This window comes from Schistocerca serialis, chromosome 8 (assembly GCF_023864345.2).
Source record: "Schistocerca serialis cubense isolate TAMUIC-IGC-003099 chromosome 8, iqSchSeri2.2, whole genome shotgun sequence".
Classification (NCBI taxonomy): Eukaryota; Metazoa; Arthropoda; class Insecta; order Orthoptera; family Acrididae; genus Schistocerca; species Schistocerca serialis.
In genome coordinates this window covers 594,943,646-595,232,003 of record NC_064645.1, presented here as the reverse complement: position 1 = coordinate 595,232,003, position 288,358 = coordinate 594,943,646, and the positions used below count along the sequence as shown (strand labels likewise).

The 288,358-nt window shown below is 41.8% G+C and overlaps 1 protein-coding gene across 1 annotated transcript; it reads right to left on the bottom strand.

The window, feature by feature from the left end:
* Positions 1-62,058: 62,058 nt before the first annotated feature.
* LOC126417146 (juvenile hormone esterase-like) lies at positions 62,059-201,119 on the bottom strand. Its single transcript, XM_050085044.1, has 12 exons — positions 201,044-201,119; positions 197,382-197,525; positions 187,778-187,915; positions 178,191-178,341; positions 175,239-175,424; positions 171,756-171,931; positions 168,029-168,194; positions 158,992-159,182; positions 158,771-158,900; positions 152,146-152,272; positions 148,170-148,311; positions 62,059-62,196 (listed from the first exon to the last, which is right to left on the bottom strand). Exons 1-12 carry the CDS (start codon positions 201,098-201,100, stop codon positions 62,059-62,061), a joined length of 1,746 nt encoding a protein of 581 aa, XP_049941001.1. The 5' UTR covers positions 201,101-201,119.
* Between the last annotated feature and the right edge of the window lie 87,239 nt (positions 201,120-288,358).

The following is a 288,358-nucleotide window of genomic DNA, read 5'->3' as shown; positions in this document are numbered from 1 at the left end:
AAACTGTAGGATATTATTTAGGAAAATAGTGTACCCAGATTGGTATTTGTATTCTATAAATTCCGATGACTTTTTGTATATATTGTCATGTGGATTTAATGGCTATGGACCAACGTTACTGTGTAATGCGAAACCTGTATGTTATTATGGTCGATTATTCTGTTCTACGTACACCAAATGTACATTGATGTAGTTAATCTGATTTTGTTGGTTCTGCGTCGTAGCCAACTGGGTAAAGAAGGAATAGGAGCCTCCTTGCCTCCCTTGGGAGTTATCAGCATCCTGTCTCGGCAACTAGAGAGACGTCAAAATCATTATTATTTGTGAAGAAACGTGTAACAATTATTGGGCGCTGACTAGTAACATGTGTCGTGAAATCTCTACGCAATTCCAAACTTCACAGCAAAGTTAATATGACTCGCCTGCACCCCTTCCACCATGATCCCACTCCTACCAAGCATTGGAGGTACGCACTTGTTCTATAGTGTAAATACACGCTGTTTACCACCTTGTGTACGTATTAAATAATCACAATACTTGGAGCATTCAAAATACTATTCATACATTGGAAGCTTCCACGACTTGTTGTCTTAGCCACTGGTTTAAATTCAGCGATGATTGATCGTCGTCAGTAAACATCTTCGTTTCTGACGCTTCGTGCAGAGCTTCGTTAGACATCTTCAGAGGTGCTCCCTATTCTGTTGAGTATTGCAGGTACAAAAGGTCAGTCAGCAAAACGTGGCGGAATCACGAGCACCCCAATAGTTGTCCATGTCAGATCTCGACGAAACTCCAGGAACAAAACATATTACATGTCACAAATATGCAACACGCAACAATTACCAGCAGCTGTTGAATATTTTTTTTTAACAGGGACTTTTGATCCATGTGCTTTTTCGCTTCAGAGAAGGTCGATCTTGTAATGATATTCTAATTTTGTGTAAGACAACTAGTATCAGAGCAGAAAGAATTGTTCTTGTAGACTTAATATCTTTTGTAGTTTATGAAAAAGGGATGGCTAGATGCTATGGCAGATAATGGAAAAAAAATTAGAATTCCCAAGCTGTGTAATCATCTGTATTGAAGCTCTTTACAAAGAGAAAATATAATAATCGAAGATGGAGACAAGCTGCCTGAATGAGTAACAACATCAATGACACTGGGAGAAGATTGCGGCCTTCCCCCAGAACTTTGGCACCTCTGGGTATATGACCTACTCTGAGCTCGGACTACGGTATGAAGGTCAACAAGGGGAAATACTGTGTACTACTCCTGTACATCAAGATGACCAAATCAACGCCATCGGGGCAACAGTTGGAAATATGCTACAAAACAAGCTGTGAAAATGACACCGAAAAAGTTTACTAAGTCATATCGGTGGTGAATACGCACTGTGGATCTACATCCTGCTTCCACACGCAAGAAATGAGACCTGGTTTCAAGCTGCGGAAATATTTCCCTACTGTTAAAGGACGGACCATGGAATATCGTTTGCGAAATGTAGACATTAAGAATGAATTACAGGTTCATTCAAAGCACAAGAAAATAGACTTAAACAGTGAAGCTGAAGTAGTGTGCCAAACACTGACTAGTATTCTCAGCTTTTACTTTAGGGGGCAGCCCGAATTCTACGTGAGACAGTCGGGCACGTCTGTCTGTTTCTCTCTCTGTCTCTCTCCCTCTCTCTTTCTCTGTCACTCTTTCTCCCTCTCACACACCTACACTTATTTCGTTACAGAATGAAATGTTCATCCACGGTGTTACATCATTTCCTAGAAGCGATAATTCTGTAAAGAATTTATTTAGTTAATAAGGGCATTGTCACCCACAAGCACAGATCTGGGATAGAATATGTCAGCAGAACATAGTTGTCACACGTTTAGCCGTGTCTGACTCAACACCTGATTTGACAGATGAGAATATAATTCATGAATATCTGTGTGGTTACTAGTACTGGTTTCCTCATTTCATGCGATATGTATTTGTAACATCACATCGACACAAAGCGCCATTTCTCACCATGTTCCTGTTAGATCGCTTTCGTGTCTGTGTATCAGTTCGGTAAACATTTTGCAAACGATTCTAAATTAACTTACCAATCAGCCGGAGATGTGAAACTTTCAACACAGCTCGTAACTGGATGACAATGAAGTGTTAACTCTCTTTTGTGCCTGGCCTGTGGCCGAGGGTACTTTGCTTAACATTGCAATTTCCCAGTATGGTAGAGATGTAGCTAGGATGTCTATGAGAATAGAATATTATCTCTCTATCTTGTCTGGTACGTGGCGGAGGGTACTTTCCGTTTCTCTGATAAGTCTCCCATTTCCTGTTCCTGCTTCGAATGGGTCGGGGCAATAACAACTGCCACTAAGCCTCCTCATGATTTCAAACCTATATTTTTCCTCCACGTTCTTATCGAGAGATTCGCCGCGGAAGGAAACGAAAAACTGGCTGTCTCAGGCGAAGTGAAGCGAAAACGAACCTGAAACGTACCGAATTGTGGTGTCATCAAAATGTTTCAAATCAATTTTAACATGCCACACAGATTACGGTGTAAGTAGAAAATAATTATCTGAATAAAAATCAGTTTTTAATATACTACGTTTCTAAATTGAACTAAAACATATTAAATAATTTCTAACAGACCTATACATATTCCTAAGCACATCCGGTTAGTATGGAAAATTTAAGATGACGATTTTGTAAATACCTATAAAATACTTGTAAGATCTAAAATGGAGAACGTTGGGCTCAAGCGGTATACAATTGTCACATGAATGGTTTGCATCCTACCTATCGCATATTGTATGCGCTCCATGTTTTTCGTTTTATACTTGCGGTATTTTCATGTACATTAATACATCACATTCAGATATTTGGAAAGGTATGTCTGTGATGTTAGGAATCAGTATGGGCCTACTAGGTATTATTTTATACTTCTCAGTCCGATTTAAATCGTGATATATTAATAACTGATGTTATTTGAGTAATTATTTGTGGTTCGTCTAGCGATAGTCAAATTATTCAAACGACTTCAAACATTCTGAGTGTGGTGTCACCGCCAGACACCACACTTGCTAGGTGGTAGCTTAAATCGGCCGCGGTCCATTTAGTACATGTCGGACCCGCGTGTCGCCACTGTGTGATCGCAGACCGAGCGCCACCACAAGGCAGATCTCGAGATACGGACTAGCACTCGCCCCAGTTGTACGACGACTTTGCTAGCGACTATACGGACGAAGCCTTTTTTCTCATTTGCCGAGAGACAGTTAGAATAGCCTTCAGCTACGTCCATGGCTACGACCTAGCAAGGCGCCATTAGCCTTACATAGTTTGATAGTTATCGTATGAAATGTCTCAACAAGAAGAACGATGTATACAACAAGGATAAATAAAAGTTAAGTATTCGAGGATCTGCATACTTTTCTTATTAGCATTCAATAGTTATCTTGTTCCAGACTTCACGCCAGTCGGCGTGTGTGTACGCGTGCCTTCCTTTCGGCTACCCGTCACTGTGGACTGGCTGCCTTGTCAGTCCACTACACTGAGATCACAACAGAGATGTGTGGTTTATTAAGGGTTTAATTCTGTTTCTCCTCAAATAAGTCAACAAGTTTATCGCATTCTCCTACATGTATACTGCGGTAGATCTCATTTTCTTCTTTTCTTCGTTGTTCTTAACGTTTAACCGCTGTTTTGATTTAGGTAGACATCAGAACCGTGTATTTGATTGTGGGCACGCTTGAATTCCTATGGGCCCGAGCTTTATTCCACTTTGAAAGATTTTTTTACAGCGTCAACTCTAAATCACGTATCATTCAATGGTAGGTACAACGAACAAAGTGAGTAAGGAAAATTGGAAATTTGTGATAAGTGCCTATGGGACAAAACTTCTGAGGTCATCCGTCCATAGCCTTACACACTAATGGATCTGACTTAACCTTAGTTACGCTAAGGTAAAACACACACACCCATGCACGAGGGAGGACTCGAACCTCTGCTGAGACCAGCCGCACAGTCCATGACTGCAGCGCCTAAGACCGCTCTGCTAATCCCGCGCGGCGCACGGCTACCAAGCGCGGCTACACAGAGTTCCAAATGGGACAAACATAGTAGCAGTTTCAAGGCTATCACGTTGAGTTCCATTTCACTGCCAGTGTCAGCAATACAAGTTATCTATGCTACACACTGCAGACTGGTTTCATCACGCCTATGCAGTAATGGAAAGATACATGCTACTAAACATCATTTGTTATGTATGAGACGCTACGGGTGTTACTCTGTACCCTACTCCATCTCCAAATAAAGTGATCAAGATTGATTCCTTGCATCAGGATGGAATGCAAGTTAAGCAACTCAATTACCATTCCACATACAACGTTTACTGATTCAAAATTTACATCTTATCAATGGAAATGTTTGAGTTTCTTGGGACTACGGCTACAGGATAAAGATCAGGCAAAACATAGGGAAATTGTAGACACTATATATTTGGTGGCAGAATTGGACAACTATTTGACGGCAAACCATCATTTTCTTATCAGATAGGAAATTACGTGTTACTTCTTATGTGGCTTACCTATGGCAAATATAAATGTCATTTAAAATGGATCATCAATGAACGATAATCTGAACCCATTTAAAGACGTATAAAGCACAAATAACACACTCCTACCTCACTCAACCATTCCTTCTCGTGCTTAGTACAAGATATCCGCCACGGCCCACGTCGTAATTGATTAACAAGTTTAAGGTGGGTGGTTGGACATTTGGAAATTTTCCCATCGGTGTCTCTCTGTCTTTTCGTTTCCGTTTACGAGCAAATAGCTGTTAGTCCGTTTACGTGTCGAACTTTCTTAAAATTCATAAGGCCAGGAGTGTGTGGAAACATCTGGCGAGGGCACAAATACGTCGAGCGACACGCCCTGGTGAGAACCATAGGCTGTCCGTGTGATCTCAGTTGACGAGAAGAACAGCGAAAGATGCATAAGAGAAACAGCAAACCGTATCACTTGGGTAACGTATAACGCTGCATTCGTTTCCATGACACCACATGTACTGTTGGCACAACGTTTCGAAGTGCACAATGAAACCGCTCACCTTTCACATGGTGTACCTAACATAACAGTTATCCAAAACTGTATGTGTGGCACTTTTACCGGCCACCATATATTCCCCCAACGCCACTGACCCTTACACACTAATTTATTTGTTTCTAAATAGGTTTATTCTGTGTGCTGTGTTTTACCGAGAGTTTGACGTTGCAATGGTTTCATGTGGATACTGTTTAGACCAAGAAGTTTTTATAGGACCTTTGCCTTATTCTCATGCCGAACTTACCGACTGCTCAGCAGACAACAATGGACGCTCCGTAATTGTATTACATTAATGTGTAATTCGAGCTCAACTTGATGCGATTTTTATGATTTCTTCGCAGATGTTCCGGAGGCTTTTGGGCGTGTTCTGCCTCCGATCTCGGAGGGAATCAGACCTGGTAGACGCAGATTTGGTTGGAAAACCAGAGGTGAGGAACACCGAGACGTATTGAAAAAACACCAATCTTTGTTATAAGCAACCATTTTCTACTTAATAAGAGGATTAACAATACATGACAGATTACTGTGACGACTTCTGGAATTATCAAATACGTTTTATTTACACGTAGCTATGAACGGTATATCGTGGAAAAACAACTTCTTGTGTACATTGGTATAAACTTGCTTGTAGTTCCAACCAAACGAATTGTCGATTGATTGCCTAAAGATTCGTTTAATGCGAACTCTATACAGGACAAAATTACTCTTAGTAAAGGTTATATAGAACATTAGAAGTAAAATATAACTGGAGTGAGCGAGGTTATTTCTCACTTTTGATGTCTTACTGAAGTTTTGGACAACAGCATCATAACAGTCCGCACCATGTGGAGAAATGTCTTCTTATACACGTCTCTGGTGTTCCCAAAGTCTGCAACAGTATAGTTTACAGCTCGCACAACGCATGCTTAAACATCGTCCAATCACTGCGGAAGTTTCCCATCTAGATTCTGATATAATTGCTGTAGAAATTTTATCGAGGCATATCGACGCATCTTAGTATAATTCTGGAAACTGACTAGGCAAAATACATTTTTATTTCCCATGTAGTTGTCTTATTACGGTAAGAGCTTTGAACAAGCTTTTTCATTGAACACAACTGTTTTGTTCCTAATCAGTGTGCTTTATGGACACACTCTGCTCGCAGCAAGAGTAGGAAACACAGAACAAGGTGGCGTGGTTGTTGAAACAGTAAAATTACGTAAGGTTCTGATCCCTGTCGGACAATGCAGTTTCACTATTTCCATTACTTCCTCAAATCACTGAACGGGCGCCTGTTCCAGCTTCCTAAGCAGGACACTGCTGATATCATTGGTCATTATTCCCCAATCAAGAGTTGCCGTATTGACAAAGTTATCATGTTTTGTTTAGGCAGCATATTATGAGTGTGAGTTCATAGATACTAGTTGGAAGTTATTTAATGTCTATTTGTGCTAATCCTTCTCTGTTCGTGTGGACATATGTCGGTGTCGTCTGGAAGTAGTTTTGCTGCAGGAATTTATTGAGTGATATAGAAGTGCTGTTCCGGCTTTCAAAGTGATGAAGTTGACCGATATTGGCACTTAACCAACATTTACAGCTGTCCAGAAAGTTAATCATGGTCTCCCAAGAAACGTTTTTGAGTATGTTTGCAGAGGAACTCATAAAACCTTTATGTCATTACACGTCTGGTTGAGGAGACCTCCGTCCTCATCCCTTTATATTGAAAAAGTAATGTATGCAGTATTTCGCATAAATCGCTACCACATATTTTCGATCCACGCATAGGTTAAATTAATACTGACATTCTTACCTAACGACAATCTGGAAAACTGTCAAACAGTCGAACAGTGTGCTGTGTAGCTCGTCCTTTTGGCCCGTTTGCTCAGACTTGAAAGGCTGCATCATTTCATAACTCTAATAGTACAATAATTTTTATGGCCTGAATAAACACCCAGAATGTATAAAATATTCGATCAACGGTAGGAACAAAATGCTGAAACCAATACATGAATGATTTTTGACGGTTGACACAAATCTCCCACAGAGGAAGGGCGCCGCGCGTTGGCGGCTGCGCTCAGACGTGGACGAGTTGGTGCTGCTGGCAGCGCAGGCGGAGAAGACCCGGCCACAGCCTGCTGCTGTTGAAGAAGCCTGCGGCAGAGTCATCGGGAAGGTAAGACGGCGCTGAAGGCACAACATTAATAACGGACTAGCAATAAATGAGTTTGATTATCTCTAACTAATGATGTAAGATAATATGAATGACCCTTGTCTCCATTATCGAACATACTTGAAGCCCTTTCCTTGCTTTCATACCATACAGAAAATATAGAAAGTTGCCGTCTCTTGATCAACGCTTTATGCTTAAAAATCAGTGCTGTGAATTTTTTGTTACTGATTTTGCATGATGTAAATTTTAATTATTAAATGTGATGTACTCCTCTTCTGTGCAGGTGAACGATGGCTGGGTAGTTCTGACAGCCGCCGAGGTCCACGACCCACCAGTGACGGAGTGTGAGGAGGACATCCCGCCGATCCCTCGCCGCCGGAGGGGGTGTCGGAGGTGCTGGGAGGAGAGGTTCGGGGCGAAGGGTGTGGTTCGCCCAGACGGTGGGCGGCGACATCGGCTCACTGGTCGCTAAACGTGTTAACGACGAGGACATCACGGCGATGTCTCTGCGTTGGAGAGGAATTTGGGGGTGCTGAGTGGAGAAAGACAGTGATACAACTTTTGTGAGTGGAAAGTGGACAAAGTCACCGTCTCTTTACCCAATAAAAGTATTTACTAGGAACTGCGAGAACAGTGTATAAGAAGGACAACTCAAGAGTTCCTCATGGTTGGTAAGGATGTTGGAAGTGCTGGACTGAAAAATTCGGGGCTATGACTGTTGAGTGTCTGAGAAGAGAACGGGACACTGGCTAACTAGTCAATAAATATATTCAATTGGAAGCATGAACAATGGGCGATTAGGTCATCAGGCCAATGCTACATCGTTGTAGAGGGTGTTGAATGTACTGGGCGAAAATAGTCAAGGCTAAAATTGTTGTGTGTGTGTGTGTGTGTGCAAAGTGGACAGGGACTCCGGCCAACTACCAAATAAACTTATTAATGACGAACTGAGGACAGAGGATAAAAAGCCCAAACCGTCAACATCTCAATGTTGGAGAAGATGTTGCAGGTGCTGGACGGACAATGTCAAGGCTAACAGCGTTGTGTGTGAGCAAATTGGACATGTTTTCTAGGCAATAAACACGTCAATGAGTAACTGAGGACAGTAGATGAGGAGGACATACCACCGATGCTTCATTGTTGGAGAGGGTTTTGGATGTGCTAAATGAAGAACGTCAGTGCTGAGACAGTAATGTGCCCTCGCAGTGCATGGGGACAGCGACTCACAAATAACTAAACTGAATAAATTGTTAAACCAACGAATAAATTATCTTGGAAAATCTGACTTAATATATCTCCATGTAAAACAATATTAATTTAGCATTAATCTCTCTCAAATCCAATTAAAAAGATGCAGAATAAAAATTATTACTTTAACCAATGTTGCTTCATTCTCCTTCTCTTTACTTATGTGTCGGCATACAGACAAATATTTGATTTGTCAATTTTTTGACATTCATCTCCGAAAGCAATATTACACATTGACTGTCACAGTGATCAGTACGGAGTACATCCTTATTCAACATAGAGTAAATAATCATCAGCTCATTTGGTTCACAACTAGCTACGAGATAAATTACAAAGATTTTCTGTTTGCCTTAGTATTAGTGACTCCTTTCCACTGGTGCTGTGTGTAATAGAATTTTTACATAAATGTGTGTTATCCTGACCAAGTAGCAAAAGAAATTGCTGTATAACACTATGAACCACAATGGACGAATATGTGTCATTCGCTCGAATGTCTGCTTATAAAGGCACATTTGCATGCCGAGCGTGAGTTTCCTCGGAAACGCGAGATATTAATTAAATAAATAATCAGTGACAAATAAATAAAGCCTATGGCACACAACTGCAGCGCTGTGTCGCTGATAAAACAAAAGTACATTTTCGTTAGTCGTATGTTTGATTAAAAAAAAAAAAGGAAGAGCTCTCGTTGAAGTGGTGCGAGAAGCACGTATTTTAGTTTATTGTCTGGCACACCGCCATATTTCATGATATAGAAAATTACTGCGAGTTGCAACCATACTAGGCACTCGATACTGTAAAGAATTTATATTTATAAAAGTAAGTAGGATTATGAACTGTAGGCTTATTCATTGAATATATCTGATTTAACTAACTGTGTAATTTTTTGTTTAGTAGACAATCACCTCTGTACGACGTTTTGGCATGGCTGGCAAATTATTGTAATATTGAGATTTAGATTATGAGTCCGCACCTACCGCAGCAGTCTTTGGAAACGATTTAATTACGAAGTCCGATTATTTCAGTTTTATTTCACGGTCAACTACGAGTAACATTGCCTTTACGAAAAAGCCATTGTCAAGCGTCTGATACCGAATAATCAAAACCTGACGACTCATAGGAGAGCCAATCAGACAGATAAAAATAATTAATATTTTATTTTATTTTATTTATTTTATATTGGCGACCGTGACAGGACTTGTTATTTTGTCATTTGTTACATTGTTCTCTTTGTTTCATGTGAAAAATCAACCTTCTGGTCCTGGACTTGACTATATGAGAAATAAAAAAAAATCAGAAGATATTTGCCAATTATAAAATTTTGCGGGAAGACGCAAAGAAGCTTCCAGCAAAATAAGGTAAGACGCAGCATCTTTGCATTAGCAGGCTTGACCAGACGTATAATTCAGTGTATTAGCTTTTCAGTAAAATTCTGTAGTGTTTCTTTTCCGCATAACAGTTTCAGTGATAAATTCCATTCTCAGTATTTTTCCTTAAACAATAACGTATGCAACAATACCAATACACGAGTGTACAATATGGCCGACTTCTGTACGATATCATGTAACATGGCCAGCAGCCATTACCAATAATCTCAAATTCAGTTTATATTTTTAAATTAACAGACAGCCATTGTTGCTACGACCGATTCATGCTCAACTGCATTTTATTTTAAAACCAGTGTCAAACATTAATTTCTTGAAATATATAGCACGTGTGGCATGGTAATAACTAGAAAACAATACGCAAAAATGGAACAGCAAAGACGTACTATTCAGACGCAATCCGACTCGGACGAGAGACAAATGTTAGAAAATGACTTTACGACAGCAACCGGTAGTGACGATACATCAAATATTGACGCAAGTGTCAACGGAAATTTTGACAATAGGCCGTCCACCACAAAAATTTCAAAGTCTCAGTCAGAGCCCATGTTAATACATGACGTCACGTCTAATGACGCGGCGGGGGCAGAGACCTTGCAACCAGTAAACATTGCCAACATGTTACAAATGCTAATGAAACAAAACGCAGAAAATATGGCAACCTTAAGGATGCAGAACGCGGAAAACATGGCAACCTTAAAGACACAAAATGAACAGTTAAAGACACAAAATGACGAAATTAAATCTGATCTCATAGCAATCAAGGCATGTAATGACACTTTGTGTAAACGTGTGGAACTTATAGACGCCACACTGACCGAACAGATGACTGAACTCAGTACGAAATTTTCCAAGCTTAATACGAGACAAGAAAAGACTACAAATGACGTAGCACTTTTACAGAAACAATTAAAAAACCTTAATGTCACGTGTGAAGCTCTTACTGAACAAATTCAAACATATCCTTCAGTACACGACAACCTTGAAAAACGAATTACTGACGTGCAGAATAAATTTGACGATGTTGAACAACACCTGACTGACATCTTACAATCTGATGCCACAGCTCATTTTCAAAATATTAATAAAGAATTTCATGATTGGGTAGAGAACAAAGACAAACATTTTGATAGATGCATACGTGAAAATTTACCAACAATTGTGCACGACTCCGTAGCGGGATACATCACTAATAACAAACAGCTGATTAGTGACGCAGTACAATCCGTCACTGCACCCATGAGACAATTCACCGATCAACCACAGTCTGAATGTAACGAAAATATCAGTCAAAATGTACAGTTCAGAAACCAATATACATTCGAGTATGACGCACACATACCGCACACCACAAACACACAAGAACAAAACACACCACGACTACAACACATACCACGACGTGCAACCACAAACACAAGCTATTATCATGGTAAACCACAGCAACATTATCGTAATTACTCGCCAGCTGAGCATTGCAGTAATTACAGTGGAACAAATCCATATCATAATGCAAAGGAAGAAGAAAGCTTAATAAAACACAGGCAATTTCAGGCTTTTATCCCAGAGAAACGAACCATTCATCCGGTGATTTTTCTTAAATCTTTTAGTAACGCATTTCCACGCACTTGGAGTGACCGGAAAAAGATTTCATATATTGTCGGTTACATCCAAGGCGATGCAGCTGTCTGGGCATACAGTCAAGCTGACGTATGTACCACGTACAGTGAGTCTGAGCGTGCCTTTCTGAACAAATTCTGGTCGCAATCCGTCCAGGAGCGACTCAGGAGACAAATTTTAGAACCTGAAACTTTTAACAGTAAAAATGGTAACTTACGCAGATATTTTGAAAAATACTTGAACATGGGACATTTTTTAGACGAACCAGTCGCAACACGTGATATACTCCGAGCGTTGAAGGCCAAATTGCCTTTCAACATTAAGGAAAAACTTCTACATATCCCGGATGACGATTCAGATTATTTTTTAACAGCTTTAGATTCGGTTGACATGTTACTTGAAGATCAGCGCTTCGCGCGGCAAAACAGCAGCCACAATGTTTACACTAGTGGTATGCAAAACATGCAGGCTTGCCAACACAATTCTGGCGCGCCCACAGTTGGATACGCGGTACAACAAAAACAGCAAACTCACATGCCGTCTCAGTACGGAAATCAAAATCAACACGCGTATTCCAATACGAACAATAGTTACAACAGTAATAACATTTCATGCGGCAATCCATACAAAAGGCACCGCGGTAATAACTGCAACGGTAACAACGGATACAAAGGTAATAACAAAAACACAAACAGAAATAGAAATAATAATAACTACGAGCCAAGACAGCATCAAGGTTGGACTCGTAACGATCAGTACTTTCATTCAAACTCTGCTTTACCACAGCAGCCACCAGGTCAAAATTGGAGCATACCTTACGACCGACAGGTAAGTTATAATGCGCAACAGCAACAACAACCGCAAAAGTTTGGAGATCATAATAGGCAATATCCGAATGTGAATATAATAGAAATGACACCTGATGCACAACCTCAATCTGTGTCAGTACCTAGTACAAATGATAATCCAACAAACTAGAAACAGTCACTACTTTGCCCCAGGTCGTGGCTGAAGAATCCTTGGGGGGCGGCTTCAATGTTAATCAGTTATTTGACACCACACTTGAACAACAGAATAATGATATGCCGAGTAATTCTAAACAAAAACTACCTGTTTTATTTATAAGATACAACCACAATAACAATATATCAGATGAACTTTTACAAGACAGTACACAATGTCGTTTAAACACAAATGAAATTGTTTTAGCATCCACTACTGGTGTAGTAGGTGGGATTCCAACTACTATTATCCTAGATACAGGTGCAGCTGTGAGCGTTTTATCTTTTAATTTTTATAAAAAGATGTGTGAATTGGAACCTGTGCCTGAGTTTCCTGCCCAAAACTGTAAAATAACTACTGCACTAGGTAATAAGTCATGTAGGGTTACGAAGCAAGTTTTTGTAAACGTTAAAATAGGTAATGGAACCGTACAATGGCCATTCCTGGTTGTACAAAACCTTGTGACAAATTGCATATTAGGAATAGATATTATGAGCGAGAAGGACTGCATTATAGACTTCTCCAAAGGTAAATGTATTTTAAATGATAAAGGCAGTGTAATTATTATTGATTTGGACAGGAGAACTCTAAAGCATGACAAACACTGTACAGGGTACAAGGTACAGTTAGTACTTGACAAAGACATACAAGACATGCAAACACACTCATCTGACAGAGAGCTAATGGACTTGAAAACATTGCTTGATCATAAGATAAGTGAAGCTACAGCTCTCAGTGTACATGAACGTATAAAACTACAGGAAGTGTTATCCAAATATTTACAAGTTTTTACCAAACGATTAGGTGTTATCAACACGTATGTGTACAAGATTGAAGTTAAGCCTCACAAGATCTTCTACCATAAGACATATAACGTACCGTTATCTCAACGACCTGCTGTGTGGCAAGAATTAAAACAAATGTTAGACTGGAAGGTCATTGAACCATCCACCTCACCTTATTGTAGTCCTCTACTTGTTGTCAAAAAATCAAATGGAGGCATTAGGTTAGTGTTAGACGCACGAGCTATTAATGAAATAATTTTACCGGTTCACACAAAACCTGAAAATTTAGAAGAGCAATTACAGAAATTTCTAGATGCAAAATATTTTTCCACAATAGATCTCGCTAATTCGTTTTGGCAGGTGGGTATCACTCCTGATTCTCGGAAATATACTGCATTTATGTTCGGGGGGCGAACCTATCAGTTTTGTGTTCTACCCTTCGGACTGAATGTCAGCTCTGGGGTATTCATTACAGCCCTGGATACCGTGCTTGGCGACGATTTAGTTGAGACAGTCACACACTATGTAGATGATATACTGATAGCTACACAATCCTGGAATGAACACGTTGACACACTTCAAAGAATTTTAGAAAAATTTGCACAAGCTGGAGTCACAGCCAACCTAAGAAAATCAAAATTTGGTTGCAGTGAGATAAAGTATTTAGGACATATCATTAATTCACAGGGCATACGTCCGGATCCCAGTAAATTAGATGCTATCAGAAACTTTCCTAGCCCTCGAACTAAAAAGCAGTTAAAATCATTCCTTGGGCTATGTTCATTTTTCAGACGTTTTTTGCCACAACCACTTTTGAACAGTAAACATCTGCTAAATCTACTCAGAAGGAATCAAGTTTGGATCTGGTCGGAACAGTGCCAGAATGACTTTAATACAATTAAACATGCTTTAGTGAATGCTAACATTTTGAGCCATCCAGATTTCAATTTAGATTTTTGTATGACTTGTGACGCTTCACGTACTGGCTTGGGCTGTTGCTTATTTCAAGTTGTAAAGAATAAAGAGGAGGAACAGATAAGAATTATTGGGTTTGCGAGTCGCACTCTAACTGAATGTGAGCGTACATACTCCACTACTGAGTTAGAAACACTTTCCATAGTATGGGCATTCAAGAAATTCAATTATTATTTATTTGGAAAACATACGGTAATTTACACCGATCACCAGGCCCTGACATTTTTGTTAACTTGTAAACTTGTACATCCTAGACTATCACGATGGGCAGTTACACTTCAGAACTACTCTTTTGAAATTAAGTACATAAGAGGTAAGGACAACACCATTGCAGACACTTTGTCTAGACTTCCACAAGGTATGAATGATACCAACAGTGACTTAGAAAATATAAATGACTACAGGATTCTCTTAATGCAAGACAAGCAGTATCACCAATATTATATTGATATGTGCAGAAACATGGCTGAATTACAAAAATCTGATCCTCACTGGTATAAGATAATAACATTACTGGTAGAAAAACACAACCATCCTTTGACTCAGTATTACAAGTTACACAATGATGTGTTATTTTACCGCCGACATCCAAATGCTACTAACTGGTGTGTATGCATTCCCAAAGAGTCTGAACGTAATCTAATTTGGCACACACACTTAGTTTGGGGTCATTATGGGACGAAAAAGTGTTTGGCAAAGCTCAGTACATACTGTTATTTTAGCAATATGAGAAGAAAAATTTACAGGGAACTAAAAACATGTGTCATATGTCAAAAATCAAAACCTCAGAATTTATCCACAAAAACAGATTTACATTCTATTTTACCTGGTAGACCCCTGGAAATTCTGTGTACTGACATTAGTGGACCGCATCCAGCAAGCTCTGGAGGCGTCAAATATATCTTAGCTTTTTACGATATATTTTCTAAACACGTAAAACTTTATGCTTTAAAATCCGCCACTGCAAATGCTATAATACGAAGATTCTCAAGTGATTACCTGACGCACGTGGGAAAACCTAAAGCAATTCTGTCAGATAATGCAGCATACTACTCTGGGTACAAATGGAGAAATTTCTTGAAGGACAATAACATTAAAAGTATATTTATTTCGAGGTTTAGTCCACAATGTAACGCGACTGAGAGACTTTTCCGAGAATTAAATCGATTCATGAGGACCTATATTTCATCAAAACATACTAATTGGGTGTCCTACCTAAGTCTTTTCGAAGACGTACACAATAACTTAAATATTTACGATACAAATTACACACCTAACGAGATCATGTTCAATTGCAAACAGAACGATCAGTGGATAGAACCATTACCTAAGTTGTCAGACAAGGAAATCACACCTGAACAGAAAATAAAAGAAGTATTGACTACGCTGACACATCACGCACAGATACGAAACAAACATCACAGAAACATAATAAAAAGAAAACAAAAATTCGAGGTAGGAATGCTTGTACTACTTCGTACTCATCATAAATCTGTTGCACTCAAACGACGCAACGCTAAGTGGCGTCTGCTATATGAAGGACCTTATATAATTGTTAACATACCGCACCCTGGTGCGTATCTGTTACAACATCGTAGAACTAACAAAATTATTGGGCTATACGCACACCGAGATCTTAGAGCATTTCATGCTGAATAATGTAAAAGTCATACCCATCAAAATATTGCTAAGCAACTCGAAAAACTCTGTTGCTACAACACAGATAATAAGTAGTATAGAAATTTTCATTTCAGCGTTCCAGAGTCGCAGTTGAAGACAGAAGAACTTTTCTTTCAACGCCGCGGTTCCACCGAGAAGACTGAATATTAAAGTAAAATTTATGATTACGTAGCAGTGAATGATATATAAATTTTTCACGGAACATTTGTGACTGTAGGTACCACTGACTTGCTATGACACCTGACGAACCGACAGACGTCATCTGTGAAGCGATCTTTTACTTCGAGAAATAGATTAGACGCACATCTCTCAGCAAGAAAAGCATCTACCAGTAGTCAAGGCCACACAGACACATTACACACACGCACAAAACGCGAGGAATCGAACATTTTCTCTCTCTTACTATTTTGAATATTTATTGAGTAGTGAAAACGCCTGGTCTTGCCTACTGATGTAATGAATGTTGTGTCTAACCTATCTTAATTTCAGATGACATCACAAAAAACATCGATAATATCCCAGCAAAACCGCTAAAGAGGATGTAAATATCTGCAATTCATGTAATCAAATATGACACAATGTAATAACCTATAGCTATGTAATGATGATGTAAACATGTTTATGTGCAACTGTATTATGTTTATGCTAAGAAAATATGTGACGTGTGTATGTATTATTACTTATGTTTTTTTTAAACTGATGTATAATGTAACTGTTACTGTGTGAAAATTTGAACGATAACGAGTGCCAAAATGTGAAAAACTTTTTAAAAAAAAAAAAAAAAAAATTGCGTAGTGAACCACTATTCACGGACATTAACGTACATTACTAAGTCTGCAACTACGCAGAAACCTATGTGAAAGAAACTTTTAATGACATTCATGATGCATCGTACCTTTGTTAACGCGATGAACGATTTCTTCGATGAGTAACCACGAACATTTAGGTGAGCTATATTAAAAAAAAAAAAAAAAAACTGAATATGTGAAGTGCATAATTCGTGCATCGTCTAGCGACATTACTACAGTACCCAACTTCAAGATGTTAACTGGATTAAATGGACACAAAGTGCCTGTCCAGAAAACAACACGACGGGTGGAAGAATTTTGGTTGGAACTTCAGGGAATGAAATGTTCTCGAAATGTGACGGACACGCTTACCTGGACTGTCCAAGGATCGACGCCAGCTATGTGCCGTCCGAGGTTCTGCAACCAAGCTTCCACGGAATATCGAAAACGAACTGCATATGGACTAATTACTCGACGGGTCACGTCTGATCTGTAATAAACAATGCTTTTTGTCACAACGAACTGCATCACAACGACTATAATGGAAATAGGAAATGGACATGCTTATGTATCAATCACGTTGTTATACAACGATGTTACTGTGATCAAAAAAACTTTACCACGACGATACTAACCTGTAAAAAATTATTGTGCAGCAGATGAATATGAACTGTGATAACGACATCATGTGTATAGGTCAACGCACCTGAAAAATACGGACATTTTTCTTTGAAGCATTTCATTGCAATGCTATGTAACTAAGAACATTCAACAATCTAAAGTTGTATTGTATTATAACAAATATTGTAATTTTAAAACTAAGTTACCTGTCATAGAATGTAGTCTTCATATGTAATCTTGGTGGAATATTTTCTTTGTGCAACGACTAAGAAATGCGCGCGCACACGAACAATATGAACTGCAATACTGTGCCGCGTGATCTAAATTTACGAAATAACGGCAGTGCCGTAGTTACACAGACGCTTCTGCGCATGCGCGCACTCTGTTTTGCCAACATAAGAACTTTTTCGGCGCACGCGCGTCATTCAAATTTTGTGTATAATATACAGTATAATGTAAGTCATGTAAATAGTTGTAGATAACTTAGATTTTCTTGTGCCTTTAGGTGAATTGCTCGCCTGCAGGTGTGTCCTTTCGCCTCGCAATTCAGGGGGCAATATAAAGGCACATTTGCATGCCGAGCGTGAGTTTCCTCGGAAACGCGAGATATTAATTAAATAAATAATCAGTGACAAATAAATAAAGCCTATGGCACACAACTGCAGCGCTGTGTCGCTGATAAAACAAAAGTACATTTTCGTTAGTCGTATGTTTGATTAAAAAAAAAAAAGGAAGAGCTCTCGTTGAAGTGGTGCGAGAAGCACGTATTTTAGTTTATTGTCTGGCACACCGCCATATTTCATGATATAGAAAATTACTGCGAGTTGCAACCATACTAGGCACTCGATACTGTAAAGAATTTATATTTATAAAAGTAAGTAGGATTATGAACTGTAGGCTTATTCATTGAATATATCTGATTTAACTAACTGTGTAATTTTTTGTTTAGTAGACAATCACCTCTGTACGACGTTTTGGCATGGCTGGCAAATTATTGTAATATTGAGATTTAGATTATGAGTCCGCACCTACCGCAGCAGTCTTTGGAAACGATTTAATTACGAAGTCCGATTATTTCAGTTTTATTTCACGGTCAACTACGAGTAACATTGCCTTTACGAAAAAGCCATTGTCAAGCGTCTGATACCGAATAATCAAAACCTGACGACTCATAGGAGAGCCAATCAGACAGATAAAAATAATTAATATTTTATTTTATTTTATTTATTTTATATGCTCCAAATGTAAAGAGACAGGACGAATGATGTTAACAAAATTAATGCATTCGGGGAATTACGTCGTAGCAAAGATAAGCTGAAAAGTCACTTGCTCTCATCTGAACAGAAGAGATACGAGCCTGTCCATAATGAAATTAAAATTCCATTAGTTAACGGTAAGTTTACGATATTACAGTGCCGGTGAGGGCTACAGCGATCACATTTGGTATTCGTGTAGGGCTCCAATTGTGACACAACAGATGAAGATCTCTAGACACTGTTAATCACTCTTGAATATTTACTGGTAAATGTAATTTCTGGTTACAAGTACTGAATGAAACTCATGGCTACTTACACTGACACAGAATTTTGAAGACCATTTACATTTATTTGTGGTGTAGAGAAAAAGGAGTCTTTGAACGTATTAACCAGCAATTTAGCAAGTGGTGTTCTCTGTACTGGACCTATCTGAACATGTGGGTACAAAAGGAGTCACAAACAATCTACACCTCACACTACATGTGTTGATGTACACGTAATTGGTCCTACAGACCAAATGAAGGCATCACACATAACTAACTGCTCTGTAGTAAGTAATGAAATTTACTTAGTATACCTAACTGAAATACTAAATGCAATAAAGGATAAGCAACGTACGTAGAGAGAAAAATATTTTCATCACATGAGAATAGTTTTAGACAATACGTATCTTAAATATGTACTGACTGAATGTGACAGAATTCACGAGATACCTCGCCTTATCGTTACGAGCAACTGCACAGCTTTACTGTCTCTTCCACAGAATTGATTTGATTACCCTGAAGGGGTATTGGGAGACCCATTACGTGTTCCTTACCAGACACTATTTATTCGGTCTGTATCGACCTGATTGGTTTGTGTTTTTTTCCCTCAGGAACTTCGCAATTGGAAGATTGGATGTGGTGCGCTTTCGTGCTTCTCATTACACAGTCTACACTTATGGGCTTCTCACTTTGTATCCATAGTGTGTAGATATTTCTTAAGGCTCCCACAAATCAGTCCTAATATGAGTCGGATTTGTCACCTGTGCAGCTTTAGTGTTACAGAACTTCTCTTGAAACATGGCTTCAGCATCATTAACTTGACATATTTTTGTTTTTGGTTCGTGTTTCGGTATTCTACTTTCTGCCTTCTGCTCCAACAAGGTAGTTGTCATGTTACCGCAGCCTTAGTGGCCGTTATGGCAGGCTCCGGTCCAGTAAAAGGAGTTGTCGTGCCCGTCCTAGCCAGTCCATCAGCATGTTCATTGCCACTACCACAGCCTCTTGTACTGCTGAAAAGAATCCATTATGGTTTGGAACATGTATTCTTATGTGAGTGGTCTGCCATAGTCTCGTCTCCGACGTTGTCCCTAGATACTTCCATTCCTACACTACAGACATTCAGACGCCTCACGGAAAGTGTCCCCAGCAGAATTGAAGCCATCATAAAGTTAAAGGCATGACACACCCAAGATTTACGTCCAAAAATAGGTGTCAAAATACCTTACGATCAGATAGTGTATTCATTTTTGTTTGCAATGGTTTAGATGGTGAGGAACTGTTAATGAAGATGGTTTTGATAGTAATTCAGTTTAGCTAATTTAAATTATATTTGTACTGAAGTGTGTATTTACGTTGTATTAAACAACCAGAGCTAATTCGCGATTCAACAACGAAATAGAAGCTACACACTTTTGGTAATTAAGGAAGTGCAGGAAATCCGACCACCGATCATCATACGCTTGAACTTCAACCGTAGGTGAAGCGCTAATGAACAATTGTGTGTTAAAAAAATAGTCAATTGAATACCTTGAAAAAAAAAGACGCAACTGACCGAAAAATCTGTGGTGTCACCGCCAGACACCACACTTGCTAGGTGGTAGCCTTTAAATCGGCCGCGGTCCGTTAGTATACGTCGGACCCGCGTGTCGCCACTATCAGTGATTGCAGACCGAGCGCCGCCACACGGCAGGTCTAGAGAGACTTCCTAGCACTCGCCCCAGTTGTACAACCGACTTTCCTAGCGAAGGTTCACTGACAAAATACGCTCTCATTTGCCGAGACGATAGTTAGCATGGCCTTCAGCTACGTCAGTTGCTACGACCTAGCAAGGCGCCATTGTCAGTTGCTATTGGTCTTGTGATGCATGTACCGTCAGACCGACGTTCACCATTAATGGATTAAAGTTAAGTATTCCACCAGCTACGTCCGTTTTTCTAAATTCTAATTTCCTTGTCCTGTTCCAGACCTCACGCCAGCCTGCTTGAGCTAAAACGCGTGCCTTTCCGCTTCCTCTATTAATAGTGTGTGGGCTCTCCTGCCAACCCACAACAAAATCCTGTTACAGAACCGTGAAAATACGGTGTTGAGATCGTCGTTTCGATGGCTGTGACACTCGGCGCGGCGGTTTGACACTGGCGAGCCATAGAGATAGCCGCGGACCGTACACTTAAGGCACACTTTATATCGCTGCCTTTATATCAAGAATAGGCGCGAATGTGTGTGCCCAGAGGCAGCCGTTTCATGAGCGAACTTTGTCGACTTATGTGCTCTCTTCCAATACTGCTCCGTCCATGGCGCAAAAGTGAATGCTTGATGTGATTCTCTGTTATAATTCAGATGACCAAATTAATAAAATTAAATGTCAGCTGACGTTTCTATGGTCGTAAAATATTTTCATTTTGAAGAAATTATATGTCACTGGGTCCCATGCATTAACCAGTTGAAATCCATCCTCACGATTTGTAGACTACAGCCTTAATATGGCTGGAATCTACAATCTATCTCGTCAGATTGGCAAAGCCTTCATTGGTCGGACGATGCGCACAGTGAGTGAAAGATGCGAACGATGCGTACAGTGCGTGAAACATGCTGAACACAATCGTCACAGTCGATTTTCGCAGTCCGCTAAGTCAGCCAGAGCGTAGAATTTTATTTCCACGGGACATTACATGGATTACTCTGCCACGGGAATCTTGCCCTCGACTAAATCCTTCCACGATTCTGTTATTAGCACAAGTTCTTATTAATCGTGATAGCTGATTACAGCTGGATTAGGCATGGGACCAGGTGCTTCTACAATTTCTTCAAAAAGAAAACAAATTGTGACCAATCACATATCCACTGAGAAATGCTAATATGTAAGAGTGAACTCTTCCTCCTGCTGCTGGTAATGGGCTTGAAGTAACTAATCACAGTAGATGGTTGATGGATCATACCTTTCATATCACGTATGAGCAGGTCGGTGGATGCTGATTTTCGTTCCCCTTTATGGCACTGTGTACAGTTGGTTGTGGAACAATATGCCAATAGAGGGGCCTTATGATTGTGTAGGCGACCACAGATATTCATTTAAATAGATTGCAATAGCTATGCAGCTGACGGTGTTACCATTACTTCTCATATGTTCACAGGTGTTGTCCCACTATCCATCAGAGGCTGAGGATGGATGAAGAAATATAGACATCTAAGCTCATCAGTCTCTTATTCACCCCCCCCCCCCCACATACACCCTCCCCCCCCCACACCCTCAAACAGAATCTGAGTAGCCACCTGTATGTGTCTGGAGTATATCCTGCTGACGAGGATAAGCACGTTTTCTAAATGCGCACATATCGTTTACGTCTGCCGGGACTTGGCTATGAGCTCGGTATTCACCTCGTGGAATGTGTGAGACAGCCTGAAAACCATATCCATGCTGTTTGGCGAACTAGTCAACGTCGTTAATCCGCCAAGCGGATTAGGTCCGGGTCAGGCTCACTCCCCTGTGTCCCCTATGTTGCTGGTTAAAGCGTTTGACTGTCCAGGGGTGTTGGAAGGTCCAGTGCTTTCCAGAATATGTCGATGTGGTTCGTGTAAGCCTCGGAACAGGTGGTTGCACGATAGTTTTCTCCAAAGTATGCTGTCAGTTGGACTATCGTCTGACTCAGTAGCCCGTTTCTCTACCATGCACACGATTTTGGTTATTTGTTGGTGAGTTTTGTTGCCGTTGTTTAACAGATTATCGCACCCGAAAACAAACAGACACTCTCGCTTCTACAGTGTATTTTAGGAGAACTGACAATATTCAAGAGCATGACGTTAATGATTGTTCGAAGCCAAAACGTCTAGTAAACGTGAACTGCAAATTGCATACCATATGAGCTATGAGCACTTCTTCATCCTAGATATTGTGAAACAAATCTCTTCTAAGGCAAGTTCTCCACTTGGCTTATTTTGGGAGTGGGTAGGATGTACCAAAAAAGGAAAAGGGCTGTGAAATGCACACCCTTAGAGCTAGGAGCACTCTTTCTATAGATGAATTCCACTGTAGCGAAGACGAACAAATGCTCGTAGCTCTTAAGGGGTGCACTTTAGAGCCTATGTGAACTGGGCGTCCTTTTCTACCGTCTCTCTAAATAAGAAAAGCAAACTGCTTTAAGTTCCACAGATTTGTTTCACAACATCTAAGATGAAGATGTGATCACAGCTCTTGAGGAGTGCGTTTTATATCTCATGTTTGCTGGACGGTTTTGATTCGAATATTCGTTCCTGTCGTATCCCTGAATGTTGACTGTTCCTCCTGGGACAAGCTGTATAAATGTGGTCATGCAGTCTTTGCCATGTAATCCACGTTGGCTGTTGTAAAGGACACTCGCAACCACAAAGAACACTGTTATGCCCACAACTGTCGCTTGCAACGTATTGGGGACGTTGCACAGGTGCCATTCGTGCTCAGATACAACAGCACAACCTGGAAGCTTGGCTAGCATCTGCCTTTACGTTCAAGCACGCATCACTCACGATGTTTCCATATTTGTGTCCAGCCCAGTAAATTGCACCTGGACACAGTTAGGCTATCCCCAAAGATAATTACCATATGACTGAAGTGTAATTCGTATACCACATAAAGACTGAATGACAGCAGAAACTCACCTGTGAGCCCCAAGCTACTGGAGTATTACAAAGAAGCTGCTTTGTTGTTTCTGGAAGATTGGTAGGTGTGGCTAACAAGTATCGATAGTTCACTGAGTGATACTGCAAACTGATAGCAAAAACACTAAAACTGTTGAGATGCAGTACCCTTAAGGGCGGGGGGGGGGGGGGGGGGGCGGGGGGAGGGTGATGCAACGGAAAATGTATACACTTACTTAAAAAATCATTACAACCGTATTTAAATCGACAGAGATGAATTTTAACGGAAATATATAATAAAATATGCAGGATTAATATTTTGAGAGAGATTTGAGATTTTAATTTTTTTATTGTCTTTTTTATAAAAAGCCATAACTCAAAGTCTAAACATGCAATTAATCTGAAAATTTTATTGTAGTGTACCGAAAAGTTATAATATCATTGCACTACAGTTATTACTCGTAATTTTTGGTACAAATTGTGTCATTAACAGAGTTCTTAATTTTGCACATCCAAAATTACCTTTTTTCTACACACAATCATCTAAAAGTTACAATGTAATTCCAGGACCTTGTATTTTTTATTTCGAGGGCGACAGCAACACATTGCTGAAAAGCCGACCAGAGTGGCCGCGCGGTTCTAGGCGCTACAGTCTGGAACCGCGTGCCCTCTACACTCGCAGGTTCGAATCCAGCCTCAGGCGTGGATGTGTGTGATGCCCTTCGGTTAGTTACGTTTAAGTAGTTCTAAATTCTAGCGGACTGATGACCTCAGATGTTAAGTCCCATAGTGCTTAGAGCCATTTGAACCATTTTTAGTAACGTTAGCGCATATACGTTTTGAGAAAAGAGTTCTAATAGCGTAAAAAATGCAAAACAGAGAAAACGTGGTTAAAAGAATTTCTTCTAATACTTCTACATGTAATAAGCGTACCTCAATTCTGAAATCCTCCATACTGATTCTCCTCTTGCTACAGGTTTCTCTTCTCCGCTCTTAGAATCTGCTTGGCCTGTAACTGCAGGTAAGAGACTGATCTGTTAGCTTTCTTGACCCTGCAGTCGTCGATGGTGTAAAATCCTTTAGTTGTAAACAAACCATGATCTATACCAACTCTTCTCTGTACTTCTGTTCTGCCATTATTTCCGTTACTATAACATAAAACTGCGACATAGACACCTATTTTGACTGTTTGAAGTCCACAGAATGTCATTTTTGAGCACAATCCAAATTAAATTATTGAGGATTTCATTTGAATTTTGTGTCTTTCCGTGAAGACACTTCTTCAATAAAACAGAGTTTGCAAAAAACCTGAATGTGGGTTTAACTGCATTCTAAACAGGTTCTGGTAATGAGCGTTTACGTGAATACGTGTAATTTTGTTGTTGAACTCACACCAATCGTCTTTCTGACACAGGTTGTGCATTGGTGTATGGTCAATGGGTAGTTTGTGGAAAGAAAATTGCCCACACAGCACGCCACATTGCCTCTAAATTATGTGTGTCTTTCCTGATAGCTCTCCCACAAAAAATCTGAAAACCATCAGTTTCATTCAGAGCCTTTTCCCCCTAGTAGTTTTCCATCCTCAAGCACTTCACCTTTCCTCTCTTGCCGGCCGGGGTGGCCGAGTGGTTCTAGGCGCTACAATCTGGAGCCGCGCGACCGCTACGGTCGCAGGTTCGAATCCTGCCTCGGGCATGGATGTGTGTCATGTCCATAGGTTAGTTAGGTTTAAGTAGTTCTAAGTTATAGGGGACTGATGACCTCAGAAGTTAAGTCCCATAGTGCTCAGAGCCATTTGAACCATTTTTTTTCTTCTCTTTGTTGGACACTGGTGGCAGTATTTAGACATAATTTCAACATCTAAAACTACCTGAGTCATTACCAATAACAGAAGCAACTCCATACAGAGATCTGTGACCCTTTTTCATTCAGATCCCATCTACAAACACACACAGATCAATAAAATTTGTAGGAGATTCATTGTCATGAATATCTACCCCAGACTCCATTTCTTTTTCCTTCATTTCTACCACTTCCTCCACTGCTTTCTTCTAGAATCTTTAGCAGTATCGCATACAGCATCACACATTTCTTTATTTTTTTCAAACCTTGCACAAGGTGGAGGCATATTCAGAAAACCACAGAATAAATTACCTACTTCCCTTCTCCATCCAAGGCATCTCAAAGCACATGTTAAGCCTAAAATTTCTTTCATAGGTAATGGTGTCGGAGAAGGAAAATAAAAATTCATAGTCACATGAATAACAAGTTAATTTAAAATCAAAGCTATTCTCACCCTTCTTTCTTCAATAATAATTATACATTCTGTATTTTTACAGTTAACACATGAACATGAAAACTTAATAGCACAGCAGAGAAGCTCTAAATCAATAAGTCTGAATTCAGTGGAATCCATTTCAACATGAGTCACACACCTGTACAATTTTCTTGTCCCAAGTTTCGATGCTTAAACTTAGAGCTTATGTTCTCCATTTCGAGCTGCTTCCTGTTTTTTTGTTGGTAAACCGATTTCCATGAAACCTCCGTTTCCTAAACACAGTTGTTTTCCCACCACCCACTATGCATAATTCTTTACTTCCATGTAAAGGTTTGCGAATTCAACCATCCACATACTAATATGTGTTAGTATTGGCAAAACGTAAATAAACCACATACAAGAAAGTTTTCAGGTAAAGATATAGACGTTACCCAGAGATATAAATGTTAGCCAAAGATATCGAAAGAAAATACCATCAGACTGACAAAAATTCCTCTGAAGGAAGTAGTTTCCCAAATGTTGGAAAAGGTGGGACTGGCCGCCACTGCAGAGTTAACCAGTTTAACAATTTAATGGCATTGGTTCAAATGGCTCTGAGCACTATGGTACTTAATATCTGATGTCATCAGTCCCCTAGAACGTAGAACTACTTAAACCTAACTAACCTAAGGACATCACACACATCCATGCCCGAGGCAGGATTCGAACCTGCGTCCGTAGCAGTCGCGCGGTTCCGGACTGCGCGCCTAGAACCGCTAGACCACACCGGACGGCTTAAAGGCATTCATAAGGCTGCTATCAAAATGAAATTGACATACAACATAGATTGAACTGTGTAGCTCAAGAAAATACTATTTTTGGAAAATCGATTTTTTGAACCGAAATCTATTACATCCCTCCTTGAGAGTGGGGGTAAATGAACGAAGTTGCAAGGGAGCCGCGAGAACAGACAGTGAGTGAGTGAAGATTATGAACGAAGAGTCAAGGGGAGAGGAGTCAGAGAAAAACTCGAGTAACCAGCGGGATGATTGTTGAGTGAGGCATGAGGCTCAGCGCAAACAATCAGTTAGAGAGCAGTTGAAATGAGTGGCATCTTTCTCATCAGACTGATCATTCAGGCATCATACTTAGTGATATTTGTGCTGTTTGCACAAACAATTATGACTTTTTTTGGTGGACGCATTTCAGTATAATGTCAACGCCAGTTAAGATAGTATGAGTCGACTCCCTAGACTCGTTCTGATGATCGCCACTTTGTCATATCATCATTTCCATGCCTTGCAGAACAATTGGTATTGTGGCCAGATGCTTGGATCTTAAAAATACCCCTGCGTTTTCCCTTATAACCTCAGGTTCCCAATATAACGTGGACTCAACCCCAACAAGTAATCACTGCAAATGATACACGCCGATTATGCGTGGACAGTAATACTTTGATGATCCTGGATGGCCTCCAACCGGAGACAGATTAGGCTGGAGTTGCGAAGTTAAACTGCTCTGGGTGTCCTTAAAAGCCACTGGACATGAAATATGAAGACTAAATGCTGTCAACAAGACGCACACGACACTACAGGAAATCTACACATCTTGCAGACATTTCATCAGTCGCACACGCCTCGCTGCAATATCTACTCCTTCCTACCCATCCGCTAATAGCCAGTTTCCCAAGTACTGAGTAGTTTCCGTAACCAGACAAATCGGCTCTGCTGTTATATTTGTATTTTTCATCAATGACTGATAATACTAATAAATGTAAGTGTTTCATATATTCTATTGCTGGACGGAGAATTTTACACTGAAATGAAATTTACTGGTTATATCTGGCTAAGCATCTCAGTTGGAGATGTCTGATGCACATAAATTTTCCAATATGTTCCAATGATAGGGAATGCAGTGAAAGTGATACCACAAGGCAAAGGAAGAGGACAATGGACGTAGGAGACTACAGGCTTGGAAGCGTCACTGCTTGCTCCTGCAGACTCCGAGACTAGGTACGATTCATTGACTGAATCTATGGAAGGGGCGGGGAGGTGGTGGTTACAGTGTGTTAATGTGTTCTTATCTTCTAATTTCTTGCCGCCGTCAATGTGCTACAGATGCCTACGATTATAACAATAAAGCATATAAAATGCTATTGTACAACATTAATCACTTGTGTATACCAGTGCTTTGTACTTCCGTTTAGCGTAACATACAAGAAACTGTACTGCAGTGAAATACAGCAACTGAAAATCAAGGTGATGAGGTGAAATAGCTGCTTGTTGTGTAGAGTTTGCAACATTAGAGAAATTCGTGGCGTCAGAAGCCAGAAGACTGATGATTCAAAAAAGAAAAAAATATCTACATCTACATCTACATTTATACTCCGGAAGCCACCCAACGGTGCGTGGCGGAGGGCACTTTACGTGCCACTGTCATTACCTCCCTTTCCTGTTCCAGTCGCGTATGGTTCGCGGGAAGAACGACTGTCTGAAAGCCTCCGTGCGCGTTCTAATCTCTCTGATTTTACATTCGTGATCTCCTCGGAAGGTATAGGTAGGGGGAATATATATATTCGATACCTCATCCAGAAACGCACCCTCTCGAAACCTGGCGAGCAAGCTACACCGCGATGCAGAGCGCCTCTCTTGCAGAGTCTGCCACTTGAGTTTGTTAAACATCTCCGTAACGCTATCGCGGTTACCAAATAACCCTGTGACGAAACGCGCCGCTCTTCTTTGGATCTTCTCTATCTCCTCCGTCAACCCGATCTGGTACGGATCCTACACTGATGAGCAATACTCAAGTATAGGTCGAACGAGTGTTTTGTAAGCCACCTCCTTTGTTGATGGACTACATTTTCTAAGGACTCTCCCAATGAATCTCAACCTGGTACCCGCCTCACCAACAATTAATTTTATATGATCATTCCACTTCAAATCGTTCCGCACGCATACTCCCAGATATTTTACAGAAGTAACTGCTACCAGTGTTTGTTCCGCTATCATATAATCATTCAATAAAGGATCCTTCTTTCTGTGTATTCGCAATACATTACATTTGTCTATGTTAAGGGTCAGTTGCCACTCCCTGCACCAAGTGCCTATCCGCTGCAGATCTTCCTGCATTTCGCTACAGTTTTCTAATGCTGCAACTTCTCTGTATACTACAGCATCATCGGCGAAAAGCCGCAGGGACTTCCGACACTATCTACTAGGTCATTTATATATATTGTGAAAAGCAATGGTCCCATAACACTCCCCTGTGGCACGCCAGAGGTTACTTTAACGTCTGTAGACGTCTCTCGATTGATAACAACATGCTGTGTTCTGTTTGCTAAAAACTCTTCAATCCAGCCACACAGGTGGTCCGATATTCCGTAGGCTCTTACTTTGTTTATCAGGCGACAGTGCGGAGCTGTATCGAACGCCTTCCGGAAGTCAAGAAAAATAGCATCTACCTGGGAGCCTGTATCTAATATTTTCTGGGTCTCATGAACAAATAAAGCGAGTTGGGTTTCACACGATCGCTGTTTCCGGAATCCATGTTGATTCCTACATAGTAGATCCTGGGTTTCCAAAAACGACATGATACTCGAGCAAAAAACAAGTTCTAAAATTCTACAACAGATCGACGTCAGAGATATAGGTCTATAGTTTTGCGCATCTGCTCGACGACCCTTCTTGAAGACTGGGACTACCTGTGCTCTTTTCCAATCATTTGGAACCTTCCGTTCCTCTAGAGACTTGCGGTACACGGCTGTTAGAAGGGGGGCAAGTTCTTTCGCGTACTCTGTGTAGAATCGAATTGGTATCCCGTCAGGTCCAGTGGACTTTCCTCTGTTGAGTGTATATGTATAGGAGGAGGTATTAATCAGTTAGTTCTTGTATGTCCTATCAGCAGCGGAAGTGAGTAGTGTCACTGTACACACCGTAGGCGAGAAGAAGCGTCAGTTTAGCGGTCGCTGATGTTTGGAGCTTCTACAGAAAGGGTATATGAAACACGGTACTCTCGTGATCACCCAGAGCCATGGAGAGCCCTCAGGACTGTGTACTGTAAGCCGAGACCAGTTATGTATGAATAAAACCAGCAACCGCGTATAAGACATCGTGGAAAGCCAGTTCTGGTTTCGGAGAAATGCAGTAACACATGAGGCAATACCGACTCTACGACTCATTTTAGAAGGTAGATTGAAAAAAGGAATATCACCGCTTATAGCATCGTTGTACACTCCTGGAAATGGAAAAAAGAACACATTGACACCGGTGTGTCAGACCAACCATACTTGCTCCGGACACTGCGAGAGGGCTGTACAAGCAATGATCACACGCACGGCACAGCGGACACACCAGGAACCGCGGTGTTGTCCGTCGAATGGCGCTAGCTGCGCAGCATTTGTGCACCGCCGCCGTCAGTGTCAGCCAGTTTGCCGTGGCATACGGAGCTCCATCGCAGTCTTTAACACTGGTAGCATGCCGCGACAGCGTGGACGTGAACCGTATGTGCAGTTGACGGACTTTGGGCGAGGGCGTATAGTGGGCATGCGGGAGGCCGGGTGGACGTACCGCCGAAATGCTCAACACGTGGGGCGTGAGGTCTCCACAGTAAATCGATGTTGTCGCCAGTGGTCGGCGGAAGGTGCACGTGCCCGTCGACCTGGGACCGGACCGCAGCGACGCACGGATGCACGCCAAGACCGTAGGATCCTACGCAGTGCCGAAGGGGACCGCACCGCCACTTCCCAGCAAATTAGGGACACTGTTGTTCCTGGGGTATCGGCGAGGACCATTCGCAACCGTCTCCATGAAGCTGGGCTACGGTCCCGCACACCGTTAGGCCGTCTTCCGCTCACGCCCCAACATCGTGCAGCCCGCCTCCAGTGGTGTCGCGACAGTCGTGAATGGAGGGACGAATGGAGACGTGTCGTCTTCAGCGATGAGAGTCGCTTCTGCCTTGGTGCCAATGATGGTCGTATGCGTGTTTGGCGCCGTGCAGGTGAGCGCCACAATCAGGACTGCATACGACCGAGGCACACAGGGCCAACACCCGGCATCATGGTGTGGGGAGCGATCTTCTACACTGGCCGTACACCACTGGTGATCGTCGAGGGGCACTGAATAGTGCACGGTACATCCAAACCGTCATCGAACCCATCGTTCTACCATTCCTAGACCGGCAAGGGAACTTGCTGTTCCAACAGGACAATGCACATCCGCATGTATCCCGTGCCACCCAACGTGCTCTAGAAGGTGTAAGTCAACTACCCTGGCCAGCAAGATCTCCGGATCTGTCCCCCATTGAGCATGTTTGGGACTGGATGAAGCGTCGTCTCACGCGGTCTGCACGTCCAGCACGAACGCTGGTCCAACTGAGGCGCCAGGTGGAAATGGCATGGCAAGCCGTTCCACAGGAATACATCCAGCATCTCTATGATCGTCTCCATGGGAGAATAGCAGCCTGCATTGCTGCGAAAGGTGGATATACACTGTACTAGTGCCGACATTGTGCATGCTCTGTTGCCTGTGTCTATGTGCCTGTGGTTCTGTCAGTGTGATCATGTGATGTATCTGACCCCAGGAATGTGTCAATAAAGTTTCCCCTTCCTGGGACAATGAATTCACGGTGTTCTTATTTCAATTTCCAGGAGTGTATTTAGAGAAAGTTCTTTATAATGTAGGTTGAAGTACACTGAAATTGTAACGGTAGTACTGGTAAAGTATAGGGAGCCTTACGTTATCCGTAACTCTAACAGAAACCAAATAGCAGTTACAGGAGTTGAAGGACATGAAATGGTGGCTGTACTTAAAAAGGAAGGAAACAATACTACGGAGGGTAAAAATAGTAGAGAGAGACCAAGGCATGAATACACTAAACAGATTCAGAAGAATGTAGGTCGCAGTATTTACTCGGAGATGAAGAGGCTTGCACAGGATAGAGTAGCACGGAGAGCTGCATGAAATCAGTTTCTGGACTGAAGACTACAACAACAACAACAACAACAACAGGAGGAGGAGGAGGAGGAGAATAGATGCTTTTGAAATACGATACTGCAGAAGAATGCTGAAGGTTAGATTGGCTGGATAGCTAATGATGAACTACAGAGTAGGATTTAAAGCATAACTTGACTAAAACAAGGATTCGGTTGATACGTGACGTCCTGAGGTACCAGGGTATCATCAATCTGCCTATGACAGAAAGAGTTTCAAATGGCTACAGGTTTTAGTTGTTCTGCAGAGACGGGGGCACTTACACAGGGCATATTAGTATGGGGAGTTGCATCAAAACAGTCTTCAGACAGAATACAACTGCATTTAAGCAAGTTGATAGGATTTACGCTACAGTTCCTTTAAAAAGTATCTTTTACAAGTTTGTATTTATATCGGTTACGCAGATTACATTAAATTTATTTGTAAAAGTAAGTTCATCAACAAACTCAATTAAATGTTATTCCTGTTTTGTATTTACTCCTGCCTCTTACGATATACCAAAGGTATCAGATAACACCGTCACAATTTGCTACAGCTCACCTAGTGCGGGTTAAGAAAATGCATGCAACCTATCACTTGAAGATGTTGCTTCGTTGCTTCATTTACTTTCACAAGCAAGTATTATATACCTGCTAAGCGATTATAGTTTATAATATTTTATTAATACAACATTCGTACAGTAAAATATGTTCGGTCTTCAGTTTACGTTTTAAAGGCCGTATGTAAATAATGCAACATGGAGTCAACTCTTTTTGAATCACAGGGAGTTTCAGTAGTACGAAGGAATCACTGAGTGCATTAAGTCCATCCGCTCCGCGTTTCTGTTTTGCTGGGCGGCAGAGGTGACGTCAATGTTGAGGAAGTACTTGGTTTCCATTTTGTAGGTAGGCCAGCCGCCCTCAACCACGGCGTCGTGCTTGGGGGTGGGATTCCTGCAAGCAACATACACAGAGGTTATTGCATTCGGCTTAACCAGGTTGAAGTATACAGAGATAGGAAGTCTCTAACTTATGATTGGCGGTCTTGGAACTGATCTAAAAAGTAAATAAATAAAAAGGTATAGTAAGAGAGAGCAATAGAGTGAGAGCTATAAAAAGTGAGAAGAAAGAGATTGACAGAATACAGGTATTTCCTGCATCACACGTTTCTAGTTTCCGATTTTACTTCTGAAAAGAAGAGTTAAAACGTTTAATATCCAATATTTTTCTAGAACAATGTTACTCGACATAATTTTTATTCTTCACCTGACAGGATGTGGTGTAGTAACTTATTTAACCTGTGGTTCAGTTTCGGTAAATATAATTCTTAATTACTTCGATGATAATACGAACAGAGGTTTTTGTTGAAAACAGTTTGATATCCACCGACCAGGGGACATTGACATATTCGGAAGAATTCTGACGGTTAATCTTTGGAAAATAGAACAGTTACTGTTTCTTCTTTTATCCCTACTCTGTCACTGCTATGAGAAATGACAAGTGTCTGCCAAACGCTGTAGTTCTGTATAATTAAAAGGATCAGCAGTTCAGCGCAGTAAACTACATATATTGAACAGACAAATGGTTGGCTCTCGTTTAAACAACAAATTGAAGATACAGGATACAGAATTGATTCTTGGGCATGTCACGTTAGTTGATAACATTGCATTTTATCACTTGCATTATTGGAACTTTAGAAAACTCGACTGCAGGTGTATTAAGTTTTCGGTTATTGGGTTATAATTTTCTGCTTAGTGAGGCTGACGAAGACGTTTAAACGTCAACGCAGTGCTTTGTATCTATTATTCATAATGTTGCAGTGCGAATGAATTTGAGGAAAGTAGCTTTTGAGGAGTGACACTGAATAATTTCGTGTTCCTATGCTAGTCTTACTAGAAAAATAACTAGGTAGGCAACTTCAATGTCAATGGAAGGGATGTTTGGCTTCCACTTTTGTGGCTTGACAACAAGCGCCAGGATTCAGGCTTCCTACCGTGTTAACACGAAATATTCTTGCCGGTTTCTGACACAATAGATCGTAATTTACATTTTCCATTTGACTACAGAACAGATTTTTAACTTTCTGTTTGATGACTTTACACTATAATTTTTATAGTTAGTTAGCAACTGCTGCCTCATATACATCTACTAAGGAGGTCTACATTTCGATGTCTTTGATGTACAAATGTATGTTACTGCAATTCAGTAGCTTTGTTCACACAGAATCTGTGGTGAACTTGTGGGTGCTATTCTGTCATTCTGCGCAGTGGATTAATCTGAGATGTACCCTTTACTCTGTGGCTCCTGCAAGATGCAATTTCCACCCCCCACACTACTACAGAAGTCAGACAGACGCTCCTAACGTTCTAAAGAGAAATGCCTGAAAACCTTTCAGCAATAAATATCTTCTGGTATCGTCCGCTGTAGGGAAATGACACAAAAATATACAAAATTTCTTACGTAACTAGTGAGATGCTTGGGTACTGGCGTAGTGCTACTTAGTGTAAGAAAAACATGAAACTAACGAAAATTATTATTTTATTCCAAAAATTCTGAGAAATCACAATGGCACTTTTAGTTATGAACTGAACAAGTTATTTTCGGGTTCTTTCCGGAATGTGAAGTTACTTCTTAAGAATAGGATTCGCTAATGAAATTTCTATATAAAGTTTAAGATTGTTATTGACTTGCCAGAATGGCTGAGAGCTGCTCCTACTCGACTTGAATAATTATCCGTTAGAATGTTGCTAGGTACAGTCGAGGCTCTAGCGTGTGAAATGCAGTGAAGTGTACTGTTGTGGAGGAAATATGGGCTCGCAAGAGCTGTAGCGCACAATACCATAAGCTGCGATGACTACTGTCAGCGCCGCTCACTGCTGACAAATAACATAGCTCTCGTTCTATCTGGATTGCCTTCGCCAATCAAACTCTTCCTACGCCTTGATGAAGGCAAGGACTCCTATTCGCCTCTAGTCTAACTATTGGCGTGGTACACCAGTCAGATAACCTGTCCACCATGATGCCACTCAAAAATTCGCTCACAGGCGTTTAATTAATTATAACTTTGTCTGTTCACACCGCACAATAAGTGTGGCAGCCAAATCAGTGAACAACGCTTAATCGCAAGGACTCAGTATAGAGTCGCAATCCGATTCGCCCTCGACAGAGGTGCTCTCCCAGTGAAGTACTGAGGAGAGACTTGTTACTCGCTCTTTGAGTACACGTACGAGCGCACATGCTCTCGTTATGTGTTCTCGCTCCAAGAGCGACAATGGAATGGACCCTGTCCATGCCAGACATGAAGGGGTATATCTTTTGGTCTCTTCCATTACTCCTTCAGCTCAAGGCGTCAGGAATATTATCTGCCAATCATGATTGCTCTTCAAAGACGGGAGGATGACGTTTCGTTTAAGGTGACCAATCCAGAAATCTGTAGCATAGGCGTTTGGCGTTTGCTGTCTCCCTGTGAAAACCTCTGAAACTGCATGCTATGTTTGTAAAGAATGCATAGGCTGGGCACTCCCACACACTGTAGCGGAATTTGCTTTTAAGCCGAACACGGGGTCATTCTCCCTTTCACTTGGATAAACGCTGTCTGCTCTACGGACAGTCGCCAGCCGACCTAGATAGGTTGACTCGTCCTCTGAAGGGACCAGCCTCCTGGCATGCGGTTTGCCTCTCCCAAACTAAAAGCTTTTGTTACCGTCGAGTCTTCAATGTGTGTGTGTACACGAGCCTCGAGTATTTCAACCATGGTGCGCACTTGCGATTTACTTGTCATTTGCATATCGTTTACATGAATTCATACAACATTGACTTTATCTTGTCGAGTTTGGGCTTGAATGAAGCATCTTGATGCGCAGAATATGATTGTGAGGGCGGAATATGTAAACAATGAAGGTCAGGAGACCATGATGTCTTACAAGAATTCTACCGAGCAGGGCCTAGCATCGTTTCAGGCTGACTTTAAGCGGGAGTCTCTTTCTTGCCTTTTACAAGAGGGTGTTCAAAACTGAAACCGAGCACCACGCTTCAGAATATTTCGTCAGAAACCATAAATAACTAAGTAAAGACAATGAAGTTTGAAGATTATTACCAAGGCAATAGAAGATCCTGTGTGGAGTAACCACAACGTTATGAAAGGAACAGATTACTACTCACTACATAGAGTAGATGCTGCGTCACAGACAGATACAGCATAGAGGTCTGTCTCAGTAACTGGAGACATGGTCTTTGTGTGTGGGTTGTGGTTATGTGAACCTGTGAGGATTTCGTCCTTTAGAAGAATGTCTTTTGGCCGAAAGCTCAAATGTGTAGCAGTCTTTATATTGAGCCTGTCTGCGACTCAACAGGTCCTCCACACAGTGAGTAGCGATCTAACCTTTTCATAATATTGTCAAAATTATTACTAAAGTCAAATGTTATTTAGTTCGGTGGAAGTTTAATCGCTGTCTTTTCTAATTTAAATTTGTCGCACTTGAAATTTCTCATTTTAAAAAAAGTCATGTGATTGTCAATGAAGGTACTGAAAGCATGAAACACTTAGAACGTCTTTGACGGATTGAAGAGCGTGCTCCATCACTGATACTGACATCACAGCATAGGAGACTAAGATAGGTATACAAACTGTTTATGTAATCCGAAAATAAGATACATCTATTCTTGGAATTGGGATCATGGTGGGATTTATAAATTTGTGCTTAGAGGGTATGATTTAAATTTGAGAGCAAAATTTTAGGAGATTTACTACAATATCTCATTCGTCAGTCAAGACGTGACACTTATAGCTCTATGAAAGCTATTCTGTGGCAAAAGGAGACCAGAGTCACAGTACGAAACAGTGCGTCCCATATGGTTAAGACAGAAATTGCATGTAATGTGGTATGACGATGGTAATTGTACTACATCTTGTAATCACGGTAATTTCTTTGCCGATTTTGGTGGAGGTTGGAGAGAGAGAGAGAGAGAGAGAAAATTTTGTGATCTGCGTTGCGTCGATTCTCGATTGTGTCCAGGAGAAATAGTGTTTGATTAAGCGAAGGTGGTTTGAACATGAAATTTAACCGGATTGCCTTCACACAATCTGATATTTCGATACAAATGCCTAAGAGCCGTAACTGAATATTGAAAGGAAAATGCATGAAGGATAGTGGGTTATGGTAATGGTTATCAAATCTGCGATTGACTGTATTAGTAGCCTCCCGTAAACAACTAAGATGCCGCTGTAATGGGCTGCCCTGTAACACAGTTTGCATACAATGGAAAAGCACTGAGGTTACTCAAAGAAAATAATAAAAAAAGGGATTTCATTGTATCACATTAGCATATTTTGAAATAATCCATACCACTAAGCATGAACAAATAACTATGATTGCCATAGAATATAAAACATAAGTTTTGCACTTCTTGCGCGCATTCTGTGCTACGGAAATGTTCTTTCTTGTATGTCCAATATTCTGTCAGAATTAATTCTCCTTGTGTGCGCGTCAGTATTTCATAGCGTCGCACTGTTTATTGAAGCGTTCGTTCGAAATTTTACATTACTGGTAGACAAATATTATATAATACTTTTCGCGATGCTACACTGCACTACTTAACACGTCAGCATCGAAGCAGTAAAAGGTAACCAAGTCTCTAGAATTATTCATAACAAAAGACAAAATTTTTATGATTCATATTATGTTTCGCATCTTATTAGGATCGAACGCTGTGGCAAATACTTGCATATCTGCGCTCGGCGGGTCATCGTGTTTATTTGAAGCAGCTAATGCTGGACTCGTGTGTTTGTGAGGACGTACATTAAAAAAATATTTCTTTTCTCTATGTTAGCGCTGTGATGCGTAACATTTTACCAACTACAGCTCGATGGTGGTTCTTCTCTTTTATGACAAATATTTTATTTACAAAGCATCCGAAACCCAATAATGTTGTAAGGTTTCAGGCAAATCCAACACCTTCCATGAAAACACTGACATGATAAGGAAATCCAGTAGTATGTCACATAGCTCCGAATAAATCGTGAAATTAAATTAACCAAAGTAATACGAGTAATGAGTGAGCAAATGGAATACAACAGACTAACACAAGAATGCCTAAATGCATGTCATACCTTCCCACAGTGAGACAGACGCAGTTCCGAGGAGAGAAACGAGAACAGAAGCCGAGAGCAGAACCGTGTTAAGGTAGAAGACCCTACGATAAGGGACGGACACCCACGTCGCCAGCTAACCACCAGGACCACACCCAGCCCATGTTAAAAGCCAGAGCCCTCCATAAGAACAGTATAGATCTTACGATAACACTAAAAGGGCCACACCAGCCGCAAGTTTTAGCGTGAGACTCTTTCGCGTCTCTGTTACGTTGCAATCTTTAAAAACATTGCCCCACCACGATAAGTATAACGTTTCTCATTGGATAGACAGAACTTTTGTAGGCGGAGCTTAAGGTTAGCATTGAGACTCTGATTGGTCAGATGAAAACGCAGCCAGATAGTTTTTTTCTAAACCAACTTCGGTAAATTGTAGTAAGGAGAAGTTAGGAGTCAGTTGCTTCCGAGACGGCGAGCTCTATGGAGCTGCGTCGCCCGCCGCCCTCTGATGCTGCATAACCAACGACAAGGTAATGAACGCACGCGATGCCGAATTTTTGAGCACATAAGGCTTCACTCAGAATTGCAGTACTCTCATCTGTTACGTCCACGTTATTCGTAATACTAGTGTCGATCGTCAATCAAATCTCATGGTAACTTTACGACAAGTTAAATAAGTAATTAAAGATAATTGAGGGTCACTGTAGACCATTTTGATAATTTTCTCTTTTGTGAAACTTAATTTAAACCTAGATTATAGATGTGATATGGCATAGGTCATCCTTCGATCCATTGTAGAACTTGGGAACCCACTCAGGGAATATTCGTTCACATTTTTTGTTGAACGCAGTTGGTTTTTACCATCCTGTATTAAAATATTTCATTTTATCAATAGTGCAATTTATGAACAATGTTTTGTGTGCAGAATAAAATTTGCAATGGTAAACTTAACTGCTCTTTCGACGTTGTTTTACCAGATAACTAAAAATAGGAAAGCCTTGAACCCCTTCCACTAAATTTAGTTAGTATTAAGATTCTTTTACAGGGAGTGCAGTGGAGCTGACACTGAAACCAGTAAGTATTTGAGTATATCATCGCTAGTCTCATTGAACTCTTCTGAACTCTACATGTCATGTGTGGTCTGGCGTCTCCTTACCAGCAACAGGTCCCAGGTTCAAATTAGTCAATTCCCTAAAAAACCCACTCAGAGCATCATTGCGTGAAAGTGGTAGGGAGACACGACTTAGAACAAACAGACACCATGCAGAATGTCCTAGAATGGCGACCCAGCCAGGATGGTAAAATACCATGATTGAAGGGCGACCACATGCCTAACTAGGTCAGAAAAATATACCGTTGAAAAATTTTCGTAGTTAAAGTTTTTTCTTAATGTTATAAGAAAGTATTCAATAGAACGTGAGACATTGTAGCAGAGACACTAGCATAATAAAGTTATGAATTTTAATATTGTTAGAATTAAATTTTCTCTCCATGCAAGCGCACAGGTGGCGGATACATCGTTGTCATGTTGGTAATGACCCAACAAGTAAGTGAATGGATTGTCAAGTCGTGTGTGCGAAAAGTTTATGAAACGCGTGAGATCGTATGAGCGCATGTTGACGCGAAGTAGGGCGTGTGAATTGCTTTTAAAACAGAAAATAAGTGATTCAGAAAGATTAGCAATGGCAGATCGAGACCTTGACCGAATTGAGGTAGAGACCCAGCATGAAGACGGACAGAGAATAGATGACAGTACAACAGACGATGCACTATCGCGAGAAATAGGACAGATAACGCACCATAACGAGGATAATGTACGTCAAGGAATAGAAAACATAAGTCATCATACGACAGAGGAGCAGGAATGTAGAGAGACAGGTGATGAGGATTCTAACTTGCGTCTTGAATACGTAGAACCCATAGTAAAAGTAATCAGAGCTCCCTCACCACAGAGTACAAGAAATTCGAGCAGAAACGTGTCACCGTACAGTTCAATGCAATCGGTTGCAAACCAACACTTGGGCGAAAACACAGAGCGTAGGACGACGGATGAAAACGCAATAGGACCCACCAATCTTGCAGAATTATTACAATTAATGACGGAAACCATGACAAGACGAAGTAAAGAAATTGCGAACCAGATTAAAGTTCAGAATGCAGAAACGACGAAACAAATTGCAGAAACCACGAGACAAATGCGTGAGATTAAAGAACAAAACAAAAAAAATTCAGTTACACGTAAGTCATATTGAAGATGACGCAAAAGAATCTCGAGAAGTGATAGGAAACTTAATAACTGGTCACAATCAATTGAGAACAGACAGTGACAAGGTACATGTGGACGTACAAACATTGCGTAATGGCACTTAGGACGAGATCAAAACATTACGTACCAATACCCAGGGAGAAGTCAAGAAACTAGAGAAACAGATAAACGTAATTACTAGACAAGCAGCAGGTACAGCGCGTGAAATTGTTGAAAACGTAACACAAAAGCACCGCTGAAAAGATATGATAACCGCATAGTCAAAATAGAAGCGCAAACGAAGCAACAATTTCAGAAATTGCAAACAGAGATGTTGCAAACTATTGAACAGCGTAGTGAACAGGATAGAATAAGCACTGAGTCAGGAACCACATCTGTATCTGTAACAGCACCGGAAAAACAAGCAATTAACGAAGATATTACGCATTTGCGATTCCAATCACAGGCGAAAAGTAACATACGTGAAATCAGACAGCCTGCACAGCAACAAACACGTTTCGAAATTCTTGAAGAAGAAACAGCACCACAAACACATGCGGAACCACAAATGTATGTGTCAAGACAGTCTGGATCGTGCAATGAAGCGGCAAGGTTAGGCAGACAAGATACCGAACCAATACATGACAATGCAAAGCCAGGTCGAGAAGAGTACAGTGCAATGCATTCAGCTACACGTTCACAAACTATGGAGGAAAATAATTTCGTACCACTGCAACGATACTACGCAAGGGTACGCGAAAGCTACAGCGGACGATATCCAATGGATCTACCACAACCGGAAAGAACGACGGGAGAAATGATCAGAAACAAAAGTGGCGAAGAATCGCGTATTTCATATGGAACTATAACGAAATACGACAACGATCATTTCCTCACAGTCAGAAAATTTCAGCACTTTCGAGAAGGACACTCATTACATCCACGAACTTTTATTGATCAATTCCGAGTAGGTTTACCAGAACACTGGACGCTAGCACACAAATTAGACTTTGTATGTGCACACATGGTAGGAACAGTCGCAGAAACCATGCAAAATGTTGCAGCGACATGCCGATCGTACGAAGATTTCAGAGAGAAGTTTCTCTCACGATATTGGTCCAGCGAAGCACAGAACAGAGTGAAGTACGAATTATTACAGAATCCATATTTTTAAAAATTCAGGAGAGAAGAGTCCCGTGAAATTTTTCGAATTAATGGCAAAGAAAAATCAATGCTTAGATGTACCATACAGTGACGGAGAGTTGATTAAATTATGCGCGATGAAGTTACCATTGAAATACCAGCAATCATTAGTAGGGCGCGGAGGCAATGACGTCGAAGCATTTAAAGTTATTCTAAAGGAACTAGACGAAGCGCAGGTGAAAACGAAAGCAAAAAGCAGTGGAATCCACAAGACACAGTATGAAAAAACAATAATTACGAACCACGAGAAAACTTCACACCAAGAAACGAATATATATTTCAACAAAGAACTGGTTATGGATTTAGAAGAGAATATGGAAATAACTATAATTCACCCAGGAACGGTAACAACCATTACAGAGGGAATAACGACAACTGGAACGGTTATTGGGGCGCCAATAGACCGACAAATCATCAACAAAGAAACCAATATCAACAAGTGGAGCAAGAAAGTAGAATACAGGTAGACGAGGTGGAGGTAAGACCACCAAACCCCGAAAAACGTTCGAATTGACAGCTAAGTAGCCATGCCAAAGGGAATGACGCACTGACCCAGGACAATTGCAGCACCTTGAACAGAGAAGTAACTACCTTATCACGAGAAGAGAAAAAGGAAGAAACAAATCTGCAGGGACCAGATGAAAATGAAGACATGAAAATAACAATATCGTGTTGGGACAAAATTAATTGGGCGAATACTGAGGAGGAAGGTGAATTACCACAGGCATGCACAACGAATGTAGGAGGAAAGGACGAAGTAATGAGTATTGCAGAGCAATTTGAGATGGAAACCAGGGAAGGCGAATTCAACGAGGATAATGTACCGTGGACAGAAGTTGAAAATAAGTTACTAGTGGGCACACAATCCAACGTATATAATGAAGGAAGTTATGAAGCGATAAACAGAGCATTTAGATGCCAATGTGTGGAAGTAGCGACGAAGAAGGAGAAGATAGACGAGGATGAGGAGAAAGTAGAGGATGTTGAAGAAAGCGTAAATGGAGGAAGATATAGAGAGGAGGAAATAAAAGAGAGAGAAGTAGCAGTCGAAGCTTATCCTACAGAAAGTTCGAATTCACAAGGGAAATTCCTGAAAAGACTCATGTATGATTCCGTGGAGGATTCGTTGATGCAAGAAGAAGAAGAACAGAACCAACCCATTCAAATTCAACCAATTGCGAAGGTCATGGTAAATCATATCCCAGTCAATATTGTAATTGATAGCGGAAGTGAACTGACTGCGATCTCAGAAAATTTATTCATGCAGTATAATGCCAATGAGGAACTGCCAGTTCTGAAAACACGTAAGATTAATGTAAGAGGTCCTATTAGAAACAATGCTGCGGAGGTTACGAGACATACAAGGTTAACTCTTTCGTGTCAAGGTCAAAAGATCGAAGCCAACTTCGTGATTATACCTAAACTAACTGTAGATTTGATTATAGGTGCAGATTTTTTAAATGAGAGACGAGCGATAATAGATATGGGGAAAGGAAGTGTAACATTCGGGAGTGTCACACTTCTCTTTGAGCAAAAGCAAAAATTAGAAGAAATACCATTTATAAATAAACAATTAAGAATGACACGAGATAAAGAGGATGAAGAATTAGAATGGTATGCACAAAAGGGGGAATCCTCTCAAATTATGTTAGAAGTCCATAAAGAAATCGACGAAAAATTGCAAGAAGTTCAAGGTATTTCGGAACACAGTAAAAGAGAAATAGGGTATTTTACGAGATAAAGCAGAGGTATTTTTACCTAAGACTGGCAGTATTACACACTTTCAGTACAAGTTTAAAGTAAAACAGGTAAAACCTTAGGACTTCACCATGTGAGCCATATCAAAAAGTTTAAAGATTAATTTTATTACTGGTAAATAATCAGCACAATATTTCAAGATTTGTTGCAGATAAGATCGTCAGGAGAAAGTAGAATGAAGAGAGAGAAGATTGGAAAAAGAAAGTAGTTTCAATACAAACAAAAACAAAAATAACACCAATAGTACCATAGATTAAGGTGAAGGGATAAAGTATAGAGAGTCTAACAGCGTGAAATACTAAAATGCTATACACCATGACACTACACAAAAATAAAAAACGAATTTGAGAATTTTTGTAGAAGTTAAGACTCAAAATATCTTAGAATTGTAACATGGAAAGGGCGCCGAAATTTATAAAGCTTTTTAAGAAGGCGTAAAACAATGTAGGTACCAGACATATGTTAGATGATTATAAGTAAAACTTTTTGTAAGAACCATTGTAAAAACACCAGGAAAGACCAGATGCAACGACCCACAAGTTGCAATGAGAGAAGTATCAAGAAAGAAAAGGATGTAATTAGCAAGACACGATTTGCACAAGGCAGAAGCGTCGAGAGAAGGGAAAGGACAGTGGAACCACGGAGTGGCGGAACCCTGAAGAGAGACGACGGGACACCGAACGCCAGAAGGGTCTCGGAACGCTGCGACTCAGCGGAGCGAGCAAAAAAAGGCCCGACGAGAAGACTGCTTGGGCAAGCCACCACTGGCAAAAAAATATGTCTAAAAGTCACACTACTGCTATTAAACAGCACGCTGATGCACGAAACTGAAGAAAACTGCCACAAAGTAAAAATTACACGCGCAAACAATTTATCAAACTGTTACTAAGAGGAGAACTTCAAAGCGACTAGTTATCAATAAATATTTCCACATTCTGCCCAGAGAAGAACCAAGAATCAAGTAAGAAGCAGAGAAAAAGCAGTTAGAACAGAAGTCGAAGATTCGCAAGGTTGAGACCAAGAAGGAAGATGTGTGAAGAATAGACGACATACCTTCCCAAATCCCTGTCCTATTGGAAACTAGTCATCTGCGAAGTATTACAACGAAAAACGACCGCTTTCAGTGAAACATAACGATGACTTTCACACATACAAAGCCAGTAAACCACGAGATTCTGCACTCACAACTCCATTACATTATGGGACCTCCACAACAGCAACACACACTTGCAAAGCCAACAAGGAACGACGAACAAAGCTGTACATCAAATATTTGCCCACATCCATCTCGCTCAAGTCAATCACCATCATGCAAAAACATCGCCAACCTCATGCTTAAACATTCAAAGGATTGTGTGAATATGTGAAATCAAATTATGTGATGTAGGAATTGTGCAAAAGAGACGTGTGAAAAACTAAATAAGTTAAGCACAGCAGACAGCTAATAAACTACAAAATAACAGTCATTGACTATCGACTTAAGTAAAAAATAGACTATCGCTAAAAATAAGTCATTTGTTCTGAAATGGACAGTATATAAAGAAAAAAAAAGGCATAATGAACACTAAAACTATATGCCAGTTATTTTCTCCTCATAAAAATAAGAGAATAACTATATTTTAGTAATTTTCTCCTTATAAGAACAGAGAATAAAAATTCTCTTGGATGTTTTACCTTTTTTTAACATTTGTACGACTTGTTAGGATAATACCTCAATACTTGTGTATGTACATTTCTTTGTCAAAGCAATTATTGGGAATAATTCTTATTTGTTAGTGTAACAATGTTGAAATGAGTGTCTAGAAACAAAAACATTTTACTTGTACGTGATATTTAGAAAACGTGTTAGGAACAGATTTTACTTAATTACTACATTTATAAAAAAGTATTTCTAAGAAAATCGATATGAAAGACTCCTCACTTTCGATAACAAACTTCCTAAAAAACGAATTTCACACTTAAATAAAGGAAGAAAATAATTAAAAATAAATAATAATAATAATAGCGTAAAAATATTCTTCTCTTGTCAATATAAACATATTTTTGAGAATAATATGCAAGAATATAAAAATATTAGTTAGTAATACAAACTAGCATAGAACCAGAATAACGTGGCTGAACAGTAGGCAACAAAATTTAGATAAAGGAATAATTTTTGACTGACTTAGACAACAATTCAATCATTGCCTAACTTCAGTGCTAAAGTTAAGTTCGAAGGGTTGTGATATGTAAGGTGTCAGGAAAATCCAACATCTTCCATGAAAGGCCTGACATGATAAGCATATCCAGTAGTAAGTCACATAGCTCCGAATAAATCGTGACATTAAATTAACCAAATTAATACGAGTAACGAATGGGCAAATAGAATACCACAGACTAGCACAAGAATGCCTAAATGCATGTCATACCTTCCCACAGTGAGACAGACGCAGTTGCGAGGGGAGAAACGAGAACAGAAGCCGAGAGCAGAACCGTGTTAAGCTAGAAGGCCCTACGATGACGGACGGACACCCACGTTGCCAGCTAACCACCAGGACCAACCCCCCACCCCATTTTAAAATCTAGAGCCCTCCAGAAGAACAGTATAGATCTTACGATAACACTAAAATGGCCACACCAGCTGCACGTTTTAGCGTGAGACTCTTTCACGTCTCTATTACGTTGCAATCTTTAAAAACATTGCCCCACCACGAAAAGTATAACGTTTCTCATTGGATAGACAGAATTTCTGTAGGGGGAGCTTAAGGTTAAAATTGAGACCCTGATTGGTCAGATGAAAACGCAGCCAGATAGTTTTTTTCTAAACCAACTTCGGTAAATTGTAGTAAGGAGAAGTTAGGAGTGAGTTGCTTCCAAGACGGCGAGCTGTATGGAGCTGCGTCGCCCGCCGCCCTCTGATGCTGCATAACCAACGACAAGGTAATGAACGCACGCGATGCCGAATTTTTGAGCGCATCAGGCTTCACTCAGAACTGCAGAAGTCTCATCTGTTACATCCCCGTTTTCCGTAATACTAGTGTCGATCGTCAATCAAATCTCATGGAATTCACATTTGCTACGTGAAGTAAAAATCTGAAACGCGATGATTTTTCTGTTATATAGTTATTGAGAAGCCACATCAGCCACTGTAATTTACGACAAGTTCGATAAGTAATTAAAGATAATTGAGGGTCACAGTAGACCATTTTGATAGTTATCTCTTTTGTGAAACTTAATTTAGACCTAGATTATAAATGTGATATGGCATAGGTCATCCTTCGATCCATTGTAGAACTTGGGAACCCACTCAGGGAATATTCGTTCACATTTTTTGTTGAACACAGTTGGTTTTCATCATCCTGTATTAAAATATATCATTTTATCAATGGTGCAATTTATGATCAATGTTTTGTGAGTAGAATAAAATTTCAATGGTAAACTTAACTGCTCTTTTGACGTTATTTTACCAGATAACTAAAAATAGGAAAGCTTTGAACCCCTTTCACTAAATTTAGTTAGTAATAAGGTTCTTTTACAGGGAGTGCAGTGGAGCTGACACTGAAACCATTAAGTATTTGATTATATCATCGCTAGTCTCACCGAACTCTTCATGACTCTACATGTCATGTGTGGTCTGGCATCTCCTTACCAGCAACAGGTCCCAGGTCCAAACTAGTCAATTCCCTAAAGACAACCGTTCAGAGCGTCGTTGCGCGAAAGTGGTAGGGAGACACGACTTAGAACAAACAGACACCACGCAGAATGTTAGAGAATGGCAACCCTGCCAGGATGGTAAAATACCATGATTGAAGGGCGACCACATGCCTAACTAGGTCAGAAAAATATACCGTTGAAAAATTTTCGTAGTTAAAGTTTTTTCCTAATGCTATAAATTGTCGAAAACAGTAGCTGCAGCGATAGACAGTAAGCAAGTATTCAATAGAACGGGAGACATTGTAGCAGAGACAATAACATAATTAAGTTATGAATTTTAATATTGTTAGAATTAAGTTTTCTCTCCAATGCAACCGCACAGGTGGCGGATTTATCGTTGTCATGTTGGTAATGACCCAACAAGTAAGTGAATGGATTGTCAAGTCGTGTGTGCGAAAAGTTTATGAAACGCGTGAGATCGTATGAGCGCATGTTGACGCGAAGTAGGGCGCGTGAATTGCTTTCAAAACAGAAAATAAGTGATTCAGAAAGATTAGCAATGGCAGATCGAGACCTTGACCGAATTGAGGTAGAGACCCAGCATGAAGATGGACAGAGAATAGAGGACAGTACAACAGACGATGCAGTATCGCGAGAAATAGGACAGATAACGCACCATAACGAGGATAATGTACGTCAAGGCATAGAAAACATAAGTCATCATACGACAGAGGAGCAGGAATGTAGAGAGACAGGCGATGAGGATTCTAACTTGCTTCTTGAATACGTAGAACCCATAGTGCAAGTGATCAGAGCTCCCTCACCACAGAGTACAAGGAATTCGAGCAGAAACGTGTTACCGCACAGTTCAATGCAATCGGTTGCAAACCAACACTTGGGCGAAAACACAGAGCGTAGGACGACGGATGAAAACGCAATAGGACCCACCAATCTGGCAGAATTATTACAATTAATGGCGGAAACCATGACAAGACGAAGTAAAGAAATTGCGAACCAGATTAAAATTCAGAATGCAGAAACGACGAAACAAAATGCAGAAACCACGAGACAAATGCGTGAGATTAAAGAACAAAACAAAAAAAATTCAGTTACACTTAAGACATATTGAAGACGACGCAAAAGAATGTCGAGAAGTGATAGGAAACTTAATAACTGGTTACAATCAATTGAGAACAGACAGTGACAAGGTACAAGCGGACGTACAAACATCGCGTAACGACACTCAGGAGGAGATCAAAATATTACATAACAACACCCAGGTAGAAGTCAAGAAACTAGAGAAACAGATAAACGTAATTACTAGACAAGCAGCAGGTACAGCGCGTGAAATTGTTGAAAACAGTGTGTTACACAAACGTATCACAAAAGCAGTGCTGAAAAAATATGATAAATGCATAGTCAAAATAGAAGCGCAAACGAAGCAACAATTTCAGAAATTGCGAGCAGTGTTGTAGGAAACCATTGAAGAGCGTAGTGAACAGGATCGGACAAGCACTGAGTCAGGAACCACATCTGTATCTGTAACAGCACCGGAAAAACAAGCAATTAACGAAGATATTACGCATTTGCGATTCCAATCACAGGCGAAAAGTAACATACGTGAAATCAGACAGCCCGCACAACAACAAACACGTTTCGAAATTCTTGAAGAACAAACAGCACCACAAACACATGCGGAACCACAAATGTATGTTTCAAGACAGTTTGGATCGTGCAATGAAGCGGCAAGGTTAGCCAAACAAGATACCGAACCAATACGTGACAATGGAAGGCCAGGTCGAGAAGAGTACAGTGCAATGCATTCATCTACACGTTCACAAACTATGGAAGAAAATTATTGCGTACCACTCCAACGATACTACGCAAGGGTACGCGAAAGTTACAGTGGACAATATCCAATGGATCTACCACAACCGGAAAGAACGACGGGAGAAATGATCAGAAACAAAAGTGGCGAAGAATCGCGTATTTCATATGGAACTATAACGAAATACGACAACGATCATTTCCTCACAGTCAGAAAATTTCAACAGTTTCGAGAAGGAAACTCATTACATCCACGAACTTTTATTGATCAATTCCGAGTAGGATTACCAGAACACTGGACGCTAGCACACAAATTAGACTTTATATGTGCACACATGGTAGGAACAGTCGCAGAAACCATGCAAAATGTTGCAGCGACATGCCGATCGTACGAAGATTTCAGAGAGAAGTTTCTCTCACGATATTGGTCCAGCGAAGCACAGAACAGAGTGAAGTACGAATTATTACAGAATCCATATTTTGAAAATTCAGGAGAGAAGAGTCCCGTGAAATTTTTCGAATTAATGGCAAAGAAAAATCAATGCTTAGATGTACCATACAGTGACGGAGAGTTGATTAAATTATGCGCGATGAAGTTACCATTGAAATACCAGCAATCATTAGTAGGGCGCGGAGGAAATGGCGTCGAAGCATTTGAAGGTATTCTAAGGGAACTAGAATTCATATTTTCGGAAGATGATGCAAGAAAAAGACGAAGCGCAGGTGAAAACGAAAGCAAAAAGCAGTGGAATCCACAAGACACAGTATGAAAAAACAGTAATTACGAACCACGAGATAACTTCACACCAAGAAACGACAATATATTTCAACAAAGAACTGGTTATGGATTTGGAAGAGAATATGGAAATAACTACAATTCACCCAGGAACGGTAAAAACTATTACAGAGGAAATAACGCAAACCGGAACGGTTATTGGAGCGCCAGTAGACCGACAAATTATCAACAAAGAAACCAATATCAACAAGCGGAGCAAGACAGGAAAATAACATTATCATGTTGGGACGAAATTAATTGGGCGAATACTGGCGAGGAAGATGAATTACCACAGGCATGCATAACGGATGTAGGAGGAAAGGACGAAGTAATGAGTATTGCAGAGCTATTTGAGATGGAAATAAGGGAAAGCGAATTCAATGAGGATAATGTACAGTCGACAGAAGTTGAAAATAAGTTACTAGTGGGCACACAACCCAACGTATATAAAGAAGGAAGTTATGAAGCGATAATTAGAGCATTTAGATGCCACTATGTGGAAGTACCGACGAAGAAGGAGAAGATAGACGAGGATGAGGAAAAAGTAGAGGATGTTGAAGAAAGCGTAAATGAAGGAAGAAATAGAGAAGAGGAAATAAAAGAGAGAGAAGTAGCAGTCGAAGCTTATCCTACAGAAAGTTCGAATTCACTAGGGAAATTCCTGAAAAGACTCATGTATGATTCCGTGGAGGACTCGTTGATGCAAGAAGAAGAAGAACAGAACCAACCCTTTCAAATTCAACCAATTGTGAAGGTCATGGTAAAGCTTATCACAGTCAATATTGTAATTGATAGCGGAAGTGAACTGACTGCGATCTCAGAAAATTTATTCATGCAGTGTAATGCCAGTGAGGAATTGCCAGTTCTGAAAACACGTAAGATTAAAGTAAGAGGTCCTATTAGAAACAATGCTGCGGAGGTTACGAGACAAACATGGTTAACTCTTTCGTGTCAAGGTCAAAAGGTCGAAGCCAACTTCGTGATTATACATAAGCTAACTGTAGATTTGATTATAGGTGCAGATTTTTTAAATGAGAGACGAGCGATAATAGATATGGGGAAAGGTGGCGTAACATTCGGGAATGTCACACTTCTCTTTGAGCAAAAGCAAAAATTAGAAGAAATACCATTTATAAGTAAACAACTAAGAATGACACGAGATAAAGAGGATGAAGAATTAGAATGGTATGCACAAAAGGGGGAATCCTCTCAAATTATGTTAGAAGTCCATAAAGAAATCGACGAAAAATTGCAAGAAGTTCAAGGTATTTCGGAACACATTAAAAGAGAATTAGGGTATTTTACGAGATAAAGCTGAGGTACTTTTACCTAAGACTGGCAGTATTAAACACTTTCAGTACAAGTTTGAAGTAAAACAGGTAAAACCTTAGGACTTCACCATGTGAGCCATATCAAAAAGTTTAAAGATTAATTTTATTGCTGGTAAATAATCAGCACAATATTTCAAAATTTGTTGCAGATAAGATCGTCAGGAGAAAGAAGAATGAAGAGAGAGAAGATTGGAAAAAGAAAGTAGTTTCAATACAAACAAAAACAAAAATAACACCAATAGTACCATAGATTAAGGTGAAGGGATAAAGTATAGAGAGTCTAACAGCGTGAAATACTAAAATGCTATACACCACGACACTACACAAAAATAAAAAACGAATTTGAGAAATTTGTAGAAGTTAAGACTCAAAATATCTTAGAATTGTAACATGGAAAGGGCGCCGAAATTTATAAAGCTTTTCAAGAAGGCGTAAAACAGTGTAGGTACCAGACATATGTTAGATGATTATAAGTAAAACTTTTTGTAAGAACCTATTGTAAAAACACCAGGAAAGACCAGATGCAATGACCCAAAAGTTGCAATGAGAGAAGTATCAAGAAAGAAAAGGATGTAATTAGCAAGACACGATTTGCACAAGGCAGAAGCGTCGAGAGAAGGGAAAGGACAGAGGAACTACGGAGTGGCGGAACCCTGAAGAGAGACGACGGGACACTGAACGCCAGAAGGGTCTCGGAACGCTGCGACTCAGCGGAGCGAGCAAAAAAAGGCCCGACGAGAAGACTGCTTGGGCAAGCCACCACTGGCAAAAAAATATGTCTAAAAGTCACACTACTGCTATTAAACAGCACGCTGATGCACGAAACTGAAGAAAACTGCCACAAAGTAAAAATTACACGCGCAAACAATTTATCAAACTGTTACTGAGAGAAGAACTTCAAAGCGACTAGTTATCAATAAATATTTCCATATCCTGCCCAGAGAAGAACCAAGAAGCAAGTAAGAAGCAGAGAAAAAGCAGGAAGAATGGAAGTTGAAGATTCGCAAGATTGAGACCAAGAAAGAAGATGGGTGAAGAATAGACGGCATACCTTACCAAATCCCTATCCTATTGGAAACTAGTCATCTGCGAAGTATTACAACGAAAAACGACCGCTTTCAGTGAAACATAACGATGACTTTCACACATACAAAGCCAGTAAACCACGAGATTCTGCACTCACAGCTCCATTACATTATGGGACCTCCACAACAGCAACACACACTTGCAAAGCCAACAAGGAACGACGAACAAAGCTGTACATCAAATACTTGCCCATATCCAATTTGCTCAAGTCAATCACCTTCGTGCAAAAACGTTCGCCAACCTCATGCTTAAACATTCAAAGGATTGTGTGAATATGTGAAATCAAATTATGTGATTTAGGAATTGTGCAAAAGAAACGTGTGAAAAACTAAATAAGTTAAGCACACCAGACAGCTAATAAACTACAAAATAACAGTCATTGACTATGGACTTAAGTAAAAAGTATACTATCGCTAAAAGTAAGTCATTAGTTCTGAAATGGACAGTATATAAAGAACAAAAGTAAGGCATAATAAACACTAAAACTATATGCCACTTATTTTCTCTTCATAAAAATAAATGAATAACTATATTTTACTTATTTTCTCCATATAAAAACAAAGAATAAAAAATTCTCTTGTTGGACATTTTCCCTTTTTTTAACATTTGAACCACTTGTTAGGATAATATCTCAATTCTTGTGTATGTATATTTCTTTGTCAAAGCAATTCTTGGGAATAATTCTTATTTATTAGTGTAACAATGTTGAAATGAGTGTCTAGAAACAAAAACATTTTACTTGTACATGATATTTATAAAACGTGTTAGGAATAGATTTTACTTAATTACTACATTTATAAAAAAAATATTTCTAAGAAAATCGATGTGAAGGACATCTCACTTTCGATAACAAAATTCTTAAAAAACGAACTTCACACATAAATAAAGAAAGAAAATAATTCAAAATAAATAATAATAGCGTAAAAATATTCTTCTCTTGTCAATACAAACATATTTTTGAGAATAATGTGGAAGAATATAAAAATATTAGTTAGTAATACAAACTAGCATAGAACCAGAATAACGTGGCTGAACAGTAGGCAACAAAATTTCGATAAAGGAATAATTTTTGACTGACCTAGACAACGATTCAACCATTGCCTAACTTCAGTGCTAAAGTTAAGTTGGAAGGGTGGTGATATGTAATGTGTCAGGCAAATCCAACACCTTCCATGAAAACCCTGACATGATAAGCATATCCAGTAGTATGTCACATAGCTCCGAATAAATCGTTACATTAAATTAACCAAATTAATACGAGTAACGAATGAGCAAATAGAATACCACAGACTAGCACAAGAATACCTAAATGCATGTCATACCTTCCCACCGTCAGACAGACGGAGTTCCGAGGGGAGAAACGAGAACAGAAGCCGAGAGCAGAACAGTGTTAAGCTAGAAGGCCCTACGATGACGGACGGACACCCATGTTGTCAGCTAACCACCAGGACCAACCCCCCACCCCATGTTAAAAGCTACAGCCCTCCAGAAGAACAGTATAGATCTTACGATAACACTAAAAGGGCCACACCAGCTGCAAATTTTAGCGTGAGACTTTTTCGCGTCTCTGTTACGTTGCAATCTTTAAAAATATTGCCCCACCACGAAAAGTATAACGTTTCTCATTGGATGGACAGAATTTTTGTAGGCGGAGCTTAAGGTTAACATTGAGACCGTGATTGGTCAGATGATAACACAGCCAGATAGTTTTTTTTAAACCAACTTCGGTAAATTGTAGTAAGGAGAAGTTAGGAGTCACTTGCTTCCAAGACGGCGAGTTGTATGGAGCTGCGTCGCCCGCCGCCCTCTGACGCTGCATAACCAACGACAAGGTAATGAACGCACGCGATGCCGAATTTTTGAGCGCATAAGGCTTCACTCAGAACTGCAGAAGTCTCATCTGTTACGTCCCCGATTTTCGTAATACTAGTGTCGATCGTCAATTAAAGCTCATGGTATTCTCGTTTGCTACGTGAAGTAAAAATCTGTAACGCGATGATTTTTCTGTTATATAATTATTGAGAAGCCACATCAGCCATGGTACTTTACGACAAGTTAAATAAGTAATTAAAGTTAATTGAGGGTCACTGTAGACCATTTTGATAGTTTTCTCTTTTGTGAAACTTAATTTAAACCTAGATTATAGATGTGATATGGCGTAGGTCATCCTTCGATCCATTGTAGAACTTGGAAATCCACTCAGGGAATATTCGTTCACATTTTTTGTTGAACGCAGTTGGTTTTTATCATCCCGTATTAAAATATTTCCTTTTATCAATAGTGCAATTTATGAACAATGTTTTGTGAGTAGAATAAAATTTCCAATGATAAACTTAACTTCTTTTTCGACGTTATTTTACCAGCTAATTAAAAATAGGAAAGCCTTGAACCCCTTCCACTAAATTTAGTTAGTATTAAGATTCTTTTACAGGGATGCAGTGGAGCTGACGCTGAAACCATTAAGTATTTGATTATATCATGGCTAGTCTCACTGAACTCTACATGTCATGTGTGGTCTGGCGTCTCCTTACCAGCAACAGGTCCCAGGTCCAAACTAGTCAGTTCCCTAAAAAACCCGCTCAGAACGTCGTTGCGCGAAAGTGGTAGGGTGACACGACTTAGAACAAACGGACACCACGCAGAATGTTAGAATATAACTACTCCTGTCTTCGGATAGCGAGATAGACAGCGTAATAAAATCGGTACGGCGACGGCACCGACCGCTGGGAGACGGCGGAGGAAGACTGTCACCTCATCAGAAACGCTGACGGAACGCAAAAAACTCGCTGTGTTTCAGGGCACATCAACTTCCGACAATTCAGTGCTTTACTGTCATCTTGTACTGCACTATGATTCGTTCTACCAAATCATGACCTACGACTCTCTTGTGGTTATGTATTCGGTGCAATATAACGTATGAACCAAACGTGGTTTAGGTTCCTGCTGACAAAACCGTCATAACTGATCCTGTAACATTATCCTTTACAAAGGTTTGAATAGCACTATGACTTTTCTTTTAAACTACACTCTTGCATTTTTTGTTTGGCAAGCCACTTATTCATCTCAAGACATGTTGGAAAACGTACCACTGGTCACATAAACACGGCGTTATTAAAAAGGTAACAAAAATGTCTTTGATGCTCTTGCTCTAGACCTCAGTGCTGGTACTTTGTTAATGTAACTCGTCTATCCGTTGTTGCCGGCTAACTGATTTATGGTACGACTGCTAACATTCTTGGTAGGGCTTACGGCTGGTTATCTATCAACGTAGGGATGTCCGGCCGGGACTGGTTTTGGGAATGATCAGGGTTTATTGTGTTGGCTAAAGAACAGTGACAGAAGCTGTGGTATCAAAAATCAAATGTTTGTGAAATCTTATGAGACTTAACTGCTAAGGTCATCAGTCCCTAAGCTTACACACTACTTAACCTAAATTATCCCAAGGACAAACACACACACACACCCATGCCCGAGGGAGGACTCGAACCTACGCCGGGACCAGCCGCGCGGTCCATGACTGCAGCGCCTGAGACCGCTCGGCTAAACCCGCGCGGCTATGTGGTCTAAGGGTAGCGTTCTTGACAAAATTAAGACGTCCTGGTTCCTAGGTTGTAAATCCACCAGTACTAACATTTTGAACCGAAATCGTTATTAGTGGCATCTGAAGACTTCTTTTGTCTTGATTCACTCTCATTCTGCCAGCGACCTTATAAAGGAGGGAGCAGGAGCGGACAAAACCTTACCTTCATGGTAGGAAACCGGCCATAAAAACAACGAAGAAGCATGGGGATGGATGGGCAAGGAAACCATTGAATTACACATAATGTGTATCCAAGGAAATATAACCTGTAATTGAAAAAGTGTAATGATAATCTATCCATTGGCAAAAAATTACGGATCTGTCGCCCTTCTGGATTGGATCTCCGGGGGTGCAAGGCCAATGGGGAGGTAATCATGAGAAAATGATTCAATAACCGACGAAAGGATAACATACTGATAGGAGATTCGGCTGTTGTAGGTTCGAAAGTGGTGGAGGAACTAGAAAAACTGAAAGAGAAAGGCTCGAACTAGCTGTAGTGAGGATCAGTGAAGTAAAATGGAAAGAAGTAATGATTTCTCGTTAGACGATTATAGGTCAACATCAACGGCAGCAAAAATGGTAAATGGGGAGAAGGATTCGTTATGAATAGGAAGGTAGGGAAGAAAATCAATTCCTGTGAACACTTCAGTTTTCTGTTTGTACATCTCCGCTATCAGAGGATGTTTTTAGATCTATAAATCTCCTGTCTTATAATAATAAAATATTTCAGGTCAACGTACAGCTTGTAGTGATTCTAGTCGACGGCAAAAAGCGTCAATAAGAACGTCAAAAAGAATATGAACAGACACGGAAATTCCATGAGTCTATGTGACGATATGCAAAGCGAGATGAAATCCAATAATCACGGATACTTGAACGCTATTGCAGGGGAAGGAATAGAGTTTCGGAAGAATGTCAGTTTGGTAGTAAGAGTGACACAGGAGAAGGTCTTATAGAGTTCTGCAAGAAATTTTAGCTCATAGTAGAAAATCTTTGCTCAGAATTACGGTGCAGGTAGTATTTTCGGACAGAGTAAGATTTTAGCTGGACTATATTGTGGTCACACAGAGATTCCGTTCTGAAATATTGGGTTTTAAGGCTTAATTTGTCGGAGACGTAGACACAGATCACAATTTAATAATGACGAATAGGAGACTGAAGTGTAGGAGAATCTTTCGGAAGAATCATTGTGGGAGGAAGTGAAATATTGAACAAGTGCTTAATGACGAGATGCCTTTGAAGTTCTCTAAGGCTGTAGACACTGCAGTGGTAAATACTACAGCAGATAGGTCAGATAATGTCCAATTGAGAACTGAAAAAAAAGGCAATCACAGAAGTTGGACAGACAGTCATAGGTAAAAGGAACATAACTGCAGAGAAACCGTAAATAACAAAAGAAACACTTCAATTTATTCCGAAAGAAGAAAGTACAAAATGTTTAGGTAATGACAGGAATACAACAATATTATTAACTTAGGAATGGAACAGATTGAAAGTGCGGGGAAACTGGCTGCAGGAATAGTCAGCCTTTTTATCATGTGACTATATGCTGCATATTCATTGAAATACATTAGATGACTTCATGATGTTCAAAGGCAGAACCATTTTTTTCGTATATCTGTAAGAAGCTTTTTAATAGATTAACCATATCTGAAGATGGCAGCTACTTGCCGAAGACATTAATGTGAATAATTCTTGTATATCTAAACGATCGTGACGTAATAAATTATTATACAAACATTTACAAAGGTCACATGCTTTCAGTTAGCAATAGGTTAATTTAAAAAAAAATATTCACTAAATATAGTTTAAACTTGGCGCTTGCACAAGTATTTTCTCGCTTTCGGAACTATCATGTACACTAATTACAGTATTAATGTTTAGTTTGTACTACCTGTAATATTTTTGGTTGTTATTACACCAAACATAACTCTTCGTATTCGTAATGTATTCTTTTGTAGCTACCACTTGAGATCGGCCTGTAACTCCGAAATTGGTTAGTAACGTAATAAAGTAAATAGTTAATTAACCAACAACGGAGATAGCAACACGAGACTTACGTTTAACGTCACTTATAGTTCACCGAGACTCAACAACAGCGTCGTATATGCTTTGTAACCACGTGAACTGCTGGTGTGTTAAGTTATGACAGTCAAGCCCTACAGTTTACCTACGCTAAGAGTATTCCATAATCTGATATGTAACACCAGCCGCTGTGGCCAAGCGGTTCTAGGCGCTTCAGTCTGGAATCGCGCGACCGCTATGGTCGCAGGTTCGAATCCTGCCTCGGGCACGGATGTGTGTGTTGTCCTTAGGTTAGTTAGGTTTAAGTAGTTCTAAGTTCTAGGGGACTGATGACCTCAGATGTTAAGTCCCATAGTGCTCAGAGCCATTTGGACCAACTGCATGGTAAAGCCATAGTTAGTCTACAAAAGTTATGTAGTGTGTCAGCAAAATACTCACAGGTACTTGGCGAAGTTCGTCCACAGTTTGACGACCGTGGAGCGCACCTTCTAATCGTCAGAGTCAGGGTCCAGGTTTTGGTCGGGCTCGCGCCAGATGGAGTTCAAATGAAATTAGAATTGTATTAGTACCTGCACCTACTGATGGGCGTTGATATACATCAACGGTGACAGGTGAAAATGTGTGCCCCGATCGGGACTCGAACCCGGGATCTTCTGCTTAGATGGCAGACCATCTATCCACCTGAACCACAGAGTGTACAGAGCATAGAGCGACTGCAGGAACTATCTCGCACATGCCTCCCGCGAGAACTACATTCTCACCTTATATGTTCACACACTACATTCGTAGAGTCCCACCCCAGCACATTCATTACTCGTGGAAGACATTCTTACCAAGTCCCGTAAGATTTCGGGGAATATGTGTGCACAGAAGAAGAAGGTCGTGGCCGGTATTGCCAGAACTGTATGCTTATAAGGATATGGTATCTGTTCTTTCGGACGTGGTTTGTCTACTTCGAAGCTTTAACGACAAATCCTAGAAGTAAACTATCGAAAAACGTATTCACGGAATCCAGATACTGAGTGCTCCAGTCGCAAGTATCGATACATCTGATTGTCTATACATGGAGTTCATTGAGACCTGAAGACGTTGCTGAGATGCCGAAACAGACTGTCTGAATAGGATAACATCTCAAAAGATACGGCTGCTTTGGTGATTTTCCTTGGTAAAACTTATTTTGATGCTTTTGTGTAATAACTGAAATGCCGAAACCAGATGTTCTGGTACTTTCAATTTCTTAAGTGTTCGGTTCCTTACCTGTGTGGTAACGTGCTTACCTCCCATGCACTGAGCTGGGTTCGATTCCCGGCCGGGTTGGAGATTTTCTCCGCTCGGGGACTGGGTGTTGTGGTGTCCTCACCATCATTTCATCCTCATCATCGGCCGCAAGTCGCCCAGTGTGGCGTCGACTTAAAGAAGACTTGCAGTTGGCGGACGAACCTGACTGGGACATTCCGGCCAACAATGCCATACGATCATTTCATTTTCAATTCTATAAGTGATTACCATAGTATTTTCTGCTTTATCTTGTCAAACGTCTTTACCTAGTCGGTGAAATCATAGTAAACTGGCACTCTAAATCCGCTTCTTTCCTCGGTTACCTGCACGAAAGTGAAAAGACAGTCAGAACACGATCTACCTTTTCTAAAACCATGTTTTTATCTGTAACATCCGTGCTTCCACAATTGGTACTGATCTCTTGATAATATTACAGCATACAATTGTAACAGGAATTTAGCAGACTTATTACACGGTAATTTGTGAATTGTGATTCATCGCATTTCTTGTAAGCAGAGTATATCAAAGCTTCATTCCATGCGTCTGACACATGTCCACTTATTGTTATTGTTGTCGTCTTGAGTCCAGAGACTGGTTTGATGCAGCTCTCCAGTAAAGCTGTATGCCCTCGAGAAAAATTACGGCTGTAGTTTCCCCTTGCTTTCAGCCGTTCGCAGTAGCAGCACGGCAAGGCCGTTTTGGTTAGTGTTCCAAGGCCAGATCAGTGTGTCATCCACACTGTGGCCCCTGCAACTACTGAAAAGGCTGCTGTCCCTCTTCAGGAACCCCTCCGTTGTGGTTGCACCTACGGTACGGCTATCTGTATCGTTGAGGCACGCAATCCTCCCCGCCAACGGTAAGGTCCATGGTTCATTGGGAGGGGGGGGGGGTGGAGAGGGGGGGGCAAGTCCTCTCATCCAGGAAAAATTCATAAAATTTAAGTGACAGTGCCGTTATTGATCAGATGCATATTTAATAAACTATATTTTTATATTAACAACTTTTCGTTCCTGTAATCACATTTTGTAGCTCACCCATTGTTATCATATTTACAGAGTCGCTGGTATTGGTGTTTGATTCTGGTTCTTCTTCATTATATGTCCGGAGATATTTTAAGTATCATAAGCAATACTTTTCGGATATTACATTTGCTTGTAAAATATGTAGTTCTTCTTTAATCAAGTGCTTTATAATTTTGTATGCTTTGTTTTTGCTTACATGAATATCATATTCCATTTCATTCACATATCACTCCCAAATGGCACCAGTAGGCAACAATATAACTAGAGAGTGGAATAGTACTACAGAAATTATAGACCACGCAGCCGCTAAAGGAGGAAAAACAAATACTCTAAAAGGGGATTAACGATTTTGAATAGCTATAATTAGCAAGTTAATAAAAGACAAAAACCAGGCGTTTCTAGAAACAGTGTCATTACCTGATAATCTGAATTACAGAGCGGATTATAAAAATAAATCTGCTTTAGCAAAGAAGGAAGTAACAAAATTTATTTGTCATTACTTTCTTTGCAGTAGAAGCTCAACAGCCCAAAAAGAATTTCTCTTTCTGTTTCTGTCTGTCAATATATGTACTTCCTGAAGGAGTCTTTTATTTTGAAGTTTAAAATTTCTCTTAAACACAAATAACTTAAGTCAGAGTTTTGAAGATATTTCTTGCTGGTGTTCTAAGGCAGCCAAGTATGATAAGATACATGCCCGACGTTTTCCCGAGTGGATCTGAAAGGGAGTAACGTTACTCAAATCCCTGCAATACCAGTCCCTGTTGACTGCCCGTTACACGCACCAGCACATAATTTGTGTGAACTCTGAGATGACGACAGATGCATACCTCTGGACAGTGGCGAGTACATGTGCATCTCAACACTGCAGCCACCGGAGCTCTGTCCGAACTCCGTCACCTTGTCCGGGACGCCACCAAATGCGCGGAAGTTGCTCTGCACCCACTGCAGGCCAGCTGTCTGGTCCCTGAACACTTTGTTGCCCATGGCGATGGGGTCACTCAGACTCAGGAGTCCTGCCCAGAACACATAACATCGCATGTGAAGTCAGGTCCCAACTCCAAAACCTGATCAAAGCTACAAAATAAACTTTCAACCGAGAAGAAAATAGGAAACGATAAACATGTAAGGAATGACACAAATATGAAGTTTCGCAGAAAGCTGACATGCGAGTTCTTGCGGAAAATTCAAAGCAAGTTGGACAATGGGTTACGTGGAATGGGCGTCACAGTACCAAATATCGGTTAAGATAAACGTAAGGAAGGAAGGAAGTATGTAAGGGAGACGATGGTTTAACGTGCCTTCGGCCACGATGTCTTTAAATATGGAGCTATCGGTCGGATAGCATTTTTTAAGGATGAGGAAGGAAATCGGTCGTGCCATTTCGTAGAAACTATGCCGGTATTTACCATGAGCGATTCAGGGATTTCACGGAAACCCTAAATCTTTGTGGTCAAATGCAAGCTAAATGTAACCAACGCCGTCCGCGGTAGTCTCGCAGTTCTAGGCGATTTAGTGCGGAACCGTGGTTAGGTTAGGTTAGGTTAGGTTGGGTTGGGTTAGGTTGGGTAGGGTTAGGTTAGGTTAGGTTAGGTTAGGTTAGGTTAGGTTTAGTTAGGTTAAGTTTGGTTGGGTTAGGTTAGGTTAGGTTAGGGTAGGTTAGGTTGGGTGGGTCGCAGGTTCAAATCCTGCCTCGGACATGGATGTGTGTGATGTCCTTAGGTTAGTTGGGTTTAAGTAGTTCTAAGTTCTAGGGGACTGATGACCTCAGATGTTAAGTCCCATAGCGCTCAGAACCATTTGAACCATTTTGCTATCTCGCTCGTCACTCTTTACATCAGATAAGATGGTCGTAGGCTAGGAGGCGTACCTAAGAAATGGAACACAAATATACGAATCCTTCGTCAAGTTGATTAACACTGGTACCAAATCACTTCATGCTGATAACGAATCAGTCACGAATTTATACAATTTGCCGAGGAGATGTTCTCTTTAACCGCTGTTTCATTAGGCGCAAATGAGGAAAACATACGATAGAAAAATGAAACTCTTTAAACATAATATCCTGACGTTAGATTTAACAAATCGTACGTCATAAGTAAATAACCTGCGTGGCAAAACAAGTTGAGCACTCAGAATATTAGGTCAGATGCCATTGTAACTTCTATCAAATACCCACCATTAGCTGGTGTTGGATGGGGCCACATCAGGACTGCATGGAAGGTGATCGATGAGAGTGAACACAAGGCGTCGGATGTCGCAGCGCTCGTCTGTGGTCTGTCATCGTCATGCTGAAGGTTAGACGCTAAATTTCGGATCCTTCTGGCGGTAGAGGGCTACAAATAAGTAGATGTGAATAATAAACTTGTAGAATGCCAGTAACGTTTCTTTTCCTCACAAAGCTTTAAGAGTTCTCCCAAAACAGTTAAGGAGGCATTACTTCTCAGCACGGTCTGGTAGTATTTATTTGGCGATACAGCTGGTGTTCAGAGCGGGCCTTACCCATGACTCCTTGTCAGTAGTTGAGGAGGACAACAACGACTTCTTGGTCGAGATAGAAGTCGGGCCCCCAGTCCTCATCACAGTTGCTGCCACCAGTGAACTGCTCACCGAAGATCCAGACCATGACTGGTAGCAGTGCATCCTCGGACACCTGTCATATACAGAAATACAGCCATAGTACAGAAGGTTTTGAAAGCAATCAAGTTTGTTGTATTTACGATGTATGTTTAAAACAGGTAAGTTCATTAGATAAAATAGTCTCGGTTTTCAAGTCACATCAATTGAGATAACATTCTCGACCATTCCGCAACTGACATCACCATTTACTTAAGTAGTTAAGATCTCTGACTGTGTACACCGTGCTTAGTCCAGCATTGAGAATTAGTAGCTCCTAAGTAGGGTGGCGCAGACAGCTACTGAAATCCCAAAAGCTGGCCGCGGTGGCCGTGCAGTTCTAGGCGCTGCAGTCCGGAACCGCGGGACTGCTATGGTCGCAGGTCCGAATCCTGCCTCGGGCATGGATGTGTGTGATGTCCCTACGTTAGTTAGGTTTAAGTAGTACTAAGTTCTAGGGGACTGATGACCTAAGATGTTACCGAGCGAGGTGGCGCAGTGGTTAGCACACTGGACTCGCATTCTGGAGGACGTCGGTTCAATCCCGTCTCCGGCTATCCTGATTTAGGTTTTCCGTGATTTCCCTAAATCGTTTCAGGCAAATGCCGGGATGGTTCCTTTGAAAGGGCACGGCCGATTTTCTTCCCAATCCTTCCCTAACCCGAGCTTGCGCTCCGTCTCTAATGACCTCGTTGTCGATGGGACGTTAAACACTAACCACCACCACCACCACCTTAGATGTTAAATCCCATAGTGCTCAGAGCCATTTGAACCAAGAAAAATTTTTCTCAATTGCTGATGCTTCGAAACTGGCCACATTTTATCCAATTATGCCACCTTGAAGTTCAATGGACACACTTGTGATCAATATCCTCTGATAAGTTATGAACATGGTCGTAAATTACATCATTTCATACGCAATAGTATTACAGAAATATTTGTTTCCACCCTTCATTCAATTTTCTTAACTTGTTTCAGCAAATTGCGTCATACTTCCACGTCGAATGTTCGTAGTCCGGTGGTTATACTGCGAATTGGTTCCAGCTCACAACCGGCTTATACTTCTAGATAAAGTGGACTCTTCTCTCCCCAGTTTAATTAACCAAATCACAGTTATACAAGACGAGCGTTATAACCGCGAGAGGAACGGTCAAGGGGTTGCCGATAACGAAAGCACGGCGGGACAGAACAGCAGTGGCCCGCCAACAAACTAGATGGACGAAAGGGAATGGAAGGACAAACACGACGACAGACGACCGAGCAAGACACCTAGATCAACAACAAAGTATTAAGCAACGGGGTCACAAGAGACAACCTCACGAAATCAAAACAACATCCACTCGTAAACTGGAAATAAGCACACGCAACGTAAACACGATGTCTGTAATCGAGATATCAACTGACTCAACGCGAATATCAGACTGCCTCGCTGAGTTTTTTTCCCCTTTATTGAATTTCAATTCCCCCCGAAGGGGGCGTGCTGGCAGCAGCTTAGTACGCTGCTCTACAGCCTACAGACTTTTTTAAAAACTGGAAGAAGAAAAGAGGCAAGAAAAACAAGCGAAAAAACGGTGACTTAAAGTGTAAAATGGCGGAAAATTGTGGAAAGTTAAAACAGAAAGCAAAGGGGTTGGCAATGTTAATAAAATACATAGGAATCAGACAAGTAACATAGTAGACACACAATTAAAAAACATGGTGACAGTCTGGTTTCTGTTCGCAAGAGATAAAATATCACACCCAGCAACAGTATGATGGCCGTTCGCAACACTTCCCAAAAGACACACAACACGGAACACTCACTGTAAAGCACTCACTGTAAAACACTGCATGAAAATGCCGGCACAAAGATGACACTCCCTAGCCAAGGGCTGATGGGGGGGGGGGGACCTGGAGGAGGGGGGAAAACAAGGACGGAGGAGAGGAAAAAACGAAAAAAGGGGGGGAATCAAAGGAGGGAGAGGACTCATAAGGGGGGAGAGAGGCAGGCCAGACGCGAGAGGTAATGGGAAAAGGCAGAGGAGGGAAATGCAGAAGGACTCGGGGGAGACAAGGTGGCAGAGAGAGGGGAGGTGGGGAAAAAAGAGGATGGAAGGGGGGGGAGAGGGAGCCCGGGATAATGGGGGGGGGGTTGATAGGAGGGATAAATGGAGGGAGAGAGGGCATCATCCGGGAGGGGGAGTTGATGGGAGCCACCTTGGGAAAGGAGATGAAGGGTGAAGAGGTGGAAGGTAGGGGGACACAACAGTGAAGGCGTGCCAGGGGGCAGGGATGGGAGAGGAGAGGAGCAACCAGGGAGGTGAGGGGGATCAAGGTGGCGGGAGGGTAGAGGATGCGGATACGTTTGAGGAATAGGAGCAGATGGAGTAAAGGTCATAGAGGATCATAGAGGATCCGCGTGGGGGACGGGAGGCGTACACGGAAGGTGAGGTGGAGTGCATGACGCTCAAGGATCTGGAGGGATAGAATTTGGGGGAGGGGGGGGGGGGGGGCTCGCTGAGTGAGAGGCAGCCGCCTAAATACACGACAGGGTTTGTCGCTATTGACCGCTGGGACCACGTGCTCCACAGTGGCGCCCTCACGTTAGAGTCGGGGCCAGGAGCTCGTGCAGCCATGACTTAACGGCACAACTGCTGCAGCGACCTCTAGTGGTCATCGAGATCCATGCCGTCTGACGCGGATTCGAAACCCGCGGCGCTCGGTACCAGAACGAGTGGACACAATACTCGTTAATCATACAGAACAACAACTAAAACGAAATTGTACTGACACAAGACGACTGAGTGCATTGTTCCTCGCTTTGCACATGGACACTATACACAATGACAACACTGATATTGTGAAGTTAACCAACTAGGTGTACAGAAGGTTACATTTATTTTTAATGCGTCACCTAACCAGTAAAAGTTGTAGATAGAGTTAAAGGATCATGATATAAGGCAAGTCCCTGTATAACAAGCGTTTATATTCTCTGTGTTTCATGAAGTTAACAGCAAATTGACTGAAAGCAATGTGTTCTCAATATTCATTGAAAATGACCAAGAAAGATGCTAACACGTCGGGACGTACCAAAATTTACCTGGAAGGCTCTGTAGGTAATTCAACACCAACATCCTCATCAGTTCAATTCGTGAATTCAAAGTTAAAGCAACCCTACTGGAAGAGCATCCGCAACTAAGCTTTATAGTAGAGATCGAAAAACCTCTTTAACTCAAGATTTTTTCTTTCATTTTTCAATTATAAGACCGCGAACGATGACGGACTGTCACATGCTGATCATCACTTCTGATACTGAAAATAAACAATTTTTTTTTTTCGGGTTAGGTAGAGCAGCAATCAGTCGCAGAATTAAGATGCTTTAATATGACATTTATAGTCACAATGCAGATCAGATTTCGACCTGTGTCAGGTCATTATCAATGCAGTGCGGAATTGTAGCAGTTGTTCATGCTCAAGTGAATGCTTACACAGTTCAACCATTTATTGCATTTCGATCCCCCCAGAGGGCGTGACAGGCTGGCAGGAGCGTAATATGTTGCTCTACAGCCTACAGGAAATTTAAAAAAAACACAATGAGAATATAAACAAACAAGAAAAAAGGCGATAAAACAGTGACATTACAGAAAATTGCAAAATGGTGGTAAGTTGTGGAATTTAAAAGATAAAAGCACTATGTTGATGATTGGATGAAGATACGCAATAGGTAGACAGGCACAATTAAAAACAAACAAGGCGACAGTGTGGTTTCTGTTCACATGAGATAAAAAACACAACTAACGGCAGTATGGTGGCTGTTTGCAACACTGACAGAGGATGCACAACACTGAACACTCACTTAATACAGCACTACAAAGGGACACGGCGGCAGATGGCGGTGGGGGAGGGGTGAGGACCTAGACTGTTGAGGGGAAAAAGGGGGGGGAGGGGAGAGGAAAAAGGAAGGGGTGCCGATGGAGGAGGAGGACATAGAAACGGGGAGGGCAGGGCAGACGCGAGAAGGAGTGATGAAGGCAATGGAGGGGAGAGCAAATAGGACTTGGTGGAGAAAAGGGAGGCAGAGAGAGGGTAGGTGGTGAAAAAACAGGATGGAAGGAAGGGGGGAGAGGGGCCCCAGGAAAAGGACAGAGGAAAGGAGGGGGAGATGAGGATCAGGGTTGATAGGAGGGAGAAATGGAGGGAGAGAGGACATCGTCTAGGAGGGGGAGTCGGCAGAAGCTACCTTCGGAAAGCTGAAGGGTGTAGAGGGGAAGGATAGGGGGGACACAACGGTGAAGGCGCGGTGGAGGGTTGGGGTTGGAGAGGAAAGAAGCAACCAGGGGATGAGGGAGTCAAGGCGGCGGGAAGTGTAAAGAACGTGGATATGTTCGAGAAAAGGGATCAGGTTGTAGAGGATCCGAGTGGGGGACAGGAGGCGTAAAAGTGAACAACAGACGGAAGCTAATAATAGTTTTTACACACAGCAGTATATATGAGAAAATAAAATAGAAGTATCAAATTGTTCAAATGGCTCTGAGCACTATGGGACTTAACTTCTGAGGTCATCAGTCCCCTAGAACTCACACACATCCATGCCCGAGGCAGGATTCGAACCTGCGACCGTAGCGGTCGCGCGTTTCCAGACTGTGACGCCTAGAACCACTCGCCCACACCGGCCGGCTTAGAAGTATCGTATAACATTTACAGAAAACGGCAGTCGGGCTAGGAGTGGTAAAACGTAAGTTAGTGCCAGTTCTACCCCCGATTCAATATGTTCCTGTACCACTCATAATGTACTCATGCAGCTTGTTTTGCATTTTTTTTTCTATCGCGTGTACATTACTAATTGACACTGTGAACGGGCCGGCTAGTTGGTCCTTCGCTACCCTTCTCGTCAGTAGACGGCAGTACTTTTGCCATTGTGATTTACAGATTTACTTCCAGCCGTCGTTTACGCCACTCGGTGCTCTGCGCTCGCTGGTGGTACACCGCGTCCTATACTCGTCCACTGCGGCACTCGGGGTCGTAGATGAAGTGTAAGAGCCCTAGTGTCCATTCTATTTTTCTCTATCCAGGCAGTCGTCCGTTGTATTATAGTAAATAAGATCAGCGACACAAGCTGGATATTAGAAATGCCAAAGTAAACGAGCTGCTTAGAAGAATAAGGATCATGCTACCGCAGATTGTGGGCTTACATTTTCTCAAGAACAGCAAAGAGTGCAGAACAACACCAGACGGCCATTAGGACACGATTCCCCAAAATTACCTCGCCAGAAAGTAGAAAGCCGCCGATTTAATCTCACTTCTTTGCTTTTTCCTTACACCCGTTTCAAAAAAATTCTTCACAGAAAGGATGACTCCATGATGTTTCCAACATGACAGGGGAGAGTTGCTCCTAAATTCAGGAAAAACCAGCGGAATGCACACGTAACTCCCCTCAATTTGATTATAAGACAGATAATTTTAAACAAGAAATTGGCACTGGACAAAATCGGTGTTTTCAAGACTGGTCAGCCTTACGTGCCATGAAAACTTCCCATATGGAGTTCTAGAAGCTAAGATGAATTTTTAGAGTGAACAGAACTGACCTCGGTGCTCTGGTTGGGTGCTGATTTGGGGTCTTATTCTTTGATGTTCGCACAGAAAGGCAGAAACGTCATGTTCAGTTATTCTCTGGGGACTGTAGGATGGCCATATCGTTCACTGACCGCAAAGTGTGCAGGCGCTCATTCGGCTTTTAAAAGCTGTGAAGCAGGTCGCTATCACTATTCCTGGAAAAATGCCCTTTCCCCATTACAGATGTTCTTCGCCTGCCAAGATTCACAGACTGCCTTCTGCCAATAAAAGAGGCCATAGAGCCAACCCCAGCGATACACCACCATAATGTGGAGGGAGGGGGTGGGACAAGGTTATCTTCCCAAGTACACAGCTATAGTATTCTCTCTAAAATAATTACGAAATAGCGGCAGAAAGTGAGTTAATATAGCACATCGAAACACGGCAGTAATGTCTCAACACAGTCTTTGTTCTCGTATACAGGGCGTTACAAAAAGGTACGGCCAAACTTTCAGGAAACATTCCTCACACACAAAGAAAGAAAATATGTTATGTGGACACGTGTCCGGAAACGCTTACTTTCCATGTTAAAGCTCATTTTATTACTTCTCTTCAAATCACATTAATCATGGAATGGAAACACACAGCAAAAGAACGTACCAGCGTGACTTCAAACACATTGTTACAGAAAATGTTCAAAATGTCCTCCGTTAGCGAGGATACATGCATCCACCCTCCGTCGCAGGGAATCCCTGATGAGCTGATGCAGCCCTGGAGAACGGCGTATTGTATCACAGCCCTCCACAATACGAGCACGAAGACTGTCTACATTTGGTACCGGCGTTGCGTAGACAAGAGCTTTCAAATGCCCCCATAAATGATAATCAAGAGGGTTGAGGTCAGGAGAGCGTGGAGGCCATGGAATTGGTCTACATCTACATTGATACTCCGCAAGCCACCCAACGGTGTGTGGCGGAGGGCACTTTACGTGCCACTGTCATTACCTCCCTTTCCTGTTCCAGACGCGTATGGTTCGAGGGAAGAACGACTGTCTGAAAGCCGCCGTGCGCGCTCTAATCTCTCTAATTTTACATTCGTGATCTCCTCGGGAGGTATAAGTAGGGGGAAGCAATATATTCGATACCTCATCCAGAAACGCACCCTCTCGAAACCTGGCGAGCAAGCTACACCGCGATGCAGAGCGCCTCTCTTGCAGAGTCTGCCACTTGAGTTTATTAAACATCTCCGTAACGCTATCACGGTTACCAAATAACCCTGTGACGAAACGCGCCGCTCTTATTTGGATCTTCTCTATCTCCTCCGTCAAACAGATCTGGTACGGATCCCACACTGATGAGCAATACTCAAGTATAGGTCGAACGAGTGTTTTGTAAGCCACCTCCTTTGTTGATGGACTACATTTTCTAAGCACTCTCCCAATGAATCTCAACCTGGCACCCGCCTTACCAACAATTAATTTTATATGATCATTCCAATTCAAATCGTTCCGCACGCATACTCCCAGATATTTTACAGAAGTAACTGCTACCAGTGTTTGTTCCGCTATCATATAATCATACAATAAAGGATCCTTCTTTCTATGTAGCAATCCATCGGTCACCGAATCTGTTGTTGAGAAGCGTACGAACACTTCGACTGAAATGTGCTGGAGCTCCATCGTGCATGAACCACATGTTGTGTCGTACTTGTAAAGACACATGTTCTAGCAGCACAGGTAGAGTATCCCGTATGAAATCATGATAACGTGCTCCATTGAGCGTAGGTGGAAGAACATGGGGCCCAATCAAGACATCACCAACAATGCCTGCCCAAACGTTCACAGAAAATCTGTGTTGATGACGTGATTGCACAATTGCGTGCGCATTCTCGTCAGCCCACACATGTTGATTGTGAAAATTTACAATTTCATCACGTTGGAATGAAGCCTCACCCGTAAAGAGAACATTTGCACTGAAATGAGGATTGACACATTGTTGCATGAACCATTCGCAGAAGTGTACCCGTGGAGGCCAATCAGCTGCTGATAGTGCCTGCACACGCTGTACATGGTACGGAAACAACTGGTTCTCCCGTAGCACTCTCCATACAGTAACGTGGTCAACGTTACCTTGTACAGCAGCAACTTCTCTGACGCTGACATTAGGGTTATCGTCAACTGCACGAAGAATTGCCTCGTCCATTGCAGGTGTCCTCGGCGTTCTAGGTCTTCCCCAGTCGCGAGTCATAGGCTGGAATGTTCCGTGGCCCCTAAGACGCCGATCAATTGCTTCGAACGTCCTCCTGTAGGGACACCTTCGTTCTGGAAATCTGTCTCGATACAAACGTACCGCGCCACGGCTATTGCCCCGTGCTAATGTATACATCAAATGGGCATCTGCCAACCCCGCATTTGTAAACATTGCACTGACTGCAAAACCACGTTCGTGATGAACACTAGCCTGTTGATGCTATGTACTGATGTGCTGTAGAGCAATGAGTCGCATGTCAACACAAGCATCGAAGTCAACATTATCATCCTTCAATTGGGCAAACTGGCGCTAAATCGAGAAAGTACAGTACATACTGACGAAACTAAAATGAGCTCTAACATGGAAATTAAGCGTTTTTGGACACATGTCCACATAACAACTTTTCTTTATTTGTGTGTGAGGAATGTTTCCTGAAAGTTTGGCCGTACCTTTTTCTAACACCCTGTATATTCGTATTTTCCTCCGGACTTACATACTAGCAACTTCAAATTACGGATCCATTCTCGCTCTGTGAGGAAATTGACCGAATGGGCACATTATATGAAGTGACAGTGTGAGGGCAAAGAAAATTTGCATGCTAGCGTCATTTTTTTAATTTTCTCTTTCATACGGTCTCTGATATTTGTATTATGTGGCTATAAAGAAAAATCATTTTTCTTAAGTCTTCTTGACCGCAAATGGTAAGAGGTCATTAGTCTGCTACTGTAGTAAATCTGCAAAATTTCTGGTCGTCGTTGTGGTCTTGGTGCAAAGGCTGCTAAGATGCAGCTCTCCAGCTAATGTATCCTGTGCTAGCCGGGCTCTTCAGCTCCGCGTAACCACCGCTGGCTACATCCAGCTGAACCCGCTGTTGTAATCAATCACTTGTTCCCTGCTACAATGTTTAATTCCTCCTTCACCAAAAGGACAATTTCTTGTTAACTCAGGATGTGTCCTGCCTACCCATCCCTTCTTTTAGTTAAGTTGTGTCGTAAATTTCGTTCCTCCACAGTTAGATTCAATACATCCACGTTACTTATGCAACCCACCCAGTTAATCTTCAGCATACTTCAGGATCAACCCACTATAAAAGTGCCTTTTCTTTTCCGAACCGGTTAATTTTCTCGTGTCATTTTCGTACTAGGTGACATTCTAAATAAATAGTTACAGAAATTATTTCGTAACTCTTAAATTTATATTGAGTAACAACAATTTTTCTCTCTTTAAGAAATGATTTTCTTCCTGTTGCCAGTCTGGTTTCATATCGTCAACTACCACAGTTATTTTGCTGGGAGAATGAGATTTTCACTCTCCAGGGGAGTGTGCGCTGATATGAAACATTATGGCAACCGAGACTCGAACTCGGGACCTTTGCCTTTCGCGGGCAAGGTCCCGAGTTCGAGTCTCCGTCCTTCTCCACACAGTTTTAATCTGCCAGAAAGTTTCATATTGGTTATTTTGCTGTCGAAATAGCAAAGCTCATCTATCGATGTTAGTTCCTCGTTTCCTAATCTAATCCCAGCATCACCTGACTTAATTCGGCTATACACCATAACCCATGTTTTACCTTTTTTGAAGTTCGTATCATAAGTTATTCTTAAGACATTACCGATTTTGCTTGCTTCTTGCAACTCTCTTCCCCCACACAGTGCCCACCACTCGCCACGTAGAGGCTCAGTCTGCAGACGAATCGCAATTCAGTTGTCACACAATGCTACCGTCCGTCAGTGACCAACGATGTAATCTACTAACTTCGTTACTGATCTCTGTTTTGTATCAGAACGAAATTGATGGCGCTTGCAACTTCAATCATTTTATTTATCGACCAAGAGCACATTCTAGAGGCCATGAACTTAAATTTTCTGGTGCATGGTGACAGCGAGTCTCAACGACTTCATTCTGGAAAGAATATTTGGACAGTTCTTTTCAATGACCAAAACGACACTATACCTTGCATTTCAGAGATGAATCCTGAACGAGAATAGAGAGAAATCAACTATTACAATAAAATTTGTTGAGCTATTATTGTCAGATGCCTTAATTTGACAAGTCATTCTATTTAAATGATGTAAAGTTGAATGCAATGTATTAAAAATGTCTTTCAAATCATTCACTTTTGCGTGGGTTGTGAGTCGTTGGCGAGGTGCCAGAGTGTCTTTTATGCTCGGATTCTCATCTGCTAAGTATTTTGCTACGTAGTAAGGGTGTACGTATAAGCTGTATTTTCGAGGATAGCTGACTGACCAAAGAGGTACCAGCATCAGAAGTGTAAAAGTTCCGCTTTAAATCTTCGCATGCTTGCCTGTTAGCCAGGCGGGCAAGATACCGCACATTATCATCTGAACTGGCAGGCCGCTTTACTCAAATCTAAGCCAAGCTGTGCCCAACCCAAGCAAGCAACAGGAGTCTTGCATGCCTCACCGTCTTCCTGCTGTGCTACAATTTGTAGCAGTTTATTCTGTATGCTTTCAAAAATATGGCTCAAATGGCTCTGAGCACTATGGCACTTAACATCTCTGGTCATCAGTCCCCGTCCCCTAGAACTTAGAACTACTTAAACCGCACTAATCTAGGGACATCACACACATCCATGCCCGAGGCAGGATTCGAACCTGCTCCCCGTAGCGGTCACGCGGTGTATGCTTTCACTGTAGTGCTATGAGTATGGTTGGGAAGTTGATAACAACACCCCAGTATTACAAGACGAGGCTCAATGAAATGTAAATTCATTGTGGGTGGTTGTAGGCTAGAAAAATGGTAAATTTTATTTGTCCTTTTTCTTCCTTTCCCGATTTTTGCGGGATTATTTATTTATTTCGATGCCTACGGTTTTCTCTGTAGCTTCATCCTCTTTCGACGAGTGCTGGCTGTTCTCAGTTAGAACCGTCATCAGCTCACCTCTAATACATGTTTTCTGTTGTTGTGGACTGGCAAGACAGCCAATCCACGAGGACGGGAGGCCGAAGGTCACGCGTTTAAGCTCACGCAGGATGGCGTGAGGTCTGGAACAGGTCAAGGTCTTATAGTAGCAAAAATAGTACGTAGCTTCTGGAATACTTAACTTTAATCCATAATTGGTGAACATCGGTCTAACGGTACATGCATCACAAGATAAATAGCAATTGATAATGGCGCCTTGCTAGGTCGTAGCAAATGACGTAGCTGAAGGCTATGCTAACTATCGTCTCGGCCAGTGAACCATCGCTAGCAAAGTCGGCTGTACAACTGGGGCGAGTGCTAGGAAGTCTCTCTAGACCTGCCGTGTGGCGGCGCTCGGTCTGCAATCACTGATAGTGGCGACACGAGGCTCCGACGTATACTAACGGACCGCGGCCGATTTAAAGGCTACCACCTAGCAAGTGTGGTGTCTGGCGGTGACACCACGTCTGTAGTAATGAGAACCATATCTGAAACTTTTCTATTACACTGCAACGCCAAGTAAGGTTTTGGAAGTCTTGTTTCTGGAACCATAGTGTGTTTCAGCCAAATATGGTCCCAGTTCTACCAATTTCAATTATTTCTTGCAAGATGTTTATTGTGGGTTCGCTGAGTTCACTCTAAGCAGATGAGATTGTTGACTCTAAATTCCTCAAATGCAGTTTAGCGAACACCAATTCGTTTACCACGTTATGTTATCTATAAAGCACATGTGTGAAGTAAGAATTTTTTCTTTCGTACTAAGCGTTCTTCACAGTACGTTGCATACCGCCAGAATATGGTTTTTAATATCAACAGAGCCCTTTCTTCCTATTTCCGTCAATGTTTGCCTTAAATTTAGATATCTCATAAACTGCTAAATGGCCTGAAGTCCGTAGCACATATTTCCACACTCTTGTCATCCACTAAATCTTTCTGTTCTCTTAAAATATTTATGGAGAGAGGAAACAGCTGGTCAAAGTTACATACATATCGTGATGTGCTCGAGGTTCCCGAATGAGTGTTTAATAAGTTTTCACACACCTACCGATTTATTTAAAGGTGAGTTATAAACACACAACTTTTCCTCTGCTGGATTTCAGCACTGTTTCGCGCCTGGAATGTACTCATCTATTCTTAATTTATCCTCCATCTCCCTTGAGTTTGGTTTGTTCGTTTTGATGATCTGAGCGTTATGATAAATGACCTGCAGTGAAACTACCTACTCAAACATGTATGTTATTAGTCAAGCTGGATTGACAGCGCAACCTGTTGACAGGTACAGCAGGCTGAAGCTAGCCAGCCCGGCGGAAAGGCAAGTTGGCCTGTCTTAACCACTGTACTTCGGTACACATGTAACCTTAGGTCTCCGTTGCGGCAGGCTGAGCAAGGTATGGGCAAAATATTTTGTTACATCAAATTATAGATATCTCTTAAAAGCCGACCGGGTTGGCCGAGCGGTTCTAGGCGCTTTAGTCTGGAACAGCGCGACCGCTACGGTCGCAGGTTAGAATCCTGCCTCGGGCATGGATGTGTTTGATGTCCTTAGTTTAGTTAGGTTTAAGTAGTTCTAAGTTCTAGGGGACAGATGACATCAGATGTTAAGTCCCATAGTGCTCAGAGCCATTTGAACCAGCCATTTCTTAAAAACAAAATCGGTTTGTACTTCGGACTTTAAATTATGGACATATCGATAATCACCATTTAATACTTAATATTGATAGCGATAGTTTGTTGCCTATCTTTTCTTGTTTCATAGGCATCATAGTCCCCATCTGCAAGTTTCTTGCCGTTCCGACTACCATCTATATTTGCAGTTTGATAGTAAATGTCTTACAATGAGTTTAATTTAATTTTAGGTTCAGTAGTGCAAATGAATTCTAGATTTGGACATGTATGTATCTATACTGAATATTGTGTCGTCTCCGTCTCCTTAGGGCCGACACGACTCAGCGTTGTTGGTTGTCCCAGTCGGTATGACGTGGAACGGCGTCCGTCGCCCTCGACGACGCCACCCTGTAACTAGTAAGAAAACACAAATTCCTCGAGTGGTTTGCTCATATTTCTGATACTGTCTATCGTGATTAATGTCAATATTCGATAGAGCAGAGCGTCAGAATGTGTAAGCCGCTCTTGCTTCCTCTTTTTATAATGCCTGATTGGATACTGAATGTTGAATATTAATAATATAAAGTCTTGAATCTTCAATCCATCACCCAAGTCGTGGCCACACTATGGAATTGCGAGGATGTTAAGTTGATAAATTGTTATTCCGTCGTCAAGACGTCGCTACGTCACGTGTGCAATAACTACACGACGTAATTCCAGAGGTAACATATACTTAAGCAATGTTCAGAATGCGCCATAATCTTGCGACAAATCGATGACTGTTCACTGTAAAATAACCATGAACTCACTTTTCACTTCATAATATTCTAATAGTCAATTAATTGTCACTAATACACATGATAATGTCTATTCAGTTATGTAGGCGACACGAACAATTAAAGTTTTAATCCAATTTTATTAATCCTTGTAATTAATTGTCCCTACGTTGAGCACGCATACCGATTTCTCACTCAGGGCATTGCTTCCGTTTGCATCAGTAATCCTGTCGTTGACAACTTCTGACAACTCGGCGCAATTGTACGTTCTTCGTGTTGGCGTTTGTATGTTACTAACTCGAGGCTAATAAATGTCTTTCTGTCGGCGATCTTTCTTTTTCAGTGTTCTTGAATTTTCGTGCTTATTCACTGTCACGAAGACTAAGTCCCATCGTAAATCTCACACGACTTAACTTCGTCACGAATCTCCGTAACTCGTTATCTTCTTAACGGTAAAGATGACTTTGCGTTAGTATGGCTTCTGAATAATACTTCAGTCTATATCGCAAAACTTTCAAACCACGATTAGCTTAAAACAATCTGCTAGCGCTTAGCAAGCATGCTACTATCACAACAGTACTAGAGAGCGACTAGATAGCAACTGAAGCTAACACTTTCATTTCCGAGTTACATTGTAATCACATCGAACTTCCTATTCGTTGCGGCTACAACTTTCTTCTATGGTAAATGTTATCTTTGATCAATTTACCATCTTGGTTTAACCTTAGTTATTATTTATTATCAATTCTTTCTTTGATGTTTTTGTTGCGTATCCTATCGTATTCTTTCATTCAGTCTCTATTTCATGATAAATATTATTATTCACATGACATTCCGGTTGATCAAATTATCACAAGCGTAAAATTTGTCGTCAGTAGCTGCCGTCACTGTCAGGATGACTAATTTTCCTACCTCTTTTACAACAAGCGATTATTTATAAGGGTTTCTGTATTTGGATAGTTACAATATCCATTAAAGCTTGTTACTTCCGTGAGTCATATCTACTATTGCAAATGATAGGTAGAAGGTGAACAATCATTTCTGCTAGTACAAATAGTAGGTGCAAGGTGGACAACACACACACATTTGGTAACAGTAGTGAATGAGAATAGTGGAAACCATAACTCCCCGCTCCAAATTGTGACGCACAGTGTACGCTTCTCTTACCCCCTGACTGTCTGAACCAAGAAAAGATAGATGCAATACAAAAGTATCAAGCACCCGGCACAAACTTCGCACACATTACTGCACTGGTATTGAGTGAACTTGGTTGTGCCAGATAACAGAAGCAGACTGACAGAGGAACACATTAAACAAAGAGTTGTGTTAATGTCTGTCATTGATGGTTATTGGCTTCATTACTTTGGTTTTTTTTTGTGAATTATTGATTTTGTAGTATATTTTGCTTCTTTTATTGGTTAATGTAAGTGTTTATCAATCTTTGAATATTTGTTAATTATTTCTGTGACTTCGATCAGCTTTCTCTTAAAATTCCTGTAGATATTGAAAATACGACTATAATATCAAAACGTCAAAACCAACCACCGTAGCATCGATGTACTCTATAAATATTAATACAGTATACATCGATATTATCAGAAATTTTCCCATCCATAGGCTGAGACGCTTCAATACTTGCGTCAGAAATCGGGGCAGGCAGGCTGGAAGGAAAATTTGTACACCTCTGGTCAGCATGCGAGAGTTTGCAGGAAGCGTGTTCAAACAGACGGTGGGATAAGGCATTTAGTATTTTGCTTACCGTCTCTGCAAGCTTTTCTGAGCTTTATTGTTTCCAAAGTCGGCAGTACATGCAGTGCGGTGTCGTTGCCTGTAGTCAGACAATTATTCGCCTGATGTTTCATTTCGATGGACATTTCTACGCAGCAAAAAACAAGAATTGATGGTAAGGCCGCTCCTAGCAGGCGCAACCTGGCGTAATGTTTCGTTGCAGAGTTTTCAGTTTCATAGTAGTACCTTCCTATGTATTCAAGATTCGCTCTTCAACGAGAGAGACCTTCTTCCACGTTGAGGGATCAACATCAGTAGTTCACTTATTCATCATTAAGTGTAGGGAGTGACATACATTATCCACCCAGGGGAATTCTAAATTGTATGGAGCTAGCTTTCGTTTTGGGTCTTGTGTTTATGTAATTGCATCTTACGTGGCTCTTTCTCTTGTGTGTAGTCATGCTTGTTCATGGGTATTTTGTTCAGCCTGTGAAGTAAATATCTGAAGCTGGCTTCTTTGTGAACTGAACACGATAAAAGAAATTGCACGGGAGAATGGATACGACGCAAAGAGAATAGACGAAATAAACCGAAAAATACAAAACATACAGCACATAACCATGAAACACACACACATACAAACACAACTCATCACACAACAAATCAGCAGACAGTAAGCAACAAATGGCACATAATGACTTACAACAACAAAGTCACACACAGGGTGGGTAATATACTAAAGAAACAATGACTCAACATAGCATACAGAACCAACAACACAATACAGAGCAGACTCGGAATAAATACCATCAACACTGCAAATACAGCCAGTCCAGCATCTACCAACTTACTTGCAACTGCTGTCAATCTGTATATGTGGGCCAAACCAGCTATAATGAACACCTCAGAGCACTGAAAAGCAATAGCACACACTCAACATTTGCAGACCACCTGGTAGCACACAACCACCACCCAACAAACATTGAAACTGACCTTCACATCCTAAAAACTAGCAACGGCCTATACCAAAAATTAACTATAGAAGAAAACTACCACATCCAAAAATCAATAGCCCAAGGAAAGAAAGTACTCAATGAATACACATCACTGTGTAACAAAACCCTCTTCGCCAGAATAGAAAAGCTACTCAAGTAACACCCACACCACACACACACAGACACACACACACACACACACACACACACACACACACACACACACATACACACACCAAACCCCTCTCTCCCTTTCTTTCTTTCTTTCCGTCTCTCTCTCTCTCTCTCTCTCTCTCTCTCTCTGCCCCAGTACTCAACACACACATCACACACACGTAAACCCACACAAACCACACACCACTAACGCCAAATACAATTCAAACTCGCGCGCCTCACCCAGCAGAACACGCTACGAAACAAATGAACGCCACACAGCCACAACAACACGTAATGGTAGCTAAAACTCCGCCTATGTTTAGAGTAATCGGAATAAGTGCATTTCCACGCGAACACAGGCAAAGAAATAAGCCTATTTAGTTCGCCAACAACACCACAACTTCCAAACCGTACGTTACAGAAAGAAAACGTGATACAGTCTTATTTCCGTTCCTAAATGCGTAACAAACAGAAAATAAATTACGTTTTTCTGTTTGCAGATGACAAGTTTTACATTGTGTAGCAGAACAGTTACCAAAATAAATGGACAATAACATCATGTAAGGTATGTTACTTATGCTTACACCCACTTTTCGCCAGTTAAGTTATAAATGCAACTTTTTCATAATGTTGTAAACAACACAAATGTTAATATGTTAACAACAAATTTACAGTTGAAAATAAAAAATAGAACCCACTGACGATAGCACAAAAGTGCTGAAACGTGTATGGGTGAAACAAAAGGAAAAAGGTGTCTTGCATAAGGCGGAACTTCTCATCCCATTTTCTTTGCAAGCACGGAGACAACAAGAAGAACTGCACCACAAGATGTGTTGGGTAGGGACACTACGAATGTAGTGTGTGGACATTTAAGGTGAGAATGTGGGTCTCGCCGGAAACGTACGCGAGATATTGCCTGCAGTCGCGCTATTTTCTGTGCCCTCGGTGTCTCAGATAGTTAGAGCGTCTGATATGTAAACAAGAAATCCCGGGTTCTAGTCCCGATCGGGGCACACATTTTCACTTGTCCCCGTTGATATATATCGACGCGCGTCAGCAGCTGAAGGTATTAATATATAATTCCAGTTAGGAAGCGAGTGATGGTCAGGAAATATGAACGATTTTCATTCTTTTAGCGTGAAATCTTAGAAACAGTAGACTGATTTACTGAAGGGCAGTAAATTTTCATTGCTAAGGAATAAACGAATAGATAGAAGTGAGATGTCACCTGATGTTTGACCTATCGAAACACATGTTTTTCGGAATACTATCGTGGAGATCATGAGATGAAACAGAGGAAAGGATACACAACGCACGGTTTGGCTTCAGGAAAGTTTGACAATACCAGAGAAGTAATTGTGCAGTTACATAAAGCTATACAGGAAAGAATGACAGCAACCAGAATATCTACATATTATTTCTACACGCACAGAATGCAATATACAAGATAAACTGAATTTGGTGAAGCGGAGTAAGAAACGAGTAGTTTTCGTATTTCTAAAATTTGTAAGAGTGAAAAACAACATCGTGTTAAAAGCGTAATAATGTAACTAAAACATTGGCAGCTCCAAATCTGGTTATTATTCAAGTCGAAAGATAGTGAAAGTGAAGTCTGAAATGGTATAATATCGTATTATGAGCAGTACTGCACCTGACTAAGAGGATTTATACGAAAACATGAGTGTAGCCATTGTCATTTGTAACTTTGCAGAACTTCCCAGTTTTTGAGCTGGTCAATGAGCCAAAAAATGATGTAACCATAGCACACCCTTCTATGTTGCATGAATCTTAACTAACAAGACGAGGCCTCGACTTTCGTATCACGGATTTGCTTCAAACTTTCTACTCTTTTAGTGAAATGTAAATGTCGTGTGACTAGGGCCTCCCGTCGGGTAGACTGTTCGCCGGGTGCTAGTCTCGATTTGACACCACTTCGGCGAATTGCGGGTCGATACTCTTTAGTAGTCCATTAGGACCACATGATGAGCAAAAAGTGAGGCGAATCACTACGGCAGTTTCAGGAAAATCGCAAGAGAGCTTTTAAGTGTCGAATATGTGCCCGTGCTTTGACGACTCCGAGTACGAAATGGCGGCAGTCACACGGTTAGCATTCAAGACCTTGATTTGGATCTCGATATGTACAACTGTACAAGACTGTAGTTCGAGAAGACGTATCAGAGTCCCCACTGTGAAAAGATGGGACCAGATAATATCTATTTTTGTTGCTTTCGTGTGGTCGTCATTCTTATATTGTACTACTGCAAAGGTATCTTCGGCTTGATTGTATTGTGTTTTATATTGTCTTCTAATTAAAAACAACTCTGTCCCACAAGTTATCTAATGTATCGTAATTTTATTACACACTCTACTGTTAGGTCCATGAGAGTATACTGACTTATAAAGAAATGAAAAAAATTGAAAAATAAAAAAAAGGAAATTAGAAAAAGAGATATGTCACCAGAGGAAAAATTAATGTTATTTTTCTTGTCCAATTAGAACAGTACATTTTTCACCTTGTCATTATTGTAAAATATTTGAAAAAAAATGCTCCAAAAACTCTAGTTCGCTCGTTCGAATCCCTTCTATTTTTTTTTTTCTTTTTTGTTCTTTGAATGTAAATTTTTTCAATACCGGCCATGTCATTTATTTCATATACATGGCGTTTTAAAAGTAAATTAATGAAGAAACAAGTGTATTTATATGAACTTTTATTGAATTTCCAATGCTATTTTGATGTTTATTGATTTTAATTTCTGTAACAAATTTGGTAAGCATCGGTAAGTAAACCACGTGAAAATGTATATGTCCGTCATGATTTTCGACCTCCCATAGACATGTAATTGGTTGAGGTACCCCAAACTGTTTTGCACTTTGAAGCGACGACAAACAGTGCGCGTGCGAACTTTTTCAAAATTACTAAGTTAACATTTTTATTGTAAAATATAGATGACCTCCGGTTCTTGAACTACTGCGGATAACGAATATCATGAAGATCAAAGCATAACGCTTTGTAAAACGTTTGTGTTATGCAATAGTCTCCTTCAGGAAGCGGACTGTATCCACAAATCACGACGGACATTCAGTCTCTGGAGAACGTTATGCATTTTATCGTATACTTGTTGATTATCATAAACATAATAATTACAATTAGAAAAGAGCCAAATAACATTGCAAATTCAAAAAATGTTCATGTAAATCCACTTGGTTTCTTTTTTCATTACATTACCATTCAAATGTCATTTATGTGAAATAATGCGACCAATATCGAAGAAATATACATTTCGAAAACAAAACAAAGAAAGAGAGGTACTCGATCCAGCGAGATTCAACGCTGACCGCTGGACCGCCGTCATCTCGAATACTGAGCGCCAATACAGCGGAACAAATTGGACGCGTGAGACTTGGCTTGCAATTTTCTCGAAATTGTCTCAGTAGTACGCCAAATATTACGACATTATGTTGTCCTAATGGACCACTAAAGCCTTACAAAGTCTGAAGTAAATCCATGACTCGAGCGTCATGGCCTCCCCTTGTAAATTAAATTTTTTGATACTGGTTTCGTTTCGTATGAAACTGGTTGTTGAAATACAGTAGATGCTCGCTTATTGACTAGAATGGCGACGTTTCTTGTCATATTCACAGTTTGTGTCTAATCCATGACGGAACGCGATATTCAGTTCAGTAGTCTCTGGGTATATTGCATATGGGGCATTGTGTCGGTTGTGTCGTTGATGGGAACGGGGTTACAGCGAAGTTCGGTGCCAGCACACATTCTACAACCCAGCTTAAGCAGAAAAGGACATCACCAGGCTCTATGACCGCTTAATATTAATGGGTCAGTAGCATTAGTGTCACCTGACGACTCTCTGTATGTTGGAAATTACATCAGAACACTATCTCGCACTTCCCCCATCGACACTGATGCAATTAATTTGGTTCTTATTCAGTGCATTATTTGGTGATTGTTCGATCGGTGGCGGCATAAGTGTACTGCAAATGTCGAGTTAAATCTGCATACTTATCAGAAACTACACATTCTTATACAGAAGGCTTACATACGAGGGGCGTTCAGAAAGTAAGCTCCGATCGGTCGCGAAATGGAAACGACTATGAAAATGCGATAAAGCTTTGCACAGATGTGTTGGGCAGTGTCTCTAGTATAACCCCAGTTAGCATCAGGTCGCTCTTCTCATTTCTGAGCTCGCAGTGAGTGCGTAAAGATGTCTACAAAATAGTGTCTGCCGCCAAGTACGAGGGCCTCGTGAGAAATTTCGCCTGAAGCTATGCAGCTAACATTACATAACTGTCGTGCTGTTTCGTCTTCACGACAATTCTCAGCCGCATTCTGCAGGGGCAATGATGATGCTCCTGCATCGTTTTCAAATGGAAATGTTAGATTACCCACAATACAGTCCGCAATTGTCTCCCCCTGAGTTTCATCTCTGGTCACATGAACCGCTGTCTTTGAAGACAACATTTTGACACAGACAACGAGGTGTAGGCCAGCGTGGAGACTTGGCGGAAAGCACTGGCGGCTGCCTTCTATGATGAGGCTATTGAAAAGTTGGTACAACGCTATGACAAAAGTCTAAGTCAGAACGGCGACTACGTAGAGAAGTAGCTGAAAGGTGTAGCTAATTGTTACAAGTAAAACATTTCTGATGTTCACTGTGGTTTCAATTTGGCAATCAATCGGAGCTTACTTTCTGAACAGGCCTCGTATAATTTATCTAAATTATAAACCGTTACACTCCCATTGCCCCGGCTCTAACCAGCGTATGACGTCAGTTGGCACTGTCGACTTTCCCCACCTTCAGAGACTTCCTTGCAAGTCGTCTGTCGCGCTCTCGCCGCGACAGGGCGTTTCGCGTAAATCAGGGTGAAGCAATTAAAGGTAGCCCGCGTCCCCTGTGAATGTGAAAGCAGTATTCAGAATTCTCAAGTAATCAGCTACAACAATGGACAGATTTATGCTACAATCGATTGTTAGCATTCTTCTCCCAGGATTTCAGTTTGTTTCATCAGTGAAGTTAGACGTTTCTCATTAGGCTCTGTGAAAGACTTTCTACGTAGAAGAAAGAATTGAAATTGTCGAAATAAGTGTGAAGACTGGTTCGATTAAGAAAACTCACGAAATTTTCGAGATCAAGCATCCGGATAGAGAACTACCAGCATAGAGATAATTATGGAGTCTGTATAAAATTGGCGTAACTACGAATCTGTGCAAAATGTCAAATTACAAAGAATACCTTCATTTTGCACACTAGAAGTTATTGCAGACATTTGCCGGACAATTATTCAGAGCCCCGAGAAGTCTACACGTAAATTGGCCCAAAAGCGCATGTGAGTAGGAGTTGCCAGCGGATATTGAACGGCGTTAATTTGAAGCCATATCGTGTGGGCTGCGCAGAAGTTACGAGAGGATGACATCAACGTATAGATTACAGCACTTGGCTTTTGAAAAACATCAATTATGGGTTGTTACATGCTTTCCATTTCATCACGAGTGATGAAGCATGGTTACATCTTCCCAGTTCTGTGAATTCACAGAACAAGAGGTACTAGACGACAGAGAACCGTAACGCTGTTTGTCGGCAACCACTGCATGAGCAAAAAGTTGGCGTTTGGTGTGGCACTGGCCAGATATTTTTTGACACTGCCCTCAAACAGCTGCATACACTGAAAGTTTTGATACATTTTGTGCTCAACTTAATGAATATGAAAGATAATACAGCTTCTTCCAGTAAGATGGGCAACATGCCACACCTGTAAGGTATCCTGGAATGAGCCCATGATGTCTTCACTGAGGGACGAACTGTCAACCAATATTTATGGCCACCAAGTTCGCCGTATCTAGCAAAATGCGAGTTTTTCCTACGGGGACAACTGAAAAGCAGGGTCTATGCAACAAATGCTGAACTACAAGAAAACATGAGCCGTGAAGTTGCCACCATCGGCGTCCGAACTTCAAGCCATGTGTATCTGGATGTGCTTAGGCGTGCAGCTTAGTATGATGGTACAGAGTCACTTTCAACAACATCCATTAATTTATTTTTCACTGTATTTTTCATTGTAAATCAATGGAAAATCCATTTCAGTTCTTCGTATCTATAATTTAATTGCATTTGCTTCACACGTGTGCAGGCTACTTTTATCTGCAAGTATCACAGCGCCCGAGCGGAGGACAGACGCAGAATGCGATGGGCTGTCGGCAGGATTAACTGGTACAAGCAACATCTCCCGTAAGAAAGCGCTGTCACGTTGGATGCTGGCTGCGGCGTGTTGTCGGCAGCAGCGTACGGCTGTGGGCGATGGTTGGGGGGCGGGGGATGGGGGGGGGGGGGGCGGAGGCAAGACTGGTGGCTAGGGCTGTGCATGGACAGAGTTAAGAAGTCAGTCCCTGCAGTGACTCGGAAGTAGTCAGTTCCTGGAGCGACACTGAAGAAGACAGCTCGGCACACAGCCAAGTCCTAGAGCCTCAAGCACCTTGAGCCTATGTGGAATGATAGTTCCGCACATCAGCCATTCCTTATACAGGTTTCAATTCGAAGGTCAATGAATCTGCTAAGCACGAGTGTAACTGTGAATGGCGCGCATCCCGGCAATACAAAGGCGGCCACCTGGCGACCTTACAATCGAACGTCTCTTCTCGGCCATGGTCCACCAGGGTGAAGCTTGGCACACTTTATCTGACCTCTCTCTCACCTGCAAGTTTCAGGCATACGGATGTTAACCCACCTACCTACAGCGGTTGGAAATCATTGCCTCGGGGTTCTGTGACCAGGACACTCGTCTGTGGCAGATGTGAACCACGTGATACTGGCGTGTACCAAGTAGTCGGCCGCAAAGGCGGTATTGCGCAAGAAACTGATTGTGAGGGGACTACCACCCTTCCCCCCCCCCCCCCCCTCCTCTCACCCACACACGTACAAGTGTAACTACTTTACTTCAACGATTTGCTATATATAGGAATTATATGCTCGTAAACTATTTAAAAAACACTGGTATTCAACTTTGATATATAAGTTCTGTTGATCTTGTCCTGACATGGAACGAGCCTGGGTTAAAAATTGGGATGTCTGAGTTTTTACTTTGGATTAACAACTTATCTTTATAAACGATGCCGTTGTCCAGCTTTCAGTTGTAAGTTGCTGCGGATGTCACTCTCTTCTGGAACCGGTCTGATTCGTAACCCACGTAGTAACTGTGTACTTCTTTTTAAACTTGTGTAAAAAAACTTATCTTTGTTCCTCACGCTCTAATCATTCTTCTTTTGTGAAAATTGTGCTAATGTTAAATGGGCACTGTTATAAACACTGCTTGTGTGGTGACAGCCTTTTAGTGCTTTTATTTCATATTAAGACTTCATGTTTGAACATCAAAGTTTTTCTTACTGTTCTAGTGTGTATGTTGGAGCTATTTTAAAGTGGCACTTTTGCAACGACTGTTTGTTGTATGGTGTCTGCCGCCCGATGACAAGAATAAATAACGGCCCCAAGGAACTCGTGTGCGGCATTGTTCTGACTGTCAGCACGGTCAGGGATGTCGAGTGGACGTAAAACAGGTGGAGTGGTTGCTGTTGTCTTTCCCAGTCTGACTCACAGACGAGGGAACGGCATCAAAAGACCATTTTTCTTTCTTTTTTGAGTCATCAGTCTTCAGAATGGTTTGATGCGGCCCACCATGATATCCTCTCCTTTGTCAACCTCTTCATGTCAGAGTTGTACTTGCAGTCTACGTCCTCAGTTACGTGCTGAATGTATTCCAGCCTCTGTCTTCCTCCACAGTTTTTAATCTCGACAGCTCCGTCTAGTACATGGAAGTTATTCCCTAAAGTCCTAACAAATGTCCTATCGTCCGTCCCATTTTCTTGTCCGTATTTCCCATGTACACGTTTCCTCTCCGATTCTGAGGAGACCCTCCTGATCCCTTACGTTATCAATCCACCTAATCGCCTGTAGCACCACATCCCAAATACTTCGCTTCTCCTATGTTTCGGTTTTCACAGAGCACATGTTTCACTACCATACAAAGCTGTGCTCGAAACGTAAGTTCTCAGAAACGTCTCCCTCCAGTTAAGGCCTATGCTTGATATTAGTGGACTTCTCTTAGCCACGAATGACGTTTTTGCCACTGCTAGTCTGCTTTTTATGGCCACCTTGCTCCGTCCATCATTGGTTATTTTGCTGCCTAAGTATCAGAATTTCTTAACTTCATCTACTTCCTAACCGTCAATCTTGATGTTTAGTTTCACGTTGATCTCATTTCCGCTACTTCACATTACTTTCGTCTTCTTCGGTTTGCTCTCAATCCATACCCTGTACTCATTGGACTGTTCACTCCAGTCAGCAGATCATGTAATTCTTCTCCACTCCGCGAGACCGCTACGGTCGCAGGTTCGAATCCTGCCTCGGGCATGGATGTGTGTGATGTCCTTCGGTTGGTTAGGTTTAAGTAGTTCTAACTTCTAGGGGACTGATGACCTGAGATGTTAAGTCCCATAGTGCTCAGAGCCATTTTTTGAAGTAAACTAATCAGGCTGTTGCGCTCTCGAATTCAAGCGTCGCGTGAAATAAAATTAGTGTCAGTTGTCCTCATAGCGTAGACGGTAGCGCACGAGATTGCTCAGCTTTGAGTCGGGTTCAGCCTTATCACCATCCCATGCCCTATTTTTGTAATCGCTGTCTTGTTCAATTTTAATAAAACAAACAAAGAAGACGTTTGGCGTAACTGGCTCTGGTGAGCCACTTGAATTTCCGAGCGCAGGGGCCTAATTGGGTAACTTCAATGTTAATATAATCGAAACCGGGGCAACGTATCGAAATTTTTCTCACCACAGTCTATCCTGAAACACCCTTACAAGCTTTCCGGACTGTTTATGAACGCTCCGTGTAGGGGAATACGGGGTAAAATGACCAGCGCGGATAAAATGGCCTTAGCATATTCCTTGCTCTGAACAGTGCCACTGCCTGTCGAGAAGCGCCCAACTACTCTAATATATGCCGATATTGTTGCCATTAAGTTTTACAGAGGAAGCTTGTTGCAGTATTTAAAAAATTAATAAATAAACAAACAAGTAGCGCTGTATATTTCTATACTACCAAAGTTTAAACATCTTTTTCTACAAATTTAGGTCCTCTTTGTTTTCTACGATTTGTGATTTTCAACTGTGAACACTACTGCCGCATGAGAGCTGTTCGGGGAAAGTGAGCACACTGTTCTTCTGGCAAAGTGGCCAAGGTGGCCACTTTCCCCAAAAGTTGCTTTTAACCTGTTTGCCTTATAAGAGATAGATACTTCAACGTATTACACATAATACTGACTTCTAAACCATTTTACATACAAAGGCAACATACGTCATTCTATGCCTTTTTGATGATTTTCAATTATTTAATCAATGTCATTTAAAAACATATCTGTTCTGTTATATTTCGCGTAATATATAAATCCGATTGCAGCTGTTCGGTGTTCCTTCAGATATAGGGCATAAAGATGCCTAGGAAATATATCCAGAAATCAAAGCAATAAACGTGAGGGTCTTTTGCGATGTTAAATGTTACTAAGATTATGAAGAATGATAAGATGCCTGCTTGTACAGCAGCAAAGAAATTTCGTGTTACACGTAATAAACTGCGAAGGAGTCCTGAGACGGAATAGATATGCTGCAGGTGGTAAAAAGATTATCGGAAGGTTATGAAGGGTGTTCAATATAGAACAAAAACAAGAATACTTCTTTTTTTTCTTTTAATGGAAAAGCCATTTCATGAATTTACAGTCAATCAGCTATGTTGAGTTGGCAGAGTAGGCCAAATAGAGCATTGTTTTAACAAACAATAGGAGATGGCAGGCAAAGAAACCACCCTAGTGTTAGTCTTATGCTCCGGTCGCAGGTTCGAATCCTGCCTCGGACATGGATGTGTGTGATATCCCTAGGTTAGTTAGGTTTAATTAGTTCTAAGTTCTAGGCGGCTGATGACCTCAGAAAAGTCGCATAGTGCTCAGAGCCATTTGAACTATTTGGTAGTCTTAGGAAGCTTCCCTCAGGGGCTACAGGGAAAGCTTTTAACAAGGTAAACGTAGACACGTTTCTTGACATCTTTAAAACAATGCAAGGTAAACAATGTGATTCTTCTGATCATATTTGTAATGTGGATGAAACCATTGACAGTTCACGCCGACAACAGTAAAGTTTTTACTCTTAAATGAAGGCGACAAGCCCAGAGGGTTGCTCTCCATTTTCGGAGTATGTATATCCGCACTGTAATGATGGGAAAACCGACCGGTGAAAACCGATTCCGGTATTTTACTTCTTAGTAAACGGTATTTTTCGATATCTGTCTAGTCTTGGTTATAACAGGTGTTTCGATAATAGCCGAGTAAAAAGTTGAAATATCAATTAGTCACAGCAGCAGCGCTAAGAGTTTTCGTTTTTAAATAAATCTTTTTTAAAAAAGGAGTAACTTTTCTTCGCAAAATTTCCTTTGGTTTCAAATATTGTTTAATTATATAAAATGGGAAAAATGATCAGTGGTACCTCAATAACAATGCCGACGGAAACGAGCATCAAACACATGGCAGAAGAACCCGTACAGCATTGCTGAGACAATAACGTCCAGGCTGACGTGTGTCATGGCTTAAAGTGCGCGTGTTCTTGCCCCTAGCTGGGCGATGTGGTAGTTTCTCGCCGTCATCGTCGGGCATACATTGTACTGCAGAATGGCACCAACCTTAGTGTGGAAATATTTTTACGATGTGATATAGTAATCAAGTTGAATGCTTCACTTACTTTTGACCTTCAAAATTCTGTCCGTCATATCTATGAAGGAATAAAAGAAGATGAAAATTGTGGTAAGAATTTAAGTTAACAGCAATTCATTCATAGTATACGATCAAAATAGAACGTAGCTGATCTGCTGCCTGTGTCTACATATCTACTGTACTTGTTGTCCTGTAAAACATACAAATTAACACGAAAACAGGGTTCTTCTTTACCACTAACTCTAATAGTGGTATCATCGCTCATTAAAACAGATTTTTTGAGTAGGGTTACAGAAACTTGGAATACTGATGATTTTTTGTAGCATTCAACCACTTATCACTTATCGAGGAAACCAGAAGACGGTGGACGGACCAACATTTCTTTTATTTGCCTATTTTTCATTTTGTGCATCATGAAACTGAGAGAGCCAAAATTTTTCACTCTTCTTTCGATTTATACGTTTATTACAGGAAGGAATAGTACTAGAAACAGGCAAAGTCGGTTATTTCATGAATAACTGATTTTCAGCAAACATTAAGTCAGGTTAAACTGGCTTGGAGAAAAAAATCGATGTAACCGAAAACCGGTTGTTTCAGCGATAAGCACGATCCCAGCGGCATTGATCACTGATTCCATTACATTGGGGAAAGTGGCCTCTATGCAAGGCGTCAGAAGAAATGCCTATGTAGGTCCTTTTCATTGTCGATATTCACTGTGATGTCTTATAATATGTAGATTCAAAATATGTAAACGGAAAGAGTCCATCTGCAACCGCCGTGACTCCCCCCGCCGGATGTTCGAGTCCTCCCTCTGGCATGGGTGTGTGTGTCGTCCTTAGCGTAAGTGTACGCTAGATTAAATAGTGTGTAAGCTTAGGGACCAATGACCTTAGCGGTTTGGTCCCATAGGATCTTACCACAATTTAGCAAATTTTTTGCACTATAATATCTTCAGGTAATTACACTTACTTTTACTTCTCCCCAAAGCACTGTGAAGTGCACGGCAGAGAGTACGTCCCATTATACTAGTTGTTAGCGTTCGTTACCGTTCCATTCAGGTACATAGCGCGGGAAGAATTGTTGTTCGAATGCCTCTGTACGTATTGCAATTATTCTAATTTTGACCTCACGAGCCCAATGTGGGCAATGCGTAGGCGGTTCAGTATATTCCCAGCGTCATCATTTAAAGCCCGTTCTACAAACTTTGTTAGTGAGCTTTCTTGGGGTAGTTTGCCTCTGTCATCAAGAGTCTGCCACCCAAGTTTGTTCAGTATCTCTATGAAACATTCCCACGGATCAAAAAATCTGTCATCGTTGGTTCTTCCCTTGTCTGTATGCGTCCAATATTCACTTTTAGTCCTGTTTGGTACACCGTTTCCCGACGGATCTTCTTTACCACGAAAAATTATCGTATATCATGATGACTGCAAGATAAAAGAGAGAGTGGATCATAGAGTGTTCAACGAATAGCACTTGTATGGAGCGTGTGACGGTGGCATCATTTGATAAGCATTTCTAATTTTTAAGGTGTTACGTGGTAAAAGAACCATACAATTGTCATCTGTCCTTCAGCCTAGCACACAAGTATATCTGTTTTCTCCGTAAACGGACTTTTTATTTGCGGCGCAAAATGTGGTTCATTGTATTCACATTTGTTCACGAATTTTACATTTTAGTAACCATTGTAGAATGACACTGTGTAGTCTACTGTGATTTTTATTACTAACGAGTAACAAATTTGCTTTTACCGAGCGAGGTGGCGCAGTGGTTAGCACACTGGACTCTCATTCAGGAGGACGACCATTCAAACTCGCATCGGACAATTCTGATTTAGGTTTTAAGTGATTTCTCTAAATCGTTTGAGGAAAATAACAGGATGGTCCCTCTGAAAGGGCACGACAGATTTCCTTTCCCATCCTTCCCTAATCAGAGATTGTGCTTCGTCTCCATTGACCTTGTTGTCGACGGGACGTTAAACACCAATCTTCTCCTCCCTCTTTCTCAAATTTGCCTGTCATGGGCTGTGTTTTTACTTGAATTTCTGTCACGAGCTGTACGTAGCACCAGATGACAACTTAACTGACGATACATTGAGGAGTGTTTCATCGTTATGCAAAGGCCGTACTCTTGAAGTATATGTTTATCAAGGTTCACAGCAAGCTGTGTGATGTGTATGACATATTCCTCTATATTCCTGCTATATTCTTTAGTTTTTCAACGCGTAATTTTATCTGTTGCGCTTGCTATATGATGTAACTCTTACTCTATAGTAGACCGACAAACACGTCAACCGTGCGGCTGATCATGAACTATGTTGCAGTCTGTAGGGAAGATGCATCGCCAGAAGACTGTGGTGACTTGGTGGAAGATCTGCATAGGACTGACAATTATTCCAAGGACGGATTTTGCGTAAGTACACCGAGAGATCGATAATTTATTGACCACACGAATTGCGATAAATGCCCAGAAACAGTAACATCTGTAAATTACCTAGAAGTAGCCGGAATGATTTAGCACGAAATGATTACATAAAAATAAACTGACGAAAAATAAGGCAGTACCAAGATGAAGTTGCGTGACACAAAATACTGATTGTAGGTGAGTTTCTAACTAAAACGTGACGTCTACTACAATTTCGCCGGTCGGGGTGGCCGAGCGGTTCTAGGCGCTACAGTCTGGAATAGCGCGACCGCTACGGTCGCAGGTTCGAATCCTGCCTCGGACATGGATGTGTGTGATCTCCTTAGGTTGGTTAGGTTTAAGTAGTTCTAAGTTCTAGGGGACTGATGACCTTAGACGTTAAGTCGCAAAGTGCTCAGAGCCATTTGAACCAGTTTCGCATCTGTCACATAAGAGTAGCACTATTATCACCACTAAGAGGATGCTAAGCATGTTTGCCTTAAATACTTGCTGGAACGGTCGTGAGCGTCAGTCACCTTGGAGAGAGTACGTGACGAGTTGATATCGAAGACGCCATTATTAACACCTCATTAAGTTTGAACGAGGTCGTGTAATAGGGCAACGAGAAGCTCTATGTTCCTTCTGCGATACTGCAGAAAGATTTGGCAGGAATGTAGCCGCAGTACATTATTGCTGGCACTGGTGGTCAACAGACTGTACGGTCTTAAGGAGACCGGGCTCCGGACGGACATGTGGCACTACCGAGCGGGGAGACCATCGCTTTCAGCACATGTTTCTGGCTTATAGTACTGAGACTGCAGCAGCAATCTGAGCAGCAGTTAGCACCACAGTGACACAACGAACTGTTACAAATCAATTACGGCAAGGACATCTCCTAACCAGACGCCCAGCAGCGTGCTTTCCACTGACTCAAAACCATCGCTATTTGCGACTTCTAGTGGCGTCAAGTGAGAGCTCATTGGATGGGAGGTTGGAGGTCTGTTGTGTTTTCCGATGACGGCTGGGTCTGCCTCGGTACCAGTGATGGCAGTGTTTTGGTTATGAGGTGTCCAGTTGAGGGCCTGCAACCAACCCGCCTGCGTGCTGGGCTCACAGGAGCTACACCTAGAGTTGTGGTCTGGGGTGCGATTTCTTATGACAGCAGGAGCACTCTCGTGGTTATCCCACACATCCATACGGTAAGTTTGTAAGCGAATCTGGTGATTCGATGTGTTGTGTTGCCATTCACGAATAGCATTGCTGCCAGCCAGGGTGGCCGAGCGGTTCTAGGCGCTACAGTCTGGAACCGCGCGACCGCTACGGTCGGAGGTTCGAATCCTGCCTCGGGCATGGATGTGTGTGATGTCCTTAGGTTAGTTAGGTCTAAGCAGCTCTAGGTTCTAGCGGACTGATGGCCTCAGAAGTTAAGTCCCATAGTGCTCAGAGCCATTTTTTGAACAGCATTCCTGGGGATGTTTTCTAACGAGATAACGCTCGCCCACATACCGCTGTTGTACCCCAACATGATCTACAGATTGTAGACACGTTTCGTCGGTGTGCTCGATCACCAGGTCTGTTTCCAATCGAGTACTATGTTAAATTATCGGACGACAACTCTAGTGCAATGCACAATAAGGGAAGACTGTCCCTGTATTGACCAATCAAGTGCAACAGGCATGGAACTGCATCCCGTAAACTGACATCAGGCACCTGTGCAACACAATGCATGCAAGTTTGCGCACTCAACAGTCTGGATGTTACGGCTGTTATTAATGCACCAGCATTACACATTTTCTGTGATTACACTAACGTGTGTTCTTGTAATGTTAACCACTTATACTCTATAAGACGTTGTGGTATCCTGACCTTCATTGCTTACATATTCCGCCCTCACAATCATATTCCGCATATCAAGACGCTTCATGAGAACCCAAACTCGATAAGATAAAGTCAATGCTGTATGAATTCATGTAAACAATATGCAAATAACTAATAAATCGCAAGTGCGCAGCATGGTTGAAATACTCGAGGCTGGCGTACGCACATACATTCCAGACTCAACGGTCACAGGAGCTTTTAGTTCGAGAGAGGCAACCGCACGCCAGGAGGCCAGTCCGAACCCATCTACATCGGCCGGTGACCACCCATGGAGCGGAAAGGAGGAACGACCCCATGTTCGGCTTAAAAGCAAATTCCACTACATTGTGTGGGAGCGGCCAGCCTATGCATTCTTTACACATAGCATGCAGTTTCAGAGATTTTCACAGGGAGACAGCAAACGCCAAACGTCGATACTACAGATTTCCGGATTGGCCGCCGTAAACGAAACGTCATTCTCCCATTTTAGAAGAGCAATGCTGATTGGCAGACGATATTTCTGACGCCTTGAGCTGAAGGAGTAATGGAAGAGGCCCAAAGATATACCCCTTCACCTCTGGCGTGGAGAGGCGCCGTTCCGTTGTTACTCTTGGAGCGAGGAACAAGTCTCTCCTCAGTACTTCACTGGGAGAGCACCTCTGTCGAGAGCGAATCGAAATGCCACTCTCTATATTGAGTCCTTGCGATTAAGGGTTGTTCACTGTGTTGGCCGACACACTTATTGTGCGGTGTGAACGGACAGAGTTATAGCTAACCGCCTGCGAGCGAATTTTTGAGGGGAACTGGTTATCTGACAGGTGTAACACACCAATATTTAGACTAGGGGCGAATAGGAATCCTTGACTTAGTCAAGGCATAGGGAGAGTTTGATTGCCGAAGGTCAATCCAGATGGAACGAGAGTTATCTCATTTGTCACCAGCGAGTGACGCAGACGGCAATCATCACAGCTTACAGTATTGTGCGCTACAGCTATTGCGAGCCCCATATTTCCTCCACAACAGTACGCTTCACTGCATTTCACACACGACAGCCTTGACCGTATCTAGCTACATTCTAAAGGATAATTATTCAAGTTGAGTAGGCGCGCCTCTCAGCCATTCTGCCAAGTCAACAACAATCTTAAACTTTGTATAGAAATTTCATTAGCGAATCCTATCCTTGAGAGGTAACTTCACATTCCGAAAAGAACCAGGATATAATTTGTTCAATTCATAACTAAAAGTGCCATTGTGATATCTCAGAATTTTTGCAAAATATATAATAACTCTAGTTAGTTTCATTTTTTTCTTATGCTAACTAGCACTATCCCAGTACCCAAGTATCCCACTAGATACATAAGAAATTTTGTTAATTTTTGTGTCATTTCCTTACAGTGGACGACTCCAGAAGATATTTATTGCTGAAAGTTTTTCAGGCATTTCTCTTTAGAACGTTAGGAGCGTCTGTCTGACTTCTGTAGTAGTGTGGGGGTGGAAATTGCATCTTGCAGGAGCCATAGGGTAAACGGTACATCACAGATTAATCCGTTGCGCAGAATAACAGAATCTCAGATCAACCTCACGCTCACAACACATTACCTACACTAAAATATTCCAGGAATTTCGTTACTGTACATTAATAATTTTTTGGTGTTGCGATATTTTTCCGTTAGTGTAGATATGACGTGGCATTTGCAGTTGCATCAGGTTTCATCAGTAGGATTAAATGCTATGAATGCTATAGGGACCTGTAATAGCCATTTTATTCGTTAAAGACAAATCGTGAAGGAGATTCTCCTTTAACTAGTGCTCATCCTACATTTAATGATTTTACTCCGACTCTTCAATCTGTGCACTCTGTTTGAGTTGCAGATAACCAATAATTGTTTTGGGAAGGAACTGATATCATACTCACGTAAGTCCCAAGGTTTCTTAAGAACATTCTCACCATGTGCACGCCTTGTGTTGACCGTGAGAGCCGTTGTGGACTCGTTAAACTAAACCAGTTATCGACGGCCCAGTGGACCACGATAATATCTTCTAGTAATTACCGGTTTTCCCGACGAATCTCCTTTACCACGGTAAAATATCGTTATCACCTCCAAAGCATGATGACGCGAAGAGTGAATCACAGACTGTTCAGCGAGTAGAACTAATGTGTGACTGTGGTATTTCCTGATAAGTGAGCCGGCCGCGGTGGTCTAGCGGTTCTAGGCGCGCATTCCGGGACCGCGCGACTGCTACGGTCGCAGGTTCGAATCCTGCCTCGGGCATGGATGTGTGTGATGTCCTTAGGTTAGTTAGGTTTAAGTAGTTCTAAGTTCTAGGGGACTGATGACCACAGTAGTTAAGTCCCATAGTGCTCAGAGCCATTTGCACCATTTGAACCTGACAAGTGATTGCAATTATTCAGATGTTACGCGGAAAAGGATGCTACATTTGTCCTCTATCGCTTCAGCTAGCATGCAACTGTGTATGTTTCCTCATTAAGTGTAACAATTTATTTTGTATGTAAAATATGGTTGATCATATTCACATTTTTACACAGCTTTTATCTTTCAGTAACCAGGGTAAAACATTACAGTGCAATGTACTGTGATTCTTACTACTCAACCAGTGGCAAATTTGCATTTCATGGGCTGTGTATTTAAATAATATGTTTGTCATGAACTTTACGTAGCACCAGATGGTAGTTTGACTAACAATTTGTTGAGCAGTGCTTCATGGTTATACTTAGGCCATACTCTCAAAGTATATGTTTACCAATATTCACACCAAACTGTGTGATTCGTGTTGTGACATACTATTAATTTTCCTCTATATTCCTCCTATATTTTTCAATTTTTCCACGCGTAAGAGAAATTTCATCTGTTGCATTTGCTATAGTATATAACTCTTACTCTGTAACTATTGGATAAGCACATTAATCGTTTGCCTTATCACGAACTACGCCGCTGTCTGTAGTATAGTTGCATCGCCAGAAGACTGTTGTAACTTGCTGGAAGTTCTGCATAGAATCGACAGTTACTGCAAAGACAGGTTTCGTAGACCGAGAGATGCAGTATTTATTTATTACTTCATTTGCAATAAATACCCAGGAACAGAAGCAGCACTAAATTACGAACAAGTAACCGAAGCGAAATGACCATAGAAAAATAGATCGCGGGAAAGGCGACTGTCACATGCCCGCTTACCAGCCCTAATTTCTCCTATCTGCTCTTTGCAGTCTTTACGCGAAATATTGTCTGGTGGCATCAGAATCGGAACACCATGAGCAGAACATGGTGGTTCTAAAAAAATTTGCAAATTGTGTCTTATATATAGACTTCTTCCAGCCAGGAATTCCCATCTGTTCACGACCTCAGTAGTGCTTGTGTGGTGATCGAATCCGCGGGCAGAAAATCTAGCAGCACGCCTCTGGGCTGCTTCTTTGTCTTCCTTTAATCCGCCTGGTAGGCTTGTAACAACAACAACGTTATACTACTGTACATATAATAATTTTTTTTCTTCTGATTTTCGATAAATTAGTGTAAGCAATGTTCTGATTTCATTTCTTTTTTCTTTCCATGTTAAAGAAACTGTAAACAATTTTAGATGTGAATATTAATGTTTATGTCAAATTGCAAGCAATATTATAACAGAATTGAAATGTAAGAAACGTTGAAACTATTGTAAGATGTCAAAGTTGTAATTGTGCGTCTGGTCCATACGTAGGCAATGTATTACGATATGTAGAATGCAAAACCTTTGGTGCATACCTTGTCTGTAGGGGAGCGGTAAAAGGTGGATGGCTGGCGAGCGCGGGAAAATGCACACGGGCGCTGTACGGCATAACGGGCTCAGCAGTAGTAGTCGGAGTTGGGCATCGGTCTGAGAAACACGCTCTGGATCGAGGAGGCTCTCCTGGAAGACGTAGTTTCATTGAGCCTCGGATGTGCCGTTTCCGACGACTATACAGCATGGCAAAATTCCATAGGCACTAAATGGAAAAATATTGCGACGCTATGAAGAAGTAAAGTGCCGATACATCAAGAGCCATAGCTGTGATTGTATGTGTGCTCTGCGCCTCACCATCTCGCCGCCCGCCAACCGCCGCATCGATACGAACAGGTTGAAACTTTTAGTACTGTATTCGTGTGGACCAGTGTTACTTTTGTTCCTTACTGTTCAATAACAACTTAACTATTACCAGAACTGTCCTATGATTTAATTATCCTCATCACTAACCTAGACAGGGTCCTTTCCACATGTTGTGCAATCCGAGTGTCCCGAGATGAAGATTTAATGTTTATGTTAATAATAATTACCTGCAGACCTATCTATGTTAGAATGATGTTTAAAGAACTTTGTTCTTAATGAATATATAGGCAAATAATATAGGTCTGTTAAAGTTGGAAGATAATTTTGAAATTGGTTTAGTAATGAAGTTTAGTGAATTTGAGACAAAATTAATGGTAGTTAAATGAGCAAGAAGTAAGACAAAAAGAGTTGTAACTCATATATTGGAAATCTTGAGTGCTTAACGATTCCATAAACAAAATTTTCAGTACAGTGATCATAAAAGTTTCAGGGTTCCCCTCTCCCCCCCCCCCCCCCCCTTTTTTCTTTTCTATTCATTTAAATTCTGAAGTTGCTGAACTGATTTGACCAGCAAAGTTAAAGACCATATAAAACCAAAATTTATTAGTGTTTTACCTTTTTCAAAATTGACATTGTATGTGTATTTCGAAAGTGCTATTTCTAGGGTAACCTATGCCCGATTTTAATCAGATCAATAGACAGGCTGTGTCATGGCGGCTGCAGTGTAACACGTGTTAAGTTCGGCTCGCGAAATTTAGTTGAATTCGAAGGTGTTCTCGTAGGTGGTGTTGTCTAGTACAAGTGGAAATCGTGAAAACAACAGTGTTCTGTGCAGTAGTGCTATTCTTTTTTCTGTGCTCCGCCAATATCTTCGAGAAAATTGTAAACAGAAGAGTGAACAGCAGCGCGTCCAGCAGCGGGGAAGCAGCAGGTGCGGCGGGCCCGCTCTTGGCGGAAGGTGCGGCCGCGGCTCCCGGTATAGCGGAGCTGGTCCGCTCTGTGATAAACGCTGCGCTTCGCGATAAAAACAATCTCGATCTGATAGCAGGCACTATATCAGATACTGTAACGGCAGCAGTATTGGCCAAAATGCGTGAAACTGTTGAGGCCAATACTGCCGAAATTACAGCACTAAAAAAGTCTGTGTCTGAATACGAGAAAAAGGCACGAGAGTTGGAAGTCAAACTATCTGCCGCAACTGACGAACTAGAACAGTACCAAAGGCGAAATAGTCTACGACTGTTTGGAGTAGTAGAAAATAAGGAAGAAGACATAGACAACCTGCTTATACAGGTTGCGCGTGAAAAATTAGGCGTTGAAGTGACCAAGGCAGACATTGACAGGAGCTATCGCGTGGGACGAAAATTACCAGGTGCCACCAAACCTCGTCCAATAATAATTAAATTTGTCTCGTACCGAAAAAGGGCAGAGATCTTTACCCAGAAGAAGAAGTTAGCAAGGACAGGGCTTACAATAAGGGAAGATCTGACACACGAACGGCTAAAGATTTTAAACAGTGCCATATCCCATTTCGGTCTTCAGAATGTGTGGACTCAGGATGGTAGAGTAATCATTAAGACAGCAGCTGGAAAGAAGACAGTCACAAACATGACAGAACTGAATAGTATTAAGTGAAGCTACTCGAGCCAAAACTGCAAACTTAACACCATTTGCAACTGTAACAGCCCCAATACTCAGATATAGTCTTGTAATTTTATTAATTTTTTAATTATACCCATATTAGTACCTTCAACTAATTGTTTTTGTAACTGTATTAACTTTTCACTATTTTTTTGTGTCTGTAGCTCTAACCATTACTTAATTTTAGTTACTGCTAATTCTTTTTTCATTTTCTCAGTTTATTCTCTTCCGTTCTGAAATAGTTCTATTGCAATTATTAGTCTCTCTTTTAGTTCATTAATCACCCATCTCTTCGGTTTAAATTGTTCATAACAAAAATCACTATCAGTATCACTTTAGCAAATTTCAATCTAATTGTAGCTTCCTACAATAATCACTACCAGTTTCACTTTAGTAAATTTCAATTTAATTCTAGCTTCCTACGATAATCCATTAATTACTAAGCTTACTTCTCTCTGCTGGCAGCATCGGCCTCTTAAATCACTCCCTTCTCCCTTATTTCCACCCTAAGCTGTTTCAAATACGCTAATTACATTTCTCCTCGTACGACAGAGGATACACAGTGACATACAGCCGTCACTATTTTGGTCATATTCTTCTTGCAGAGAATACCACTAATCCATTTTCTATACTCCCGCAACCTCAGGAAATCTTTAGCGGGCGCCTTTCTTTCGGCACTCGCGGTGTCACAAACAGGGCGTGCAAAATCTCGGACACCCCTGTGTTATGTCACTTGGCGGAAGCAGCGGCCAGTGCCCCTCGCGGCAGGTAGTGCCTAACAAAGGGACAAACCAGTCTGCCACGCTACTACAGGCTGCTCGGCGGAACGCGTCAGAGCTTTTAGCAGCTCACTGCAACATCCAGTCTTTACCTGCGCATTACGAAGAACTTAGCCTCCTCTTCTACCAACTAAACTACCACGTAATCCTCTTATCCGAAACGTGGTTGAAACCACACATATCCTCTGCATCTTTTCATCTCCCAGGGTACACATTTCTTAGGGCAGACAGATCAAAAAAGCGAGGTGGCGGGGTCGGCGCGTATATACGAACAGATCTCAAAGCGAAAGTCTTATGTACGTCAAATCCTGCTGAAGAAAAAGAGGCTGAATTCATGTTCATTGAAATAAATATACAAAGTCGGAAATTCTTGACTGGCGTCGTGTACAAGCCGCCAAAAATAAGCTCAATGAGTTCCTTCCAGTCGGAATTACATTCACTTCAGTGTCAATACGGACATGTCATCGTAATGGGTGACTTGAACATAGACCTGCTAAGAGACACTCCCTCCGCAATAAACCTAAGAAGACTGTTTAGTTGCAACAGCATGAACATTCTTCCATTACAACCTACACACCATACGGCGCACAGTCATACTCTTATAGACGTAATCGCAACGAAACAGCCTGACAAAGTAAGAGATGTTGGTCAAACATCGGCCCCTGGCCTCTCAGCACATGATGTAATATTCCTGGCCTACTCTGTGCAGCCCCCAAGGATCAAATTGCGTTACATAACTTGTAGGAACATGAAACGTATTGACCTTGATGCTCTAACAGCCGATTGCTCAGAAATCTCATGGCATCAAATAATCTGAAAACCCACAATCGACGGCAAAATTAATGAACTTGGTGATAAACTCACTGCCCTCTATGACAAACATGCACCTGTGCGCACAATCCGTGTAAGAAAATCTCCTGCTCCATGGCTGACAGCTGAATTACGTCAAATGATGACTAATAGGGATGCTGCCCACAGGCGTTTCAAGGCAGATCCGAAACCCGAGCGTTTCGAAGAATATAGAAAGCTACGGAACAGAGTGAAACAATACATTCGCAATGCTAAAATCAGGCACACTCGCTTCCTTGTATGCAGCGATCTGACGCCCACGACTCTATGGAAGAATCGGAAACTACTTTTCATATGTCAGCTAACGAATTAAATGAATTCTTCTCTGCACCTCTGAATACCAGCACAGCTGATAATTACCGTCCACAATAATCCCCAAACAGGATAACTAACAACGATACCTTCCGTCTAAAACATGTAACAACAAATACGGCAAGAAAAGCAATAATGAGAATCTCTTCTGATGCAATAGGCAACGACAGTATCGGTATAACCATGATTAAGAATGTTGCCGATATCTTAGTACCTGTCTTAACTGACATATTTAATTTTTCCCTCGTGAACGGAATATATCCCACTACATGGAAAAGAAGCCTAATTCGACCCATCCCTAAGATCGAAAACCCGCAACTGCCTAGTGATTACCGACCAATTAGCATACTGCCTGCTGTTTCCAAAGCACTTGAATATATTGTTCATGACCAAATCACTGAACACTTGCATGAATTCAGCCTATACGACAAACTTCAATCCGGTTTCCGTAAACATCACAGCACAAACACTGCTCTAATTAAAGTAACTGATGACCTGAAATATGCCATCGACAATCGAAAGGCAACAATGTTGACGCTACTGGACTTCAGCAAAGCTTTTGACACTGTTAACTTTGACATATTGCTCAGAAAAATGCAACAGCTTAATTTCTCTGATAGTGCAATGAGATGGTTTGAAAGCTACTTAAAAGACAGACAGCAATGTGTTGTCTGCGTAAATGAAAAATCTTCCTGGAAACATGTTTCCTCGGGAGTGCCACAAGGATCAGTCTTAGGACCACTTTTGTTTTCTTTATATGTCAACGATATTTCGTCGGTTCTGTCCTCCTGTAAATATCATTTCTATGCCGACGACCTCCAGCTCTACCTAAGCGTCAGACCTGAAGATGTAAACACTGCAATCGCTCAGATGAATGATGATCTGTCTTCAGTAGTGAGATGGGCGAAAAACCTGGGGCTTAAACTAAATGCAAAAAAGACGCAAGTAATCTTAATAGCCCATCAGAAATTAATAAGTTCAGATTTCCGCGAACGGCTACCTCCTATTCTGCTCGACGGTACTCCAATACCATACCAGAAAACAGTGAAGAACTTGGGTGTAACTTTGGATGAGCATCTCAACTGGGCGGAGAATACAGTCGCAGTGTGCCGAAAGACGTCTGCTTGTCTCTATGCTCTCAAAAAGTTTCGGAACATATTTCCACAGGACTTGAAACGCCAGCTCGTGCAAGCACTCGTTCTACCGAACCTCCACTATTGTGATGTGATTCAACAAGGCATGAGTAGTGAAAACAAAAGACGGCTAGAGCTAACCATGAATGCCTGTGTGCGTTACACCTGCAACATTCGCCGATATGATCATGTTAGTGCTTCATACTCCGAGCTAGGGTGGCTGCGGCCGGACAAATTGCGTGACTACCACACTCTATGTCTACTCCACCGATTCCTCATCGCGCAAGCACCCCAGTACCTTGCCTCAGAGATTAAAAACCTGTCATGTCATCATAATCGAAACACGAGGTCACTCTTATTTGGTATCCTAACTGTGCCCACTCACAAAACAAAAACTTTTGCAAACTCCTTCTCAGTTGCCGCTGTCCGCCTCTGGAACAAACTGCCCCTTACCTTGCGCAAAATTCGATCTCCTGCTGCTTTTAAGAAGAAGTTGAAGCATTTCCTACTATCATCCTCACAAAGTTCTCCACAAAATTAATGTACAAGGACAATCCCCTCATCTGTCAAATAGCAAAGCTAGCGTCTCCTATCTTGCTCCTGAGATGCCTTCCTCTTCATCTTTCTCTATTAGCCACGCAATCTTCTTTTCCTTTATATTTCCTTAATTATGTTTCATCATGTCTCTATTCTTCTCCTCCCTTCACCATGAGTCTCCCTCATACTCCCTGCTGCCGGCACTCCTATCTAAAATCTGTCTCTTCAATAATGTCTAATTATAACAGTACTTGTGACCTAAGAATATAAACTCTATATGTATGTATTTTTCCAGGTGTACCTTTCAAATTGTTTATTTCACTTTTTGTACTAGATTTAGTTTAACATGCCTACTAAAACATATGAATGTAAAATAAGTAGAATGCCTGGTTAGATGTAAGAGAGGGCCTGATGGCCCTAATCTTGCCAGGTTAAATAAATCAATAAATAAAATAAAAAATAAAATAAATACGAAGTTCGTAGTAAACATTATAGTGTATTGTTGTGTATTTTTGGCTTGTCCATATTAGTACAGAAAGTGAAATTGTTAGTTCGGTAAATTTTCTGGTTCTAAAATTTGCCATATTATGCAGTGCTATTCCGTGTTGTTTTGTATGAACGTACATCAATTTGTACTGGGAAGAAACTCAGTTAGTGCCTAATTAGGCTGGCGACCGTATTATTAACAATTTGGTAGCATCTGCTGTGTCGTTTCTCTTCCGTCCTAACGCGTAATTGCACTTCAGACTTGCTTGACGTATCATTGTTGTCACTGAGTGAGTGGAAGTCTGATTTTGCCTCCATTCTGGTACACGCGGTCAACATATGTACCAAAATCCTTTCTTATAAGGTGAAACCCGTCCACTTACCATAGTACAGGCCTTAATAAGTATCGTGCGCAGTAGCGTAGGGTTACAGGCTTCCCAAACACTCCACTTGAGGAGTAGTATTCAGAACGTGACGCATTACTGTGTTTTACGGGATCTCTTGATGAGCTACACTTTACAGAAAAATTGCCCCAACATACTGTCTTTTACTATTCGGCTTTCCTATTACCGACTTTACGTTCTTCTTCCATTTCATATCACTGCAACGCAACGCCTAGATAGGTAGCTGTCGTGGCAGTGCCAAGCAGAACATCACTAACACCGCATTCAAACATTACAGTGTAGTGTCTTCTACTCAACTCTATTAACACACATTTTTCTACATTTAGAGCAAACAGGAATTCATCACACCAAGCTGAAATTGAATATAAGTCATTCTGTATTCTCGTGTAGTGTCATAACGGTGACACACAGCGTCATCAGCAGACAATCGCCATGCTCACCATATCAGACGGATCATTTATGTTTGTAGAAAACAAGAGAGGTCTTGTCACAATTGGGGGCCACTCCTGCCGATAACGTTGTCTCTGATGCGCACTCGCCGTCTAGGACAACGTACTGGACCTGTTACTTAAGTAGTCTGCTTGAGCCTTCGGTAACAGCCTGTAGTGAGAAACTGTATCAAATGCTTTCCGGATATCTGGGAATATGGAATGTGCGTGGTTCGCAGGAAAACGTGTGAGAAAACGGCAAGCTGAATTTATCACGAGTAGTGTTCTTTAAATCCCCGCTGATTTGTTGACGGACACTTTTCTGCCTTAAGTTTCAGTTATTAGATTCGAATTTAGAATATGATCAAGCATTATGCGGCACACATATGTTAAGGACATTGGTGTACAATTTTGCTGATCTGTTCTTTTACACTTCTTATACAATCTACTAAAATATTAAAAAGGTAGGAGACGAGGTACTGGCAGAAGTAAAGCTGTGAGTACCGGGCGTGAGTCGTGCTTCGGTAGCTCAGTTAGTAGAGCACTTGCCCGCGAAAGGCAAAGGTCCAGAGTTCGAGTCACGGTCGGGCACACAGTTTTAATCTGCCAGGAAGTTTCATATCAGCGCACACTCCGCTGCAGAGTGAAAATCTCATTCTGAATACTAAAATATTAAAGAAATAAATGAATAAATAAAACGACGCATCAAGAAGGAATTTTCCAAATGGGACGATAATCGGTATATGTGACGTACGTGTACACAAATGACAAGCAGTAAAAACTCTCGCCGTGTACGGGAGGGTATTATCTTTGAAATTTATGCTCATGATGGCTTGCCATGAAGGGCATCAAGGACGGGTGTAGAATATCTTCGAAATACTGCTGTGCTGTAAGGGTGCCGCGGATGAGAACCAAAGTGATTCTGCTATGAAATCAAGTGGTACACCAGACACCACGCCAGGTTGTCGGGCCGTATGGCAACTGACAGAGAAGTTCGTATCCGCTGGTCGAAGCTGTTCCTGACACGTCCTGGCTCCGTATCGGGGCTCAGTTCAAAGTGGAACTCATCTCTGAAGATAATTTTACTTCCATCAATGAGATTCCACTGCACAGTGACCAGCGAAGGTGTGCAGACGCCCTGGACAGCGGTGATATATCAGCCTGACTGTTACCCACCAGACGGCCTGCCAAACAGGAACAGAAACCAGAAGCAGAAAGATATTTAGCGAGTCATGAAACGTCTATCGTAAAGACAGTTTGCACATCCTAGTAGGGGGAGTGTTCCTTGCAGATGACAAAAATATGATCTCTATTGCGGTCGAAGTTGAGTCTGAGAGTGGAGTTATCTGATCACGTACAACAGGTCCGCGTGAAACCAGGTTAACTTGACTGTTCTAGAGTCGATCAAAGTAGCACGTAAATACCTAGATCATGCAATACAGGCGATACTAGTTATAGGTTACTTAACTAAAAGATTATAGACGTCTCTGGATTCACTGCGGTGGGGGGCGAGGGAGTGGGGTGTACTGACAGTCTTGCGAAGTACTTTTTAAAGAGTTTTTTAAAAACTGTCTTGAGCAGGTAGCTCTCTAGCTCACACGGGATGGAAATATCTCAGACCTTGTAGCTACAAACTTACCGGACCTTCCAGACAGCGTCAGTGCAGAGACAGGGAATAGAAATCTTGATGCCACTATAGCAACTACGGTTATGGAAGTTAATAAATCAGTCAAGAATGCTAGGAGAATGTTTCTGCTATGAAGAGCAAGTAAGCTGTTGTTAGTATCTCACATACCCAGCAAGAAGGACCCAGAGGAAATATGGATAAAGTTTAAAAAGATTTCTATTCGTGGACTGAAGAACCATGTGGCTAGTAAGTGGATTAAGTACGGAAAAGACCCACCATTGTTTAACAACGAAATTCAGAAAATGCTGAGGAAGTAAACGCTGTCGCACTCTCGCTGCAAAAGAGAATGGTGACAAACACGTAGAGAGAGAATGCGTCAACCCTTAGCAAAAGATCTGGCGGAGCAACATAGACAACTCTGGTCTTACATAAAATCTCTAAGCAGGACTAAGGCTCCTGTCCAGTTATTCGTTGACCAGCTTGTTGTGGTAGGTGCAGACAGTGAAACGAAAGACGGTTTCTGATTCCGATTTTAGGAAATCGTCCACGCAAGGGAATCAAACACCCTGTCGTTTAACCATGGAACGGGCTCCCGCATGAACGGCGTGGTAATAAGCATCCATGGCGTAGAAAAATAATTGCAAGAGTTGAAAACAAATTAATTGCCATGTCCGGATAGGATACTATTTTGGTTTTATAAAGAGTAGTACTCTTCGGCACTGTCCAATGCCAAGTCCGAAGTAACTGGAAAACATGGTCGGGTGACTCCCGTATATAAGAAGAGTAAAAGAACGGAGACAGCAAAATTGCAGATTGCAGACTGGTATCCTTAGAAACATCGGTTTCTTGCAGAATCCTTGAAAATATTGTGAGTTCGAATACAACAACTTTTCTTGAGAGAGAGAACCTCATTTCCACGAATTACCACCGATTCGGAAAGCATCGCTCATGCGTAGCTCAGACTGTCATTTTCTCACATGATACATTGCGAACTGTGAATTAACGACAACTGGCAGATTCCTAGTTTCTAGATTTCAGGAAACCATTTGACACGGTACCACTCTGCAGACAGTACGCGTATATGGATTACGTTCCCAAATACGTGAGTGGTTGGACGACTTCTTAAGTGACAGCAGGAAGTATATAGTCCTCGATTGCGGGTGCTCTTAAGAGACAATTGTATCGTCAGGAATGCCCCAGGACAGGACAGTATGACAGAAACCGACCTCGGGCAAGATCAGTTTAGATTCCGTAGAAATGTTGGAACACGTGAGGCAACACTGACCCTACTACTTATCTTAGAAAATAGATTAAGGAAAGGCAAAGCTACGTTTCTAGCATTTGTAGACTTAGAGACAGCTTTTGTCAATATTGACTGGAATACTCTCTTTCAAATTCTGAAGGTGGCAGGGATAAAATAAACGGAGCGAAAGGCTACTTACCAGATGGGAGTTATAAGCGTCGAGGGGCATGAAAGGGGAGCAGTGGTTGGGAAGGAAGTGAGACAGGGTTGTAGCCTATCTCCGATGTTATTAAATCTCTATATTGAGCAAGCAGTAAAGGAAACAAAAGAAAAATTCGTAGTAGGAATTAAAATCCATAGAGAAGAAATAAAAACTTTGAGGTTTGCCGATGACATCGTAATTCTGGCAGAGACAGCAAAGGACCTGGAAGAGCAGCTGAACGGAATGGACAGTGTGTTAAAAGGAGTATATAAGATGAATATCAACAAAAGCAAAACGAGGATAATGGAATGTAGTCGAATCAAATCGGGTGATACTGAAGGAATTAGATTAGGAAATGAGACGCTAAAAATAGTAAATGAGTTTTGCTATTTGGGAAACAAAATGACTGATTTTGGTGGAAGCTGGGAGATTTAAGTGTCAGGAAGTCGTTTCTGAAAGTATTTGTATGGAGTGTAGCCATGTATGGAATTGAAACATAGACCATAAATAGTTTAGACAAGAAGAGAACAGAAGCTTTTGAAATGTGGTGCTACAGAAGAATGCTGAAGGTTAGATGGGTAGATCACATAACTAATGAGGAGGTATTGAATAGAATTGGGGAGAAGAGGAATTTGTGGCACAACTTGACTAGAAGAAGGGATAGCTTGGTAGGACATATTCTGAGGCATCAAGGTATCACTAATTTAGTATTGGAGGGGAGTTTGGAGGGCAAAAATCGTAGGGGGAGACCAAGTGATGAGTACACTAAATAGATTCAGAAGGATGTAGGTTGCAGTAGGTACTCAGAGATGAAGAAGCTTGCGCAGGATAGAGTGGCATGGAGAGCTCCATCACACGAGTCTCTGGACTGAAGACCACAAAACAACATATTTAAATGATGTGGTGGACGTGATGAACAACAACCTGCGGTTATTTGCTGATGATGCTGTGTTGTACGGGAAACTGTCGAAGTTGAGTGATACAAGATGACTTATACAAAATTTCTAGTGGGTGTTATGAACGGCAGCTAGCTCTAAATGTAACTCAAGACAAAATATGTAGCTGGTGTGATACATGCGAACCAGCGTAAATGATGGAAAAGAAGCCCATAATGTTCAAATACAGAGTTACTAGTATCCTGCTTGACACCGTCACGTCGTTTAAATATTTGGGCGTGAAGTTTCATAGCGATATGAAGTGGAATGAGCATGTTATGATTGTAGTTGGGAAATCGAATGGTCGACTTCGGTTTATTGGGAGAATTTTTGGAATGTGTGGTTCATGCGTAAAGGAGACAGCATAGATCTGATGCACGCCCGCACACGGCGACGGCTTCTGCTTTTGGTCTTCGTGTTCGCCAAACACTACCTCGGCCAGCGACATCGCCAAGTCTCTCCCCACTTGAGAACATTTGGAGCATTATGGGTAGGCCCCTCTTCTCGGCTCGGGATTTTACGATGTAACCTGCAAATTAGAATTGGTTCAATAACTCTCAGAAGGAGATCCAGCGACACTATCCATGAATTCCCTGCCCTGCCGCGGTGGAAGAACGCGTTACTGACGTGCTCAATTTGTGAGGCTCTTTCTCTTGAATAAATCGTCGTACATTTCTGAAACTGTAAAAACTAGTTTGTCTGTACATGTACGTCACATGTACCGTATTCAGTGTCATTCGGACAGTTCCTTTGTGGTGCGTCGTTTTATTTCTGGTTTTATTTATTTATTTTTTAGATTTCATATGATATGTACATAATGTATGCGCTTGTTTTCATTCACGTGTGACTTTGCGCTAGGCGAGAAATTTGCGACAGGTGCAAGCTACGTAATGGACTAATGCCGAAGAGTACTCCTTGTAAACCGAATTGGGATTCCATCGTACCTGGTGACTAATTTGTTTTCAACTCTTTCTGTTGCTTCTCGCCGCCAGTGATGCCTACTTCTGTGTTATTCATGGGGACTACTGCGAGGGGTCCAACGATGATATGTCTGTGCGATCCTCCTGCGTGAGTGTCTATTTGATGCTGAATTTAAAATTTCGTCTTTCCTTATACTGTCTTCTGTTGCGCCACCAGAGTGGTAGAAGAGTGACGGGATAAAAGTCTGCTAACCACATTGCAGTTTCACGTAGGACCAGAATTTTGTACGGTTCTCGACAAGGTCATTCACTATCACATCACGCTGGTAGTTGTATATTTTGCGCATACGTTTTTTTTTTTTTTAGAGATACACGAATTTTTACTGGTGTGAAAATACCGTCTCCTTTCTTGACCAAGGAGTGCAACAATCTGCGCTTCCATAGTATTTTGCAAGTTTTGTTATTAAGCCACGGCGGGTCTTTTCCCTCCTTAATACACCTTATCGGCAGGTACTCCTCCATAACGCGTTTTAAGAACGGTTTACACCCTGCCCGTAATTTATTTAAGTTATTATATTTAAAAGAAGTGTTGTCCATTTATTGTCTAAGTAGCTAGCAATTAAGACACAAAGAAATTACAGATAGTGGCTGCTAGCTGACATTGACTGAAATGAATGGGGAATGTTGAAAGTTTGTTACGGGCCAGGATTCGAACATGGGGCTCCTGCTTACTAGGCAGATGCAATGGCCAGTAAGCCATCCAGACAGAGTGGTCATTGTAACTGCACGGACGACACCAGCACGCCTCCCGTCAGATCCAAATTCTCAACTTACTCACACATTGCTGATGTAGTGCCCCTTGCACACGTCCGAAAGAACAGACGCCGCTTAAATATAGCTAGCAACTGGTTTTCTGCTCTCTCTACCATAAAAGCTCTACTAGCCTTCTTGATGGATTTATGACTTTTATTAACCATCATAGCTATGATATCGTGATTATTAATCCCTATACCTGTACTGACACTATCGTTAATTTTCAGTGCTGTTCGTGTGTGGGTTGCAGAAGTAGCTGCTCTAGTCAGTTTTCGGAAAACGTGTTCAAAAATTACTTCACATGGCTGTCTATTGATCTCTGACGATAATGGACATTAATGAGGTGACCTACTAGATATCATGCGCGCAGCCTTAAGAGCTCCAGTTCTTTATTACTTCGCGCGTATAACTCTTGGATATCTTCCAACCGAAGCCACGTCGATACTTAGAGCTCTGCCGAAACTCATGCGGCCACGAGTAATCATGGCCCTGAGATACTTATTTGCTGGGCAGCAAAGAAACTTATCTGAACTTCTTGAAAATTATTGAGGGACAGAAACCGTGGTCGGGTGTTCGAAACTATCTCATTTATTCGTGCATCAGTGAAAGCAGGAAACGCTCCGAGAACTAATAAATGCACGAGTCACAGTCCACGACTTATTCAGGCTGAATCTACTATCTCAATTTATTAAATACTTCTCCAGACAAGATGCTGCGGCTTCTTTCAAAATGGCGCTGCAAAAGGATGAAGCCCGAATTTTGATGTTGGCTCACACTACAGAGTAACCAGTGAGGAGGATTGTGGAAAGTAGATGTTCTGTCAATAAAATTATTCAGGGTATGTGACTTCATTGTCAATATGATGTCAGTAAGTTCTTCTGTGCATCAGTTGTCCGCGGTGATGTATAAAATGGCAAACTAGCATTACACCTCGTGGACTTTTCCCTTACTTTGCATCAAATGAGTGTTCGCAGAACCAAGAAGAACTACCGTTTTCAACAGACAGCAGAAGTTCACTTTGACATTGTGTGTGATGGGAAACAGGCCTATCCTTGAAGAAAGCATTCTTACGCAAGGGAAACATAGTATTCACTTAAACCTATCTATCTCATTAAGTGAACTGATGTCAGAACTGAGGGAGATCTCCAGAAAATAGGTGAAGTAAGGTGACACTTGTGTTCCATGTTTGTGGCGCCCATCTCATTTGGCCAGATGAATCTGCCCCGCGGGTATAGGTCTGTCATTGATGAACCTGGTAATCAAGGAAGGCAGGATTCAGTTACGATTGTGGACCGGTCCGTAATCAGTTAGTGTTGGTTCCCATTTGCAATTACACACATTTATTTTAAAACGATAATTCCAGACTCAGCAATAAATAAAGATATCACACTTTATTAATAAAGGAATAAACAACTGTGTAATTAATAGTGCTTTCTGTGCGTTTCAATTTAGCAAATGAACATAAAATACAGACACAGCAAATAATGTTTTAAAAACAAGCCAATGTGATCCCGGTTAGAATTTTAAGGCAAGTAACCAGAGTCACGTCTGAAGGCCTTCAACGCCAAGAACGGCAATTATAAAGAAATTTAAGAAACATATTGTAAAACAGCAATGCAAAAGCAAGGTTAATTTAAAGAGGCAGGCAACTGATTACCAAACAGGTGAGACAAAATGATGGTAAACTTGGTAGAGCAACGATTTAAACCTGCTGTGGCATGGTACTCTGCTTATATAGGCGCTGCAGCTGCGGCGGAACCTTCCAGACCCCGAGCTAGGCAGCTCAGAGGAGCTTAGGTTCGCCATGGAGCAATGACGTCAGGGGGTGCGAGGGGCCGGCGCTACGTCTCAAACTGTGCCTTCTCGCAAATGTCAAAATTGGGCCTTTCTTCCGTTCTTTGTTAAAATCGTTGGGATTTACTCTAATCTTGACCACCACGTTTGAAAAGATCCCTGTACGCTATGAGCCAAGACTGCTGTATTTTCAATTTGTATTATATGTTAGGTTTTTAGACAGTATTCAGATACCGTGAACTTCTCATGTTCCTTTGTTTAATACGTCTCATGTGTTTAGCACAATGCTCAGTAACAGAGAAAATAGTTTGACCTACGTGCATGCTGCTGCATTCACTGGGACGCCGTGCACACCAGGCACTTGAAGAACGATGCTGGTATTAATGGGGGAGTGAGCTGGACCTCTTGCCTTTGTACATATCTCTGCAGCACACCTCCTGTCTTGCTGCTTGTTGCCCGACATTATGGAAAGAATGCTGCCGCCTTGAACTCTTTTGCCTCGTCACGAGGCATCCCTTGACAGTGGCATCTGAGGGCGTTTGCAACTATTTTCCCTGCTGTAATTGTTTTCCTTTAACAAGCATCTCAAATGCTGCGAGACAGACTGTTGGCGGTGATGATGGTCACGTTGTCGTCGTCAAAAATAGAAAACTTTTCTGGACGTTTTCTTGTGTACAGAGTGGTGAAAACTATTTTTGTTCAAGTATCGGTCAGTGTACATAGGTTTCCTGTCTTTGAATGACCAGTCTCAACTAAAGCTCAGCTTAACTAAAACATCCAAGAATGGTAGCTCCATCATGACAGAATATTGAATATATGGATGGACACTGTTCACGTGATGAACGAATCGCTGCCGCGCATCTTCATCATGAGGCCACGTCAGGAAGGTGTCAACACAGCGAAGGTTGCTTCCTTCGCTTGAGACAATGGGGATCCCACAGCTCTGCCGTCCGTCATCTTACAATGATCGTCGTGGTACATGAAGTACTTTGTCCTTAAGGCATGACAGAACAATGTGACGATCCCATGTGGAGAGTGTTGAACCAAACGATCCAGCGCGTCCTCCGCTGACACCCTCGTGAAAAGTAACAACACATCCGGTTTAACCACTTTGTCATTTTGGCCAATCTTCAGTTTTTGAGTGCCTCAACAAATATCTGCAAGTTAACAACGTGGTCCCAGTTTGGGTGCTAACAACCCTACCAGGTTTTTTACCAGTCAGTAGTTCTGAGAAAAATAGAGGTAAGCTATAGGGAGAGACGAGTAATATACAATATGTACAAGAGCCTAGAGGGAGTAATAAGAGTGGACGACCAAGAACGAAGTAGAATTGAAATTGAAGGTGAAAGGATACCGAAGATACTATTGGCCGATGACATTACTGTCAAAAAAATGTTCAAATGTGTGTCAAATCTTATGGAACATAACTGCTAAGGTCATCAGCCCCTAAGCTTACACATTACTTAACCTAAATAATCCTAAGGACAAACACACAAACATCTGTGCCCGAGAAAGGACTCGAACCTCCGCCGGGACCAGCCGCACAGTTCATGACTACAGCGCCCTAGACCGCTCGGCTATTCCCGCGCGGCTGACATTACTGTCCTGAGTGAATATGAAGAAGAACTACATGCTCTGCTCAATGGAATTAACAATCTAATGAGTACAGAATATGGAATGACAGTAAATCGAAGAAAGACGAAAGTAATGAGAAGCAGCAGAAATGAGAACAGTGAGATAGTTAAAAATCAAGATTCGTGAAAACGAGGCAGATGAAGTTCAGGAATTCTGCTACCTAGGCAGTAAAATGAACAGTGACGGACGGAGCAAGGACATCAAAAGCAGACTAGCACTGGCAAAAACGGCATTCCTGGCCAAGAGAAGTGTACTAGTATCAAAGATTAGCCTTAATTCGAGGAAGAAATTTCTGAGAATGTACGTCTGGACTACAGCATTGTATGTTAGTGACACATGACTCTGGGAAAACCGGAACAGAAGAGAACTGGTGCATTTGAGATGTGGCGCTACAAATGAATTTTGAAAATTAGGTGTACTGATAACGTAAGTGAGCCATGCAAGGCAAGTGTTCACACCTTTTATTGTTTGTCATGTTCTATTACGGTACTGCCGCCTCGTTTTCTTATTCCATTTACTGGTGTCACTAACTTCCTGCCTTACTTGCCTGTGAGTGGCAGCAGCAGGGATTATCGATAGTCGGCCGTTGTAGCCGAGTGGTTCTAGGCGCGTCAGTCTGGAACCGCGCGACCGCTACGGTCGCAGGTTCAAATCCTGCCTCGGGCATGGATCTGTGTGATGTCCTTAGGTCAGTTAGGTTTAAGTAGTGCAAGTTCTAGGGGACTGATGACTTCAGATGTTAAGTCCCATAGTGTTCAGAGTCGTTTGAACCATCTTTACTTATCGATAAGTGCACTGTTGTACCATCTCTGGAACGACCGATAGTACTTCCGGATCGTGGTGTGTCTGAGGTCAGTTGGACACGGACCAGCAGGGCAGTCAGGGAGCTCAGTCGGGACGCAGCAGCAGTGAAGTCAGGGACCGAGCGCCCGTGAGGCGCGGACAGCCAGTGTTTGCCTACCTCTGGCAACACACGTGAACTGTCTGACAGAAAGAGACTGGAGCGGGAACGACCATTGGTTGGTCATTCGGTCGGTCGTCTCATCGGCCGACGTGTATTTGGTCCTTTGACGTTTCCAGGCCTAGGCAGTCGGTTGGTTGGGCAGAGCAGCGAAGAAGTCTCCGAGGCACGTAGGCTGGACAGAGCCGCTGGCGGCGTGCACGCCGGTTGGAGTTGTGAAGCACTTCTTGCGAGGGTTACGAAGTTCGTCGCCCACCGATCCTGAACACTAAAGTTGGGTGCTCACTTACCCTACTATCAACCCTCAACTGCTGTCACATGCCTTCGTTTGATCCTGGTTGTCGCTTTCTGGGAGATTCCTTTGAGCAACAACGTGTGTGCATTGAAGTCGACTAGAATTGCAGCCGTTTTCCTGTGTCGTGTTTAATTCATTCTTTCATTAATAGAATCTATCAGTAGTATACTCTGCCTTGTGGCCATTGACGTTCCAGTGTCCTGCCCTGGTCATTGACGTATTTTTCGGCAGTGTATTTTCCTCGTCGTGATGATATTGTCCAGCACGGCGTGTAGCTCGATAGCTGATGTGTGTCGGTAGGTTTTGGCGTTTATTCTGACTTGGTTGTATTGAGCACTAGTGTCCAGAACGTTGTGCTATTGATATCTTGTTGTCGTTTTGGCTGGTCGGGTGGAGCAGAACTGATGTTGTTCGTTGGTTCGTCAGCTGGCTTCGGTTGGGTTCCCTTCCGATTAAGAGGTTGTCGGTTTGGCTGCCTGTCTCACCTAAACTTGCATTAGTGTTACCTTCCCAGACCGATCCTTGGAACCTTCTGAGCGCCGCTCCTTGTCTTCTACAGAATGTCTTCCTTTTTAGTCTTAAGTACTCTGTGTGGCCTTCAGCCAGTCTTAGCTTATTAAAATTGCAAGGTTTTTCTTCTTAGTCCTTAAACCGTAAAAAAAAAGATATTTCTTTTTCGGTACGTGGCCTTCAGCCGAGTTGACTTTCAAAATTACAATTGAAAGTTCCTTGTGCCTAGGCCATAAGCCGTAAATTAGTTTCAAGTTGGTATGTGGCCTTCAGTCGAGTTTTCAGCCTTTTCAAATCAAAAGCTGAAAAATTTTGTCTAGGCCTTAAACCACAAGAAATATTTTCTAGTTTGTCTGAGGCCTTCAGCTGAGTTTTCCTGCTCAAATTAAAAATTGAAAATTTCTTTGTCTGGGCTTTAAGCCGTTGGATTGTTTGGGTTTTGTATGCGGCCTTCAGCCGAGTTCTATGTGAATCATTTTAGGATAAAGCCTGTAGTCTATTATAGTTGAAATTAAGAAACTCTTCCCTTTAGGCCTTAAGCTGTAAAATTGTTTTCTGCAGGGTGTGTCGCCTTCATCAGAGTTTTGATATCTCTTAAATTAAAAATTAAAAATCCTTGTCTTTCCCTTAAGTCATAAGATTGTTAGTCTTTAGTATGAGACCATCAGCACAGTTTTACACGAAACATTTTAAGATAAGGCCTTCAGCCTTTTCAAATTGAAAGCACTTCTTCCTAGGCCTTAAGCCATTAAATTGTCTTGTTGATATGTGGCCTTCAGCCGAGTTTTAGGCTTATTTAGATTAAACATTGAAAATCTTGGTCTCGGCTTTAAGCCGTATCACTCTGCTTGATTGATGTGAGGCCTTCAGCCGAGTTATATGGGAAAAATTTAAGCTAATTGTTTCAGCCTATTTATATTGAAGATACAAAAAATATTTCTAAAGAAGTGAAACTTCCAGAAGAACTCCTTCCTTGCTTAGGCCTTGCGTCTTGGATTTTCGATGTGGCCTTCAGCCGATCTACATTAAATCAAAGGAGGTCGTTCTTTAAAACCTTCAGAGTTTTTGATTCTTGCATGTGTGATTGTCTGTTTTAATTAATAAAGTTTATATGTTGAGTACAACTGACAGTAACTTATTCTGGCCCATTCCACAAATACACTCCTGGAAATGGAATAAAGAACACATTGACACCGGTGTGTCAGACCCACCATACTTGCTCCGGACACTGCGAGACGGCTGTACAAGCAATGATCACACGCACGGCACAGCGGACACACCAGGAACCGCGGTGTTGGCCGTCGAATAGCGCTAGCTGCGCAGCATTTGTGCACCGCCGCCGTCAGTGTCAGCCAGTTTGCCGTGGCATACGGAGCTCCATCGCAGTCTTTAACACTGGTAGCATGTCGCAACAGCGTGGACGTGACCCGTATGTGCAGTTGACGGACTTTGAACGAGGGCGTATAGTGGGCATGCGGGAGGCCGGGTGGACGTACCGCCGAATTGCTCAACACGTGGGGCGTGAGGTCTCCACAGTACATCGATGTTGTCGCCAGTGGTCGGCGGAAGGTGTACGTGCCCGTCGACCTGGGACCGGAGTGCAGCGACGCACGGATGCACGCCAAGACCGTAGGATCCTACGCAGTGCCGTAGGGGACCGCACCGCCGCTTCCCAGCACATTAGGGACACTGTTGCTCCTGGGGTATCGGCGAGGACCATTCGCAACCGTCTTCATGAAGCCGGGCTACGGTCCCGCACACCGTTAGGCCGTCTTCCGCTCACGCCCCAGCATCGTGCAGCCCGCCTCCAGTGGTGTCGCGAAAGGCGTGAATAGAGGGACGAATGGAGACGTGTCGTCTTCAGCGATGAGAGTCGCTTCTGCCTTGGTGCCAATGATGGTCGTATGCGTGTTTGGCGCCGTGCAGGTGAGCGCCACAATCAGGACTGCATACGACCGAGGCACACAGGGCCAACACCCGGCATCATGGTGTGGGGAGCGATCTCCTACACTGGCCGTACACCACTGGTGATCGTCGAGGGGACACTGAATAGTGCACGGTACATCCAAACCTTCATCGAACCCATCGTTCTACCATTCCTAGACCGGCAAGGGAACTTGCTGTTCCAACAGGACAATGCACGTCCGCATGTATCCCGTGCCACCCAACGTGCTCTAGAAGGTGTAAGTCAACTACCCTGGCCAGCAAGATCTCTGGATCTGTCCCCCATTGAGCATGTTTGGGACTGGATGAAGCGTCGTCTCACGCGGTCTGCACGTCCAGCACGAACGCTGGTCCAACTGAGGCGCCAGGTGGAAATGGCATGGCAAGCCGTTCCACAGGACTACATCCAGCATCTCTACGATCGTCTCCATGGGAGAATAGCAGCCTGCATTGCTGCGAAAGGTGGATATACACTGTACTAGTGCCGACATTGTGCATGCTCTGTTGCCTGTGTCTATGTACCTGTGGTTCTGTCAGTGTGATCATGTGCTGTATCTGACCCCAGGAATGTGTCAATAAAGTTTCCCCTTCCTGGGACAATGAATTCACGGTGTTCTTATTTCAATTTCCAGGAGTGTATAACCACACCCGCTTTGTCCTGCTATCACAGGGATTTCAGTAAGGAATGAGGAGGTTCTGCGCAGGATCGGAGAGGAGAGGAATATGTGGAAAACAGTAATAAGGAGAAGGGACAAGATGATAGAACATCTGTTAAGGCATGAGGGACTGACTTCCACGGTACTAGAGGAAGCTATAGAGGGCAAAAACTGTAGACGAAGATAGACTGGAATACATTCGGCAAATAATTGAGGACGTAGTTGGCAAGTGCTACTCTGAGATGAAGAGGAGGGCACAGGAGAGGAACTCGTGGCGGGAAGAAGAGTGATGACACAAAAAACAAAAAAATTCGGAGAACTGATTACACTGACGGTATGACTAAGGGGGACATTATCCTTGTGTATATTTGCGGTTCACAAAGCCTGGGGTGTCTGGCGACACCTGCTGTTAATTTCGTCAGCAATTCAGTTGGCATAAAGTAGTTCTTTAATGGATTCCCTTTCTTTTGGACAGGTATGACACCATGAAAGACTGTGAGGACACATTTCCTAGAATATTACTGCTAACCTAGAACTCCCTTATTTAGGAGGAATCTAACGTGTTAAGAAATTAAAGATTCGGGGCGTGGTGGGGGGGGGGGGGGGGCTGCAGAGGGGGTTCATGTATCTGTTTCTTTCTTGGGCTGCGAAATACGCAACCACAAAAGAAGGAAAGAAGAAGTTATGTAATTCAAAATGCCCCAGGAAACACTCTGAATTAAAAATAACGGGTAATTCTTACGGGTTAGATAGCCTCTTAACGTAAGACTGAACAATAAGATTGCTAGTGTATAAAAGAAAGTTAATGGTCACCCACATATTTTAGGTGGTGTTGTTTCCAGAAACCATGGTCCGTGCAAATGAGTTCTAATTCTCATAATCGTGGGAATTCAACGTGAATGAAAGTGTCTACTTTCTGTAGTGCCTACCATCTGCTATCTGAATCATTTAATTTAGTGCGTGCAGTAATAAACCTGATATCTCACAACACGTTGTCGCCTTGTCGTAGCTTTATCTCTCGTTCGGGAATGGCAGCTCCCCGATTCAAGGGCTCAGTCATCTGACATACTTGTTGTCTTCTTTAATGATACTGGAGATCGCCAGGAGTAGGTCTAAATGACACGAATTATCGTTCAGACGAAATTAACAGAGTAGTGTAATTCATAACTGAATGGAACTAATCTTATGTATCCATGCAGTATCATCTTTGTCACTAAGAATCTCTACGTCGAAACACTATCCTTCATACCACATGAGAATTCCTCACAAAGTGTTCGCCATATAGTGAACAAAGTAACGCTTAGTACCAAAACATTATTGTTGATCTTATTCTACATTGTGCTGCATACATATAGTAGGGGGTCCGTATGAATGCACTTTGGGAGCGAGTTTCTTCGAATTTCCGGAACGAACGAAAGGTTAATGTTTTACGAGTCGGGACGTGGAATACCAGATATTTGAAGGTGGCAGGGAAGATGGAAAATCTGAAATGGGGAATGGCAAAACGACAAGAATTCCAAGCCAGATGAGTATAGGGTAATACAACATCAGCAGGGTAGGATATAGCGGAAGTATGATTCGTTATTAATAGCAAGAGAGGGCAGAGAATGAGTTACTGTGAACAGCTTAGTGACAGCATTTTCCTCAACGTAAACGATAGCAATGAATATTGACAACCATATTTGACCGATACATGCCGACGTCGAAAGTAAAAAAAGAAGGGATAGAAGGGAGAATGTGAGGAATAGAACGAGTAATTCAGTATGTAACGGGATATGAAAATCTAATGGTCATAGGGGATTGTAATGGGGATGCAGGAGAAGAAATGGTTACGGGAGAATATGGAATTGGTAGTAGAAATGAGACAGGAGAAAGACTAATTCAGTTCTGCAATAAATTTTTCCTAATAACGGCGAATATTCTGTTCAGGAATCACAAAATGGGGAGATATACTTGGAAAAGGCCGAGAAATACGGGGGGATACCAGTTAGATTGCATCGTAATCGGTCAGAGATTCCGAAATCAGATACTTGACTGTAGGGTGCACCCAAGAGCAGATATAGACAGAGATCACAATCTAGGAGTGGTGAATAGCAGGCTTAAGCATAAGAAACGAGCCAGGAAAAATCAACGTACAAATAGGTAGCGTACAGAAATACTAAGGAATGAAATGAGACCCTTGAATTTCTCTGAGGCTATAGATTCTTCGATAACGAATACCTTAATAGACGGTTCAGTTGAAGAGGGATCACAGATGTTGCCCATAAATAGGTAGCTGCAAGGAAGGTAACTGCGAGGAAACCATGGTTAACAGAAAAAATACTTCAGTTGATCGTGGAAGAAGGAAGTACGAAAATGTTCGGGAAAATCCAGAGTTACAGAAATGCAAGTGACTTAGGGATGAAGTAAGTAGGAAGTGTAGGAAAGCTAAGGTGGAATGGCTGCAAGTAAAATGTAAAGAATTTGAAAATAAATGATTGCTGGAAGGACTGACTCAGCTTATAGAAAAGTCGGCCTTCCGTGAAATTAAAAGCAAGGCTGGTAACATTATGAATGCGATGGGAATTCCACTGTTAAATGAAGAGGAGAGAGCGATAGGTTGAAATAGTACATTAGGGCTTCTGTGGTAGGGGAGACATGTCTGATGACTTGATGGAAGAAGAAACAGTAGTCCGTGAAGAAAACATATGGGATCCAGTATTAGAATCAGTATTGAAATAGCTGTGAAAAATTTAGGATCTAATAACGCAGAAGGGATAAATAATATTCCAGCAGAATTTCTAAAATCTTTGGGGGAAGTGGCAACTAAATGACTCTTCACGTTGGTGTCTAGAATGTGTGAGTCTGGCAATAAACCATCGGAATTTCGGGAAAATATCATCTATACAATTCTAAAGACTGTACAAGCCAAGTGCGAGACTTATGGCACAATGAACCTAACAGCTCATGCGTCCCAGTTGCCGACAAGAACCATAAACAGAAGTACAGAGAATTAAATTGAGGGCATGTTAGATGACTATGAGTTTACCCTTAGGAAACGTAAAAACACCAGAGAGGTAGTTCTGGCATTAAGGTTGATAATGGAAGCAAGACTAAAGAAAAATGAAGACATGTTCATAGAATTTTTCGACGTGAGAAAGTTTTCGACATTATAAAATTGTGCAAGTTGTTCCAAATTATGAGAAAATCGATGTAAGGTGTACGGAAGGACGCGTAATATACCATATGCACAAGAGCCAAGAGGGAACAATAGCAATGTAAAACAAAAAACGAAGTGCTCGTTTTACAAAAAAATGTAAGGCAGGGCTGTAGTGTTTCGCCTCTACTGTGCAGTCTGTCTATATCGAAGAAGCAATGACAGACATAAAAGAAAGGTTCAAGAGTGGAATTAAAATTGAAAGTGAAAGAGATAAAATTCGTTAATGACATTGCTATCATTATTGGAAAACAAGAAGAATTGCAGGATTTGCTGAATGGAGTGAACGGTCTAATGAGTACGCTGTGGGGATTGGGAGTAAATCGTAGCCAGGCGAGGTAATGTGAAGCAGCAGAAATGAGAACAGTGAGATAGTTAACATCAAGATCCATAAGCACGAGGCTGCTTCCTACGCAGCAAAAGAGCCCATGACGGACGGAGCAAGGAGGACATAAAAAGCAGACTAGCACTGGGAAAAGGGAAGTCTTGGCCTGGAGTAGTCTCCTGGTTTAAAGCATATGTTTTTAATTTGAGGAAGAAATTTCTGAGAATGTATGCTTGGAGCAGTTCATTGTATGGTACTGAAATCTGGGCTGTGGGAAAACCGAACAGAATAGAATCGAAGCATTTGAGATGTGGTGCTACATAAGAATGTTGAAAATTACGTGGACTGATAAGGTTAGAAATTGGGTGGTTCCCCGCACAATGTACGAGGAAAGGAATACATGGAAAACACTGACAATAAGAAGCGATAGAATGGTAGGGCGTCTGTTAAAATATAAGGGGGTAAGCTCCATGGTATTAGAGGGAGCTGTAGAGGTAAAATTGTAGAGGAAGGCAGCAGAGATTGGAATACACGAAGCAAATAATGGATGACGTAAGTGGCAAGAGCTACTCTGAGATGAAGAGTTTGGCACAAGATTGGAATTCGTGGCACCCCCCCGCCCTCCCCACATAAAAAGACATAAACCAGAGTTCTTTAATAATTCCGCTGTCATTGTGACAGTCATGGCAGTTTTAAAGTATCGGAGAGGACACATTTCCTAGAGTATTAGAGTCAACCTACGTTGCCTTTAGGAAGAATCTGAGGCTTTGCCTAGGGGGGAGAGGAGGGATTTTTTGTGCGAATTACATATAACAATGAAAGAAATTATGTAATTCAAAACGCCTCAAGGAAGCTGTTTGTCACTAAGAAATTGTTTATTCCTATGTGGGAAACAGCCTCGCAATATAAGACTGAACAACAAAACTGTTAACGCGTAAAAGAGAGCTAATGCTCCTTCACGTATATTAGTTGGCGTGATTCCCAGAAATCGTGGTCCGTAAAACATGAATTCTACTTCTGTTTTCAGTATCGTGAGAATTCAACTTGAATAAAAGTGTCTACAATCGAGAGTTTCTGATTTCTGCTATCTGAGTGATTTAATTTGCTGCTTGCAGGAATAACCCGCTATCTCTCAACACTTAATCGCCTTGTTGTAACCTTATCGCTCATTCGGGAGTGGCAACTCAGGTGGTATACTTACTGTCTATTTTAATGATATTGGAGAATCGAAACGAGTAGATCTAAGGACACGAGTTATCGTTCGGACGGAATTAACAGAGTACTGGTATTCATAACTCAACGAAACTATATATAATGCAGACACGAAATTTCGTCTTTGTAATGAAGAGTCACTGCTTCGGAACACAATTCTTCAAACTACTTTATCTCGCTTCCCGAGCATGGGGTCCCAGGTTCGATTCCCGGCGGGGTCACTGCATTTAACTGGTATCGAGATGAATGTGTGTTTGTGTTTTTCTCATCATTTCATCATCATTAATGTAAGTGGCGAGATTGGACCGCGCAGTTGAGCTCCCCACAAACCAAGCTTCATCATCAGCGTCGCTGAACAGATATTTATGATATTGTGAATAAAGCAATTCGTAGTACAAACGTATTCGCGTTGATCTTATTGAGTGATTCAGTGCTTAAATGTAGTAAGCGGTTGGTATGAATAGACTTGCGATGCTGTTACTTTGATTGTCCGGAACGGATAAGATTGCAATAATGAGTAAAAACGTTGGAATCAGTCTAACTCTCCCTTTGTAACTGAAGACATAATGTGGTGATTTAATATAGCGTAGCGTTACCTTTGGCCGACAGTACAGTAGGACAAAGGCGAGTGCTCAATAAATTACGTGTAAAGACTCGTGTGGGACACCAACCACAGGTAAATAATACATGTAACAGATTTTCTCGAGAGAGTACCATGCTGAAATGCCAAACTGGCTATGTAACAGACAAAGCTGTAGCCGGACGTGAGATGCAGTGGAAAGGAGAATTAGAAGGTATGGCTCGTGATACCAAGGAATAATGTGTTCCAACAGAGAATTAATTACAGTAGAGTAACACTGAGGTGACAACAAAGTTATGGGAGAGCAGTATGCACAATGATGGTAGTATCGCACATTTAAGCTGTACTAAGGCTATCGAGAAAGTAAGTTCCGATCGTCCGCGAAATGGGCACTACTGTAAAAATAAAAAATAAAAAAAATGTTTTACTTGCAACAGCTAGCCACAACTCCCAGCTAATTATTAAATAATCTCCGTTCCGACTTAGACATTTGTCGTGGCGTTGTACCAATTTTCAACACCCTCGTCATAGAAGGCTAGTGCTTTTCGCTAGTTCTCTACGCAAGTCTACAGCTCGTTATCTATGCCAAAATGTTGTCTTCATAGTCAGCGGTTCGTGCGAGCAGACATGAACCTCAGCGGATCAATGGCGGTCTGTATTGTGGTTGATCAAACACTCCCCACTGAAAACGCTGTAGGTGAATCTTCATTGCCCCTGCAGAGTGCAGCTGAGAATTGTCATGAAGAATGAACGGCGTGCCAGCTGTGTTACGTGGGCTGCATAGCTTCGGGGGAAATTTCTCACCAGGCCCTCGTACTTGGCGGGAGATTCTATTTTCTAGGTACATTTACGTGCTCACTGTGAGCTCAGAACTGAAAAAAGCGTTGTGATGCGATGGGCGGGTGCTCTACAGACTCGGCCCAACACATATGTACAGAGCGTCATCGGATTTTTGCAGTGGTTTCTGGATAGCCGTCGTAAAAGGCAGTGCAGTGGAGAAGGTGTCATTTGCTCTCAGGTGACTCTTGTGAAAATGTTTCCGATGTAATAACGGCTGCATTTTGGGAATTAACGGACTGACAGCAAGGAATAGTAGTTTGGGATAGACGCATGGGACATTCTACTTCAAAAATCGTAAAGGATTTCAATATTAAGTTCACACCGTCATGAGTGTGCCGAGAATTCCAACTTTCAGGCATCACCTCTCACAACATTCAACGCTTTGGCCGACGGCCTTAACTCAATGACCGAGTGCAACAGCCTTTGCGTAGAGTTGTAAGCACTAACAGACAAATAACAATGCCTGAAATAACCACAGAAATCAATATAGAATTTGAGTCGAACGTATACTTTAGGACAGTGCAGTGAAACTTGGCGTTAATGGGCAACGACGACAGATGCCTTTGCTAACATCACGACATCGCCTGCAGCGACACTGCTGGGCTCGTGAGCGTATCGGTTGGACGTTAGACGACTCGAAAACTGTGGCCTGGGCAGATGAGTTACGATTTCAGCTGGTAAGAGTTGATGGTAGGGTTTGAATGTGGCGCAGACGCCAACGAAGCCATAGACCTAAGTTGTCAACAAGGCTCTGAGCAATTTGGTGGCGGTTCAGTAATGGTATGGGCTAAGTTTGAATGGGTCAGCTAGTTCAACTGAACCGCCAGACGTGAATCCCATCGAACATTTCATTCACAAAATCCTGCACCGGCCACACTTTCACAAATGTGGAAGCAGCACGGCTCAATATTGCGGCAGGGGAGTCCCACTGACTTTCCGAGTCTATGCAACGTCGAACTGGTGCACTAAGCCAGGCAAAGGGAGTCCCGACACGATGTTAGGAGGTATCCCATGACATTTGTCACTTCAGTATAATATGGGAGAGGCATTCAGTCACCAGTAGACAATTTCTGATGAAGAAGGTAACCTGAATACATGTGAAACCTGTGCATGTACGAGAAGTGGTCCTACAATTTCATCATTACGCTGGAGAGGGTAGGGGTGGAGGGGGGGGGGGGAGGGTAAGTGGGGGGTGGGAGATGACACACAATTGTGACAACGGAGCCTGGCGATGGTGTCAGTCCTCTAAGTATTCAAACTGCAGTCTGGCTCATTTCTCTCAACGGTAGGTAATTTGGCGGAGACCTTCTTGGTAAAAGTATAGGTTTTGGATGTTAGTAAATCAACTCGACGTCATTCGTGCAACGGTTTCCTCATTCACGGAAAGAAGCGGAAGTTGTCGGTGGGCCGTCAAAATGGTCGGTGAGGCAAAATTTAATAGCCGAATGAAGCAACATACGTGTCTATATACCGTGCAGGATGAAATGGGGCTTTGTCGTGGAGCGAAAACATCTCTTTGGGAATCCCCCCCCACTGTCCGACATTTCAGCTGTACTGCTTCTTCTACTGATGAGATCTCGATATTATGATCCTGTGACGATCGGCCCCTTACCAGCATAAATTGATTGCACCACGCCACGAGAGTGCAAAAAACAGAGATAGGTTGCCACTTCGCTGTCGTCTTTCAGACTTGTTTGACCACACTGCATTCCTCTGCACCACCATATCACTGTGACATACGATTGTGAATTGTTTCTGTAAACCTTCAGAAACTCAGACTGTTTTATCACTGTTACTTCCACCTGCTGAAAACGAATTACAGCATGAAGCTTCACTTTATCAAAAGTTAGCGCCATGTTCTTTTTGCTCTCCCACCGGAGTACTGCGGGACTATGGCGAAGAGACTATAATGTATATGAGGAACCCAGACGTATATCTGAAAACAAAGTTAAGTATGTAACTGTGCTTTTTTGAGGTAATAACTAAAACTTCATTAGTACGCCTCATAATATAAATATAGATTTAGATGAAACTATAAATGCCAAATCTTCTACAGAGCTCATACCACACTTAGCTTTCTTAAGAGATGTCGGAGGAATACGCTGGATAGTCATAAGTCTCGGTCCATTTCTAAGAAGTAGCGCATGCTTTTTTATAATACGCGTATGTGTTAATTTTCACTTTTTGTTTAGATTTTCGTCACACTTGAACATGGCTTTCATCCATTTCGAAGTACTGGTCCCATCTTTGAAGAGCCGCTACGACAGACAACTAAAAACAGGGTTTATTTCATTTGGTTGTTGCCTGTATTAACACTTGTTATCATGAAAGTGAGTGACTGCACTGTAATTGTGAAAGAAGGGGATGTGATTTGGTTTAGTGCGAGCCAGTCAAACTAGCCCACCGGAGCAAAGATTAGCGGGAGAATTAGAAAACAATGACGTTCCAGTTGACGATGCACCACAGTCATCTCAAATTTCGGGGTAAAACTGGAACAGAATGTCTCGATAAATGCAACAACGGGGAACGGTATTTTTTTGGCGACGGCCAGCTGTACGATTTTAATTATTCTGATTCTTCTTACGTTAGTCAGGTAATGCAAATGAACAGGAAACCCTGGAAGCAGATGCCAGATTTGGTTTTCTCTCTGCGAAGGAAAAAAGTAGGAAGTAGCATGTGAAGAAAGCAGAACCAGTGTGCATGCGTAGCTACAATTTTCCAAAAAATACCGCATAAAAACGAGCTTTTCTGGTGCTCATACTTCAGTTCCTATTGGTGATAAGAAGATAGGGTCAAGTGATCTGCGTAGCCCTTGGGCCAACATAAGAAGCGTCTCATTGTCACTACTCTACAGTACAGGGTCAAAATATGAACGTTACACACTTCCTCCCGCTTAATAATGAAGCAAATCGATTGGTTCGATTTGCATTTGCTGTGGATTACGGTGGACTTATTGAGACTTATCAAAGCACTATTAGCTCAAGGCTGGTTCCTCTGAAAACCCCACAAAAGGGTTTTTTCCCTATATTTTTGCCGTCACCAGCGGACCAAAACGCAGTCAAGGCCCTAAGATGGTTATACACAGCCAATGAGTATAACATTTACGATGTATTCCCAAAATCCTGATGTCAAACAACCTGGAAAATTTTCTTCATATCTTTATCCACATCCGAGATACCCAACCTGTAAACGTGAAATTCGCACGTTAGATATGGTGTCCCGTGATAACGCAGTTGGTAAAATGACTTAACAAGGAGAAATACGCTGAAAAGTGTCTCCGTTATCATCTGGGAACCCTCTGTTGTAGTACTGAAGCAAATGGAATGTTTTTATTTTCTCACGCAAAATTCGATCTGAGGTGTAACACAACTTTTGCGGGTTTCAATTTCACATAAGTAATCCATCTAAATTTTACCGATCAATAAATATCTTTTCATATAAGTTACATGCGCAGCTGCAGTGTGGGGAAAAAGGAAAACCAGCAGAAAAATGCTCCTATCAGAGCACAAAAAATGCTAGTATGTCCCTGTTTAATTAAAAGACTATGACTAAAAAGTAGTACCAGCTGCTTCATTCTACCTTCCACGGCACCTATAAAAACTTGGCCAAAAATTTTGACATACGAACACATTTGCGTTTTTTATGGTGCGAGAGAAGACACTGGCAATGGAGAAGAGACGGAAAAGAGATAATGAACGGTCATTGTGATATACAGTGAGTGAGGGAGACAATGACAGTGTGAGAGAAAGAGACACAGTGAAGTGGATCATACTCGACAATGCCAGAAAATAGTGATGAAGACAGTGTAGGGAGGAGGGAGGAGGAAACAATAGAGGGAAAGAGAAAGTGGGAGTGAATGAGAGCCAGTGATAATGAAAGATGGAGTATATGACAATGACAACGGGGAAGAGAGAGACAATAATAGTGGAAGGAGACAGCAGCGTTAGGAAGGAAGGAATGAGATATTCCAGCAAGAGAGAGCAATGGGGAGGCAGTCTCAGTGGAAGGAGAGTTTAGTAGTAGGGCAGAACTAAAGGGGTCGTATTTGTGTCGCAGGAGACAAGTAGACAATGGCGGAAAGACACAAAGAGATAATTACAGTGAATTGGGCAGATTGAGTGGGTGTGGAAGGACCACTGGCTGTGGATGGGTGTCTGCCACTCTCAGCGGTGGACTAGCGATTGTGAGTGAGTTACAGTTAGGGGAGCTTGTGGGAGTCTGAGATGAGTTGCATCTTAAGAAATATGCGAATGTGTTAGCATGTCAAAAGCTTTGGGGAAATTTTTATGGTGCTGAGGAAGATACAACGAGGCAGCTGGAATCCCAATTTTTAGTCAGTCTGGAACATATTGATATACATTTTTATGTTATTTATTCGAGTGCTCTGATATTCGAGAGTGTGCTTACGTCGTTCATCGAAGTCTGTGCAGCGTGTCTATGTTTCAGGGCGTGCGGTTGCAGCTGTAGCGGTTCTAAAGTTAAGTCCCGATAGTTAGTAAATTTAGTAATTTTCAACTGTGTCTCGCGTTGTTTTTGGCTAAATAACAGTTTTATAAACTTTCGGAGATTTTCACCCACTGTGTTTTTTAGAGTTGCCTGTGGGCTGAAGCCATTTATTAAATTTAGTACCGTAGTTATAGTTGAGGTTCGTTACTGTTTGCATCGAAATATTTCAGTAAAGCTTTCGTTCACTGTGCAAATTTCGGTGAGTGTTTTAGTTGACGCTTGACTTTTTGGTTTTACGTATGAAATTGTGTGAAGTGTTGGAGGTATTCGTATTAGTTGTGGTTTAGTAGTATTAATAAAAGTAGTTGCTTTCTTAGTGGAGAAAGAATTTGAAGAGCACTATTGTTTGTTCTTTAAATAGTTCTACTGTTTTACCTTAACTTACGTCGCGTAGACATTATGTTTTTCAGGAACTATTAAAATTTTACCATGAGTAGCGCGTTAAGGTGAAAGATTGTTCAAAGTATTTTCATTTCTTTTGGAGGGAGTGGGGGAGGGGAGAGATGCAGTGGGGAAGCCAGTGGACATTTTAGCGAGATCCTCTGCTGGAAATGCAAAATTCGTAGCAGAAATATGGTGTCAGAGGAGTAGGAGCGTAAGATCTCTGCTCTTCATTTGCAGTTAGAAGACGCAAAGGAAGAACTAGATAGACCGAGGAGGGTGAAGGGTGCTGGGAAATGGGAAGTGGCTGTTGATAAGAAGGCAGCTAGGAGGAGGAGATATTAAGACAGTTGTATTTTGTTTATAATCGATAGATTTTACCAACTGTCAGAGTTGAGTGGAGAGTAACCTCTGGTAGCTCTAGGTGTAAGAAACAGGCAGCAGACCTCAGCAGTTATAGAGCCTAAGTCGGTTGCAAATTCTAACAGAAATAAGAAGTATCTTCGGCTAGATAGCTCGAATAGCAGAGGTGTGGGCCAGCAGCTGCAGGGATTGTTGTGGAATGAATAGTCGGTCACCAGCATTGTGAAGCCTAGTGCAGAGTTACTTCAGGTGACTGTTAAGGTAGAGGTGCCTCGTAGGAATTTTAAGAAAGAGGATCGGGTAGTAATTGTGGGTGGAACAGACAATAGTCTTCATAGGGACGGAGAGCATGATGTAGATGGTGACCTGGTAAGGATAGCTACTCAAAGTGGTGGCACTAAGGTACTCTTCATGCAGCTGTTTCAGTTTCGAGATTGGTCTCATCTTAATGCTGCTATTAGGCGTCTTAACATGGGGCTGGAGAAGGCCCTGATGGCAGAGACCATGGCTGACGTTGCACTGGTGACAGATGAGTCTGTCAATAGATCGGATGCATGGCCTGCACCTCAGTAGGTATGGGAAGGTGGAGGCTGGCGAAGCTTATAGGTGACAGTGTAGTGGGCGGTGGTGGGATCACTCATGGAAAAATTCCTATAATAGTTAGTGTTAGAGCTGCACCTTTCCTAGATTGAAGTCAGCTGATAGATATCCGTGCTTAAAGGACGTCCCTCTAACAAAGGAATCAGCTTCAGAGGAGGTGAGGTATCCAATCACAGAAGGAATTAGCACATATCATCAAAGTATAAGAGGTATTGGAGTTAATATTAGTGAACTTGTAACCTCCCCGTTCACAGTCGGGCTACTGAATTGCGATATAACTCACCGTGATCTATGCCTAAATTCTGCAGTGAGTAAGGCTATCGCTACCGAAGGAAAATTACACCGGTTAGTTGAAGGGAAGAGTCCAACAGACTCTTCTGAAGGAAGAATCTATTCTAAACTTAAGCTGAATACTGATGATAATTTTGAAATGGGTGGAATATAGTGTACTCACGAAATGAACATAGGGGAAAAAGTGTACCACATAATATTTACTACAAAATTTACTGATTGTACAAAAAAACACTTATTAGGTAAAAAGGGTACAATTAAACGGTCCCCAGCCCGCTAGAGCAATGAATCTCCAGAATCTTAAGAAAGGTGGAAGCAAAGAAATTTAAACAATAATCACTGGCGTGGCAACAGAAGGTTGTCAAGCTTCTCCACAGCACACCAGTTAACGAGTAAATAAATGAATCAGAAAGCAATGAGATTGCAATTACTTCTTGAGAAATACTAAATTTTGAATGTAAAATTAAATAACGTTACTGGTTAAATAAATGACTGGCTTAACTTAAACTTCGTTACGATAAAACATGACTTTCAGTAGCCTCAATGTAAAGTAATGCAAAATGTAGGAAACAGCAAGCGATTTACTTTTGACTATTGAAAGATTGAAGTGAATTAACTTTAAGCAAATGAGCATCAGATTTTATTTTTGATACAACAACAATAAAATACATACCAAGCCAGCAGAAGTCACTGGCAAAGCTAAATACAGAATAGACGAAATTGCGCACTCTTAATTTGTGCTGTACCTTTAGTTATTACCTTTGCCAGTGAAATTTTAACTTACTTTAAGTGAATGAAGTTAATACTCAAAATTACAAATTACTTGCGACTCTGTTATGCAATACCAGAATGAACACTCACCGAGGCAGAAAATTTCGACTGAAACTGGTCATCAGCAAACAAACAGAACGGGCTGTAAATAGTTAATCAGTTTTCATATTCTTACGGCACTCAGTAATTGCATGGAAATCAAAGACACCCTGCTTGGTAATAACGTCTGAGGACAATGACAACACAGGTGCCCTACAAGTTTCAATTATTGAAAGTTATTTTTCAAGTTAGTCATACATTGTGAAAGGAATGTCACTGGATAAAGCTTTGAAACGTCCCCTTTGAACAATTATACACGACTGTGCTTATACTGACACACAATATTTTTAGCGCAACGCAATCTGACTTTCAAAAATCCCTACAAAAGAATGGCCCTGACTAACATTAAACTATACCTTTCACAACTCACTTACCTCACAAAAATCTTCGCTGCTCAAGCTACTGCGATACAGCGAGCGCCACTACTGCCAGCTAAATAAAAGATTCAAACTATGGAAGGCACTAACTACTGATAGGGATAGTTAGCAAATGAAAGATATTAATAGAGAACAAACAATGTATTTACCTTGATATCATCATATATAAATATAGCAGTTCATGACAAATTACAAATCTCCGCCATCTCTCTCCCCACATCCACCACTGCTGGCGGCTCACCTCCAACTGCGCAACGCTACGCGCTGTTCACATCCAGCTGCCGCTGCCCAACACTACAATGGCAGACAACAATGCAAACTAGCCACAGACTGCACACAGCACAGCCAGTGATTTTCATATTGAGCGCTATGTAACGTTGCCAATAAGAAAACATAAACAGCCTACTTACATAGAGAAAACATAAACAGCCTACTTACAGCTTCTACAGTACTGTATCTGCAGTTAACCATCTTACGATGTTGTAGCTGTGAGGACGACGAAGAATGTAGCCGACGACAATGGCGAGTTGCAGATGATGCTTCCGCTGCTGCTCAATGAGAAACCCGATTCGTCTCCAGCGCCACGTATAGTGTCCCTTTTGAAATATTCAAGCCGATTTATTTGAACTAAATAATAAATGGACTCTGAATTATATTATATGGACATAAACGACAAATTAATATGAAATGTATTAAATTAGCTTCAATGAAAGACTATATAGATTGCAATGTAACAAAAAGACATTATTTATATTAGATGAGATCGTAATGCATAACGTTCTCGAAACTAACATTAATATTTTTGGCATTATATATAAGCGAAAAAAGATATTTAAATCACTTCGATTCAGATCATTTCTTCTGCTGTATGTAAAGTACGCTTGCTATTATAAAACAGTAGCTTTTGTTCTGTTTGTTCTCGTACCTAGCGAATAATTCAAGTGTGTATTCTGTGCTTAGTGGAAATATATTTACAAAAAGTGAGTGCATTGTGTTACTTAAAGAACCCATACAAACAATTCTTCCTGAATTAATAATTGCAAGAAGTTATTTAGCACTTTTTCAGTCTCTGCGAAGCGAGCAGCGTTGATTTTGACTGGCAACAATTGGCCGCCATTACGCAGCGTATTTAAATTTATTTTTTTGTGTAACATATCACAGCAGCTGGAGGAGAAAGAGTCATTTCAAGTTATTCAAGTGACAAAAGTGCAAAGCTTCACTAATTTTATTTCGTCAATAAATGCATACATTCAAAGATACGATTTATTATAAGTCAGTGTATTTCGTTTGCATTACATTTTGCCGAAAGCATATGAAATAATTTGTAGGGAGCCTGGCGCTCATTTGAAACATAATTTAGTATTTATCTTTGGCAACCTACAAATCAATATATATATATATATATATATATATATATATATATATATATATATTTCTTATATTATCCCTTTCTAGTGGTATACTTAATAATAATAATAATTAATAACCACAGAAAGGAAGCGATAATATAAAATATAAATGCCGCCCGGTAACGTGGGGCTCGATATATGTATATAGGACCACGTCTTAATAAATAAAGCCGATTAATATTGGGGCAAGACATAGTGATTGTAAATATATATTTCATATATTATGCCTTTCTTGTGTTTCACTTAATAATAATAATAATTAATAACCACAGAAAGGGAGGCATAATATACACCGATAGCGCTGAGGCAAGCAATAGTTAGATCTGCAGTTTCCTTCGCCTGTCCACTCCTACCATTCTCTCAATATTCGCGGGTTACCGAATTAGGCGAGTCTTCACTGGCGCGATCATAGCTGCACACCGTGTCTGCGGGAGCGCCCAATAAACACTTCTGCACTCTTTCATGGCTCAAGTTGCTCTGCTACTGCTCTGCTCACGCAAAGAAAAAACGACGGCACGGCTACTGCCATTTCGTAGTTCCTATCGATTCATTTAAATAAAGTTCCATTGGCTAATACTTAGCAATTTACAATATTTTCATTAAACTACAATCAATTATATAGTCAGAAATAAATAGACTATTACATCGATTACTTATGAAATATAGTTTCTGTGATACAGCTTATAGATACAGAATCAGAAGTATAGTGCTCGTTATCAACGGATATTAAACGGCAAAATTTTTGGATGGTGGTGTAGGTATTTTATCTGCATTTTCCGTGTTACAAATTGCTTATAGATGTTGACTCTGGCATTATTCGTGTATCGGAGCACCGCTTAAATAATTTGACAATTCAGAGGCTTCCTTTACCAAGATATAGTTTACCTGACTTTTTTTCAAATAGTTCTTTGCGGATTGATGGAGTGGGCAATTACGTGAAAAACAGTATTCCAACTGAGTCTGTAGATGTATCACCGCGCTACACTGAACAGCTATTTGAACGTTGTGCAGGGGCAGTTCAATTTAGTGAAACTAAACTTCTAATTGTTGTTGTTTTTAGGTCCCCTAACTCTGACTTCGGAGCATTTCTCATCAAGCTAGAGCGGGTTCTGTATTCATTTTATATGAAGCACTAAAAATTAGTTATATGTGGTGACTTAAGTACGTATTAAGTCTGTATGTGTTTGTGCTAGAAAAAGGATGTTGGAATATCTCCTAAATTCACATGATCTGATGCAGACTGTGTTTTTCCAACCAGTGTGCAAGAGAACAGTAGCACAGCCTTAGGCTGTATTTTTTTTTCATTCTTCATTACTAGATGGGCATTCTGTTAGTAAAAGGCTGAATGGCCTTTCAGACCATGATGCTCAAATCTTAACACTAAAAAGTTTTTGTTCTCAAATAAATGTTAGATATAATTACAAGCTACGTATTAAAGCTAATCCTGTGGTAACAGAGTTTTAAACCTCGTTAAGGAACAAAAGTGGCAGGATGTTTATATGGCCGATAACATAGATAACAAGTATAATACTTCCCATAACACATATCTCATGATATTTAAAAGTTGCTTTCCATTAGAAAGTTCTAAGCAGGAAACTCCCAGTAAAAGGCAACCTGAGTAAGAATATCACGTGGGACAAAGTGGGAATCGTATCAAAATGTTAGAGGTAATCCCAATCGAGACACAGTGGCTCATAACAAACGGTATTGTAAGTCATATAAAAACGTTGTTAGGAAGACAATGACTATGTGATATGCAAATAGAATAGCTAATTCACAGCATAAAATTAAAACCTTGTGGTCAGGCCTAAAGGAAGGTCAACAGCATAAGGTCGATGATATAAAGTCAGTTCGTAGTAAAAGAATTTCCCTTACTGATAAGTCGGATGTGTGTACAGTATTTAACTGTTATTTTCTGAGTATTGCTGGTGAATTAAATGAAAATTTAGCTTTTACAGGGAACCATATAACTGTCTTGGAAAATATCTTTCCGAAATTGATGTCTGAAATTCTCCTCTGTGATACTGACAAGAGGCAGATAAGGTAAATAATAAAGTAACTGAAGACTAAGGACTCTCATGCATAAGATGGAGTGCCTAGCAGAATATTAAAGTATTATACTGCACATGTTAGCCGTGTACTTAGCCATATTGGTTATTTTTCCTTCAAGAATTCTCAGTTTCCTGCATGGTTAAAGTAGTCAGTATTACAGCCAATTTATAAAAATGAAGAAAGAGATAACGCAGACAATTTTAGACCTATTTCTTTGCCATCAGTGCTTGCTAAAGTTAGTGAAAAGGCTGTGTATGTAAGGATAATTGATTATTTTATTTGACATAATTTGCTATCAAATGTACAGTTCGGTTTTAGAAGTGGTTTAACATCTAAAAGCCCTATATTCTACTTTATCGGTAAGGTACTGCATGGATTAAACAAAAGGTTTCGAATGTTGGGTATCTTTTTTGATTTGAAAGACTTTTGACAGAACTGATTACGAAATATTGCTCTAGATGATGACCCTTATGGAATGACAGAATTAGGTCACAATTCTTTCTTCTCTCACTTTTACAACAGTGTTGAGAATGGCTATGATGTGGGGTCTGAGTGGGGCACTTTCTAATGGGAAGGGGAGGGGGGGGGGTTGCCACAGGGGTCAGTGCTGGGACCACTCCACTTCCTTCCTTATATAAATGATATGGCTTCTAGTATTACAGGTAATTCTCAAATATTTGTTTGCTGATGACACTAGTTTAGCAGTAAAGGATGTTGTGTGGAGCACTGATGACATAAGTTCATGGCTTGTAGAAAATAAACTAACACCAAATCACAGTAATAGTCAGTTTTTACAGATTCTGAGACAAAATTGAACAAAACAGGACGTTATAATTTCAAAATAGGCATTTGCTTAGTGAAACTGAACAGTCCAGATTAATAGTTGTTCAGACAGATAAAACAGTCGTGGAAATCCCGCGTTCACCATCTTATTCAAAGACGCAGTGCTGCCATTTTTACTATTCTAATGGTATCTGAAGTAAGTGATACTTCGACATAAACAGTAGTCTGCTTACTTTCATTCACTCTTATTTTGGGGTAACTGTTCCCATTCTCAAAGGATATTTTTCCCCCAGGAAAGGGTAGTTCGGGTAATAAGTGGTGTAAGTTCGCCAACCTCTTGTCGACCCCTGTTCTTTAGTGTGATTATTCTGACATTAGCCTCTCAATATATTTATCCTTTACTGTCATTGCTTGTTATCAGTATCAGCTTATTCCCAAGAATTAGCAGCTTTCACTCACTCAGTACTGGACGGAAATCCAATCTGCATTTGGATCGCACTTCCTTGTCTCTTGTGCAGAAAGTTGTGCGGTACAGGGCTGCATTCATTTTCGATAAGCTACCACAAGAATTCAAGAAGCTCTGCAGTTATTGATACGCTTTCAAATCGAAACTGAAGAGTTTCCTCATGGGTCTCTCCTTCTTTTCTGTTAAGCTGGTTCCTGTGTTACATTGCTGACTGCCTTTACATAACCTTGCGGCCTTTTTTGGGGGGTTCATAAACATTTCATTTTATCTGTTATTACTTTTACGTTGTAATTTAATGTACTGACACGTTACATGAGTTGGGAGACTAACTGCTCAATTTGGTCCTACGCAACTAGACGAGTAAAAAAAAATAGAGTTTTTTGTACTCCAATAGGAGAATTTTTCCTCTGGTACAAAGTATGCAGGAAATGTTTGCTGCACTGATGCGGACTATGAAAAACAAATTTCTGGAGATGAATAAAAGTTTCTGGAGAATAATAAAAAATGGGTGAGGTAAATAAGAACATGGAGCAACAGAAAGAAGCAAAGAAAAGTTCGACTTGTGAGCTTAAAGTACAGACATAACCGTCAGCAAGCAATTGATCAGCAGTCTACTAGTATTAATAGTTTGGCTGTTGACCGGAGGCGTGATATTCGCGTGGGGCGGTAGGACGCATCCTTGAGTGCCTCCCACTTGGTTATCCCATTTGAGGCTGGCATCCCTGATCGACCAGCGTCTTGTGTTGAATCGCGAGCAGCACGAAACTTGTCACTCCATTCGACAGTTATAGGTACCGACAGACATGATACCCCATATAAATTCTTCACTCTCCGATGGCTGTCTACTGGTGTTTCTCTCTAGGCAGCCAAGACAAGAAGAACAGCACGTTGGTCCTGTATGTACGCATTTGTTAAAAACATCGTCAGAGCTCACATTTCCGTATTGACTGTATGCATATCGGAAAGTCACGATTTCCGAATTGATCTCCTGCATTCATGTCGGCGCTTATATATCCACAGTGGAGTTGTGTTGCATTGTAGCAACTATCTCAAACAAACTTTTTGATCGTCCTTTGTAGATTTACCAATGGCTTCTTATCCATGTAAGTAGCGTTAAACATTTAGAAGGAATGGTGGATACGTTTCCACAAATCACGACGTCGGAGGCAGGGCAGACCAAAATCCTAAAAAGTGGGAAAAGTATACTAGTGGACAAGTAGGATGCACATAGTGTACCCTATGCATTAACGTTACGCGAAAAATACACTGAAGAGCAGAAAAAACTGGTACACTGCCTAATAACATGTAGAGCCCCCGCAAGCACGCAGAAGTGCCCCAAAACGGTGTGGCATGGACCCAACCAATGTCTTAAATAATGTTGGAGAGAATTGACACCAATAATCCGGCAGGGCTGTCCATAAATCCGTAAGAGTACGAGGGGGTAGAGATCTCTACTGAACAGCTCAATAATGTTCATGTCTGGGCAGTTTGGTGGCTAGCGGAAGTGTTTAAACTCAAAAGAGTTGTCCTGGAGCCACTCTTAACCAATACTGGACATACGTAGTGTCTCATTGTCCTGGCGGAATTGCTCAAGTCCGTCTGAATGCACAATGGACATGAATGGATGCAGTCGATCAGACAGAATACTTACTTACGTGTTATATTTCAACTAAAGTTCGGTCTTGATCTCCACACTTATGTCTCAATAACATAGGTGACCGGTTTCGGTTATATTTATATAACCATTTACAGACCAATGGCTTCCTTGGAGGATGGTAGGCGGAGCAGCTGAGGACAGTAAATCTAATAGTTACGGGGGTTCGGATTGCGTTTGTATGTGGAGGAGGACAAGAAAGCTTTACGGGAGAATCTGGACTTGGTAGTAGGAATGAGAGAGGAGAAAGTCTAATTCAGTCCCGCAATAAATTTCACCATGGTAATAGCCAATACTCCGTACCAGAATCACAATGACATGTGGTATTTTTGGGAAAGGCCGGAATTAGACTACATCACGATCAGGCAGAGATTCCGAAATGAGACACTGGATTGTGGGGCACACTACGGGGCAGTCATAGACTCATATCACACTTTGGCAGTGATGAAGATTAGAGTGAAGTTTAATAGACTAGTTAAGAATAATCAATGCCCAAAGAAGTGCGATACGGAAATACGACGGAATGAAGAATTACTATTGAAATTCTCCGTGGCTATAGACATGGCGATAAGGAACAGCTCGGTAGGCATACCTGTTAAAGAGGAAAGGACGTCTCTGAAAAGGGAAATCACAGAAGTTGGAGAGAAAAACGTAGGTACGAGGTAGGTAACACCGGAGAAACTATGGGTGTCAGAAAAAATACTTCAGTTGATCGACGAAAGAAGAAATACAAAGACTTTCCGGGAAATTGAGTAATACAGAAATACATTTCGGAATGAAATAATTAGGAAGTGCAGGGAAGCTAAGTCGAAATTGCTACAAGAAAAATGTGGAGAAGTCGGAAAAGAAAAGTATGTCGGAATGACTGATCCGGCATATACAAAAGTCAAAACAGCTTTCAGTGAAATTAAAAACAGGGACGGTAGAATTAAGAGTGAAATGGGAATTATGGTGTCAAACGCAGAGGAGAAAACTGGTAAGTGGAAAGAGTACCTTGAGGGGCCCTATGAGTAGGAGGAATTGTCTGGAAACTTGATAGAGTATGAAACAAGAGTCATTAAGGCAGCATCCAGCATTAGAGATAAAATTTAAACCGGTTCTAAAGGACTTAAGATCAGATATGGCCGAAGGGATGGAAAAGTATTCCATTGAACTTCTGAAATCACTGCCGACCTGATGTGCCCGAGCGGTTCTAGGCACTTCAGTCTGGAACCACGCGACCGCTACGGTCGCAGGTTCGAATCCTACCTCGGGCATGGATGTGTGTGATGTCCTTAGTTAGTTAGGTTTACGTAGTTCTAAGTTCTAGGGGACTGATGACCTCAGAAGCTAAGTCGCATAGGGCTCAAGCCATTTGAATCATTTCTGAAAGCACTGGGGAAATTTGCAGCATAACGACAGTTCACTTTGGCGTCTAGAATTTATAAGACTGACGATATACAATTAGACTTCCGTATAAACATCATTCACACAATTCTCAATTTCGGAAGAGCCGTAAAATGTGAGAATTATAGCACATTCAGCTAACTGCTCATGCATCCAAGTTGCTGAAAGGATTAATTTACACAAGAATGGAAAATAAAATTGACGAGGTGTTAGCTAGGCTCTAGTAAAGGGTCTGAGGGGTAGTTCCGACGCTCCGGTTGATAACAGAAGCAAGACTGAAGAAAAATCAAAACACGTTCATAGCACTTGTCGACCTGTAGAAAGCTTTCCACGGTGTAAAATGGTGCAAGATGTTCGAAATCCTGAGAAAAGCAGTGGTGCAGGCGAAGATGGGTAATGTACAACATGTACAAGAATCAAGAGAGACCAATGAGAGTGGAAGACCAAGAGCGAAGTGCTCGAATTAAAAAAGGTGTAATACAGGCATGTGGTCTGTTACCACTGCTGTTCAATCTATACTTCGAAGCACCAATGACTGAAATAAAAGAGAGGTTCACGAATACTATTAAAATTAAAGGTGAAAGGATTTCAATTTTAAAATTAGATGATGACATTGCTAACTTTTTTCCCAGACTGGTGCACAATATGCAACTGTTTCTGGGTAAAACAGTGGCAACGGAATGTCGGAAAGAAATAGTGGCACCAAAGCCTCATATTCAAGAGTTAGGAGCACACTGGATGAACTCAGTTTTTGCACTAGAAACTGTGATTATGAATTGCTATGAGAATGGAAAACTTCAGGGCACGATAAAGTTAGAGTTAGGTGACATTAGTGGTTTGGTGAACTGCACGACTTGTGAGATAACCAGGAAGAACTTACGTCTCCCAGCTGCGCTCACGGGTACGGATGTACTCCATTTCACTCCCTCTGCATTGTAATGGTCAGAGAAGGAGCCTTAAGTACTGCCAACGCAAAATTTAACTTATCTTAACAACACTTTGAATCCTGATCTCATACATTCTATACACATACTGGTAATATCTGAACAAGACAATTTCTCCACAGAGGAAATTCGCAAGATATTCAGAATTACCACGGGAATCGATACCGAAACACGGTAACTACGAGCATTACAATCACTAGTCTTGCCGTGTTTCTGATAGCAATTTGTGTACTTTACTTCTCTCTCAGACGAAGAGGCTTCATCCTTCAGACCCACCGAAACATCAGATACCTGGCGAGTGGTTAACTAACATAAACGCCAAAACGGATATTCAGAAAACTGAAAAAATCAATGTATCTTGTGAAAAAAACTTAAGGATAATGATACAGAAGTAACAAACAATCCATGTTGAGTCAGCTCCCAGAAACAACAGAGTTTGCGATCTTTGCACCTTGTACAGTCTACATCTACATCTAATTCACACTTTAGTACCTGGAAGAGGGGTCATCAAACAATTTTCATACTTCTTCTCTACCATTCCACTCTCGAATGGCGCTTGGAGAAAAGGAACACCTAAATCTTTCCGTTAGACCTCTGATTTCCACTATTTTACTATGGTGATCATTTCTCCATACGTACGTGGGTGTTAGCAAAATATTTTCACATTCGGGAGAGAAAGTTGGTAATTGAAATTTCGTAAATAGATCTCGACGCAAAGAAAACCACCTTTGTTTCAATGACTGCCACCCAAACCCGCGTATCATATCAGTGACACTCTCACCCCCATTGCGCGATAACACGAAACGAGCTGCCCTCCCTTGCACTCTTTCGATGTCCTCCGTCAGTCCCACCTGATATGGGTCCGACACCACGCAGCAGTATTCCAGCAGAGGACGGACAAATGTAATGTAGGCTGTCTCTTTAGTGGGCTTGTCGCATCTTCTAAGTGTTCTACCAACAAAGCACAGTCTTTGTTTCGCCATCCCCACAATATTATCTATCTCGTCTTTCCAATTTAAGTTGCTCGTAACTGTAATTACTAGGTATATAGTCGAATTGACAGCCCTTAGATTCGTGCGATTCATCGTATACCCAAAATGTATCGGATATCTATTAGTATCCATGTGGATGACTTTACAGTTTTCTTTGTTTAGTGTCAATTGCCACTTTTCGCACCATACAGAAATTTTCTCTAGATCATTTCGTAATTGGAATTGATCGTCTGATGATTTCACTAGACGGAAACTTTCATTGTCATCTGCAAACAATCTGAGGGGGCTACTCCGATTATCACCTACATCATTTATATAAATCAGGAACAGCAGACTGCCTATGGCCTACCTTGCGGAACGCCAGGTATCACTTCTGTTGTGTTCGATGATTTACCGTCTATTACTACGAACAGTGACCTCTCTGAGAGGAAATCATGTAAATTATTATGTAAATATATCTGTGAGATTAGTGTAAGAAGAGTCAAATAGAAAATTTGGAACACTATTTTTGAAACACGGGAGTAGGTTAGCGCTGGGCTTGTCTTCCATTTCGTATGTCAACAAGGCTTACAGCCTAGGCGACAGGTCTCAGATCGTGGCAGACAGAAACGCAAGTATTGCTGTGCTACTTAAGAAGGCACGGTGAGCCAATCCAAAGCAACTTCACCACCTGACCACCACTACAAAATCAGATGTTCACAGAAACGAACTCGGCCGCCCAAAGCTATGGAAAGAGTCCTGAAGGGCCCAGTAAATGGAGACAAATGTGCTCATGCACCCACAGCCACCGTGTGATAAATATGGTATTGGAATCCAGTCGAGCAGAATAGGAAGCAGCCGTTCGCGGAAATCTGATCGTATTAATTTCTGATGATCTGTTAGGATTACTTGTGTCCTTTTTGCGTTTAGTTTAAACGACTGATGAGCGACCGACATATCCTCCGCAACTGCGTCGACGTGAATGATTTGGAAGCTGGTGTCTACATAAATACCAGGCGAGGCATGTCCACACAGCCTCCTAGACTCCTGGCCTACTCGTTAGTATTTGCTGCAAGGTTGGATGACCAGAACGTAGTCTTCAGGACAACCGACATCCTGGACAACAGTCGACAATCTCCACCTGAGTGCACAGTGGGCTGTCTTCGAGAGCGCTAAGGTGCGATTTGTACAAGATCAGTGTGAATATCTGGTCAGGCAGGGCCTTCCTCGCCACACCACCGTTGCAAGAACTGACGTGCAGCTGTGACCTCACGATTCGCTGACGAGGGATCTGCACTCCTCCATGGCGTGGACCCTTATGCCCGATCGCCGACTGTAGCTCTGAGAGCGTCTATATTCCTGTACACTTTGCACGATAAATGTATGTTATGACCGATACCACTGCATCATTGACGCCTTCCCACGTGCACTGAACCTCTGTGCTTGGCCTCCTGACCATAAAGTTGCCCCAGCTCAAGTGTCGCAACAGTAGATTAGTTGCTCTGTCTAAGCAATTGTAGGTTTGTTTCAGAATAGTAAATCAGTCTGTGATAAATCTTGATGGCTTTGCTAGTTTGTGAGTTGATGGTACCCCATGGGTCCCCATGTTTGCAGGTGGGTTAAAGAGTTTGAGGTTCACATATGGCTGTACCGTTAACAGTTGCTCTCAGTAATCATTTTTTGATATAGTCTCCTTAAAAGTTGTGGATAAACTATTGAATACACTGATAACACATAAAGTTTGCAGAGTTGGCTGAATCTCTTCTCCTCGGCAACCCCATCTATTGTTGTTTTTGTTGCGTTCTTCAGTCCTGAGACTGGTTTGATGCAGCTCTCCATGCTACTCTATCCTGTGGAAGCTTCTTCATCTCCCAGTACCTACTGCAACTGACATCCTTCTGAATCTGCTTAGTGTATTGATCTCTTGGTCTCCTTCTACGATTTTTACCCTCCACGCTGCCCTCCAATGCTAAGTTTGTGATCCCTTGATGCCTCAAAACATGTCCTACCAACCGATTCCCTTCTTCTAGTCAAGTTGTGCCACAAAATTCTCTTCTCCCCAATCCTATTCAATACCTCCTCATTAGTTACGTGATCTACCCACCTTATCTTCAGCATTCTTCTGTAGCACCACATTTCGAAAGCTTCTATTCTCTTCTTGTCCAAACTGGTTATCTTCCATGTTTCACTTCCATACATGGCTACACTCCATACAAATACTTTCAGAAACGACTTCCTGACACTTAAATTTATACTCGATGTTAACAAATTTCTCTTCTTCAGAAACTATTTCCTTGCCATTGCCAGTCTACATTTTATATCCTCTCTACTTCGACCATCATCAGTTATTTTAATCCCTAAATAGCAAAACTCCTTTACTACTTTAAGTGACTCATTTCCTAATCTAATTCCCCCAGCATCGCCCGACTTATTTCGACTACATTCCATTATCCTCGTTTTGCTTTTGTTGATGTTCATCTTATATCCTCCTTTCAAGACACTGTCCATTCCGTTCAACTGCTCTTCCAAGTCCTTTGCTGTCTCTGACAGAATTACAATGTCATCGGCGAACCTCGAAGTTTTTATTTCTTCTCCATGGATTTTAATACCTACTCCGAATGTTTCGTTTGTTTCCTTTACTGCTTGCTCAATATACAGATTGAATAACATCGGGGAGAGGCTACAACCGTGTCTCACTCCTTTCCCAACCACTGCTTCCCTTTCATGCCCCTCGACTCCTTTAACTGCCACCTGGTTTCTGTACTAATAGTAAATAGCCTTTCACTCCCTGTATTTTACCCCTGCCACCTTTAGAATTTGAAAGAGAGTATTCCAATCAACATTGTCAAAAGCTTTCTCTAAGTCTACAAATGCTAGAAACGTAGGTTTGCCTTTCTTTAATCTTTCTTCTAAGATAAATCGTAAGGTCAGTATTGCCTCAAGTGTTTCAACATTTCTACGGAATCCAAACTGATCTTCCCCGAGGTCCGCTTCTACCAGTTTTTCCATTCGTCTATCTATCATTCACCCTAATAGCTTACCTCCTTAATAACATTTTAAAGGTCTGTAAGCATTACTTTTTCTTTGCTCAGCCTTTACGGCCTGTGTTAGTGGAGGATGCAGCTGAAGTGTTCATCGCATCTCACTCTACATACATACATGCATGCCACTGCTCTTTATTTCAGCTTGCAGTGGCTGTACGAATGTTGCAGTATCAGTAAATGCAGATGAGTCGAATAGCGAGAGCCGGTTAAAATGAGCATGAAAGACTATCGAGAAGTCAGGTCCCGTTTCCGTAAAGTGCTACGTTCATGAATAGATTCATGAGCCTTTGTGGGACTCGGTAACTTGTTCACGATCTTATACAGGCGGGTTCTTTCATTTTTACAGGGTTAATAACGGCAGATGTGTTCTTATTTAATTCTCTGGATTCGTCAGGTAGCAGTGAAATTGATTTCTTTTGTGCTCAATAACTTTATGTGCTTGTGTTTCTTGTTGTTCAATGAGCTTGTAGAAAAGTACACCTTAACAGTCATATTTCTAATATTCCGCTGACTAATTGTAGGGAGAGAAACGTATAACTCCTACATTTAGATTTCGTATATATTTCCACAGCAGCACAACAAAACGTCTCTAAGGAGATCTGCGAAAATATTGGCTCTAAATGATAAAACACTTGTTCTAATCACAATAATAATTTCATTATCTCGTGATGTAATTCAGGAGAACTCCATAATCAGAAATATTTAAATCAATACAGAGTAAACGTCTCTCCCTTCTTCATACCTTAACACTATTAGTGCCCAGCATGTTGGTTATAAACTGCAGATTAAAACTGAAAAAATCAGAAAGATGTAGGAAATTAAGAAATGGAACCTGAATGATTTGAAACTGTCAGTGGCAGGCGAGAGTATTAATAGGACCATTAGGCAGCTATGTCTCTTACAGTGGAAACGAATACAATAGAAAATGAGTGTTTGTCATTGACAGATGAATTAATGAATGCATCAGAGCAAGCGAAAAGACAAAGCTCAGTGGATAACACTGGAAGTTATGAATTTCAAAAAGAAAAGGAGAGAATACTTAAATACAAAAGTAAGACAAGCGAAAGGCACACATATGTCTACAAAATGAAACTGACATGAAGTACAAAGTGGCAAAGCAAGAATGGATAAGGAGAAATGCAGTGCTGTAGAATCGTACATGACTACAGGAAAGACAGACATAATCCACAGAAAAATGGAAAGGACCTTTGAAGAAAAATGACGTTCTTCTATGGGTAGTGAGAGCTCAGATGAGAAGCTTGTACTGAGCAAAACTGAAAGGTGAAAGGAACGTTTGGAGGGTCTTTACAAGGAAATGAAAAATGAAGACTGTGTTATAGAAACGGATGTCGAAGTAGGAGGAAGTGGCACTGCGAGAAGAATTTATCCTAGAGCTGATAAACGTAAGCCAAAACAAACAACTTGGGTCTGGGATTCCTAAGAATTAACGAGATCTTTCAGATAACGAAATGTGGTCATGTTATTACAAACAAATAAATACAAGAAAGGTGAGATACAATCAGACTTCAAGAAGAATTCCTATTCGGAACACAACTTACACTGAAAGGTGTGACTATTACCGAACCATTAATTTAATATTTATTGACACCAAACACTAACACAAATTAGTTAACAAATTGACTGCTAGAAAATTATTTTAGAAGATATATTGAAAAAAGTAAATTCAACATTTACTGCACCGATGTATGCAGAGAAAGTTTGTTGACCAAAATACACTGATATTCTGAAGTTAGCAAGGATAGAGTGTAGGGAGCGAAACATTATCTACGGGATGGTATAGGTCCCAAACTGCCGTTGTACGGTTCGAAGGACATGAAAACAAGCTCTAGTTAAGAAGTAAGTGAAACGAAGTCTGGCAGTCTGTCCACTGAGCTACCAGAAAAATTTCGAATGGGAACTAAAGTTCACTGGTAATAAATGAAAACTTTAAGATATGACTAAGGGCACTGCACTGCTGTCAGAGACAGGAAAGGCCTGGAATGATCAGATGAACAGAATGAATAATATCTAGACTATAGGATCTAAGACGGACGTCATCAAAAATAAAACAAGTATAATGGAGCGTAGCTGAATTAAATTACTTTGTAAGGTGGCTATAATTTCGCACCTTACAAGCACTCATCCACATACTTTGTTTGAACTACAACCACAATTAGATATGATTTGATAGGTTGTACAACGTATATATGAATATATGAAGGAGACTGACATTATCATATACGCCTTGTAAGTAATTGTTAACGCTTATTGCTTGCACGAAAGGTGACGGAGTGTCTTTATTATAAAAATGGCGCAATGAATGATTGCCTATACTAGTAGAGGTAGCAACGCCAGTGCAGATGAAACTGCAGGCAGAACTCAGAGTGGAAGGCCTACACAGGTGTTGGTCCTGCTTAAACACAGGAAGTAGATAGATGGACGTCGTGGCACCTGAACTCTGGAGCACAATAGGATGAGGCCCGGACGCTATTGTAATAGGGCCTGAAGGATAACCGGATAATACTTTCGAACTTTGGAAATCTTGGACGAAGGTGAGAGGAACGAAGAAGCGGCACCTCGGAAACCATGCAGGCTGGGTTATTTATAAGGATTTTCACTGAGAAGGGTATCATTGTACGAGTATAGGTTTTTCCTTGCAAACTTTCCGCGCTGGACGACAAAAGACTAAAATATGGATGGTCGGCGCTCAGAAGAACCTGTAGAGAGGGAGAATATTCCGTGGTTTCGGGAATATGATTTGTTTTCGGAATTACGATGGTGGGGAGCCGAGTCTTGCTGGGAAGCCAGCGGTGGAGAGACGAGGCCTTCCGTTGTGAGCGCCCATGTGTGACGGTAGCTCGACATCAGCTTTTGTTGGTACAGACGGACTTGCTGTCTTTGCTCTCAGTATAGTTATAATAGTTAGGAACTGTACTGTTGTGAACCTATACGATTTTGGGCTCCACCTCCGGGTTGGAAGTTGTCGTCGTTGAGTGCGCACGTTCAGTAACTGAGATCGCTTCCTCTGCCTACACTTACGTTGAAACATCTGAACTCCGTCCTTGTGGTTTGGAGTTCGCGTTCCTCGTCTGTAGAGCTCAGAGTGATGAAGATAGTATTACAGTATATTAGTCAGAGGACCGCTTTCTGCCATCCTAGTATTTGAAATAGTTTATTTGCAGCTGGAGTTCTTCCATGGTCGCAGACGAGAACGAGAACTATCACTTCGATGCAGTGGACGCAGTACATACGGTGATATCGCAAATTGGTTCGGCTTATTAGGTCTATAAAAGCTAAACAGCTGTGATCACGTTAGTTTATTTTTACCGAGGTTGCACACCAGCGTAGATCATCTTTGAAAGTAGTGTCTTCTAGTGTTTGGTATATAGATGATGTCAGTCATTTCGCGTTATTGATGTTCGACCGCGCAGTCATTATATGGGGCAGAGTTGGGCAATTGATCAGCAATTTTACTTAGGAAATGTAAACTTTGTAATGTAAAGGGTTTTTTTAAACTACAATAAATATATAAGCGGGAACAACGTTTATCATTTAGTAGGATTAGTTGCCTTCATCATTCATTTATGTTTAGAATGTAATTTATAGAATTAAGAGATCCTAGGATCTGATTCCGGGGGTAGTCAGACAGGGCCAAATCATCATTTAGCGTTTATTATTCTCCGTTGCGCACATTAATTTTACACCCGCCTGGAGTAGCATCTTGGAACATGATGCTAAGGGAATTACACTAAGAACTAGGGCATTAATGTTAATACATGAGTTCTGCTATTTGGCTAACATATAACATAAATTAAGCTGTCTTTTTTGAAAGTGTCCGTAAGGAAGAGAAAAGATAAAAAAAAATACAAACAAGATAACAACAAGGTTTGAAATCAGGTGCTACCGAAGAATGCTGAAGGTTGGATTAGTCTTGTTACTTAGGAGAGGGTAGTGAATCGAAATTAAAGCACAGCTTGACTGAAACATGGGATCGATTGATATGACACCCCCTGCAGCACTAAGGTATCAGCAGTTCAGTTAAGTTTGGAAGAGTGAGGAGTAAAATTTGTAGAGCAAGACCGATAGCCGTCAAAGATAATGAGGTTAAAAGGACGTATGGGGTTCTGGTTGCGGCTAGCGTGAAGAGATCCGTCAAAACAGTCTTCTGACTGAATACAACGGCATTTACGGGAAGAGATAGGATTTCCACAAAAAGTTTTTCCTTCTTTGATTTGTATTTATGTCACTTATGCACGAGATACGAAAGGATATAGTACTCAGTAGCATTCAATTAAAATGTTGTTCATATTTAGTATTTAAATCTGCCTCTTACAATACACAAAAAGTCTCAGCTATATATTTTCAAGTCACTAGAGGTCACCCAGTGAGTGACGAGTTTTGATAAGTAAATAGGTAAACACGTATGTTATGTCCACGCTACACGATTGTTAGTTTTTAACATTTTATTGAAACAGCATTCGTACAATAAAAAGTGTCCTGTATTTCATTACTCTGTTGTTTTACATAAAATATTTAAACAATACGAGAAGTAGTCAAAAGTGTTTGTATCACAGCCAGTTTCAGTAGTACGGAGGTATCACTGAGTGCACGAAATCCATCCGTTCCGCATTCCTGTTTTGTTGGACGGTAGAGTTGACGTCAATGTTGAGGAAGTACTTGGTTTCCAGGTTGTAGGTAGGCCAGCCGCCCTCAATTACAGGATCGTCCTCAGGGGTGGGATTCCTGCAAGCAGCAAAACTTAGAGCATACTGTTTAACCAGGTTGAAGCATCGAGATACACGAAGTCTCCACCTTATGATTGGTAGCCTTGGAACCAATCTAAAAAGTAAATGAGTTAACAAAGGAAAGTGAGAGAGAGTAATAGAGAGAGAAAAAGTCCAAAATGTAAGCAGAAAGACGTGTACAGAATATAGGCATTTCTTGCTAAATACATTTTTACTTACCGATTTTTGCTATGGCAAGAAAATCTAAAACGTGTAAGTCAGCATACATTACATTTCTATAATACTGATACTCCGCATAAATTATATGCTACCCTAGAAGCATATTTCGTAGTAATTTATTTAATCTGTCGTTCAACTTTGGTAAATGTTACTCTCGATTTCTTAACTGAGGATATGCAATGAGATTCTTGTTAACATGTTCATAGACATTCGCACAGGGTACCGGAACATTCACAAGAATTCTGAGGGATCAGCTGTGGAAACTTGAAAAGCATTGTTTTCGTACTTCCTATTTCTCCCGTCTCTCTGACTGCTGTGTGAAATGACAAATTTGTGCTTAACAGTGTCTTGCTGTTTAACTAATACGATCTGCAGTTCAGCGCAGTTACTACATATTGTGTTGAATGGCCATACGCAAATTCGAAATGATTAGCTTTGGCTAAAAAGGAAATACTGAAGATGTAGGACACGAAACTGCAGCGGTTTTCCTTGGACATGTCAGATTCGATTTCGAAATTGCGTTTCATCAGCTGCATTAGTGAAACTTGAAGGCAGAGTTGTTGAGTTACAGCTTAGTAGATTAGAATTTTTTTGTCTAAGTAAGACTAATGAGATCGTTTAAATGTCAGATTCGTACTTTGCTAAATGATATGCGGATTTTGACTGTGAGTCAAAAAGTTGCACTGCAAATAAATTTGAAGACAAATGGCTTTTGTGTAGCGATATTAGTTCTGTGCTCTTATGACAGCAGCACTAAACGTAGGCGACTTCAAAGCCAGAGCAGGGTTTTTTGACTTTCGCTTTTGTTGTTGACAATGGGGGGCTGGGTTTAGAATGCCAGACTACGGCACCATCTTTGTCAGCCAGCGACACAACGTTTCGTAACTTATTTTCTCCCTTTGACGCCAAACGCTACAAGATATTCTTTTAATATACAGCCTTGTTGACTCTGTAACAAACTGGAAATTTTTTAGTTTGTCTACAGTTTCTGCCTGTCCATATCACAGGCCCCAACGTGTATAATTATAAGCTTGTAGTTTGTTGGCTGGATACTCTCTTTGAAATTCTGGAGTTAGCGAAGGGAGGTAAAGGCTGTTTACAACTTGTACAGAAACTAGACTGCATTTCCAAAAGTCGAGGGCCATGCAAGGGAGGCAGTGGTTGAAGAAGGAGTGAGGCCGGGTGGTTATTCATTGAGCAAGCTGTAAAAGAAACAAAATTAAAATCTAACCGAGAAACTAAAGTTCAAGGAGAAGAAACAATATCTTTGGGGTTTGTCAATAGCATTGTATATTTCTGAGAAGCAGCAACGGACTTGGAAGAGCAGGTGAACAGACTGGACAAGGTCTTGGAAGGACGACATAAAATGAACATCAACAAAAGCCAAACAAGAATAATGGAATGTAGTCGAATTAAATAATGTGATGTTGCGGTAACTAGAGACACTTAGTCTAATATACGAAGTTTGTTATTTGCAGCAAATAACTGGTGATGGCCGATGTACAAAGAATATAAAATTTAGACTGACAATGGGAAGAAAACCATTTATGAAGAAGAGGAATTTGGTAATATCGAATATAGATGTAAGTTTTAGGGCCGGCCGTTGTGCCCGAGCGGTTCTAGGCGCTTCAGTCCGGAACCGCGCGACCGCTACCGTCGCAGGTTCGAATCCTACCTCGGGAATTTGTGTGTGTGATGTCCTTAGTTAAGTTTAAGTAGTTACAAGTTCTAGGTGACTGTTGAATTCAGATGTTAAATCCCATAGTGCTCAGAGCCATTTGAAACATTTGTAAGTTTTAGGAAGTGTTTTTCTCAATGTAGGGTATTTGTATGGGGTGTAGCCATGAAGGAATATGAAACATGGACGATAAATAGCTCAGACAAGATGGAGAATTGAAGCTTTTGAAATGAAGTACTAGAGAAGAAGGATGAAGATAAGATATCTAGTAACTAATGAGAAGGCTCTGAATAGAGTTGAGAATTGTGAAGAAAAGAAATTTGTGGTACAACATGATTAGAAGTGAGGGTTTGTTGATAGTACAGATTCTGAGACATCAAGGGATCAAAAATTTAGCCCTAGAATTAGGTATGCGTGCGGGTTTGGGGATTGAAAAAATTATAGAGGAAGGCTAAGAGATGCACATAGCAAGCACATTCAGAAGGATATAAGTTGCAGTAGTTTTTCGGAGATGAAGAGGCTTGCAAAGGATATCTATGAGGGCTGCATTGAACCAGTCTTAGAACTGAAGACACAATTCCTGAACGTACTACCTGTATGTCTCGTGTTCTTTACTCTCACATACTTGTCTTCTACGCATCCAATACAATTCGGAAACCGTCATTATTCTCAAAAATCATTTACTGTTGGCTTGACATCGTCATCTTTTGGGAAAAGTGTGCGGAAAGCGTGCATATTATCCCAAATCGCTTGACAAAGTTCCCTCACTTTTCTCCCAACTTTAACATAAGATATCCTACGTGAATATACCAGTGTCTTGAAGGAAGAACCACCTGCCAGGAATCTGTAATGTTTTCCCCGCATCCTTCCTCGTTCTTACAAACAATCTTGTCATCACTAATTCTGTAACTACTCCTGCCATTGTCAAAACTTATTCTCTGGTCACTTTCACTAACCTTGCCAGAGTCACCAGTTTAGTTGCCTCGCGTTTGTTCTCCTGTTCGGCGTTTTTATGTGTTCGTACAAAACGTTTTCCGCGCTGATCTGAGAACAGAACCTGAACGACTGATTACCGGGGACTGTGCAACTAGCCCTTAGTAGAGTAGCGATCCAGTAAAAACTTCCTGTCTAAATTTCATTGGATACATAGAGAGGGTAAACATGTAACCTTTCTTACCTGTTATTCCTGTTAGTCTTTTATTTCCAATCTGGAAATGCGAATGTATCGATATCGCTAGCAATTATAGCAACACTGATCATTCGCACAACCAATCAACTACATAAACAAACAGCAGTTTCCATTCTCCTGTTCGGGTTTATTCGGCTCAGATCGAGTACCCCCGTCTCGTTTTCTCCGCGGGAAACTTATTTCTAGGTGCGACGGCGATTCCCCTGGCAGAAACATCACGTGAACTTTGCACTCATTCAAAAATCAACTTTTAATTCGTTAAGAAATCAACTTAGAATGTGTACAAAAATGTTGAAAAACCAACAGGGGTGCGTTTCAGTATTATATGAATAATCGATAGGCCAACATGCGCCGGATGCTAGGAGTTTTACGAAACAAGATTTTTTTTTTCTTCAAGGAGATGAGTTAGGCGCCCGCTGAAATTGCCGCCCGGGGCAGATACCACGCTTACCCACTTCCCTCCCCCTTTCCTAGATCCCGGCTCGCCTAAATTAATCGTGCCTAAATAACCATGCTGTCCCTGGGCCGAAGCGGGGCAAAGACACAAGGAAAGGAAGAAGCTGTTTAGGAAGTTTTCCGGCTTAATATTATGACCATGTTCTGCCGGACACCGACGAAAGATTTAATTGAATTTGATGGACATAGTGCCGTATGTAGCTCATAGTTCAAAGCTGTTTAGTCATAAATTTATGACGCTCTTACTCTAAAGTGTCGAATAGATGTGCAGTACGTCAGCAAATACTCACAGGTACTTGGCGAAGTTGGTCCACAGCTTGATGACCGTGTTGCGCACCTTCTGCTCGTCGGAGTCAGGGTCCAGGTTTAGATCAGGCGTATACCAGATGGATTTCAAGTCATAATTGTGCCAGGCACCTGTGGAATAAGAATATTCCTTTTTTGTGTTTCATTGCTTATTATAGTCTGGAGGAGGGAGGGCTCTGCTGTATGTATACAGTTTCTTCAAACAACATCTTCTCCTAAGTTTAGGAGCGATAACCTCTCATATTAAATGTTATCCAAGTGAGCAGTTCTACTAGGTGTGCTCCGCACACCGTCGGCTGAAACACACATATAGACTCTTATTGACTCCTCGGCTGAAACTACTGTCTAGATTTAAATATCGACTCCTGTTCCGGAACGTTAATATCCCACCGGCGACATACAATATCTGAAAAGGTAAACACATCTAATTCATTACAAACCTGATCACTCCTTGTGGCCTGTCAAAGAGATTACTGCTCTTGATTTAGATCTACTGTGGTTTCTCAAAATATTCCAAGTGGATGCAGGTTGATTTACAATGATAATGGCTCACACCTTCTCCTATTCTTGTGCACAGTTAAGCCTCTTAAAATATATGTTGTATTGTTCAACGGGAGGCTTCAAAATGTTAGTTACTGTTTATTGTATGAGGTGGAATAACGTTTGTTGAACCTGTACATCAAAGCGAGACACATACATAACAGTCCTTTTTCAACAAAGTCACCCAATCCCTGTAAGCAACGGTCCGAACGTTCTACCAATCGTTCAGTTCTACTATGATAGAAATTTGCTCGTTGGCCACGGATCCATTCTAGACCCGCACTGTGAACGTCCTAATCGTGTTAAAATCTCTTTCACCCCGTACTGATAGCTTGCTGGAAAGGTAAAAATCTTATGCTGCATCTGTTCTTCTCTATCAACATCACCGAACATATGAGCGGCCTTGGCTAAACTGTTGGCATGATTTCGCCACCGCTGGACGGGGATATGCTTATCCATATACCGCAAGAATATTATCGTGAATAAGTTTTCGATTTGGACGTTTCACCCACGAGAATCCTAATGCCGCGTGTACAGAAACTTCAAGCTGCCTCCCCATTTAACGCCTACCACTGTGAGACAACTGTTATCCATATTTATCCTGCAGGTAAAACGGAACATATACTCTCTTGGGACGATGAACAACTCTTTTTGTGCAATGGACTTAGCAAGGGATGACATGTGTAACTTAGTTTTTGAGGTCCCTAAAAAAATGGTTCAAATGGCTCTGAGCAGTATGGGACTCAACATCTGAGGTCATTAGTCCCCTAGAACTAGTTAAACCTAACTAACCTAAGGACATCACACACATCCATGCCCGAGGTAGGATTCGAACCTGCGACCGTAGCGGTCTCGCGGTGCCAGACTGCAGCGCCTAGAACCGCACGGCCACTTCGGCCAGCGGGGTCCCTACATATCATAATTATTCTGTCCTTCTCCGCCTACCTAGCTAGCTGGTAAGCCGGCACGGTAGCTCAGCGTGTAAGGTCAGAGGGTTAGCTGTCCTGTGTAATAATAATAAAAAAAACTGAGTTAATGGATCAAGATGAACTTCAACAAGCGCCATGGGACGTCTGCCCAGAACAGATAGAACGAACGATAACGAACAAAATGATTTTTTTTTTTAAGAAAGATGTTAACGTGCTTGCTGCCCATGCAAAGGGCCTGTATTCGATTCCTGGCCGGGTTGGAGATTTTCTAGGCTCGTTGACTGGGTGTTGTATTGTCCTGATCATCATTTCATCCTCCTCACCGGCAGTCGAGTCACCAATGTGCCGTCGACTGAAATAAGACTACCCCCACTTGCCGGCCGAATTTCCTCAGATTTATCCGCCCGGAAAGCAATGTCATACGCTCAGTTCATTGATTTATTCTGCCCTTGATCTATGTTCCGTCGTTCAGCTTTTTTGCGCACCATTGTGACGGATGTTTCACACAGTGGTTCGTAGTCCACGCCTAGAGGTGCAATTGACCGCGTGAAAAAGGCTGTGAACTTCCTTGGTCGACGCAGCTCTGTTAAATTCTCCTTGAAGTCCGTACTAGTCGTAATCGGCACACAGTGGTCATCGGCTGGTGTCACTGACCGCCGGCAACCACTACGACATCGGTTCAAAGTATTTTTTCTCATGAGAGAGTTAACTGTTAATTGTTTTAATTACGTAGCTCTGGTTTATGCCAAGTCGACAGACAGTTCCCCACGTTGAAATTCGTTTACCTTAAATTGAAAACGCAAAGCCTAAGCTTGAAATTACATTTCGAAGTATGTTGAAAGACTAAACTCTGTACACAAGTTGCATTGTTCTTTTCACGAATGGAGACAGAGGGCTCAACTGTTAAGCACAGGAAAAGCTACTTGCACTTACATTACACAGATGGCCGTACGTGTCGATGTCGTCTGTCGTGAGAAGGGTATTGAGCCAAATCAAAAAGCATGAACAATGCAAGTCATGAAGAACACACAAGTTCCTAGCTGCAACTGTGCACGCGTCCTATTCGCTGATGTGGCCGCCACCTGTGGTAGTCAGGGGACGAAGCCTTTATTCGGTTTCCAGATGATGGTCGGCTCATCCCAAAATCTTTCTAAGCGGGTGTGATTAACGCTTACAATGCAGGCTTATGTGTTTGTGATTTTCGCAGGGCAGTAGGTGTTTTCCATCAACGCTCGGATAAAAGCTTCTGGAAGTCGTGGTGGAAGGCAATACTTTAATAGAAGTGTGCGATAAGTGGAGACAACAAACCGCCAACTGAAACGCATGGCACTTGCTTCTGAGGCTGATATATATATATATATATATATATATATATATATATATGTGTGTGTGTGTGTGTGTGTGTGTGTGTGTGTGTGTGTGGCTTACAAATCTCCTCCTAAACCACTGGACCGATTTCAATCAGACTTGGTACACACACTTCTTAGTGTCAAACAACACCAACACTCGCTACGGGGATAAGAGTCACCTACTTATCATAGTTCAGATGAAGTCACGTAATAGGCACTGAGATGCATGTAAAACGGCTGCATCGTGCATGGCATTTAAATTTATTACTTCTTTGCTGCTAACTCTATTCGCAACATATTCGCAAACAGTATCCGCGTATACCGCTGAATATATATATATATATATATATATATATATATATATATATATATATATATATATGTGTGTGTGTGTGTATGTGTGTGTGTGTGTCGTACAAATCTCTTCCTAAACCACTGGACCGATTTCAATCAGACTTGGTACACACACTCCTTAGTGCCAGACAACACCAACACTCGCAACGGGGATAAGAGTCACCTACTTATCATAGTTCAGATGAAATCACGTAATAGGCACTGAGATGCGTGAAAAACGGCTGCATCGTGCATGACATTTAAATTTATTACTTATTAGCTGCTAACTCTATTCGCAACATATTCGCAAACAGTATCCGCTTATACCGCTGAATCTACCCACACGCAGCAGAGATAGTTCCAGACATATGACGTCATATGCATTGAGATGCGTGAAAAAATGCCTTATCATACATGAACTTTTAATACATACAGTCGAGCGAGCTTAAGAACATACTCAAATGATTAACAATGCAAGGTCACAGGTTAATGTAAGTGTGCGATAAGCTTCTGCAAATGTAAAATACTGGTACATAATAACACCCGGCAACGCTTGTGACAGCTTCCAGCAGCGAAACGCAAATAACTGTAGGCCGTTTATAGAACTGTCAAGAGGTGCTGTCATAAAGACGTTTACAACATCGCGTTGAAGACACGCAATGCAGCTTCGTCCAGTTTACTAACCACTTGGTTTCTAATAGAAAATTGGCAAAGTGAATACACATGCTGTGTCGAGTTTGTCACCAAGTATTAAACAGTTTAGGGAAGTTTACTGAAGCACGCGAAACATAGCCATCTGAGGAACTGATAACTTACAGGGGAAATGTGTGACCTCAAACGCTCGGAAAAATGCGCGCATATCGTAAATCGCTTATCGGAGGAACGGTGGTAATAACCGTTCACATGCAAAACTGCGCCTCTTTCCTAGAGAGACAGTTGAATGATCACCTATTCAAGATCGAAGAGAAGAACTTTGGTAATGTGAAGAAACAAAACATCGAGGGGAAAGGACCAAACGCACACTGAAGACAACATAATGTTGACAACAGCTTGATGCGAATTTTTTTATGTGATATCAACACTATGTGATAAGTATCGTTGATTGTGTAGGATTAAGATTTCCCTCTCTGCTATACAATCAGCTTCCTCCACCGAAATACAGTCATACGTTACAAGAAGTTAAGACTTTGACATACCAACATCGTCGCTTGAAAATGTAATTAGTTGACGTTTGATTCTGGACTTCTTGAATGCGGATGTTGAATGTGAAGAAGTGGCCCTTAGGCAGATGTGTTCATCGATCTGTTCCACTTTACTTTGACCTTTCATTGACATCCCACACCTGCGCTTGGATCTGCATACATGTAGCACTATATGGTCAGGACAAAAAGTTTGTTGTTCAGGTAGTTCAATTTTTTTAAGCTGAGAAAAATGCAGCAATAACCCACGATATTGAAGTACAACATGTGATCAAAAGTATCCGGAATCCTATCTGAAAATGACTTAAAAGTTCGAGGCGCCCTCTATCGGTAATGCTGGAATTCAGTATGGTGTTGGTCCACCCTTATCCTTGACGACAGCTTCCGCTCTCGTAGACATGCGTTCTATCAGGTTCTGGAAGATTTCTTGGGAAATGGCAGCCCATTCATCACGGAGTACTGCACTAAGCAGAGGTATCGATGTCGGTCGGTGAGGCCTGGCACGAAGTCGGCTTTCCAAAACATCCCAAAGGTGTGCTATAGGATTCAGGCCCGGACTCTGTGCCAGCCAGTCCATTACAGGGATATTACTGTCGTGTAACCACTCCGCCACAGGCCGAGCATTATGAACAGGTGCTCGATCGTGTTGAAAGATGCATTCGCCATCCATGAATTGCTCTTCAACAGTGAGAGGTAAAAAGGTGCTTAAAGCATCATTGTAGGCATGTGCTGAGATAGTGCCAAGCAGAACAGCAAGGGGTACAACCCCCTCCATGAAAAATACGCAATCGTTCAATGTTCATGCTCCTTACACCAAGCGAGGCACCGTTTGGCATTTACCTGCGTGATGTGTGGCTTATGAGCAGCCGCTCGACCATGAAATCCAAACTTTCTCACCTCCTACCCAACGTTCATAATACTTGCAGTGGATCCTGATGCAGATTGGAATTCCTGTTTGATGATCCGCATAGATGTCTGCTATTACACTTTACGATCCTCTTCAACTGTCGGCGGTCTCTGTCACTCAACAGACGAGGTCGGCCTGTTCGCTTTTCTGCTGCACGTGTCCCTTCACGTTTCCACTTCACTATCACATTGGAAACAGTGGACCTAGGGATGTCTAGGAGTGTGGAAATTTCCCATACAGACGTATGACAGAAATGATTCCCAATCACCTGAGCACGTTCGAAGTCCATGAGTTCCACGGAGCGCCCTATTCTGCACTCTCACTAAGTCTAATGACTACTGAGGTCGCTGATATGGAGTACCTGGCAGTAGGTGGCAGCACATTGCACCTAATATGAAAAACGTGCGTTATTGAGGGTATCCACATACTTTTGATCGCATAGTGTATGTATGTTTATGGTCCTCTTATTTCGATAGTTTGTATGTGCGCTACAAATATTCCTCTCTTACACCTTCAGTAGGTGATCATTGTGGTGCAACGTGAAGTTCCGCATGCGATTGGGTCTACCTACTGTTTCTGGGACGAGTGAATTAAGTTCTACGAAAATTTTCGTACTGCTCTGCCTGTTCGATGCAAATAGGGAGGGGTACAGAGTGCTTGTGTAGCCACAGAGCTTGCATTGTTGAGTAGTAACAATTTAACGCTGTTTTGGAGATCACTTATAGAGGACTGTTATTTAGACTGACTTGGTAGTTTAAGAGTACAGAGGATTAATGAAGGTCTACCAATAAACGTTTCAAAGCAAATCCTGTAATTTGTCTCGTGCATTGCACATCGCTGTGTACCTCCTTAACTGATCGGTCAACGGGATTTGATTGCCATTAGGAGGCTCCAGATTTTATTCCTGGCACTGCGAAGGTTTTTACTTGGTAGGAGGAGTGGTACGGAATTGAGTCAAGCTCGTTATACCAAATGAAGACTGATTAGTAGTTGTGCCAAGGTTAAGAAATGGTGACAACGAATGGGAGAATGGTGAGCTAATCGCAGGCACCTCCATACAGCATCCAATGACATCATTGCCAGTGGACGACACTGCGCTCTTCGGGCCCAACTAGTTCACCTAGGGTCTTACCGCGCATCGTTGGGAGTGCGTGGAAAACAGCGAGGACCGCACGTGGGAGTTCAGAAGCTCCGAGGAAAGACGAAAGCCGAAAGCAACATTTCTATAAACCCGGTGTGAAACATTTTTTTGGACAGTTTAGTTGTTGCAGATTCCGCCAGATTTTGGTGCGATCTCGTATGCAAGCGAGAAACGACCCCCTCGGCTTGTTTCTGCCTTGCCTCACACTCACCAGGCAGGCCGATATCCGGACTCGCTCCCGTGTAGTCGTACTGGTAGTAGAAGACGGGCTGCGTCATGGTGGTGGTCAGCAGTCGCACCGTCGTGTCTGCCGGCTCTCCGTTGTTCAGGTCCGTCATCATCTGAGAGAAAAACGAAGCGAAAGCATTAATCATGCTACCGAGTTTAAGTTAGAAATTCTTGTTTAGTTGGCTGCGGTACGTATGTACTCACAGCTGCGTATTGGACGGCGTCGTCAGCCGTGATGTTGGTAATGTTGCCGAAGTAGTACTGCCTCAGGGCGGTCGCCGCCTGCCGCTTGGACTCAATGTCGCCCAGGCGCAGGACGAAGTCGATGGCCCCCTCGAAGTCCGTGTTGAGCTGCTCCAGTACAGAATCGGCGATGATGGCCTCGCCTCCTGAATCTGCAAGGAAAAGAGACGAACTGAGGGAATCGCAATATTAACAGCCTGCATTAGGGCTCCATATACTTCTACACCTACAGTCAGCAGTACACTCAGGGTACTTTTCACTGTCACACACATGGTTCTTCAGGTTCCACCCACGAGTGGAGCTTGGACGGAATATCTGTGGCATGCCTCTATGGAAGCTATTACGAATTATGAGTATGCTACTTTTCTCTACACGAACTTTACAGCAACGGGTTCTCGTGTATCCGTAAGTTCACCAGACAAAAGCCCGAAATCTCGTTCCTTGGAGTTTTCCGAGCTGATTTATGTTAGATGTACGCCTTCTGTCCTCGCTCGTCTAACAGTTATGATTTTTCAGCATTTCATATGTTACATCCTCGTCCAGTCAAACAATCCTTACACCATGTGCTCCTTGCTTCACTGTATGTGTTCAATGTCACTTAGACGTTGTCTGGGTCCCATACACTTGAGCAGTATTAGAGTATTAACAGATAAGCCAAAACATTATGACCACTGCACACGGCGACTTTTGGTGCCGCCTAGTGGCGTTGCGAGAACGTGACGTGGTAACAGAAGTATGAAAGCGGGACAGACACTGGTGGGGAATCGCCTTACCGAAGATATGGGCTGAAAAAGGAGAAATCCATTGAGACAAGTAGCTTTCACGAAGGGCTGATTATTATTATGCAAATTCTGTGAACGAGTATCTGGAAAATGGTGAAACTGGTGGAAAGTTCACATGCCACTGTCACGAGAATCTACGGTGAGAGGTAGAAGGACAGTGAAACAACCATTAGACTCTAAATGGTTGGACGTCCACGACACTTTACACAGAAATGGCTCTAAGCACTATGAGACCTAACATCTGAGGTCATCAGTCCCCTAGACTTAAAACTACTTAAACCTAACTAACTTAAGAACATCACACACATCCATGCCCGAGGCAGGATTCGAACCTGCGGCCGTAGCAGCAGTGTAGTTCCGGACTGAAGCGCCTAGAACCGCTCAGCCATAATGGCCGGCGGACAGTGGGGTTCGCAGACTTGCCTGCTCCGTTAAGCTGGATAGATGGTGACCTGCGGCATCTCTGCCGAAATAGCACAATGCTGGTGCACGGACAAGTGTTTTGGAGTATACCATTCAACGTACAGTGTTGAGCAAGGAATTCTACAGGAGACCAACCACTCGTGTTCACATACTGACACAACGACATGATCATTCACGACTGCAGTGGCACGAGACCATTAGGATTCGACGGTAAATTCATGGGAACGTATCGGTTCTTCAGGTTAAACACGCTCTTGCTACAATAAGTCAGTTTTATTTACTTATTTATTTATTGTTCCGTGGGACCAAATTAAGGAGAAGTCTCCATGGTCATGGAACGAGTCAATACATGAAATTATAACACGATATTAGAAACAGATAAAATGAAACATAAAAAAAAACATATCCAGGTGACAAGTCGTAAATTTAAATAAAGAAAATCAACACTGTAACACTGGAATTTGCTTAATTTTTTAGCTCTTCCAGGAGCTCCTCGACCGAATAGAAGGAGTGAGCCATGAGGAAACTCTTCAGTTTAGACTTAAAAGAGTTTGGGCTACTGCTAAGATTTTTGAGTTCTTGTGGTAGCTTATTGAAAATGGATGCAGCAGAATACTGCACTCCTTTCTGGACAAGAGTCAAGGAAGTGCATTCCACACGCAGATTGGATTTCCGCCTAGTATTAACCGAGTGAAAACTGCTAACTCTTGGGAATAGGCTAATATTGCTAACAACAAACGACAGTAAAGAAAATATATACTGTGAGGGCAATGTCAGAATTCCCAGACTATTGAATAGGGGTCGACAAGAGGTTCTCGAACTTACACCACATATAGCTCGAACAGCCCGTTTTTGAGCCAAAACTACCCTTTTTGAATCAGAAGAATTACCCCAAAAAATAATACCATACGACATAAGCGTATGAAAATATGTGAAGTAGACTACTTTTCGTGTTGAAGTGTCACTTATTTCAGATACTGTTCTAATGGTAAATAAAGCAGCATTTAGTTTCTGAACAAGATCCTGAACATGGGCTTTCCACAACAGCTTACTATCTATCCGAACGCCTAGGAACTTGAACTGTTCCGTCTCGCTTATAATATGCCCATTCTGTCTGATCAAAATATCGGTTCTTGTTGAATTGTGAGTTATAAACTGTAAAAACTGAGTCTTACTGTGATTTAGCATCAAATTATTTTCCACAAGCCACGAACTTATTTCATGAACTACATTATTTGATACTGTTTCAATATTACACACAAGGTCCTTCACTATCAAACTGGTGTCATCAGCAAACAGAAATATTTTTGAATCACCTGTAATACTAGAAGGCATATCATTTATATAAATAAGAAACAGCAGTGGCTCCAGCACCGACCCTTGGGGAACGCCCAACTTAACAGTGCCCCATTGAGACTGAACATCATTACCACTCTCAATATTTCGGAGAATTACCATCTGCTTTCTGTTCTTAAAGTAAGTGGCGAACCAATTGTAAGCTACTCCCCTTACTCCATAATGGTCCAACTTCTGCAGTAATATTTTGTGGTCAACACAGTCAAAAGCCTTCGTTAAATCAAAGAAAACACCTAGCGTTCGCAGCCTTTTATTTAATCCATCCAAAACCTCACAGAGAAAAGAGAATATAGCATTGACAGCAAATTATGTGAATTTAAATGCTCCAGTAACCTTGTATATACAACCTTCTCGATAACTTTAGCAAACACCGATGGCACAGAAATAGGTCTATAATTGTCAACATTATCCCTGTCTCCCTTTTTATAAGGTGGCTTCACTACCGAGTACTTTAATCGGTCAGGAAACCGACCACTCCTAAGGGAAAAGTTACAGATATAGCTAAGTACTGAGCTAACATACATAGAACAATACTTCAGTATTCTGCTAGATACCCCGTCATATCCATGAGAGTTCTTGGTCTTTAGTGATTTAATTATTAAGTCAATCTCCCTCTTGTCAGTATCATGGAGGAGCATTTCAGGTAACAGTCTCGGAAGACTTTTATCTAAGAGCGCTATATGATTATCTGTTGGGACTAGGTTTCTATTTAGTTCACCTGCTATATTCAGAAAGTGATTATTAAATACTGTACATATATGCGACTTATCAGTAACACGGACATTCCCACTACGCACTGATTCTATATCCTCGACCTGTCTCTGCAGACCAGCCACTTCCTTTACGACTGACCATATGGTTTTAATTTTATCCTGAGACTTAACTATTCTATCTGCATATCACATACTTTTTGCCTTCCTAATAACATTTTTAAGCACCTTACAATACTGTTTGTAATGGGCTGCTGCATTTAGATTTTGACTGTTTCTAAAGTTTTGATATAATTGCCACTATTTTCTACAAGATATTCTTATCCCTTGTAAGTTAGGTTTTTTTATTGGTAACGCCACCTTTGTATAAAAATCACTGGCTGTGCTGTGTGCATTCTCTTTTACTGTTCAGACTTTGAAAAAAAAGAAAAACACTGTGATTTTACTGTGATGAATCAGGACTGTCTTTATGGACTGTGACAAAATTATAGCTTTTGACCAACATTGTATCAATAAGTGTGTGCATTTGATATCTTTGTTATTGTAATTATGAAAAATTTAATCAAATCATTATTGGCCACTGCCCAAAATAATTTGTAAAATTTTTTGTGGGGAGCATGGGGGCTATGTAAGTCGGCTGTTTAGGTTTTTTTATTGGTAACGCCACCTTTGTATAAAAATCACTGGCTATGCTGTGTGCAGTCTGTGGCTAGTTTGCATTGTTGTCTGCCATTGTAGTGTTGGGCAGCGGCAGCTGGATGTGAACAGCGCGTAGCATTGCGCAGTTGGAGGTGAGCCGCCAGCAGTGGTGGATGTGGGGAGAGAGATGGCGGAGTTTTGTAATTTGTGATGAACTGCTATATATATTATGACTTTTGATGATATTAAGGTAAATACATTGTTTGTTCTCTATTAATATCTTTCATTTGCTAACTATCCCTATCAGTAGTTAGTGCATTCCATAGTTTGAATCTTTTATTTAGCTGGCAGTAGTGGCGCACGCTGTATTGCAGTAGTTCGAGTAACGAAGATTTTTGTGAGGTAAGCGATTGTGAAATGCATAGGTTAATGTTAGTCAGGGCCATTCTTTTGTAGGGATTTCTGAAAGTCAGATTGCGTTGCGCTAAACATATTGTGTGTCAGGTTAAGCACAGTCTTGTATAATTGTTCAAAGGGGACGTTTCACCCTCTAGTCAGCCACCCAGGCTGCCTGTTTGTGCTAGTACCCTGTTTTGAACGTTCTAACGGAAAGCAACTTTCAAAGAGCACGAGAAAAGTCTTGAGAAAAGCATTATATTTATCGTCTACTGTATCAGCGCTATAAACATCATGCCACTCTTGTTCTTTGATAAGGTTTACAAAGGGCTCTACAACAACTGGATCAGCTTTCCTAAACAGCTGATGCCTATATTTAACACGTGTTGCAGCACAAAAATCTTTTAGAGTTAAAATTTGTGCATCATGATCTGAAAGACCATTCACCTTTTTGCTAACAGAATGCCCTTCTAGTACTGAGGAATGAACAAAAATGTTGTCTATGGTTGTTCTACTGTTCCCTTGCACTCTCGTTGGAAAGAATACGGTTAGCATAAGATTATAAGAATTAAGGAGGTCAACCAGCATCCTCTTCCTTGCACAATCACTTATACAATTAATATTGAAGTCACCACATATAACTAACTTTTTGTATTTCCTATAAAGTGAACCAAGAACCTCCTCTAGCTTTAGCAAAAATGTTGTGAAATTGGAGTCTTTGGATCTATAAATAACAACAGTTAGAAGTTTAGCTCCGTTAAATTTAACCACACCTGCACAACATTCAAACACCTTTTCAGTGCAGTACTTTGAAACATCAATTGACTCAAATGGGATGCCGTTTTTCACGTACATAGCTACTCCCCCACACCGCAAAGAGCTCCTCGAAAAGCTGCCAGCCAACCTGTATCCTGGTAAAGGAAGCCTCTGAATTACTTCCTTATTTAAGAGGTGTTCAGATATACCAATAATTTCAGAGTCAACATCTATAAGCAGTTCACTACCTTTATCTCTAATACCTTGTATATTTTGACGAAATATACTAATTCCCTCATTACTCGGATACCTAAGCTTTGTCAAAAGTGGTTCCTTCTCCATAAACACCGTCATCGAAATGTGCAGCCCGTCATGGACGCAGGTTGGTCGGTGCAGTGTCGTGCTGTGGGAGACAGGTTCCTGCTCTTGGAAGGGACCTGTGGTACTAATCGAAGACACGCTGACAGCTTCGAGCTACCTGCATCCTTTCATGCTTGATGTCTTAACCCACGGCGGTGTCACCTTTCAGCAGTATAACTGACCGTGTGTCTAAACCAGAATCGTGCTACAGTGGTTTAAGGAGAATTATAGTGAATTCATAGTGATGTCTCGGCGAAAAAATTCGCCTGAGGTATATCCTATGGAACCCATCTGGATCGTGTCGAGTGCCATCAGAGTGTACGCAAATCAGCTTCCTGTTATTTACGCGAATTACATGACCAGTGCGTAGACATCTAATACTACGTAACTTCACAAACCTACTACCATACTGTCGGATCACTGATACTCAGAATTAGTGATGTATTTCGTTCCAAGGTCGGACAAACAAGCTATTAACCGGAGGTCATAATTTTTTGGCTCATCAGAGTATGTCGTAGATGTGTTTTGTTGAAAATGTCTTTTGTACACAAACTTCAGTCTGTCAACATCCTAAAAATCAACGGAGCCTGTTAATTTTCTTTACCTATAACTGAGCGTATGAGACGATTGAACTATATATCACTAAGTAGTTAGTTTGAAATATTTGTGTAGTAAAAGTGTCACTAGCTGATATTCAGCCTGATTAGGTATTAAGTAGAAAAGGTATGTGTAGTAGAAATCATAATGTGTCATTGAATGAGATACTTTTCGAATGTCTACAAGTCCAATTAAAATTTGGAAATTTGTGGTAAGTTCCAATCGGTCCAAACTGCTGAGGTCATCGGTCCCAAAACCTACACACAACTTAATCCAGCTTAAACTAACTTACCCTAAGGATAACACACACACTTACACCCATGCCCGAGGGAGGACTCAAACCTCCGACGGGTGGAGCTGCGTGAACCGTGCAAAGCGCCACAATTATCGTTATAGGTCTACACAGTGAATCACCTAGAACTTGTACCGCAAATATTGCGGCAACGGAAAGCTCGACTGATGTGTAGTTTTCAGAGTGGAATGGCAGTCTAGCGCCCGTATTGTTAGCCAATAAATAGACTGTAGTAATACTTACACAGTGTATTTTTCGTACAGACATATACTTTTTTAAATGGTACAGCGCCCATCGACATTAAAAAACTAAAATTAGGGTAAATTTGTTGCAGGATTCTAGGACTTCTTTGTGTCATTAAAACTGCTTAGTTGTTAGGTACAATGTTGTTATGTTTGGTTACGGTGTGCTTGTGTGTCATTTGAGCGCATTGACTTGCTAATCAGTTAGTGTGTGACAGTCCGCAGCTCGTGGTCGTGCGGTAGCGTTCTCGCTTCCCGCACCCGGGTTCCCGGGTTCGATTCCCGGCAGGGTCAGGGATTTTCTCTGCCTCGTGATGACTGGGTGTTGTGTGACGTCCTTAGGCTAGTTAGGTTTAAGTAGTTCTGAGTTCTAGGGGACTGATGACCACAGATGTTAAGTCCCATAGTGCTCAGAGCCATTGGAATAGGTCGTGAGTGGACGACGGGATACACTAATGCAGAAGAAGCGGACATGCTCCTCCTGTACAGAGAATGTAGAAAAATGCTTTTCATTCTTGGACGGTGTAAGCAGTTAGATATTCCAATAGGCGTCAACCGTTTCGACAATTATTTATCAATGTCTTCAACTAATTACTTGAAAGTGATAGCGTAACACGTAGACAACGTAACAAAAGGAAACTAGTGACGACAGAAGAGAGGGAAATTACTGTTCTCGATGCTGTTGCTGTTGATGTGCGGAATCTCTGCAATATCACGAGGAAATGGCATGAGTCAGGCCACTGTCCTACTCATTCTCCATCGACATAGTCCATCCCTATCACACGAGTCTCCGTCAAGAGCTGCGTGGGACCGATTAAGAAATTCATATTAACTTCTGTACAGCATACTCTATATATGTCATGTATCTTGTTTAGAGATGAAGCCACATTTACCAGTCATGGCCGGGTAAACCGCCGAAACATGCTCTATAGTTCTGTTGACAATCCCCGTTGGCTTCGTGAGGTGGGACGTCAGCGTTCACGGAGCGTAAATGTATGGTGTGGCATAGTGAATCATCGGCTCATAGGCCCGTTGTTCATAGATAGAAAACTGAGCCTCGGGCATGGATGTGTGTGATGTCCTTAGGTTAGTTAGGTTTACGTAGTTCTAAGCTCTAGGGGACTGATGACCTCACAAGTTCAGCCCCATAGTGCTCAGAGCCATTTGAACCATTTGTAGAAAACTGAATGCGCATAGGTATCAAAGCCTCCTAACAGAACATCTTCCACGGATGCTAGAAGACGTTCATCTGCAGATTGGAAGGAAACTATGGTACCAACATTATGGCTGTCCTGCTCATGGTACACCGAGTACTACAGCATGTCTTCATGAATTGTTTCCAATCCGTTGGACTGGACGAGACGACACGTACTTTGGCCGGCCCTTTTCCATGATATGACGCCTGTAGGCTTTTCTCTGTGGAGAAAGCTGAAAGACGAATTCTACAAGGAAATACCAACTACACTGGATTACATGCAACGATGTATTATAGCAGCCTGCTCGGACATCTCTGCTGAAATATTAGCAGTCTTTCCATACCAGACTGGAAGCGTCTATTGCAGCCGCCTGTTTGTCATTTTGAACATAACCTGTGATGTTCAGTTGTTCCGTTACTGGTTAGAATCCACATAACTATTGTGTCCACCTTTGTTGTTCTTTATTGTTTGCTGCCACAGATATTGAACAAGTGTCGATATGGGAACTTTTCAGATGCGATATATCGTTAACGACTCACTAGAACTCTGTGACAAGCGCCACTGGCATTTTCCAAAAATGATTCAAATGGCTCTGAGCACTATGGGACTTAACATCTGAGGTCATCAGTCCTCTAGAAATTAGAAGTACTTAATCCTAAGAAAAATAAGGACATCACACACATCCAAGCCCGAGGCAGGATTCGTACCTGCGACCGTAGCAGTCGCGCGGTTCTGGACTGAAGCGCCTAGAACCGCTCGGCCACCGTTCAGGGTAAACAGTTTTTTACAGATAAGTTAAGGAAACAGGAAACTATGAATATCTGTCTTCCGGAACAAACAATAGTGGGGTCAAAAGTGTTGCAGTCAAGCAGCCATTCACAAAGCAACGTGCTAGGAATGGACTCTGTTCTCCCGTGTATCGAAATCTGCAGCAAAAATAACGAGTATTATGGAGCAGCCAAGATATCAACGAATAGCGTCAAACAGTGCGAACACTGACTGTTGATGAACGGCACCATTCTGAAGGTCTTCTCATCTGTATTTTGAATCTCTCTACTCTCGAATATCAGACGTGTGTCCCAAACAGAAAGTTTCACTTGAGTGAGAGCCATTGTTTAACGAGTGACAGTACGGAACTTAATAATTTGCTACAGTCGGAAACAGGGATATCGGTACATCGCCATTATAAAGCGTTCGTTTCTGAGAACACAGCAGAGAGTCACTCGAGGGAAAAGTTGGTGCCACTTACCGCCCTGCATCTGCAAGTTGTACTCGCCAGTGGTAACCCCGGTTAGGAGCGGCATGTGGGTGTAGTTGCCTGCGGTGGCCCACGCTCCGAGCCTGCTGTGGTCAGCCGTCATGAATGCCCCCTCCGCTTCAGGCTCTATGGCGATCATGAAGCCCACACCACAGCTCTGAAAGACACAAAAAGACATAAACATAAAATGTTTCGCCAGAGGGAGCATCTTATATCTAGTCGTCTACGCAATGTTCTAGCTATAAAATCAAGTCAAAATACACTTCAGTATTTTTTGATACTTAATCGACATTTTGTAGTAATAGCCAGATTTATCGTTAAAATTGCTGCGTGGATGCGGCGATGCTCCTGTTAAAGCAGCCGACTGTTTGGACGAGAACACACAGCCAGCGCACTGAAGACCATCTAACGAGGACTACATGTTAGTCAACAGAATATTTCTGCATGTATTTTTATTTTTTATAGCTTTCTCTTCCTTTATTGTCTTTTCAATAGAGATAAAGAGAGCAAATTCTTATCCATTTTGCTGATTGCAAGGGGGGGTAACATCCCCCCTCCCCCCCCCCCCCCCGACTCCCTGTTTTGACACCACTGTCATTACTGCATGTAACGTATATGCAGTCTTAAGTCTGTGAATAAAGGTGTGTTAAATTTAAAAAAATTTCGAACGATATTTAATAAAATATTGACAACTGAGAATTTATTTACAAAACGTGTATGGAGCCACTTCAGTTGCACAAAATTTCGTATTGACCATGGTGTAGATATTCTGATGAAGATTTCCCGCCGGCCGGTGTGGCCGTGCGGTTCTAGGCGCTTCAGTCTGGAACCGCGTGACCGCTATGGTCGCAGGTTCGAATCCTGCCTCGGGCATGGATGCGTGTGATGTCCTTAGGTTAATTATGTATAAGTAGTTCTAAGTTCTAGGGGACTGATAACCACCGATGTTAAGTACCATAGTGCTCAGAGCCATTTGAACCATTTTTGAAGATCTCCCTAGTGCAATTAAAACCACGGTCAATTGAAAAAATGTTGATCAACCGAAGTGGCTGTACACACATCTCGTAAGTAAATAGCGAACGATTGCTGGATCACAGCCAATAAAATGTTTAATTAATAATTTATCTTTGCGGTGCGTGCAATATGTGATTCCTTCCCGCCGGAGGTTCGAGTCCTCAATCGGGAATGGGTGTGTGTGTGTGTGTGTGTGTGTGTGTGTGTGTGTGTGTTTTATTCTTAGCATAACTTAATTTAAGTAGTGTGTAAGTCTTGGGATCGATGATCTCAGCAGATTGGTCCCTTAGTTATTCACACACATTTGAACATATGAACAATATGTGATTAGAAAACGGAACTCTTACATTTGTTATAAAAATTGAACATCAGATGTGTGATATGTAGCAAATATTTTCTGAATTTTATATTTAAACGGTGTAGATATTCGGACTGAGCTAAAAAAGCGCATACGGAGATCCGTAACAGCAATCAATGGATTATCCACATAACATTCTCAACCGCCGTCGAATGAGCCACGCGATACATCGGGAAAGTCACCTAAATTTTAGTGAGTTAAGGTTCCTCGGAAATCTTCAATGTCGATTTTGTACGGAATTTTTGAGGGTTGAATTGATATTTGAGTCCTGAACTTCACGTAATGACACTGTAAATGCCAAAAAAACTACAAAAATCCCACTGTCGAGTGGTCTACTTGTAAGAAAAAGTATGTAAAAGTTATGTAACGATCGGACAGTCAACGTAAAGGATCAACAGCACACAAAAATTATCTGAGAATTAGCCATTATTTTAACAGATGGACAGAATTGCAAAGACCTACTACGATATGTCGTTGTCTCATAGATGTTTAAGTACACTATCGCTTCGGATTTGTTTTTTCTGTGAAAGAATGGCTACATGCTGACCAGTTAATTAACTAGAGTTTTGTGAAAGGAATCGTATTCAAAAATCCTGATTGCTATTCGAGCACATACAGTTATTATCACTTTACAAATTCTTATATAGGGTAAAAGATTTTGTCAAGCACAAACGAATTCGGTTTATGTCCCACGCTCTCATTATTTCCCATCATCTTTCATTTACATAGGGAGTGACCAAATGTTTTTATTGGTGCTCTCTGGGCAACAGTGAGATTAAGTGATGAAGAGCCAAGGCTAATTTTGGTCCTACTATTATATTTAACTCTGTTTCCTTAGTGTAAAACTGCGACTTCTTATTCTCGATCAAATTCATGACAGGGTAACAGCATTGTTAGGCTATTCGCAATGTGCAGTGGCCTTTTTTACGGAGATGCCTGCATTAATCTTTGAGCATGTTTATGTTTATTCTCTATCATCAGATTCGGCATTTATACGTACAGGGATGCTAATGATTTCAGGCGATCTGTGCTATGTGCTTTCCAGTTAAAGTTGTGGTCCACATTGACTCCTAGGAAATTTGAACATTTACTCTTACATATTTCATTTAGTTCTTACTTTAGCATTATTGATAATGATAAATACTGTGTCTTTTCCTCTTTGTCCTTATTTACTAAGAACCGGTCCTGTTGTTGTACCTCTGTCTCCTCCTTAGAACGCCATCTCATAACAGAGGTTGGTGACACACATAGTTAGCTCTGATCTTAACACTGAAGCGTAGAAGGCTTCTTTTGATGTATGTGTATGCATCTTCAAATATCTTTCAACCACTATTCTCTCTGATTGCTAACGGACCATCCGCCATTTATTTTTCCTGTAATAAAGAATATTTTTTGTCCCTTGCTCCTAAAAATGTAGCCCATACTGTGTTTTGCAGTATGAAGTAGAATTATTTTTAATCCGATAAAGGAGCTCGGTATTAGATATAAATGTACTATCTAAACCGACATATGAAAATTTTTGGTGGACTGGTACGAGAACCCCAGGCCTTCCGCTTATGAGCGGCAGCCTTATCACTTACGCTTTAGATAGTAGACATACAACTATGAATGTTAAGTTGAATTTCAGGAATAAATTTCAAAATTTGGAAATGTAGTTCATCATCAAAGACAAATACAATATTAGGTGACGGCGGGCCTATGACGAAACTGACAACGACGGCTTGTCTTGATTCTAAATCCTGCACGGGAAGCACGAGATGTGCGAGTATGGGTAAATGGCTTAACAATCTGTGAGAAGAAATAGATAGGTGTGTGATATATGTGGAAGTTTGGGTCGGTGCGGGGAGCATACTTGGATAGCCTCGGTGGCGAGGCGACCGCTCACGGTAAGTGGTCCCGCTCGAATTTTCGATATCACTTTATGTAGTATATCTATAACTATTGTAGCTAAGGTGAAGTTCAGGAATAAATTTCACTGGCCATTTGTTGCTTTGCGGATTAATATGAAAGGAGGTTCAAATTCAAATGGATCCAAGCACTATGGGACTTAACATCTGAGGTCATAAGTCCCCTAGACTTAAAACTACTTAAACCTAACTAACCTAAGGACAGCACACACATCCATGCCCAAGGCAGGATTGGAACCTGTGACCATAGCAGCAGGGTGGTTCCGGACTGAAGCGCCTAGGACTGCTCGGCTACAGCGGCCGGCTGAAAGGAAGTATTTACATGTTGTTGCAGTAAATTAAAAATAAATGGTGTGTAATGGAACACTCTGCGTGTTGAGCGGTTAGTTTCATTTGCCTGAGCTACACATAGCGCCGGGAATATCTGTCAGAGGCGCACCGTGTTGTAGAGCGAGTTAGCCTCCACCGACTGCAGGAAGGTGAGCAGCTCCTGAGGATCCTCTGTCTGCAGGCCCAGCTCCGCGCCGATGCAGAAGGCGATCTCGCGGTTCGTGTCCGCGATGTGGTCTCCTCCGAGGGCCGATCCACTCATTGAGATACCGGCCCGGAACAGTCCTACAGCAAACACGACAGAAGATCAGTAGTTGCTAAAGGCAGGTTCCAAGTTGCGACAGTGCAGACTGCAAAGTAAATCTGTTACCGGAGCCTTGCTGGACGCTGTCCCGAATCAGATGCAAATGAATGTAATGCTGTTTCAGAACCTCTCACAATGAATTTCACTAATGATACAATAATGCTCAACGATCTTCAGTCTGCTTGGGTCTGCAGCAGCGACGAACTGTTTGACTGAATTGTTACTACATGTAGCAGTACTTTTTTTAAATTTATTTGTATACTCTTGTACAGTTTCGATCTTTGACCATTTTCAGGTATTTTGAGAAGTGGAAGCAGCAAGCAGCAGCAGTTCGTTACACTGACAAACGTTTAGACGTTAATGAACTTTTCATAACTGGGATTCATAGTCACGTGAAATTTCTTGAAAGAGATCATGTTTACGCCAGTGACTGTTAAACGCCGACCGCGGTGACCGAGCGGATCTAGGCGCTTCAGTCCGGACCCGCGCGACTGCTAAGGTCGCAGGTTCGAATCCTGCCTCGGGCATGGATGTGTGTGATATCCTTAGGTTAGTTAGGTTTAAGTAGTTCTATGTTCTAGAGGACTGATGACCTCAGATGTTAAGTCCCATAGTGCTCAGGGCCATTTGAACCATTTGACTGCTAAACTTTTTATTTCCACTACAGCAATTTGGGCCTTAGGAAACTATCAAGTGCAAATGTGCAAATGACAATGGCATATAAATGTGTCACCTTGTATAAAGTAGATATGGCTTAAAGCCAAAACATCTGCACTTGATAATGGCCTAAGGTCGAACATGCAACAGAGAAATAAAAAGTTTAACAGTCACTGGCGTAAACATGATGTCTTTCGAGAAAGTTTAGACGTTAAATGCAGTAAAAAAAATCAGCTGATAAAATTTTGTAGGGTTAAGAAAAACTTGCAGCACTGAAATTAGGAACAGCCAAGAGTACAAAAGCAAAACAAATCCAGGATCAACTGTAAGAAACTTAAGGCAATCAAGGGAAAGCAACTGCTCATGTGTTCTTTATCCATCACAAACTATGCAAGACGCCTCTAAACAACAAACCGGAAAACAGAATAAATTTATTATTTCGTAGTTGAGAATTTGTTTCCTTTATTTCAGTCTGCCATCACAAAAGCTCTACTCAGGCTTTCGATTTCGGTCAGTGGTGGCCATCTTCTACGTGTTTAAATTGTATTCTAATATAGTTAAGCCAGAGTTGACGAAATAAAATCGATAGTCTTAGAACATGCTTTGTGGTCACAGACTGGAATAAAAGAAACAAATCCTACCCTTTGTGTTTCAGCATTGCTGAATCTCAATCAATACGAGATCAAATACACCAGTTGTCACGCGTGACAACCCTTCGTTAAGCATCCAAGCATTTGAGGTGTGATGACACAGATGAATGTTGAAAACTTGGCAGACTGATAAAATAAGGAATGAGGGTGTCCTGCGCAAATCAGAGAGGATAGGAATCTGTGGAATACAAAGACAAGGACAAATAATTGAGGACCTAGGTTGCAAAAATGGTTCAAATGGCTCTGCGCACTATGGGACTTAACATCTGTAATTAGTCCCCTAGAACTTAGAACTACTTAAACCTAACTAACCTAAGGACATCACACACATCCATGCCCGAGGCAGGATTCGAACCTGCGACCGTAGCGGTCACGAAGTTCCAGACTGAAGCTCCTAGAACCGCTCGGCCACACCGGCCGGCCCTAGGTTCTGAGATGAAGAGGTTGGCACAGGAGAGGAATTCGTGGCGGACCGTATCCTACCAGTCAGAAGACTGAGGATTAAAAAAAAAAAAAAAAACTGGACTCAACAATGAGTTTTCGGTTGTTTGTTCTTCAGTGTGTTTCAGCGTTGCTGCCATGAAGGTGGCCGACCGCGATCGCTTCGTCGATACCGAATTGAATGGTCACGTTTCGTAGCAATATGGAACAGAAATTCCCATTTAGACAACTATGGCCGCATTTGAAGAACTTATGAATATAGGACGTGTACTCGAAATTCCTAGCATGATTTTGTTACTATAATTCAGTAATACCTTTTTGTAGGGCTTACAACAAACTAATAGTGGAATCTCAATCTATTGTGCTTAGTGGACTTTGAAACAGTTCATCAGAGATAAGGATAAGAGTAATTATTGGTAGAATGAAGAGAAACATCACAGCGTCCTGGGTAATCACTAACTTCCAGCACGCTGGAGTAGCTTGTGTCAGCAACTTCTGTTGATCATTAGAACGAAAAACCAGTCAAAGTTTCAAATTTTCACTTTTTATTAACCTGATGACTAGTTTTGGGGTGAGACCCATTTTCAAATCATCATAACATAGTCAAAAATGGCACTTCCAAAGACGTCAAAAATGTGCAATGGGCATTTACAGTGCATCCAAATATCTGTACGCACTGTAATTGTTCATTGCACATTTTTGACATGTTCGGAAATATCATTTTCGACTACGTTTTGATGATTTGAAAATGGATCTCATATGGTTCCCTTTTGTTCCAGGATGAGATGAGTTGCATTTGAGATGCATTTTCCAGACAACGATAATTATTGCTGTGGTTACTACCATTTCTCTGTACAAGCGTAAGAAAATTATGTCTCGAAGAAGAGTACGATGTACCCTTCCCAACGTTTGTTAGTTTCTGGTAAACCTTCCACAGTGTGAACACTTTCCGGCACCCTAGCTCAGATACGATATTGTTTCTGACCGTCGTTTAATGGATCTGACACAAAAGCTCCGGTGTAAATACCAGTATTAATTGAAATGAATATAGGCAGCTCAGCGTATTGCAAGTTTTGCTCCAGCAGTAAAAGAAAAGGATACATAGTTAGAAGAAGATATTTACTGAAATGCGTTATGATCGGGAAATTAAAAACATTTTTTCCGCCATACCTTCCACCTACAGATGTTCGTTATTCCGACTACAGTAAAAACAAATGACGTTACATAATACATTAATGAAACTTCAATGATTTGTTACTATGTATTATTGTAAATATTCACGGCAATACACTTTCATTGGGAAGCGTAACTTCGCAGTTCCTCAATAAGGACAAACAAGTTAAGCGTGAGGTTTAAAGTGATTTTCTCTGGTATTCAACAGGTGTCTAATAGATCATGATATACGGCCGACACTCTCCTTGGAACATCTGTGAAGCAAATAACGTGAGTCGAATCTCTAAACGCCTCGCCCACGTTGACTGTCCGACAGATGCACCAATACGAAGTTCACGCAGCTTCTGAAACGATGACAGATGCATACCTCTGGAGAGCGGCGAGTACATGTGCATCTCGACGCTGATGCCGCCGGAACTCTGTCCGAAGAGCGTCACCTGGTCGGGGTCGCCACCAAATGCGCGGATGTTGTCCTGCACCCACTGCAGACCAGCCGCCTGGTCCTTGAAAACGTTGTTGCCCATGGCGATCGGGTCACTCAAGCTCAGCAGCCCTGCACAGCACGCGAAACATTTCGTATAAAGTCAAGTCCCAATTTTACAACTTGTTTAAAGGTATAAATGAAAATTTAAACAGTGAAGCAAGAATAAGACAGATAAACGTATAAGGAATTACACCAACATGAAAGTTCACAGATTGCATGTGCACTCTTATGAAAAATGTTATATGGAATGGGCGACCTGTCACGGAGCTTGGGCTAAGCTGAACATAACTAACGAAAAACTTACGAGGAGTAGTAAACGGAAAAAGAGACGACGGCTTAGCTTTCAAACTGAGTAAGACACATAGGTTCTCAAACAAGATTACATAGGAAGGAAGAAATATTAATGTTTAACGTCCTGTCGAAGTCGAAATGAGTTGCCACTGAGCTGGGAGAGAATGTAGAAGAAAATTGTCTAAAGTATTTTCAAGGAAGCCATCCACTTTAGCGAATTAGGAAAACGTGGGTAGCTGGAAGCAGATCTCAATCGTTATCCACTCCAGCGGGAGTCCAGTGTCTTATCGATGCGTAACTCGGTTAAATTACGTAATACTGTCGTAGCAGGGAACGTTACACAAGTACAGGGACGCAGATAAAGAATGGGTTCATCAACAGTAGGTATACTGATATAAAGTGGCTCCATGTTAGTAAGGAAGAAGTTACACTTTTATACATTATCCCGATTTACCGAGGAGACGTATTTTCTGTAGATAAATTTAAGTCATTCGGAGACAGTTCCTTAAACAGCTGTTTCCTACGAAGAAAATTAAGCGAACATAAAAATACAAAGATGTAAATGTGAAACACTTGAAAGTTAAACTTCTCATTGGACATATAGAAGCATGTGTTGGAAATAAATGTCACTAGGTGAAAGTGAAAATAGACGCAGTGAATGCTGCAGGAAATAAAGCTAGTGTCTAGTTGGCCTCAAAAGGAGGTAGATCAATAAACAAACGACGCTCACATCACCGTAGCTAGCAACGCTAGTGTTACGTTATTGAATCTACATAAGAAATATATCGACTGTTGCAAAAACTGCAACTTTATTCTAGAAAGATAGAACACTAAATGTAGGAATGAGAAGATTTAGGAATAAAAGAGGCACCAGTGTTAAATACTAGTTCGGTCTACCTGATGAACAAGCGCCAACGATGAAACTAGGGTAGATGTATGTTGAAAAAAAAAGTCTTAGGAGGAGTATGTGTATTTACTAATAATAACTTTTTTTATTCAGACATGATTCTCTTAAACCGCACTTTACCATGAGCAAATTTTGATTGAAGTGTATTCAGCATTCTACTGGAGTGAAATCAGAAATGAGCAATGGAGATTAAAGTACTGAAACCGGGCTATAAAGAACACTTACTTTAAAGAGATGGACGATGGAAAATTCTCACACGGACTGTGTAAGAAATATGATACATATTCTCTTGTGACAAATAGTGAAATGAGATCGGCAGTGTGAAAGTGTGGTGGTGCAGTGCTGTTCCCATACGTTCGGAAAGGGATGTTCGCAGAGTTTTCACATTAACAAGCCTACGGTTTCCGATAGGTGTTCAAAATTGCGGGTACTGTGGTCTCTGTAACCATGGCACCCCTCTATTTGAATCACGAAGCAAGTACAACGGTAATAACATATTCTGTGCTACTCGTGGCAGTGGACATTTTAAACAATTACTGCACGGAAATGATACGTAATTGAATTAATTGTAGAACTTCACTATGCACTACATTGTAATCCATACGCCAAAGAACAGGAACCTTTCCTGAGTAGAGTTCGTTCTGAACTTGAAACCCAGACATCAGGCGGGTCTCAATTACATGTTGTAATCTGCTCGTGTAGCACGCAATCCGGGTTGGCCTAGGTTAGAATTCTGCTGAGCAAAAGAATTTCCAGAAGCTCCACTAATATTGCCCCTTTGTGTGTGTATATTGTGTATTGAAGTGGGGACCTAGAAACGATGGAGAGGCTTCGTCCCGCTGTAGCCCTCAGTGGTTCACAACCCCACGATAGGCCACAGCAGTCCACCCTCCCCACCACCGCCCCACACCGAACTCAGGATTATGGTGCGGTTCGATCTCCAGTGGAAACCCCCCCCCCCCTTGCCTCTTCCTATCATCATTAATTTTGCGAGAAATGAAAATCAGAAAGCTGGAGAGATGGATATTTCTCAGATGAGTGCCACTCATTGATAAAGGAATACTTAACGAATAAAAAAATAAACAAACGAAAACAATATCTAACGCCCCAAAGTTAAACAGAAAGAGTTATCCATAGTTAAGGGCGGTGTGATATGTTACCCCACGCTGTCCTGACATTTAATAACGATTACAATAATTGCCGAATCTAATAGACGCAGATATCAGTGTCATCTCTTACCAAAAGTAGTGCGTATACCCTATCTATAGTCAAAATCGCCATAGTCAGAATCGCGAAAAATATACTTTCAGCATCCTGCTTGGTTTCCAGTGAAGAGGAAGCTTGTACAAAGGATAGGCTACTTCCTCACTAACGTCTACTTGTACATTCCAAAGGCGCTTCATACGTTATAGTTGTATGTTAATAGAGAAAATCCAAGTTTACGTACACGTCTCGTTGCCTTGCCAACAGATCAGTTAATTATGTATAATACTGATTACCACTTAACATAATTCGCTGAGGCATTACCATTACACTGACACTATCAGGTGCGCGTCCACCGTATCGTGTCAACCCTTTCCATCACCTTCGCCACAATGCACTTGACAGCGCAGCTACTTTTCGGAAGCGAGACTTACCCATCACCCCCACTCGGTAGTTGAGCAGAACGACAACGACGCCCTCATCTAGCAGGAAGTCGGGCCCCCACTGTTCCTTGGAGTTGCTGCCGAGGGTGAAGTGACCGCCGAAGATCCACACCATGACCGGTAGCAGCGCATCCTCCGAAACCTGTCGTATGCAGAAATATGGTAGGTGGTTCATAAATACATTCAGACATATGTTTGAATTTCTTAAGGGGAGACGGAAGGCAAATCGGTTCAAGTAATCGATTTCTAGATTTTTGCGTATTTTAAATGCCCGCTATTTCCTGGGTAAAACAGTTTTTGTTTCATAAAAATACGATAACCTTTTCGTGAGTTATGATAGTTTTCCTGACGCTCTGTGCTATCGGTCATTCAAGTTCAACGTCTTATTTTTTGCACCATGCAGAGATAATGCACAGGTCTCATTTATTCCTTGCACGTTATTACCTGCGTCTATTGTTCTATTGTCAAGGTTTCTTACCCTGCATCTACTACCGATACTCATGGATCTGACCGTGCTTGTTATTGTTTCAGAGCGTGGTAAAGATCGCCTGACAAATGTTGAAATAGAATACAGAATTATTATAGCCTGACCATAAAAAGAAATGTTAATTTAGATACATGAAAAAACCGTATAGTCTATCTTTTTTCCATAAGATGTCCACAAATGCATATCCTGAGCACTGGTTTTGCCCCTGTGAGCGTTACACTTGGCGCAAGTACTGGAGAAGTGCAGCACTTGACAACAAAAATTCCTTACCTGCAGCAGTAATGAACGAAATTAAACCTGTGGTTAGAGTTGTAAAGGAACTTTGTTCAAGAAATTTCTTCATGGGAAAACGCAAAAATTAAATGAATTTGTGAATTCTGTCATTTGGACCCGGTTACGGAAAACTGTACTTGTTCAGATTACAACCCTCAAATCAGATGTCTATGACAATATTTTATGCTTCAACGATGGTATAATAAGAAAACTAGATCTTTTGGATGTATTGGGCATAAAATCTAGTGATATATTGGAAAATCCTTGGTACAAATAGGTGAGGAGAAAATCCCTAAATCAGAAACTGCTAATTTAAAATGAGCAAAAGAAGCTAGACAGAAAAGAAGAGGGACCAAGAGAAGGAAAGAAGATCAGTATAATTCATATGATGCTCAGTATAGTGCAGGAAAATATTTGTGCAAAGTAATTCTCATCAAGAACTAGACTAAAATTGCAATACTAAATTTTAAATTAATTTTCTCAATACTATATTTTTATCTTCAGGTATTATTATTTTCCAAACTAATTGAGTTAGAAATATGAAATTTGGTCAATTTATACTCAGGATGGTAGTAAGTTATTACAAGAAAACTGAGAACCGGAAACCCAACTGAAACTGTTTTATAATAATTAATGTATTTGAAAAAGTGAAATTTTATTAGTGAAAGATAAAAAAAAAATCCCTCAAATCTGTAGTAGGTATTTTGTTCATTTTACTTATAAATGCAGGCATATATGTTACATACATTAAGTAAAAATTTCATTGTCTTCTTAAATGTGTACCTGTTAATGGGTGAAATAGCATTGGCAGAATAGGTGTAAAAATAGCCTTCCGTCTCTCCTCAGAGCAATAAAGTTTCTTATAATGTATTGTGTACTGAAATCATTTATCAATATTGGATAAAACGTTATTGTTTTTCAAGTCGTCTCACCTGGAATAAAATCTTCAAGCCTTCGACAGCTGTCACCACAATCGACCTCAGTAACGCAGAACACTGACTGCTATCACCTAGCCTACCCCACCCAGGCCGTGAGAAGTTTTAACCACTGAGAAGCATGGTGAAGACACTTGCCGAAAGCCTAAGAACTTTATCTGAATAGACGCTGTTTCATTTTATTTAACTATGCCACCGTAAAACTCAAAAGACACAATTTTGATCATTATTATCCTTTTCTGGTATATTAAACATAATCATTAAATATATCATTTCATACACACCAGTCTCATACTAATGCACGCTTCTACCCATCAACCAATTTGCGTAATTTGTTTCAACAAATTACTTCATATTTATACGTGACTTAAACTTTGTCTTATTATGTGAGGATTCGTGAACCTCACACCCATACTAGAAAATACCAAAAAAAAAAAAAAAAAAAAATATCCTTTCTCATTAGTGACTGAACTGACGATACGTATACAATACATAAAGTGGCAGCGTGAAGATAAAGACATTTGTAATGTTAGTACACTACTGCCCATTAAAACTGCTGCACCATGAAGAAGACGTGATACAGACGCGAAATTTAACCAACAGGAAGAAGATGCTGTGATATGCAAATGATTAGCTTTTCAGAGCTTTCACACAAGGTTGGCGCCGGTCGCGACACCTACAACGTGCTGACATGAGGAAAGTTTCCAAACGATTTCTCATACACAAACAGCAGTTGACCGGCGTTGCCTGGTGAAACGTTGTTGTGATGCCTCGTGTAAGGAGGATAAATGCGTACCATCATGATTCCGACTTTGAAAAAGGTTGGATTGTAGCCTATCGCGATTGCGGTTTATCGTATCGTGACATTGCTGCTCGCGTTGGTCCAGATCCAATGACTCTTAGCAGAATTTGTAATCGGTGAGTTTAGGAGCGAATTACGGAACGCCGTGCTGGATCCCAACAGCTTCGTATCACTAGCAGTCGAGGTGACAGGCATCTTACCCGAATGGCTGTAACGGATCGTTCAGCCACGTCTCGATCCCTGAGTCAACAGATGGGGACGTTTGCAAGACAACACCCATCTGTACGAACAGTTCGACGACGTTTGCAACAGCATGGGCTATCAGCTCTGAGACCATGGCTGCGGTTATCCTTGACGCTGCATCACAGACAGGGGCGCCAGCGATGGTGTACTCAACGACGTACCTGGGTGCACGAATGGCAAAACGTCATTTTTTCGGAGGAATCCAGGTTATGTTTACAGCATCATGAGGGTCGCATCCGTGTTTGGCGACATCGCAGTGACTGCACATTGGAAGCGTGTATCCGTCATAGCCATACTGACGTATCACCCGGCGTGATGGTATGGCGTGCCATTGGTTACACGTCTCGGTCACCTCTTATTCGCATTGACGGCACTTTGAGCTGTGGACGTTACATTTCAGATGTGCTACGACCCGTGGCTCTACCCTTCATTCGATCCCTGCGAAACCCTACATTTCAGCAGGATAATGCACGACCGCATGTTGCAGGTCCTGTACGGGCCTTTCTGGATACAGGAAATGTTCGACAGCAGCGCTGGTTAGCACATTCTCCAGATTTCTCACCAATTGAAAACGTTTGGTCAATGGTGGCCGAGCAACTGGCTCGTCACACTACGCCAGTCACTACTTTTGATGAACTGCGGTATCGTGTTGAAGCTGCATGGGCAGCTGTACCTGTACACGAGATGCAAGCTCTGTTTGTCTCAATGCCCAGGCGTATCAAGGTCGTTATTACGGCTATAGGTGGTTGTTTTGGGTACTGATTTCTCAGGATCTATGCCCCCAAACTGCGTGAAAATGGAATGACATGTCAGTTCTAGTATAGTATATTTGCCCAATGAATACCCGGTTATCATCTGCTTTTCTTCTTGCTGTAGCAACTTTAATGGCCAGTAGTGTACTTAATTTTTTATCACTTCATCATTCATGCAAGTTCTGAAATCTCAGATTATGAAGAAAATTTTTTTGTCTTAAGAATTCCCTGGACACAAGTGATCAGAGGTCTTTTAACTACTGCCATAATATATCGTGGTTGCTGTACAACCTTCAGTCCAAAGGCTGGTCTGATGTAGGTCTCCATGCTCGTTATTTATGAGTAACCACTGCTACGTCCGACTAATTTAATTTGTCTCCTTTTAAAATATTGTTTCCCTACATTATCTAATGGACGATTCCTTGTTGCCTCAGTATGTGTCCTGTCAACCGTTCCCTTGGTTAAGTCAAGTTGTGCCAATAATTTCATTGCTCCACGTTTCCGTTCATTATATTCTCATTAATTATTCGATCTACTCATCTACTATTCAGCATTCTCTTGTTGCACCACATTTCGAAAGCTTCTTTTCATGTCTGAACTTGTTGTCTTTCACATTTTCCCTTCCGTACGAGGCGACATACCAAACAAACACCTTCAGTAAATATTCCATATCAAATTTACATTAAGCATTAACAAATTTGTCTCTTTCAGAAATGAGTTTCCTGCTATTTCCAGTATGTATATTATATAGCCTTTAGTTCTGTCAACCTCAGTTATATTGCTGCCCAAGTAGCAAACCTCATCTGCAACGTTTAGCGTCTCATTTCTTAATTTATGTCCTCAGCATCGCCTGACTGAATTCGACTACGTTCCATTATCCTCTGTTGTTGAGACTTAGCTGGTTACCTCTTTTCAAGAACTGATGATGATGACGTTTGGCTTGTGGGTCGCTCAACTGAGGGGTCATCATACGAAGTCCCAAATTTTTTACACAGAACAGTCTAGCCAATGTCACGAATGATGACTACGATGATGATGACGTCTAAATGATGAGGACAACGCAAACACCCAGTCCCTGTGCGGATAAAATCTCCAACCCGTCCGGGAATCGAAACCGGGAGCACTTGTTCCAGAGGTAGCAAAGCTAGCCACTACACCACGAGCTGCGGAATTTTCAAGAACTGCTCACTTTGTATTCATCTTACAATTCTGTTCGACGCCACTGTTTCCGCTGCCTAAATACTTAGCCACAGCAGAGTCTGGAGACAATGACTTTGTTACTGGGCTCTCTTTCGGTTCTGAACGAAATCGTTGGTTAGTGTGAATACTTCGAAATTCAGTCATTTTATTTATACTCCAAGACTACTTTCTAGAGACCAGCAGGTTGAATTTTCTGATCCATTCTAGTAGACAAGGAAATTATTCGGACTCAAGGAAGAGAATAGTGACAATACATTTCAATACTACAAATGGCCCTACTGTAACGTTCTTACCTCTACTATTGTCTTACATTCCGGAGATGTTTCCGTAACAGAAACAGAATGAAATGAAATATAGAAAGATGCTGAGCTAGCATTGTCAACTCTGCTTAAGGATGTACTTAGGAGGAATAGTTGAGTGGCCAGTTAGTTGTCAGTGCGCGAAAGTTTGCAGAATGCGTGACCAAGTGAACGGCTGGTCAAAGCGTTCTGTATCCTTCTTTCCACGTCTTCAGTGTTATTCTGACATATCTTGCTTCCGGAGTGCTTGGGGCAGCATGTATCCTGAGGTTGTTGCCTGTAATCACACGATAACTGGAATGGTGTTTCGTTTTGATGGCCTTTTCTATGCCGCAAACCACAGGAACTGATGCTGAGACCATAAGCAGAGTTCTCATTTTCACAGACTAACATTACTTCTTCAGAGAGATATATCTTGATCCGTATTCAAGTATAAATATCAGTATTTCATTTACTCAGCCATGTGAGTAGGATGTGGCATATAAAACTTTCCCGCTTTCTTAATGTTACAATGGCAGTTTTAGATTGTATAGCATTTTACTGATTCTAATGTCTATGGAACTGTATTTCATGTGATCCGTTGGAGGACGAATGTCATCTTGGTATTGCAGTTTCTGACTTGATTATTTAATAATTACGTTACGTTAATCCGAATCAACCTTGATTCGATTCTCACCCACAATATTTACAATACATATATATATTGTAAATATTGTGGGTGAGAATATATGATGTATTTCAGGGCTGTTCGCTTGTGTTATTTTACTCTTACTTGAATCTGTCACTGATTTGAGCACAAGCTAATAAATTCATTTTGTTTTCGGTCGAATGTTTGTTCAAAGAAATTGCCACCACCAGAAATAACTTCCAAACCTTATCCTGCATTTTGCAGCTACTATAAAGTACTTCAACGTATCCATGAACTTAGAGACTTCATCCTGATCCTGAATACGTCTGGAGTGATTGCTGTAGTGTAGGTTCATTTGTAAATACGTTCTAGGCTTTCAAAATGAGATATTACGCTCTCATGCACGTGTCCCTACTATATGATGACACGAATACTACATATACTTGGGCAAGAAATAGGGGTGACTACAACGCTGCAATAAGTTAAACATATGATCAATCTCCTCTGATATATTTCTCCTTGCAGTATGAAAGGACTTACTGCTTCTGAATGTATCAATGCCATCGAAGTCAAATCACCTTGAATGTTCATTCCTGCGCCAAAATTTTGCTTAAAGAGGAGAATATATTCAAGGTATTTTCACTCAGTTCAAAAGAGGAGTAGGAGGATTTAAAGTATCGCAAAATGAGCAACTGTCTGGTCTGGCATCTTTCTTTGAAGTTGTAGCTTAAAGTTCTTCATCCGAGTACTGTTCAGTACCTCAGTTACCATAAATACCGATATAATTTTCAGTAGCTTCTATTTTTTTCTTTTCTGTATTGTGTAATGCCAATGTCTCATTTCCATATAGCACTAACCAAATACTTCAAGAAAATATTTTCTAACTGTTAAATGTAATATACTACGTTCGTGACACTTATTATTATTTTAGATTGTTCCCTTTTGAGAGAGCGATTTAACTTGAGTAGTTACGATTTCTTCTTCTTTCTTCGTTCTTCCCAAATTCTCTTCATATGTTCACTGTGATCTCTCTTGCGTTCTTCCGACCATCCTTTTCCTGTTCTGTTCTCCATATGTTCTTGTTTAAGTGTATGTTTCTGTACGATGTTTCTACACTGATCTCTATTGTTTATGTTGTCTTCTGTGATCCTCAGTTCTTTAATGTCTTGTTCTGATTCAGTGATCCACTTTGTCTGGTTTTTGCTCTTGTTTACTATCTCAAAGATTTGTCTTGTGAGCCTTCTTTTATTCATCCTGCTGATATGTCCACAAAATTTCACCTTTCTCTTTCTAATGGTGTCTGGTATTGTTTCTATGTCTTTGTAAATCTGTCTAGTTGGCCTCTTCACCCAAATTCCTTCCCGAAACACTGGTCCATATATTTTCCTCAGAACTTTTCTTTCCTGCATTTCAATCCCTCTGATCTTAGTATGACCACGAATCACTTTAGTTTCTGCAGCATAAAGTCCTTCTGATAGGACTACTATGTTGTAATGCCTTAGTTTCGCATTGACAGAAATAGATTTCTTATTATACTGATTCCAAGTGAGCTTGTACGCTTTTTTTTAAATCTGGAGATTCTATCTCTATTGGCTATTGAGTTCAGTCCTCATGGTTGGATTATCTCTCCCAGATATCTGAAGTGGGCAATTTGTGCCACTTTCTCGTACTGAGTAGTAATTGGGAGATTATCTACAGTTTTGTTTTCTATATACTGTGTTTTCTCGTAGGAGATTTGTAGCCCAGTTTTCTGTGAGATTTCGTGTAGTTTTTCGAATGCAAGTTTGGCTTCCTCTCTATTGTTGTTCGTTAGAATTGTTCGTTAGAATGGCAACATCGTCCGCGAAAGCCAGACACTTTACCCTAATTCTCTGTTCTTTTTAATCCCAAGCTGTTTTATTTCCTTTTCCCATGTACTTTCGTGACACACATACACCCACCCACCCACCCACCCACACACACACACACACACACACACACACACACACACACACACATATATATATATATATATATATATATATATATATATATATATATATATTCAGGAAGTCGTTTTTGAAAGTATTTGTATGGAGTGTAGCCATGTATGCCATGTATGGACGATCACATAACTAATGAGGATGTATTGAATAGGATTGGGGAGAAGAGAAGTTTGTGGCACAACTTGACTAGAAGAAGGGATCGGTTGGTAGGACATGTTCTGAGGCATCAAGGGATCACCAATTTAGTATTGGAGGGCAGCGCGGAGGGTAAAAATCGTAGAGGGAGACCAAGAGATGAATACGCAAAACAGATTCAGAAGGATGTAGGCTGCAGTACGTACTGGGAGATGAAGCAGCTTGCACAGGATAGAGTAGCATGGAGAGCTGCATCAAACCAGTCTCAGGACTGAAGACCACAACAACAACAAGCTACCTGGAATATACAAATCTTTAGTACAGTTAGTGGGAGGGATACACAGAAATAAAGGCCTCTTCCCCCTTTCTCAGTTTCCATAAATACATCTTTACAACCTCGTAGGTAACGCGCCACAGTGTCCAAAATCACTTGGGCACCTATTCCATTCTTCGTACTAATAGCTATATTGTCAATAGCTTCGTACATTGTAAGGCGCGAACGCCTTCTCCTCCTGTAATGACGCCGCATCAATACTCTGTGTCAATGCTGCTTTAAATGCGGCTGCTCGACGGCCCACGCCGTCTTAAGAGAAACGTCGCTTATATAGCACTTCCTTATCCAACGGCAGCGGGCTTATCAGTTCCACCGGAAGTGAATTTTAACCCGGCAGAGCTCAAGGAATATGAGTCAGCTCCGCCAGACGCGCTGGCTCATTCAACGCTATATTCCTGAGTATCGCAGATAGCACAGTGTACTATTATGTCGAAGATATATATCAAGAGTGTTGCAGCAGTGGTCACATGGCAGGTTGACACAGATTAGTGCTGCTGCTTTATTATGGGAGGAGAAGGCGTTCGTACGTTGCAGTATAGAAAGCTACTGATAATATAGCTGTTAGTACGAAGAATGGAGTAGGTGCACAAGTGATTTTGAATGGCGCTTCAGTCTTTTGTGGATGCATATTGAATTTCACGTTTACGGAGGCAGTCGCTAATGGACATGGTAATGACTGGGTTGTAGTACACGGTCCAAAAGTAGACACTGTAGCTGGGCCGGAGGCTTTTAACAGTCCAGAAATTATTGCTTATAGAGCATTTATGATATGTGAAGTCTATAACAAAGATAGAAGTGCATCTTATTATATTTCTACAATGCTTTTGGTTCTCGGGACGAGGAATCATCGTAAAATAAGTGAGTCAGTGTCTGTGTCCGTATGGCTTAAAGGAGCTCTTAATTGTAGCAAGACTGAACATGTTGGTGATGTGACACATTATTACAGAAATTAAAGTAAATTCTCATCCTTTCGTTATCTCCCGTGACCGTGTCGAAAATTCCGTGAACCGATCGCACGTATCTTGTATACTTGTACTGTACATTTTTCTATACTGAGACAATAAATTATCGACTACAATCTATTGATACTAGATAAGTAAATTACTACTGAAGTTAATATGCCGATCGAAAAACAATTTTTTACCATCATGTATGTTTAAGTCATTGTAAGCTAAGAAACAACCAACGGTACAATCTTCTAGATTGTTAGTCGGCATCATGTTATTCCTCCGATTCCTACTTCGCAATCGACAGCTTAAGATTTTGAAGAATATGCCATCAGAGGGGTCGAAACGTCGACTGTGAAGCAGCAGTTTCGGGAGGAGTACGATGCAGCCTAACAATGTACAAGATTTTACATCCACTGACAACGGCCATGAAAGTCTACAGATTTCCAGAAGAAACAGATGTTGTGATGTGACATTAAGCAGAGCAAACACCTGCCTCATTACAAGGATTTGCAGGGCACATGAATACAGTAAAAATTCAGCAGTTGGCGGACGTACCGTGGGTGTGTAGACGTTGAGATAGAGGCAGTCCTCCTCTCCGGAGATGCGGCCATCATTACTGCTCTGGTGGCAGGTAGTACCAACCTCCTCGAACGCTTCCCTCACTCCGTCCCAAGGAGCAGGCGGCTGCGGCGGCTGTGAAAACAGTTTCTTTGTAGAGGCGTGCTTGCTTCATATGTACTGAATAGCTGCTTGAACGCTGAGGATTAAACCTAACATCACTTCCATTATAATCTGAAGAATGTTTTCCGTGGCTACTGTAATGGATATCACAGTAACGGTGGAATTTTTCCTTGTATGAAAGCTGAAGTCTGAATTTCATTTTCTGATCAAATGTGGAGATACACACCTACCACAGTAGTAACTACCCAAAATGGACGTCATTATTCGTACGGATCACCGACAGATATACCTCCATTTTCGGTAAAAGAAGGCGTAAGTCCTGAATCTTCCGTATAGCAGTAAACCTAGCGTTCACTGTGTGTATACCTACCTATTAACGTCCCAGGTACATACTATACCTTATAACTGTGTTTTTAGCTTTTCACTACTAAATTTAATCTCATTGTCGTTAATGGTTACTGTAATATTCCTTAGATTACTCACGTAGGACACCGGAAATGCTGACCGACCATGTAAAGTAAAAAAAACAATAGTCTCCAACCTCTTGCTCTTGCACCATCCATAGTGGAAGGTTGGGGGATGAGGTGTTGGTCAGTTGCTTTCCACCCGAGCTGCAAAAGTCAGATGATGGCCTCTTGAAATTTGGCTGACGAAAGTACTATGCTGTACGCAGGAAGCTAAAGGTGATTTTTTTTTTTTTTTTTGTTGACTGAGGATAATACGGTCTTGATGGTTTTCCGTTCTTTTTTAGAAACATTAAAATCAATTTGTGCAACATAATAGTTCTCTGACAAAATTTTAAGTACCTCTTCACCTAGTTTACATGTCAAAACCTCTTGTCCTGTTGCGTGACAGTGGAGAACCACAGAAATTTCAAATCATCGAAGGTAGGTCTTGACTTATCCCTATATACAGCCACAGACTCAGACTCTTCACATTACTGAGAAGAAGAACTTTACAAACCAAATACACTGGTGGAAAAAAATCGCAACACCAAGAAGCACTTGTGCGGCACAAATAAAAGTTGGTAGGGGTATTTCTGCTTCTTACAGATGATTTCTATTCAGATTTCGCAGCAGTCGCATGAGAATGGAGGTAGTTGCGCTACTTTGAGGATGCAAATTATGTTTGCTTTAAATACACGCTCTGTCGGTCGCCAGTGACAAAGATGCCATTATCGCTGAATTTGAACCAGATCGTGTAGCAGGGCTATGAGAAGGTGGATGTTCCTTCTGTACTAATGCAGAAATACGTGGAGGGAATGTAGCCACTGTCCAAGATTACTGATAGCGGTGATTACAAGAATGTACGGTCGCAAGAAGACTCTGCTTCGGACGGCCACGTGGCACTACCGAAAGGAAACACCGTTGTGTTCGGCGTATGGCTCTGGCGCATCGTACTGCATCTGCATCGGTTATTCTAAAAGCAACTGATGCCACAGCAAGACAAAGAAGTGTTACAAATCGGTTACTTCAACGACAGCTTCGAGCCAGACGCCTTGTAGCATGCATTCCATTAACTCCCAAACACCGCCATTTGCGACTTTAGTAGTGCTCAGTGGAAGACAAGGTGCAGGTCTGTTGTGTTTTCTCATAAAAGCTGGGTAGAGATGGCCGTGCGTTGGTTAGGAGGCCAATTGAGGGCCCGCAGCCAACCTGCCTGCGTGGTAGACGCGTTGGCCTTACACCTGGAGCTATGGTCTCCAGTTCAATTTCGTATAACAGCAGGAGCACTTTCGTAGTTATCCCACGCACCCTGACTGCATGTGTGTGCCGGCCGGGGTGGCCGAGCGGTTCTAGGCGCTACAGACTAGAACCGCACGACCGCTACGGTCGCAGGTTCGAATCCTGCCTCTGGCATGGGTGTGTGTGATGTCCTTAGGTTAATTAGGTTTAAGTAGTTCTAAGTTCTAGGGGACTGATGACCTCACAAGTCCCTTACTGCTCAGAGCCATTTTTTTTTTTGCAAATGTGTACGTCAGTCAAGTGATTGGACTTGTTGTGCAGTCATTTATGAACAGTATTCCACTGAAACTTCCTGGCAGATTAAAACTGTTTTAATCTGCCAGGAAGTTTCATTTCAGCGCACACTCCGCTGCAGAGTGAAAATCTCATTCTGGAAACATCCCCCAGGCTGTGGCTAAGCCATGTCTCCGCAATATCTTTGCTTTCAGGAGTGCTAGTTCTGCAAGGTTCGCAGGAGAGCTTCTGTAAAGTTTGGAAGGTAGGAGACGAGGTACTGGAAGAAGTAAAGTTGTGAGTACCGGTCGTGAGTCGTGCTTCGGTAGCTCAGATGGTAGAGCACTTGCCCGCGAAAGGCAAAGGTCCCGAGTTCGAGTCTCGGTCGGGCACACAGTTTTAGTCTGCCAGGAAGTTTCATATCAGCGCACACTCCACTGCAGAGTGAAAATCTCATTCTGGAAGTATTCCACTGAATAACGCTCTCCAACAAAACACTGTTGTAACCAAACATGCTCTACAGGGGGTAGGCGTGTTGCCAGGGCCCGCTCAATCGCCAGAACTTTCTCGAATCGAACACATATTTGACATCATCGGACCGTGACTCCAGCGTGATCCCCAACCGGCATTAGCTGTCCCTGTAATGACCGATCAGGTGCAACAGGCATGGGATTTCATTCCACAAACTGACATCTGGAACTTATACAACGTGATGCATGCCTGGTTGTATGTTTCCAATCAACATACTGGCGGTTACACGGGTTATTGATGTAACAGCATTTCACATTTGCAGTAGCTTATCTCGTGCTTACATTAATCAGTGATCTTGCAATGTTAATCACTTATGGACGTTACATAGTCAAATGCAGTCCCGAAATTTCATTACTCTTCACAAATTATTTTCTGGGGTTGCATTTTTTTCCGTCAATTTATTTAGGATGACTTGAGACTCACGCATTCGTTGCAGAAATGTTTCTCGAGAATTTCCTCTTAGCGTTCCAGCTAAATCATTCTTACTGAACACGAATTATGCAACATTCGAACATTCGGAAGACACTTATTTCCGAAATCAGGAGTAGCGTTCTGCTCTCCACAGTGAACAAGAAGACAGGAAGTTCTTGACTTTATCTCATCCAAACATAAGGCTAGGAAAGCGCTGATAAAGATTATTAAAGGAGATAAATATGTAAAGTCGACAATGACCTCAGTTTGATGACTTACCGTCGCAGCGGAATGTCATACGGTGGCAGAACAAGCATTACTATTAATTCAAAATCACGTCCGGTTTCGACTTCATACAGTGTCATTTTCAACAGCCATCAAGTACATGTACTTAAAGATGGGAAGGGGGGTTGGAGCTGAAACTGTCGTTTTGTGAACTAGCCTCTCCTCTGGGGTTGCATTTTTTTCCGTCAATTTATTTAGGATGACTTGAGACTCATGCGTTCGTTGCAGAAATGTTTCTCGAGAATTTCCTCTTAGCGTTCCAGCTAAATCATTCTTACTGAACACGAATTATGCAACATTCGAACATTCGGAAGACACTTATTTCCGAAATCAGGAGTAGCGTTCTGCTCTCCACAGTGAACAAGAAGACAGGAATTTGTTGACTTTATCTCGTCCAAACATAAGGCTAGGTAAGCGCTGATAAACATGATTAAAGGAGATAAATATGTAAAGTCGACAATGACCTCAGTTTGATGACTTACCGCCGCAGCGGAATGTCATACGGTGGCAGTAACAAGCCTTACTATTAATTCAAAATCACGTCCGGTTTCGACTTCATACAGTGTCATTTTCAACAGGCATCAAGTACATGTACTTAAAGATGTGGGGGGGGGGGGGGGGGGTTGGAGCTGAAACTGTCGTTTTGTGAACTAGCCTCTCCTCTTAATCATCAATAACAAAAAATTGTGATAGCTCTCCGGAAACGCAGAATTCTGTCATCTAAATCTTTCTGTGAAAAGGAAAACATTACGGAATGGTGTAAGTGAGTTTGGGTCAAAGCCGATTTATTTCCCGGATGCCACCCTTCGTAATATCTATGGCCTGAGCAGTTGACTTCGTAGTGAAACTTCCCACACGTCAGACTTTCACATTCTCAGAGAGAGAGAGAGAGAGAGAGAGAGAGAGAGAGAGAGCATATTTTTCACATATGGTGTTGCTCAAGTATTTATTTATAACTGTGCGACCACGCCCACACAAGGTAGCGTCTTCCCTTGTGCTTAATGTTTATGGCGTCATTACTCTTGAAATATGTGTCGTACAGTAATATAATTACGCAGGTGCATTCAGCGGCGTATGTAGATGTTGTCTACATAATGTGTTGCGAAAGTATTTAGTAGCAACGAAGTAATAATTTAAGCGTTATTCATGATGCGGTAGTTTCTCACGCATCTCATTATTTATGACGTCATAACTCCTGGACTATGTGTCGTAGAACGATATAACGTTGCACTTACATTCAGTGGCTCCTGTACATATTGCGTGAAAAAAAGGGCCTGAGTGCAGGTACTAATAAATTATAACGCCAGGCCTCATGTGGTACTTTTACTGCATGAACAACGTGAAAGTAGTAAGCGCTAAACACATTACCGTTCATCCTTTTACACGGACTGTCAGTAAGAAAATAATATGTATGGATTCATAGAGGTAAACGAAGAAAATTGAAAATGACTACGACATTATGTGTGCCTTCAAAACAGCAGTAAATTATACAGGGTGGTTCCGTGATGACCTTACAATCTTTCAAGGATTATGGAGAACGGCAAATGCATTAATTTGAGGGCAGAGACCCCGGTTCGGGAACGACCGGGTCGAAAGCTATAAGCAAAACTCGTTCTAGCATCTTTGACGGTGAACCTCTTCTACTGCAAGCACTTTGCTTTCCATATTTTTGTAGAAGGTTAGTATGGACCAAAACAAGGAAAATTCCAAGTAAACATGGGCTCTAAGGTGCATAGCTTACGAGCTATAAACGCAAGTTCATCTTTATCACTGTGAAACACATCTACCGAACACGCGGTTTTAGTTCTTAAATTATGAATTTAGAGGTCATGTTGGCTAGATAGTTTTTTCTTGTTTTGGCCGTACTACCTCCTCCAAAATGTGCAATACAAAGAGACGAGGTACATATTCGCTTGTAACTTCCGATTCGGGCGTTTCCTGATCAGGATCAAATTGATACTTTTACCCTTTTCCTTCATCCCCAAAAGTTTGTATCATCATCGCGGAATCACCCGGTATGTTGTCAACCTAAATACACTGTGAAGTCATTCCTGGAAGCAAATTAGGGAGGAGAATTAGGATTACGCTATGCCTAAAGCTATGCAGTGATTCCATTATTCGCTACTAGTATTCCTAGAGTTATCGTGAAAACTGTATTTTACAAACATGACGTGAAGTTCGAGATTGCAACACTATCGAAATCTAATAACAAGTAGCAAAGAAGTGTTCAGTAATAGAAGACTCAGCTCGCCTAGCTAGCCGCACGGTCTAACGTGCTGCTTCCCGAGCCGAAAGGCGTGCCTGTCCCCGGCACGAATCCGCCCGGCGGATTAGTATCGAGGTCCGGTGTGCCGGTCAGCCTGTGCATGGTTCTTAATGCGGTTTCCCATTTGCCTCGGCGAATGCTGGCTGGTTCTCCTTATTCCGCCTCAGTTGCACTATGTCGGCGATTGCTGCGCAAACACTGTCTCCACATACGCGTGTACTATAATTACTCTACCACGCAAACATTTGGGGTTACACTCGGGGGGGGGGGGGGGAGGGGGTGGTCCACAGGGTTTGAACCACACAATAATCCTGGGTTCAGTGTGGGGCGGCAGTGGGGTGGGTGGACTGCTGTGGCCTGCAGTGGACCACTGAGGTGTACTGCGGAACGAAACCTCTCCGTCGTTTCTAGGTCCCCGGTTCAATTCACAGCACACAATACACAATAGGTGACTCAGTGGTTCACTATTAGTGCTCGGCACGTCATTCCTGTATGCAGCGGGCAGTCCTCTTAATATAAGCGTTGCCGTATTGACGAGTAGAATTATTCACAAGTTACCTATTCCTTTTCCAAAAACCAAGCGAGGCCTTAATTGTGACTTGAGGGTTTCCCCCCTCTATGGATTCGGATTCGAAACACTTATGACGAACACAGTAAGGGCACTGGTTTGAGATAATTCTATGTAGACTTTTAACTGTCGTAGGTGTAGTGGTTGCCAGCAGATGTACGAGTAAGAAAAGTAAGGCCTTCGAATTTTTTGTGTGAAAACTATTAAAACTTTTTACAAACAAAACGTAATAAACATTCTACATCTTTATTTTTCATGTCACATATTGCATGCCCTTGACAGGAAAGGTCTGCGAACTGCAACATGTAACACTTTGGTGTGTAACGTAATTATGTGGTTCGTCAGAAACAATTTACTGTAGTCGACTTTCGAAGTTCGAAGACTTCTTCCACACGTGGAGCACCCTCTCCTTCAGCATGGCAATGGCAGACCGCACACGACCATTGCAACACCTGCAACAATCCGACTACCGGGTTCACCGCCATCCTCCACAGGTTATAGTCTGTCTGTAAACTGAATAACGAGCAACGCTTTTGGTGGGGGAAGCGCCCTTTCCCGGAAGAACGCTGCCACCGGCATACAGGGGCACCCAAAATCTGTTGCCCGTTACCTGTCCAGCGGTGTATATCGGCGTGTGGTGATATACGTCGTTTCTGTTCGTGGGATCTTAGTTGCCAGTGTCAGTCAGTTAACGTTGCATACTTACTGATATGCTTCGATATCCGGAGGAGATGGATAATCGTCTAGCATTGCAAGAAAATGTGTAGAGTACGAAGAAGAGGAGGTATTTGCGGAGTAACGAGAGTTCAGTCGTCTCTAACGTTATTACAGCGTGTATTAAAGAGGCGATCCAAAAAGAACTATAACTATAATAATGTTACCAGTCCCAATCAATGGGCGGCAATTTATGTTAACGTCAACCTCGTGCAATAGGACACATAAGGAAGGAACGTGAAAATAAGCCGCATGGTTTACTGGAATCGCCACGAAGGAATACTAATAATGTTGGGAGAAAATCCAACGTTATAGACAGTCTCAAAATCATGTAAACCCTATGATGCTTATAGAACGCAAAATCTCTGTCTCGGTCACTATTCACCTGATTCTAAGACAAATTGCTTAAAACATGTGCCCAATAACTATTACAAACACTGCTGAAATTTTCTTCGAAACATGTACACCGATTCTGGACTTCTAAGCAAAAAGCTTGACCTACGAGCTGCGTTCACATATTAATTTTTATTTTTTGGTAAGAACTTTATTTGTTAATGTACAGCAAATTTATCTCTTCAAAATATTCCTCATCACATACTGTACACTTATGCCAGTGCTTTTCCCAATTCCCGAAACACTTTACGAACTGTTTCTTCGGGATAGTTTATAGGTCTCTTACCTGTGTATTTTTAATCTCATCCATGCTTGTAAAACCACTGTCCTTTAAGGCCTGCTTTGAAATTTTTGTACGACTTGTATGCCCTTGACTTACTCGTAACAGGTTCACCAAAATTTCATACACTTTATTCCATTCTTATGACCAAATTTAATGCAGTTTCTCTTATCTATTTTTGTACAAAACAAATATTAGTTGATGCTACCACAATCTTTTTGACAGCTGACAACAGAGTAAACACCCAATACGCATAACATTGTACACATGCTTTTGAGACATGTTTACGAAGACAGTTATAAAAAAGTAGTGACAATCGGACTAATACAACACACAAAATTATAAATTTCTGCTTACTTTTTAAACACTCTTCTTGTTGCAAGAATTGTTAAGTTTCAACGCAGTTGGGTAGGTGTTGGGTTGTTTGGGGGAGGAGACCAGACAGCGAGGTCATCGGTCTCATCGGATTAGGGAAGAACGGGGAAGGAAGTCGGCCGTGCCTTTTCACAGCAACCACCCCGGCATTTGCCTGGAGCGATTTAGGGAAATCACGTGAAACCTAAATCAGGATGGCCAGACGCGGGATTGAACCGTCGTCCTCCGCAATGCGAGTCCACTATGCTAGCCACTGCGCCACGTCGCTACGTTTCAATGCAGTCCTTCAAAGAAAACTTCTACCTTTTAGTAGAAACACAAAGTAGGAACAAGCATTAAATTCTACTTTTTGTTTGCGTTATATGGGGTTCGTTCTATGAATAGCAATAGAGGAACATACATTCACATGAAGAACAGTCAATGGCTCTGAGCACTGTGGGACTCAACTGCTGTGGTCATCAGTCCCCTAGAACTTAGAACTACTTAAACCTAACTAACCTAAGGACATCACTCACATCCATGCCCGAGGCAGGATTCGAACCTGCGACCGTAGCAGCAGCGTGGCTCCGGACTGGAGCGCCTACAACCGCACGGCCACCACGGCCGGCATGAAGAACAGTCATTCGGAACAATGTTTGTGGTAGAAACCTGACTTACGTTTTTATGTTAATATTATTTTGTCTATAATGTTGCGTTTAGAAAGAAGCTATCGTTTTTTGTATTCCTTATGGTCTTAACGCGTTTGTCTAAAAAGAAACGCAGCCGCGACTTATCTGTACACAGCGCCGCTACAGATTTAAAGCGCGCGCCGCGGCAGGGCCGGCACTACGTTGTGAAACAGCCTGTAGAAGCGCCTTGTGACGTAGATGGGTAGGCAGAGTGGGGACTTGCTCGCTCGCTCTTCAGTTTACCGACAGACCACATCGACTTGGTCCCTTCCGATTTTCATCTGTTTATAAGAATTACAGAACACTTTCTTGGACTTGGCTTTCATAGTGATGCAGCAGTGCAAGCCGTGATGAGGCTGGGCCTCCATGATCAAAGTCAAGCATTCTACAGTTGAACAAACTAGGAGAAACGTCTCGTCACCCGGGTGACTGTGTTGAGAGATAATATGTAGAAATGAAGAATAAGGATGCAGACTGTTAACGAAACTTGTTTTGTTTAAAAAGCCTTAAGAGTTTTCAGATTGAAAATTCGGAGGCATCACTTTTCAACACTTCGTCTTATTAGTATCTGCACCGGTCCTGAAGTATCTTTGATTTTTCAGTACTATGGAAGAATCTAAAATTGATATCACCCTGGTGCGTTTGGTACAAAAACTGATTGGTCAAAAGTCCGCAACTCGTGGTCGTGCGGTAGCGTTCTCGCTTCCCGCGCTCGGGTTCCCGGGTTCGATTCCCGGCGGGGTCAGGGATTTTCTCTGCCTCGTGATGACTGGGTGTTGTGTGATGTCCTTAGGTTAGTTAGGTTTAAGTAGTTCTGAGTTCTAGGGGACTGATGACCATAGATGTTAAGTCCCATAGTGCTCAGAGCCATTTGAACCATTTGATTGGTCAAAAGAGCCGTGGTATGTAGGCGCATAGCTATTTCCTTCCCCTTCTGAATTTTGATGTGAGTCACAGGCTGCCTTGTTCTTTGTAAGACCGCGATTTTTGGTGTGTCACTTCGTATTTTCAAAGACTCAGAGCACTCACCTTGAAGCGAAGTTCAGCGACAGGTGGGGCCGCAAATGGAACGCCGGAGAACTGGTAGTACGACGTTCCGTTGACTGTGATGTTAGCCTCTCCACGCAGAACTCCGTACGTCGTCTGAACATCCACGTACAAGAATTGCCCCACCTACGAAAAGAGAACACTGAGGGAGAGATCGATACGGAACACACTCCAGTGCCGCAGAGTAATTAAATACGATGTTTGCCAGGGGCACAATTAGAAAACGAAATATAGCGTGGTCCATAGGCGTTAATTAGCCTTTTAAAAACGAAACAGGGGGATAAGCAGAAAATCAGGTTGGATAAACGAAATTAAAGCTCAAGCTGCAGGGAATAGAGACGGGGAAAAACTCGTGAGGCTATGTTACCAACATGGTGGCCATTTTGGAAGCCACCATTTTGTGTGCAATTCGCAATTTCCATACGGAAAGGGAATCATATGACATGCCTACCAGATGCACAAGTATATGAGGGAAACGATCGTGCCCTTACTTGAGCATAGCCTTATTCATTGTCGAATTTCGATATACTTCTTCCTTATTGGTGACGTGAGCTGATGGATTTAACATAATCTGAATATACTGAAATCACAAGAGAGGAGCATCAGTATTATAGCAGAGGATTTCAACAACGCCACCCAGACAGACGGTGGTGGAATTTTTCGTGAAACGGTGAAAACAGGCTGAGCCGCAACGAAAACGATAGCCAGACGATCGGAAACGGTTACATATGAAGCCACACGAGCTGCTGTTTGTAAGGGGTCCGTAGGCCCTTACTATAAATTTTGCGACAGCACAGGTCGACAGGACAAACAATCGATAGTGTGCGTCGGGTGGCGAGAGTGAGAGCGAGTGTTGAGACAGAGTGTGGTATGCGCTGTGGGCCGAGCCGGGTGGAGGTCTGTTGCTGGAATGCAAGACCGTACCGACAAAGGGAGTGGCCATCGCCGTGATTTAACCCCTTTGTGTTAGGAAAATTCGGCAAAGTGAAAAAGTATAATTACTAGTGTGATGCAGTGATATTTTTGTGCCGATATTTGTAATTACGCGTCTACCGCGCCGGCATCATTTGGATTGCAGTGTTGGATTGCAGTGTTGGATTGTAGTGTTGGATTACAATGATTGAAATTGCGTGTGACGATAATGAATAACGAAAGGACCTGTGCTGAGATTAGCCGTTATTAATTCTGTACGACGAAGGCAGTGGCTGTCTCCTTACTTTGTGTTTTTGTGAGAATATAGGTCGTTGATTAATGAAGCTGTGTTGTTGTTCTTCCTGCCACCAGACATTTCATTATTACAGCATTCGAGAAGGACAAAATGGAATGTAACAACTCCGTAGCAGTCCAATCCGATTGCCAGCCCCATTAGGTACACGGTCACATTAGTTATTATCTATTTGGGCTGCTATCAGATCCCGATCGAGCGGGATAAGTCAGTAAAATAAACCGGAGTGTTACATGTTCCTATATCGTTCAGTAAGAGTTTAGAGCGCGAATTGTCGCCTCGTGTCTGAGGACACTTTGATCAGCCGTACTTCAGTAATAAGAGTTTTGACCTCACGTGGCTACGCTCCCCAGATTTGGACAACAGTAGAGGTACATCATGTAGCTTTTATTTGTCATCTGCAGCATTAGGCTAGTTCTGTACGAAATGCGGTGTAACTCGGGAATTAAGAAAGCTATACTCAGATGATAGACACCGTGGTTTTTCTCTGATATTATCTATATTATGTTTCACAATGACCCCCTTTACCACCTTTCCAATGGAAAATTATTAGTTGCAACCATGATACCGGTTTTCAAAGTGGCCAACACGCTGGTGACAAAGATTAACAGTTTATCCCCCATCTCGTTCTACGCGACTCCATTTCTTTTGTTTATCCATTTGGATTTAGAAGTGTGGTCCCATACCCACTGGCTTCCCAGGACAATTTTTCTTAAGAATGTTTCAGCTTTATCTGCAATACATACCAGCTGTGGCTTATGGTGCTGTCACCTGTGTCATTAATGTGATAATTATTAGACAACTGAGGGTGTCTCGACGCACAACAGGAAAATGGATGTGAATATTCCTAGCAGAACTGGAACAGAGTAACAAACAAATAGTTAAGGAAAGATATTGAGGTTGAAGACATCAGTATGAACTGCATATGAGTGGAGCTGTTATCTGTCCTATCCTCGTCGCCAGTCTGTTATGACTTCCTTTGCACGCTGTATGATTCTGTAGTAGGTACAGCAGCGAGTAACAATGTTGTTCATGAACAAAGGTTTCACATATTACTTTATTCTCCTAGTAAAAATGTATTGTTGCTGTAGATGTAACATAAGTAGCTAGCAGTAGCTTCGAATGTCTAAACATATGCAGACACAAAAGATTTATAAATCTGTCACTCTTCAGCACAATGTCTATTCAGAAGATGTCGAGCCTTGAGCAGTATGGAAGTCTGTAAATGTTATTCAGCTGGCAGACACACAAAATGGGGTGAGTGTATGGATGTTCGAACTTAGGTACACCCGCCGCTGGAGCTCCGGAGAAGGGATGCTTACATCTCATTGGCAGCGCCATTGTGATGCGGTTGCGGCTCTACGAACCACGGTGGTGACACCGGCGGTTCGTTAATTTCAATGTGCATTCAACCCCATCGCAGTCGTTACTGCAGGAGCATGTAGTCAAAAGAATGGTTGGTAGACGGATCATTAAGTTATTTGCTCAACGAGAATAGAAAGAAGATCACTGTCGAAACTCCCGCCTATAACCAGGCTATTAGAGAAAGAAGACAAATTGGTATTGGTGAAAGATAACGAAAGAAAACTGGCCGACACTTTCGAAGTAAAACCATACCTTAAGTCACTTAGGTAACACGCGAATGACTTAAACCAGCCGGCCGAAGTGGCCGCGCGGTTCTGGCGCTGCAGTCTGGAACCGCGAGACCGCTACGGTCGCAGGTTCGAATCCTGCCTCGGGCATGGATGTGTGTGATGTCCTTAGGTTAGTTAGGTTTAACTAGTTGTAAGTTCTAGGGGACTAATGACCTCAGCAGTTGAGTCCCATAGTGCTCAGAGCCATTTGAACCATTTTGAACTTAAATCATAACGGGGATTTGAATGCGAGTCAAGTGTCTTATCGTTGTTGCGTTTCGCTCGGTTTTTGTTCAGAGAGGTAAATCGAGACGATGGTCTAATGGAAGGGTGATTTCATGAGATAGGAAAGCATTCAGGATGAAAGAAGATCTGCCTACATGTAGACAGGAACTCACAGTGTGAAAAAAACGGGACGAACACGAAGAATAAAGAAAGTGGAAGAGACGCTTGCATGAAAGTGACTAGTAGAAAGTGGGGATACCTGCCATTCTGATAGATTTAAACTGAAAATACCCAAAATGTCGAAAAGAAATACGAAAATTAAAATGGTCAAGAATGACGAAGTTTAAAATGGAAACCCTTTGGAACGTTTGGATTACAGATGATGCATAAGCAAATTCTAAAGGTTAAAGGATATCTGAATCGACGTTAGAGTGTATTTTGTGACTTTTAAAGTACAAAATACTATAATTTTGACAGCAATACATAAATAATATTTTCTTAAGGCGAGACAAAGATCAACGTATCCCTTAGCGGAACTATGGTACAGGTTGTGAACGTACCGTGTAGTCTGTCAGGGCGACGGCTAGCAGGAATACTGAGGAAAATGATGACGTCATACTTGTACCGAGTGGAGAACGAGAGATTGCTCGTGACTGCTGCACAAGCTAACGTTGGTGCCTCTATATAGCTGTGAGTGGAGATACTATCAGTCCATGACTCAGTACACTTAGTGAAAGATAGAAAAATTAATGTTGCACTCGAAATAATGAAGGATTATCTGTAAGAAGTGCTCATCTTTTATCTCAGTAGATAGTAACTGTTTTTCCCAGCGCTCTTTTTCTTCTGACTCCATTACTTTCGTAGTACAATGGAAACTTCCTTCTCCTAATACTTACGATGCCACTAAACCGTATAGACGGTTTTGGTTTTATTATGAACTCATTTTTTAATCAGGCCAACTTGTCTGAAAAGCGTCACTGGATTTTCTCCGCTATTGCTCATAAGAAACTGGTTCTGGTGCAAGAACAAATTTCTCGTTTGATTGATAGTAAGTTACTAGTAATTTGTCAAGGATGTTTGGGGATGCTACAGAATGGAAACTTAACAAAATAGATTACAATTCATCCGAATGTTGGCGTCAAGCTACAATACAGACTATCAGAAAGTGAACGATGATCAGAGAATAGAAATGATATCCGTTCTTCGACAAGGTGGTGCGCTGCGCTTAGTGGCCGTGCGGTTTGAGGCGCCATGTCACGGATTGCGTGGCCCCTCCCGACGGAGGTTCGAGTCCTTTCTCGGGCATGGGTACGTGTGTTGTTCTTAGCATGAGTTTCAGTAGTGTGTATGTCCAGGGACCGATGACCTCAGCAGTTTCGTCCCTTAGGAATTCACACACAACAAGGTGGGCATATTCTCACTTCACACGCCGGGCGCTATTATGTCCAGGGACCGATGACCTCAGCAGTTTCGTCCCTTAGGAATTCACACACAACAAGGTGGGCATGTTCTCACTTCACACGCCAGGCGCTATCGTTGTTCTGCAAGAGTTTCTTTGTTTGTCCTCAGTGATTTGTGAGTCGTTGTTTGTCTCTCGGCGTTACGTGCCTGTGATTCCATACTGAGGCTGGGTAGTCTTGCGCCGTGATGTCGTCCATGGGTCCCAAGAACATTCTACGGACAGGTACCATCAGTTTTCCTTTTGACAAAATGGTTCAAATGGCTCTGAGCATTATGGGACTTAACGTCTGAGGTCATCAGTCCCCTAAACTTAGAACTACTTAAACTTAACTAACCTAACAACATCAGACACATCCATGCCCGAGGCAGGACTCGAACCTGCGACAGTAGTAGCAGCGCGGTTCCGGACTGAAGCACCTAGAACCGCTCGGCCACCTCGGCCAGCCGTTTTGACAAGACCACGCGTCACGTGCAGCCGAGTTCGTTAGAAATTCATGACTGGCTTGCAGATACAATCAAGGTCACTTCATAACAGTGAACTCCTGACGACGCTGGCGGAGATGGCCATCGAAAGCTCGAGCGTTTTATTTCAATTGACGCGGCTGGAAAACCGAGAACGTTTTATTCCTTTCATAACAGGTTCACCCGGCTTACTTCTATTCTGAATCGTATGTGTCTTACGTCAGGTTTATAGACTCGCTCCAGGTTGACAGGCTCGATTTGTAGCACCGACAACAATTGCCTTTCACTCGTCGCGATGGCTCTAACAGTATGGTTATTCTGGCGAACGCGGAGGTCAAGTATACGAATGTTAGGGTGTTTAACCTTCCAAATGGTTCAAATGGCTCTGAGCACTATGGGACTTAACTACTGTGGTCATCAGTCCTCTAGGACTTAGAACGACTTAAACCTAACTAACCTAAGGACATCACACACATCCATGCCCGAGGAAGGATTCGAACCTCCGACCGTAGCAGTCGCGCGGTTCCGGACTGCGCGCCTAGAACCGCTAGACCACCGCGGCCGGCGTTTAACCTTCTGCTCGAAGTTGGTGACTATTTCCTTAAGACCGTCCTCCTTGTGTTTGGGGATATACGTAATATCAGGCGGGAACGCTGATCTGCTCAACATCGGTTACAAGTATATAGTGGAGTTCGGTCCGTGGTCATGGTGGTGAAAAGGGGATATTCCCTATCATTTGCAGGTTTGTGAATACCGAGTACATGTAATTTACACAAGACAAGAAGGCACCTGTTTTATATGTTGTGAGAGTGGACATCGCAAAAAATTGCTCGCGCCGTGTCACGGCCTTAAAATCCAGTTATGAGCAAGAGTAAAAGGTTAACTTGAGAGGATCTAGTTTCCCAAGTGACAACCATTGTCCTAACGACGTTTCTAAGGGGCAAGGCGAGCCATTGTCTGATGGTCCTAGCCCATTTCCGCCATTAGCCTCTCGTAGGTACTTCGCCACTGTAGTTTCCGCGCCGCCACCACCTTCAAAACAACCGTAGACGAAAGCAAGATGGTGAGGAGTCAGACAATTCTTCTTCGCTTCACAGCTCTACTGACAATATTGCGGTGGAGGAGGCGTCTCCCCTCTGTGAGTTCAAACCGGATGATATCAAGACAGTGGCTGTTCAAGATTCGACAGCGACCAGCACCCCCTCCGACGTGACTCCCAAGACCAAGACCGCCTTTGCGGAATCACATGAGGGCAGACCAGTTCCGGAGCTCCGTACTTGGACTTGCCAGATATCCCTGAGCCTGTAACGTATTCCCACCTTTCTTCAGCGCCCACGGATGGGGAAATCATGCTACAAGCCGCTTCTGATCGGAACCAGATAGGCCCAAGTGTGCCAGCAGCACATGCGGTGACGGTAAAAGGCGTCAAACATCAGTTTTCGTTTCCGTTGATTCCCAGGAGCCACATCGCCCACTTATGGTAGAGGGGGGTGTATTCTATGTATCTGAAACTGAATTTCCGTGGGACGCCTCTCCCCCTCCCCGCCACAAACGCCGCCAACGTTGCCCCTTGGTGCAGTCGCCTTCCCCCACAGCTGCAACAATGCAACAAACAACGTTTTCAACATGATCACGCGGCGTTGCGAAGAGAGAAAAACAAAGAGAATGGAAGAGAGGGATCCACTTGCTTACATTCAGATTCATCCGTTGACTCTGCCAGGGACCGTTAACGGTCATTTGCAAGCAATCAACTGCATAGGTTTGGTAGTCAATAGATGTAGGCCTATACCTTTTTTACCTTGAAGATGAACAGAATTAGTTCCGAGCTTAGACTTGGGGCGCTGCGACAATTTGTTTACGATTCATTGTGCAGACGTGCAATTTTTGCAAGAAGTGTTATTTGATAATTTTTCTATTCCTGGATTTTCTACTTTCCTTAATGTAGCTCCTGAACCATCTACTAGTAGTTTGTTATTGTACAGAGAGGGCATACCACTGACTGATTTCGAAGTTCTTGACAACGGCCGAGGATTAGGCGGCACCTTTTGTGACCTTACTTTCATTCTTCTTTTTGCCCCGTCGTTCCATTGATCGTGCTCGTTTTTATAAAGAGGATATAGTTTATTTGTTTCGTAAAACTCCGCAGAAACTTCTGTTAGACAGAGGTTTTAGTTGTGTTTTGCGTCATGTGAATCACAACCCTAATTTTAATTTCAGTAAGGAACTAGACGAATTACTGCATTCATAGGAAATACTAGCTGCGTGCATCTGTCAATATCCCTCTCTCGTCAGGTACGCTCATTTCACAGCTACTTCCAGCAGCAGACTCTGTCTCTTTTACCTTTCTGACTCATTATGCGGACACCTGTTAGCGATAGATGTGATACCAGCTTGTTCTACTGATAAGTGTGTCGTAGCTGTAACTTTAAGTCCTTTGCCGCAACCAGTAAAACTCTCTGGATGTTGAACACATCCCTCTTAAAGGACCCATCCCTCGAGACTATCGTTCGACAGGTTCGGGCACGTAGCTTGCGTCGCAGGATCGTTATCCTTCTCTTATGGAATGGTCGTCAGGGCATGTCAAACGTTTGCTCCGGAAAGCATTAGTGCGTTACGGTGCTGAGAGGGCGACGGGTCTCCGTCGGACCCAGGAATTTTATTATTCCGTCTTGCGTCAACTTTATGACGGTGCGAAACAAGCTCCCTAACGGATTATGAATGTCAGTCATGTTAAGGCGAAACTTCTTCAGCCAAAGAAGCAACAACTGGAAACACTCAGGGTGCGGTCAAAACCCCGCTCCTTCCTAAGGGATGAACTGACCTCCTTATATCACCTTATCCGGTTGAGGACGCGCAGCAAACTAGCATGTATCACACCGATGATTGTCACACACTGACACCCCGACGTGACATTTCTCAGCGATCTGTAATTACTCTACCGATCTCTATGCTGACTCTACTCTTCATGCGGTTGTCCCTATTGGGTTTACTAATCTCCCCGACTGCGTGATTATTCACGCAGTAAATGATGACTTTCTACGTGAGTGCACTTGCGAAATATATCGCCTTATTGTTGATTCACCGCCGGCCAGAGTGGCAGTGCGGTTCTAGGCGCTGCAGTCTGGAGCCGGGCGACCGCTACGGTCGCAGGTTCGAATCCTGCCTCGGGCATGGATGTGTGTGATGTCCTTCGGTTAGTTAGGTTTAATTAGTTCTAAGTTCTAGGCGACTGATGACCTGAGAAGTTAAGTCGCATAGTGCTCAGAGCCATTTGAACCATTTTTTTGTTGATTCACCATTGCAAAAATTACCAGGACTCGACGGTATTTCTAAGGAATTGTATGTACATTTTTGACCTTATATAGGTGACACCATTACGTCATTGGTAAATGAGGTGATCGTGGTGGTGGTGGTGGGATCTCTGTTTATTTCAAGAGCTGTTATGACGTACTGGGACGGCTCAGTTAGCAGCTCTGCAGCTTCGCTGCGGTCCCATCAGGCAGAATACAAGTAAATAGCAGGTGTAGAAGTATGAAACCGGAATATCCCTATAGGTGGTGCTGGCCGTCAGTGTAGGGCCAGCGAGACAGCGTCTGCAACGCCATCTGCTTCCTGTAACGGCTGACGACGGAAGTCAACACATGGTAACCCCAGCTCCATACATAGGTATGTGTTTAAAAAGCATAAACTTGTCGAGTTTTGTGTCTAAAAACTGCGATTTGCGGGCAGTATTGGTTTTATTGCTATCATTTGAAGAAAACTGCTGCAGAATCGCATGGAATGCTTGTCGAAGATTTCGGTGAATATGCTCTTGGAAAAACGGAGTGTTCCGAGTGGTTAAAAAATTCCGAGGTGGTGACTTTGACGTGAGAAAAGACGAGTGCGGGAAACCACCGAAAAAGTTCGAAGACGACGGATTGCAGGCCTTGTTGTATGAAGATGGTACTCAAACACAACAGGGACTCGCGGAACAGTTGAATGTGACTCAGAAAGCCGTTTCCCTATTGTTGAAAGCTGCGCGAAAGGTACAGAAATTGGGAAAATGCGTTCTGCAACAACAGACTGAAAGACAGCAAGCAAATCGAAAGACATCTTGTGATAATCTGCTAGCCAGGTACAAAAGAAATCCGTTTCTCCGTCGAATAGTGACAGGTGATAAAAACTGATGTATTTTGAGAATCCTAAGCGTCGTTAACCGTGAGTGAAGCCAGGGAAACCATCAGCATCAACTGCGAGACCACATCGCTTGGGAAAGGAGACAGTGCTCTGCGTTTGGTGGCATCAGAGAGGTGCCATCTATTATGAGCTGCTAACACCTGGTGAAACTGTTAACTTTAGTTGCTACCAACAGCAAATGATGAAAAAAAATGGTTCAAATGGCTCTGAGCACTATGGGACTTAACTGCTGAGGTCATCAGTCCCCTAGAAGTTAGAACTACTTAAACTTAACTAACCTAAGGACATCACACACATCCATGCCCGAGGCAGGATTCGAACCAGCGACCGTAGCGGTCGCGGTTCCAGACTGTAGCGCCTAGAACCGCTCGGCCACTCCGGCCGGCAGCAAATGATCGATTTAAGTCGAGCATTAGGTGAAAAACGACCGGAATATGGAAAAACGCAACACGAAGTCATATTGCTACATGGTAACGCCGCATCACACACAGCAAAAAGGGTTTATTCTCCAGACTTGGCTCCGTCCGGTTATCATATATCTGCATCATTGGTTCACGCTATCGCTGAACAACGCTTCAGTTCGTATGAAAATGAACGAAAATGGTCCGCTGACTAGTTCGCTTCAAAAGAAGGACTGCTTTTTCTGCCGTGGCATTAACTGCCTGCCGGAGAGGTGGGAGAATTGCTAAATAGCAATGAAGATTATTTTGAACAAGATATTGTTTATCAGTTTCAAACAACAGACGTGTAATTATTGCAACTACAGCCCTGTTTCATACTGTTACATGTGGTACCTGTTATTCGCGCTTGCTGCCAGTGTGGATGAGTCGCGGTGTGGTCGCAGGAAGATCGAGCCTACGTACACAGGGGTAAACACACACTCCGTGTGCTCTCTGGTAAAACAGTGTACATTAAATCGTTCATATCAATACTTTAATTTGTCTATAAATTTCAACACGACGTTTTACGAGGGTTATTCCACAACTTATGGCAGCTATGAGACATCGTGCAAACGTAGGGCATCATTTTAAACTCAATAAATACATTCGGAAGCCCGTGGCAAACGTTACTGAAATCAACCGAGAGATTGCTACCACAAGCAAGTATTGATTCAGTGTGAGACTGGCCGTGCAACGAGATGGATCCTTTCCCCCCCCCCCCCCCACCCCCCCCCCCCCACCCCTTTCACGCCACACACACACAGACACTACCGACCAGACCTCAGTTCATGCGACATCGCCATAATTCCACAACTGAGGCAACCATTACGTGGGAGGCGCTTTGCAAAGACGAATGTCCTCACGACATTCCGGAGACAGGTGGCACACATTCATGGCAATAACAATGGCGTTCAGCGACTTCTGTACTACATGAGCTCGTGCAAAATAAATTTACTCGGAGTTCTAATGGGTGTGTTTCATTTCAACCTCTACCATGGCGTCCTGTGCAGAAACACTAATTTATTGTAAGTGGGTTTAGTAAAATGCTTGCTGCCACGGAATATTGTCACAAGTGTATCGTTGCACTGTTCGCTTTATACAGGGTGACACAGAAAAACGGGAACATTTCCACAATACAATAGAACTAGAAGTGATGAACGAAAGAAATTGCATTCATAGTAATTGAAACCCACAACTTTGCCATTTTCGAAACATTGGTGGCATTTATCATTTTTTTTAAATTAAGTACTTTAGGTGGTGACCTCGAGTACGAATTCATTAGTGAAATCTACTGTTGAGATTCCAAATTGACCGCTGCAGCATCTCAGCTAGGATACTGTGAATTGCATCCAGAAATCTCTGTTTTAACACATCCAATGTTCTTGATCGGGTCGTGTAGCCTTTGCTCTTGAAGTAGCCCCTCAAAAGAATCACAAATAGATAAATCTGGCGATCTAGGGACCAGGGAATGTTGCCCATTCATGTGATCACACGGTTGCCAAACAATTCTGGCACATACGCCACTGACTACAATGAAGTGTGTGATGTCGCTCCGTCATGTTGAAATCAAGCTTGTTGGACGTTTGGAAAATTGTCCAATGCAGCTGTGACGAAACTTCGTAACATCTCCTCGTATCGGTCGGCATTGACAGTTATTAAGTTTCCCTGTTCAAAATGTTCAAATGTGTGTGAAATCTTTAGAGACTTAACCGCTACGAACATCAGCCCCTAAGCTTACACACTACACAACCTAAAAATCCTAAGGACAAACACACACACCCATGTCCGAGGGAGGACTCGAACCTCCGCCGGGACCAGCCGCACAGTCCATGACTGCAGCGCCTTTAGACCTCTCGGCTAATCCCGCGCGGCCTTTCCCTGTTCATTTGCGAAAAAATACGGTCCTATAATACCATGTGGTGAAACACCACACCATACTGTCACTTTACTAGCGTGTAAGGGGCACTCATGAACGTCATTAAGATTTTTGTTTGCCCAGTAACATTAGTTCTATTTACGATATTCACAGAACTTGTGAGGTGAAGCCCGCATCTCGTGATCGTGCAGTAGCGTTATCGCTTCCCACGCCCCGGTTCCCGGGTTCGATTCCCGGCGGGGTCAGGGATTTTCTCTGCCTCGTGATGACTGGGTGTTGTGTGATGTCCTTAAGTTAGTTAGGTTTAAGTAGTTCTAAGTTCTAGGGGACTGATGACCATAGATGTTAAGTCCCATAGTGCTCAGAGCCATTTGAAGCATTTTTGTGAGGTGAAAATGTGCCTCAGCTGACGTCCACAACTTGTTTAGAAATTCATCGTCATTGCTTACCTTGTAAGTAGGCTGTTTAGGTTTTTATGTTGGTAATGATAATTGTAGTGAAGATCAGAATAAGTAAAGATAAAACTGTTTGAGTACGTTGAGTTTGCTCAGCTGTTAGAAAGTCAAATAATGTAAGAGGTTTTCCAGTCCTGTCATTCATAATTTTCCTAAGAGGACGTTACAACCTCTGTTATCATTTGTTGACAGAGTCCTAATCGTAATCGTTATTCGTTACCCTTCAATTGTTGCACCATCTGTAGTTTGTACGGTTGAAGTTTTGAATCAGGATGAAGAATTCTGCGAACACTCTCCCGGGACACTCTCCCTGCTTAGGAATTGAACGCCGTGTGCTACATAAGACAGACTAGCGTGCAACATCAGAGTTCGCTGGAGAACGCACACTTCTTGGGCGTTCTGTTGGTTTCTTCGTGAGGGCAGGTCCAATCTCTTTAAAGTTACGAGGTATTAAACCAACATTTTGTCGCGTGTTTCGACGGAACGGCATAATGAGGTCCTAAAATATAGAAGCGTTGAAACTCCCTCGGCGCCGCCACCAAACTATCACTGTTTTTATAAAACATTTTTATGGCTAACGCACGCTGTGGTCAGTTCCACTGATCCATGACTACTGAAATGGAAAACTGATGCTCGCTGTCACGAACTCGCAGTACTGGCACCTGCCCATGGCTGCCACTACTCATTCAAACTTTCCCGTTATTCTGTGTTATCCTGTACTTGTGTGTCCGTTACTTCCGAGGTCCGAAATAACAGGCGCCATTTTGAACCTGCAACCACTATGAATCAAGATTCAAAAGACTTTATAAAATTAGCTGGCAGTGGACATTGATTTAAATCAATGGGGAAAGTTGAAAATTTGTCCTGGACTGGGAAACTGATTGCTCGCTGTCACGAACTCGCAGTGCTGGCACCTACCCATGGCTGCCACTACTCATTCAAACATTCCCGTTATTCTGTGTTATCCTGTACTTGTGTGTCAGTTACTTCCGAGGTCCGAAATAACAGGCGCCATTTTGAACCTGCAACCACTATGAATCAAGATTCAAAAGACTTTATAAAATTAGCTGGCAGTGGACATTGATTTAAATCAATGGGGAAAGTTGAAAATTTGTCCTGGACTTGGATTCGAAGCTGGGTTTCCCGCTTACAAAGGCAGATGCGCTGACCAAAGCGCCGTCTGGACGCAGTGGTTATTGCAACTGCACGAACCACCCTAAGATGCCTATTCAATAATAGTGGTTGCAAGATCAATAGGGTGGTCTTCCAGACATGTCCGAAAGAACAGACCACCACATAGATAATTAATCCGAAGACAGTCATGGTCACTTCACTAAGGACGCATACCATTGCTCGAGCTCTTACGAGAATTGGCGAAATGCGAAGAGTAATGATGACAATGGGTAAGGGCCACTACATCAGTAGTACGTGAAAATGTTTAGAATTTAAATCTGACGGGAGACGTGCTAGGGTAGTCTGTGCAGCTGCGATAACCGCTGTCTATACACGGTGGAGTGGTCAGCGCAAGTGCCTAGAAAGTAAGAGGCCCATGTTCGAATCCACGTCTGGCATTAATTTCTTTTGATTTAAGTCGAAGCCCACTGTCAGATAATGTCATTAATGCCTTTCCGTCTTGTTCCTTTCATGATACAACTTATGATTGTGTGGTTTTGGGGTAACATTTTAACAATTTTTAAAGTTTAAGTGAATTCTATATGCGTTATCTGCAAAAATAGTTACTTTCTAATATTCTGAAGATGAGCATTAGATGTGATCGAAACAGGTAATGAAGTGTGACTAATTCCGACTGAGACTGTGACGAGGCTCATTCAATAATGAAAGAGGCAAACTGGACTGAGGAAAAAAGCTGTTAGTTATGCAAGTTTGGTACTTTTATGGCTCTAAGTTAGCATCCCTGGGATGAGCCCTGATCAGCTGTTGCATCAACATTGTTTTGTTTGTAACCTCAAAAATACATTTCAAGGTGGTGCGTCCGCTTGAAATGTCCTCATTAGTTGAACAACGTTCTGTTATTCGTTTCTTTTTTTTTTCTTGCTGAAGGCGAGAAACCAGTGAATATATATTGCAGAATATTTAAAGTTTATGGTGAAGGTTGTACAAATCGTGCAAATTTTTACAAGTGGGTAGAGCAGTTCGAAAATGGTCGTTACTCATTGACTGACGAACACTGTTCTGGCCGACCAGTTGCAGTTCCAACTCCCTCACTTAAAGTCGAAATGATGAAATTATTCGTGCCGACCGATGTGTAATTGTGAAAATGATAGTTAGTTCTGGTACAGTTCATAACATTATCGGTAAAAAGGTGAAGTACCGCAAAACATGTGCAAGATGGGTCCCAAAGCAGTTGACGCAGCTACAGAAAAAAACAAGGTTGAGAGTGTGCACAGAGCTAAAGAAACGTGAAAGAGAGGGTGAGCACTTCCTCAACAAAATTATAACTCGTGATGAAACTTGGGTTCACTATTATGAGCCAAAATCAAAAGAGAAATCATGGAGTGGAAGCACACCAACTCACATGTCAATAAACAATTGAAAACCCAAGTTGTTGTTGTTGTGGTCTTCAGTCCTGAGACCGGTTTGATGCAGCTCTCCATGCTACTCTATCCTGTGCAAGCTTCTTCATCTCCCAGTACCTACTGCAACCTACATCCTTCTGAATCTGCTTAGTGTATTCATCTCTTGGTCTCCCTCTACGATTTTTACCCTCCACGCTGCCCTCCAATGCTAAATTTGTGATCCCTTGATGCCTCAAAACATGTCCTACCAACCGATCCCTTCTTCTAGTCAAGATGTGCCACAAACTTCTCTTCTCCCCAATCCTATTCAATACCTCCTCATTAGTTACGTGATCTACCCACCTTATCTTCAGCATTCTTCTGTAGCACCACATTTCGAAAGCTTCTATTCTCTTCTTGTCCATACTAGTTATCGTCCATGTTTCACTTCCATACATGGCTCCACTCCATACAAATACTTTCAGAAACGACTTCCTGACACTTAAATCTATACTCGATGTTAACAAATTTCTCTTCTTCAGAAACGATTTCCTGGCCATTGCCAGTCTACATTTTATATCCTCTCTACTTCGACCATCATCAGTTATTTTACTCGCTAAATAGCAAAGCTCCTTTACTACTTTAAGTGTCTCATTTCCTAATCTAATTCCCTCAGCATCACCCGATTTAATTTGACTACATTCCATTATCCTCGTTTTGCTTTTGTTGATGTTCATCTTATATCCTCCTTTCAAGACACTGTCCATTCCGTTCAACTGCTCTTCCAAGTCCTTTGCTGTCTCTGACAGAATTACAATGTCATCGGCGAACCTCAAAGCACCCCAAGCACCAGCGGAAAAAGTCATGTTGACGGTGTTTTGGAATGCTGAAGGTCCAGTTTTTTGTGATTATCTCGAAGAGCAGCGAACAATGAACAGCCAATACTATTCGGGTTTGCTTTTAAACGAGGTGAAGGCAGAGATGTGAGAAAGAGAGACGTCTTGGACATCAGAGGAGAGGTGTGATTCTCCTACAAGACAACGCACGTCCTCATATTGCTCAACTAACCCTGAAACCATCGGCAAAATGGGCTGTCAAGTACTGCCTCATCTCCCTTACAGTCCTGATTTAGCGCCTAGTGATTTACATTTGTTTGGTTCACTGAAGGAGGCATTACCTGGGAAGTGGTTCCACGACAACGAGCACGTGAAAAAGTTTGGGGGAAATTAGTTCAAACATCAAGATAAAGTTTTTTTTGCAGCCAGAATAACAAAACTTGTAGCAGTTGGAACAAGTTCATAGATGTTCTATGGGATTATGTTGAAAAGCAAAAAAAGTATTGTTCTGTAAAAATAAACGCTTTTCTCTCCAGACCAATTTGTCTCTTTAATTATTGAATGACCCTCGTACAATAAAAGCGCTAAAAATATATGCATTGGATTGCGTCTTTTAGATATTACAAGGTACGGTGGACCCATTGCAGTTGCGTCTGTTTGCATCAGTAAGATGCATCTTCTTAACAAAGACTGTTGTAATGAGCCATAATAGCCATTTTATTTCCTGAAGAAAATTTGTAAAATAAATTTCCGCTTAGTTACTAGTCCTCTTACATCTGATGGCCCCATTTAGGTGTTTTCAGTGCTTACATTATTTTTGAATTGCAGATAACGAATCATTAGTAATGGAGTATTCTGATAACATATGCTGGTAAGTCCCAAGGTTCAGTAAGAACCCACTCACCTTGTGAACGGCTTCTTTTGCGGAAGAAAGCTATTGTAGAATCGTTATGTTGGGAACAGAGATATCGACGGCGCAATAGAGCACGATAAAACTTCAGGTAATTACCGTGGTTTCCAGACAAAACTCCACTACCATGGTCAGTTATCACATTTCATAATCAGATGCCTAGGAAGATAACACGGAGAGTGAAGTCATAGACTGTTCAGTGAACATTGCGTATATGAATCATGTGAATGTGTCTTCACTTGACAACTGAATCTAATTTTTCAGATGTTACGTGGTAAAGGATGCTCCATTTATCCTCTCTTGTTTTGCGAGCCATCCAAAGGTCTGTTTCCTCCGTAAATGGATCAGCGCGCACACACGTACAGTAAATAAACCCTTGTTTGGTGAGTAAATGGGGGTGGATTGTTTTCACATTTGTTCAAGACATTTGCTTTTCTGTAACCAGTGTGAAACGTCACAGCGGAATTTTCTGAGTATTTCACCAGTCAATAATCAAATTGAACTCATAACCTGTCTTGTTATCTGAAATTTTCGTCATGGACTGGACGTTGTACCAGATGGCAGTTTAATGATTAGCACGTTAATGAATGCTTCATGTTTGTGCAAAGGACATATTCTCACACCGTGTACGGTTTTCCGATTGAGGTCTTTTAGATTTATGTACTTCAGTCGGTAGAAACGGAACTCTTACAGCATCACCTCGTCGTCCATTCGTCTGTCTGATTTTTAAAAAGCATTTTCCTAGGAAAAGGATTGACATATTAAGTCAAAATTTAAGTCACGTACTTAGTTCTGTGGTCCCTCGGCTCTGTAAGGAACTGAAGTTTCTGATTCAATGCAGTCACACGATTCAGCCATTTATGTCACATATTTGGAAATCCACAAACACACTAATTATAACGTATGGCGTATTCCCGTTGACCCGAAACCGTGAAATTTGGCAACAAGCAAGATTTCCCAGTAAAAGTAAATGGTTTGCAATTAGAGCACACGAAAAAACACTTTTGTCACTTTTTATCCGTTTGTTGAGTCCACACGTCTGTTAAGACCCCCTTTTCTTAGGAACGGGTAGCCGAATCAAGTTGAACTTTATGTCAAATGTCACGGTCTATGGTCCCTTCGCGGATTAAAAAACTGAAGTTTCTAACATAATGGAGTCAACAGACATGGCCATTTCTGTCACATATTTGGATACTCGTAAACTCACTCATCGAAAGTTATAAGGTGCTTTCCATTGAGACAAAACCTTGATACTAGGAAAGAATCAAGGATCCCAGTAAAAATAAAGGGAAAAAAATCAGAGAATATGTGAATTTTTTGTTGTATCAAATGAAAAAATTCTTTTTTCATTTGTTATCTGACTTCAAACTTAAAATTAAAACTCCTCAGAGTATTTTCGTTCCGTCGTTACAACTACAAGAAAATGCGTGTTCATCTCGCCAGAGGGGTTTCGCTTTATTGAGGTAAAGCATGACCAATGGCCTGTAATTAAAGATATTTATAATATGATTCGTTTTTGTGATATGAAAACAGTTGTTTAACAATGTGTTGGCTTTTACTTTCGCTGATTACAGCTTGATATCTCGCCTACATCAAGAAATGCCGTCTGCCAGCACCTCTTTGACGCCTTTCTTCATTAAATACTGATATATGTAGTCTAATTTTTGGTTGCTAAGTAGAACTACGAATTTCTTACGTTTTACTCTCTACCCTTTTCCGTACATCACTGTTTACGTTTCATTTTCACACTTGTAAGTGTATCTTGCGTTTTCTAGTGTTTCCAGATTGACATTGCCACTATTGTGTATTTGACGCAAATTCTGTTTTAGTTAATTATACGTGTGTTATTCTCTTTAGTTATGTTGCTTTGTATTTATACACTGTAAGAGTAATGAAGCAACAGCGATTGAATGGTTTTTTAATTTGGGAGTGGAGGTAAGTGCATAACAATGTGATGGAGAGTGAAATGGAGGGAACAAACATTAAACACTGGTGTTCGAAAAAGTGGGCTGTGCAAAACGTAACAAATGCAAGTTCTGCAGAGCGACGAAAATTTACACTGCAGGTATCAGAGTCTAATGAAGAAAGACACAAATGACGTGCTAGCAGATGGCATTTCCTGATGTATGCGAGAAACTAAGCAGATATCAACGGAAGTAAAAGCCAATAAATTGTCAACGAACTGTTTTTCGATCTTAAAGTCAAATCAAATTGAAAATATATTTAATTACTGAATACCGATGATGCTTTACCTCAATTAACCGAAACATTTACGTTTAGTACGAGGAAGTGCGAAAGCGTCACAGATAAGCTCAACAAACTGTGCCTTCTGGTGCTAAAAAACAGGCGTTAGTGAGATGACCTACTAGATTTATAGAATACAGCCAGAGAAACTACATATCTGCTCCCGATAGTTTGTACGTAGCTTTTATCTCCCAATCACCATCCGACTGGAACCGATACGAACCTGCGGTCTGTGCTGCCGCATAAGCAGCCACAGAATATCATCACAGATGCTTATTATCTGGGCAGCAAAGAAGTTTATATGAACTTGTTGAATTTATGAGAGGAACTAAACCGTGGCCAGATGTTCGAAACATTCTTAAATATCGGTGCATCAAGGAAAGCGGCCGTGTAGCAAACATTCTGAGAGATAATCCAAGCACGATTCGCATCCCACAATTCCCGAGGCTGAAACTGCTATCGGGATTTATTAAATACTTCGCCAGGCAAATTGATTCAGGTTATTTCAAAACCACATATTAGATGGCTGAAGTTGATGCCAGAATTTTGACGCTGTCATGCACTATAAACTAGACAAGAGCAACGTGTAAATTAGATGTTCACTCAATGAAATTCTTAAGGGTGTGTGACTGCATTGTCATTGTGATGCCAATAATGATTTGTGCATCTTCCATCTTTTGCCCGCGTCGTCTGTGTGATACATTAAATCATATGCACTCGCACTGCACCTCGTGAATTCCTGCCTTGCCGTGAATCACATTATTCTTCCTGGAAGAGAAACAGCTACTATTGTCAACTGAGAGCGAAAGTTTAATGAAACAATATATTGATATAAACATCTTTATCTCATTATGTGTACTGATGCGGTAAAAATGATAATCTCCAGAAAACGGATGAGGAAAGGAACATCACTAATGGAAAGAATGGTAAGGCGTATTTTAACACTTCAGGGAATAACTTCCCCTGGTACTAGAGGGAAGCATAGAGGGAAAAAGCTGTAGAAGAATACCGTCTTGAATATCTGCACCAAATATTACTGACGATGTTGTGGGCAAGTGCTGCTCTAAGATGAAAAGATTACATAGGAGAAGAAGTTGAATCGGAATACGGTAAAAACAGGTTACCAAAGAATTTCGGACTTATAAAAAAAAACAACAACAACAACAAAAAACGTTTCAAATGGTGAACTATGGACATCTGAAGACATTTCCTTAACTCATACTGTCAATCTACACTGCCTTTCGTTACGCAGGGACTAAACTGTTAGGAACTTAAATGTCTGGAGTGGGAAGGGGGGATGGGGGTGTTGGATGGGAGAACTCACGTCCTTGTTCGTGTTGCGAGCTATAATAAGAACAAACAAAAATGTTTGTGATTCAGCCCTAATTAGGGAAATATTAATTAAAAATGCTGTTTTCTCCTAAGAAGTACACAACTTCTCAAAGTCAGACCGAACAAGAAAATGTTCAACGGTTGAAGGCGAGTTGATCGTGAAGCATGTATTTTCAGCAGTGTGACTTCCAGGAATAGTGGTCTGAGAAAGAAAACCAATCTTCTGCATCCGTTATCAGTGACAGGGGAAATTCAGCTGTTATAAAAGTGTGTACATTCTTTAGTGTCTGTGTTGCGCTATCTGAGTGCATGACTTGATAAACCCGTTATCTCACAATACGTTATCACCTTATAACTTTATCGCTCATTCGGAAGGGCAACTCTCGGGTTCTGGTTTTCATTCACCTAACATACTCTCTGTCCTCTTTAATGGAACTGGGAAACCGCAATATATAGGACTAAATGATACGAATTATTGTCCAATCTAAATTAACAGAGTAGTGTAACTCATAAGTAAACAATAATATCTGTAATGCAGGTAACCAGTTTCATCTATGTCACGAAGAGTTACGACTCTGAAACACTGTCCTTCAAACCACACAAGCGTCACTCAAAAGCGCTAAGGGTAATGCGAATAAAGTAATGCTTTGCGTTAATCTTTTATATACCTTCTGCTTAAATAATGTGCGGATGACGCAAGTCGCAGGGAATCACCGAAACAGATCCTATTGCCAAATTGAATAAAAACTTTGTAATTAATATCCTTTGCCCTGATCAATCCCATTTGCAGTACTTAGACGAAATAATATGCTCACGTAATTCAGAATTCAATTTTTGGAATGCAATGCAGATTGACAAGGGTGAACGCTCATAACTACAATATGCAGAAAGGACCATGTAAGACGGGTATTGGACATCAGCTCAGAAAAATTAAATAGATGACATTCTGGAGAGAATCACAGGGCTGAAATGCAATCTGGCCAAGTAGACAGGCAGAGACCAATATTTGGGTGAATGAGATGGGACACAAAAGGACTGTAAGAGATGGCTCAGAGAATACAAAACGGCTGTTGGAACACGTTGATACGATACAGAATGAACTGCAGCAGAGCATTATGAGGGAGACATTCGGTCAGCAATAAACAGTAGCTAAAGGAGAAGAAGAGGATGAAGAAGAATACAGCATTCATATTTGTCGGCTCCGATGCGTATACGATGTTCAGTCAACAGTTTTATAGCTTAGAAAAAGAAAAAAAAGAAGCTGTGACTATGAAACATAGCGATGGTTTTAATGCTACTATAAATATTCACCCTGCGATGTGACACATTTTTACCAATGATGGATGACTTGAGAGAGACCTTGATTTGGCTGTTCAATATGCGCTACAAATCGAATATCACCTCATCGTAATCCTGGAAATGACTGACTCGCAATGGTATCTTAATCCGACGAAAGAGGAGGGGATCATTAGGTGACAGTGTGGAGAATGCGAGGAGTGAGGCTAAATTTGACAGCCAGAAAAGCAGCACGAGTCAGAGTCCCGTGCGGAATGAATTGGGACGTAGTCGTGCAGAAAGATCACCGCTTTGGACAGTTTTCACGACACCTTGTGACCTAGGAGATTTCGTTAGTGTGGTGTCACCGCCAGACACCACACTTGCTAGGTGGTAGCCTTTAAATCGGCCGCGGTCCCTTAGTATGCGTCGGACCCGCGGGTCGCCACTATCAGTGATTGCAGACCGAGCGCCGCCACACGGCAGGTCTACAGAGACTTCCTAGCACTCGCCCCATTTGTACAACCGACTTAGCTAGCGATGGTTCACTGACAAAATACGCTCTCATTTGCCGAGGCGATAGTTAGCATAGCCTTCAGCTACGTCATTTGCTACGACCTAGCAAGGCGCCATAATCAGTTGCTACTGATCTTGTGATGCATGTACCGTCAGACCGGCGTTCACCATTAATGGATTAAAGTTAAGTATTGCACCAGCTACGTCCGTTTTTCTAAATTCTAATTTCATTGTCCTGTTCCAGACCTCACGCCAGCCTGCGTGAGCTAAAACACGTGCCTTTCGGCTTCCTCTTGTAACCTGGTGCTGGCTCTCCTGCCAACCCACATGATTCTATGATGGTTCGTCCCTTAGGAGCACAATATGATAGTATCACTCCATGACAATCCCGACCATACTGGGAGCGTTTGCCCCACTCCACCACTTTGTTGTTTAGTGGTGAATTGTTCCCATACACTTCACCAAACTCAGCGTGGCGGGTTCCCTTTCAAAGGTAGAAAACGAATTAGTTTATGATATTTCACTGTGTTAGCGTGCTGCGATTTTGTTTTGGCACTACTGTGGGGATGCTACGATTCTGTGATCCGGGACTGCAATGTGTAAGAGGAACGCAGAGGTATACCTGCAAACACATAAATACAAAAAAAAGAGAAGTATATGCAACATTATCTTTTTCGAGCTAACAATTAAAACCATCGGCCTTGGGGCAGTGGTAACACCGGTTCCCGTCAGAACACCGAAGTTAAGAGCTGTCGGACTGCGCTGGCACTTGGATGGGTTACCATCCAGTCTGTCGAGCACTGTTGGTGGGACGCACTAAGCCCTTGTGAGGCAAACTGAGGAGCTCTTTGATTGAGAAGTAGCAGCTCCAGTCTCGGAAACTGACATACGGCCGGAAGAGCGGTGTGCTGACCACACGCCCCTCCATATCCGCATCCAGTGACGCCTGTGGGCTGTGGATGACACGGCGGCCGGTCGGTTCCTTTGGGTCTTCATGGCATGTTCGGGAGGAGTTTTTTTTAACAATTAAAACTTTATAAGCAGGAGATGTTGCATCAGGGAAGTACGGAACAAGAAAGATTGGAGGCGTGAGTGGAGAAACATGTTTAACATCTGAAGTTCTCACAAGATATGAATATCAGCTGGCATTGAACTCTGAGTCCCTTCCGCAATCATACAACACTGTCACTTCAAGTCTGCATATGGTCGTATTTACAAGCGGTGAGTCCAAAACCTTAGTGAGAATGTAGCCTGACTTCTCACTGTCGTCCGCGCGCATTTGTACACAGGACGCTCGTGAGCCTGAGTTGGCGTGACATGGCGTGATTGGCCCGTAGTCGGAATGTTGCCATTGTCCGTATCTACGCTGGCTGGCGTTGCTGGGGCTAATGCGGAAGCGACTTATCGTTAGGGCTGGTTGCGCCTGTGCTGTTAAACAGCGGTGGTGCCGTCGCGTATCGGTCGTGAAGTGAAAGCCGTTTGATTCCTGGCCGCGAAACGCTGTTCGCCATGGTGCGGTCATTGGTGATACTGTAGGGGAGAGTGGCGTACCTGGACGATAGTGTACCTAGGAATGCATGATGTTTCCCGGCTGGTGTTTCAATCTAATGACAGATTTTAGAATGATATGATGGAATGCAGCACTAAAATCCGTTATAAGCGGTTTCCAGAATTTTTTGCTGTTCTTGTTTGTTGTGGCATATAAGGCTGCGCAGCTTTTATAAAGAGTTCTACAAATTTAAGTGCTGCATGGTGGGTAGTTTTAATTCTTAATTATAGAGTCTTATGGATTGCAAAATTCTTATATTTTTCAAACTAGAAAAAAAGGCATGAATGGTTAAGCCATACTGCGTCCAGTCGTGCATCATCTTGAACCTTTAAACGAGAACAGATTCTACCATAGAACACGTGATATTTGCGAATGAACTGACTTTCTTTAGTGTCTTAAAAGTTTCCTCTTTTTTAAAAAATTTGTATTAGTTGCCTGTAGCTTCTAATTCAGATTGTTTTTATGTTGTAATTGATTTTTGATGATACTTCTTAATTTGAATTTATTTACTTACCACTTGTGTGTAGTAGAGTAATGGTTAACACCTGGAATATTAAATACATTAATAAGAATTATTTCTCGATTTTATTATCCTTCCTTTAAAAGACTAAGCCTTGTCTCTGCAGCCGTAGCTTCATCTCTTCAACAGTCCTCTTCATTTCCACGCATAAAGAAATCCTGTCTCGCGAATAGTATTTTTTATATAGAATGTTCTCGGTCGTCCCCTCGTTTTCATCCTTGCGTTCTTGCCTTACAAAATGTTTTACAGAAGAAATATCATGTCTGATAAAGTGTCCAACAAGGTTTGCTTTCCATTGGCCAAACTCTTAGTAGCTCTTTCTTCCCTACAATATCAAAATGGCCCAGAGCACTATGGGCTTAACTTCTGACGTCATCAGTCCCCTAGAACTTAGAACTACTTAAACTTAACTAACCTAAGGACACGACACACATCTATGACCGAGACAGAATTCGAACCTGCGCCCGTAGTGGTCGCGCGATTCCAGACTGTAGCGCCTAGAACCGCTCGGCCCCTCCGGCCGGCCCCTACAATATCCTGTAGATTCATCTCACTCCTTTTTCTGTCATTCCAGGTTGTTCCAGCAGTTATCCTCCAGAACCACATTCCCGAAACTGCGAGGTGAGATTTGTCCTCCTCCGCTAACGTCCAGCTTTCACGTCCATATGTCAGGACATTCCTCACAAAGTTCTTTACAATTTTTTTCTTAGTGTGAAAGCTGATTTGCATGCTGAATATGTTTCTATTTCGTAGCGAACTTTTGGCCAGTTTTATTTTGCCCTTGATATCCTTGTTCGTTGGTAGGCCATGGTGGCTCCATCGGTACCGACCGACCGCCTTGTCATCGGTTGCCAGTAGATTATTTGGATGCGGGTTGGAAGGTCGCGAGGTCAGCATACCGCTCTTCCGGCCGTTGTATGTTTTCGGGATCTTGAGTCGTTACTGCTACGTCAAGTAGCTCCTCAGTTGGCATCTTGAGGATGAGTGCATTCCGTTCCAGACCTCCCACCAAGGAAAAATCCCCGCCCGTACTGGTCCTCTGCATGTCAGTCAGCCACGCTGCTACGGAACCATGGAAATAATTTCGGGTGACCTCTACGACCTTTGTGATTGAATAACAACGTCGTATTGCAAAAGTGTTCCTCTAACACGTAACGAAACTGCATCTTCCATACCTTAGAGCTGCAAACAGTAAAATGCCCATCAGGCTGCCAAACAAGCACATCAGAACAACAAGTGTATTCGCACTCGCTATCCAGCGTCCACAGCGAGGTGGGCTGGGACCTCACCAGAAGTGTACAAATTCTCCTTCCAGCTTACCTGCCTGCCCCTATCTGCGCACAACAATTAAAGCAGCTTAGCCAGATGCAACGGAGACACAAGAGTACATGTGTACTGAAACACAGTGGTTTGAAACAGGCCTTCTTGTGTTGCCGCAAGCGTCATGGGACGCGTTCACCCTACTGCACTTCACTACAGGTTATGCTATCAGAGCCGGCCGGAGTGGCTGAGCGGTTAAAGGCGCTACAGTCTGGAACCGCACAACCGCTACGGTCGCAGGCTCGAATCCTGCCTCGTGCATGGATGTGTGTGATGTCCTTAGGTTTGTTAGGTTTAAGTAGTTCTAAGTTCTAGGGGACTTATGACCACGGCATTTGAGTCCCATAGTGCTCAGAGCCATTTGAACCATTTTTATGCTATCAGCCCAACGTGACTGGTCAGGTATACGAGTGTGTTTCCGTAGGAATTTTCACTGCGGCTCATTTATCTTAATGATGGGTGCAACAAAATGAACAAACCAAACTAAAGGGCATCGAGTAGAAATTAAGAGTTGTGCAATACATACCAGTCATTTTCTTTTCCTCTTTAGGGCCAGCAGCGTTTTATATGTCTGATAACGACATGGTTGTCGTAAGAGTGGAACTATGAAACTACTCTCACATCGTAATTAACATGTTATTTTCTACATCTTTACATCATTTACCATCTTACTAAGACAGTGGCAGTTATAAGTCAATCCACTAAAGTCGTAATATGGACGTCACATCAATCTAGACGTACATGAAAATGGCGATAAAGCCGAATCGGTCTGTCGTAAATAAATATTGCTTATTAGAAGCTGCTTTTTGTGCATCGACTAGAGTAAGCATGTCGTTATCAGACATAACAGTTGTAAGTAGGCTGTTTAGGTTTTTTTATTGGTAACGCCACCTCTGTATGAAAATCACTGGCTGTACTGTGTGCAGTCTGTGGCTAGTTTGCATTGTTGTCTGCCATTGTAGTGTTAGGCAGCTGGCTGTGAACAGCGCGTAGCGTTGCGCAGTTGGAGGTGAGCCGCCAGCAGTGGTGGATGTGGGGAGAGAGATGGCGGAGTTTTGTAATTTGTCATGAACTGATATATATATTACGACTTGTGATGATATTAAGGTAAATACATTGTTTGTTCTCTATTAATATCTTTCATTTGCTAACTATCCCTATCAGTAGTTAGTGCCTTCAGTAGTTTGAATCTTTTATTTAGCTGGCAGTAGTGGCGCTCGCTGTATTGCAGTAGCTTGAGCAGCGAAGATTTTTGTGAGGTAAGTGATTTGTGAAAGGTATAGTTTAATGTTAGTCAGGGCCATTCTTTTGTAGGGAATTTTGAAAGTCAGATTGCGTTGCGCTAACAAAATATTGTGTGTCAGGTTAAGCACAGTCATATGTATAATTGTTATAAGTGGAAGTTTCATATGTCGACCCTTAGCCTAGGATACCTCACTGGAATCTTCTGACTTTTTTCTTGTAGTTTGTGTAATTAGTGTAGCTATTGTTTATTGCTAGCGCGTAATTATAGAGAGAATTTCCTTTGTAGCGGCAGTCTTTCATTGTTGTACAGTAAAACAGTTGTGGCATGCATGTAGATTTGCACCAAGTATTTCGCAGCTGCAATTAACTAGATATTATTTTCAGTGTTATGTTAATGTGTTCTCTTATTTTTGCTCTTCAAATTGTGCTTTTCTGTGTTATCGTGAAATATTGTGACAATAATGGCGTGTGAAAAACGTAATACTAGGCTCCAAAGTAAACTGAGAAATGACAGTGAAAATGAAAGCAGTATGTTAGCGCCACCAAGTAATGAATTAACTGATGTATATGTCTATTTCTATTCTTTTGTAAAGCCTGTACTACAAATGTTATCTATATTGTTATGTTTTTAATGATGTATTTTGTACCTTTATTGTATTCTTATGTTATAAAATTGTAATTGTCACCAGTTCATGATATTATTAACTTGTTAATTACATTTCACTGCACACGTTTCTGTTGGTCATAGTATATGGACAATATGTGAGAAGTTGGGACTGTTAGTGTTTGCACGTGTGTTACTAATTCAGCAAGGGACTGGATAACAGCATTGCTGGTTCTAAGGACAATTCCAAAAAACTTTGTGAGTGCACAAGTGGTGGTTTATGGACTTGCTATATTCTCCGCAAGACTCTTCGATGGTGAATGTGCACCTGCACAATCGCAACAGATGGCTGCTGGCCATCTCTACAAGGACGACAGTGGGTCTGCACCTCTGGTGGCCCACCAATACCGTAATCTCTACCAGGACTACAGTGGGTCTGCTCTGTGATGACCTACCTAACAATATTCTTCAAAACTTCGAATGACTCTGCTGTGGGTTTGCTCTGTTGTGGCCCATTACCTGTATGCATGTCAAGAGTCAGCACTGTCTTTCCGTTGGAAGGACAACACTACTTCTTCAAGACAGCATGGAAATCTACTACTTCCGTGTGCATTTTCTTCTACTGCTCAGACTTTGAGAGAAACTCTGCATTTTTACTGTGATGAACAATGTGGACTGTCCTTATGGACTGTGACAAAGTTTTAGCTTTGACCAACGTTGTATCAATAAGTGTGTGCATTTGATTTCTTTGTTACTGTAATTGTGAAAAATTTTTGTCAAATCTGTATTGGCCAGTGCCCAACACCATTTGTAAAAATTTTTTGTGGGGAGCATGGGGGCTATGTAAGTAGGCTGCTTAGGTTTTTCTATGTAAGTAGGCTGTTTAGGTTTTTTTATTGGTAACGCCACCTCTGTATGAAAATCACTGGCTGTGCTGTGTGCAGTCTGTGGCTAGTTTGCATTGTTGTCTGCCATTGTAGTGTTAGGCAGCTGGCTGTGAACAGCGCGTAGCGTTGCGCAGTTGGAGGTGAGCCGCCAGCAGTGGTGGATGTGGGGAGAGAGATGGCGGAGTTTTGTAATTTGTCATGAACTGATATATATATTATGACTTGTGATGATATTAAGGTAAATACATTGTTTGTTCTCTATTAATATCTTTCATTTGCTAACTATTCCTATCAGTAGTTAGTGCCTTCAGTAGTTTGAATCTTTTATTTAGCTGGCAGTAGTGGCGCTCGCTGTACTGCAGTAGCTTGAGCAGCATTGTTGTCTGCCATTGTAGTGTTAGGCAGCTGGCTGTGAACAGCGCGTAGCGTTGCGCAGTTGGAGGTGAGCCGCCAGCAGTGGTGGATGTGGGGAGAGAGATGGCGGAGTTTTGTAATTTGTCATGAACTGATATATATATTATGACTTGTGATGATATTAAGGTAAATACATTGTTTGTTCTCTATTAATATCTCTCATTTGCTAACTATTCCTATCAGTAGTTAGTGCCTTCAGTAGTTTGAATCTTTTATTTAGCTGGCAGTAGTGGCGCTCGCTGTATTGCAGTAGCTTGAGCAGCAAAGATTTTTGTGAGGTATGTGATTTGTGAAAGGTATAGTTTAATGTTAGTCAGGGCCATTCTTTTGTAGGGAATTCTGAAAGTCAGAGTGCGTTGCGCTAACAAAATATTGTGTGTCAGGTTAAGCACAGTCATATGTATAATTGTTCAAAGGGGACGTTTCACAGTCATGAAAAAAAGTGCAAGTCCAGGGGGCAAAAGGTGTCGCGTGTTTATGAGACAACTCCAAATAAATCGACAGGTGTCTCGGAATGCAAATTGTGTAAAAAGTAGCTAAATACTCATTCGGGAACCTCGAGTATATTATGACTGTTTGCAAATTTGACAGGCAGTTTCTTCACTCAGTAAATATCTTGAAAGACTACAAAGACTTAGTTGCTGAAAAGTGTATGGAAATACGTGCTAAGGACTTGAGGCCACTTAGCAGTATTTGTGCTTTCTAAATTCAGGAAACACGTTGATTTAAATAGGATAAAAAATTTGGCACAGCAGGTATGAAAAACCACATCCTGGCGGTATGCAACGTAGTGCGAAGAAAGCTTAGTATGAAAGAAAAGCTTCTTCTTTCAGACATGAACCTTTTAGATTAACGTAATATGAAAAACAAACTTCGTGTTCGCTAAAATGCATTTGGAGAATTTAGAAGGAACGGTTTTGGCCACTTTCAATGTGTTCACCGAAAACATCAGTTGCCATTGCAGTACAATAGACATCACCCGGTTCTTATGTGCAAAGGATCTCGACTTTCAGAGACGGTTCTCATTATTACAGAAAACATGTATTAGAGGTGAGGTGATGGTTAGAATTGAAAATGGCCAGTACTGGCCGAAAAAGCGTGAGGCCGCAGAGAAAATCGTTCATACTAAAATTAATGAATATGCCCGAAATACGCCAAAAAAGGGAAAAAAAGGACAAACAAGATCCGCCCTTTTACGGTTTCCAGTGACCCAAAATGAATATACACTCCTGGAAATGGAAAAAAAAACACATTGACACCGGTGTGTCAGACCCACCATACTTGCTCCGGACACTGAGAGAGGGCTGTACAAGCAATGATCACACGCACGGCACAGCGGACACACCAGGAACCGTGGTGTTGGCCGTCGAATGGCGCTAGCTGCGCAGCATTTGTGCACCGCCGCCGTCAGTATCAGCCAGTTTGCCGTGGCGTACGGGGCTCCATCGCAGTCTTTAACACTGGTAGCATGCCGCGACAGCGTGGACGTGAACCATATGTGCAGTTGACGGACTTTGAGCGAGGGCGTATAGTGGGCATGCGGGAGGCCAGGTGGACGTACCGCCGAATTACTCAACACGTGGGGCGTGAGGTCTCCACAGTACATCGATGTTGTCGCCAGTGGTCGGCGGAAGGTGCACGTGCTCGTCGACCTGGGACCGGACCGCAGCGACGCACGGATGCACGCCAAGACCGTAGGATCCTAAGCAGTGCCGTAGGGGACCGCACCGCTACTTCCCAGCAAATTAGGGACACTGTTGCTCCTGGGGTATCGGCGAGGACCATTCGCAACCGTCTCCATGAAGCTGGGCTACGGTCCCGCACACCGTTAGGCCGTCTTCCGCTCACGCCCCAACATCGTGCAGCCCGCCTCCAGTGGTGTCGCGACAGGCGTGAATGGAGGGACGAATGGAGACGTGTCATCTTCAGCGATGAGAGTCGCTTCTGCCTTGGTGCCAATGATGGTCGTATGCGTGTTTGGCGCCGTGCAGGTGAGCGCCACAATCAGGACTGCATACGACCGAGGCACACAGGGCCAACACCCGGCATCATGGTGTGGGGAGCGATCTCCTACACTGGCCGTACACCACTGGTGATCGTCGAGGGGACACTGAATAGTGCACGGTACATCCAAACCGTCATCGAACCCATCGTTCTACCATTCCTAGACCGGCAAGGGAACTTGCTGTTCCAACAGGACAATGCACGTCCGCATGTATCCCGTGCCACCCAACGTGCTCTAGAAGGTGTAAGTCAACTACCCTGCCCAGCAAGATCTCCGGATCCGTCCCCCATTGAGCATGTTTGGGACTGGATGAAGCGTCGTCTCACGCGGTCTGCACGTCCAGCACGAACGCTGGTCCAACTGAGGCGCCAGGTGGAAATGGCATGGCAAGCCGTTCCACAGGACTACATCCAGCATCTCTACGATTGTCTCCATGGGAGAATAGCAGCCTGCATTGCTGCGAAAGGTGGATATACACTGTACTAGTGCCGACATTGTGCATGCTCTGTTGCCTGTGTCTATGTGCCTGTGGTTCTGTCAGTGTGATCATGTGATGTATCTGACCCCAGGAATGTGTCAATAAAGTTTCCCCTTCCTGGGACAATGAATTCACGGTGTTCTTATTTCAATTTCCAGGAGTGTATATTTCATTAAGATTTGTCTTGCGATACTCGGATATTTTCATCGACTTCCGAACCCTACTGTTAACACTATAGTGCAAGCGTACGGAATGAAATGCTCGTCGATCAGCACAGAGGTAAGACACATAGGAGAGCAAGGCTTCTATAGCCTGCTTAGATTGGTCATAGTTTGGTTTCGATGGGAATAGACCAGCCTGCACTTTCTGCTGATCACGTGCTGCAGCTTGCCTCCGTCAGGCATCTTACAAGCTGAATGTGTACACCTGTGGACCTTACTGGTCCACCAAGGTGCGACTCAGCTCTTCCAGAACACCTAGCAGACTGCTCCAAACTATGTTCGTAGCAATCGCTAACTAATACAGAGTTGTATATTTTCCGTAAATGTACTGTATGCTAACTAATGCGCAAACAAAAAGGCCAACTTTCAAGCTTTTAGAGATGTTGCCAGCGATAATCTGTCTTATTGTTCAGTGTCTCAATTTTACAGCCTTAGAAAAGTCACCATACGAGTGCCGATAGCCAAAATCTGCGCAGTTAAACGCAAATGAAATTAACCGCTAGTTTTAACCCTGTAGACATTAAGTCGTGAGCTTTCCATGACTGTAACTTCCAGGTTAGGCATTACTAATTAACTACAAACATCAAAAAAAATTTTGCATCACCCCGGTTTCCAGAACACCCGAAGATAGTCGTTGACTGTGGATATTGTATCACAGACATAGTCCCTTTGACTGTTCAGAGATGTCACTAAACGCGACCAAAGATGTAAACAACCATGTACCACAGCGCCTATAGGACGGAGGGGGGCCGACAGCCGATCAGTTCCAGTCATTCCACCAAGGAGGTACATGGATATTGTTATCTGCGGTTCAACCATGCCTAGATGGTCAATACCGCGGCTCGATCGCGTCCGCATTGTTACTTTGTTCCAGGAGCGGCTCTCAACAAGGGAAGTTCCAGAGGTCTCGGAGTGAACCGAAGCAATGTTGTTTGAACGTGAAGGAGATTCTACCACAGCAGTGGATGACTGGTACCTCGATTATGCTTCGGATGGACCCTGTCAGCAACGCCACCATGTTCAATAATGCTTTTTGTATAGCCATACGACGTCGTGTTACGACTCAAACTGTGCTCTGTATGATACGAAACTTCACTCCCAACGTTCAAGGCGAGGTCATCTTTGCAACCACGACACCATGCAGCGCAGTACAGATGGGCCCAACAACATGCCCAATGGACCTCTCAAGTTTGGCATCATGTTCTCTTCACTGATGAGTGTCACATATGCCTTCAACCAATCAATCGCCGAAGACGTGTTTGGAGGGAACCCGGTGAGACAGAACGCCTTTGACACGTTGTCCAGCGAGTGCAGGAAGGTGGAGGTTCCCCGCTGTTTTGGGGTGGCATTATGTGGGGCCGACGTACGCCGCTGGTGGTCATGGAAGGCGCCGTAACGGCTATACCATACCTGAATGCCATCCTCCGACCGGTAGTGTAATCATATCGGCAGCATATTGGCAAGGCATTTGTCTTCACGGACGAAAATATACACCCCCATCGTGCACACCTTGTGAATGATTTCCTTCGGGATAACGACATCGCTCGACTTGAGTGGCCAGCATGTTCTCCAGACATGAAGCCTATCGAACATGCCTGGGATACACTGAAAAGCGCCGTTTATGGACGACGTGACCCATCAATCATTCTGAGGGATCTCCTCAAAATCACCGAGCCGTTGAGGAGTGGGACCATTTGGACCAACAGTGCCCTGATGAATTTGTGCATAATATGCCACGACGAATACATGCATGCATCAATGGAAGATGATGTGCTACTGGGTATTAGAGGTACTGGTGTGTACAGCAATCTGGACCACCATCACTGAAGGGTCGCTGTATGGTGGTACAACATACAAAGTGTGGTTTTCATGAGCAATAAGAAAGGCGGTAATGATGTATATGTTAATCTCCATTCCAATTTTCTGTACAGCTTCAGGAACTCTATGAACCGAGCTGAGGCAATACTTTTTTTGATTGTATATTCCGTCAGTAGTCACAAATTATATGATGTAATTGCTGTCGAACGCGCTTCGGATCTACAACTTCACTTTCAAGGACTATATGGATATCCTGAACGTTACATTTGGTTCAGTTTGTCACATGTCATGTAGTGCCATAATAAATACGTTAAACAGTTTCAGAATGTAATTGCAAACGTGGAAGCTTTTCGCCAATGCAGAAGACGAAAGTCATGTCGTAGGTAAAAACTGAAGCAGATATAACTCCTAGTATATCCATTACAGTCGTAGAAAATAGAATATATAATTGAATATATAATTTGTGACTGATAAGGTGCTGTTATTAATTAATAATTCCTAGCCACTATTCGCCTTTTTTTACACCGGAAACCTGTGAATAAGCTTTTTTGTAATACAGAACTACAAGGCAATGTTTCCCCGACAATGTAGATGGAATCCCAAACGTTTTGGAAGTCAATTAAAAAATAATTTGTGACTGGTGACGGAGTGTTATCAGTTAATAATCCCCAGCCACTAGTTGACTCTTTAACACTGAAGTCCTGAGCATAAATTTATTGTTAACAGAGGTCAACAGTTCCCTCATCTCGCACGAATGTTTTAAGCTGTAAGCCTGAAGCGTGACGGTAACAGAACAAACTAACTGCATACTTAGGAACAATGGATAACCAACCACACAGAAACACAAATTTGATGTGGCCTGTATGCCGTAACATCGACGTTAAGCCTTAACGCTTAATGTTTTCGGTCAGTTTTGACAATTGATTTCTAGAGTTACCTTCATTATTAAAATTTACAGTTATTGCTTTCGATTGAAATTTAGCATTTAGATTTATCATCATTTAATGTTTAGCTGTTACCGTACCGTCTGGGAAATCATCAAAATAAGAGAGTATAAACTGGTTTGGAGACAAGTTCTCGTGAAAATACTGAAATTTTTCAATATGGTATGCGGATAACGACCACTGCTCACATGTGTGGCCTTGATCACAGATTAATCTTTGCACGCAGACGTCGCCCTGGCATTACACGTGTTGTGACTTGGCGAGACAGTCAAGCCACTACGAGGTAGCCGAAAGGCACGCGTTTAAGCTCACGCAGGCTGGCGTGAGGTCTGGAACAGTTAAAGGAGTTCAGTCTAGTAAAAAAGGTACATAGCTGCTGGAATACTTAACTTTAATCCATAATTGGTGAACATCGGTCGGACTGTACATGCATCACAGGATAAATAGCAAATGATAATGGTGCCTTGCTAGGTCGTAGCAAATGACGTAGCTGAAGGCTAGGCCAACTATCGTCTCGGCAAATGAGAGCGTAATTTGTCAGTGAACCATCGCTAGCAAAGTCGGCTGTATAACTGGGATCGAGTGCTACGAAGACTCTCTAGACCTGCCGTGTGGCGGCGCCCGGTCTGCAATCACTGATAGTGGCGACACGCGGGTCCGACGTATACTAACGGACCGCGGCCGATTTAAAGGCCACCACCCAGCAAGTGTGGTGTCTGGCGGTGACACCACAACACGGATTCTGAAAATGTGCTTTTATACTCCCGTGTTTTCTGTTGTTAATTTACTTCCTTTCACACTACGACGTGAAATGCTACATTAACAATGCAGACACGATGCATTCACTTCAGGGAACCAAGTACCGATATAACCGGCTACATGGCTGAAGCGTATGGCACGGCTGTCAACTAAGCTATAACCCTAATGTCTTCGTAAACATAGAGGAGAATTATATGAAGTCTCGCGGTGTAGCCTTAGGCTCGCGCCGGCCGAAGTGGCCGTGCGGTTAAAGGCGCTACAGTCTGGAATCGCAAGACCGCTACGGTCGCAGGTTCGAATCCTGCCTCGGGCATGGATGTTTGTGATGTCCTTAGGTTGGTTAGGTTTAACTAGTTCTAAGTTCTAGGGGACTAATGACCTCAGCAGTTGAGCCCCATAGTGCGCAGAGCCATTTTGAACCATTTTTTTGAACCTTAGGCTCGCCGTTGTCGCCACTTGCAGCTGACATTTTTATGGGTCATTTTGCGCAACAGGCAGTAAGGCCTTTAAAGCCTTCCTGTTGACTCCGCTATGTGATTGACACGCTTGTTACATGACCAAACATCAAACAAGAGCTTTTCATAACTTCTTAAGTGAGATTCATCTCAAAATAAATTTTATCTTGGAAGCTGAGAGAGAGGTCAGTCTTCCGATTCTAGATGTGTTGCCATAGAGAACATCTGACAACACTTTAGGACACAGAGCGTATAAAAAGCCCACTAAAATTTGTATTTACCTAGTAGATGCCACTTTGAACCATCACTCAGCCCAGAGACCAGCAGTGCTCAGCACTACGTCTACACGTGCCTTCCGTATCATCGACGGGAACAACTTGGAATTCGATTCCTTAAAGAAGACAGCGAAATCCAGTTGCTATGTTTTCCGATATGTACGACTTCCGAATAAAAAATTAATTATGTTGATAGTAATCTTGAAGAACTGCATTCTCACTCTGTTAGACTATCATTTGTTTCTGGGATCAGTGATCACGTCAGCAGAATTCTTTACTCTTTCGTCAGTCAGAACAAAACAATTGATATTTCCGACGCGAATAGGATGCTCCAAATTAGATGCACCTAATTACCTTCACACTGCGGTTGTCTATGAAATGATTTGCGCTGCGGCGAAGTGTGTAAAGGGGAAACTGGAAAGACTGTTAAAGAACAAATTAAGGAAGTTCTAAAATGACAGTAGCAGAACATCGCGGCAATACCGGCTTGACATTGATCTCAGTAATGTACACACATCAAAAACAGTTCTACGTCACCTCGGTTCCCAAATCTCCCGAAGATACTCGTTCTCTATGGAAATTGTATCACAGACATAGTCCCTTTGACTGTTCAGAGATGTCACTAAACCCGCCCTAAGATATAAACAACCATGCATGAGCAGCGCTTATTAGACGGAGGGGGTCTGACAGTCGATCAGTTCCAGTCATTCGACCAGGAAGGAGGTACACGGCTCATGTTGTCTGTAATTCAACCATCTCTACACGGTCAATACAGCGGTTCGATTGTGTCCGCATTGTTACTTTGTGCCAGGAAGGGCTCTCAACGAAGGAAGTGTCTAGGCATCTCGGAGTAAACAACAGCGATGTTTTTCGGACATGAAGGAGATACAGAGACACAGGAACTGTCGATGACGTGCCTCGCTCAGGCCGCCCAAGGGCTACTACTGCAGTGGATGACCGACCGCTACCTACGGATTATGGCTCGGAGGAACCTTAACAGTAAAGACACCATGTTGAATAATGCTTTTCTCGTAGCCACAGGATGTCGTATTCCGACTCAAACTGTGCGCAATAGACTGCGTTCACTCCCGACGTCTATGGCGAGGTCCATCTTTTAAACCACGACACCATGCTTCACGGTACAGATTGGCCCAACAATATGCCGAATGGACCGCTCAAGAAAGGCATCACGTTCTCTCCACTGATGAGTATCGCATATGCCCTCATCCAGACATTCATCGGAGACTTGTTTGAAGGCAACCTGGTCAGACTGAACGCCTTAGACACACCGTCCAGCGAATGTAGGAAGGTGATGGTTTCCTGCTGTTTTGAGGTAGCATTATGTGGGGCCGACGTACGACCCTAGTCGTCATGGAAGGCACCGTAACGGCTGTACGATACGTGACTGCCATCCTCCGAACGGTAGTGTAACCATATCGGGATCATATTGGCGAGGCATTTGTCTTCGTGGACGACAATACGCATCCCCATCGTGCACATTTTGTGAATGACTTCCTTCAGGATACCGACATCGCTCGACTAGAGTGGCCAGCTGTTCTCCAGACATGAACACTGTCGAAGATGCCTGGGATAGACTGAAATCCCACCAACCACTCTGAGCGATCTACACCGAATCGCCGTTGAGGAGGGGACCATCTAGACCCATCAGTGCCTTGATGAACTTGTGGATAGTGTGGCACGACGAATACAGGCATGCATCAATGCAGGAGGACATGCTACTGGGTATTAGAGATACCGGTGTGTACAGCAGTCTGGACCACGACCTCTGAAGGCGTCGTTGTATGGTGATACGACAAGCAATGTGTGGTTTTAATGAGCAAGAAAAAGGGCAGAAATGATGTTTGTGTTGATCTCTGTTCCAATTTTCTGTATCGGTTCCGGAACTGTGGGAACCGAGGTGATGCAAAACTTTTGTTGACAGCTATAAAAGAAAAATCAGTGAAGCAACTGAAATTTCTGAGAAAGACGGTAACTTCAATACAAAACGACGGCTTTAGTGTTCCAACTGCCTGGCTTCCCGTCATGAAGGAAGTTAATACGTGGCCACGGCGTGCCACCAATAAAAACAACGTCCAGGAAGCCACCTCTGCGGAAAATAATAATTTTGATAAACATTCGCATATCTCAAGCTCTCCCCGTTTCGCTTCTAACCATTGACGGTGGCCCACCATTAGTAGCGGGAAGATTTTTAATCAATTGCTGTTGTCCAGAATAAGTGAGGGAAAAACCACTTTCTGTCTAACGACGGTGGCCCATCGATAGTAACTACAAAATCTGTCTGTTTCTTCTAATTCAAAGACAGTCAAATTATCAGTACAATGGCGTCGCTATTGTCCTTCCGAAAACGAAAAATCTTTTCGTCACAGTTTATAATTACAAATGAACTCCGCCTCTTCTGTGGTTCTAAACAAAATACAATTCTTTGGATTTGAATCCACCTAACTCCTTGGAGCCGGAACGAACACTGAAAAAACTAACACTCGAAGAACGTTCTTTTCGAGTGTAGAAGCCTCATTATAAGGGCTCGGCTGTCGTCATCATTAGCACATTGACCAGAACTTAATTGAGGGACTGCAAGCAGCCGGTGCATGAGTGGACAAGCTCTCGTTGACGGGAACTGTCTGCAGTGATCCCTGGGCTCCCTTAAATAACTTTTCTCCAAGAAGAGATGTGATGCCCCTATTAATTCGTGGCCGGATGTTGGAGTGGTTTTGTTATGCGGCCAGTGACCTCTTGCTGTGGCCTGGCGAGGTTCCTGGAGTCTGTATCTTTCGGTGCACCGCCTAGCGGTCTGACGGCATACTTGAAAATCTCGCGTGGCTGGTATGAGTATCGCGTGATAGGCGTTATGTGTGTTGCAGCTGGTACCCATGGACACCATACCAGTAGTCACAGGGATTTTACCTAATATTCCCATTTCCCCAGAATAAGAGTGAAGAAACTCCCCTTTCATAAGAGAGCACGACACTGGTCTCTGACAGTGTTCAGTCAACCGTTACACCGACGGCTCAACGGTTGATGGACGAAGCGGTTTTGTATGCAGACATGTAAGTTGCAGCGAACTATGCTCTCCGCAGAATTGATGCAGTGTTTTCACTGCTGAATAAGTGGCCATGAAACGAGCCCACAGCCATACTCGGCCTTGCACCAACAAGAAGCTTTCCGTCTGCAGTGACTCCTTAAGCGATCTTCAACCTGTAGACCAGTGGTACAGTCGTCCCCTATTAGCCACGACTATGCATGATCTTCCTTCTGACGATCAATCTGGACGGCCGGTCGTCTTTATTTGGGCCGCTGGTGATGCCGGGATCTCAGGGAATGTACATGCCGACAAGCAACCAGGATACCTATGTTGGAGATGATGGAAGTCCCACATCTGGAATTTCGATCGACTATACGCCTTCAAGTGTTAAACGTGTGGAACTTGTAATGGCCTGCCCTGCAGTCCCCAAACAAATTGAGAGAAATAAAGAACCAGGGCCACGTGGCAGTTGTCTCGTCGCGCTTCTTTATCGGCTATGCATTGGTCATGTTTGGCTGACCCATCGGCTCATTCTCTGACGTGAGGACCCGCCTTTTTGCCGATATGGAGCCCACCTGACGGTGGCCCACATCCAGATACACTGCCCAAATTTAACTGCTTTGTTGCTTTATCTTAAACTTCCTGACACGACCCCTCTATTGCTAGTGGACAATGCCAGAGAGGATGACCGCGTTTTACTTTTTACCCGCGAAGGTGGTTTCCACTCCTCTCTGTTAAGTGAGACACTTTGCACACACTGACCACCTGAGGGGTTGACGGGGTTCCCCTCGCCTGCTCTGGTCCGGGGAACCCCTAATTGCCTTGCTCGGTGGTCTCTTCTGGCTACTAACCTCCCCATCTTTTAATACTCCTTATTCTACTACTCTTTTCAATGTTTATCTTTCCTTCAATTTAATCATTTTGTCTGTGCTGCTTGTTTTCATGGAGTAACAGAGGGCAAGGAGAGGTAGTACTGATCGGATGTAGAGGGTGCATCTCCCATGCTCTGGGGTCCTATAACTGCATTCTGAGCTGAGTAGCTATCGTAGTTCTCCTTGCTTTTACCTCTCTCTTATTGTGTCTAGGTTACAATCGGACTTCCCACGATTTTCCTTTTGTACCCCCCCTCTGAGAACTATAACTGGTTCAATATGGGATAAATGGACTGATGACCTCGTACTTTGGTTCCTTCGATTCGAAAAAAACGAACCAACCAACCAGTCAACCGAGGGCATCAGAATATCCTGAAAATGATCCCAGGGAGAAGGGTCGAAACGTCGATCATTTAGAAGAAATGCGACGTGGCCTAACAACACAGAAAGTGTTTTACCTTCAGTGACGACATCGAAGAGAACTTACAGACTGGGATGTACCTATAATTTTCTCCATTATCGAAAGTGTGTCGGACTCGTTTCGGTCCCCGAGATCCCTCGCGGTTCACGCTTATGCACGCTGCTCACGTGCCCCCGCCCCCCCCCCCCCCCCCAGCTGCGACGCACGGCGCTCCCGGGCACGCGTTGTCCGGGCCGCAGGTCGCGGCTGGCGGCGGAATCCTCTTAGCGCGCTGCGGCGGTCCGCGTCACGGCCAATGAAGCGCGCAGGCCGCGCCAACTTGTCGCCCGCCGGCTGCGGCATGCCGAGCACGTTCCCCCTAATGAAACTAATGCTGTTAGCACGCGTCGCCCCGCTGACGGCTCAGTACGTACGGGGCCGTGACGCGCGCCCCTCTGTGGCGGAACCCGACATTTATTCCCCGCTCGGCTCCCACACGTGGGCTCGGTGTAATCCGTCAGACGAGTCTTTCGTTCATTTAGACAAGGAGCGGTCCTCCAGCTATTTTCGCTATGCGACTTATCGAACGTGGCTCTTCGTGTTTCAATGCCTGGCAAAAAATGTGAAGCACCCAGAAGACTTGGTCCGATGTCAGTGTAACTTCGTACATATGCAGGGTGGTTTATTAATCGTGACCGGACCAAATATCTCACGAAATAAGCGTCAAACGAAAAAACTACATACAACGAAACATGTCTGGCTTGAAGGGGGAAACCAGATGCAGCTATAGTTGGCCCGCTAGAAGTCACTGCCATAGGTCAAACGCATATCAACTGTGTTTTTTTAGGTAGGAACCACCATTTTATTACATATTCGTGTAGTACGTAAAGAAATATGAATGTTATAGTTGGACCACTTTTTTCGCTTTGTGATAGATGGCGCTGTAATAGTCACAAACACATAGCTCACAATTTTAGACTAACGGTTAGTAAAAGGTAGGTTTTTTAATTTAAAATACAGAGCATAGGTACATTTGAACATTTTATTTCTGTTGTTCCAATCTGATAGATGTAACTTAGTGAACTTATAATTTCTGAGAACGCATGGTGTTACAGCGTGATTACCTGTAAATACCACATTAATGCAATAAAATGCTCAAAATGATGTTCGTCAACCTCAATGCATTTGACAATACGCGTAACGACATTCCTCTCAACAGCGAGTAGTTCGCCTTCCGTAAAGTTCGCACATGCATTGACAATGCGCTGACGCATGTTGTCCGGTGTTGTCGGTGGATCACGATAGCAAATATCAAAATTTTGTTCATGGCTGCACGTTCGGAGACCGTGAATAGATACAATTAAAAGAAAACAGCCCTCGGTCGCTAATTTTTAACGAATTTTACCAGGTTTCAACACTGCTACGAGTGTCTTCCTCAGAATTTAAACTAAAGAATGGTCTATAACATGGTCACAGAATTATGACTAAAAACGTATGATACAAATAATATATTTACAACCTGCACCACACAAGTAACGAGCAGCCCTTAGTGGCTCGCCATTGCAATTTTTTAAATCTTAAATATCTTTGTGACTAATGCCCTTTTGGCATATTTATTATTTTGTAAATGACATATAAGTACTGCCAGTCCTTCACGATAATTCCGTACTTATAATTTGTATCACACGTTTTCAGTCATAATTCTGTGAACACTTTATAAACCATTCTTTAGTTTAAATTCTGTGGAAGACACTCCTAGCCGTGTTGAAACCCAGTTAAATTTGTTAAAAATTAGTGACCGAGGGCTGTTTTCTTTTAATTATAGTAAATATCCTTTAACTTTCCCCACAGAAAGACATCCGGGGACGTCAGAGCCGGTGAACGTGCGGGCCATGTTATAGTCCTTCGACGACCAATCCACCTGTCATGAAATATGCTGTCCAATAACGCTTCAACCGCACGCGAGCTATCTGCGGACATCCATCATGTTGGAAGTACATCGCAATTCTGTCATGCAGTGAAACATCTTGTAGTAACATCAGTAGAACATTACGTAGCAAATCAGCATGCATTGCACCATTTAGATTGCTATCGATAAAATGGGGGCCAATTATTCTTCCTCCCACAATGCCGCACCATACATTAACCCGCCAAGGTCGCTGATGTTCCACTTGTCGCAGCCACCGTGGATTTTACGTTGCCCAATAGTGCATATTACGCCGGTTTACGTTACCGCTGTTGGTGAATGGCACTTCGTCGCTAAATAGAACGCATGCAAAAAATCTGTCATCGTGTACACGACGTTCAAAGTCGTAATTCCTGATGCACGGAAATATGGTACGGGTGCAATCGATGTTGATGAAGCATTCTCAACACCGATGTTTTTGTGATTCCCGATTCTTGCGCAGTTTGTCTGCTACTGATGTGCGTTTTAGCTGCGACAGCAGCATAAACAACTACTTGGGTATCATCATTTGTTGCACGTCGTGGTTAATGTTTCACATGTGGCTGAAAACTTCCTGTTTTCTTAAATAACGGAACTATCCGGCGAACGGTCCGGACACTTGGATGATCTTGTCCAGGATACCGAACAGCATACATAGCACACGGTGGCGATACATCAACACGATATCGACCTTTTCCGCAATTGGTAAACGGTCCATTTTAACACGGGTAATGTATCACGAAGCAAATACCGTCCTCACTGACGGAATGTTACGTGATACCACGTACTTATACGTTTGGGACTATTACAGCGCCATCGATCACAAAGCGAAAAAAGTGGTCAACAAAAACATTCATATTTCTTTACGTACTACATGAATATGTAATAAAAAATGGTTGTTGCTATTTAAAAAAACAGAGTTGATATCCGTTTGACCTTTGGCAGCGCCATTTAGTGGGCCAACCATAAAGCCATCTGGTTTCCCCCTTCAAGCTATACAAGTTTCGTTCTTTGTAGTTTTTTCGTTTGACGCTTATTTCGTGAGATATTTGGCCCGGTCACGACCAATGGATCACCCTGTTTATATACCATCAGCGTGTATCTCAATGAATGAAGTTGCAATTCTCTGTGATGGTTAGAACGCCCATTAATGCTATTTACTGCTGTTACCAAGCGTCAGTATGTTCTCGGACCATTCTAGATCAATCGATTCGCACCCTAACGTCAATGGAACGTGGACAAACATCTAAATTTACATCTGTATTCCACAACCCATCTCGCGGTGTGTCCTTGAGGGAACTTCATGTACCATTGTCATCCCCTCCCTTTCCTGTTACATTCGCGGGTAGTTCGAGGTCAGAACGATTACCAGTAAACCTCCATGTGGGCTAGAATCTTTTTCATTTTATCTTCACGGTCTTCTCGTGAGATGTACGTTGGAGGAAGCAACATACATTGACGGAAAGGAACGGCAACACAAAAAATATAGTTAATGTAGGGTGATGAAACTTCGGGAACAAATTGTCTAGCTAAAATACTTAAGTGATTAATTTACAAGATCACAGGTTAATGAAAGCTCAAGATAAGCCACTGAAAATGTGAAATGCTGGTACATTAATAACATGTGTGACTACCAAAACGTTGAATGCAAGCATGAAAATGTGCATCATTATGTCGTACAGGTGCCGGATGCCAGCTTGGTTAAGACAGCAACCGTTAATGCTGGTTGTGAATGATACTGGAGTTGTCGCTGGGTGATGACCAACATGTGCTCTATTGGAGACAGATCTGATGTTCGAGAAGGCCAAGGCAACATGACGCCAATCTGTAGAGCATGTTGGGTTACAACAGGGATAGGTGAGCGAGCGCTATCTTGTTGGAAAACGCATCCTGGAATGCTGTTCATGAACGACATCACAACAGGTCGAATAACCTGACCGACGTTCAAATTTGCAGTCAGAGTGCGTGGGATAGTCACGAGAATGCTCCTGCCGTTATACAAAATCGCACCTCAGACCATAACCCCAGATGTAGCACCAGCGTGTCTAGACCGCAGACAGGTTCGCTGCAGGTGTTCACCTAACCTCCTTGTAACCAACCCACGGCTATCACTGGCACCGAAGCAGAGCTGGCTTTCGTCAGAAAACACAACACATCTCCAGCCTGTCCTCTAATGAGCTCTCGCATGACACCACTGAAGTCGCAAAGGGCGGTGGTTTGAAGTTTGTGGAATGAACACTGCAGGACGTCTGGCTCGGAACTGTCTTTCAGGTTACCGATTTGACACAGTTCACCGTGTCACTGTGGTTCCAACCGCTGCTCGAATTACTGTAGTACAATGCGCCACAGCCGCACGCTGAACACGCCGGTCTTCCCTCTCGGTAGTGCCACGTGGCCTTCTGGAGCACAGTCTTCATGCTACCGTACCTTACCATGACCACCACTGCCAGAAACCATGTACAGTGGCTACATTTCTGCCAAGTGCTCCTGAAATATCGCAGAAGGAGCATCCAGTTTCTCGTAGCCCTATTACACGATCTCGTTCAAACTCAGTTAGCTGTTGATAATGGCGTCGTCGTTGTCTTAAAATCATTCTTCACTAACATCAACTCACTACGTCCAACCACGAAGGTAACAAACGCTCACGATCGTTAAAGCGCGTATTGAAAGCCTACCTGATTTGCATCTTCATAATGACGTCGTCTCTTATCCGAATGGCAGAAACACACTTTCCAGCTGTCATTTATCTCTTACAACTCCTTCTTGGTGTTGTGATTTTTTTCCCTTCTATGTGTTTGTTAACTGTTCTAGGGACATACGCTGTCGGAACTTCAAAAATTACCCACATCGTATGCGGAATACCTCTCTTGCAGAGTCTGGCACTGAAGTTCGTTAATAATTTCTGTGACGCTTTCGTGCTTAATAAATCAACGTGTAACTAAATCCATTGCTCTTTTGGGGACTTTGTAACTAAGCGCACTGCTCTTTTCTGGGTCTTCTCTATTTCCTCAGGAGCCCTGCCACGTAACGCTCAAGCAACAGCGAGCAGTTTTCAGCAGTTGGTCGAACTAGTAGCCGTCCGCGGTGGCCGTGCAGTTCTGGCGCTGCAGTCCGGAACTGCGGGACTGCTAAGGTCACAGGTTCGAATCCTGCCTCGGGCTTGGGTGTGTGTGATGTCCTTAGGTTAGTTAGGTTTAAGTAGTTCTAAGTTCTAGGGGACTTATGACCTAAGATGTTGAGTCCCATACTGCTCAGAGCCATTTGAACCATTTTTTTCGATCTAGTATTTTGTAAGCTATTTCCTTTGTTGATGGACTACATTTCTTGAGAATTCTTCGAATCAATCTCAGTGTGACATCTCCTCTATCCGCAATTAATTTTGTGAAATCATTCTCTCAAACTGCTCCGTACTCGTACTGCTATATATTTTGTGGAAGTAACGACTTCCAGTGATTGTTCTGCACTCGATATTTCGTTTACGTATTCGCAATGCGGTACATTTGTATATATTGTGGGTTAATTGCCGCTTTCTGCACCAGTTACGAATCCTCTGCAGGTCCTGCTGAATTTCGCTACCATTTCCATAGTTGCGATTTCTCTGTATACAACAGCATCACTTTCGAAAAATGTCATGAAACTTCTAACGTTATCTACTAGGTCACTTATACATACTGTGAAAAGTAATAGCCCCATAACTTTCGCCTGGTGCACGTCCCAAGTTACTATTCTGTCTGAAGCCTGCTGACGTGCTGTGCTCTGTTTGCCACAAACTGCTCGATCTAATCATAGATTTGATCTGATAGTTCTTACGCTCGTATTTTTTTCACTACGTGAGAGTACCGAACTATGTCAGATTATAGCACTATTAGTTTACGGTTCATCTAAATTCTTATATATATATATATATATATATATATATATATATATATATATATATATATATATATTTGCTTTAACATTTTCGCATATTGATACTACATCTTCTGTATATGTAAACCAAGTCTGCTATACTTTTGGGTGACGTTCTTTGCAATAAAGCAAATGTATAAAAATACTATGTAAATTGTTTATTACGTTAAATAATTTTCTTATGACATCTTGTATTTAAAAATATTTGTGTATATAAACTGTTCACTTTGATGGAAATTTCACAATTGTAAGAAATGGTCACGCTTAGAAAAAAAAATAAAGAAATAGATGTTACGTAGAAGCCAGTGCGCTTTTGTTTGAAACGAAAGTGGCTATGGGCGGAGGAAAAGATGCTAAGGGCGAGTTGGAGCGTTGCCTAGAGCAAGCGCGGGACATCAGACACGCAGTTTATAGGCAGCAGTGATTGAGGCAACATTCTTGTGGAGGAGGAGAAGGTATGCCTGCAAATTTGCCTCGGATGAAAACTGGAAACGCTTACGGCATACCTACGAGTTGTTGGACTATTGTATGTAAATCTGAACGACGCCAAGAAGAGAATTGAGCCCATACAGCAATATACTTGCAGGCGTACTGTGGGTAGTGTAGCCGCCATAACTGTTCGCCAAACCCACGCCTACAGTCCCCAGATAAGAATTTTTTCTATTCTACTTTTGTACAGCGTGAGCCATGAATTTAAACTGTGTTTTAAAAATCGTTCTTGAACTTTAAAGAAACTGGTTCACGCTTTATTTCATCCTAACCATACACCTATATGCCGCGCAGTGTTGCCGCGCGGTTTAAGGCTCCTCGTTACGGATTGCGGGGCCCCTCCCGCCACATGTTCAAGTCCTTCCTGGGGCATGTGTGTGATTGTTCTTAGCATAAGATATTTTTAGTAAAATGTAAGTCTGAGGACCAACGACCTCAGCAGTTTGGTTCTTTAGGAATTCACACACACTTGAACACCTTTTTGAACACCTACACTCCTGGAAATTGAAATAAGAACACCGTGAATTCATTGTCCCTGGAAGGGGAAACTTTATTGACACATTCCTGGGGTCAGATACATCACATGATCACACTGACAGAACCACAGGCACATAGACACAGGCAACAGAGCATGCACAATGTCGGCACTAGTACAGTGTATATCCACCTTTCGCAGCAATGCAGGCTGCTATTCTCCCATGGAGACGATCGTAGAGATGCTGGATGTAGTCCTTTGGAACGGCTTGCCATGCCATTTCCACCTGGCGCCTCAGTTGGACCAGCGTTCGTGCTGGACGTGCAGACCGCGTGAGACGACGCTTCATCCAGTCCCAAACATGCTCAATGGGGGACAGATCCGGAGATCTTGCTGGCCAGGGTAGTTGACTTACACCTTCTAGAGCACGTTGGGTGGCACGGGATACATGCGGACGTGCATTGTCCTGTTGGAACAGCAAGTTCCCTTGCCGATCTAGGAATGGTAGAACGATGGGTTCGATGACGGTTTGGATGTACCGTGCACTATTCAGTGTCCCCTCGACGATCACCAGAGGTGTACGGCCAGTGTAGGAGATCGCTCCCCACACCATGATGCCGGGTGTTGGCCCTGTGTGCCTCGGTCGTATGCGGTCCTGATTGTGGCGCTCACCTGCACGGCGCCAAACACGCATACGACCATCATTGGCACCAAGGCAGAAGCGACTCTCATCGCTGAAGACGACACGTCTCCATTCGTCCCTCCATTCACGCCTGTCGCGACACCACTGGAGGCGGGCTGCACGATGTTGGGGCGTGAGCGGAAGACGGCCTAACGGTGTGCGGGACCGTAGCCCAGCTTCATGGAGACGGTTGCGAATGGTCCTCGCCGATACCCCAGGAGCAACAGTGTCCCTAATTTGCTGGGAAGTGGCGGTGCGGTCCCCTACGACACTGCGTAGGATCCTACGGTCTTGGCGTGCATCCGTGCGTCGCTGCGGTCCGGTCCCAGGTCGACGGGCACGTGCACCTTCCGCCGACCACTGGCGACAACATCGATGTACTGTGGAGACCTCACGCCCCACGTGTTGAGCAATTCGGCGGTACGTCCACCCGGCCTCCCGCATGCCCACTATACGCCCTCGCTCAAAGTCCGTCAACTGCACATACGGTTCACGTCCACGCTGTCGCGGTATGCTACCAGTGTTAAAGACTGCGATGGAGCTCCGTATGCCACGGCAAACTGGCTGGCACTGACGGCGGCGGTGCACAAATGCTGCGCAGCTAGCGCCATTCGACGGCCAACACCGCGGTTCCTGGTGTGTCCGCTGTGCCGTGCGTGTGGTCATTGCTTGTACAGCCCTCTCGCAGTGTCCGGAGCAAGTATGGTGCGTCTGACACACCGGTGTCAATGTGTTCTTTTTTCCATTTCCAGGAGTGTATATAGCGTTCCTTCCTGATGTTTGATTAAGGGGCTCCGGAACGCCCTATACTTGCAATGTTAAGATAACGCTTATTGAGGTAGGAAGTTGAACTTTTTACAGATTATTTATTGGATTATGGGCTACAACTCAACACAGGGATTTTACAAAATTTTAGTTCAGTTATTAAAGATGATTTTTTTTCAATTGTAATGAAAATTCACAACACTTTTTTGCAATTTTTATTTATATATTCAAAAATATACAGTTTTTTGTTGACAAGGCTGTGTTAGATTATGCAGAAGGTACTGTGTAACATTTACTGAAAGTTTGAAACAAATATGTTTGGAAGATCCTTAGAAAACATGTAATTAGTATGAGAAAATAAAAGTTTTGGGAATCGAGCGACAAAGATTGGATTAACTTTTTAGTTCATTCCAGGTCCATAGGATGGGTTATTTTCATCCTCTGCAAACTCCTCCTCCAGCTTCCCCTTGTTCCTCCTCCTGTTTACTCTTGCTTGTATTTCTAGACTCTTTACAGCCCTGTCTGCAGCCCGAAGGCGTTCCTTGTCTAAAGCAAGCGTCGCTCGTTGTTGTGTTCGTAGATTTTGCTACCATTTTCTTCAGTTGCAGTTACTGCAACACTGTTCCAAAAGGTGGTCATGTATGAACACTTATCACATTTCAGTTGTATTTCACTAGCAAGTCCTACGTGCTTTATTATGGAGAGTTCCAGACCAACTTCACTACAGTGAATACATCTCACACAGTTTGAAAAAATTTCTTTGAGAACCGACATATCAAATATTTCATTCACATCCGATTCGCCCATAAAACATTCATAGTTTTCACTCATTGAACCAAGCTTCTTCTGTGAAGTATTTTCTTTCCCACTTTGACTGCTATGGGCAGGTGTACTTGAGAGGTTAGGTTCACTCACTTGGTTATCGTCTTTATTGTTTACAGTAATAACACATACCCTTGGCTTTCCAACATTTCTCCTTTTCTTAAAAGCCTTCAGAGGATTTTTAATAACTTTACTTTTACTCATTTTTATACTTCAACAAAACAGAGACTCAAGAAACAGAATTAATTATGAATATTTTCGAGATAACGACAGAGTAAATAAACATGAAACAATCGACAATGACACCAGCGATATATATTGAACCATCACAGGTTATCCACAACACATACTTTATCTCACATCACTAAAATGTACCTGATGAACACGGACGTTAATAATAACACCATTTGACAGCAGTTTAACAGCGCCACAGTGGGTCACTCCCATGTAGAACACATTTCAAAAAAAATTTAAAAATAGTTGTAGTCTTCGGAATTGAATAAATTATATATCTATTAAAAGGTAATAGTCTGCAGATTCAGAAAACGCAAAAAAGGAAAAATTGAACTTTTCATGATTTTGAGCCTTTCCGGAGCCCCTTAACTCGAGCATCCTGTCTTACAGACTTATGAAGTGCCAAGTTAATATGAAGAAGCACCATCCAAATGGTTTTCGTGTAAATAATGAGAGTAATAGGTTTTGCAAGTAAATTCCAGTAAGAAAAGGTTTTCTTGAAGTAAAATGTTGAGTATAAAAAAGTGTGTGCTTTAGTATCTAAACATTTTAGTTTTAAGTTTATTGGTTGTGGAAAGTGCTTTTCTAGAGGCCCCCCCTCCCCTCCCCACCACACCTGAACAAATTTTTTTAGGTTTCTTGATGTTATCTAATGGGCTTTTTCTCTTTCAAAAACGTAGTGTATAAGGGTGTAGTAGTCAAAAAGAAACCCCTGTGTCTGCACCAAACTTATTTACGTGGAGATATATTTGGTTGAAGAACCACCTTAAACAGTAGCGAGAAAGTAGGAGAAATTCATAGTTCTGCTTTTCCAATACTTCTCTGTTTCATTTCCTGGATAGGCTGGCGACCATTAGTGCATATTTGAAACCACTAAACGAACTTGGAACTGTGTTGTCCTAGCTACGGTATAACACTATTCATACTGCATTTCTTTCTAGCCGCCAGGTAATATCTTAAGAAAAGAATTGAATAGTCTGATATACTTATTCATTAGATACAACACACGATCAAATCCTGTAGGGGTACTTCTACTGATCAGCTTTTCCTATTAACAGGAATATCCTCACATAGTGTACTCTACTGGGAAACTAAAATACATTTAGTAAGATGGTTATACGTGGCAAAATAGGGACACGGTTTTCTGTTACTTACGTAAAAACATACTAAATTACAATAGTAGCGGTAGGGTTATAGGATACCTTCTGGATGTCAACGAACACGATGTCTGAGTGGGCGCCGGTGTCTGCTCTTTTCTGGGTCTCGTGGACGAACAGAGGGATCTGTGTTTCACCCAATCGTTGTTTTCGTAAGCCATGTTATTTCCTGCAGAGGAGATTTCTGACCCCGGAAAATGTCGTAATACGCGGGTATGGCTCAAATGGCTCTGAGCAATATGGGACTTAACTTCTAAGGTCATCAGTCCCCTAGAACTTAGAAGTACTTAAACCTAACTAACCTAAGGACATAACACACATCCATGCCCGAGGCAGGATTCGAACCTGCGGTCTCGGGGTTCCACAGTGTAGCACCTATAACCACCCCGGCCGGCAATACGCCGGTGTAAAAATGTTCCAAGATTCTACAACTGACTGACATCGAGTACATAGGCCTATAGTTATGCGCGTCTGTCCGACGACACTTATTGAAAACGAGAATTTTCTGTGCTTTCTTCCAGTCGCTTGGATCACTTGCCTCCTTCATGGACCCATGGTAAACTTCTGCTAGAGGAAAGGTTCTCTCGCATGTTCTCTGTAGAACCGTACTGGTATCCCGCCAAGGCAACTGGCTTTCTCTCTGTTGGGTCACTTATTTCGATATCAACAGTTTTGTCATTCGTGTAAGATTTAAAGCCGACACTACAATGCGATCTTCCTCTGCAAAACAGTTTTGGAAAAAGACGTCTCGTATTTCTGTCATTTTTGTGACGTCCTCCGTTTCAGTGCCATTCTGGTCACAGAGATGTTATCGATCCGTTTACTGACAGACCAGAATTGGATTTTCTGTCAAGACGAATTCGTAGAACGCTTCGTGCACAGCTCGGCTTATGCAAATTTTTGTTTCATTTAGCTTTTGTTGGCCTGTGAGGCTTTGGCTGTGTTTAAATTTGCTGTGAAGCTTTCTTCGCTTTCGGTTTCTAATATTTTGTAGTTGAAAAATCATTTCTATGAGTAGTCTTTGGTGCATACGAATATTCAAAGGCCGTGATTAGAATCAACAAGTTAAAGCAATATGGCTGGGTAGAATCTTGACACTCTATCAAATAACATAGAACTGACATGGTTTAAGGGGAAGTAATTCAAATAGAAGGTCGTCAATCAGTAACATGCTGTCGCAGAAAGAATATAGTTTATTTACAAGCAAAAGTATCTCCACAACGAAATACAATCTGCATGAAATTCACAATAAGCACCCGATATAATAGGTCGTTAGTTCACAGAAATTCAGGAGACGATGATAACATTGAATGTACAACACAGCGGGTTCAAAATATAACATTCGTATCTAAAATCAGCCTTTGTTCAGTCAAAATTAAGCAACCCATAAGTTCCCATTTAGCCATGTGGAAGAATATTGTCGCAAGCCAGAACGTCTAGTAATTGCGCGTAAACCGGGTAGAAATTATCGAAATGTTCAAAAATTCACCAAAACTTCACCACAACAAGTAATTTAATAATCTCAGCAATTTTTCAGGACTGTGGAATATCCAAAGCGCGTCAGTTTGGCAGTAAAGCCTGTCTCGCTCACAAAGCGTAACCCTCATCAGCACAAAACGCGGAAAGATGCAGAATCACAATCAGAATGGCAAGAGCACGTTCGAACAAGGGACACCTCATGGCTTCTAATCCGTGAAAGCTTCCCAGTGGGTAACACACAAAAAGACCTCTAACGATGCGAACATGTCCTAGGAAACAAGAAAAGAGGTTTCTCAAAGGGCTTGTTTGGACCAGCGCAAGGTGAGAATAGCACAGATACGCAAAGCATTGAAAAAGGTAACTATCACAGTCTACTAAACTAAACTTTGTGTAAAAATGAAATTAGCCAATGAACAGGTAACTTTGGAAAAGTGTAAGTATAACTAAGGATTACAGTGTTTCGGGAAAATAGGTCTACATAAATAAGTACTTTAAAAAATAATAAAATAACTTTAAAATCGATATATACGCTTTGGCCATCTGGCACCAGATACATGCTAATCTAGAACCTAGCAGGCACATGCTACTGCTCTATTGTACTGTGCTACATTGCTGCATCACAAATTTTGTAATTTATACTTGTGTACCACATTAGACGCTATACATCAGTATGTTAGAAAGCGCCATACTACATGAATGTACTTCGTATCCGGACCAATCCAGTTTACTCAGTTGATTGGGTAATCAGCTCCTGGTCCGTCGAGGCACAACTCAGGGTTCACAAGGGCTGCCTTGCCGTACCAGATGAGGTCTGGAAATTGGGAGCTGGCTGACAGGGTCTCAGAAAATTCTTGCTGCTACTCGCCAAAAGCTCATCTCTTCGCTGCTTCCGGAAGATTATTGTAAGTGGATGTTCTGCCGTCATGCGTCTCCTTGTTGTGGTGTATGGCCTCTTCTTAAGTGTCTCTCGGCCATGTAGGCTTGCTCTTAGGTTTTTGGCTGTAAGCAAGTTCAGCCTGTGCCACTGCTCCTCATTTCTTATCACGTTATAGACTGGTTTCTCACCAAAGACACATTCCCAGACGAGGTGGTCTGTCGTGTCGATTGCTTCACATTAATAAGTTTCTGTGGTGCGTTGGCGTATTTTCAGCAAGTATCTGGGATATGAACCACGTCCGGACGCGCAGTGTATACCTCCCTTGCTCAGAAGGAAGTACGACATTCTTTTATATTGGGAAGTAACTGGTAGAGGTTCTGCTCCCTGTTTCTTCCCTATCCTGGATCTATTGTGATTCTTTGTCAGTACCTACATTTATTCCCCTATCCGACGTGGCTCTTGTGCCCAGTATCTGCTTTACCCAGTATCTACGTCCCCGTTTTAATCTTGTAACCTCCCCACAAAAATTTAAAAGGAATGTAATGACAATACTTAATAGAAATGGGAGCCAAACGTAACCTCCCTAGCAATTAAATTTAATGACAATAAAAGTGAGAATCGCAATCTGAGTCAAGTATAAGTTTTTCATAAAAAATTAAAGTCCATTCAGTGACAAGAAAATATCAGTGATAATAATGATTCAATTAAACCGGAATATCGGTCGTTGGCCCTGTGCGAAACAATCGGAATTAAAGTCTTACCTCAGAATAACTGGATGTCAAATTTCTGCTCTTATCTTTGCGCACGGCTTGGAGGAACTGCATTGCAAATAATAATATTCCTTTTTTCTGTGATTTTACTGAAAATTTTCTTTAAAAGAAGTGGAATGAAATGGGAAGTGCAATTAAATCTTTAGTTCAATAAAAAAATAAAATTTTTGAAAAATGCTTTTGAGATCAAAATTATTATTGGGGCATTTGTTGGAAATTAATTACAATAAACAAATTTTTACATTATCTAATGATTATATTAATTAACAGTATACCTCATTCAGCATCTTGACCAGTGTTGTCGACCGCCTACATCACACAACCGCACTGGGCTGCTACCACTGACCGACCGCTCTGCATGACGACTATTAGCGTACTTCACGCGACGACTACTGACAGAGTACTGCACTCAACTAGACAGAGCTACAGACTCGCAACGACTGACTGACAGACTCGCAACGACTGACTGACAGACTGAGAACCGCTCGCAACACTCGCGCGGTCAAGCGCATACTCTCTGGTCACAGATGCTACAATGCCTCGCCATCGCTGCTATGTTACATACGTGTTTCATAACCCTCCACTGGGGGGGCAAAAATTTGGCAGCGATGGTGAGTCATTTGGACTTGCCAAGCGCGGCAAAATTTTTCTTTAATTAACAAAATCCTACAACTTACAGAATATTTAAATGTTGTGCACTCGCACTAAGTACAAAATATATCAGACAAAGACAAAATGTGAATACAAAACATAGTAACAAATCAGAAAAATGTATATACAAATTTTTTGACAGATAACAAAGTGCACAGGCACTGAAAATATTCTTTAGCATATTCAGAACAAATAAACAGACTGGCAAAAAATATTATGTTGATAAGTGACATGAGTGTACTTAATGAACATATCAGGAAATCATAAAAGTTATACAAATCATATTGAAAAATGAGAAAAGTGCACAGGCACTGAAGTTCAGTAAAAAACATATTAACACCTAACATAAGTGCACATGCACTGTAGTTCAGAAAATAAAAAAAATGTATATACAATATACAGTGTACATATACTGTACTTCAGAACAAATCGAAAAATGTCTTTAGCATTTTCGCAATAAATAAACATAATGGCAAACATCATGTCGACCAGTGACATAAGTGTACTCGCACTGGAGTTCAGCGAATCGAAAAAAATGTATAACCTACGAACAGAAATGATGTTACCAAAAAAATGATTTTCATTATGTGACAAGAATTAGGATAGGAAAGGGAAGGATTGCATCATGGTTGTAGCACTTTAGATTGCACACAGCTGTTCTGAAAGTCCATATCTTTCCACAGAAGTACAACACCAAGTGACACAACTTGAAGTTCTTTTCCCATCAGAATTTATCAGTGTAGCCAAGACACTGAACTGTCGTAGTAATGTTCCATGTTTTCATTTTGGCAGTACATTAGGTACACCAAACAGTGGGACCATAATAACGTCTTCATTGCTCACGGTGGTGGACAGCATGTCGTGTCAACACCACGCTCTTACAAGGCACACCCACGTAGAATTAGTGCAAAACCAAAGATAGTGCTCCATGATCACTAGGATAAACAGGACAAATGGACATTGCAGTAATTTAGGGTAGTCAGCTTATGAGGTGAAGGACATCAAGTCACATAATATTGACAATTACAGACTTAATTAGCAGTTTGTGGCATTCATAGCCCAGTTATTGAACATTTCTGTACCAAGTATGTAGTATTACAGAAAAATGTTCATTAATTGTTTTACATAGAATCAGTAGTCTTCTTTTCCTAGTTACAAAATGTAGCATGGTTAATTAATCATTTGTCATTCCAATATAGTAAGAATCATTAGCCTTCTCCTGATTACAAAGCATTATGAAACAATCACATTCTTTTCCAGTTACAGAGTATAATTAAGAATCATTAACCTTCTCCTAATTACAGTTAATTAATCATTTGTCATTCCAATAATAATCATTAGCCTTTTCCTAATTACAGTTAATTAATCATTTGTCGTTAATTAATCATTTGTCTAATTACAGATAATTAATCATTTGTCTAATTATAGTTAATTAATCTTTTGTTGTTAATTAAGCATTTGTCTAATCACAGTTAATTAATCATTTGTCGTTAATTAATCATTTGTCATTCTAATATAGTAAGAATCATTAGTCTTCTCCTAATTACAAGGCATTATTAAACAGTACCATAGTTAATTAATTATGTGTCATTCCAATCTATTAAGAATCACTAGCTGGCATCATGGGTAATCGTATTACAATAAACAGTGGCGGTCCTTGGCCAGTTACAAAGTATATTTAGTATGACAGAATAATGTTCATCAGAAGTCTTAGTTGAAAAGGAGAGTCAATTATTGGCCTAGCATTAACATAATACATTGAGTGATACAAATTATTGGCACTCATTGGCCATTAACCAAAACAGGAAAACTCAACATGGGAAAAAAAAGGGCTAATTAATGGCATAATTAATAACAATTCTTCAAGTGACATTAATTATTGGCACTCAGTGGCCAGCAAGTATTGAATAGAATCATCATTCAGTATTATCCAGATTATTACGAAGTCATTATTAAAAATCAGTTAATTACAGTCATAGCATTAATAATCATGGGCATTATAAGTAGTCTCATTACAATAAACAGTGTTCCTCATTCAGTAGTATTCAGATCATTACAAAGTCATTATTAAAATCAGTTAATTACAGTCAAATCATTAATAATCATGGGCATTATAAGTAGTCTCATTACAATAAACAGTGTTCCTCATTCAGTAATATTCCGATCATTACAAAGTCATTATTAAAAATCAGCTAGTTACAATCAAAGCATTAATAATCATGGGCATTATAAGTAGTCTCATTACAATAAACAGTGGCAGTTATTAGCTAGTGACAAAGCATTATTTTATATATATATATATATATTTTTTGTCTCATTAGGAAGTCATTACTGAAGCGACATACTATTCAGAGCTAATCAGTATTATTCAGAATTATCATAAACTAGTGACATTATGTGGGACTGGTAATACCTCTTTTAGCAATGCATTGCGTTGGGATCGATAATTAATTGCTGAAACATAACACTATTTGCTTTTGACCTATTGCAGCAAATGAGGATAGGTAACGTCATTCGTCATGAGTCAGCTGTAGCAAGGTTATGTAACAAGGCAGTACATGTGATCACATTTATAAATGATAAACACAAATGGGTAAAAATATAAAAATGCAAGTACTAGAACAGGTATAATAAGTAACAGGTTTAGTAAGTATCATGAAAAACTTCTCCTGGAAAAATTACAAAATGGATTATTAACCTGAAAGAAGAAACGCACACTATGCTGAAAAGTAGTGAACTTCGAATTAACAGGTAGTGAAATGTGTATAAAAATGTGTTCCATAGCTGTCCTTTCCAAAACTTTCCGTCATCCTACTATGCAATATAACACCTGCTGTCAAAGCAAACTGCAACAAATACTTAAATAACTACATAACATAAATACATAACTTCAACATTATCCTCATCTGTAAAGAAAACTTCATTATCCATATCATCATAACTTCACTATTATCATCACCTGTAAAGAAAAACTTCATTATTCATAATACCATTTCCTTCATCATTATTCATCAGTATTCATTATCATCTGCAAAAAATCACTTCCTTACTCATTATACAACTATTCCTTTTCTCTAGCATATTTCATCACTAAAACTAAGATGTGTAGTTCAGTCTGACAGCCTGCATCAATCACCTTGTATTCTGAAAGAAAAAATTAGTTAAGACTGCTATTCTATGATGAGTATAGTATATTCTTGTTAATGCTTGTTAATCCTGATCCATTTACTCTTCCTCATAAAGTTATTGCATCTCCTTTCGTTTATCCCGTAGGTGAAATTCCCATTTATGTTAAATTTATTTCTTAGAGTCATCATTCCTTTCTGAAATTGATGAACAAAGATTAATGTCCTGCATTTAAATCATATACCCATTAAATAATGACTGGTTTATGGTAACATAATTAACCGTACAGCATAACATGACAGAAAACGTAATATGTCAAAGGCATTGACAGTGTTCAGAGGCAAAATGTACAGATAATATTACAATGCAGCAGCAAAAAAAATGTAAAACAGTCACGATGTTGAAATGTCATAAGGCAAAAAAAAATGTCAAAGTCGACTGGTGTGTGTTATATCTTAACTATTTCACAATACATACAAACAAACTGGAATACAATCATACATAAAAAGACAAAATGTGACGTTCGTTGTGTTCAGCTTGTATGTAGTGTAGTTAATCGAGGCGAGAATTAAAGACTTTAATGGAGAGAGAATTTGATAAAATTAATACGTCATTACATAGAATTGCATAATTATTCATAAAATACGTAAGTTCATTTAGAAAAATATGCACGGTCTGATGTGTAACGACAAGAAAAGCGACCTGCTAACCTTACCTTGCCGGGCACTTGCCAAGAAAAAATATGATAATCATCAGTAATTAGTCACGTGAAATAATTGCATTAGTAAATGGCATCATAGTGTGTTGAATCATACAGTGGTTTCACTCAATAAACGGTTTAATGTTTGAGATATGGTGATTGCCTTTCGATTTTCTAGTTCTCAAAGTTCCGACGTGTACAACATTGGGGTGAGGGATGCTGCGAATCCGATACGGACCTGCGTATAGAAGTTCAAATTTACTGCACTTACCTTTTAATTTGCTGGATAAATAGCGTGTACGTACTAATATCTTCTGTCCAACGTGAAAGTCGCGGCGTGTACAAACCTGTTTTTGCGGTCTTCTCCGGCGCTCTGCGGCACGTTTGATGTTCTTCAGCGCAATGTCAATTATTTCGTGGTGTCTTAGTCGCCTACATTTGGGTAATTTTACTAATTCTTTAATTTTGTTCGGTGGTTCAACGTTTTTCAGTATAACAGTCGGAGATAGCATAGTGGATTCATTTGGAATGGAATTAATTACATCTTGGAATGAGAGTATGTGTGTATCCCAATCAATATGTCTTTTGTGGCAGTATATTCTACACAGTTTACCAATTTCTTTCATTAATCTTTCACAGGGGTTCGAAGAAGCATGGTACTTGGATATATAAATCGGAGAAATGTTTCTAGCTCGTAACATGCGTGTCCATATAGATTGCTGTAAAAGAATTTTGCGTAGTTGCGTGCGTTCGTCGTCTGTATTTGCACTGCTTTGTTTAACTTTATCAGAAATCAATTGCATTACGTCGTAGTCAGCTTCGTCTGGAGTATTATAGTTGTGTACGTACGTATCTGTGGACAATGTGGGATTACAGTCTAGGTTACGTGTTGCGGAAATGACCTCTGTGCGGTTAACTGTTTGTTCTTCCGCAGATAAAGAGTGCTGAAATTCTAAAGCCAATTGCACATTTACATCCTTTAACATTAAATAAGAATTCTGAAAATCAATAACTGCGTCGTGTTGTACCAGAAAATTCGTACCTAAAATTACGTCTGTTGTCAATAAAGGAACAATCCAAAAATTAGAGTGGAAAGTATGACCTCCAATACAAAATGATAAATGCGTCTGTAATTTAACGTCTACTCCTTTACTCGATACTGCTCCTTTCACTTTTGTTTTGCCTAAAGGTAATGTCGGATAGGTATTCTCTTTGTTACACTCGTTAAAAGTCTCCTCATTTATTACTGATATAGGTGAGCCGGAATCGATTACTGCTGAGAATTTCGATGAACCAATTTTAATTTCGATAACAGGATGTGAAATGTTTTTCTGAATAACTGGTCTTTCCTGCAAGAGTGTGTCTCTGATGTCGTCAAAAGTAATTACATTTTCGTGAATAACATTCTGCGTGTCTAAAGTAGTGTTTGCGTTACTGGAATATGAAATCTGTACTGTGTCTGGTCAAATTCTGTCGTACGTGCTATTATTTACGGGAGAATGTTGTGGCATATCCACTATATGAACTGTTCTGTTATTTCATACTGACGTGTTACGCTATGGATGACACCTATTGTCTGTTCCATTCATGATTATTTGTTGTTGCTGATGTTGTTGCTGCTCATAAGATCGACTGTTATTAAATGTACGCTGAAAATTGTGCTCATTATTTTTACGTCTGTCGTGATAGTCATTACTATACGGTGTATTGCGATACGAGTTGAGATAGAGTGTTGTCTGTACGTAGTTATTTCTTTGCTGCCATGCGTTACTATTTGTTGGAGCTGGGACTATACGTGCACGCGGCGAAACATTAAAGTTTGGTTGACCTTGTAGACTGCATTGTTGGTTACGTATGCTAAGCGGTTGACTTTCATGCTATTGTGGTGAAAAACATCTATTGTTACTAAAATGTGGTTGCGACTGCCGAAAATTTGTACATACTGATGATTACGATTTTATCTGTTAATAAAGTTACGGCGGTAGTTGTCATTACGGGAGTGCTTAATAAAATTGTCACATTCGGTAGAAATTTGTCATATCAGGTTTTCTTTAGTCATTTCTTAATACTAGGTAGAGCAATAGTTAAAGAGCAGTTTTGATAGATATAAAGGATAGTAGAAGAGAAGGCAGCAGTGCAGAAAACTAAAGATGAAACAGCACTACTACAGCTCGGGGCCCTATGCTCGCTACGGCACATATTCATTAAAGCGTAATGAATCCCCTGAGGTCTATTACGCACTGCAAATAAATTTTAGCTTTTGCGTTGCAAGCAATAGCGGTAAAATTCCAAAGGCAAATTGTTGTATCCGTGCTAATTCAAGTTTCCTCATTACAGGCAATGCTGATGAAAATGCAATAGCAAATTGTCGCATCAGGTTCAAAGCTAGTTTCTGCATTACAGGTAATAGCGGTGAATGTACAAAGATAAATTGTCTTATACAGTGCAACGCGTGTACCTGTACGCTGTCATTATTAAATTCGTTACATTTTCTTACAAATGCAAATTGCCCGAAATCTACGTTCTCGTCACTCAGTTTGATAACACGTTCAGGTTTGTGTGTGAATCTGTTCGTCTGTGTCATTTCGGATTTCAAGTTGCGTAGCTTTTCAGATTTTAAGTCGCGTGGCTTTTCGGATTTTAAGTCGCGTAGTTGCTGTAAATTGCTCACATGATACACGCTGCGTGACTCTGATAAATGCTCGCAACGTGGCGGATTCTGTGACGTATTGGTGACTGAAATAATTGTTAATTCTGTTACTTTAATACTTTCGTCAATCTGGTTGTTGTGTCGTGCAAATTTCTCGTCATCTTCCGTATTCGGAGTGTGTGAAACTTCCACTGACTCTAAATTAATTTCGTCGCGAATCTGTACTTCGTTTTTAGGACATTCTTCAGTGACTGCATTAATTTCATGTATCTGTGTTTCGTTCGCTGAACATTGTTCAGTGACTGCATTAGTCTTGTCTTTATATGATTCTGTTGTACCTACACGTGTGCTACTTGATTCTTGTGCAACAGTGCCAACTTCTTCATTACTGTTATTAGCACAAGTCTTAGTATCTACACGTAATTGTACTTTATTGTCCCGACATTGCACGGTAATAGCTGTATTCAGTTCACTAACTTGTCTGCTCCGTTCGTTAAGGTTGTCTTGTTTTTCGTTCGTCAGTTTGAAACTTTCATTAATTGTTTCGCTAAGTTGTTTGTAATGGTTGTCAAAACTTTCATTAAGTTGTTCGAAATAATTATTCATCATTTCCTTCCGCTGTTTGTACTGTTCACGAAGTTGTTTGAGATCTTCGGCATTTTTGTCAAGTTTTTCGTTCTGTTGTTTGAAATATTCATCAATTTTATTAAATTTTTCATTAAACTGTTTGAAATTTTGCCGCAAAAATGCCATAATTGGATCCGATTCAAAATTAGCATTTCTATTCTCTGTGCTATTCAATGGTCGATCTGGAATTGTCTCGTTTTGCGTGACCATTTGGTCATTCTGTAATTTACAAAAAGGTTTGCCAGTTAAACATACACTGTCAGTCCCTATTTCGGAATTAATTAAATCCGTCGTACTTTCACTACACTGACCATTTTCATTCGAAAAATTTGTTTGTATGTTACTTAAATTTTCCAAATCGGGTGTGTTAAGCTGGGCAGCGCTCATTACAATAGAGCGTCCCGCGTCATCAATTGTCGTCAAATTAACACAAGACACAATCGAGTTCGTTTGTTCATCATTAAGACAAAAGTCATCATTAGTGGTTGGAATGCATTGATTGTCAGTGAACGCAGGATTGTCATCATTACACTGCGTGTCACATGTCCTATCAGTCACGTTGTTTAAGTCGGTAAATTCATTCACAATACCTCACGATACACTATTCATAGTCTTTCGCGGCATTTTTACAACAGTCACAAATATTCACAAAACAATAAGCACAAATGCAAAAACAACACACAAATACAACAGAGCAACGAATTGCCGTTGACCTGTAGAAAGAAAGTCACAAAATTAGTAAAAGCGTAGCGAAAAATCCTAATTATATCTAAGCAAATAAGAGCAGATATCTGACTGTTGTTCAAAAGACTCTCAACGAAATACGATCCTGGCAGGGTCGCCAAGTGTAACCTCCCCACAAAAATTTAAAAGGAATGTAATGACAATACTTAATAGAAATGGGAGCCAAAAGTAACCTCCCTAGCAATTAAATTTAATGACAATAAAAGTGAGAATCGCAATCTGAGTCAAGTATAAGTTTTTCATAAAAAATTAAAGTCCATTCAGTGACAAGAAAATATCAGTGATAATAATGATTCAATTAAACCGGAATATCGGTCGTTGGCCCTGTGCGAAACAATCGGAATTAAAGTCTTACCTCAGAATAACTGGATGTCAAATTTCTGCTCTTATCTTTGCGCACGGCTTGGAGGAACTGCATTGCAAATAATAATATTCCTTTTTTCTGTGATTTTACTGAAAATTTTCTTTAAAAGAAGTGGAATGAAATGGGAAGTGCAATTAAATCTTTAGTTCAATAAAAAAATAAAATTTTTGAAAAATGCTTTTGAGATCAAAATTATTATTGGGGCATTTGTTGGAAATTAATTACAATAAACAAATTTTTACATTATCTAATGATTATATTAATTAACAGTATACCTCATTCAGCATCTTGACCAGTGTTGTCGACCGCCTACATCACACAACCGCACTGGGCTGCTACCACTGACCGACCGCTCTGCATGACGACTATTAGCGTACTTCACGCGACGACTACTGACAGAGTACTGCACTCAACTAGACAGAGCTACAGACTCGCAACGACTGACTGACAGACTCGCAACGACTGACTGACAGACTGAGAACCGCTCGCAACACTCGCGCGGTCAAGCGCATACTCTCTGGTCACAGATGCTACAATGCCTCGCCATCGCTGCTATGTTACATACGTGTTTCAATCTTATTATCTTAATCTTTCTTCCTTACGGATAGGGCCAGTGATAGTAAACCTAATATCACCAGGAACTCCTCAGTCGGTGTTTCTTTATACGCAGCTCTCAGGCCCTGGAATATACTTCTCTGCCCTCGCCGAAGTGTCTGTGCTGTCTTTCCTATCTGGTCTTATATGCAAAGTCGCTCGACCAGTAGACCACAATAGCGACTGAGTTGCGGTTGGTTCTTACTACACTTACCGGCAGCTGAAAGCTTCTTTGGCCAATTGTTATTTGTTCAGCATTTTAACGCCACCCTGGCAAACGATTTATAAGCGTGTATGATAGTTCTGAATTTGGTAGACTTTTATGCCTTTGTAACACTATATTTATGTTCTCTTCGCAGGTAGGACAACGTACGGTATTTCAACCTTGATAATATTTCTTTTAGTAACGTATAATCTGTTTTGTGTGCTGCTAGCGTTAATGTATTTGCTGCGCACCAATTATTGTTTCAAAAACCTTCGTGCAATTTTGCTGTAGTTTAGCTCTTATGTGGGCAGATACTGCAATTTTCACATCGTCTCCGCAGGTGGTGGAGGCTTTGGCGCTGTTTTTCAGAATATTACTTCTTGAGCAATAATTTTGCAAGCTATTATAAATACGCCTTGGACAGTCCAAGTGATTCAGTTTTTTAAACGTGACAGGCCACGATAAATTACCGAGTGTGCCTGTCATACTTATCATTACGCATATGACATACTTGTCTCAGGTGTTCATAGCATGCATTGCGCGATTTAACGGATCTTCGATGGATTTCCCTTTCCAGAAACCGTAGTGTACAGGGCTCATAACAATTACCCCTATGTGGTCCCTCAGGCGGGGCATAGTCCAGCACATTGGCTACAGAATTTACCAAACGCGTCGACCTTTAAGATTTCGGTTCTCTTCGGTCTTTGTCTCCCCTTTTTCTTTAGTATAGTCATAATAGAGATCTTCCAGATTCTTGTCACGCGTCCCAACAAAAGACATTCGTTTAACACAACATTAGATACTTAACAATTCGGATTACTAGATGATGCATTCCCTCTGATATAATTCCACCCATCCCAGGTGCTTTCATCTTCTTTCGCTTTGTTATTGCCAGCCTTACTTCCTCCTCGGCAAATGAAATCGCAATTATATTACTGACATGCTTCTCTACCTAATTCAGAGCGAAGATACTGATGGTACTCCATCGCCTCACACTAGATGTCTGAGTAGATACTGCACTGATGTCTCCTAGTGTGTTGTCATCATGCCATCGGATCGTTTCAAGGTTGACGATATAGTGGTTCGTCGAGCTTTGGTGATTGCAGATTTCTGTTACTATTTTGTCCTCATAGCATGAGTCCCATTTTTTTACCAAATAAATTAAATGGGTTCATTGTCACTTGTTGTAAGCCCGTCACAGAACCACACTAAAATATGGTCACTGACTTTCGAATATGCAGGGAAAGTATCAATATTCGTTGCCACACCTGCGTGATTTTGGAAAGAAGGCAGGTTGGGATTCCTATCCAAGAAATGAAGCCCAATTTCTTGTATAGCGTGCTGAAGGCACAGTCTTAATTTATCAGCTGTTACCCTGTTACATTACCGAGGGAGCTGGCGCAGTGTTTAGCTGACTGGACCTGCATTCGGGAGGACGACGGTACAAACCCTCGTCCGGCCATCCTGATGTAGGTTATCCGTTATTTCCCTCAATCGCTTCAGGCACATTCCAGTATGGTTCCTTTGAAAGGGCACAGGCGACTTCCTACCCCATTCTTCCCTGATCCGATGGGACCGATGACCTCGCTGTTTGGTCCCCTTCACAAGTCAACCAACCAACCAATCTGGTACGTCACAAAGTTGATTTCGCACTGTCGTTCATAACTAAAATGTGTCTGTCGTGTTGCGGTATTGCAACTGTTTTTAACTTTTCTCCACGTTGTTGTATATCCTGACTGCACTAAAAATATTGATTAAATATGTAAAATTTTCCTATGGGGGTCATTATTTGTCACACTGTGTTCCTCGGGTATTGGATGCTGACATGATGTTACCATCTGTGCCGTACGTGGCATGTGGAATAATGACCATTTCTGGAATGTGGCTTCTATGTAAGTTTGTGCAGCCGGCCGGAGTGGCCGTGCGGTTCTAGGCGCTACAGTCTGGAACCGCGTGACCGCTACGGTCGCAGGTTCCAATCCTGCCTCGGGCATGGATGTGTGTGATGTCCTTATGTTAGTTAGGGGACTGATGACCACAACAGTTAAGTCCCATAGTACTCAGAGCCATTTGAACCATTTTGAACCATAAGTTTGTGCAGGAATAACTCTCATTATCCTAGTTTTGTATCACTATGGCGCTGCGCATCGCATTTATCTGGCCGATTGAGGGGAAATAAGTTGTCTGAATGTTGTGGAGGGCAAGTAGTTCCATTATCAGTTCCCAGATTAGTGGTTACAGTCCTCACTAATACTTTAGTTTTCTGTTAGCCTCCATCATTTTTGACTGTATCGCCTTCCATCTTTGGAATAAGAAGTGCAATATATAATTCCTCATCACAATCATTTTTAATAGGGGACACAACGCAAGAGTGGAATAACAAACATAATCATGTTACAAAAGGAGCCAATTTCATTCCATAGTCACCTTTTCGAAACATGTTTACGTTTAGCTAGCAGTTTTGTTCTCTCTCTGTCTCTCTTTCTCTTTCTCTCTCCCCCGTTTTCCATCTCTGACTGTTGTTATGGAGAGCAGTCCGAATTTTTCTTTGATACAGCATTCACCGTTAGACTCTCCGTACAAGCCACTTCATTTTAGAAAAAGTACTGCAATCTACAGCAATTTGAAACTCCTTACATTTCGTATATTCATTTTCTTGTCCCCCTCCACAATCTTAATCACTCCCACTGCCCTCCATTATCCCCGCTTGTAGTCAAGCTGTCCCATAATGTTCTTTTTGTCCAGTTCCATTCATCATTTATACTAAGAACCCATATCTACTCATCGTGTTTTCAGCAAACTCCTATACCAACAACTTTCAAGAGCTTTTCTGTACTGGAGACGGTCAGCGCAAGCAAAACGGGAACAGTCTGTCACACCTGAAGTCAAAAAATCTCCAAAGCATACTTTAACAACAAAGTGCTCCTCCTTAACCAGTTTCCCAATTACCTTGGCGGCATAGTGGCTCGCACCCTTACCGTAAGGGCACCTAGTAGCAACGGTAGTTAAAGTCAACATACCCAGCAATACCTTGCACAAAAAGTATGTCAGCAGGTGGGTACCACATGCTTCCGCAGTGAGAGCTTCTGCCATAGAACTTGTACACTCTGTCACGGACAATGCATCTCGTCAGTGACTGCCCCTAAAGTACAACCCTGCAATAGTTACCTGTGTTAAGTGTCATTTCACCTTCGCCCCACGAAAAGGGCTTATATTGCTCCCCCAAAGTGACCCAGAATTCCCCATGCGGAAAAAATTTATCATGTGCCACTGAGAAGGCTAAGCTCCTGAATATCCCGGAAGTACCAGCGAAGAAACTATTAGACACAGACCTTAACCTCATTGCGCCGTGTCGGAAAAACTGGAGCGCCAGTGGCCGGTTACCGACACCACAAAAGGACCTGCTGGTTTCGAAATTCTCTGCCGACAGTTAAAATCTCTTAACAGAGTACGAACATCACGTGGAATAATCAAAGGTGATCCAGCATCAAAGTCGTAATTTGGTTCAGTGGGAAGTAAAGCTTTATTCTCCTAGCGCAGGCCTAGCTTATTGTTTTCAACTACCCAAACTGGTACAAGGCGCCTGCGTGGTATGTTTGCACCACAAATGCTGTTTCCGGCCAACGTGCTCTACCATTCTAGGAAATTTCTCGAATTTTTTTAAATAAACGATTCAAAGACGACTTTAAGAAACACCGCTGTAACTGTCTTCTCAAGAGCTATCGAATGCAGTCTTAAAAAGTGTATGGTTCCATTAAAGAAAGCCGTACTTGCTTCAATAACTCAGTTGATACAAGCACTAAAAACATTAAACAAACGTAAATATATGAGCACCTCGATGCTTTAACATTTGGAGAAAACCGCGTTTAGATATGTGTAGCCGTTTACGAAATAAAAGGGGCGTTACATCTTACGTAACTCACCATGTGTAGTGCACGTTAGCAATAACAAGAAAACATCTCTCTAATAGAGGAATTTATTAACACATAATACAAATGTTAGTGCTGAGAAGCCTTTTCCTGGGGTACTTGGAGAGTAGCTTTATTTATTTAGCTATTTATCGTTTGCCACAAACTTTGATATATATGCTTCATTGGCTAGATGCAGGTTCACCTACGAATGGCCTCGCGGGGTAGCCGCGTTGTCTCAGGCAGCTTGCCACGGTTCGCGCGGCTCCTCCCCTTCGGAGGTTCGAGTCCTCCCTCGGGCATGGGTGTATGTGTTGTCCTTAGCGTAAGATAGTTTATGTTAGGAACTTACCACAAATTTCCAGTTTAACCTACGAATGTGGTATATGGAAATATGACATCACAAAGGGCCAAGGAAAACAGATTCACATTTGTTTATTCTCCCAGATTTACGTGAGCTGAGACAGAGAAATCAACTGTTCATTCTTCAAAAATAAACAGATCTTGTACGCTGCGAAAAGCAACTACTACATCAGTTATCTGAATGTTAGAAAGAAGTTTTATCTAACTTTTCCTGTACTTGACTGTGCACTTCTTAGAGGTAACATACACACTGTAGAACAACTGTCTATCTACACTGCTGTAAATTATGTCCTATGGAATACATCTCTGGAACTAAACATTTTATTAAATGCGCTTTGGTGATCATCGCAAAATAAATATTCTTCTTAACGGAACGTCGTTTCATGCTGAATGTAAGCGTATAATGTTAGCAGCTACGTACAATACACGCTATCGATTTATTTATCATTGCAACGCAATTTCGTACAGAATTAAATGAATTAGCAACTTACTAACAATAATTTGGTAAACACGCAAATCATAACATAAATGGTCTTCCTAAAAATAACTTCACCCTTAATTTAATCATATGTTCAAATTGTTGACAATGGTCTGAAAGGCAGATTTGCAATCCCCTTTCGAAAGAACGATGAACAGATGTAATTTCAGTGGCTGAAGTGGTAGAGCGTTCACCGGTGTTTCGGCGAGGCATTTCGTCTGGTGCAGATAGGGCTTAGTCATAGATTGCATCGTTGAGAGCTTCCCAAAGAAATAATTCAAGAGGAGTCAAATCAGGAGACTTTGCAGGCCATTTGACAATAGAATTTCGTCCTATTCATAGTCCAGGAAAGTTGTCATCCAGTATTTACAATGCAATACGTGACGAGTGAGCTGGTCAATGGTCGTTTTGCAGTCACATACAGTCGAATATACAGTGGTACCTCTCTTCAAGAGAAACCTGTAGAATATTGGACAGAAGGTGTGAGTGCGAATGTCCATTTAGAGTACCTGAAGTGAAGTAAGGCCTCACAACGTAATATTTTGCCGCAGCATACGTTTACACTCAACGGCCGTTGATGGCACACCTGACGAGGCCAGTGCAGATTTTCGGCTGGCCAGTAGTGAATGTTCTACAAATTTACATTAGCATGGTTAGTAAACATAGCAACATCGGTAAAAAGCACCGCTGGAAAAATATTGGGTCGCCTCTCAGTTGCTGAAGGGCAAACCAAAAAAAGTCTATACGGCATTCGATACTACGGTCGTCGAGTGCATGATGTACTGACAGATGATAGGGATGGAAAATCTGTCGATGAAGGATGCGAATGACATTCGTCTGGCTGATTCTACATTCCTTGGCTATATGTCTCGTACCACTGTACGGATTCATTAGCGTAGAAGCCAAAACAGCTGCTTCGTGCTCTCTGTCAGTTACGGTCTTCTTTCTGGTCATTACTGTACATGTCTGCACGCAACAAATGCTGAAGCAGGAATGAGCGGCCCGCAGTGAAGACAAGTAAACACGCAAATGTGTTGGAATTCTGCCTCAGCGTAGCACGAGAGCTATGCTGGGCTGCGTCTGCGCCGCTAATGACGATTGCGGCCGCCATACTCAAACCTAGGATATTTGTCGTATTTTTTATGATAGTTTTCAACGCCAACATTAACAAACGCTGTATCACTGTAACTGTCTTCTCAAGAGTTATCGAATGCAATTATGGAAAGTTTACGATTCAGTTTAAAAAAAATATATACTTACTTCAATATCTCGGTTGATAACAATGCTAAAAACATTAGCCAAACATACGAGTAATATGTCCCACTCGAGGCCCTGATATTGCCGAAAACGACGTTTCAATATGTGTAACCCTTCACTAAATAAAAGTAGTGTTACGTCTTTTGTGAGTGACCCTGTATGTCCTCTCTTCTTTGGCATCACCAGTTATTTTGCTGACAAACAGCGAAACTGATTAGCTCTTAAAGGTCCCTCAGCAACTCGGGAATCAAATTCAACGATGTCCCGCTATTCTTCTTATTCTTTTGATGTTCATACTGCAGTCTCTTTCCAAGACACAATCCATTCCAGAAAATGTATTTTCAATTGCCAATAAGGACCCTTCTCCGCTGTGTATTGGAATGACAACAAGGCCTTTCGCGAGCGATGGAATCAACCGCTTCGGCTGTCCGTGCATGAATCAAGGCCAGACCCGAACTCCTATACATCGTCGTCCATGTATGACAACCTGCCCTCGTACGATACGTATATTCCCGTCCTGGAATGACATATTTATTGAGAGTCGGAAGCCTGGTACTGGTAAATAAACACGAAATAGGTGTGCCGGTCCGAAGGAATATTGCATCGTACTTATTAATAACACAGGTACTGCTATGTAGTTACGATCCATTCCATTCAGTTGCTCTTACACATCCGCCGCCATCTCTAACAAAATTACGAAGTCATCTCCGAATTTCAAATTTGTAATTTTTCTCCTCGATACCTTCACTGCTCGCTCAGTGTACAGAATGGACAACATCTTGGACAGTCTACAGCCCTGTCTCATTCCCCTCTGAATCACTGCTTTCCTTTCATGTCCTTTGACTCCTGCAAATGCAGTTAGGTTTCTGAAGAAACGGTAAATTAACCTTTAGCTCTCTGTATTTTAACTTTGCTATCTCGATAATTGCAAAGAATGTAACCCAGCCAACACGGTCAAGAAACTTTTTCTAACATTACTATTGCTACTATGAGGTGCATTCAAGTTCTAAGCCCTCCGATTTTTTTTCTCCAGACTGGAAAGAGATAGAAACATGCGCATTGTTTTAAAATGAGGCCGCGTTCATTGTCAATACGTCCCAGAGATGGCAGCACCGTACGGCAGATGGAATTTTACCACCAGCGGCGAGAATGAGAACTGTTTTAAATACTTAAAATGGCGATGTTTTCCTTACTTGAACAGCGCGCAATCATTCGTTTTCTGAATTTGTGTAGTGTGAAACCAATTGAAATTCATCGACAGTTGAAGGAGACATGTGGTGATGGAGTTATGGATGTGTCGAAAGTGCGTTCGTGGGTGCGACAGTTTAATGAAGGTAGAACATCGTGTACCAACAAACCGAAACAACCTCGGGCTCGCACAAGCCGGTCTGACGACATGATCGAGAAAGTGGAGAGAATTGTTTTGGGGGATCGCCGAATGACTGTTGAACAGATCGCCTCCAGAGTTGGCATTTCTGTGGGTTGTGTGCACACAATCCTGCATGACGACCTGAAAATGCGAAAAGTGTCATCCAGGTGGGTGCCACGAATGCTGACGGACGACGACGTGGCTGCCCGTGTGGCATGTTGCCAAGCAATGTTGACGTGCAACGACAGCATGAATGGGACTTTCTTTTCGTCGGTTGTGACAATGGATGAGACGTGGATGCCATTTTTCAATCCAGAAACAAAGCGCCAGTCAGCTCAATGGAAGCACACCGACTCACCGCCACCAAAAATATTTCGGGTAACCGCCTGTCCTGAAAAAATGATGGTGTCCATGTTTTGGGACAGTGAGGGCGTAATCCTTACCCATTGCGTTCCAAAGGGCACTACGGTAACAGGTGCATCCTACGAAAATGTTTTGAAGAACAATTTCCTTCCTGCACTGCAACAAAACGTCCGGGAAGGGCTGCGCATTTGCTGTTTCACCAAGACAACGCACCCGCACATCGAGCTAACGTTACGCAACAGTTTCTTCGTGATAACAACTTTGAGGCGATTCCTCATGCTTCCTACTCACCTGACCTGGCTCCTAGTGACTTTTGGCTTTTTCCAACAATGAAAGACACTCTCCGTGGCCGCACATTCACCAGCCGTGCTGCTTTTGCCTCAGCGATTTTCCAGTGGTCGAAACAGACTCCTAAAGAAGCCTTCGCCGCTGCCATGGAATCATGGCGTCAGCGTTGTGAAAAATGTGTACGTCTGAAGGGCGATTACGCCGAGAAGTGACGCCAGTTTCATCGATTTCAGATGAGTAGTTGATTTGAAAAAAAATCGGAGGCCTTAGAACTTGAATGCACCTCGTACAATGCCCCTCGAGCTACATTGGTTAAAAATCGCTAATCTGAATTCGTAGTAAATCTAGATAACAGTTAGTATAACCGAATGAAAATAACAGTTACAAAACTTCAGTCGGCAAACCTCGGTGCAAAGCGAGTGGTGGCCGCAGCTGTATGGCGGAGCGCAGGTGCGTGTGTGTGTAGGGGCCTGGAGCCACGGCGCGGCGCGTTACCTGCCGCCCGGCGCCGCGGCGGGCTTCACTCGTTAAGGCCGGCCGTCCGGGCCGCCGTAATTGGCCGTAAATTGCGTCGGATTGGGCGGCGGGCTGCCGGCTGCGGGATGCTGCAGGAATTAGAGTCCGAACGCAGGCAAATTGCGGACGGCGAATTAATTACGTCGCAGTTAGCGGGCGGACAGCCGCGGAGGGCTCCTTCTAATAGCGGTTCCCGCGAAATCAGTCAGGGTGCCCGCCTAACCGGTGCCTCTGGCGGCTCACAGGTAGCGACGCGTCTCTGGCTCTGATTTTAGTTCAACCGCTGAGCAGAGCTGCGAGACCTGGCATCGAGCGGAGCCGTGCAAACACAGGGCAAACTACGGATGGGAGGAGACGGGTGTTTATCTTGACGGCTAATAAAGAACACGGTCTACAGTTTAACGTTCCATTGACGACGAGGTTATTGGACCACTAGCTTTACTCGCAGAACGTAATAGGTTTTGATCTTGTTGAATGAAGCAGTTCGGGCAGTACGAACAGATCTTTATTTTTTCTGGTTTTAGGCTTCCCAAGCGTAGGAAAACTTCGAAAATTTCTGGCGTTTGGAGTCGGGTGGCGTCGTTCAAATGACGCCTTCTGGACGACGCCACCCGTTTGAATGCACGACAAACATTCAAAATCGACCTGGTGTCACATGAATCTGGTGTCAAAGAATGTCAGTAGACAGTGTTGATTCCACTGTGCTCGACAAGCAGTTGGACAAAGAGAAAAATATTTCAATCTGGGCAAGTGATCGGCAGAAATATTTTTGAAATACATGAAATGTATTCGCATTTGCGAATATGGACAACAGGCAGCTGTATAATAAAATGACGACAGTGAAAATTTTTGCTAGAACAGGATTCGACCCAGGATATCTCGCTTATCGCGAGCTGTCGGTTATCGTTAGACTATCAGAGCACGACTTCGGCCATACCCGCACACAATTGATGGTTGTCCATATTCGAAACTGTCAGTAGGCAGTATTCGCCTCAGAGCTTATTTCTCGGACATGGACGACTGTCCGTAGGAACACTGAATCGTATTTCTGAAGAACACAGGCACTGCAATACTGTGAAAAATTTAGGCCCTGAACCACTGGTTATGCTCCAGGTTCCCAGCGTTATTAGTAAACGTCTCCGCAATATTTTGCGAAATGAGGTAGCATGACGATGAAATGAAATAATCTGATGGGATTATTGAACAGAGGGTGATAGGGGGTGGGGGAGATCCAGAGTGGGGTATGGTCTATTAGTACTTCTATTTGACGCCACTTCGCCGACTTGCGCGCTGACGAGGATAAATGATTAGGACCACATAGTATTGATCACATTTGAGCTACTCTGTTTCCTGTGTCGTAAACATACGTAAGTGTCACGTGCAGGACATAAAAACGATGGAAAGAGACAACAAATCTTTATTATTACGCACTGCCAATTAAGACACAGCCCACATGCGGTTGATAAAAATTTTTTCAACACTTCCTTGAGTAAAGTTGCGTTGGACACGGTAAAGCGGACACTGATACGGGTGTGGGGTAGATCGCATACGGGAGGTAGCGACGGATCGGCAAATGCCATTCCTTAGGAGGCAGACAGAGAAAACATGATCTGGCAGATAAAGTGTACAAGTAGTTACGTTGTTTTAAGTGTCGCCTCACTTTCTGACGATGGAGGAATTAAAAATAAAATTGGCAAGAACCACCTCTAGCACTGCCAGTAATAAAGAAGTATTTTTAGAACCAGCTTAAAGAATACCTCGTTCCATTACTTTTATGTCACCTTACGTCACCAATGCAGAAAGACTATCGCTTTTCTGAAATAGTTTGTGGTAACATTAACTACTGACCTGAAATAATGCCACAGACCATAGGCGTGGAAAATATTGAAGCTCCCAATCCTTTCACATACTGCTCAGAAAACCGTGAATCTAAAATATTCAGATAGTGCGGTGAACAGGTTCGTAAGCTACCTGAGAAACATACAGCAGGGGGTTGTCTGTGGGAATGAGAAATCGTCTATGATTCATGTCAGGAGTGTCACTGAGGGACTTCTTTCCCGCTATTTTTCTCAGTTTATGTGTCTCATCGCTTTTGTCTTCTTCCTGTGTCTATGAAATACTTCAGCTGATAGGCGAAAGAAGGAAGTACAAAAATGCTGTGGGGAACTCGGGAATACAGAAATAGAAATCATTTAGGAGTGAAATAAATAGGAAGTGCAGGGAAGCTACGGCAAAATGTCTGCATGAAGAATGTGAAAAAATCTAAAAAGAAATGATTGTCATAAGGGCTGTCTCAGCATATACAAAAGTCAAAATTAAAAGCTAGGCTAATAACATTGTGGGATTTGAATCCTCTGATATGGCAGCAGAAAGAACCATTCTTTAGTGGTACACGCTCCTCTCATGTCCAGTGAGGATGCGTTGGGGAAGATTTTGTTTGTTGTGTAGAATTTACGAAATTCTTGAAGGGAAAGATCAATGACGTGAGTTGTGGGTTTCCAGAATGCATAGGAAGCACTCAGATAAATAAGTAGAGAAAGGAGTGCAATGGGAGTTACACTGATAAATGCAAAGGAGCGAGCGGATAGATGGAAAGAGTACATTGAAAACCTCTATGGTGTGTTATAAGATGAGACAGGAGACAATATAGAAGAGATACTGGATGCAACATTAGAATTACAATTTAAAAGAGCTTTGGTAGACTTAAGATCAGATAAGGCAGAAGGGATAGATAACGTTCCATCGTAATTTATATAATCGGTGGCGGAAGTGGCAACAAAACGACTACTCATTTAAATGTGTAGAATGTACGATAACGGCGCTATACCATCAAACTTTTGGAAAAATATCATCCACACTGTTCCGAAGATAGCAAGAGCCGACAAGTGAGAGAGTTATAGCAGAATCAGCTTAACAGCCCATGCATCCAAGTTGCTCACAAGAATAATACTCAGATGAATGGAAAAGAACATTAAGGTTCTGTTATATGACGATCAGTTTGGCTTTAGGAATGGTAAAGGGACCAGAGTGGCAGTTATGACGTCCCGGTTGATAATGGAAGCAAAACTGAAGAAAAATCGACATATGTTCAATGGATTGGTCGACCTGGAAAATGTGAGCCACAATGTAAAATGGTGAAATATGTTCGAAATTCTGAGAAAAATGTGGGTAAGCTATATGTACAATATCCAAAATGCATCAGTAGGACTCGAAGACCACCAACAAAGTGATTGCATTGAAAGGGGCTAAATCAGGGATGTAGTGTTCCACCCTTACTGTTCAATCTGCACACTGAAGAAGCAACGGGGAAAATAAAAGGAAAGTTCAACAGTGGGATTAAAATTCAGTGAGAAAGGATATCAACGAGAAGATTCGCTGATGACATTGCTATCCTCATAGAAAATGTGAAAGAACTGCAGGATGTGGGGAATGGAATACACAATCTAATGAATACAGAATACTTATTGAGAGTAAATCTAGGAAATATCGATGTAATGAGAAGTGGCAGGTATGAGAACAGCTAGAAACTTAACAATACAATTGGAGTAGAGATAAAATTTTTCTGGGTATGGTACCGCGTCGTAATGTAAAAAACTACTGCTGTTAGAGAATAACCAACGTTTCGGCCACGATTGCGGTGGCCTTCTTCTGGGTCTAATTGTGCGTTCTAGCTACGCAGTGTCCTTTATATTTTGTTGTTAGTGTTCACTGCGCATGCCATTACGTCATAATTTAAAAACAAGATAGTTAGTTTCATTGGTCACTTAAGCAAGAAGGAGAGGGAACTTTATTTTGATAGGTTATTGCGGTAGACGGAGAACGTGACCTCTGTTGTCTATTGGCTCTTGTGTTACGTACCATGATTGGTGGCCACCGTCGAATGAGAAGTTGGCTGCTGTTTACCAACTGCTGGACGTCGGCCGCGCGGCGGCAGTTACTCGCTGGTAGTGCTCGTCCCTTGTGTTGACAGTGCCGTCTGTTGGGCTCTGATTGCTGGCAGCCAAGATGGCGCAAGCCTGATGAGTCCATCCTCCCTGTTCATGTTATTAGGATGTTTGAGTATTTCGATGGCCTCTCTGATTTTGCGTTTCGTCATAATTGGCTGCTTGGCCAACACACAGGCTTCGCTGAATTTTATTTCTTTTCCGCAGTCTTGCTGATGTTCTGCCACTGCGGCTTGTTGTGTTGCCCTAGACGAATATAACGCACGTGTTCCCGAATGCGCATTGCTATTGGCCTACCAGTCTCACCGATGTATGCCTCTCCACATTCGCATTCCACCTTGTAAACACCTGCAGTTTGTAATGCATCCACCTTGTCCTTAGTGGAGCCTAGCACGTCCTGGATCCTACGAGAACTGTAGAAGACAGACTTTGTGGACTGCAGTGCCGCGCTGCCGCCATCGGGCACCGACGCCACTGTCCGTAAACACCTCTTCTTTTCCATGTTCAGTGCAGGGTTCCATGGCTAATTTCATGGAAAGATTTATGACAACTCTTGCTTTCTTGCTTGTTGTTGTTGTGGTCTTCAGTCCATTCTCCTTGCTACTCTACCCTGCGCGAGCCTCTTCGTCTCGGAGTAACCACTGCAACCCACATCTTTGTGAATCTGTTTACTGTATTCATCTCCTCGCGTCCCTGTACGATTTTTATTCCCCACATCTCCCTCACATTGGTTTTAGAATGTGTTCTGTCAACCCTTCCTTTGATCAAGTTGTGCCACAAATTTCTTGTCTCCCCAATTCTGTTCAGTACCTTCCCATTAGTTGCATGATCTACCCATCTAACTTTGCACATTCTTCTGTAGCAGCACATTTCGAAAGCTCCTATTCTCTTTTTATCGTCCATCTTTCCCTACCATAAAGGGCTACAGTCCAGACAAATATTTTCGGGAGTGACTTCCTAACACTTAAATGTACGAGGGCTATTCAGAAAGTAAGGAACGATAGGTCATGGAATTGAAACCACAGTGAAAGTCAAAACCGTTTTATTTGCAACGGCTACACCTTCCAACTACCTCTCTACACTGTCGTCGCTCAGACTTAGACATCTGTTGTATCGTTGTGCCAAATTTTCAATAGAACACAGCCGCTGGATTGCAGCTCGTTGTCTGTGTCTTCATAGCCAGCGATTTATTTGAGCTAATATGAACCTCAGGGATAGCCAATTACGGGCTGTATCGTGGGTGATCAAACACTTCCCATCGAAATCGGTGCAGGAGCATCTTCATTGCCCCTTCAGAGTGCGGCCGAGAATTGTCGTGTAGAACGAACCGCATGACAGTTATGTTATGTGGTCTGCATAGTCTCAGGCGAAGTCTTCCGCCAGGCCCTCATACTTGGTGGGGGACGCTAATTTCTAGACATCTTTACATGCTGACTGTGAGCTCAGAACTGAAAAGAACGACATGATGCGATCTATAGGCACACTAGACACTGTGCCCAACGCATTTGTGCAAAGCTTCATCAGATTTTAACTGTATTTTCCATTTTGCAACCGATTGTGTCTTCCTTTCCGAAAACCCTCGTATATTCGATGTTAACAAATTTCTCTTCTTCAAATATTTTTTTCTGGCCATTGCCAGTCTACATATTATATCCTCTCTACTTCGGACATCATCAGTTATTTTGCTGGCCAGACGCCAAAACTCATCTACTAGTTTAAGTGTCTCGTTTCATAAGCTAATCTCCTTAGTGTCACCTGATTTAGTTCGTCTACATTCCATGATCCATGTTATGCTGTTGTTGATATTAATCTTCTATCCTCCTTTCAAGACGCAGTCCATTCCGTTCAACTGCTTTTCCAAGTCCTTTGCTGTGTCTTACGCAATTGCAATGTCTTCGCAAACATCAAGGTTTTTATTTCTACTCCCTGAACTTAAATTTCTGTTCCAAACTTTTCTTTTGTTTCCTTTACTGCTTGTTAAATATAAACACTGAATAACTTCCTTCTCAACTATCGCTTCCTGCTCATGTCTCTCGACTCTTATAACTACCATGTGGTTTCTCTACAAGTTGTAAATAACATTTCACTCCCTGTGTTTTATACCTATTACCATTAGAATTTCAAAGAGATAATTTCAGTCAATATCGTCAAAAGTTTTCTCTCATTGTAAATGAGTCGTAGGGTCAGTATTGCCTCACTGATTTCTATATTTCTGCGGAATCCGAACTGATCTTCCCAGAGATCGTCCTCTAACAGTTTTTCCATACTTCTGTAAGGTATTTTCACGCCTGTCAGCAACTGCTTTCATTGGAATTGTTATTATTACATTCTTCCTAAAGTGTGAAGATACTCCGCCTGTCTCATGCATGTTCCACACCAGATGGAAGACTTCTGTCACGGCTAGCTCTCCCAAGGCTATCAGTAGTTCTGACGGAATATTGTCTACTCTCGAGGCTTTGTTTAGACTTAGATCTTTGAGGGCTCTGTCAAATTCTTCTCGAAGTATCATATCTCTACATTTTCGTCCACTTGCCCTTCTATAATCTTGTCTTCTGGTTTATCCCCCTTGTAAAGTCCCCCTATATACTCCTTTCAGCTTTCCCTTCTTTTATTTGTAGTGGTTTCCCAGCTGAGCTCTTGATATTCATACAGCTGCTCATCTTTTTCCCCAAAGGCCTCTTCAATTTTCTTGTAGGCGGTATCTACCTTTTCCCTAGTGAAATATGGTTCGAAATCCTTACACTCGCTTATGACTGAGAAAATAGCGCCAATCCATGCACTGAAAGGATCCAATTTCACCGAGAGCAAGTAAAGCTCAAAAGAACAAGTCAAGATTCAAAGCGGTGACCATTCTCCATCTTTTCGATATTCATAAAATAGTGTCGTTTCATTGGGTACCTGAAGGTTACATTATTAATCAATGCGTTGTCTTGATTCAGAACCCGCTATCTGTTCGCCCACAATTCGGGTGGTTTTTTCTTATTTTCTCACGTAATTACACAAGAACCTCAACTTTAGGTTCTTGTGTAATTACGTGAGAAAATAAGAAAAAACCACCTAAATTGTGGACGAACAGGTAACGGGTTCTGAATCAAGACAACGCATGGTGTCACATAGCAGTGTCTGTTAACAGGTTTGTAGCGAAGTATAGCTTCCCAGTGTTAGACCATCCACCTTATTCGCCAGACATAGCAACATGTGACTTGTATCTATTCCCCAAGGTCAAATCTGCTTTAAAAAGAACACAATTTCAGCCCGTCGAAGTAGTGAAAGAAACAGCTGCACTTGTCACCATGGAGGTCACAGAGCAAGACACTCAGCACTGTTTCTACCAATGGAAAGTTCACATCGAGCGTTGTTTAGATAGACGAGGGTAGTATACTGAAGGTGACAAAATATATATATTTTTCAAATAAAATGTATAACAGCAATACTGCTGTTATTTTATAGCCACACCTTGTATATTACAGCTGTTACTGAGTATTATATGCCGTATGGAAAGTAAGACATACAATAAACGTTTCGCAGTGAATATAATGTAAAATACGCTCCTGGTGTTTCAAAACGTTTCATCAAATTTCAAAAGAATATATCTTAAACATGAATAAAGTGTAGAGGCTGAGAGTGGTCGGCCTCTTTGTTGGCTAGTGAAACTCGACTGTCAGAGATCAGGAAGCCGGTAGTTCACCATCCTGGGCAGGATAGCAGTGGAGCAGCTTCGCAAACTATAGCATTCGTGACGATGCTTGAAGGCGCGGACGCGCACGAAGGAATCTGACCACGCAGGCTACGGCACCTGAGTAACTGTACGGCACCAGACAAGAACTCTAGACCATCAACGTAACAGGACAGCGGTGGCTGAACCGGTTCCGATGGTGACAGACACTGGAGTGTGCTGTCACCAGCAAGAGAGTCAGCGCGAACAGCGGGGCCACAGGGGCAGAGTCCGGAGGTGGTGGCTGGTTTATACGGACTTAGATCGACCCTTTCTTTCCAAGGCAGCCAGAGCTACATCTGCATACTCGACAGACTACCGTAGAGCGCCTGGCAGGGGGCATCCTATACCACTACTAGTCATTTGCTCCGTATGAGACCTAATTTCTCGTATGTTCGCATTCCTTACGCGACATGTTTTTTGACAGCAGTGGAACCGTTGTGCAGTCAGTTTCAAACTCTAGTTCTCTAAGTTTTCTATGTAGTGTTCCTCGAAAAGAACGTCGTCTGATTCCCAGTGATTCTATATTCAGTTCCCAAATAATATATGTAATACTTGTTGGTTGTTCGAGCTTACGGGTAACAAATCTAGCAGCCCGCCTTTGAGTTTCTTCGATTTTTTCTTTTAACCCGATCTAGTGGCAATAATAAACTCTCTTACTCAGGAGTATGTCACACTAGTGCCCTAGATGCGGTCTCCTTTACAGGTAAGTCACACTTTCTAAAAATTCTCCTACTAAACCGAAGTCGACCATTGACCTTCCTACCACAACGTTACGACCAGATATTTAACCGAAGTTAACAAACTCTCTAGTAGTACTCAGAAATATGTCGCACTAGTGCCCTAGATGCGGTTTCCTTTACAGGTAAGTCACACTTTCTCAGAATTCTCCTACTAAACCGAAGTCGACCAATGGCCATCCTACCACAACGTTACGCCCAGATATTTAACCGAAGTGACTGTATCAGCAGAACTGCAAATGCTGTAACCTATGATTACGAAGATGCTTTTGCTGGCCATAAGCATTAACTTAAATTTTTTCTTCATTTAGAACCAACCGCCATTCATCACATCGACAGGCCACTTTTGATGTAACCTCGCTTTGCCGGGGGCACTGACCAATTTCCACGTGGTGCTTGCATTAACTGTAATGCCTTCTTTACCTTATTTTCCTAGGTCAAGTAAAATAGCTTTGGGCCATCAGAAAATACGAACTTGGTTCAAATTTGAACTTGCACAGTGAAACTAAAACGTTAAGCACGTCTGTTACCTATGACTGCGATTCATGGCTGACGTGACTAATGAATTTGAACTCTACTGACGAAACAGAGCTAATATCACTTTTTAAGTATCAGTGCATGTGGTCCGTGTGAGAGGTCTCTCTGGGGCATACGGTAATTCAGTTGGTACTCTTCGGCGAGAGTGCGATACCATGTCGCTTACAGCGTACGCGATGTACGGATCGTGCATTGCACTTTGTGCTGTCTCTCCTCTCCTCACGGCACCTATAGGCTGCCTGCGACGATCTGATAAATGATAAGAACTTTTATATCTCGTACAGGCGCAAGTGAAAAACGTAGTGTAACGAAGACTCAGACGAACCCGCAATAATATTCATACAAGTCAAAGCTTCTTCTATTTAAATACTATTCTTCAACATCAGACTATTTTCGCTATCAGTGAATAAACGTCTTGATAATTTTAATGTGAAAGGTTCAGTTACGTTCGTGGTAAAAGATTGCGATATTCTGAAACAAAGGAAGACTATACCTCGATGTTCCAACAACACGATAATCTCTGGTACAAATGTCCACTTTCATGCAATGGTGTAATGAAACTATTTAACGGTAATCCTTTTCTCGAGTACTTAACCGTTAAATAACTCACTTAAAGTGATATAATTAGCTCTACTTTTTTATTAGAGTTCAAATATCATTGTTCGCGTCAGCTACGAATCGCAGTCAGCGGAAACAGACTTACTATTAATTGAAATAATACGTGACGAAATATTACTTTGATATCAATTATAAACGGCGTACCACACACCAGTAACTTACTAAAGACACAATTAAATCGTATGAGTGCCGTTATTCGTTCTATTAAGTTTACTCGGCGTAGCTCACATGCACTGAATTGACAGCCGTCGTGATATAGTTCATCGATTACCATTTCACAATCAAATGCTGACTAAACGAGGATTATCAGTTCGTGCAGGCTACATGAATTTCCATATACATTGATTACGGGAACGTAAATTAGTCAGTCAAAATCTTCTCTGTATTTACTATCATAGATATTGCTACAACTCTTATCCAACACAATGTGTAAGAACATTTGCTGTTATTTCAACTTCAATTTCGACTTCTATTTCCTTCTTCTGAGCTATAAGAATCTCTAATCGGCTAATCTTCCTGCAGCTCAAACGTCCAGAATTTAAAAGCTGTAGTACTGAATAATATTTACAACTTTGATATCCTAACACATCTTCTGAGCACTTTTTACGTAACATGAATCACTAACAGACACATCTCTGATAGAACTCAAGTTTTATTGTTCACATTAGATACAATAGTGAAAGCATTCATCATTATACTCATTAGCTAGGCATTTTTAATAATTAAAATTGTCTCAACAGTATCTTTCGGTTAGTCTGCCGCCCGCTAACATTCGGTTGGACATCAGTAGCTGCCAGTACACCCGCTCCCACGTTGTTAGAAAAGCACTGGGACACCTTGCCGAACTCGATCATGGTTCATGAATCAAACAAAGCAGATTTTTTAGCATATCGATACACATAAATCTGTAATACAAAACTAAAGCACCTTTTTAAACCAACATGGCGTCACTCAAAGGAACCTATCATGTTCGTCGCGATTCATGGTAAACACTCCAACTTCCGGCCTCCAAGGACGCCTGATGTCACAGTGTGCGATTGTTTGTGGAGGTTCGTAGAATACCCTTCCTGTGGCACGATTTGTAACGAATTTAGCCAATTTTGACGCCGTATAGGAACAGCAATGGATACAGTAACTCTAGACATGCTCATAAACGTATGTTGGAACGTCTTTTAGGGTACAAATTGAACATTTGTGTACGGTGAAGGAAAATGGCCCTAAACGTAATAGTAACATGTACCCCAAGCTCATATGATTATGCTTGTGAAAGATATATCCTTGTATCGCAGAATGGTTTTTTTGCAAACAAAAACATTGTAGTTCTACGAGTAAGTTAAAATCCGCCCAAAGTGTATACCTTTATTCGTGTGGAAGGTGTAGTCCTATGAATTCATGTATGAAATCTGGTTCGATGCAGAAAGTGGCCTGATGATGTTAATATTGCCAGGGTAAATAAATCAATAAGCAAATTAGAGGCGCTGTTAAACGTAAACTCCATTGTCACAGAGGCTCTACCAACTTCATTAGCAATCCGTGAGCGTTTCAGCAAATTTCAGTCGTTGGGGAAATTAGTATAGCGAACAAAAATTTTAAATTAGACTGAATTAATTTAGTAATGTTACATTAAACTGTAATAGTGCGCACACAGGATTTTTAACTCTATAACGTCCAAGCGAAACAGCTGTGTCGCTTCGGTGTTCAGAGTAGCAAAGGTTATTTTCCAGTTAATTAACTTAACACAGTAAACAGAATGCTAATTAAAGGTGCAAAGAGCACAGAAATAGTGCAACGCTGAAGGACAACAAGCTGAGACAGTTGAAATATCACGCTGAATACACGCAAACACGAAAGTTCTAATTGGAGAATTACTCGAAAGAAGGGTAGATAGAAATTTTAAAATGCATGTACTGTTACGATAACAAATGAACAGTGGAAACGTATGACAAGGTAGCTTTTGGAAAAGTCATAAATTACTCCTGCAGTACTCCTGCAGTACTTATTAGGGGATACGTAATTTTTAAAGAAACTGACGATAAAAACCATGTAAGTACTGTCACTGCTGCTTATGTTTCCTAGTTTTATTTCTGCGTAAAAGACGTAGCAATCATGTACCTTAACAGGACATAGTTCAGAACTATGTTCAAGGTAGTCACGTATCGAGTAAATTGACTAGGTTCGGAGAACAAAACAGTGTATAGGAAATAGATTTACTATTCTCTTACACTCTTTTCCTGTCTTGTAATCCTTTGCATGGAAATTCGCGCAGGTGTTGTCATTAGACAACTGTCTGGGCAGCCCTCTTAGATTGTTTGTAGATGATGCTAACATTTATTGTCTAGTAGTCATCAGAAGAAAAAAACCAATTGCAAAACGATGCAGACATGATATATGTGTGGTGTGGAAAGTGGTAATTGACTCTAAATAACGAAAAGTTTGAGGTCATCCACATGGTTTCTAATAGGAATCCGTTAAATTTTGGTTACAGTAAATCACACAAATCTAGTCAGTTCACCTGAATACCTAAGTATTATAATTAAGAAAAACCTACAATGGAATGATCACATAGTTATTTCAGTGGGGTAGGCGACCAAAGAATGCAAGTTTATTCGCAGAATACTTACAAGACGCAACAGGATTGCTAAAGAGACTGTCTACACTATCCTAGTCCGTCCTCTTCTAGAGTATTGCTGCGCGGTATGGGATCCTTACCACGTAGACTGACGGAGGACATCGAAAAAACTGAAAGATGGGGCGCTCGTTTTGTATTGTCGCGAAATACACTGAGGTGACAAAAGTCATGAGATACCTCGTAATATCAGGTACGACATTCTTCCAAGCATAGTGCTGAAATTCTTCATGTGATGTGTTCAGCTGCTTCCATTACGACGGCTCCTTGGGTGCTGTTAAACACAGTTCATAAACTTCCAAAGGACACTTAAACCACGACAATATTGTCAGTTCTACTGTGCAGTAGAAACAAGAAAGAGATCGAAGGAAAGTTCATTTCCATTTCACTGCCGATTTGTCTGTCTTTCTGTTATCAATCAGTAGCAATGCGAGGACATCTTGCTGTTACATCTCTGAGGCTGGTCTAGGAAACAGATTCCAATAAGAGTAACTGTGACAATTTGCTGGTAGAATCGGCAGTATAAATATTATTTTACCGAATTACAATGATACTGCTGACGGAACAAATTGATATACATGGTGGTCCATTGATAGTGACCGGGCCAAATATCTCAAGAAATAAGCATCAATCGAAAAAACTACAAAGAACGATATTCGTCTAGCTTGAAGGGGAAACCAGATGGCGCTATGGTTGGCCTGCTAGATGGCGCTGCTATAGGTCAAACGGATATCAACAGCATTTTTTAAAAATACGAACCCCATTTTTATTACATATTCGTGTAGTATCCAAAGAAATATGAATGTTTCAGTTGACCCACTTTTTCGCTTTATGATAGATGGCGCTGTAATAGTCACAAACGTGTAAGTACGTTGTATCACGTAACATTCCGCGAGTGCGGACGGTATTTGCTTCGTAATACATTACCCGTGTTAAAATGGACCGTTTACCAATTGCGTGAAAGGTCGATATCGTGTTGATGTATAGTTTTTGTGATCAAAATGCCCAACGGGCGTGTGCTATGTATGGTGCTCGGTATCATAGACGACATCATCCAAGTGTCCAGACCGTTCGCCGGATAGTTACGTTATTGAACGAAACAGGAAGTGTTCAGCCACATGTGAAAGGCCAACCGCGACCTGCAACAAATGATGATCCCCAAGTAGGTGTTTTAGCTGCTGTCTAAGCTAATCCCCACATTAGTAGCAGACAAACTGCGCGAAAATCTGGAATCTCAAAAACGTCGGTGGTGAGAATGCTACATCAACATCGATTTCACCCATACCATATTTATATGCACCAGGAATTGCATGGCGACGACTTTGAACGTCGTGTACAGTTCTGCCACTGGGCAGACGAGAAATTACGGGACGATGACAGATTTTTTGCACGCGTTCTATTTAGCGACGAAGCGTCATTCAGCAACAGCGGTAACGTAAACCGGCATAATATGCACTATTGGGCAACGGAAAATCCACGATGGCTGCAACAAGTGGAACATCAGTAAATTTGGCTGGTTAATGTATGGTGCGTCATTATGGGAGGAAGGATAATTGGCCCCAATTTTATCGATGTCAATCTAAATTGTGCAATGTCTGCTGATTTCCTACGTAATGTTCTACCGATGTTACTACAAGATGTTTCACTGTATGACAGAATGGCGATGTACTTCCAACATGATGGATGTCCGGCACATAGCTCGGGTGCGGTTGAAACGGTACTGAATAGCATATTTCACGGCAGGTAGATGGCCCGTATGTTCACCGGATCAGACGTCCCCGGATTTCTTTCTGTGGGGAAAGTTGAAAGATATTGGCTATCGTGATCCACCGACAACACCTGACAACAAGCGTCAGCGCATTGTCAATGCACGAGCGAACATTACGGAAGGCGAAGTACTCGCTGTTGAGAGCAATGACGTTACACGTATTGCCAAACTCACTGAGGTTGACGGACATCATTTTGAGCATTTATTGCATTAATGTGGTATTTACAGGTAATCACGCTGTAACACCATGCGTTCTCAGAAATGACAAGTGCTCAAAGGTGAACACTGGAACAATCGAAATAAAATGTTCAAACGTACCTACGTTCTGTATTTTAATTTAAAAAACCTACCTGTCCCCAACTGTTCGTCTAAAAATGTGAGCAATATGTTTGTGACTATTACAGCGCCATCTATCACAAAGCAAAAAATGTTATCCAACTAAAACATTCATATTTCTTTACGTACTACACGAATATGTAATAAAAATGGGGGTTCCTATTTAAAAAAAAAACGCAGTTGATATCCGTTTGACCTATGGCAGCGCCATATAGCGGGCCACCCATAGCGCCATCTGATTTCCACCTTCAAGCTGGACAAGTTTCGTTCTATGCAGTTTTTTCGTTTGACGCTTATTTAGTGAGATATTTGGCCCTGTCACGATCAAGGGACCATTCTGTATACTGTTCACCGTTACATATTTTCTGTTTTAACAATTTTATATTTTTAAAACTATGAAATTTTGTTTATGTGAACAGCACACTAACAACTGAAGTGAACATTCCAGTCTTAGGTTATCCTCTCTTTATATAGGATGACCACAGTACATACGAAGACTGTAAAGAATATCTTTAATACCTATGTGTCTTTTGTTAATTGTGTTTTATATTACCATAGCATCTTGATTTATTAAATAATTCAAATAAGTCAAGGAATTACTGTGGCTCGTAGCAATGTCTATAAAAACTTCTTATAATTTTTGAGACAATGACGGCCAACTAACAGTGAATGTGGCTTTACGTGTTAGAATACCTGCATATGAGTTTGCTGTAATTCTGCTAGTTTTAATATACGAAATCAGTTGCAAGGCAAAAGCAGTACTAGAAAGGTACAAATGATCATGATTCCCATCCCACGCTACAATTATCCATAGCAAGCTACTGTTAAAATAATTCAGTGAAAGTAGCGCCCATTTAAATTAGCTACCAGTTTCCTTTTGGAAATTAGAATAGTGAAATACATTTAAGTAGTTACATGGAATGTGCCATCACTTTTGTTTTCACATTTCAGCAATTTTTAGAACGTTCAGTCATAACAGACATAGTCTTGGGGTGCCTTCTCCAGTACATGCAACATGATTCCAAGCAGAGCATTGAATACACGGTTCTTTGTCTCTACCCACTCCACAGATGCAGCATAACTCATTAGGTTTTTCACAACTTAAGCATTGATTTCAATGGGTCAGTAAGCCAGTTATCGTAATCTCTTACAGCGTCATCTTGAAAAGTGATGGAAACATCTGATACGTACTTTGACTCTGGTGTTTCTTCCTCAGTTTTGGTTTTCTGCTCCCTCTTTTCTGACTATTCAGTAAAGAGCTGTCCGTTTCTTATTTTTCAGCCCAATCTGTCGTTTTGTTTCATTCTTCATTTCAGTTTTTTCTAGCTTCTTATCCACGGAGATGCAAACCTAATATCCTTCAGCACACGGTTGCGATAGTCTGCCATAACATATTAACGCGAATGGGTTCCCTATGGTAAACTGTCTTATTTAAAAAACAAAACCAAGCTATTATTCAATGAATTACATATTGTAACGATACCGTTAGATAAAAGTTTAACAGCAATAACAGTTTGAGAATGAAGTCTTTCGCGACGCCACTGTTGTATAAAACATTATCAGACTTCTTGCGGCGTCAATTCAGGATAAAACCTGAACTGTCGAAGATTACCTCCATCGTCTTTGTCAGGAACCACTGGCTGCCAAAACTGCTGCTGTGGTGGTCTTATACTTCTGATTGTTTGGTAATTACGTAAAGCTGTCGCAATGGTATTAACGTCTGCATTGGTGGTACCGTCGCTCACCTAGTACTGTCAACATATATCCGCTGTCACGGTTGAAGTTCTTCTCGCCCATTCTTATTTCGACAGCCTCTTTAATTACAGAATACCAGTATGTAGGAATCTCGAACAAAACTTTTGTTTTGACAGGTGGTATTTGGTTTCTGAAATCAGTCATCTGAAGCACGTGCTACGAAAGAACGGCTATGGTTCACGCGATTCGAAGTCAGTGTCCTCCAAAAACAGGAAACGTGAAAATGTTGAACAATCACGTGACCAACTACGGACTGTAGTGCTTTCTTTCTTCGGTGCTACATCCAGCATGACAGGTAGAGTCATGGTAAGACGAGGTATAAGGCCTTTATTTCGACCTCCTAGAGATGCTACGCCCTCTTAAGGACAGTGAAACGTCCCTTTAGAAAAATTATTGAATTACTGTGCTGATAAACCTCATACGTTATTTGATTTTCAAACAGCTGAGCAGAACTGAACGTACTCAGACATTTCGCTCTTTACTTATTTTGATCAACACTAAACTGACACACAATATTTTTAGCGCAACGCAATCTGACTTTAAATAATCCCTACAAAAGTATGGCTGTGACTAACAATAACCTATACCTTTCATGAATCACTTACCTCACATATATATCAGTCCATGTTATCCAATATTACAAATTTAATCTTTCTGATGGTCACACGTCCAGATCGTCCTCTCTCAACATTCTATCATCTCTCTCCCCACATCCACCACTGCTGGCGACTCACCTCCAACTGCGCAACGCTACGCGCTGTCCACATACAACTGTCCAACACTACAATAGCAAATATTCCAACAATGCAGACCAGCCACATACTCCACACAGCACAGTCAGTGATTTTCATAAAGAGCGCTACGTGACGTCACCAACATAAAAACCTAAACAGCCTACTTACAACAGTCTCTGCCTCAGGTTCCCTGGGATGTATAACATCCTTGTGAGTGCGAAAGCAGTTCCATTGGTCAATCCATCCGTACCGTTTTCGACTGCCGTGTAGAATATTGACGGCATATTAAAATTTGAGAACTGCAGAAATCAGCAATTGTAGAACACAGTCTCATTAATAAAATGAAAATTGCGTTTGACGAAACAAAAGTTTCTTACCTGGCTTATAGACATTGGGATTATGTAATTAAAGAGGTTGTAGAAATAATAATGTGCGACAAGACCTTCAACCGGTGGGTGAAAGCGAGCTCTCGATGCAGAGAAGAGGCAAAAATATTCGTCGCAATCTTGACGCTATTACAACAGCGGTGGCTCCACCAGCGCAGACGTTCCCACGGTCTCCGACAGTATTACTTATTTACCGACCAATGAGAAGCCATCTATTGACTGTATATTGTCAACACAACAGCGGTTTTGACAGTCAATTGCTCCTGACGAAGACGGTGGAGGTAATAACCGAAAGCTCAACGTTTTACCCTGAATTCGTGCAGCAAGAAGTCGTAGTATGTTTTGTACCAAGTAATAACCGTAGGCTAATCTTTATATTTTCTGTTTGCCGGAAAAAACAAGAAACTGATCTCTTTTATTTGGCTCAAACTCGCCCATTCCATGTCAGAAATGGTGCCTGTTTTCTTCTTCCTGTTTGTTACTTACAATTTTTAGAAGACACTAGAAGCAGACGGAGGTCATAAAGTTTACCGCCAGCATCAAACAATTAATTCATACGATTAACTATTGTGATCAGTTATCCAAACCCTCCCCCCTCCCTTACACAACAAAAGTGAACAGGAACGCATACATTATATGCTTCGTATCCCGGAAACAATGTTGCTGATCTTCTAACCTGAATTACCACCCGATGATACAGCAATGTCTCGGTAACGTTTCGTAAATAAAAAAAGTAATTATAATTCTGTGATTGTTTATGTAGTGTTTTCATTTTTTTGGCCTAGTATTACCAAACTTTTATCACTTCGTAAGACAATACAGACAGGTTAGATATTGATCCCAGTAGGTTGATATAGTATGGTGTCAATAGGTGTTATTCGGTACCTCTGCTTTGCCAGCTACTGAAAGTAGTGAATGAAACTCTTCTGAGACAGAAAACCAGACTTCCCAAAGACTAGCGTTCACTACTGCAGCTACACAGATAACATCAGCCACTGAGGTGGAATGTGAACATATCTCCGTATAGTGAGGTTCTGCCCTGTTTCTGCATCAGAAATCAGAGAACTTTAATCGAGAACCACATTGTATGAACTCCAGTTGACAGCGGATACGCTGATGAAATGTTTCATGGAAGTTTACATCGTTCATGAGCGGCAGTGATTGAGTGGCTCTGCTTTGCTAGTACCAGCACTCCATGAGGATCCATTGTGAGCACAGCGCGTGTACCCGAAAACCGCACAATAGGCGCTCTGGCAGCCTGGCAGTGCAGCGAAGCTTGTAGCCATTGTGTAACTAACACGGCTACAAATTCTTGAATGGGAGCTGTGCACTCTTGTCTAATTTGAGTCTATAAATGACGAACACCCGCAACATTTAGTACGACTAGAAGTAGTAGATGATGACCACAAGAAAGATAGGTGTTTGATAGCAGAAGAAGTGGTGGACAACGTTTTTTGTCTGATGGAACAGTTCAGTTACTAACTGGCTGGAATCTATGTTAAGCAATGTTGCTTAATTGCAATTCAATTAACCTGGAGATTATAGGATTGCTACACATCGGAATGCAGAATATCAGGCACATTGGACTCGCATTCTGGTGCACGACGGTTCAAACCCGCGTCCGGCCACCCAGATTTAGATTTTCCGTGATTTCCCTAAATCGCTCCAGGCAAATGCCGGGATGGTTACTTTGAAAGGGCACGACCGCTTTCCTTCCCCATACCTTGTACAATCCTAGCTTATTCTACGTCTCTAATGATCTCGATATCGACGGGACGTTGAACCCGATCTTCCTTCCTTCCAGAATATAAGCTCGTTCACCGACTGAATAGCGGTGTTGGGTACTGAAGAAGAACACAAATTCGTGGCACAGTTTCACGTAATTATTACAGTCTACAATTTATACGTCCATAAATATTGTAAAATCGGAAGTTTATATACATGTGTATTTGTGTATGAGTGTGTGTGTTTGGGACACACACACACACACACACACACACACACACACACACTCACATACACACTCACATACACACACACACACACACACACACACACACACACACACACACAATTATATATGTATACGTATCTATGTTCCACATCTCCTCCTAAACCCTTAGACTCATTTTAGTCAGACTTGGTACACACAGCACTTACTGTTTGGAGAGAATAGCTGTGAGCGTCAGAACTATTAATATTCTAAAGGGCGGGAGTCATAGAGAAGAAGTAGTATAGCTTACGACGTGCAAATTCGCTGACTTTGTTCATCCTGAACTTGAGAATGAGATCACTTAGTGATTTGCAACAACCTTTATATGCAATTTCAAACCCTTTTCACTAATAACCACCACAAAATAATGAAAGGAAAAGAATTATCGCTTATTACATTTTCTGTGTTCGTTCAGTGAAACTGCCGCATCATGCAAGACGTTTTAATTTATTACTTCTTTACTACTAACCCTATTCGCCACATATTTCGGAAACAGTATAAAAATATAACACGGAATATACCCGCAAGATTATATCATAGAAAGGCACATTGTTTAGGACATATGGTGACACAGAGATTGAGCTGCATGAAATTGAAATCGGAGGCGA

What these genes read in the sequence shown, in the direction of transcription:
- LOC126417146 (XM_050085044.1), bottom strand. Translation starts at nt 201,100, where the DNA reads ATGACGTCATCATTTTCCTCAGTATTCCTGCTAGCCGTCGCCCTGACA. An exon ending in TCCGGATATCGGCCTGCCTG is followed by an intron (nt 152,273 to 158,770) that starts GTGAGTGTGAGG and finishes CTTATTCCACAG; the next exon opens with GTGCCTGGCACAATTATGAC. An exon ending in ACCAACTTCGCCAAGTACCT is followed by an intron (nt 148,312 to 152,145) that starts GTGAGTATTTGC and finishes TGCTGCTTGCAG; the next exon opens with GAATCCCACCCCTGAGGACG.